At 40.8% G+C, this 288358-nt stretch overlaps 1 protein-coding gene across 2 annotated transcripts; it reads left to right on the top strand.

Annotated features, from left to right (window-relative positions):
* Nucleotides 1-70414: 70414 nt before the first annotated feature.
* Nucleotides 70415-245375, top strand: LOC136871785 (venom dipeptidyl peptidase 4). Of its 2 annotated transcripts, XM_067145369.2 has the most exons (17): nucleotides 70415-70444; nucleotides 118374-118445; nucleotides 136102-136297; nucleotides 136372-136466; nucleotides 145111-145191; nucleotides 145268-145320; nucleotides 162511-162722; nucleotides 175541-175710; nucleotides 179095-179204; nucleotides 179270-179393; nucleotides 179466-179701; nucleotides 182463-182682; nucleotides 196482-196672; nucleotides 209302-209481; nucleotides 221019-221179; nucleotides 242644-242855; nucleotides 245246-245375. In XM_067145369.2, exons 1-17 carry the CDS (start codon nucleotides 70433-70435, stop codon nucleotides 245330-245332), a joined length of 2412 nt encoding a protein of 803 aa, XP_067001470.2. In that variant the 5' UTR covers nucleotides 70415-70432; the 3' UTR covers nucleotides 245333-245375. The 2 variants fall into 2 exon arrangements, with proteins under 2 accessions (XP_067001470.2, XP_067001471.2); XM_067145370.2 differs by lacking the exon at nucleotides 118374-118445 and having other exon boundaries at nucleotides 70416-70444.
* The last annotated feature ends 42983 nt before the right edge of the window (nucleotides 245376-288358 follow it).

Here is a 288358-nt window from a genome sequence, read left to right as displayed (position 1 = left end):
GACCTGAAAATGATGTATAAAGGCATGGAGAGGGGATATCATTAAGTGTGCTTCCTACAGTAGAATGCCGACAGTTACAACAATTCTTTTTACTAAGTATGCAGAAGGTTTTTTTCTTTCTTATACGTAACTTTTTTCCTTATTTGTATTATTTTGTAATTTAAAATAGTATGTGCTGTTTCTTTTCAGGTGCGTGTTGCTGTGATGAAGTGGAATAAAGTGGAGATTAAGGCTGGATCCGAAAATCAAGCATATCCAATCATACAGAGTCAACGACTGCAAGTACATCGAGGAGGCAGTCGACAGTATTTCACAGCATGATCAAGGTGAAGCGGGACAGCTGAGCACTGAACAACAGCAAGAACTGTCTGGTAACTGCATTGAACTATGGAACAGAGGGTGTGCACACTTATGTGACGAACCTTAGTAGAGCATATGAAAGCCAGGTAACAGCTGCTGTAGTGCGACTTCCCATAACCGAATTTTCAGATAATGAACATTTTTACTGTTTGTTGGGTACAACACATTCGAAGAAATATATAAAACTGAATTTTTCTTTTCCTCACAAGAATCGACTAAAATTTCTTATTACCGCAAAACATACTTAGGGAAGCTTCACGACGAGTTTCGAAGCGAAGCTATTCACCAGATAGAGGAAATCGACATAGTAGGTCTGATGATTGGAGCAAGGGGAACGATTCCCGCTTTTGCCGCTAATTTCTGGAAACAGATGTCTCTGCCAGTTACAGCGTTACGAGAGATTGCCATCATAGCCTGAAGGGGCTCACTGATAATTCTAAGAAATCACTGTTACAATTAGATTACCATCAACATTTATCAAGTACAGTATATCTATTTATCTTCTAAAAATAAATGTACCGAGCTCGATAGCTGCAGTCGCTTAAGTGCGGCCAGTATCCAGTATTCGGGAGATAGTAGGTTCGAACCCCACTGTCGGCAGCCCTGATGATGATGATGATGATGATGATGCTTGTTGTTTTAAGGGGCCTAACATCGAAGGTCATCGGCCCCTAATGGTACGAAATGAAAGAACAAAAATTACAAAGGCATCCACTGATCAAAATAAAAATTAAAAAAGTCATGAAGAATGAATGGATGGACAGGAACCCAAGAAGACACAAAACAAACAAACAAAAACCAGTGGATCGGATTCAATAGAGAACGAAAATAACATTATTACCGACCAAGGAACCACTTATAAAGCACAAAGATGCTTGGTGTCTAAAGGGGGGTGCAAAATCCATGTCTAAGGCCCCACAGAATGGTACATGTCGCGAGTAAAATAGAACCATGGTATGTGTCATGTTGGGGTATTAATCAGAAGTAGCGAAGACTCACGGTGTTCCACAAAAGATGGTACTACTCACAAGTATTGCAATACGTACAAGTAACGCAGACCTATGGTGTGTCTCACACAATGGCCCAACTCAGAGTCAACGCAAACCGAGAAGTTTCCCCACCTAGGTGTACTAAACACCGGCGCCGGTATTCCCGTGGTGTTCCTCACATAGTGGGTACTATTCACAGGCAACGCAGACCCACGGTGCTGCACATATAGTGGTACAACTCATAGGCTACGCCCAGACCCGCGGTGGTGCACACATAGGTACGACGCACGGGTACTGGAATCCACCAGGCCAGGCTTTTTACTGCAACGAATCACAAACATATTTCGTACCATTTTAGTGATACTACTCGCAAGTACATGCAACCCATGGTGTTCCCCGCATGATGGTACGAATCAAGAGTAGTTTCATGGTTCTAATTCATTCATCCCTTGGTCGCCCCTTTTAGTCGCCTCGCACGACAGGCAGGGGATACCGCGGGTGTATTCTACATGTGCGTCCCCCACCCGCAAGGGGTGTGTGTTTGGTCCGCGAGAGGTATTTTATTTCCCTCAAGTCCGCCGGCAAGCCGGTTAGGACCCCCCTATCCGCCACCTGGGACGCGCCACGTGGGAGTATCACCTCTCCCCCTGCTACGCCAGCGTAGCAGGTTCGTGGCGGCAGCCCTGAAAATGGTTTTCCGTGGTTTCCCATTTTCACACCAGGCAAATGCTGGGGCTGTACCTTAATTAAGGCCACGGCCGCTTCCTTCCCACTCCTAGCTCTTTCCTGTCCCATCGTCGCCGTAAGACCTATCTGTGTCAGTGCGACGTAAAACAACTACCAAAAAAAAAAAAATGCCAACGCAAACCGATTATGTTCCTCACCTAGGTGTACTAGTCACGGGCGCCGGTATTCCCATGGTGTTCCTCACATAGTGGGTACCAATCACAGGCAACGCAGACCCAAAGTGTCGCTCATATTTCGGTACAACTCACAGGGTACGCCCAGACCCGCGGTGTTGCTCACATGGGTACGACGCACGGGTACTGGAAAACCCCCAGGCCAGCCTCTTTACTGCTACGAATCACAAACCTATTTCGTACCTAATTTAGTGGTACTACTCGCAAGTACAGGCAACCCATGGTGTTCCCCGCGTGTTGGTACGAATCAAAAGTAGTTTCATGGTTCTAATTCAATCATCCCTTGGTCGCCCCTTTTAGTCGCCTCTCACGATAGGCAGGGTATACCGTGGGTGCATTATTCGTCTGCGTCCCCCACCCACAGGGGGTAAAGAGAGAGAGAAAAAAGGGATCCGTCACTTCGAAAAATGAAGTAACGGACGAAGAAAGGCAAGGGCCACGAGGGGCATAAAAATGAAAGACTCCCTAGGCCTCGAATGCTCTAATACCGTCGGGGTCGGAAAAGAACAAGAGTTGACCAAGGTAGGTCGGACAGGATAGACGAAAGTGAGGAGCCTGGCACAAGTAAGTGGAAGCAATGCCAAGACTATGCTAAGGGTCCCGTGGTCGCCAATCCACACTCCCAAGTTGAGAACCCCTTGGGCCCCTGTTAGTCGCCTCTTACGACAGGCAGAAGATACCGCGGGTGTATTCTACATGAGAGCAACTGTTGGACTTGTCTTAAGAACGCAGAAAAAAATTTTTTTTAGTCATGGAGTTTCCTTCGAGCAAACGTAGAAAATTAGACAATTTACAGACCGATGAAGATGAGGGAAGAAGGCACGCTCATTTTGATAGAGCGCTTGATGATGATGATGATGATGATGATGATGATGCTTGTTGTTTAAAGGGGCCTAACATCGGAGGTCTTCGGCCCCTAATGGAACGAGATGGACGACAAGATATATATTAAAAATTGTAAAATGTATCCACTGACAAGAGTTTTAAAAAATGGTGATGAGAAAATGAGTAGGAGATTAAAACAACCAGTAGAATTAATTCGCAATGCCTCATTTTCTAATAAAATAAGAGAAAAAACAGGGAAAAAGGAATAAGGCATTGCCTGGTAGCGCAGATATATATACATAATTTACATTAGACGTTAAAATAACACATTAACATACGCAACACAAACTAAAATGAAGTCAATGGGATAAAAGCGCAACTGACACAAATACACGAGGACAAAGGACATCATTAGACACGATAAAACAGACCACTATCCCTCCTAAAGCGGATGACGAGATCTACTGACTGCTCGTCATCTCGCAAGATAAGGGAGATTGTACTCGAGAGGTTAAGACTACGGCGAAGATCGACCAGATCCATACACTCCGTAAGGATGTGTACCACGGTAAGATGGTCGCCGCAGGTACACACCGGAGAGGGTTCTCCTTTCAAAAGATGCGAGTGAGTCAGGATACCATGGCCGATCCGAAGACGACATATACCACGGCTTCCCTCCGCGAAGCCCGAAGGGAAGTCCTCCATACCTTCGCTCTCCGCTTACTTGGAAGTGGAATGGCCTGCCACTCCATCTCCCCACGGGACATAACCAGGTGTCTCAGCTGAGAGCGAACATCACTTGCTGGAACCTTGAAAGGCAACGGGGGCAGTGTAACTGCCATCTTGGCAGCCTGATCTGCTTATTCGTTTCCCTCTATGCCCATGTGGCTAGGGAGCTACAGAAACGAGATTCTGGTACCGGCATCCGCACACCTGGCCAGCAGTCCTGGATCCGCTGCATCAGAGGGTGCCGAGGGAAACAAGTATCTATAGACTGGAGCGAAATCAAGGAGTCAGTACACACAAGAAAGTGTCGGCGCTCATTGGACAGTCCGTACCGCAGAGTTTCACGGATAGCATGGAGCTCAACTGTGTACACACTACAGGTTTCCACCTTCGTATCTGTGATGATGATTGTTGTTTAAAGGGGCCTAACATCAAGGTCATCGGCCCCTAATGGTACGAAATAAGACGAAATGAAATGACATATTAAAAGTCTAAAATTCTCCACTGACCAGAAAAAAGCGTGAGAACGAAGAATGAATGGATGGACATGAATTTAAAACAATCAGTGGATGCGACCCGCAAGGTCTCACATTCACATAAACTGACGTGACAAAATAGTATTACTGACCAAGGGACTACTGCTATAGCATAACACAATCGATTATGCGTGCAGTCAACAGGGCATCCTAAATCGAAGTTATCGGCCCCTCATAACGGTACTGATCGCTAGCAAAGTAGAACCATGGTATTTGTTCTGTTGCGGTACTAATCAAAAGTAGCAGAGACTTGCGGTATGCCACACATTATTGTACTACTCAGAGCTTATGAAATTCGACATATAATACAGACCTATGTTTTTCTCACTTTGCGGCCCCATTTACAGGCAACGCAAACCTATGGGGTTCATCACATAAGAGTACTAAACACAGGGACCTCTCCCTATCCCGTGGTGTTCCTCATATAGTGGGTACTAATCATAGGCAAGGCAGAACCATGGTAGCTATCATCCCACGGTCCTGCTCATATGGTGGTACTAATCACAGGTACTGCAAAAGCCGATCGCATGGTGCTCCTGTGTGCTACTAATCACAAACCAATTTCGTACCTAATGTAGTGGTACTACGCACAAGTAAAAGCGACCTTTGGTGTTCTCCGCGTGGTGGTACGAATCACAAGTAGTTTCATGGTTCTAATACAATCAACCCTTGGTCGCCCCTTTTAGTCTCCTCTCACGACAGGTAGGGGATACCGTGGGTGTATTATTCGTCTGCCTCCCCCACCCACAGGGGGTGTGTGTTTGGTCCGCGAGAGGTATTTTATTTCCCTCAAGCCCGCCGGCAAGCCGGTTAGAACCCCCTAACCGCCACCTGGGACGCGCCACGTGGGAGTATCACCTCTCTCCCTACTACGCCTGCGTAGCAGGTACGTGGCTTCGTATCTGTCCTTGAACCACCCGTGTAGACGACGACTGAACCTGGATAGCGGCCAACAACGGACAAGAAGGTGATGATGATCATGCTTGTTGTATAAGGGGCCTAACATCGAGGTCATCGGCCCCTAATGGTACGAAATGAAATAACAAAAAGTACAAATTCATCCACTGACCAAAATAAAATAAAAAATGTCATGAAGAATGAATGGATGGACATGAACCCAACAAAATACAAACAAACAAAAACAGTGGATCAGACTCAAAAAAGATCGAAAATCATAGTATTACTGACCAAGGGACCACTTATAAAGCACAATGATGCTTGATGTCTAAAGGGGTGCAAAATCCAAGTCTGAGGCCCCGCAGAATGGTACATGTCGCGAGTAAAGTAGAACCATGGTATTTGTCATGTTGGGGTACTAATCAAAAGTAGCGAAGACTCACGGTGTTCCACACAAGATGGTACTACTTACAAGTATTGCACTTCGCACAGGAAACTCAGACCTATGGTTTTTCTCACACAATAGCGCCATTCATAGCCAACCCAAACCGGTAAGGTTCTTCACCTAGGTGTACTAATCACGGGCACCGGTATTCCCGTGGTGTTCCTCACATAATAGGTACTAATTACAGGCAACGCAAACCCACGGTGCCGCTCATATAGCGGTACAACTCACAGGCTACGCCCAGACCCGCGGTGTTGCTCACATGAGTACGACGCACGGGTGCTGGAAACCTCCAGGCCAGCCTCTTTACTGCTGCTAATCACAGATCTATTTCGTACCTAAATGGTACTACTCGCAGGTACAGGCAACCCATGTTGTTCCCCGCATGATGGTATGAATCAAAAGTAGTTTCATGGTTCTAATTCAATCATCCCTTGGTCGCCCCTTTTAGTCGCCTCTCACGACAGGCAGGGGATACCGTGGATGTATTATTCGTCTGCGTCCCCCACCCACAGGGGGTAAAGAGAGATAAAAAAGAAGAAAGAAGGGATCCGTCACTTCGAAAAATGAAGTAACGGACGAAGAAAGGCAAGGGCCACGAAGGGCGTGAAAATGAAAGACTCCCTAGGCCTCGAATGCTCTAATACCGTCGGGATCGGAAAAGAACAACATTAGACCAAGGGAGGTCGCATAGGATAGACGAAAGTGAGGAGCCTGGCACAAGTAAGTGGAAGCAATGCCAAGACTCAGCTAAGGGGCCCGTGGTCGTCAATCCAAACTCCTAGTTCAGAGCACCTTGAGCTCCTTTTAGTCGCCTCTTACGACAGGCGTGGGATACCGCGGGAGCATTCTATATGTGCGTCCCCCACCCGCAAGGGGTCGAATAAGAACTCGCGCCTTAGCGCGGAGTTACTTAAATGTTACCATGTTGGTCACAGTAGGCTGTCTACGGTAACGTTTATGAGCGCGACAGTGTTCTTTGATAGCTGTTGCTATTTCTTCGTTCAACCAAGGAGTCCGCGAGAAGAACGGAATGGACTCCTCAGCAGCAGCAAGGATAACTTGCGTGATATAAGTTATTTCCTCGCCGACGGTCTGACTGATGTCGTCGTTAAAGACAGCTACCGATGATGATGATGATGCTTGTTGTTTTAAGGGGCCTAACATCGAAGGTCATCGGCCCCTAATGGTACGAAATGAAAGAACAAAAATTGCAAAGGCATCCACTGACCAAAATAAAAATAAAATATGGCATGAAGAATGAATGGATGGACAGGAACTCAACGAAACACAAAACAAACAAACAAAAAGCAGTGGATCGGAAACAATACAGATCGAAAATAACATTATTACCGACCAAGGAACCACTTAGAAAGCACAATGATGCTTGGTGTCTAAAGGGGGTGCAAAATCCACGTCTAAGGCCCCACAGAATGGTACATGTCGCGAGTAAAATAGAACCATGGTATTTGTCATGTTGGGGTATTAATCAGAAGTAGCGAAGACTCACGGTGTTCCACACATGATGGTACTACTCACAAGTATTGTACGTCGTACAGGTAATGCAGACGTATGGTGTTTCTCACACAATGGCGCCACTCATAGCCAACGGAAACCGATGAGGTTCCTCAACTATTGTCGCGGCCACGAAATTAGGCGGGTGAGGAAAACTGCGCTGTCGTCAGATATGGGAACGGCGAAGCGACAGATGGTCGAGAGTCGCTTACCTCCGAGCACAGATGGCAACGCTGATCGTGCAGTGCTGTCTAGTTGAAGCCCATCCGCTCCAGGCCACCTTACCCGAGTCATTCCCTGTCAAGCAGCTGTTGATCTCGCACCGTAAGTGCAGTTAAAGATGGTGATGATGATGATGATGCTTGTTGTTTTAAGGGGCCTAACAGCGAGGTCATCGGCCCCTGATGGTACGAAATGAGACGAAATGCAATGACAAAATAAAAATACAAAATCCTCCACTGACCAGAATTCAAAACGTGAGGACGAAAAATGAACGGATGGATATGAAGTTAAAACAATCAGTGGAGCCGACCCGCAATGTCTCAGTCTCAGGAACTGACGGAGAACAATGGTAATACTGACCAAGGGACTACTTCTAGAGGTCAATACTGAATTGATGATGCTTGCAAGCTAAAGGGGTCATCGGCCTCTCATAATGGTACTTATCGCTTGGAAAGAAGAACCATGGTAGTTGACATGGTGCGGTACTAAGCAACAGTATCGTAGACTCGCGGTATTCCACACATTATGGTACTACTCACAGGTAATACAGACCTATGGTGTTTCACACATAGCGGCGCCATTTATAGGCAACGCAAACCTATGGTTTTCATCACATACGTGTACTGACCACAGGGACCCGTACTATCCCGTAGTGTTCCTTATGTAGTGGGTAGTAATCATAGGCAAGCCAGAACCCTTGTGTCGCTCATATAGTGCTACTAATCACAGGTACCGTAAAAGCCTGACCGCGTGGTGCTCCTGATTGCTACTAATCACAAACCTATTTGGTACCTAACATAGTGGTACTACGCGCAAGTAATAACGACCCATGGTGTTCCCCGCGTGGTGGTACTAATCACAAGTAGTTTCATGGTTCGAATCCAATCATCCCTTGGTCGCCCCTTTTAGTCGCCTCTCACGACAGGCAGGGGATACCGTGGGTGTATTATTCGTCTGCCTCCCCCACCCACAGGGGGTGTGTGTTTGGTCCGCGAGAGGTATTTTATTTCCCTCAAGTCCGCCGGCAAGCCGGTTAGGACCCCCCTATCCGCCACCTGGGACGCGCCACGTGGGAGTATCACCTCTCCCCCTACTACGTCTGCGTAGCAGGTTCGTGGAGTTAAAGATGGATAGTTAATGTGTTCAGCCTGGTGTTTCTTCGGGTCTGTTATCTGAAGACGACGAAGTAAGTGCGAGAAACGAACAAGAAACTCCTCTGAAGCGTCGTCGGTTGGAAGGGCTTAAGAAGAAGGATTTAGCCAGCCAGACAAAATCCGTAATTGTGAATGTATTGCAATACGTGCAGAAGTTGGCCGATTCAAATATTTTGCAGACTGCGAACTTCAAGAAAACCCAAGAATTGACTGCAACAATGTGTAATGTTAGCCTTCGTTCGGTCCAGAGATGTGTTAATGAAGCGAAATATTCACCCAACCAAAAAATACTTTCATCTCAAAGGAAAAACTACGTAAGGGAGAAAAAACTTAGTGTGCTTAGTGATTTTCACTGCGATGTAGTTAGGCGAAATGTGCTCGAATTTTACGACCGTGGGGAATTTCCCACAGCGGAAAAAGTGTGTAATCAGCTAAGAGAGAAGATTCGATATAGTGGAAGTGTACGTTCAGTGCGACGAGTGCTGCACAACTTAGGTTTCAAATACAAGAGGGCTAACGATGGAAGAAAATTTCTGCTAGAAAGACAGGACATTGTTGTAGCTCGTGCACGATTTTTGAGAAAAATGCATGACCTCAAACATGAACAATACCCGAGGCAACGTATTTATTTAGACGAGACTTGGGTTAATCAGTCGCACAGTAAACAGTTTATCTGGCAACATTCAGATAAGAGCGGTGAATTGAAGGTGCCCACTGGGAAAGGTGGAAGACTGATTGTTTGCCACGCACGTGGTATTAAAGGTTTTATACACCAGTGTAAGTGGGTGTTCCTATCAAAGAAGAATAGCCTGGTCTACCACTCAGAAATGAACCAGACATCATTTAAAATGGTTTGTAGAAGATCTGCTATTAAGTTTGGAGGAACCGTCTATAATAGTTATGGACAATGCTCCATATCATTCAGCTTTACTTGAAAAAAGTACCCAACGCAAGCTGGAAGAAGAAAGAAACTCAAGAGTGGTTGCTGAAGAGAAACATACCTTTTAGTGAACAAGAAACTCGAGCTGAACTTTTGGAAAAAGTTGCTCCCTTCAAAGTAGAAAAAAAGTACCAGCTTGATGAATTAGCTCTCTCTTGGGGCCATGAGGTAGTAAGGTTGCCACCCTACCACTGCCAATACAACCCAATAGAATTGATATGGGCTCAAGTCAAGAGAGAAGTGGCAGAGCGGAACAAGACATTCAAAATAAAGGACGTAGAAAAACTCACGTCAGAAGCCATCGACCGTGTGACTGCTGCAGACTGGGAAAAGTGCTTCAATCGCGCGGAAAATCTCCAAACAGTTGATTGGGCCAAGGAAATAGTAAGGGACGAAAGAATGGGGCCATTCATCATCAGTGTAAATGACGACTCGACAGATAGTGAGATGAGTGATGCCAGTGACTAAGAAATCAGACTGCCTTGTAGCTAGAAGCCGATTCTTAATTCATGGTAAGTTCATGTAAACCTATTCTTTAAAGTAGTTCTTTTTCTATATTACTCAGTGCAATATACAGTATTCAAATATTTAAAGTTATAATGTAATAAAACTGATACAGATTAATATGTAACCAGAAAGTATTTACGGTGCCCTGCAGCCTGTGCTGGCGCGCGCGCCCCGAACTGACTCAGCTAGCGATGATCGCTTTCCGAGTCATTTTCCAGGAAAACTACAAGACTCACGGGAATATGTTTCAGATAAAAGTATTAGTCAGGCAATGTTTTACATTTTTCCCGCAGACAAAATTTTATTGGCTGAAGAAATAAAAACGTGGCCACTTACTGAAATTTTCAATACATGATTCTATGGATTTAAATTTACTCGTTCAAGATTTTATTTTTTAACTATTATTTAAAGTGGTTTATATGGAAAATGGTTATACCATTGAAACCAGCAGTCTTTTCTGAAGATTGTAGTATAATTTGTTTTGAAACATTGGATGACGTAACATCAGGAGCTTGATAGAGAACAACTTGCCACGCGCTCCGAAATTGTGTGTTCAGTTAGACATTTCTTCGCCAGTTGCTATATAACCTTGGCAACAGCGTAATTTCACCCGCCTAATTTCGTGGCCGCGATAATAGGTGTACTAGTCACGGGCGCCGGTATTCCCGTGGTGTTCCTCACGGTACTAATCACAGGCAACGCAGACACGCGGTGGCGCTCATATAGTGGTAAAACTCACAGGCAACGCCCAGACCCACGGTGTTGCTCACATGGGTACGACTCACAGGTACTGGAAACCCACAGGCGAACCACTCTCTGCTAATACTAATCAGAAACCTATTTCGTATCTAATATAGTGGTACTACTCGCAAGTAAAGGCGACCCATGGTGTTCCCCGCGATGGTACTAATCAAAAGTAGTTTCATGGTTTGAAGACAATCATCCCTTGGTCGCCCATTTTAGTCGCCTCTCTAGATAGGCAGTGGATACCGTGGGTGTATTTTTCATCTCCTTCCCCCACCCACAGGGGGTAGAGAGAGAAAAAAGAGGGGATCCGTCAGTTCGAAAATGAAGTAATGCATGAAGAAAGGCAAGGGCCACGAAGGGCGTGAAAATGAAAGACTCCCTAGGCCTCGAATGTTCTAATACCGTCGGGGTCGGAAAAGAACAGGAGTTGACCAAGGGAGGTCGGACAAGATAGATTAAAGTGAGGAGCCTGCCACATGTGGAAGCAATGCCACTACTCAGTTAAAGGCCCCCATGGTCGCCAACCCACGCTCCCAAGTGTAGAGCCCCTAGGACCCCTTCTAGTCGCACCTTACGACAGGCTGGCGATACTGTGGGTGTATTCTTTTTTCTACGTCCCCAACAGCAGGGGTTGTCAATTAGTGTATTTGTCAACTGAATTATCGGCTTTTTTAAAATCCACCAACCTGGGCCAAAAATCTGGAAAGTCAGAGTAACATCATCATCATCATCATCACTGGCACGACAGCCCTTTGTGGACCTCGCCTTTCTTCGTTTTCCCCATTCTTTCCTGTTAAGTGCAGAGCTCCTCCAAATCTTGATTCCAATTTTCTTTACATCCTCTCTCACCCCTTATTCTCACCTTAACTTTGGTCTTCCAACATTCCTGATTCCTTCTGGCACTGCATTAAATATCTTCTTTATCATTCTGTCATTGGCACGTAGCATATTTCCTGCCCATTCCAAATTGATCTTTATGCAGTTAACTATGTTTGATTCATTACATGAATTATACAATTCATGACTGTATCTTCTCCAGACGCCGTTTTCGTCCACTGGCCCAAAAATTTGCCTCAAAATCCTTTTTTTCAAATATACTGAGCTTTCATCAGATTTTGACAGTGCCAAGGACTCAGCACCATATGTTAATACAAGCTTTACTAAAACTTTATACTGTACCGGTTACGACCTGTACATAAGTATTTTTTGAGCATAAGTTACGTTTATTTACCACGCGTAATGTTCCGAGAACGCCTGGTTTGTTTACCAGCAGCGAGGACCAGCTAGCGAGTGTATGACGACTGTGAGCTGTGACGTAGCCACAGGGGCTAGCTAGACCGCCCGCTCGTCTCAACACGTGTTACCAGCCTTGACTGGTATTTTCTGGATTCCACGTCACTTGTTCTAGAGAGTTCGATGGAGAAAATTTTGAAATTTCTATAATAATGATGCTAGCGAATCGAGCGATATGTCATCTTGTTTGGGATCACCTAAACGTCCCAATGCTCGAGTTTCAAGCAAATCCATCGAGGGATTCGGGAGATATTCAATCAAACCGTAATATGACGTAGACATCCCGGATTGAATAAAAGGAGGACCTACTGTAGCCTATTCAGACAGTCTCAGCTGAGTAGTCAGCGGGGACACTCTTGCTGCTACTATCATCGTGGAACTCTGTCATTATACAAGTGTGGGAAGACGATTCTTCCAAGTACTATAAAGTGGACTCGTAAGACTTCGAGTGTTTTCTAAGTCTTCGTAATTGAACTTAGAATATTTACAAGTGTTTGTGAAATGAACTTGTATTATTTACATGGGTTCGAGAGAAGAATTCTTCTAAGTGTTAATTAAATGGACTTGTATTATTTACGTGCCTTCGAGACTGAAACTTTTCTAAGTGTTTGGACTTGTATTATTTACGTGTCTTCGAAGCTGGAATTTTTCTAAGTGTTTGTGAAATGGACTTGTATTATTTACGTGGAATATTTGCGACTGGTGAGGAACTCATCCTTCTAATAGACAGTGATTGATTAACATTGCTAGTGATGAACTTTAACTTTCCAACGGCTTTAAACGAAGTTAGGATTTCACTTACATTTACTCAAAGACTTGTACATTTGCCAGTGTTGGTTTAAAAGACTTATAAATTTCGTCAGTGAATTTATTTATGTGGAAGAACTTGTGTTTTCGTCAGTGGTCACTCAAAGACTTTATGAATTTCACCAGTGATTAACTTTAAATATATTCAAACTTCCAAGGGAATGGACTTGTGTTTTCATTCGAGTTTAGGCAAAGACTTGCACCTTCGCCAGTAATGAACTTTGAGTTTAACTATAATTTCACAAGAAGGGACTTGTATTTTTCGTTGCCAAAAGTTATTCAGGGACGAGGATTTTTCTAGTGGTGAACTCTAAATTATTAATACCACTCATATCGTTTTAGGAGTGTTGGAAGTCTTGATGTACAATTATCAAGAACTCTGCTTATAAGTTGATCATCCAAGGTTTTCATGGACTCAGTGCTACTAGTGACCTTGGGAACATCAATCCTCTCAGTCTCATTGGGCTGAGGTTGTACATGACTATCTACAACATCGCCTGGATCACCGGGGTTCAACCCGGGCCTCAGAGTTCGAGACATCTCTACTTGCCGTCAATCCAGACAGTCCAGCTGCCTCTGTCTGGAGTATCTGGAGTCCCTGGAATCCCTGGAGTCTTCTGGAACGTGCTTCAACCAGCTTGGCTTGGTGAGCTGGAGAACCCGAGCCATGCTATTGGAATACGAGGAAGACAATCCATTTCTACTTAGAGGTGATGTGCAAATTCATGACTTATTTGAATAAACTCTTGTGCAATCAGAGTCAGTTTTTCTGTAGATAGGACCCTACCTCCTGTACCGAGCCCTAGCTACAATTAATCCAGTTTTTCGCCCTGAGAACTATAGTCATGCTACTTTAAAATTTAATCTGAGAGTCGGGCTCTTTTACTGGTACAATACATTATGACTTTAGTTTTCCTCAACAACAGCTTAGACTTCAGATGTTTTCTGTGGCCATGATAGCACTTGTTAGCAGACAGTATACGTTTTTGGATTTCAGAACTTTGTTCTTCGAATTAACTTCTGACCCAAGGTAGGTAAAGCTACGCACAACATCAAACTTATGCGAGCCAATTTATATGAATGTAGATCCACTAGGGTAGTCTTTCTTGGTTACGGGTATGTACTTGATTGATTGATGTTTGTTGTTTAAAGGGGCCTAACCTCGAGGTCATCGGCCCCTAATGGTACGAAGTTATATGACAACGTAAAAAGTCCAAAATCCTCCACTGACCAGAATTCAAAACGTGAGGACGAAGAATGAATGGATTGATATGAATTTAAAACGATCAGTGGATCCGACCCACAGTGCCTCACATGTACAGAAGATGGCACAAAACAATAGTATTACTGACCAAGGGACGGCTTCAATAGGACGATTCTGAATCGATTGTGCTTATAGTCGAAACGGGTCCAAAATCCAGGTCATCAGCCCCTCATAATAGGATTTATCGCTAGGAAAGTAGAACCATGCTATGTGTAATGTTGCGGTACTAATCAAAAGTAGCGGAGACTCGCGGTATTCCACACATTATGGTACTATTCACAGGTAGTGTAATGTGCATATTTAACACAGACCTATGGTCTTTCGCACATTGCGGTGCTATTTGCAGGCAACGCAAATCTATGGCGTTCCTCACAGAATTGGACTAACCACAGGGACCCGTACTATCCCGTGGAATTCCTCACGTAGTGGGAACTGAGCACAGGTAAGGCAGAACCATGGTGTCGCTATATAGGGGTACGAATCACAGGTACTGCAGGACCCACATCCTGATTCACACACTGTCGCTACTAATCACAAACCCATTGTGTACCCAACATAGTGGTACTACGCGCTAGTAAATGCAACCCATGGTGTTCCCTGCGCGATGGTACTAATTACAAGTAGTTTCATGGTTCTAATTGGATCATCATTTGGTCACCCCTTACGACAGGCAAGGGATACCGCGGGTGTACTCTACATGTGCGTCCCCCGCCCACAGGGGGTGGGCATGTACTTACTTTTTTCTTCATTAATCTTTAAATTCATCTTTCTTGCTGCTTTTTTGAGGCTAGTGAAAGCTTCTCGCAATGCTCTTCGTGTTGTGATTAAATCAATATCATCTGCATATGTCAAAATTTGAACAGATTTTTTGTGTTGATTCTTGCATCTCCAACAACTTTCTCCAAAGCTCTATTGGACAAAAGGCATGAGTAATGAATCTCCTCGACAGCACTTGATAACATATTCTGGATCTTAATTTGAAGTATTTTTCATAGTGGCCTTCATAAGGGCGATCAATTTCTTAGAGATCGCAAACTCTTCCGTTGCTACATTGAGATTACTTCAATCAATGCTGGCATAGGTTGATCCTTAGTCAATGAAGAGATGGTGTGTATCAATTCCAAATTCCTTCCATTTGTCAAGTAATTGGCGGATTGTGAAGATCTGATCAATAGCAGATCTTCCTTGGCAAAATCCGCACTGATAAGTCGCCAACCGCAATTTCCACATAAGGCACCAATCTGATAAAGAGAATATTGCAAAATATTTTATAAACAATGGATAATAGGCAGATACCTATATAGTTAAAACATATCATATCATCTTTCTCATGTACGGGCAGATGATACCTACATTACATCATAAGGGACTGTTTCAGCTACCCATATCTTGGCCACTAGTTTGTGAAAATGTTTAACAAGTTATTTTCCAGCATTTTTTACAAGCTCTGATTGTATCAAATCCATTCCCGGGGCGTTGTTATCCTTTTACTTCTTAATGGCAAGACCAACTTCCTCAGTAGTAGGTATCGGTACATCTATTTCTGATTTTCTTGTATTTATAGCAAGTAACGTTTATTGGCCATCAGCTGGACTTTCATTCAACAGTTCATCAAAATCTTGGGGCCATATTTCTAGTATTGCTTCCTCACTGTCCAATATGCCATCCTTATCTCTACACAAATTTGATCTAGGCTGGAAATTCTAAGACTTTCACTTCTGATAGAAAGCTCTCACAATCCCTTTCAACCGTTCTATTTCTTTCCTCTCATACTCTCTTCTTGTGCAATCTCTCTTTTTCTCTTCTGTATGTTCGATACTCTTCCACTGTTTTTCGCGTGGTTCCGCCGTTGCATTCTCTTGTATGCTTCAAGGTTATTGCTCGTGCACACTCTTCATCAAACCAACTTACTCTTCCCTTCCTAAAACTTCATTTGCAGTTTTTAATAATGCATCTTTAAGCTTCTTCCAGATTTCATCGCTACTCCCACTAGTAGGCATATCGGGTCAGGGCCTCATTAAGCAAGTTAGCATGTTTCAAAGCAGTTTCGGGCTCCTTCAACCAAGCATTGGATCCATGCTCCTTTCTTACATTAGATATTCGGATTTTAATAGTTGCTACCACAAGGTAGTGATCAGAATCAGTATTGGGCCCCGTATCATTTCTAACATCAATCAAGTTAGAGAACTATCTTGCATGCATTAGGTGGTCAATTTGGTTAAAAGTACTTCAAACTGGAGACTTCCATGTCATTTTATGTATGTCCTTGTGATTAAAAGTTGTACTTCGCACTACCATATTTCTTGAGGATGCAAAATGTATAAGACTGATTCCATTATCAATAAAAATATCCTGCAAGCTGAATTTTCAAATACAAGGTCTGTATTCGTCTTCCTTACCTAGCTTTGCATTCAAATCCTCAAATATTATTTTATAGTCTGCTATTGGGTACTCATAAGTTTCATCTAATTCATCGTAAAATGTATCTTTATCTTCGTCGTTCTTCTGTTCATTTGGAGCATGTGCACAGATAAGACTGTAATTGAAGAACTTTCGTCTAACTCCGCACAATCCATGCAATTTTACCCAAAAATCCGTAAGATGGTTTTCTGATTATTGACAATAAAACCAGTACCAAACATGTGATTCTTCGTGTGACCACTATGGAATACCATGTGATTCTTTCTCTGTATCACTCCTTCACCAATCCATCTCACTTATTGAATAGCAGCAGAGGTGCCAACTTTGAAGTGGATTGTCAGTAATCGCCCTCCACCCTCGAGAAAAATTTCAAGCCAAAGGCATACGCCTTCCTTCTTGATAATGACACCCCTTTTGCCCTTCCCTCTAGCAATCTATCCAAAAGTATATATTACACAATAACATTTGCACGCAACCTCTTGGTTCTGTGATAAAACATTCCTTGCAGCTTGTTTTTCACGCAGCAGCTGCTTTTCAGTGTAGTTTTTCTTGAAGCATCCTTCCGACTGTGATGACATTTTCGTTTCCTGAACCATAAGCGATACCAGTGCAGATGTGCTTAATGCAGGCCTCACTTCTTTCTCAATCTTTCTGTCAACTGTCAGGTACACTTAACACAGCAAATACAACATTACTGAAGGATTTGTAGTGGAGAAGAGCAGCATCTGAGCTCCTTCATTCACAATGAATTTTACAACGCTTATGGGTAGCAAAAGGAACTCACAAGCATTGAAATAAAGTCGATTTAGGAGAAAGCTCGAAAGGACTCAACATTTTTCCTTTTCTTTTGTTTCCGTTGAAAATTATTTTTTCGTGATGTCAGCTTTTCCGTAATTTGACCGTAACTCCGTAATCGTGAGGTGGAATCTGTAATAGTTGGCACCCCTGTAGCAGTAATATCTTCTAGTCAATACTCATCCAGCTGATCGAGCAACTTTCTTAGGTTTCCAACTTGGTACACTTGACTTATTTCCTGTATCTCCTAAGTGGAGCATAGGGCATCAATGAACTTCCGCCACCGGACTCTGTTCTGCGCCAATGTCCTGATCTCGATCCAGGTCTTCCCTCCTTTCTCCATCCCTTCTGCTATTACACTCCTCCATGTGTTCCTTGGTCTGCCTCTTCTCCTGCTACCATGTGTGTTCCATTCCAGGACTTATCTTTACTTCACCGCAATGTATGCCCGATTCATTTCCATTTCCTACAACGCATCTCAATATCAATGGGTGTTTGATGGGTTCTTCTCCATAGCTCTTCATTGGAGATTACTTGTGGCCACCATACCCTCAGGATCATCATCGGTTTGCCCTTCCAGTGAGCCCAGTAAGGCGTTTGAAAACGAGCGTCTTCCAAAGTTGCCTATTCAAAAACATTTCATTGTCCAAGACAGATTCCCAATTCCCTCCTCTTCTCTCCACGTCTTCCCTCGGTTGGTCCATCCATCTTCTTCTTGGTCTTCTACCTCTTACTCTCTTTTCCAAATAAGCACATGGTAACCTTGAGCTATTTATCCGTTTAACATGCCCAAACCATTTAAGTCTAGATGACCTAAGTCTTTCCTCCATCGATTCATTTAGATCTAGGTTAGATCGGATCTCATCATTTTTCACATGATCAAGTCGGGTCTTTTGGAGGGCAGTTCTAAGAAATTTCATTTCACAGGCTTGAATCCTACTACAATCCGTTGATGTTAGTGTGCAGGTTTCCAGAGAATATGTAAGGATGGGAATGAAATATGACTTGTACAGGGTCATTTTTGTTCTTTGTGGGACCTTCTCATCCCATAATAGGTGTTTAATGATATTGTAAAAGTTAAAGCCTTTGGTTACTCTGTTATTTCTATCTCAGCTCTGTTATTATAAGCTATTACACTTCCTAAATAACTGAATTGGTGTACTACTTCAACTTGGTGGTCCTGTATTTTTATGTTACATTCTGTATTATGTCTGCTGATTTTCAATGCTACTGTTTTTGATGGGTTCAATTTCATTCCAAAATCATCAAACTTCTTACACCATGCATTCAGATTATTTTGCACTCCCTTCTCTGTTTCATCCCATATTGCCACATCGAGTGCAAACACCAGAGCCAGAAGATCTTTATTACCTTTTCCTTTTAGTTCCTTTAAAATGGTATCCATAACTGCTATGAATAGAAGAGGTGATAAGGCACTTTCCCGTTGTACTCCTTTGGTTGTATTGAACCATTCAGAGTGACCATCTCCAATTCTGACACAGCTTTTACAATTAGTATATAGCATTTGGATCTTCCTAATAAGGAACTCTGGTACACCAAGTTTTCTAAGACTCCTCCAAATAGTTGATCTAGGAACATTATCATACACCTTTTCCAGGTCCATAAACACAATAATTAGGTCTTTTCCTCTTTCCCAGTGTTTCTCTGCCAATATCCTCAGGATATTCCTCAAAATTTCTGTTCACAAATGTTTGAAGTCTGCTGATCAGTTCTTTGTTAGTCTTCAATGTATCCCACCCATGGAGCAGTACTGACTTGACATTTGTATTGAAGATGCGTAGTTTGGTATAGGTGTTAAGTTCCCTTGATTTCCAGATTGGTCTCAGCATTGCATATGTTCCTTTAGCCTCATGTATTCTAATTCCTATATCCTCCATAGTTCCTCCCTCAGGGGTGACTATACTTCCCAGGTAGCAAAACTGCTTGACTAGCTCTATCTCTTGCTTTGCTAAAAATAATAATGCCTTGTTTCGGTTATTATAGCACATCTCCTTGGTTTTCTTTCCATTTATCTTCAATCCCACCTCTGATGCTTCGGTTTTTATATCGTTCAGCTTTGCATCCATATCCTTGAAACTACTGATTAGCAAACACAAGTCATCCGCGAAGTCCACCAGCTTGGTAAAGAGTTAAAACATTCCACGAACCAATTCTCAAGTCCTTCACACATTTGCGACATTGTCGTAAAAAGGTCAGGCCGGTTATTTCTTCTTCAGATTTCATAACGAAAGTTTTTACAGATTGGGTTGTCAGCCCAACGCCAACCCCCAGCAATCCTGGAGGGCCGATGTTTTCTTTCGGGGTTGTCTCCCTTAGCTGGTGGGTCCCCATTTTGAAGCGTCGGGAACTCGCTTTTTCGCCCTTACATGACTTAGCCGTGTACACGCAATGTACCCGTTGCCCAGGGGCCACGGCGTGGACGTGCATGTATCGGACTTGGTAGGAATAAATGGCATTTCCTGTGTTTTATTAGTACACTTCCACCAGCAAGAAGTGAACCCACAGGACCACATACTACCCCTTTGACCCCCGACAGAGGAGTAACACCTCTGTAAAAAAAACCTAGATCTAGCTGACCCGGCCAGTAGTCCCATGTAAGGGTCCCTTGCCAGGGTTACGGTAAAGACCTCAACGGCAGTGAAAACGGAGAAGGACTTCAGAACGGTGGAACTGACAGGACGGGCAACCCTCCTATTTGTGGTTAATAGAACAGGATTACAGAGAAAGCCTCATCAGTAGTGAAAGCGGAGATAATAGGTTTCAGTATGGCGGAACTAGTGGAAGAGGCAACTCGAAAAAATCCACTTCGCGTCTGTCCTGAAACAAGCGGCTAAATGGTCAACATCTGTTCACCAAAGGTGCAGCTGGAAACCTTTCTTCAGAGCTAAGAACCTCGAGGAGAATCTTTAAAGAACGTGTTCGCCTAACCCAACAATCAATCAAGGATGGATATTTTTTAATTATACAGTAATTATGCGTAAGTGTAAGAGAGGGTCACAAGTCCTAACTCCCCACTGCTAAAGACCTAAATAAATAAAACAATGGGTATGAACATGCATTTCACAGAGAAATTCACCTTAAAATCTTCCAGGATTTAAAGGGATACTGTGGGTGTATTCTTCATTTGCGCCCTTATAAAGAGCCCCTGGGACCATTTTAGCTGCCTCTTAGGAAAGGCAGGAATGCTGTGGATGTTATTCTACTGTCCCCACTCACATTTGGATCTAACAACCCACCCACATCTGATGGTGATTGTTTCAAAGAGGAAAATAACATAATGCTTGAGTGGTGATGGTGAGTTGTTGTTTTAAGACAAGTAACTGGGCAACAATCCCCTCTAGACACTAATCAGAGAGAAAATTGAAGAGATGGTGGTGATTATAGTTTAAAGAGGGGTCATTTGATGCCAAATCAGAAAAAGTGTACTTTTCAACCTCACCATCTCAGACTTAAATTTTCCAGTACTGACAGAAATTTAAGAATGGCAGGAGGCCTGGTGTGTGGCTAAAATGGTACATGCAGCTCAATTCAGTGCCTAGAGAGAGCTACATTATCTCAGGATGAAGACACGAGTTTACGTATTATAATAATCAGAAAGGAAATGGAAGAGGTCCAACACTTCAAAGAACAACTGAATCTGTAAAAGAAAGGGAGGGGCCACATAGGGTGTGAAAATGAAATACTCTAGGCCTCAAAAACCTAATATTACCACCAGGGTCGGAAAAAGAAAAAGCATAGACAAAGGGAGTGGTGGTGGTAGTGCTTATTGTTTTAAACGGAAGTACAACTGGGAAACCATACTCTGTACAGTACAACACTACCAGAGAGAAAAGATGGAAGGGATCCGACACTTCGAAACATGAGGGTATTGGCCATAGGAAGAAAAGGACCACAAAGTGCACGAAAATTAAAGACTCCCTAGGCCTCGAATGCTATAATACCATCGGGGTCAGAAAAGAACAAGAGTTGACCAAGGGAGATTGGATAGGATACATGAAAGTGAGGAGCCAGGCACAAGGTAGAAGCAATGCCAGGACTCAGCTAAGGGTCCCATGGTCGCAACCCACGCTCACAAGTTCAGAGCCCCTGGGCTCCTTTTAGTAGCCTCTTACGACAGGCAGGGATTCCCATGGGTGTTACTCCACCACTGCCACCCACAAGGGGAGTAAACAAAGGGAGGTCAGATAGGAAAGGTAAAAGAGAGAAGCCTGACATGGGTAAGTGGAAGTAATGTCAGACTCAGCTATGGGAACCATGGATGCCAGGCAGGGGACACTGCGGATGTTATTCTACGTTTGCCACACACAGAAAAAAATGTAATAGGTGATTGTTGATTTAAGTAGTAGTACAACTGAGCAAACTTCCTTTATTAACATTAATCAGAGGGAAAGAACAAAAGGGGTACAACACTCTGAAAAATGAAGGTAATAGCCACAGGAATATGAGAGCTACAAAGGGTGTGAAAATGAAAGACACCCTAGGACTCAGAAATCTAATACCATCAAGGTCAGAAAAGAACAAGAGTTGACCAAGGGAGGTTGGATAGCAAAGATAAAAGCGAGGAGCCTAACATAAGTGGTAGCAATGCCAGACTCAGCTAGGGGAACCATGGTTCCAAACCCACACTCCCAATGCGAAAGCCCCTGGTCTCTCTTTTAGTCGCCTCTTATGACAGGCAGGGAATACCCCCCACGCACATGAGGAAAATGAAAGAGCTGGTTATTATTGTTATAAAAGGAAGTACAACTGGGTAATCATCCTCTATTATTACTAATCAGAGGGAAAAGCTGATGGGGTTCAAGAGTTTGAAAAATGAAGGTATGGGCCAAATAGGAACAAGGGCTATGAAGGATGTGAAAATGAAAGATTCTCCACTGGGGAAAAGAAAAAAAAAAAAAAAAAAAACCACCACAGTTGGAAAAAGAACAGGAATTGATCCAGGGAGGTTGGATGGGATATATGAAAGTGAGGAGCCTGGCACAAGTAGATGCTATGCCAGGATTCAGGTAAAAGCCCTGAGGTCACCAACCCATGCTACCCCCTCCCCTCCCCCCCAGCGCCCCTTTCAGTCAACACTTACAACAGCAGGGGATGCCGTGGATGTACGTTACTGTACCGCCCCCAACCAGAGGACGCAAAATGGAAGAACAAAGGTATCTGCAAAAGGGAAGGACCACAAAAATGCATGAAAATTAAAAACTCCCTTGGTCTCGCAAATCTAATACAGAGTGAGAAGAGAACAAGAACCGACCAGTAAGGTGAATAACAAAGTTTAAAATGAGCCTGACACAAGGGGAAAACAATATCAAGGACCCCGTTGTCGCCAACCCACGCTACCTAGTTAATAACCTCACACTGGCACCTCCCTGAGCAAGTGAGGATTTCCATGGATGCATTCTAATGTCTCCACTCAAGGGGAATATTTTATGGTTAACTTGTATAAAGAACACTATGCATGCTTTCAAACAGCAGAAGATTTAGAATGCAGTGTTCAATAGGTCTCGAAATTGCCGGGTCGTCCAGGCAGCCAGGATTAATGTTATACGTTATGTTTGTTGAACATCTCGACCAAGTCTGGAAGCATGTTATGGTAGCGATAAACCTGAAAACAAAAGTGACGGGTGTTATTTTATATAATAAAGTACCACCCTCAAACACAAACGCTGAACAATATACAACAACTAATTGTGCATAGAAACATGACATCATCCTTGAGAACACTGTACCAACAACAGAAACAAAAAAACATGAATGATATGGAGCTGAATAGCCATATCTACTGGACTGATTTGAAGGTAATTGCTTTCATAAGCTGACTGAATATTTGAGTCTGTATGTTGGTTCAATTATTAAAAGCTTTTCAACATATCCAGTAATTATGCTAAACTGTACAACACAAGTTGAAATTGGCTGCGTTAGTGTATTAAGGAAATACAGACAAACTGGCAACAGTCACGAATTAGAAAACATACCCACCACTGTTTACCTAGCGCTTAGGCCTATGTGTATGTCCAACCTCTGACCCGTTTCTCTGTGGGGTCGGGTATGAAGTGACAAATCTTCATAGCCAGCTTTTACGACCAGATACCCTTGCTGATGTCAACTTCATCAGAGGAGTTAATGAGATGAAATTAATGACAAGATAGGAGATGCTGAAACTACTACTGTCGAATAGCACAAAGGGGTCTGCTCAAGGTTCTACATCTCCAAATGACAGACTAATCACCAACAGTATCATATACTCTCACTCCACAGGAACACTGTGGAGAGGTTTGGAATTAAATCCAGGCTTTTGGCATGCAATCTAGTGACTAGAAATTGTGTATCACCTCCTCTCCTACCCTGCCGGCCAACATTCTGATGGTAAATTATTTTCGACCAACAGGACTCGAACCGGCTAACTATGGTGTCAGACCATATAGGCTTAATGCCTTAACGATCGTAGTCACCAGGTAGGTTCATTGTTTCCGAAACGTATACAATGTACATCAGTAGATAAATAGCCTTCAGCCACGAGTTGAGTTGGTGGTGGTGATTATTGTTTTAAGAGGAAGTACAACTAGGCAACCATCCTCTATATAACACTAATCAGAGAGAAAAAAATGGAAGGGATCTCACACTTTGAAAAATGAAGGTATCGGCCAAAGACATACAAGGGCCATGAAGGGCGTCAAAATGAAAGACTTCCTGGGCCTCGAATGCTCTAATAACGTTGGGGTCGGAAAAGAACAAGAGTTGACCAAGGAAGGTCGGATAGGATACAAGTGATTGGCCCAGCACAAGTAAATGGAAGCAATGCCAGAACTCAGCTGATGGCCCCATGGCCACCAACCCATGCTCCCAAGTTAAGAGCCTCTGGGGCGCTTTTTAACCACCTCTTACGACAGGCAGGGGATACCATCGGTATTATTCTACTGCCCCCACCCACAGCGAGAGAAGTTGAGACACCTACCACTGCTTAACTAGTGTATTGAATATAACAGTAGATGCTAAAACTTTACTAACAGGGATGCAAAACAGAATAAATTAAGGTTTTCAAAGGTCCACCTATTCAATACAATATTTTATTGTGCGTCAATCACATGTCATACGGATATTAGTTTTGGCATCTGTAATATGCCATCATCAGCCCTAGATGCAAATTGAACAATTCCATATACATACCTAAAGCAACCTAAAACACATTACTATCAACAACAATGATGCATGCTATGAGTAAAAATTATGGTACAATTGAAATAGTGCAGTATAAAATTCATAAAATTTTGACAATTTCATTGTAAAGTTATTATGTAATGTCCAGCTTGTGTATGTCCAGGTTAAGTAAAATCTATACTATTTTTATGTTGTCTATGAGTTGGCACTTGTTCACTTGAATTAGGTGGTTCCAAAGAAGTTTAATTGGTCATATGAAGATCGTAATGTGACTTGAGATTGAGATTCCCACTTCAATGTGAAACCTGAGGAAAAAAATTGGGCGGGGAAGATGGTGGAAGCAGTGTATGGAAATGACTAGAACCATTAAATGTTGATTTAACTCACCTTGAGCAGCATATTGAACGTATATGTTGGACTGACGGAAGGAGCCGGACAGTGTGTAGTGGCTGAGGTGGGTAGTAGGAAGAGGCAAGGAAGGAAGGAGGCGGAGCATCTGCAGGGTAAGGAAGGAGGCGGAGCATCTGCAGGGTAATCGAACAATGGCGGGGTGGAAGGGTGGGGCAGTGGGGGTAATTGACGGGAATTTATATTATGGATGACTTGCAAGATCGAGTTGTTTTTCGATAGTTTAATGTTTTTAAGCCAGGTGATTAAAAGGTTAAACAGAATATTGGGTTTCTCATAGTTCATTTAAGTTGTAACAGGGGTCGAAATACTGATCACAATTAATGTAACGACTTTCGATAATATACATGATGGGCCCCTTATTTGCTATTTGAAGAATTTCCATGTCTGGTTCAATGTTGGTGAATTTATGATTAGTGTCATGCATATGTTGACCTATGGCGGAGAATTTGTTGAACCTCATTGCGTTGACGTGTTCTGAATATCTAATCGTAAAGCTACGTCTTGTTTGACCCATGTACAAGCTGCTGCATTCATTACCTTTGAGTCTGTATATTCCAGATTTGGAGCAATTGTTGGGAGTGTTAATTGGTGCAGATTTGTGTAAAATTTCACAGGTTCTGTTGTTAGTTCTGAATAAAATTCTTACGTTGTGTTTCCGGAAAAGGTTGGTGATTTTATGGACGTCAAGTAAAAGTAGATGAAATGGGAGCTTTTGATTTTTCTTTTATGAGAGTGGTCTTGGGCCAGTGTCTGTATTTGTTGATTATTTGTTCTATGAATGGTCTGTTGTACCCATTGAACTTTGCCTATCTGTGTCTATACGACGTAAAGCAAAAAAAATAATAATGAGCTGGCAATTTGTCGAACTCTCCACAGACTTTGATCTACTGACACATTTCAATATTTTCACTAAGTTAACAACTTCTGCTAACAAACTACAGGACGTTCCATTTTCCAGTTCTGCGAGAGATGCACAGGATACAGCATGCACTTATAAATTTATTCTGGGAAGGAGAATTTCCTCATCGGTGATAATGGAATCAGTAGATGCTAGTAAAATGTATGGGTACCAATGATTATTAATAATTCTACCAGCTGAAGATATGCATCAAAAAAGCGCTATGTTGACTATAGCAATAAGAATTAATTCTAAACGTTTGTCTCATAAACTCACTCGCCCAGTCGGAAGTTTAAGGAAGCACATCCTTAGCCCTGAAAGGCTACCCTGAGTGAAATTTCACCCAAGGAAATTTTGTTTTGTTTTCTGCAGGTTAGCAAGCTTGAGTTGAGCATCCTCCTTCCTTGTATGCTTTCCCAACACCAGTCTACAAGTAGCGATTGTTGTGGCTCGTTCATTACTATGCTTTTTTTTTTTTTTTTTTTTTTTTTTTTTTTTTTTTTTTTTTTTTTTTTTTTTGCTATTGGCTTTACATCGCACCGACACAGATAGGTCTTATGGCGACGATGGGACAGGGAAGGGCTAGGAGTGGGAAGGAAGCGAACTTGGCCTTAATTAAGGTACAGCCTCAGCATTTGCCTGGTGTGAAAATGGAAAACCATGGAAAACCATTATCAGGGCTGCCGACATGTGCTTTTCTTTAAATATTGTAGAATACCATACATGTGTAGGTGATTCTTCACCCAGTGTAGCCTTGGTGGGATTTTTTCATGAAGTATTCCTGTCCAATGCTGTTTTAATTACATCAATAAAATGGCAACGTATTATTAGGGGGGGCAAGGAACTGAATGCCAGTGATTTGGCAGACATTATTCACGATCTCGTAGTGGAAGGTTCTATCTCAGATAGTGGTGGGATCAGAGAGATGATTCGTGCGAGGATGATGAAGTTGCAGATGACATAATAGACTGTGATTTTGAACTGCAAAATGAAGAGTTGTCTAACAGCCATAGTAAAAATAATGTTTCTGAGGAAGAAATTGCTGTTCCAGAACAGAGACAGAGATGAAAGAGGACTGAAAATTCTATGCAGCAACGGCCAGGCTCTAGTAAGTGTTATAATATCGCCCCATAAAATGAATTCCGCGTGACATTTTTTGGTGAAAATTACCTTTTGATACTGTCGGCATCCTTAATAGGTCCCACATATTTTTCCGCAGTGGAAATTTCATAGTTACGCATTGTTGTCCAAAAATTGGAGGTGAAACAATACCGCATAAGTACAGTGACTCATATATTTTTGAAATACCGCATAACTGCATTGTCTCGTTTGGTAGGGTTTTGTGAATCAAGAGGATTTTCCTCACATTTTTATAACTCCCAGCAATTCATGCATAGTGAATTGAAGGTAACACAGTATTGTTGCCGACAGCCAACTCTGTGACTCTCAATCAGTGGCCTAGGTCTACAATAATCGTAATTCGGTGGGAGGAGAAGTTTGTCTCGAGTTCCCTACAGTGCTTGTGTTAAAGTAATGTTGTTTTTTTTGCTAGTGGCTTTACGATGATATAGATGTTGATTCTCATAGGGAATCTGAAATATTTGTCCCGAATGAGTAAATTTATAATACCAATATATTGGTATTAGTGGCTTTACGTTGCACCGACACAGATAGGTCTTATGGCGACGATGGGATAGGAAAGGCCTATGAGTGGGAAGGAAGCGGCCGTGGCCTTAATTAAGGTACAGCTCCAGCATTTGCCTGGTGTGAAAATGGGAAACCACGGAAAACCATCTTCAGGGCTGCAGACAGTGGGATTCAAACCCACTATCTCCCGGATGCAAGCTCACAGCCGCGCGCCTCTAACTGCACGGCCAGCTTGCCCGGTGTTAACGTAATAATGATACTTGTGTTAAAAGTAATTGTGGTAGTTATTATCCAGAAAATTCAGAATTAAAGCCACTGCTTTACATGGCTTCAAAAGTAAATGATGAAAATTACTGTTCCGCTCTCAGTCATGAGACGTGTTTCGCTGACGAGGATGTACTACTTGAGAACTCTGACGATATTGATGACAATATGTTCTCGGAACATGACTCATTTCATGTGGTTCAATGTGGGTACTATAAAAATCAATCATGTTGGACTTTTGTATTTTAAGGCTATATGTTAAATTTAATGGTAAAAATTGGAATAAAAATCATTTATACAATTAGATTTTATCAATTTTATAATGGAATCCAATACCGCGTAACTCACTGGTTCCTGAAAATTTAACTGAATCAATACGGCGTAACCGACGCTATGGATTAAAAAAAGATAAAAATTAATTTAATAGCACTATCTGAGTATCCAGCGACGTGTTTATATCACAATATCAAAAAATAACTATTATTTCGTATTACTTTGAAAATAAATGTTTTTTTGTCTCTCCAGTTTTGCAGAATTAATTGTTAAGGGATGATATACATGAGAATCATATTATTATGCCAGAAAAAAAGTGTATTAAAGGTAAAACTAACCATGTATGGTCAACCAAGCATCCTAACAGGCAAAAGACTCCTGCCCGTAATATTATGAGAATGAAAATAGGGCCTAAAGCAAATGCAAAGAATGTTACAAATATTCTTGAAAAGATTGTACAAATATCAAAACTGATGGTCAGCGAAGTTGTTATTCTGATATGCAAAGCAGGACACATGACATATCCCTTGTAGAACTGAAAGTCACATGCCCACTGCACATTTATGGAGACCTCTTTCAAGCCCTCTTTACTTGTGTGTTATGCCTCTACAGTGGTTTAAATTTATCACAAACTGTTTAAGATTTGATGATAAACGAACAAGAGATCAAAGAAAACCAGACGATCGTTCTATGAACATAAGGTACATTTGGAATCAATTTTTTGTACATTGCAATAGTAACTAATAATAAGAACTGCATTGGTTGTCCCGTGGTAGGCTTCTGAAACCACTGTTTGATTTTACCGGTGAGGTGAGGCTATTTCTATAAGAATCCAAGTCTGAATTAAGATTCTATTCAACAGGATTTTGCTGGCTTTCCAGCCTTGTGTACCTATCAGTTCAATTTAAGAAATAGGTACAGAAAAGAGAGGTTAGGAATTAAATATGGCGTGGATCACACGTCGTCACAGTGAGCAACACAAGATTGTCACCTTGGAAACTTAGGTCAGCCTGGAGAAGACTGCTGTCTGTATTTGTTGAGGTCTGACTGGTAACAAAACCGTTGGTCCTCACTGGTTAGGTCTAGCCAGTAACACAACCACTGGGCTGGATTGGTTCAGTCCAGCTAGTAACAAGACTACAGGGCAAGCAAAGATCCACAAAGCAGTCAACAGGCCTCTGGTATCTCCAGTGACAGTAATGGCTAGGTACATGAACATGAGAAAAGATGAGATCATGAGTGCATTCTATGTTCGATACTGGAAAAAACTTCAATTAATGAAAACTCTGACTTGCCCAAGAGTCGAATTACACATAACCCAATATTATTTGAGGCCTAAATTACTTTTAATTTTTATAATATACTGGTCTCCGAGTGATCCCAGTGACTGTTTTACGATCTTTGGAATGGAAAGAAGGATAGACAATAAATAACAAGAAAATGAAAATCCACAGCCTGTTTCCAGTCCTTCGATCAGGTTAGGAATGGAATGAAACCCCATCTAGCGGCGAGGTTAGGAATTGTGCCGGCTGCCGAAGCCCGTGGCACACCTCTGGGACAATGATTAATGACTGACAGATGAAATAAAATGATAGTGGAGAGTGCTAGTGGAATGAAAGATGACAGGGAATACCGGGGTACCCGGAGAAAATCCTGTCCCATCTCCATTATGTCCAGCACGAACCTCACATGGAGTGACCAGGATTTGAACCACGGAGACCAGTGGTGAGAGGCCGATGCACTGCCACAGAGGCTCTGAAACATGTGCAAAGAAGTATGAAATAAACATTGTGTTTATACTCCTCACAAACTTCTCTGCAATAAGAGGACCAGTCATACACTGTTGTAGAACTCAGCTTTAATTCCTGCTGGAATAACGAGTAACCAGCACGCAACGAAGCATATAATTTTACAGAGGAAACCCCTCCAAAACTGTACCCTTCTTCACTGAGCACTTAAGTTGCAGGCACTTCCCAACAGGAGAAAATTAATTTAGTAACAGACATTTTCACTTCGACATCTCTGTTACACCAAGCACAATGATTTAAAAATTAAGCCATGACTGACTAAATAGTCAATGAATGTCCCTTCTTGTGTACTTAATATAGTAACATCACGGATACAGGAAATGCATCCAAATATGACATGCCACTTTCAAACACCACCGTTTCATTATTTTCATGGAATGTGGTAGCAGTGGACCACAAAACGATGCGAGCTCTATCGGAGACAGCAGAAACTACCCTCAAACCAATAAGAACACAGGAAATGCTCGCAGTTCAGAGATTGACATAGTGTCGGTTTTAATTTTTCTATATAAATAAGAACACTCCTACGGGAAGGTTGGTTCGTCCCTGGCAAACATAAAGGAAAGATCTCTATCAGCTACATTAGGTATCGTTTCACATCATCCTGAAATCTGTACCCACTAGTGAAGTTTATAAGCATTTTGACACCTGATACCCTTGCCTTGTGATTCAAGCTTTAAGATAGTGGCATCACCTTCTATGGCTCTGTAGCAATTTTTATTATGTTACAACACCACTGCACAAGTTCACCCACTGGACAGCAGATGTTATTCAAGTCACTAAAGGAATAAATGGATGCTTGCAAACCCAGGCATGCCAATGATGTACTACCAGGTTGCATCACTCTTTGTGGAGGGCTAATTAAAGATTCAAAGAGTGCAACATATGGTCAAATAACTCTGATATATTTACTTAAGAGGATTTTCTCCCATCAAAGGTGCTTGACCTCTCTGAATACGAGTTCAACAACTACTCTACAGTCCAAACAACCTTGTTCCACTAATTAAGCCCTATTTGTGGTTCCGGTCCTGAACCCGTGAATACTGGAAATGATCACAAGCCATGTTGCTCAATGAATTTAAACCTTGCAATCCACAAAAACCTTCACATCTATTTCTCTGAGGGAAGTTCTTCCTATTTTGGGATCACATTAACAAAAGAGGAACAAGGACAAGAAATCTGAATCTGTGTCCACTTCACCTTACAAAGAGAGATTACTACAGGAGAAAGCTGAAAAAAGAAAACAAAATCCACATGACATGTCAAAATACTGTAAAACAAAAAATGTTATGGAAGAAACTACAGAAGACTAATTTTTTTTGCTAGTTGCTTTACGTTGCACCGACACAGATAGGTCTTACGGCTACGATGGGATAGGAAAGGCCTAGGAGTTGGAAGCGGCCGTGGCCTTAATTAAGGTACAGCCTTAGCATTTTCCTGGTGTGAAAATGAGAAACCACAGAAAACCATCTTCAGGGCTGCCAACATTGGGATTCGAACCCACCATCTTCTGGATGCAAGCTCACAGCCGCATACCCCTGACCGCACGGCCAACTTGCCCGGTTGGAGAAGAGTTATAAAATAAGTAGATAAGTATTCAGGTGTTGAATGTTTAGGCTGTCAGGATCCTCCATGTGAAGTGTAAAAACTGTAAGGAACGGTGGCATTAAGCAAGTGCAGTGTATATATAATCCTTTTTTTTAAGAAACCGACCCTCGTCGGGTTTGCCATAAGACATAATACTGCACAATTTTTATATTTTTGAATATAAATGGTTCCTTAAAAGAAGCCCAGACCCACGCACAGCCACCTTGGCAATCATAGCTAGGTGGATTTCCTTGAAGGCAAACCTCTTCCACAACTCTGCCAACATCCCTGATATGGTACCTCTTGCACCCACTAACAATCCATAGACAGCGATCGAGTTCACATGATATTTCTCCACGATGTAATTCAATACTGGAACATAGATTGCCTGCTTCTCAGCGTGCACATTGTATAGCTATTTTTCCCTGATTCTAGACGTACTGTTGGGTCCAATATTACAGAGCAATCTCTCTGTTTATCGATGGCTAGAATATCTACACTTCTTGTGCTACAATTTTCAACTAAGCAGTTCATTTCTTCACATAATTCCCACCCGATGTCACGAAAGACTTTTGCAATAAGGCTGCAAATTGTGTGATGGCGAGTATTCCTACGCAATGAGCAGAATGGACAATAGCCGAGAACATGTCCCAAAGTTTCAATCTCACTGGCTTCTACCATACAAGCTTCATACTGGAGCCACATCTGCCTTCATTTTGATGCTTTCAGTCCACTCTGATGTTTTTTTTTTTTTTTGTAGTTGTTTTACGTCGCACCGACACAGATAGTCTTACGGCGACGATGGGACAGGAAAGGGCTAGGAGTGGGAAGGAAGCGGCCGTGGCCTTAATTAAGGTACAGCCCCAGCATTTGCCTGGTGTGAAAATGGGAAACCACGGAAAACCATTTTCAGGGCTGGCGACAGTGGGGTTCGAACCTACTATCTCCCGAATACTGGATACTGGCCACACTTAAGCGACTGCAGCTATCGAGCTCGGTCACTCTGATGTTGAAAGGCCTACATTTTCTGTGAACCACTTATTTTCTTGTGGGTGCAAAACAAGGAAACTTTATGCAGTTTTAATGGATTTCACAAGAGCATTTGACTCAATAAACAGAAACTTACTTCTGGACAGGCTGGAGAACACTAACTGGAATCGCCACATACCGTAGTGAATCTAATAAATTACATACTAGCAGAAAACTATGCAAGAGTGTGTGATAATATCGCCACACCAAGACCCATACTGAAAATTGTAGGATTCCTACAAGGAAATACCATCAACCCACTATTATTCAATGTAGCCACTTATGACGTCGTCCAGATCACTTATACTAAGTATGAATGATACAGCAACAGTATCACAACAGCAATACAAACTACAGGAAGCCCTCAATCAACTAATAGAATGGTCCAAGAACAACAACCAGACTTTAAACAAAAACAAGACTGTCGCAATGCCATTCCAAATAGGAGATAGACTACCAATCCAAGAAGGCATCATATGTAGAGATGAGCTTAACCTATATTTCAGAATATCAGTGACAGGCATATCTGTGACACAAAGTCACAGTAAGTACAAGCATATGATTATCGTCATGGATTACGGTTAGAGACGAGCTTAAATATTTCAGAATATCTGTGACCGGCGTATCTGTGATACAAAAACATGACTTTTATCAGTGATTCAGTCACAGGAAGCACGAGCATACGTTTATCGTCACGGTCACTCTTTAGTTGCGGGCGGCCAGTATGGAAATACTTCTACTTGGTATGATGACAAATCCTGGTAGTATTTTTCTAAGACTCAGGACATTAGATGTGGGAAAAATAATATTCATATTTAGGCCTATATGGAAAAGGTTAACATGATGCGCAAAAAATTAACAAGCGGAATGTGATTATCCGTGTCGTGACTCTGGGACACCAATTATTTACAGCAGACTACTTAATGTAGGTTTAAAAATAAAAAGACTAAAAATAATAAATTTATGAACTTAGTGCAAAGATTCCTCCCATACACAGGGCTATTCAGCAAAGTTGCCCACCTCAAGTAACTCGTAAACGGTTAAGATATTGACATTTTGTTTTCACTTTCAGTAGTGGTACCAAAAGGCTAATAATCAGACTTAACATAAGTACTGTGCCATGACGTTAATATTTTCTGGGATCATGGTACTAACTTTGCTTATTTTAAACGGTACCACACTATTTTGTACACATAGCCTTAAATCTACAAACATTACAAATTGAACACCATGATTATTCTGAAAATCGGACAAGTACTTCTCAAAAAATATTATGTATTCAAACATGCCCCATTTTGCCAGCTGAGGACAAATATGTTCGATACGCGCTACTTATGAAACATGAGCTAGCTATTAACATATTGAGTTGCTAGACAGGTATTCTCTCTACTGTGCCCGTAAATACACCATGATAAGATGAATGATTTATCACCTTTAATATCGCCATAGGTAACTGGTAAATGAAAAACGGATATCGATCTTGAGCTACAGTGGATAACATAGCCCTGTGAGCGTGATACAAGTTCACAACTTAAACGATACTTTTTTCACAGCTACATCCGTGACAGCGTATCTGATATATCGGTGACAAAGTAACAGGCTGTGATTTATCGAGCATCTAATCACACGCGATGGTACAAAGATAGACAGTCAACGAGTTCAAATATCTGAGAGGGACATTGCAAACAAGCAGAACTGTTTTTGGAATACATATCAGAGAGAGAGAGAGAGCTTCTGCAGCAATAATAGCTATTAGCGATAAAGGAATTAGGAACATACGCAAACTTTCACAACAGCAATGGCCCTGTTCAAGCTAAAAATAACACCAATAGCATCATACGGACTGGAAAAAAGACTTGAGAGAATTAGAGAGTGAAAGCAGTGCTTTTAGAAAAAGTTACAGGTATATCCAAGTATTCACTATCACGCTTGGTGGTAGCGCCAGTATATAACACACAACTTTGCGAATAAATGTATATGAATTGTTCCTTAAAATCCTTTCGGAAGAGAGACGTGTTCATTGCAAATGCCAGGGACCCACCCGACCTGCCCGAAAAAGTATGTTTACTTTTTTAACACAAGGAAAGTTCTCACGCACCATCCACCATTAGCCGGCCAGGTACGAGCACGGCCATTGGCCGACATGACGTCATTCCCATAATTCCTAACTCTCTGATTCCGTTACCAACCCGCGCAGAATAAAAACACAGCAAGAAACACAGGAAGGAAAATCACTCCCTTCGAGAGGCTCTTAACTATGGCCGCGGCGCATACTGCCCGCACGGCAAGAAAAAAGTATTTTAGTGGTTGTAACCTAACATATGTGTACAAAATAAGGTAATGAAATTTAAAACCAACCTTAATGCAGGGGAGGGTAGAGATCTCCGGCAGCTCGGAAGAAATTGTGTACTCTCTCTCCTAAGGGGAAAGCACTTTTAAATAGAAATTCGGCAAGGTAGCCTACAGAGTGTCCCTTTTTTCTTCCGAATGCCGGAATGGAGTAGCTGCCGTGTTTAAGGTGACGCCACCTGTTCTTGATGTTTTGGGTGTGGACGGAAACCCCACCACCCAGCATTTGACGCCTGTTAGCCCTATTAACTCTTCCGCTCCTCCAAGAGTCAATAAACTGCAGGGAATGATTTACTCTGGGGTGAACAAATCCCTCGTCCTCTAAACAATCGTATGCTTTTCAACAGTCTGAAATGATAATAGATCCAGATAAAATCCACTCCTGAATGACCGCTAACAGGGTCTGTTTATCCCTTCTTTCCACAGGAACAACAAAAAAATTCTTGAAATTGTCCCTCTCTACTCCCCCAAACAGCCACTGTCCTGTAATATTCCTTCCCCTGTGATATTTAGATTTACCAAATTTACTTTCATCAATTTCGACTATCACTCCCACCCCTCCAATTCTCTTTTTGTTCCTGTCCACCCAGGCCACACACACCTCACGGCAAAAGCTCGCCCAGTCAACAATAGTCTGCTTCGCAACACCAAGCTCCAATTGAAGGAGAGGAGTTTGCGGCTTGCTTAACAGACACCACAACACAGAAAGCAACCCTATTTGGTGTAAGGGAAGGCGTTATTTTTCGAAGAAAGTGTTCTTCCTCGCACTCACGTTCCACGTACACTTCACCCCTCCTAGGCGCCGATTGCACCGGAAAATAACTTTATTCCCTACTACACTTAATTTTGTGAGCCCCCCACACTTTTCACAGTTCCTCTCTTTCGTTATCAACCCGTGCCGTTGATAAACGTCCAAAAGCTCGTCTAAATTCTGCTCCAAACGATTAAATGAAGTAATTTTCAGCTCGCAACCTCTTTCTAGCTTGTTTACAGTCCTAAAAGTGGCAACCCTGGGCAGGTGATGCTCCTTTATTCTTCGTTCACGGGATTGCCGATAGGAGCGTTTGCCAGCGATCTGCCCTCAACGACATGAAATGTCGTTGTCTGCCCCAGGCGATCTGCGAAATGTTACCAACTGTTTCGTTGTAGTCAGGGAGTTTACTCCCTGGTTGTAGTATTGCACTGCTATGACTTTGTGTAGAGGTTGCGATATTTTTCTTGCAGTGCGGGCAGTATGCGCCACGGCGATAGTTAAGAGTAAGAGCCCTTCGGGGGCCACTGTTCTCATGACGGAGCTTGGCCTGGATTTGCAAAGATAGGTTACAGCTACTAAACTACATTTTTATTTCTTGGCGTGCAGTTAGTATGCGACGCGGCCATAGGTAAGGGCCTCTCATAGGGAGTGTGGTGGGAACCCACTGTTCTCATGAGAGAGCTTGGCTGGATTTGCAAAGATAGGTTACAGAAACTAAATAACATTTCTTCTTCTTCATGGGGCCTCTAAATATTAGTTCCTAATTAGCGTCGAACTCTAAGATCTTTTGCTACCATGTTTTTCCTTCATTCCCATCTAGATGTACCTGCTCCCTTCACTAAGCTGCAGGTTGTTCTTATTGGGTCTTCTTGGATTTTTCTCCCTCTTCACCTGGTAGTCCTAGAGTGGAGAGTCTGATTCTACCCAGCGCCTCACAGTCGAAAAGTATCGTATTAGTCCAGGCAAGATGTACATTCGTGCTTGCAAAAGGTCCGGTCGTTCTGAATTTTTTATATGTTGTTAGGACCTAAACCAATATTTAAAAACCAGATTTGCAATTTCCGAAGTGCTGTGCGAGCGCCGGTGTACCCAAAAAACCATGAAATTTTCGGACGTTTTTCAGGTTTTGCTCAATATCTCTGTGAAGGAAGGGTTTTACCGGTATCGTCACCCTGTATACTTTTAAAGTAGACTAAATTTGCTACAATTTGAGACCAGAGGGAGCTCTATACAGCCATTGGTTCCCAAGATACAGTTCTTCGAGAAGAGGCAATTTTTTCCAAAAAGTGCGTTTTATCCGAAATGGTCATTTATTTTGTGAAATATCTTCTAAAATCCGCATCCCACGTCAATTATTATATGAAATGTAGTAAATTTAATTCTCTTTCATTTGAGACCAGACTTGTACCTATAGGCCCAGTGGTTCTCTCAAAAATGGAGGATAACCAAAAATAGTCATAAGTGGGTTTTGGGGGGAAATTCAAATAAACCGTTCTCAGGTGTTTTTATGATTTTATTTATCAAACAGTTAAAAATGTTATTGTTAAAAAATTGTTTGATGAAAAAAGAAAAATATAATATACCTATCAGGAATTACGTCATCATCAAACATTGTTTTATATACACTGACTGACAGTGACAATGCGACACCAAGGAGGAGTGGTTCGAAAGGGGTGAAAGTTGGGGAAAAAAACAGAGACGGCACGGATGAATAATTGATGTTTATTTCAAACCGATATGCAGGTTACACAATGCGCACGGCATCGACTCAATAGGATGTAGGACCACCGCGAGCGGCGATGCACGCAGAAACACGTCGAGGTACAGAGTCAATAAGAGTGCGGATGGTATCCTGAGGGATGGTTCTCCATTCTCTGTCAACCATTTGCCACAGTTGGTCGTCCGTACGAGGCTGGGGCAGAGTTTGCAAATGGCGTCCAATGAGATCCCACACGTGTTCGATTGGTGAGAGATCCGGAGAGTACGCTGGCCACGGAAGCATCTGTACACCTCGTAGAGCCTGTTGGGAGATGCGAGCAGTGTGTGGGCGGGCATTATCCTGCTGAAACAGAGCATTGGGCAGCCCCTGAACGTACGGGAGTGCCACCGGCAGCAGCACATGCTGCACGTAGCGGTGGGCATTTAACGTGCCTTGAATACGCACTAGAGGTGACGTGGAATCATACGCAATAGCGCCCCAAACCATGATGCCGCGTTGTCTAGCGGTAGGGCGCTCCACAGTTACTGCCGGATATGACCTTTCTCCACGCCGACGCCACACTCGTCTGCGGTGACTATCACTGACAGAACAGAAGCGTGACTCATCGGTGAACACGACGTTCCGCCATTCCCTCATCCAAGTCGCTCTAGCCCGGCACCATGCCAGGCGTGCACGTCTATGCTGTGGAGTCAATGGTAGTCTTCTGAGCGGACGCCGGGAGTGCAGGCCTCCTTCAACCAATCGACGGGAAATTGTTCTGGTCGATATTGGAACAGCCAGGGTGTCTTGCACATGCTGAAGAATGGCGGTTGACGTGGCGTGCGGGGCTGCCACCGCTTGGCGGCGGATGCGCCGATCCTCGCGTGCTGACGTCACTCGGGCTGCGCCCGGACCCCTCGCACGTGCCACATGTCCCTGCGCCAACCATCTTCGCCTCAGGCGCTGCACCGTGGACACATCCCTATGGGTATCGGCTGCGATTTGACGAAGCGACCAACCTGCCCTTCTCAGCCCGATCACCATACCCCTCGTAAAGTCGTCTGTCTGCTGGAAATGCCTCCGTTGACGGCGGCCTGGCATTCTTAGCTATACACGTGTCCTGTGGCACACGACAACACGTTCTACAATGACTGTCGGCTGAGAAATCACGGTACGAAGTGGGCCATTCGCCAACGCCGTGTCCCATTTATCGTTCGCTACGTGCGCAGCACAGCGGCGCATTTCACATCATGAGCATACCTCAGTGACGTCAGTCTACTCTCCAATTGGCATAAAGTTCTGACCACTCCTTCTTGGTGTTGCATTTGCTCTGTCAGTCAGTGTACCTACATACTAAAATGCTTGTACAAATATCATGGTACCTACTATAAGGACAAATTACATTTACAAACTAAAGAAAACTAATAAAAATCATGTAGGAATTGTGTTTTGGTTGCCAAATCATGCCTTTCTTTTTATCTTAGATGGCCCGGGCTTGGGCTCGCACGAAGATGGAGTCTCGATGACACTTGGAGAGGCGCCCAGTCTGTAGTCGGGTCATTTTCATCGTCCGAGCATTTCAGCTCCACATCCTGGACGTTAATGCACAATTTACCACCGCATGACTGACAGAGGACTGAGCATTGGAGCCCAGCCTTTCTGCACGAGCAGCTCCCAGAGCACTCTTTCTTGCATTTATATGAAATTTTTCGAGGAAGGGCAGGAGGTGCGGGATCCATGGGGTGGGGATGGTGGAGAGTCCCTGGGAAGACAACTTCCACCCCCAATCAGTGGGATTCAAGTTGACTCCCCGCCACTTCTGCACTTGGAGTTAGCACCTTGCTGCATGGTGGCCTGCAGCATCTTCTGTCGGTGGCAAACAGGCGAGGTTTATGCTCATTGAAGAGACAAACGTCTTATACCTCAGGAAATCCAAATTATCCCTCGCGATGTCACCCCCATATAGAGCCACAAAGCACTTGATGCCCGCTTCTATCATGGCTTGTGGGGTGGAGTCTGGCCGAAGGAAGATCTCCACTTGCTCAGCAAGTGGTTCACTCTTGCTCAGGACTGTGGTGATTTTGGTCTTTCCTTGGCCAAACGGTGCTGAGGGGGTATCGCACCCGGTAAACGCGTGTGTGAATAGTACCGTCCCTGGTGATCGTTAAGAGTCCTGGTGGTCTGGTGGTTGTAGGAGGTCGTAGAGTAATGACAGCAACCAGCCTCGCCCTTCGTTCTCTTCTGAAGGTGGACGTTTTCCTCTTCAGCGCCTAAACCATTGAGAAGAACGAGCAGGTCGTCGTACTCTCCAACTATGACGACCCGATCGGCTACTGTTCTTTTTGAAAGCGCTGTCATGACGATCCCTCGATCCGCATCTTTTTCGGCAACAGCCACTTCTACTCCCTCCTTCTGAAATGCGTCACAAAGAAGTGTTACTAGGCCTCTCTTATTGTTCTCATTGTCTAATACATGCTCTTGAGCAATTTCAATTACTGTGGATTCATCGAACGTCAGTTCGTAGCTGGAATGAGCTGCGTAGCGCCGGAGTCGTTCCGCTGTTTTGGTGGGGTGTTTTTGTAGCATCTTCGGGGTAGCCGTCAGAAACGATGGAGACGTTCTTCCCAAAGTGGTTACGGACGTAGATGGTATAACGCGCCAAAAGTGATCGAACTGTGCTCTTCCGCTGCCACACAACCTTGTGCAAGAGGTAGCCACCATCCTAAACGACATGAGTGCAGGCATCTATCGGCGTGTGTCTGGAAAGAGGAGTGAAGGCAGAGTACAGAGTGGATTTTGTGCCCTTGCGCATCCCCTGTTCATTGAACATAGACATCGGGAACGGGGACAACTCATACTTGAAGTCATCCTTTAAATCCTAAGGACATTTCAGTAAACCAGTACTGATAGAAAGCAAAATGCCAGTTTTAGGAAATGGGGGTGGAGAGCAAACCAGTTTTTGAGTTTTTCCACATCACTGTTATCTCGGACGATTCTAGAAGGTCTCATGTCTACATGCTACTCTCCAGTAGGATATGATATGCTGCAGAAACTTTCAAGTTCACATATGTTCACCATAAACACCATTCCTGTTGTCCACCTTGCAGCACACTGTCGGAGATTCCAGTTCCTTGGGTCAAGCCACCGTAGGTCTTCATGGATCGCACCAGCTTCTGACAGTTGTTAGGTCTGACAACAACCCAGACCAAAACTTGTCAGACCGGCGAATGGTGAATGATCCTTTTGTGAACATGTCGTATTCACTTTTATCCATCAGTTCTTGTAGAGCCATCATATCCTAAAGGTAGAGGTGCGCTCCCTTAGCGTATAAAAACGTCCAGCTGAGTGGTCGAAAGAGAGCATCTTGTGGACAGTGTACAAACGAAGGTTCAAATACAAAATAAAACCATAAAAATACGTTAGAACAGTTTATTTGCATCCCCATCCCCCAAATCCACTTATGACTGTTTTTGGTTATCTGCCGGTTTTGAGAGAACCGCTGGGTTTACAGGTACCACTCTGGTCTCAAATGAAAGCTAATTAAATTTACTACAACTTCATTTCATATAATAGTTGACATGGGGTGCGTAGTTTAGAAGATATTCCACAAAATAAGTGACCATTCCGAAAAAATTGCCTATTTTCGAAGAATTGTATTTTAGGAACCAAAGGCTGTATAGAGCTCGCCCTGGTCTCATATTGTAGCAACTTTAGTCTGCTTTGAAAGTGCGTAGAATGACTATATCGGTCAGACCCTTCCTTCACTGAGATATTGAGCAAAACCTGAAGAAAGTCCGAATATTTCATGGTTTTTTGGGTAAACCGCCGCTCGCACAGCACTTCGGAAATTGCAAATCTGTTTTTTAATATTGGTTTAGGTCCTAACAACATATAAAAACGTTCAGAACGACCCGACCTTTTGCAAGCACGACCCCCTTTTCATGTTTAACTTGACTGGACTATATGTGTTCGGCTGATTCCTCTGCTTCATTGCATTTCCTACATATGTTGTATCTTATTACTCCAATTCTATGTAGGTGTTTTTTACAGAGGGCAGTGTCCTGTCAACAGCCCTACTAGCCATCTTATATTTTCTCTGCTGATTTTCAACAGTTCTTGAGTTTGCTTCTTGTTTGGTCCTTTTATTAGTTCCTTTGCAAGCCTGCATCCTGGAGTACGTTTCAAATTCTCTATTCGTTTTTTTGTATCCATTTTCCTATGTAGTGTCGGACTTGTCCATAGGAAATTCCGCATACAGGTTCTGGGCCTACAAATGTGTTTCTGCCCTTTCCTGGCCAGTTTATCTGCCTTTTCATTTCCTTCTATACCTGCATGCGCTGGTACCGATGTTATTTTGACAATGTTGTACTTTGAGAGCTTCAGGAGAAGTGAATGACAATACCAGGCAATTCTGGATATTACCCGGACTGCTTCTAGTGGTTTAATGGCCACTTGGCTGTCCGTTAAAATGAAAATGACGTTATTCCTATAGTTCATTTTTAGTTTTTCTTCAAGACATGTTGTGATACCTATTACTTCCGCTTGAAGGAAATGCGAACGACAGGAAGCATGACCAACAAATGGCAAATAAGTTAATATGGGAAGGACAGCTGATTCAGAAAGTGACGGAACCAACCAGAGGGAAAAATATCCTGGATGTCGTGCTGATAAAACCAGATGAGCTCTATAGGGAAACTGAAGTAATAGATGGTATTAGTGATCATGAAGCTGTTTTTGTCGTAGTTCAAAATAAATGTGATAGAAAGGAAGGTCTTAAAAGTAGGACTGTTAGGCAGTACCATATGGCTGATAAAGCAGGCATGAGGCAGTTTCTAGAAAGTAACTATGATCGGTGGAAAACGGTAAATAAAAATGTAAACAGACTCTAGGGTGGGTTTAAAGAAATTGTTGAGGAATGCGAAGAAAGGTTTGTACCTTTAAGGGTTGTAAGGAATGGTAAAGACATACCTTATTATAATAGAGAAATAAAGAGACTAAGAAGGAGGTGCAGACTGGAAAGAAATAGAGTTAGAAATGGCTGTGGATGAAAGGAGAAATTGAAGGAACTTACTAGAAAATTGAATCTAGCAAGGAAGGCAGCTAAGGATATCATGATGGCATGCAAAATTGGCAGTCATACAAATTTTAGTGAAAAATGGAAGGGTATGTAGAGATATTTTAAGGCAGAAACAGGTTCCAAGGAGATCATTCCAGGAATAATTAATGAACAAGGGGAGTGTGTATGTGAGGATCTTCAAAAGGCAGAAGTATTCAGTCAGCAGTATGTAAAGATTGTTGGTTACAAGGATAATGTCGAGATAGAGGAGGAGACTAAGGCCAAAGAAGTAATAAAATTTACATATGATAACAATGACATTTACAATAAGATACAAAAGTTGAAAACTAGAAAAGCGGCTGGAATTGATCAGATTTCTGGGGATATTCTAAAGACAATGGGTTGGGATATAGTACCATATCTGAAGTACTTATTTGATTATTGTTTGGTCGGAGGAGGTATACCAGATGAATGGAGAGTTGGTATAGTAGCCCCTGTGTATAAAGGAAAGGGTGATAGACATAAAGCTGAAAATTACAGGCCAGTAAGTTTGACATGCATTGTATGTGAGCTTTGGAAAGGCATTCTTTCTGATTATATTAGACATGTTTGTGAAATTAATAACTGGTTCGATAGAAGGCAATTCGGTTTTAGAAAAGGTTATTCCACTGAAGCTCAACTTGTAGGATTCCAGCAAGATATAGCAGATATCTTGGATTCTGGAGGTCAATTGGACTGTATCGCGATTGACCTGTCTAAAGCATTTGATAGGGTGGATCATGGGAGACTACTGGCAAAAATGAGTGCAATTGGACTAGACAAAGGAGTGACTGAATGGGTTGCTATATTTCTAGAAAATAGATCTGGGAGAATTAGAGCAGGTGAAGCTTTATCTGACCCTGTAATAATTAAGAGGGGAATTCCTCAAGGCAGTATTATCGGACCTTTATGTTTTCTTATATATATAAATGATATGAGTAAAGGAGTGGAATCGGAGGTAAGGCTTTTTGCGGATGATGTTATTCTCTATAGAGTGATAAATAAGTTACAAGATTGTGAGCAACTGCAACGTGACCTCGAAAATGTTGTTAGATGGACTGCAGGCAATGGTATGTTGATAAACGGGGTTAAAAGTCAGGTTGTAAGTTTCACAAATAGGAAAAGTCCTCTCAGTTTTAATTACTTCGTTGATGGGGTGAAAGTTCCTTTTGGGGATCGTTGTAAGTATCTAGGTGTTAATATAAGGAAAGATCTTCATTGGGGTAATCACATAAATGGGATTGTAAATAAAGGGTACAGATCTCTGCACATGGTTATGAGGGTGTTTAGGGGTTGTAGTAAGGATGTAAAGTAGAGTACATATAAGTCTCTGGTGAGACCCCGACTAGAGTATGGTTCCAGTGTATGGGACCCTCACCAGGATTACCTGATTCAAGAACTGGAAAAAATCCAAAGAAAAGCAGCTCGATTTGTTCTGGGTGATTTCCGACAAAAGAGTAGCGTTACAAAAATGTTGCAATGTTTGGGTTGGGAAGAATTGAGAGAAAGAAGAAGAGCTGCTCGATTAAGTGGTATGTTCCGAGCTGTCAGCGGAGAGAAGGGGTGGAATGACATGAGTAGACGAATAAGTTTGAATGGCGTTTATAAAAGTAGGAAAGATTACAATATGAAGATAAAGTTGGAATTCAAGAGGACAAACTGGGGCAAATATTCATTTATAGGAAGGGGAGTTAGGGATTGGAATAACTTACCAAGGGAGATGTTCAATAAATTTCCAATTTCTTTGAAATCATTCAGGAAAAGGCTAGGAAAGCAACAGATAGGGAATCTGCCACCTGGGCGACTGCCCTAAATGCAGATCGGTATTGATTGATTGATTGATTGATTGATTGATTGATTGATTAATTGATTGATTGATTGATTGATTGATTGATTGATTGATTGATTGATTGATTGATTGATTGATTGATTGATTGATTGATTGATTGATTGATTGATTGATTGATTGATTGATTGATTGAAGATCTGTAGTGTGTTTGCCCAGGCTCATTTGGACTGATCTCTCAGGTCTTCCCCCGTTGATCTCTCCTCCTGTGCCATCCCCAGTCCTTGAGCCATCAGTCCACCACACTACCGCATATCTTCTTTTTCAGTATTCCATTTGTTGATATCCCAGTCTTCTTTTTTTTTATCCGGGTCTCAAACGGTTTTTTAAAGTTGTACTTTGGTATCATATGATAAGAAGTCATGTGTAGAACTTTCTCTGTTATTCCTCTGTCAATTTTACAGAGTCTTTGTGCATTCCAGCACTATTATTGTGCCAGTCTGTATGAAGTCATTCTAGCCTGTCCTTTTATGAAATTGCATACTGATGGGAGGTCTAGTAAAGTATTCAAGGCTTCTGTCGGCGTAGTTCTCATAGCCCCAATTATGGCTATGCATGCCATTGTCTGTAAGCTGTCCAATCTACTACTGACTTTTCCTTGGTTTACTTTCTGCCACCAGATGATTACAGCATAGGCCATCAACGGTCTGATGATCATTGTATATATCCGCCTTGCCATTGATGGTCTTAGGCCTCAAGTCTTCCCGACGGCTCTTTTACATGCATACAGTAAGTCCTTGGCCTGGGTTATGTTCCTTTCTATATGTGGATTCCAGGTTACATTTTTATCTAACACTACACCTAGGTGCAGTGCCTGTTCTTCCATATATATCTTGCCCAAAGAGCTTAAGTGATCTCTTTCCCTCTAATTTCCTCCTTCTTGTAAAAGGGACCAGAGTTATCTTGTTCGGGTTGACTGATAGTTGTTCTTCCCGACACCAGTTCTCCACAATATTAAGTGATATTTGCATGAGGTCCTGGATAACACTCATCACCTTACCTCGTACCACAATCACCATGTTCGTTGAGCATAGCTATGATTTTGTTCAGCACGAGGTTCCACAGCAGAGGAGAACGAACTCCTCCCTGAGCAGAGCCTCGGGTGGCCCTAACCGTCAGCGTTTCTTGAAACAGGGTTGCTTTTATCTTCCTTCCGTCTAACATGGATATAATCCATTTGACGACGATTTTACTCACCTTGCTCTTTTCCAATGCTTTGATAATAGAGTCATAGGTTGTATTGCTGAAGGCTCCTTCTATATCTAGAAATGCCGCCAGTGCAATTTCTTTGTGTTCTAGGCTTTCCTCTAGTTCACAAACCAACTGGTGGAGTGCTACTTCAGTGGATCTGCCAGGTCTATATGCAAACTGATTTTCATGTAACGTTGAGGTTTTATGGCGACGATGGGATAGGAAAGGCCTAGGAGTTGGAAAGAAGCGGACGTTCCCTTAATTAAGGTACAGCCCCAGCATTTGCCTGGTGTTGCCATTATCATCCCCATTAGTCATAATTATTAAAAATACAGGGTGGCGCACGAAATGTCATACATCGGAAATGTTTTATAAAATGTGTAAACCTGGGCTCACAACCACGTCCTTTCGTGAACCGAAACCTTATTTCATGCGTGATCCGATAGGCAGCACCACATCTCGCGCATGCGTACCGGCTGCCAGTTATACAGCATGGCGGACAAAGGGAGACTGACGCGTGATGGTGGTGGTGGTGATTATTGTTTTAAGAGGAAGTACAACTAGGCAACCATCCTCTCCATAACACTAATCAGAGGGAAAGAATAGAAGGGATCCGACACTTCGAAAAATGAAGATATCGGCCAAAGAAAGACAAGGGCCACGAAGGGCGTGAAAGTGAAGACTCCCTAGCCCTCGCAAACCTAATAGCGTCGGGGTCGGAAAGGAACAAGAATTGACCAAGGGAGGTCGGATAGGATAGATGAAAGTGAGGAGCCTGGCACAAGTAAGTGGAAGCAATGCCAGGACTCAGCTGAGGACCCCGTAGTCGCCAACCCACGCTCTAAAGTTCAGAGCCCCTGAGACCCCTTTTAGTCGCCTCTTACGACAGGCAGGCGATGCCGTGGGTGTTATTCTACCGCCCCCACCCACAGGGGGTACTGACGCGTGAACAGAGGGTGAAGATAGTGTTGTTTTATGCTGAAACCCAGGAAAGGTTTCGTGTTCATTTCCGTGCTCGGTGGGCTCCTTGCCGGCAGACGGTATACAGACTGGCCAAGCAATTTGAAACAGAAGGCAACATACTGGAGAGAAAACGGCCCCGCCTAAAGCCGGTCCGCTCACTGGAGAATGTTGCTGCTGTGAGAGCGGCTGTGGATCGGAGTCCCTCCAAATCCACCAGAACTGCATGTGTTCAGCTGGGCATCTGTGTCGGTCAATTTAGAGAATACTGCAGTCTGACATTGACGTGTTTCCATACAAAATGACAAATGTTCTGGACTTCCTGAATGAACATTTCGGGCCCCATGTGATGTCCCATCAATATCCCGAGCGTTTTCAGAGCGGCTCAATCTGGCCACCGCATAGCCCCGATATGAATCCCTGCGACTTCTCCCTGTGGAAATATTTGAAGGAGTAGATCTGCCGCCATAAACCAGAAAATGTACAGCAATTGCAAGCGGCCATTGTGACTTTTTCCGAGGGTTGAGTGAGGAATTGTGTCGTAGAGTGATCGCGAACATGCAGGTTCGTTCCGAAGCTGTTGTAACACCGAGAAGGTGGACATATTGAACATGTCCTGCACACGGACTAACCATGCACATGTCAGTGAATGTTGTAACGCCATTTTGTATTCAATATGTTGTATACTACATTTTCTATAAACAATTTCTAGTGTATGACATTTCGTGCGCCACCCTGTAAATGGAAGTGCATTTTAACATTCGAAGTTCTTCTTTTTAAAAGAAATGTAAATACAAATTACACAAGAAATATTTGACATTAAATGTCACTTTGTCAGAAACATAAGGAATATACCATCAAATAATTTTATTCAGAACTATTGTGTTAACTGTGTCTTTAATTAGAATCCTTGGAAAATACTCTGTAAATAAGGAATATTTATTCATTGTCACAAAAAGAATCATGACAGCAAACGATAAGTTTACAATTCACTGTAGTTTTATTATTAAAGTAAAATGAAGATTCGTTTAGATACTAGTTCTCAATAAATAATACAATTGTACAAAGACAGAATACACAGATTTTATTCATGAAGAATAGACTTCTTTCTCCTTAATTTGCTGAATTTGAAGCCTTCTTGAAAGTATCCATCCCATAGAGTTTTTAATGTTGTCATTAATGCTTCCACGGCCCGTAATTAAAGACATGATACTGTATAGGTTTTTGGGCTTATGCCGTGTCAAGAAAATAAGATGAAATTCTTAACGTTTCGCAGGGAACTGTGCTCTGCGTCCTCAGAAGAAATCTCGACTGTCCACGAGAAAGTCTTCTTTAACAATGACACTTTCAATTTGGAACGTTATAATAGAAGTGGAAAATGGTACGTTCATTCGTCACCAGATGGCCCCCAGGGCGTGGCAACATGTTTAAACATGTGTTACGCAAATACGTTATATGAAACGCTTAGACTGATTGTGATGGTTCGGTCAGCTTTCGCTTCGAACGCTAGCGTTGCCACGTCCTAGAAATATGAGCTACGAATTCTAGGTAAATAAAATATAATAAAGTATGTGATTATATTCCTTGTTTATTCCTAAAAATTGCAATCCTTTTCTTAATCATCGTTATCCAGTCGATTAGATTAGCAGTTTGCCTTTTTCTGCCACTACTAGCGCTAATGTGAGTCAATGCATTGTTGCACTTAAGCACCACTACGTGCACTAATGTGAATCAATACAGAGTTTCACTTAAGCCCTTATGACTACGTACATTCGATGTGGACATTTTTCAAAAAATAAAAATAAAACGCCTGAGGGTATTGAATCAAGGCAAACATTGCAGAAATAATTATGTAACTAATTTAATTTGGCCAGGATTTTAATTTTTAAAAAAGAAAACGAGTGAAGAAACAAACGCCTTTAGGCTGTATTTTCCGGAACTGCATTTAGGCCGGAAGTGATTTTCGATATTTTTAGTTTGATAGAGCTACTACACTATCCAAGACTTACACTGTGAAACTTTTCCGGGCCCTTCAGCCCTTCAACTTTCGGCACAATTGAGAAAATTGCTTAAATTTGCGTTTTTCGTAATATGGAGACCCCTACTTCGTCTGCTAACAAATGAAGAGCCCAGGGGAAAAGGGGGGGGATATCCAGTTTGGATCATTTCTCAGGAAATGGTTTTAAAAGTTTAAAACAATATAATTCAGTAGCTAGTTAATAACAGTACTACCGAGCTCGCTAGCTGCAGTCGCTTAAGTGCGGCCAGTATCCAGTATTCGGGAGATAGTAGGTTCGAACCCCACTGTCGGCAGCCCTGAAAATGGTTTTCCGTGGTTTCCCATTTTCACACCAGGCAAATGCTGGGGCTGTACCTTAGTTAAGGCCACGGCCGCTTCCTTCCTACTCCTAGCCCTTTCCTATCCCATCGTCGCCATAAGACCTATCTGTGTCGGTGCGACGTAAAGCAAATAGCAAAAAAATAAAATAAAATAACAGTACTTCATATTTATGATGCGTATGAACTATAATATACTGAACTATGGTGACAAATTGCAAGGACAATAATTGCTTATTAGAAGAACGATAGTTGGAAAACTCACTTAATGTTTCACTCTACAGGGGAATAAGGGGCCTATGACAAGACCAACAATGAATAAACGGGGTTCACTACTTAAATCCAACGGCCGTAGCCGTGTTGAAACACCGGATCCCGTGAGATCTCCGAAGTTAAGCAACATTGGGCGTGGTCAGGAGTTGGATGGGTTGCCACGCGCTGTTGGTGGGGGTAAGGGAATGGAGGAGCGGAAAGGAACTGGCCACCCTACCGCACGTAAACTCCGGCTCAGGAACACCTCTGCGGAGGTTCGGACCTGCCTTCGGGCAGAATAACCCTTACCTACTGTACTTAAAAATATAAAACACTCAAAGAGCCGCCTATAGAACATGACCTAGTATTACATAAATTGTTTCAAAACAAATCACATCTCAACACCACTTCTGAAATCACAAAATTATCTATATACAATAGTTTTCACAGAAATAAACAGTGGTTCTCTTTTCGAATGTCTCATTTCACAGAAATAAACAGTGGTTCTCTTTTCGAATGTCTTATTTCACAGAAATAAACAGTGGTTCTCTTTTCGAATGTCTCATTTCATGAAGATTGACTTTCTTGCCAAATCTGCATAGAATTTCTGGGATTCAGCTCCACACAAAACTTTTAAAGCCTGTATATCACTTCTCTAGTGTTATCGGCAAATCACCTAAAATTTAACAAAAAATGCAAAGTCGTGTCTGAAGGTCATATGAAATTATAATGTAAAATAAAATATTATCCTTATCATTATATGATCTGTCATGGTACAGGAGTTCTCCCTCTCATAGTTGTGCATTCATAGGGCGCTTTCTTCTCGGGGACCGTATCACAGAAGAGTATCAGGGACCGTTGTAAGTGTCCCGATGAAATGTCATTCGTGGATGGTTCTCCTCTATTCGCAACTCTCTGATGGGCCTTGATTGAAATGGGCACTTCTTCAGGTAGAACGATTCTGGGAACATTAACCAGTCTCATACCATCGAATAGTCAACTTCATTAACTCGAAATGGTGTTCGTTTTGATCGTGCACTCCTGATTACGTTGTTCCAGTCTTCAGGCACTTCAGTTCCTGATTTTGAGTTTATTAGTCCCATGTTTTTGTCACATTCCAGTTAGGAATGACCTCGAATCGGTAACGTGACACGAACAGACCTGAACCTCTTCTTTTCATGCACCATGTGATGGATATACCTTATCAAGGTATAATTCTTGTTTTGGCCACTGCACGAGTCAGAAAACTGTTCAAGTTGGTTAACTTAAAACAATGGTCGAAGAAGTTTACTACTTCGTCAACACCTTTTCTAGCTGTAACTTCCGTGTACGTGTAGAAAACTGAATTAGAATCCGAGAGTCGGTGAATATTAAATACGTAGAATGACAGATGGCGCTTGCAGTACACTGTTAGATGAGATGTTCGGCAAAGGGAGATTCTTCTGGTAGTCCAACAGTAAGCTCTCGACTTCTTCCGACTTCCTGCTTCGGATTTTGGCTTTGCGTTTTCGCTGATAAAATGTCTGTGCTTTTAAAAGTTGTATTTTCTTCTCGACTTCTAAACATTTCAATTTCCTTTCAATTTCGGCCTTCCTGTCCACCTGTTCCACTGACAGGTTTTTGAATTCGGTACTTAATGCTTTTAATTTTTCTTCATACTCGTCGCAGGTACTGAATGAGTCCGATCCAGGGTACCCAAACGATGTATTAAACTAAGTAGAAAGTATAGTTCTATAGGTTTCGTAACTCACTCGTATCTTACTGAACATCTCGCAATATATTTCATACCTTTCCTTGGTATATTAAATCATTAGGAATGTAAACTTTAGGTGCTTTCTCAGCTGAGTAGTGGCCTTGTCGTCCCTTGAAGTACTTGATATGCTCGCAAATTCTATCATGATTATCCGCTAGAAGTTTATATGGTCGTTTTCTGTGTTTCCCTCTGCCATCCTTAGGTGCTAACCCATAAAATTCCAAAGAGCACTGAATAGTTTTCAGTCGTTTTTCCTTTATTCCATGAAGGGATAAGAAGGCTTTCTGACATACCAAAACATCGGCAACGTTAGCATCTTCGTCAGTTCTCCTTATTCTGTAGGAATACGAGCAGCGTGGCATCGTGCTTTGTCCTCATTTTTCGTACTACTTCGTCGTGTTATCCACTGGACTGTAATCAGGCCCGCCAGGTGAGCACTATGTGTATTTCAGTCAACCAACTCATTAAAATCACGAATAATTCTCTGTATGCCACAAGATTGTACAGTAACTTACTGAAACGTTTGTTTTTGCAGCTGCATTCCTCACCAGTTTCATAACTCTGAGCTCATAATTTCTTTGAAGCATCACTGACATGTCCATACGTTTCTCTTCCTGGGTTTATAACAAGCAGATTCAGTTACTTTGTCACACATTATTTTGATTCAACAGCCTGCCAGTAACTGAGGTATTGCTAACGTAGGAGATTGTTGAAGGCAATGCTCTGTCAACAATCGGCAGAGGATTTATAATGAAAACTTGTTTCCCTCCAAATTAAGCACAAGGAAAAAGTATGAGCGCAATCAGTGACCCCTTCTTTAATTGTTCGCAATGGACTTACCCTCTTTTTTCCTTTACAACGAATCTTCAACTAGCAATTGCATGAAAACTATTACCCTTCTTCCCCTGTGCCATAGAGAGCATAAAACTGCTCAGCGTCTAGTATGTTCTGGAATAAAAATCTGACAATCGACAAAAAGTGGGCATCTCTCCCTTTTCCCCTGGGACTTCAAATGTTTTCATCATTAAAGGTCATGTGTTAACGCTGTGAAGAATATCAGTACAGGTATCGAGCGAGTTGCCCGTGTTGTTAGGGTCGCGTGCCTGTGAGATTACAGTCGGGAGATGATGGATTCGAATCCTACCGTCGGCAGCCCTGAGGATGGTTTTCGGTGGTTTCCCATTTTCACACTAGGCAAAGACTGGGACTGCACCATAACTAAGGCTATGGCCTCTACCTTTGCAATCCTAACCCCTTCCCATCCTTGCGTCTACGAAATCCTCCGGTGTGTTAGTGCGATGTTAAACCACTAATAAAAGAAAGTTCAGTTCTAATACTGTAGAGCTACCGAAGCGGGAGATTGTATTGGATTGTATTGTATTGTATTGTGTTGTGTTACGAGTGCTGAGCGAGGAAAATGGGGATTGCTGTTCAACAGTATCGGGCGTCTGGCTATAGGTCGATGGCACGGACGTGTGAATAGTGAGCGTAGGATATGTGCGAACAGTTTATACATGACAACAATTTGGAAAGTAGGTATTTCCGATAGCGGCAGCATTGGTAGCAGTAGTAGTAACAGGAGGTGTTGAGATGAATCCTGGTCCCAGATCAGTGGCGAAAAGATCTTAAGGAAGACTTCAAAGATAGTCTTAAAGGCTGGTTCGAAATTATGAAGGTAGGAATAGCGGTTCACAATAGCCAAACAGCTGCATCAATAGAGCTTAAAAAAATAACGCATCGATAGCCGGTCAGAAGATGCATGTGCAGGGGATAAGCAGCGGCGTATACTGAGGGCTACCAAGCTTATAGGTGAAGTCTAAACCTCAGCTGAGAACGGTGCCAATCTAAAACACATTATAATGTATGCAGCTGACATAATGTTCCATTTACAAAACTTAAGCAATGAGAAAAAAAAAACGCCGCACGTATTTATGAGAGCTAGGCATCGGAAACTGATATCGCAGTCCAAGCGCTACGTCCCTCTCCCCTCACCAGACCTCGAGCGACTTCCTGTTGAATGTCCGATGTCCGATAGGTGCGGAGACCGGGGTGGGGGGAAGGTGTGCTAGGCTTCACTCCGTCAGATCGCCAATGCTAACGAACAACCGTGCGTTAGTCATCGTATATACTGTACCAGGAACGCACGGTACATGCCGTATTTATTGAGAGAAATGTCGTATAATTATCATGCGCGCCGAGAACTCCAAGCTCGATGTGTTTACATCTACTAGGACGAGGTAGCCAGCTTGCGAGCGAACAGCTGTGCGTGACGTAAATGCAGGAGCAAGCCATGGTAGCCCGCTCAACTCGTCAACCTACCTCGTGGCGAGAACTGGATACATCTGGAATTGTGAGTCATGCATTCGAGAAATTTCGATTCAGAAATTTATGAAACCGTTTTAATAATGGTCGTATCGTCTTGGGAGATACACCATCCTGTAGCCAACCACAAGAACGTCTCTCTTGTCAAATCTCAAGAAAATCCATGGAGGGTTTTTTGAGTAAATCCACTTTAAAGTAATCACGTTATCCTATGACGTGCAGGCCTTGACCATATAAAAGACGGAGCAACCCAGCGATAGACAGGCATTCTTCGGCAAGGGCTCTGCATTGTCAGACCCTATGTAATACTGTCCATTGGAAAGTAGAATCGAGTGACGACGTGGTGATTATCAAACGCAACTTGTAAATTCTCACGCCGAGAATTGAACTCAGCGTAACTCTCGAACTGCGGAACTTAATATTTCTTCGAAACAAGTGAAGTGTTTAATTTATTTCGACGCTGTGCAAGTGTTAGAACATTATTTAATGTGTCAGTAACTGTGATATTTAGAAGTGTTTTGAAATATTTCACCGTTAATACACAAGTGTTTGCATATTTCTTGCTATTCAACACTGAAGTGCTCCTAACTAATGATGAACTTTGAGTACGATAGACTGTGCCAACCAGTGGCGTGCATTGTGGGTATGCAGGCTAAGCCGGGCTTACCCGTTGGACTTGAGATGCAAAGTAAGCAATAATGCAACTGTAAGTGTACATACATACATACATTACATACATTATCATTATAGACTGTTATGCCTTTCAGCGTTCAGTCTGCAAGCCTCTGTGAATTTACTAAACGTCGCCACAATCCTCGATTTGCAACTAGTGTTGTGGCCTCATTTAGTTCTATACCTCTTATCTTTAAATCGTTAGAAACCGAGTCTAACCATCGTCGTCTTGGTCTACCTCTACTTCTCTTACCCTCCATAGCAGAGTCCATTATTCTCCTAGGTAACCTATCCTCCTCCATTCGCCTCACATGACCCCACCACCGAAGCCGGTTTATGCGTACAGCTTCATCCATCGAGTTCATTCCTAAATTAGCCTTTATTTCTTCATTCCGAGTGCCCTCCTGCCATTGTTCCCACCTGTTTGTACCAGCAATCATTCTTGCTACTTTCATGTCTGTTACTTCTAACTTATGAATAAGATATCTTGAGTCCACCCAGCTTTCGCTCCCGTAAAGCAAAGTTGGTCTGAAAACAGACCGATGTAAAGATAGTTTCGTCTGAGAGCTGACTTCCTTCTTACAGAATACAGTCGATCGCAGCTGCGAGCTCACTGCATTAGCTTTACGGCACCTTGATTCAATCTCACTTACTATATTACCATCCTGGGAGAACACACAACCTAAATACTTGAAATTATCGACCTGTTCTAGCTTTGTATCACCAATCTGACATTCAATTCTGTTCAATTTCTTACCTACTGACATCAATTTAGTCTTCGAGAGGCTAATTTTCATACCATACTCATTGCACCTATTTTCAAGTTCCACGATATTAGACTGTAGGCTTTCGGCACAATCTGCCATTAAGACCAAGTCGTCAGCATAGGCCAGACTGCTTACTACATTTCCACCTAATTGAATCCCTCCCTGCCATTTTATACCTTTCAGCAGATGATCCATGTAAACTACAAACAGCAAAGGTGAAAGATTACAGCCTTGTCTAACCCCTGTAAGTACCCTGAACCAAGAACTCATTCTGCCATCAATTCTCACTGAAGCCCAATTGTCAACATAAATGCCTTTGATTGCTTTTAATAATCTGCCTTTAATTCCATAGTCCCCCAGTATGGCGAACATCTTTTCCCTCGGTACCCTGTCATATGCTTTCTCTAGATCTACGAAACATAAACACAACTGCCTATTCCTCTCGTAGCACTTTTCAATTACCTGGCGCATACTGAAAATCTGATCCTGACAGCCTCTCTGTGGTCTGAAACCACACTGGTTTTCATCCAACTTCCTCTCAACGACTGATCGCACCCTCCCTTCCAAGATGCCAGTGAATACTTTGCCTGGTATACTAATCAGTGAGATACCTCGATAGTTGTTGCAATCCTTCCTGTTCCCTTGCTTATAGATAGGTGCAATTACTGCTTTTGCCCAATCTGAAGGTACCTTACCAACACTCCACGCTAATTTTACTACTCTATGAAGCCATTTCATCCCTGCCTTCCCACTATACTTCACCATTTCAGGTCTAATTTCATCTATTCCTGCTGCTTTGTGACAATGGAGTTTATTTACCATCCTTTCCACTTCCTCAAGCATTATTTCACCAACATCATTTTCCTCCTCCCCTTGAGCTTCGCTGTTCACAACACCACCAGGATGATTTCCTTTTACATTGAGAAGATGTTCAAAATATTCCCTCCACCTCTCCAGTGATTCCCTGGGATCTATTATGAGTTCACCTGAATTACTCAAAACACTGTTCATTTCCTTTTTCCCTCCCTTCCTAAGATTCTTTATTACTGTCCAGAAAGGTTTCCCTGCTGCTTGACCTAGCCTTTCCAGGTTGTTACCAAAATCTTCCCATGACTTCTTTTTGGATTCAACAATTATTTGTTTCGCTCTGTTTCTTTCATCTACATACAACTCCCTATCTGCCTCGGCCCTTGTTTGGAGCCATTTCTTATAAGCCTTCTTTTTACGTTTACAAGCTGCTCTCACTTCATCATTCCACCAAGATGTTCGCCTTTTCCCGTCTTTACACACAGTTGTTCCAAGGCATTCCCTGGCTGTTTCTACTACAGCATCCCTATATGCCACCCATTCACTTTCTATATCCTGAACCTGCTTAATGTCTACTGTTCGAAACTTCTCACTAATCATATCCATGTACTTCCGTCTAATTTCCTCGTCCTGGAGATTTTCTACCCTTATTCGTTTGCAGACAGATTTCACTTTCTCTACCTTAGGCCTAGAGATACTTAGTTCACTACAGATCAGATAGTGGTCTGTATCATCGAAAAATCCCCGGAAAACTCGTACATTCCTAACAGATTTCCTGAATTCGAAGTCTGTTAAGATATAGTCTATTATGGATCTGGTACCCCTAGCCTCCCACGTGTAGCGGTGAATAGCCTTATGCTTGAAGAATGTATTTGTAACAGCTAAACCCATACTAGCACAGAAGTCCAGCAAACGCTTCCCATTCCCATTAGCTTCCATATCTTCCCCACATTTACCAATCACCCTTTCGTATCCTTCAGTTCTATTCCCAACTCTCGCATTGAAATCGCCCATTAGCACTATTCTATCCTTGCTGTTTACCCTGACTACGATGTCACTCAATGCTTCATAAAACTTGTCAACTTCATCCTCATCTGCACCCTCACATGGTGAATACACGGACACAATTCTAGTCCTAATTCCTCCAACAGACAAATCTACCCACATCATCCGCTCATTTACGTGCCTAACAGAAACTATGTTCCGTGCAATGGTATTCCTGATAAAGAGCCCTACCCCAGACTCTGCCCTTCCCTTTCTAACACCCGTCAAGTACACTTTATAATCTCCTATCTCTTCCTCGTTATCTCCCCTTACCCGAATATCACTTACTCCTAGCACATCCAGATGCATCCTCTTTGCTGACTCAGCCAGTTCTACTTTCTTTCTTCCATAAGCCCCATTAATATTGATAGCTCCCCATCGAATTCCATTTCGTTCGCCAAGTTGTTTCCAAGGAGTCCCTCGCCTGTCAAATGGGAGTGGGACTCCGGTACTCCCATAGGTCCGAGGCTTGCTTAAAATGTTCTGAGCTCGGTCGATTCATGAAGCAGGATGCTGCCCTACTTGCACATAGTCCAAGTGAGGATCTCTCCTCTAACGGGTTATGGACCACCGGTGGATTGTATAGTCCTAGCCGCCTGAGCACAAGGAGGACCACGACTCAGAATATGTCCGAGATGCCCACTCCCATTCCATAGCAACTGGTATCCCGACTCTCAGGACCACTTACTAGGCCACTCAGCCGTTGCCCATGGTTCACGAACTAGGACGTGACTACAGTAACCCACAAACATGAACAAGTGTAACAAATAATTTTATCTTGTCAGTTGGCAATACTATTTTTTTTAACTAAGAGCATTTGCTGCAGTATGGTTTTCTGCAGTAGGCTATGCTGGAAGGTAATTCTGCAGTACGAATTTCTGCATTAGCGAGGGTACGCGACACACCTACCGCTTGGCTCGCCCAGCGTTGAGTTCAAAGTGACGCATGCGTAGTAACCGCGCCAGTAAGCGAGCTTGGTAAGCCGACAGCTCAATGCTGCCCGGCTTGATCGCATAGTGTAGCAGTGTGAAGCAACTTTGTGCTGGTTTATGATACGTTTATTTATTGTAATTTGGCTTATTGCTGAAACAGCTCTTGCGAGTGATAACTGACAGCAGTGAAGAACGTTTTAAAAGTACGAACACCCAGTTCATTTTAGAATTGAAAATTATTTTTTCTTAAATGTAACAGTGTGAGAAAAACTTGCCTACTCTTTAGTAGGTACCAGCATTGTTGTGGACCATGTGGCGTGTTTGTAGGGGCGTACGTTCTAATAATTTTCATAATAATAACATGAAACGTGGACAGTGCTGTGTCGTGAGTGCATAATTGTGTATTTACGTAGAAGTATTAGTGAAATATATGGTACGGTAATTTCTTATTAGTTTCAACTATCGTAATGTGAGAAACTAGAAATTGTTCAATCTGGAAAATCTTCTCGAGATATGCCCAACATTAAAGGGAAGCATAAAAACAAAAGTCAAGAGTACCTTCGTCACTTCCAAACTTCACAGTACAGTAAAATAGAATGGATTGCTGGAAGTTCCAAATTGAATAAACTGTTTGCTGGCCATGTTTACTCTTTGCAAGAGACCGGACTGTTTGGTCTGACACTGGTTAGGATAATCTGAGTAACTTGCACAATGCCATTCAAAAGCATGAGAAATCGCAGTCACGCATTTCTGCACTATTACGTTTGGAAAATCTGGAATTGGTAGTCAGCTTGATGCTCAATTGCGTGCAAGCATTGTACAATATAATAAGACCGTTCGGAAAAACAGGAAGGTGCTCAAGCGATTGATTGATGTTGTGTGTTTTTTAGCTACTCACGAATCACCATTCCGTGGACATTCTGAGGGTGAAGATTCTTTGAACAGGGGTGCTTATTTGGGTGCATTGAACTTACTCGCCGCTTACGATGCGACGTTAAGTACACACCTAGAAACATCGACCGTGTTCCACGGGAATTCAAACAGGATACAAAATGACTTAATAAGGGCAGTCAGTGATGTAGTTTTGGAAAAGTGATGTCAGAAATAAAACACGCTATTTTCGTTGCCCTTCTTCTTGACGAGACTTCAGACATTATGAATTTGTCTCAACTATCAACCACTCTGAGATACGTTGATTCTGCAAGTGGTGAAGTTCACGAAAGGTTCATTTCTCTCACTGATGTCAGCGCAGATCGAACAGCCAGTGGTTTGTTTGTAGATGTGAAAAGCATTGTTACTGAGTTTGACTTAAACTACATGTTGGTTGCACAAACGTTCGACGGAGCAGCTGTGATGGCCGGCCACACAAGTACAAGAACTCTTTCAGAAGGCCACATTTATCCATATTTATTTATTCACAACCGGACAAAACATGGGTGGATGGACGCGGCAACTTTCCAGGAATGGTTTTCTTCACACCTCATGCCTCACTTGAAGCGACAGCCAGGAAAAAAGGTCCTTATCGGAGATAATTTAAGTTCGCACATCAATGTGAATGTGTTGCAGATGTGCCAGGAGAATGACGTAGTATTCGTGTGCTTGCCGCCTAACTCTACTCATCTTACTCAGCCACTGGACATTGCTTATTTTCGGCCACTCAAAATGAAATGGAGAGCCATTTTAACACAGTGGAAAGAGTCAGGCAAAGGCAAAAGGTACAACACTCTACCAAAGGATGAATTTCCTGCATTACTGAAACGGGCACTTGATGAGTTGGAACCCTCTGTCAGCCAGAATTTGATTTCTGGGTTTAAAAAAGCCGGAATTGTACCGATCAACAAAGAAGAAATTTCGAATCGCTTGCCGCTACAAGATCGTAATCCTGACATGACCATGCCTGGGGAATCTTTTCTACGCAGACTTGAAGAAAAGCGAAATGAAATTGTTACCCCCAAGATAAATCGGAGGAAGAAGCTTAATGTTCCACCTGGAAGAAGCATCTGCCCCAGTGACATTCAGGAAGCTGAATCTGCCAAATGTGAAACACGGGCACAGCCATCAAAAAGAAGATGCCGGCCAAAACGACCTGTTGTATCAAGTTCCTCTTTAGATGAAGATGAATCGGATTTCAGCATTGCTTCTTCAGGAAACAGCCTACCAGAAATCAGCTTTGATGAAGAGGAAATGGATGAAACCACCACCTCTCTGACTCCAATAGGTGCGCCGGAAGAATCTCTTCCATGCTCGTCGTCAGGAGAACGTCAAAGAGAGCTAATGCACTTGGTTCAGACAGGGGACTATGTTATCTTAACATGGCAACAACAGCAATATCCTGGAATTATTGTGTCCATGAACAATGAAGGAGCAGTAGTTGAGTGTATGGAGAGGGTGAAAAAGTGCTGGAAGTGGCCTGTAGTGAAGGACATATTATTTTACAAATGGAATGATGTCAAAAAGACGATTTACCCCCCAAAACGAGTCGGACGAGGCTGTTTTTCAGTGACTGAACTCATTCCGTAAGCTTATTAACATTACAGAGTTAATTCTTGGACTAAAAATTTAAGTGCTTGTACAAAAAATGTAAACAGTGGACATTTCTTAGAAAATATTACAAAATGTGTCTGAATATTGTTGTACCATTCAATAAATGTTGTTTTCTCCCCTGTTCTCAGGATATGCTATGCCTAAATGTGATGTTCTTCAGTCCTACTTTGTCCCAAACTCGCAAAAGCAGCATTTGATGTACATATAGATGTGTGGGTCAAAGTAACCCAAAATGAGTTTAACTTTAGCCCATTATTTCAAAAATTCATTATTCAGCCTATATGACGAAATATTAGAACTAAACCGCTTAGGAATGTTCCTTAGCTCCTAGTTTATCTGTAAAGAATATTAAATGCAGAAATCTGTTACAGTAAGGTTCGATTCACGAAGCAAAATGTCAAAAACATCGTATTTTCGGGCCAAAGGAACCCATGTTTACGGTATGTACTTTGATGTAGGAAACTGAATAAAATAACAATTTTTATACAAAAATGCAAGAATGATACGTTTGTCTTCCTTTTTTTAAACGGATTATGCAATGTCATTGCGCATAAATAAACTATTTCTATACATCTCAATAAGTTAATTGCAGCTTTAAAAATTATATTGATTTTTTAAATCTATAGATGTGATGTCACTAGTTATTTTGTGTTTCCTGAAGAGCCAAGGATTTGACATGATACCGTACGCTCTGGTTAGAAGTTCTTCAATTTTCATGAGATTACACATAGGTAAGTCTATATGGTTACAGCTTGGTTACATTCGCTTATATAATGATGCTCTTTAAATTATACTTCCTACGTCCGGTAATTAGTACGTCCTACCTTGGACAGCATACCCACTTTTCAAAACCACCGCACGCCACTGGTGCCAAACGTACTGTTAAATGCGAGCGACTTAAATAGATAATCCAATATAATGTTAATCTTAACAGGATTCGAACTGATTTCTGCACATAATTGTATATAGTTGCTTCTAAATATTCTTCAGTGACTTTATTATTTTACGAGATTCACTCTGATAAGAGTGACTGGCGAGTTATTATTTATTTCATCGTTATTAGCAGTATCTTACGGATAAACTCTTTAATAGCTCATTCTGTGTGTCAAGTGCGACAGTATTGTTTTTTGTTGTGGCAAATAACCACAGACAGTTTATTGCAAATGAACTGTGTTTAGTTTCATCATTTTCAGTGGTAAATACCCATGAGCGGTGTTCCATCATTTCCTTTCTTAAATCAATGCTATCCGCATTTTCAACTTTTAACATTTTGGAGTAACATTCACTAATTTCTATCTTCAAGTGGCAAGTGAAGTTTATTACCATATTTCAATCTACGTGCCGTCTACCTTCATAAATTAAAGGCAGTATTTTGCAAATTTCGGTGACAAGTGATTATGAACGTGTCGGGTGATTGTACGACTGTGAACACTCGTATAAATCTAAACCACGAGTGATTACACCGCACCAAGTTCGCCGTAGACCTCCGAGAAATTCGAGACCTTCAGGTACGAGGCACGAGTCCAATTCCGTGGTGACGAGAGGATTCTGGAGTACGAGTCCAATTCCATGGTGACGAGAGGATTCTGGAGTACGAGTCCAATTCCATGGTGACGAGAGGATTCCGGAGTACGAGTCCAATTCCATGGTGACGAGAGGATTCTGGAGTACGAGTCCAATTCCATGGTGACGAGAGGATTCTGGAGTACGAGTCCAATTCCATGGTGACGAGAGGATTCTGGAGTACGAGTCCAATTCCATGGTGACGAGAGGATTCTGGAGTACGAGTCCAATTCCATGGTGACGAGAGGATTCTGGAGTACGAGTCCAATTCCATGGTGACGAGAGGATCCTGGAGTACGAGTCCAATTCCATGGTGACGAGAGGATTCTGGAGTACGAGTCCAATTCCATGGTGACGAGAGGATCCTGGAGTACGAGTCCAATTCCGTGGTGACGAGAGGATTCTGGAGTACGAGTCCAATTCCATGGTGACGAGAGGATCCTGGAGTACGAGTCCAATTCCGTGGTGACGAGAGGATCCTGGAGTACGAGTCCAATTCCGTGGTGACGAGAGGATTCTGGAGTACGAGTCCAATTCCATGGTGACGATAGGATCCTGGAGTACGAGTCCAATTCCATGGTGACGAGAGGATTCCGGAGTACGAGTCCAATTCCATGGTTACGAGAGGATCCTGGAGTACGAGTCCAATTCCATGGTGACGAGAGGATCCTGGAGTACGAGTCCAATTCCGTGGTGACGAGAGGACTCTGGAGTACGAGTCCAATTCCATGGTAACGAGAGGATTCTGGAGTACGAGTCCAATTCCATGGTGACGAGAGGAGCCTGGAGTACGAGTTGCCTGGAGAACCATTCGGGTAGACGTTTCGGGAGATGGCGGTTCACTGCACCAAGGTGATATGAATGACAACTTGCCAATATTTTGAATAAACAGACTATTCAAAGTAAATCTTCACTTATTGTAGATAGAACCTATCCTCCTGTATCAAGCCCTAGCTATTTTTGCCTACCTGTATATAAATCCCAGAATAGTGTTCACATCCTTTAATATTCCCCAAAACGTAGCGAAGTTGCTGGAAATTTTACTTTCATCAAGCTAGGTAGCTTCGGCTAATAGTTGTCACGGCTTTACCGTGGCTTTTCAGATCTGCATTATGAGGTGGTGGGCTGATCCCACTGTTGGCTGTCCTGAGAATGATCTTCTGTGGTTTTCCATTTTCCTCGCTAAGGCGAATGTCAGAACAGTTCCTTTTATAGGCCATGGGCGCTACACTCCCACCTGCTCCGCAATTCAAAACACCGCAACACATCTCCAGGTCTGAGAGAGTGTGCTAGCTTCTAGAAGACCCGCCGTGCCCCATCAGGGTCGTGAATGAAAATATTTTAGTAGTAGTAGTAGTAGTAGTAGTAGTAGTAGTAGTAGCATCAGCAGTACCGGTAGTGATTTTAGTTTTGTTGTACACTCAAGATTAATCTCAGATAAAATGGACCCTCGGTTTTAGCGGTTCTACCATATTATTAGACCTGTTGATCGATTAACAATTTTGGTCAGTTAACCGAATGACTTTAATCGATTAATCGGCAGATTAATCACATTTTAATTGGTTTCACACACTATAACTTCGAGAAAAACCCCTGGCATAAAACATTTTTATAATTCGATATTATATAAAGAAGACGTATTTTTTATTTTAATTGTATTGGTGGCTTGTAAGTAATTAAAACAAGGCAGTTAATATTTTAAATGTATTTCAATGTTGGTACCGGTAATTTAATGGTTCAAAAGTTTGAAACAATTACTTACAGTCACACCTTTTTTTTCTCTAGGACTTCAGACATGTCAGTACGTTGACATGTTCAGAACTAGAAGCTTCCCTTCTGTTAGCAGCAATATTTTCATCATCACTGAACACCCTCTCACGAGGAACTGAAGTAGCTGGAATGCAAAGCAAGATTTTCGCTTTGCGTGCGAGATGTGGAAGTTGGACTGAATGTATTTTCCACAATTGCAGAGGGTCTGCGAAGTCATCTTCCAGTTCCACCAACGACTTATAGACTGCAATCTCCACCTCAGGAGATGTTGAAATCGAAACCGAAATAGCATGGCCAGAATCCTCTTCGCCTTCATCAGTGTACGGGGGCGGGGGTACACTTTCCCCGGCCAGTTAAACTGCGTGCCTTTGATAAGGTCATCTATGGAAACAAACTTGAACTGGTGTACTACAATGTACTTCGGTATTCAACTGTTAGATGTCTCTATCATCGTTTTAATTTCTCCCTCTAGCGGGACGAAGTCTAATTATTGTAAAAAGAAATGCTTATTTTTGCAGTTGGCAAACCTTAGGTTTTGGGAATTGTTTTCTTTATGTATCAAAGTTGTCAAAACTTCAGCTGGTTCCTTCTTCAATAGGAATCAACCTACCAGAAACCTGTAAATATTTTCTCTAGCCAGTTAAAATTAGGGGTGTGTGCAGGATTCCATCCTACCACTAAAAAGTTCTAGAAGCTTCCCCTAAAAAATACTATAAAAGCTGGGCGATTAGGGTCGTATTGTCTTCATTGCTCCAGTTATTTGAGTGCGGCGTGTCCTAAGGGAGGAAGGGGCCGCGGGCGGAGTTCGGAATGCCCAGCAACTCAAGGTAATGGCCTAATTTTCATAAACGCGTGATAGCTCCTGCGGATAGCTCGAGGGGAAGGTTAAAACCTCTCTTATTTATGTAGAATTCTAAATTTGGTTGTTTAAATGCAGAATTTTCGGTAAGTCTGTGGACTCTATTTTATTTCCTACTGGGAAATGTGTAATGTAAGGGAACAAAGAGTGATTACCCTCGGTTGGTTCCCATTGAACTTGACATGGGGTGACTACAATTTTCAAAACCTCTAAAATGCTTAACACTTATTTGGTATTTAATATTTTTTACTTAGTCACCCCGCTGTTGAATAGACTTAGCCTCTGTAACATTGGATCGTAAGCCCACTTGGAATTTTAAGTATTTCTAGTGAGGAGTGCAGGTGTTTCGCCTCCTTACATTTTGTTTATGGCCGGTTACAACCAACTTTTCCTTTTGTCATTAAGGCCATTTAGTCTGGGCAATTATGTCCCTGTAAATTTATTGTTGTGTGTAGAATTGGTTCTGGTGTGAAGTTCCCTTGAGGAACAGAAAGTTATAAACTATTCAGCAATAGATTGGCCCACCTCGGGGCTACCTTGTGTAAATAATTTAATTAAGGACAACTGATAAGGTGCAAGTGCGCAATTAGAAATTGATGCCTCTGCGAGGGTGGACTATGATATATTTGGAGCGCAGACTTCTACAAGTGTCCCTTCCAAGGGAAAAACAGGCTCTTTGTAAAGTATTGTACCTGTCAAGAGCAATAACGCTCTTTTCTATGTAAATCAACCAAACCGTTAACTACTGTAAATTTTGTACCTGATGTTCGGACTTTAAGTCGTTGTGATTTCTAGAGTTAACGAGCTCATTAATATTGTTATTATTCATTCAGATTTTCTATTTTTCAATTTCAACGTAGAGGAAAAGAAAGAAAAGAAAAAAATTCAAAATTTGTTGTCTTCAGTTATGCTCTAGTTAATTCCTTGTCCATCCATTCAACCCTCACGCTTCTTACACCTATGTGATCCACGATATTTCCTTAAGAGTCATCTTGTAGTGTTGCATAGTAACTGCTTCATCGGGTCATATGCCCTGTTAGATGCTTTTTTGGACTTTAATTGTGGAGTGTTTAATGGTCAAACTCTATTTTTCAGATTTTGTTCTCGGCCTTTCTCGTTAACCGTTAATAATTTGTTCTCGTTTATGGCCGTTTAGTGTAGGCTTCGGTCTCTGTAACCTTTCTGGATCTTTCGATCCTTTTTTCGAAGGGGAGTGAGAGTAATATTTGCTCAAGCTCTTAAGAGCACGAAATATTGTCTACCTGAAGTGTTAATGGTTAACATTAATTAATATTAATATAATCTCCAGGTCGCACTACGGGCTTTTGTAAGATATAAACTGTAAACTGTAATCCAGGTTTCGAGATCCGTCCTGTGTAAACTTGTTTTAGAAGCTACGGCTTCTGTCTCTATTCTGTATTGACTTTTTTCTCCCGGTTATGTACAGGCTAGCCTAAGTTTGTAAACTGTAAATTTCATAAAACTTACTGGTCTGTATTCTAGGAATGATTCGAGATGGGGATTTCACCGCCCCGTAGTGTAAATTTTCAGAGCTTGCTAGCTCCCCTGTTGTAAATATGTGAGTTTCTAAGTTCCTCTGGTGATATTTTTCTCTTGTTGAATTTCTGCTGGTTGTGTCAAGTTATTCCAGCAATAAGAAAAGAAAGAACAATAGGCCCGATGACCTAGACGTTAGGCCCCTTTAAACAGCAAACAACATGAAAGAACAATAACATCCTTTAGATTTTGTTAGTAATATTTAAACTCCGGTTTATGTTTTGTCCAGCCATTCACCCGTCACGCTTCTTTCCCTCTCAGGATCATGGAAACACCGAAATAATAATAATAATAATAATAATAATAATAATAATAATAATAATAATAATAATAATAATTGTACCGGCTGGAACACCTCTACGCCGCACATTTGAATTTTCCGCCGTAAAGTACTCCTCTACAGGAGAAACTCTGAACTTTAACAACTGTATCAATTTATAAGTTTTCTCAGAAGATGGCACTACCATAAATTCTGTGATTACAAAGTTGTCAATACTGCGTGGAGTTCAACTTGTTTTGTTTTTCACTAATCAAGAAATGTGGACATTCTCATATAGATGTCTCTACTAAAAAACTATGATCATGCACCCTGGTGCGAAGTGAAGGAACTTCTCTTGAAGATATTTTGTACTCATAAGTTTTCCTATAACTAAATTTCATTCTTTCATTTGTGGGTTGGCAATATAAATCTTTTCTTTCCGCCAGTTTTGAACTTAGCCAATCCAGAATTTCTGTAATTAATTTTTGACCAATCGTGTCCTTCTTCTCCAATTTTGATGTGTAACTTTCAGCCAGCCAATAAAGTTGAGTGGGTGTGTCTTAATTATTTATAAAAGGTCTCGAACTTTCCCCGAGGGTTTAAAAACTGCTGATTTTCACGGCTCGTCGCCACTTCTTCAACCTCTAGCTTAGTGTATGGACGTGTAGCAGGAGGCGGGTAGCGCCTCTTCCTTCGGGCAGCAGTTCTTCAACAAGGTATTGGCCGTTTAACATCTTTATTTCTTGCTAGCTCAGCAGTTTAACCCTCGGGGAAGGTCCGAAACCTTTTCAATGTAACCTACCTGTCTAAAAATGTAACTTAGTGCCGGCTTATGTAAAATTTTCTTATTACTTTAACTGTAAATCGGGGATAGAGAGTGCTTTACCCTCTCGAGCTCCCCTTCATTTTTGATTTGAGGTGACTACGTTTTCATAACAGATTTTCTTCTCTTCTTAATGTGTTAACATTTTTCTTATACGAGTCACCTCCCTAGTTTGGGAATAGCCCCTGTGTCATCGGCCTAGTGCCCCTTAGGTTTTAAAAGGTTTCATGTAGGAGTGCAAGCAACGCCTCCATTCATCTCGGTATTTTGGACCATTTAATTAATCTGTTCTTTTCCATTGAGGCCCAGTATGTTGGGTACGAGATACCCCAGTTTCATTTGATGTAAGCGGTCCTTGATGGCAATTTAGTGTAAAAGTCTGGTATTGCCTTTAATAGGCTTGAAAAATTGAGAGCGGGTCAGCTCTTTCTTGTGTTTGAAAAGTGCCTCTGGGAGGCTTGAGGTTAAAAGGTGGGAGCAAGTGCTCCATGCAATAAGGGGATTTCTGCCCTTTGGTAATATGTGGTTGTGAGCTGAGAGCTCAGGAATTGTAAAAGGGGGGGCTCGAAGCCCAGATCGTTAAAGTATCTCTAAATCTTGGCTTTCCTGGTCTTGTACCTGATTTGTTAACTTGTTGTTATTTGTTGTATGTTCAAATTCTATGTCAAAATTGTTAAGTTTTTGAAAATATAACCTTTAATTCAATTTTAATTAATATCTCAGCTTTGTATTTAGACCCATTCCAGCCCGCACCTTCTTTCAACTCTACCTTCCACGGATAACTCCATAACAATAATAATAATAATAATAATAATAATAATAATAATAATAATAATAATAATAATAATAATAATAATAATAATAATAATAATAATAATAATAATAATTGTACCGGGAGGTACACCCCAACGCCGCGCATTTAAATCTTGCGCCTAAAAGAACTCGTCTACAGGAGAAACAGTGAACTTGAAACTAGACCTACTTAAACCTTTACTCAGAAGATGTCACTACAGTAATTTGACGTAATTTTGGTATTGTGAAGTTTCCAGTACTGTGTGAATTTCTACTTGTTTTGTTTGCCCTTCATCAAGAAATTTGGACTTTCTTCAACAGATGTCACTACAAAAACTATGATCATGCACCCTGGTGCGAAGTGGATGAACTTTGATTTAAAGAAGTTTGGTATTCATAAGTTTTTTTTAACTAAATGTTCCTTATTTTTGGGTTGGCAATATTTATCTTTTCTTTCCGCCAGTTTTGAATTTAGCCAATCACGAATTTCTGTAATTAATTTTCCGCCTATCACAGGCTTCTTACTCGATTTTAAGTGTAACTTTTAAACTCACCAATAAAGTGAGAGCGTGTGGCTGGTTTATTCATAAAAGGTCTCGAACTTTCCCCGAGGGTTTATAAACTGCGGATTTTCACGTCTCTTGGCCAATTGATCGTCATCTAACTTAGTGTGTGTGTCAAGCAGGAGGCGGGAGGCGCCTCTTTCATCAGGCAGCAGTACAGCGACAAGGTAATGGCCAATTAACATCTTTATTTCTTGCTAGCTCTGCAGTTTAACCCGAGGGAGAGGTCCGAAACTTTCACTATGTAACCTACTTCTCTGAACATGTAACTTCTGCCGGCTTATGTAATATCTTCATAAAATCTTTAACTGTGAATCGGGGATAGAGAGTGATGTACCCTCTCGAGCTCCCCTTCATATTGGTTTGAGATGACTACGTTTTGTAACTGGCTTTCTTCCTTTTCGTAAAGTCTTAAATTATTCTTATACGAGTCACCTCCACAGTTTAGGAATAGCCCCTGTTTCATCGGTCTAGTGTCCGACTCGTTGGCTGAGCGGTCAGCGTACTGGCCTTCGGTTCAGAGGGTCCCGGGTTCGATTCCCGGCCGGGTCGGGGATTTTAACCTTCATTGGTTAATTCCAATGGCACGGGAGCTGGGTGTATGTGTTGTGTTCATCATTTCATCCTCATCACGACGCGCAGGTCGTCTACGGGAGTCAAACAGAAAGACCTGCATCTGGCAAGCCGAACCCGTCCTGGGATATCCCGGCACTAAAAGCCATACGACATTTCATCGGCCTAGTGCCCTTTAGGTTCTAAGAATTAATATTTAGGAGTACACGTACACGCCTCTATTCAGTTTGTGTTTCGGGCCATTTACTTAACCTGTTCTTTTCCTCTACGGCCCAATAGGTTGGGTACTAGATACCCCTGTTTCAAATTTGTAAGTTGTGCCTTGATGGCAAGTGATTGTCATGTTCTGATATCGCCTTGAATAGGCTTGGAAAACGGAGAGCACGTTAGCTCTTTTTCAAGTGTCGTAAAAGTGCCTCCAGGAGGCGTGATATTGTAAATTACGGAGCTAGTGCTCCATGTATTAGGGGATTTCTGCCCTTGTGTAAAATTGTGCTCTTTTTTTTAAATTTGGGCTTGGAGCTCAGAAATTGTAAAGTGAGGGCTTGAAGCCCAAGATCTTTTTATACCACCAATCTTGTCTTTCCTAGACTAGTGTATTGCTACTGGTACCAGTTACATTGTTATTTGTTGATTTTTTGAAGTTCTAAAGAAATATAACCTTTGTTAAAGTTTTAAATTAATTCGTGACATTGTAGTTAGACCCATTCACCCCGGCACCTTCTTTCACCTCTGCTGGTCCACGGGTAGCCCCGTAACAATAATAATATGGCCTCAGCTACCGTGTTCAATTTGATGCCATCTGGTTGTGTGCTCGTCAATACGTTGTTGCGTTTAACTCTAGGCCTACTAAATGACAGAGTGAACCGAATTTCACTTGGGCGTCTACGACTGAGTTTTAATGAATGTTGTCAGGTAAACACCAAATGTGTCACCAGAGATCTTTTACATGCTGACATCGCACGACATCGTACGACGGCCTTTGGCCGAGTTTGAACCCGCTGTCTTGGGATCCGAAGGTCGACACTCTGCTGCTTATTAAGCAGTAAATAGTCTTACCAAAGTCAGGCTCCCTGGCTAAATGGTTAGCGTGCTGGTCTTTGGTCACAGGGGTCCCGGTTTCGATTCCCGGCAGGGTCGGGAATTTTAACTATAATTGGTTAATTTCGCAGGCATTGGGGCTGGGTGTATGTGTCGTCTTCATCATAATTTCATCCTCATCACGACGTGCAGGTCGCCTACGGGCATCAAATCAAAAGACCTGCAACTGGCGAGCCGAACATGTCCTCGGACACTCCCGGCATTAAAATCCATACGCCATTTCATTTTTCAGTATTGCCAAATACAACTCGTAATTTCATCTTCTTCAGATAATCGACAAGAAGAAACAGATAAAAATAATGATGGAAATGACTCGAAGAATTCCACTGCAAGAAAATTGTTGACATATTGACAAGACAAGGCAATGTGCGGGTACATGACTCCAGCTAAGGGAACAGTGGTTGCCAGCCCACGCTCCCAAGTTGAAAGCCTTTCGTCCTCTTTTTTGACACATTTAACAGGGAATCTTCTTATTCCTGGTAATTAGCTGCATGAATTTAGCCTAGCACCAAGACAGCCTCCCAGTTAGCGAGATGCGATTAAAATCTCTAATCCGGAACACTGTGAACTGTCTTGACACATGTCGACTTTCTTACGTACTTCCTTACCAGTCAACTGTTCTTCCTAATATAATTAATATATCAATTAGAATAATGAAGTGGAAACTGAGAATACGATGACGTTGGCCTTGTGTAGGCGGCAGACCTCTGACCCATACTAATTGCGATAATTACATCTTGTTGCCGTCATTAACACCCGCTGCGGTGAAGTACACAGCTACAAGACGTACGGATGGGGCAGCACGTGAGTACACACATTCTTATAAGAAGCTTATCTTATTCAAAATTGAACTAAATGAGGACATATCTTGTGCGGTATTTTTACCCTATTTCACATTCCAAAGCGAAATATCGAACGAAAGGGAACTGATTATTATTTTTCTTTAGCCTACAGGCCGCACTATGAATGCTAAGAAACCGAAGGAACTCAAAAGTTTACGAAAATTCATCCCATCAGTGTTGCCTTTTATGAGGGATTGAAAGCAACGTCAGACACAAGTAAATTACCAACCCAACGTTCAGTGACGTTAGAGTGTTCAGTAACTCAATAATAACTCCCAGTTTTGTATTTTTGTGTTTATTATGCTTTACATTCATAGACGTATAATACGGATAGGTAACGCTTGCAGTACCAGTAAATACAGGGATTATTTACTCAGAATCGTTGTGTCGTAAGTTCAAGATAAATAATATATCTAAACAAGGCCGTACACAGGAAGTTTTTTCAGAGGGGGTTAGGATTTTTTGTGTGGAGACTTCTGAAGAAACTATCAAGAAACTTTCAAATAGATTTTAGAGAAAGAAAAGTTTGGAATAGTTGTAGAGCAGCACCTTTTACAACTCAGCGCGTGAAGTGGGCGGTCTGGTGGGCAGAACACATGCGTTCAAGTGCGACACAAAGATTTCTGCCATTTGTTTAAAAATGGGGCTAACAGTATGTTTCACTGTACGTATTAAAAATATTTAGAGGTTTGATTCATATGTTTAAATCTTGTAGTGGCTCGATAACATGAAAATATTTCTATATGTTTATTGAAATTGATTTTTGTGGGGCTAAATGTATTAAGAACATAAAAAACAAACAATCCGTATATCTTACCAACATTAAAATTTCCATTTATATTTTCAGTAAATTTGTTAACTACGAATATATTTATAGAGATATATTTAAAGATAGCACAGATTTTATAGGTTAAATTGAATTTTTTATTTTGCAAATTGTTTTTATATTGTGTATAATTTATTGGAAACTATTTCAAAACCCGTATATGCTATTTAAATTTCGGAGGGTGTTTGAACCCCCCTGATCTCCCCCCTGGGTACCGCCTTGTATTAATAAACTTTGTTCCGGATAGGCTTGACAGATTGAGCTGTAATTTACTAAGCATACAGCTTTAAATGCCGACTCACACGACAGATACTTTTGATTTTGATATATTTCACCGTTTCGAACTATAGGGGAGATTTTTACAGGGGTACGTCAGAAATGTTGCGTACATCTACTAAAATAACGGGTGAACGGTTGGCTCTATTTGTGTTGCCTTGAAATTAAACTTTCTACAAGAAACTTCGTAACTCTATAGATCATTCCATGTTAAGAAACAGTATTACTCTTATGGACCTGCAAGGAGTGAACACGAACCCTCTTAGACACCGTCAATTCCTCGTGATTAAGGAATATTATAATGTACTTAATATTATACAGTAATAGGGAAAAAAAGGATGAGGCTTCTTTTCTCGTGAGTTATTAAAATAACCACTTAACATTCTCTATTTCACAAATAAATTCGCAGCGAGAAAGCACAACGGCTTTGTTGCCTTCCTTCTGAGTTGCTCTGGTACATGTAACGCCTAATCCGTTATGCTGTGAATCGCTGGCAGATTATCAGCGTTGAAGAGAAGTCATCTAAGTGTGTGTTCTAATATTCTTGTAGTGTACCGGTACAGCAGTTGTTAATAAATATTTTGATGTTGTGGTGTGCAGCGATACGTCAGGGCATCATTTGTACTGCTACAGAAATTCGCTATGATATTTATCTCTGCTGGGTTTTGTTATCTAGATGTTGTTTCTTAAACGCATGTTTTTTTTTTTTTTTTTACCATCGTTTTCCCGTATTGCTGTAAAAATCAAAATGAGCCCTCACTAAACCCCCCGTCCCCTTGAGGAAATAAAAATAATAATCATCCCCTTTTAACTTGATCTTAAATATTGAGTGTCACAAATTTAAGTGGCGCCGTTTTTCCGTATTGCTGTGAAAATCAAAATGAACCCCCACTAAAAAAAGAGTCCCCTTGAGTTCCTAAAAATAATTTTCAGCTTAGTTTCTCCCCCCCCCCCCCTTTAATCTTGAAATGAAATGCTGGGTTTCACCAATATATGGGTCGTCGTTTTCCCGTGATGCGGTTGAGCAGATCAGTTCGATATACGGCAACCCTGTTGTCATAAGAGCAATACTGTTTTCTTAACCTTATAGCGATTTTCGAGGAAATTCAGCTTTCTTTTGCCTTCCCTAAGGAATGAGCGCAGAGGCTGTTCCCATGATGATCGTCATCGTATTATGTTTATATTGTGCAGGTTCACTATCTTTATAGATTTCTCATTTCATTTTTAGCATTCAGCTTTGCAGTCTCCCGTTTTTATTTATAGTCAAATACTTTCTAACATGGTGTGACGACCACAGGCCCCGAGCTGAGTCCCGCCACTTACTTGTGTGACCTCTCTTCGCCAACTTTTTTTCTCCCGACCTCGGTGGTATTAGAGCGATCTCTTCATTTGTCGAACTTTCAGACCTCTTTTCTTCCTCCTTGAAGTTGCTTAATTATTTCATGATTCGAAGGTGGAGTGGGCATAAACGTCGTAAGACACATGCACCTAATCAGTGAGGATTGGTTGATGGTGGTGGGGGCGGGGATTATAGTTACAAAATGTTGATAGAACGTAATAAAGGTGCTTGTGTGGTGCTCCCATGCATCTGTTGCCATTATAAGGACACTGATACAAGTGAACTATGTTGATATTCAGATTGCAGTACACTACAAAATCTTGTATTAAAACAGAGAACAGGAAGAATTCTATCAAGGTCAACAATTTTACAGCGAATGGCATGTTCAGTTTGCAATCTAAATCCAGTTTTCGAGGCTTCTTAGAAAATAGGTTCAACAGATCTGTTCGTTCTACAGTTATGTATCTGAATGTTTCTTTAGTTTATTGTTTATTGTCAGTTTCTAGAAATTTTCTTTTGGAAAAATTCCATCGGGGGAGGGGTTATCTAAAAAAATCCGCTGAGCCCTTGTACCTAATATCCTTCCATGAACAGTAGTTTACTGAGTACAATAACATTCCCATGCCAAAACATATACCCGACAAGGCAGTTATGTTGCGGGAAATCTAATCAGTCCATATCAATAAAAGGTACGCTGTAGAGGAGACGAAGTGTTGCGACTCCCTCCATATCACTGTATTTCAAACCCCCACAGAAATGATCTGGGTTCAACTGAAGGCGCATGTTAGGAAAAATAATGTTACGCCAAGTTTGAGTGCTAGTGTGTGTCAACTTCTGCGTGAAGGAGCTGAGAGCTGGTCTTCTTGTGTTCGACACACCATTAAGATACAAGATAAACACGACACGCATAGCAAGCAAGATAGATTCGTGATTCACCTAGCAGAAAATGACGAGGGCGACGAAAATAATACATTTTATTTTCAAAATAGCTGAGTTTGGTAGCTTTTTATGCCCGAACTCTACATCCCGACGTTTTTATTCTTCTTCTTCTTATTATTATTATTATTATTATCGGTTCCATGGCTAAATGGTTAGTGTGTTGGCCTTTGGTCCAAGGTGTATTAGTTAAAAAAGGACGTATTATTATTATTATTATTATTATTATTCCGGGGATTTCGTAGAACGCAGAAGTGTAAGGAGGTGCTGGGGTGAATGGGTGGACAGGGAAATGACCAGACTAAGTTAAAGCACCAAATCATGAAATTTTATTTCTTTCCTTCATTTTACTTTATTTTAAAATTTTATAGACAATCTGAATGAACAACAACAATATAATGATGAGCTCGTCAGCTCCCACAACAACAATGACTTAAGGTCAAATATCAGGTACAAAATTAGAGAGAATTATCCATGTGATAATTTACAAGGGATGAGCAACATAGTTCTAAATAGGTATACTTTGACAAGAGCAAGTTTGCTCCACTCATTTACATTCCAGGAGAATGAGCTCCAAAAGGTTACTGTAGTCCAGCCTCTAAGAGGCACAACCTTCCTACAAAATTATGCTGTAAATTTCAAAATACTGTGTTAACAGTCACTTCTGCTCAAGAGTCTGTTACACACTCGTCTATAAACTATTGCCAAATAAACATGGGCAATGAGTGCCCATTCTATATGACCTTAAATTAAAAATAAAAGGTTTAACAGGAACGGCCATGGACAAAAGGCTAGGAGGCGAAACAATTGCACTCCATTTAGAACAACACTTAAAACCCTTAATGGGCTTATGGCCCGAAGTTGCAGAGATAAGTCTATACTACAGAGGGGTGACTAAATGCGAAATATTAAGTATCAAAGCGGTGTGAAGAATTTAGAGGTTCAGCAAATTTTAGTCACCCCGTACCAAGTTGAGTGGGAATCAACAGAGGATGAACACTCCTTGTTCCTGTTGTTATTCAGTGACAGAAATAATATAGAACACTTTATATAGCCTATAACTTAAATTTATTGATGATGATGATGCTTGTTGTTTAAAGGGGCCTAACATCGAGATCATCGGCCTCCTTAAATTTATTAACCTACGTTATACAGGGTTATTCACCTAACATGTTACATACAAATAACTTCTAAACCATTAAAGATATCAGTATTCTGTTTTCATATTCGTAAATGGTACGCAGGGCCTTGTAAAATAACGTGCTATTTAGTCTCATGGGGGTGATTAACAATCGAGATATTGATACTAACTCCATATTTTTAAATGGAACGGCACAAATTTATACAGCTGATTTAAAAGTTCATCTGCGTACAAGTTCAAATATGTAAGTATTTTCAAAATCGGACAATTACTTTTTGAGATATAAGTAAGAACAGCATGCGCTGTTTTGTATGCCGCATCAGACGGCGTGAAGTCGAGCAAGGACATATTGAGGCGCAAGCAGTTTCCTGGGAGTGAGTTCAGCCACAGAATGGGTACCAGGCATGTAAGCACCTCGTACACATGTGATGGGTTTGCAAAGTGTGTATGATAGGCGAACACATGACAGGACAGAAAGGGTTGATGTGATTAAAACGAATAAAATAAGTACTTTGCCTTGAAAGGAACATAACGAAAGCTATAATTGTCATTGGTTTTAGTGTACAGTTCATACTACTCTATGAGTTGAGAAATAAACATAATACAAAACACCGGAAGAGATCCTTCTAGAAAAGCGAATGTTCAGAGCATATCGTACTGAGATGGCAGCAACACTATTATTTATGTTTTATTTTACACGCACTTATCTCCGCAGAGCTCCAGCGCGACTGTAGTCGTGTGCATTCGGGAGAGCGTAGGTTTGAGTCCTGCCTCGCCCAATTTGAAAGTGATTTTCATGGTGTCCCATGTTTAACACCAGGCAAATACCGGATAGGTACCTTTGTGATAAACCACGGCCGACTTCCTTTCCAGAACCTGTCAATCTCTTGGCTGGTACACCTTTGTTTATGAGGTGTGAAGTCCTCCTTTCTGGCAATACGTCTTCATCTTCGGCTGAATTTACGTGAGGTTGATAATCAGTTTCACTAGTTTCTTGATCGTTTTGTGTGTCGGTCATCTCATAATCTACTTTTTCGACTGTACGAATGTCATTCTGCTTCAATTCATTTTCATTTCTACCCGCTACCCCTTCTCGTTCCGACATCGTCTGAGGTTCTCCCTCCTTGATTTCCTCTTCTATAATTAGGACCGTTCTGCTGATCCAAATCTGATCTGTCTTCGGTTTCAGGATCCTATAGCCTTTGCTATTTCCGTCCTAACCGAGCAGAATGCCTTCTTCTGCTTTGTCATCCCGCTTCTGACGTTTCTGTTTTGGTATCGAAGAGAACACCTTCGATCCAAACAACCTGATATGCCTAAAATATGGTTTCTGTCCAGTAAACAATTCTAAATGTGTTTTCTCTATCACACGACTGGTTACAGAATTTTGAAAATATGCTGCAGTTAAAACTGCTTCCCCCAGAATCGATTGTCTAATGCAACATCCAGTAATTTGCACTTTGCTGCCTCTGTCAAAGTGCGACTTTTCCGCTCCGCCACCATGTTTTGTTGCGGCGTGTAGGGCACCGTAAATCGATGTTGAATTCCTTCTTTTCGTAATAGTTTTCCAGTTTATGTGATACATATTTACCATCGTTACAGTGCGTAGAGCTTTAGGTTTTCTGCCAAATCGTATGGTCATTGCTGCAATATATTCAATCACAGCCCCTGCCACTTCCAGCTTGCTTTTCATTAATCTCACAACTGTGAAAAGAGAATAATCTTCAATTTAAGTACGTAGATACCTGTTGCCACTGGGAGTTGCCGTTCGCATTGGTCCACATACGTCAGAATGAATTAGCTTCAGTGGCTCCTTCTTACTGCTGCTACTCTTCGAGAATTTCTTTTGGGCTAGTTTCTCTCTTATGCATTCTCCACAAATGATGTCGTTCGTATCTTCCACAGCTTTAATTCCGGTGGCAAGCCCTTCTTTGATTAAACGTTTAATGCCTGCTAAACGTTTTTGTCTTAGACGACGATGCCATTGGTGAAGACTTGCTGTCGCATTTGCAGTTCGTACTGACTCTTCGCTCGTTTTTAATCTGAACAAATTGCCATTATTTTCTGCTCGTGCGATAATTCGTTCATCTTGATAAATGGTACGCGTGTTGTTTAAAATGTAACACGATAACCTTGTTGAATTATCCGTTGTACTGACAACAAACTATCGTTGAGTTGTGGAACGTACAGTACAGCTTTCAACATTACCTGTTCGGTAATGAACATCTTAGTCAACAATCACCAACACCTTCAGCCGTTATCGACGATCCATCTGCTAGGAAAACTATTACGACTGTTTTGCGCAGCACTTAAAAATAATCTCTGTTTGTATCATTTGGTTTGACGCACCAGAATCTATGCACCAATCTTCGTTACTCACCCCCTGTGTACGAGTAGTTCCTCCAACTTTGAACGTCACATGGGAGTTTCTTGTTTCCTGTGCTTCCTTTATTGAAGACTTCCGATTCCGTATTTTTCTTCTTGTCCATTTCACCTTTGTAATGGAAACAATTTTCTTTCAGATGTTCTGGCTTCTTACAAAATTGACACGGCCGTGTTTCCTTTTTGTTACTTTTAAAGCTCTTTCCATATTAATGGTTATTTTGCTGACCTGATCCACCTTTCTGTGATGTCGAAGTTTATAGCTGCAACCCCATCCCCGCATTATCTTTACTCGGGTCCATTGACTCGACACGCCTCTGGTATTCGTCTAACATTTTACCAATTACGTAATCCACTGTTACATCGGCTTCATCCCTACCCTTCAGTGCTGTGACGAGCCCTGGGTATGATTCTGGTAAACTTACGAGTAAAATTGCGACCACTTCCTCATCTTCGAGAGGTTTCTTGGGTCCCCGAAGTAAACTTACAATCTGCATAATTGCTTCGATATGATCAGACATCGGCCCGCTTCGATAGTGGATACTGTACAGTTTACTACGTAGATATAAACGACTGCCAAATGTAGAGCGTCCGTACTTTTTCTTCAATGATTCCCATATATCGTAAGCATTATCGAGATATAAGAAGTGAATCAGCAGATTATCTTCGACATTCAAGGTTATGAATGCCACAGCCTTGTTATTTCTTCTTTTCCATTCATCATCTGCCGTTTCCGGATTTGGCTGAATCACAATAAACCACAAGTTATCCCGTAATAATATTGCTCGCAGTTTTGTTTTCCTGAAAACGTAATTTCCGCCATTTAGTAGCGGAATCTTCTGTATTGTACTTTCTTGCATCATGTTGCACATGTCACATAAACTTCCACTATCTTCTAAGAATGTAGGTTAATAAATATGATTCCGTATTATATCTATCAATAACTTCATTCAGAGTACTCTGGGCCCCTAACCTGTTGTTATTCGGCGACAGAAGTAATATAGAACACTTTATATAGCCTAACACTTACAAAATTAATCTACGTTACATCATATACATATTTACTTCGTGTATAGCAATTACAGCCAAAACGTAACTTGAGATAAGCTAAGATGTTCTTTTATTAGCAACTACCTCGTTCTTACAGATGGCGCAACAGATACCCCCGGTCCCGATTAAGCCTTGCATCAAGTACAAACAAGCTGAATGCGATATTTAATATTCCATCAGTTCCCTCAATTTAAACGTTTCCCAGCAGGGATTTGAACTGAGTCCTCAGACTTGCCGAAATCTTACATTTAAACTGTGACTTTAGAACTTTAAATTAAGAAAAGGAGCTTGAAACCTTCCCCTCAAATTATCTGCCTGGATCTATCACATGTTAAGAGATGTCTACTATTACCTTGAGTTGCTGGGCCTTCCCAATGCCGGCCTGCAGCCCTTGCCTCCTAATTACGCCGCACACACAATAGACTGGAGCGATGAAGATGGCAATACGGCCCTAAAGAGCCCAGTTTTTATAGCATTACCGCGGGGAAAGTTCCAGAACTCTTTTCAGATAGGCAGGATGCCTGTACACACCCCAATTTTAATTGGCTAAAGAAAATAAGTATACACAAAACTCCTGACTGGTTAATAACTAAGGAAGAAGGAAGCCGTAGAAGTTGTGATAACTTTGACACAGGAAAAAAAAATATAATCTACTAAAAACTTTAGGTTTGTCACCTTCAAAACATTGAATTTCCCTTAAGAATTAATTGTCCTTAATCCAGCCACAGGGGGCACATTTGCAGATGGTAGAGACATCTAATGGTTGAAGGTCCAAGTATCTTGTCTTACATTAGCTCAAGATTCCTAACACAGTTGGCCTTCTAGAAGGCGCGCAGGTCAACGGGACGGAGGAGATGTACCCCTGGTACAATTATTATTATTATTATTATTATTATTATTATTATTATTATTATTATTATTATTATTATTATTATTCCAGTACCTAGTTCGTGATTGTACTTTTACTTTCTTTACCGAAAGGGAGACACTGATATTAGCAGCATAAAAGTAATAATAAATAGGCCTACTTTCATATCAATGCAAGTTTAGTATTTTGGGAGACTTGCTATATGTATGCATAAATAGCTCATGACGATCATTTACGGTTATTTGAAAGTTCTTTGTCGAGTTTATATGCAAGTTCTTTCGTTCTTTCTTTTCTTTCTTTCTTCTAACATCTGCGAACACCGAACAAAATATTCTGCGATATTGGTTTGTGCTGTGGTTCATGATCAGGGTTTTAATTTTTATTTTTTCTTAAGAATAAATTAAATGCTAACATGTTTAAATAATCGACGCAAAATACGACAACCATGCTCTTAACAGCACTCACTTGCCTTTTAAACGACTCGCGCCCCTTGTGTGTGGAGGAAAGAAACCGACTGACAATCCTCATAACGACTAGTGCGGGCCAGACGCTGCCGACTGAGAATACGTTCCCAGTCTCAACTTAGGTATACTGATAAGAAACTTCTGTAGGCCTATACCTGCCCTGGCTGCCTGGCCAATGTGGTAAAGGCGTGCTCGGTTAACTCGGAAGAACATCGGTTGGATTCCCCTTCAGGAGGAAGAAACGAGATTTTCATTTTCGGAGATGCACGTGGACCTACAACAAAAATAAGTAGCAGGTTAACAAAGGAGGCCAGCCGTAGAGCTAACCACTCTAGTGCCGAGGTTATACACTTTTGCTACTCCACAGGTTAACAAAGTCAGCCAGGCGTAGAGCTTAACCACTCTAGTGCCGAGGTTATACACTTCTGCTACTCCACAGGTTAACAAAGGAGGCCAGGCGTAGAGCTAACTACTCTAGTTCCGAGGTTATACACTTCTGCTACTACACAGGTTAACAAAGGAGGCCAGACGTAGAGCTAACCACTCTAGTGCCGAGGTTATACACTTCTGCTACTCCACAGGTTAACAAAGGAGGCCAGGCGTAGAGCTAACCACTCTAGTGCCGAGGTTATACACTTCTGCTACTCCACAGGTTAACAAAGGAGGCCAGGCGTAGAGCTTAACCACTCTAGTGCCGAGGCTATACTCTTCCACCACTCCATAGGTTAACAAAGTCGCCAGGCGTAGAGCTAACCACTCTAGTGCCGAGGTTATACACTTCTGCTACTCCACAGGTTAACAAAGGAGGCCAGGCGTAGAGCTTAACCACTCTAGTGCCGAGGCTATACTCTTCCACCACTCCATAGGTTAACAAAGTCGCCAGGCGTAGAGCTAACCACTCTAGTGCCGAGGTTATACACTTCTGCTACTCCACAGGTTAACAAAGGAGGCCAGGCGTAGAGCTAACTACTCTAGTTCCGAGGTTATACACTTCTGCTACTACACAGGTTAACAAAGGAGGCCAGACGTAGAGCTAACCACTCTAGTGCCGAGGTTATACACTTCTGCTACTCCACAGGTTAACAAAGGAGGCCAGGCGTAGAGCTAACCACTCTAGTGCCGAGGTTATACACTTCTGCTACTCCACAGGTTAACAAAGGAGGCCAGGCGTAGAGCTTAACCACTCTAGTGCCGAGGCTATACTCTTCCACCACTCCATAGGTTAACAAAGTCGCCAGGCGTAGAGCTAACCACTCTAGTGCCGAGGTTATACACTTCTGCTACTCCACAGGTTAACAAAGGAGGCCAGGCGTAGAGCTAACCACTCTAGTGCCGAGGTAATACACTTCTGCTACTCCACAGGTTAACAAAGGAGGCCAGGCGTAGAACTAACCACTCTAGTGCCGAGGTTATACACTTCCACCACTCCACAGGTTAACAAAGGAGGCCAGCCGTAGAGCTAACCACTCTAGTGCCGAGGTTATACACTTCCACCACTCCATAGGTTAACAAAAGTCGCCAGGCGTAGAGCTAACCACTTTAGTGCCGAGGTTATACTCGTACTCTTCCACCACTCCACAGGTTAACAAAGGCGGCCAGGCGTAGAGCTAACTCTAGTGCCGAGGATCGTTGAAAAACGGTAAATAAAAATGTAAACAGACTCTGGGATAGGTTTAAAGCAATTGTTGAGATTGTGAAAATAGGTTTGTACCTTTTAAGGTGGAGAGGAATGGTAAATACCCACCTTATTATAATAGAGAAATAAAGAGACAAAGAAGGAGGTGCAGGTTGGAAAGAAATAGAGTCAGAAATAGCTGTGGAAGTAAGGAGAAATTGAAGGAACTTACTAGGAAACTGAATCTAGCAAATTAGTCAGCTAAGGATAACATGATGGCAAGCAAAATTGGCAATCATACAAATTCTAGTGATAAATGTAAGGGTATGTTTAGGTACTTAAAGGCAGAAACAGGTTCCAAGAAGGACATTCCAGGAATCATTAATGAACAGGGGGAATTTGTATGTGAGGATTTTCAAAGGGCAGAAGTATTCAGTCAGCAGTATGTAAAAATGAAATGAAATGAAATTGTGTATGGCTTTTAGTGCCGGAAGTCTCCGAGGACAAGTTCGGCTCGCCAGATGCAGGCCTTTTGATTTGACTCCCGTACGCGACCTGCGCGTCATGATGAGGATGAAATGAAGATGAAGACAACACATACAACCAGCCCCCGTGTCGGCGAAATTAACCAATTAAGGTTAAAATTCCCGAGCCTGCCGGGAATCGAACCCGGAATCCCTGTGGCCAAAGGCCAGCACGCTAACCATTTAGCCATGGAGCCGGACAGCAGTATGTAAAGATTGCTGGTTACAAGGATAATGTCCAGATAAAGGGGGTGACTAATGCTAAAGAATTATTAAAGTTTACATATGACAAGAATGATATTTACAATAAGATACAAATTTGAAAACTAGAAAATCGGCTGGAATTGATAAGATTTCTGGGAGACTCCTCGGAGACTCCCGGCACTAAAAGCCATACACAATTTCATTTCATTTCATTTTGACATACTGCTGACTGAATACTTCTGCCTTTTGAAAATCCTCACATACAAATTCCCCCTGTTCATTAATGATTCCTGGAATGTCCTTCTTGGAACCTGTTTCTGCCTTTAAGTACCTAAACATACCCTTACATTTTTCACTAGACAATGTGCTGGGATATATTAGCATATCTAACGTACTAATTTGGTTATTGTTTGCATGAAGGAGCTGTGCCAAATTAATGGAGAGTTGCTATAGTAGCCCCTGTGTACGATAGACACAAAGCTGAAAACTACAGGCCAGTAAGTTTTGACATGCGTTGCATGCAAGCTTTGGGAAAACATTCTTTCTGATTATATTAGACATGTTTGTTTCGATAGAAGGCAGTTCAGGTATAGGAAAGGTTATTTCACTCAAGCTCAACTTGTAATATTCCAGCAAGATATAGCAGATATCAGGGATAAGGCTTTTTGCAGATGATGTTATTCTGTGTAGAGTAATACATAAGTTACAAGATTGTGAGCAACTACAAAATGTTGTGAGATGGACAGCAGGCAATGGCATGATAATAAACGGCGTTAAAAGTCACGTTGTGAGTTTCAACTAAGTGGTATGTTCCGAGCTGTCAGCGAAGAGATGGCATGGAATGACATTAGTAGACGAATAAGTTTGAGTGGTGTCTTTAAAAGTAGGAGAGATCACAATATGAAGATAAAGTTGGAATTCAAGACGACAAATTGGGGCAAATATTCGTCTATAGGAAGGGGAGTTAGGGATTGGAATAACTTACCAAGGGAGATGTTCAATAAATTTCCAACTCCTTTGAAATCATTTAAGAAAATGCTAGGAAACAACAGATAGGGAATCAGCCACCTGGGCGACTGCCTTAAATGCAGATCAGTAGTGATTGATTGATTGATTGATTGATTGATTGATTGATTGATTGATTGATTGATTGATTGATTGATTGATTGATTGATTGATTGATTGATTGATTGATTGATTGATTGATTCTATTGTGATAGGTTCAAACAAATTAATATTCCTTGATGGCTTCAAGCAAGTTGCATAATTGTTAATAGACTTAAATTAGTTAGCTGCCATCTTAACTTACAACGATAGGAATGAAGTATTCGGTATTATAAACGGACAAAAAATTCGGAATTCTATACAAACTAAATTTCCAATCATGCAGTACTACATACAGACATATTCAACACTTCCACCACTCCACAGGTTAACGAAGGCAGTGAGGCGTAGTGCTGACTCTAGTGATGAAGTTATACACCTCCACAAATTCACAGGTAACAAAGGCGGTCAGGCGTAGAGCTAACTGTAGTGCCGAGGTTATACACTTCCACCACTCCACACGTTAACAAAGGCGTAGGGATAACTCTAGTGTCGAAATTATACACTTGCACCACTCCACATGTTAACAAAGGCGGCCAGGCGTAGAGCTAACTCTAGTGCCGAGGTTATACACTTCCACCACTCCACAGGTTAACAAAGGCGGCCAGGCGTAGAGCTAACTCTAGTGTCGAGGTTATACACTTCCATCACTCCACAGGTTAACAAAGGCGGCCAGGCATAGAGCTAAGTCTAGTGATGAAGTTATACACCTCCACCAATTCACAGGTAACAAAGGCGGCCAGGCGTAGAGCTAACTCTAGTGTCGAGGTTATACACTTCCACTACTTCACAGGTTAACAAAGGCGGCCAGGCGTAGAGCTAACTCTAGTGCCGAGATTATACACTTCCACCACTCCACAGGTTAAGAAAGGCGTAGGGCTATCTCAAGTGTCGAGGATATATACTTCCACCACTCCACAGATAACAAAGGAGTAGAGCTACCTCTAGTGTCGAGGATATACACTTCCACCACTCCACAGGTAACAAAAGTGTAGAGCTAACTCTAGTGTCGAGGATATACACTTCCACCACTCCACAGGTAACAAAGGTGTAGAGCTAACTCTAGTGTCGAGGATATACACTTCCACCACTCCACAGGTAACAAAGGTGTAGAGCTAACTCTAGTGTCGAGGATATACACTTCCACCACTCCACAGGTAACAAAGGTGTAGAGCTAACTCTAGTGTCGAGGATATACACTTCCACCACTCCACAGGTTAATAAAGGCGTAGAGCTAACTCTAGTGACGAGGTTATACACTTCCACCACTCCACAGGTTAACAAAGGCGTGGAGCTAACTCTAGTGTGGATGATATACACTTCCACCACTCCACAGGTAACAAGGGCGGCCAGGCGTAGAGCTAACTCTAGTGTCGAGGTTATACACTTTCACCACTCCGCAGGTAACAAAGGCGGCCAGGCGTAGAGCTAACTCTAGTGTCGAGGTTATACACTTTCACCACTCCACAGGTAACAAGGGCGGCGAGGCGTAGAGCTAACTCTAGTGTCGAGGTTATACACTTGCACCACTCCACAGGTAACAAAGGGCGGCGAGGCGTAGAGCTAACTCTAGTGTCGAGGTTATACACTTGCACCACTCCACAGGTAACAAAGGGCGGCGAGGCGTAGAGCTAACTCTAGTGTCGAGGTTATACACTTGCACCACTCTAGGGCTCTCTAAAGACTAGGTATGCTCGCCCGCCATTATGGTTCATTCCTGCAGTACGTTGGTAAGGCAGGTGACCGCCCCAGCCTTGTATATCCCTTTTCTTTTTTACTGTTCTCCACGCTAGAAAATAATGCTAAACTAACATACTGTAAAAAAAACTCACTCTCAGTATTACTCACACGGTTACTCAACATAAATGTTAGTATATTTCGTACATTATTGTGTAATTTTTACTCGAGACGGTGATTGTATAAGCAAGGTCGTTGATAATTTGGCTTTCATTAAACAAACCAGGCATGTACTGTCACTGGAGAAATATCAGAAAAAATAGCTTACCAATAAATTATTATATTATTATTGATGGGTAGAATAGATTGTTCGTAAGCTTTGCGCCGCGGTACCGTCAAATGAAATGAGGGACACCGTGGTATTGATATAGGCTACTGTCATTCTTAAATCGTAGAATTTGACGTGGTAATCGGTCAGTGTCGAAGATATATAAATTGTGATAGAAGATTTTGATACCATATGATTTCAGTCGGTGTTTAATACTTGCGTGAAATTGATTCAGCGCTATTTTCAATGTTGTCGAAATAATAAGAAAAATATTCTTCGAACAAATATAACGCTGAAATGAGATCTACGAATACGAACACACCCAAGTAACTGGGATTCTTTAAGTTTTCTTTCTTCCAAAATTTAGTCCCTTTTCTTATTTACCAGTATTTTAAAAAAGACTTCTATTTGAAAAATAAACTTAATTTTTGTTGAGTTTTATGAATTCGGGAAGAAAATAGGAACAGAGTAACTACTTCTATAGCTGAATCTTCTCTTCCAACCTGAAGTTTTGCACTGATAATCAGTTACCAGTGACTTGTAAGGAGAGTGACAAAAGAGCTGTGGAGAATATTGAAATTTTTTGACTTTGGCAAAGTTAAAAGTACATTTTTTAATAGAGATTCCTCTGGTTTGAGGAGAATTAGTATTATTTCTCAACACCTTATTAAACTTCAAAGGGTTGCAACATTGGTTAACTTGCTCAGGCAGCACATTAAAAACATATGATATTTAAGTAATATTTTACAAATTTACTGTCTCCTTTTATTACAGTATTTACAAAACAATAACATTCCATTCTTTGTTTACATTTTTCTCTTCTTTTCCGAAGCAGTACCATACATTTTACTTCGTTTCCGTACATTCTTGTTCAAGTCCACAACAGCATAAGATCGAATTTTGAAGAAGTGTCTATTTATTTTTGCTTTTAAATTACAGCACGTTGGAAAGCATGTACTGATATATTCATCATTCAACATTTTCTCCGTTACAAGATTTGCATCATTTTGCATTGTATAATGCTTATAGTTGTTATAGAAGACCTCACAGTTACAAATTAATTTCATAACTTTACAATTTGGTTTGTTTAGACCACCCAAATTAAAAAAAAATACAAATGTTTCAGAGCTTGAGTCAGAAGCTCATAGTTTAAAACCTGTCTGCATATAGGCCTACCACAGATCTTGGTTTTCAATAATGGATTTGTTGTACTACAACCAACGTTAAACAAATTATTTCTGTCATATGAAGTTAGTTTTGACAAATATTGTAAGTGTGGTGTTTGGATGTTGAACTCCTGTTGCCGGACTTTGGGGGCAGAACTGAATATTGAATGATCAATGTGACTGAATTAAGGGGTGTAGTAGGCTAATGTCAGTGGGAGCTGGATGCAGGTTTTAAGTCAGCAGTTGAAGTAGAAGGTATAGCAGAGGCAGTGGAGGCATAATGCAGAGCAGAAAGGAATCTAAACAACCTGTGCCCCGCAGTAGAGACATTACTACAATCAGGTGCAGAACAACCCAACATTATGTAATGAATATCTACATAAATATAGCACTATTCTGTTCATGCACGCGGTGATTAAAGCAATACGTTCAATGTGACGAAGCGAGCGCTTGTAGGAGAAACTAGAGTATGATCACATGGCGCATTGCGCATGTATGAACCAAAATGGCGGCTAAGCATACCCATCTCATAGAGCCTTACACCACTCCACAGGTAACAGGGGCAGTGAGGTGTAGAGCTAACTCTAGTGTCGAGGTTATACACTTACACCACTCCACAGGTTACCAAAGGCGTAGGGCTAACTCTAGTGCCGAGGTTATACACTTACACCACTCCACAGGTTACCAAAGGCGTAGGGCTAACTCTAGTGTCGAGGTTATACACTTACACCACTCCACAGGTTACCAAAGGCGTAGGGCTAACTCTAGTGAGGAGGTTATACACTTACACCACTCCACAGGTTACCAAAGGCGTAGGGCTAACTCTAGTGTCGAGGTTATACACTTCCATCACTCCACAGGTTAACAAAGGCGGCCAGGCGTAGGGCTAACTCTAGTGTCGAGGTTATACACTTACACCATTCCACAGGTTACCAAAGGCGTAGGGCTAACTCTAGTGTCGAGGTTATACACTTCCATCACTCCACAAGTTAACAAAGGCGGCCAGGCGTAGAGCTAACTCTAGTGTCGAGGTTATACACTTCCACCATTCCACAGGTAACAAAGGCGGCCAGGCGTAGTGCTAACTCTAGTGTCGAGGTTATACACTTCCATCACTCCACAGGTTAACAAAGGCGGCCAGGCGTAGAGGTAACTCTAGTGTCGAGGTTATACACTTCCACCATTCCACAGGTAATAAAGGCGGCCAGGCGTAGTGCTAACTATAGTGTCGAGATTATACACTTACACCACTCCACAGGTTACCAAAGGCGGCCAGGCGTAGGGCTAACTCTAGTGTCGAGGTTATACACTTCCATCACTCCACAGGTTAACAAAGGCGGCCAGGCGTAGTGCTAACTATAGTGTGGAGGTTATACACTTTCGCCATTACACAGGTTAACAAAGGCGGCCAGGCGTAGAGCTAACTCTAGTGTGGAGCTTATACACTTCCCCCATTCCATAGGTAACAAAGGCGTAGGGCTAACTCTAGTGTCGAGGTTATACACTTACACCACTCCACAGGTTACCAAAGGCGTAGGGCTAACTCTAGTGTCGAGGTTATACACTTCCATCACTCCACAGGTTAACAAAGGCGGCCAGGCGTAGAGCTAACTCTAGTGTGGAGCTTATACACTTCCCCCATTCCATAGGTAACAAAGGCGTAGGGCTAACTCTAGTGTCGAGGTTATACACTTACACCACTCCACAGGTTACCAAAGGCGTAGGGCTAACTCTAGTGTCGAGGTTATACACTTCCATCACTCCACAGGTTAACAAAGGCGGCCAGGCGTAGGGCTAACTCCAGTGCCGAGGTTGTACGTTTCCACCACTCCACAAGTTAACAAAGGCGGCCAGGCTTAGGGCTATCCACTCTAGTGTCGAGGTTATGCACTTCCTGTCTGTCTGTCTGTCTGTCTGTCTGTCTGTCTGTCTGTCTGTCTGTCTGTCTGTCTGTCTTAACAAGTTTTCATTCCCGCCCTGAAGGGGTGGGTCGGGCCACCTAGAAGGTTACACCTTCTCTATGGCCAGGAGATTATGCAGGGTGGAGAAGAGTGTTGGGAGGGAAGGAGGATTCTTGCGTGGAGATATGAAGGGTTGTAGAGCAGAGAGGAGCGTCCCTTTATTAACTGTTTTGGGGAACCTTTCAGGTTTGCATGTAAACCGGGTTCATAAGTATATACAATCAAATAGAAGCAGATTCGAACAATGAAATCATTCTTGATGGCTTCAAGCATGCTGCGTATTGTTATTATACTTACATTTCTTAGCTGCCATCTTATCTTATAACCTTTAGAATCAATGAAATGGACAGTCAAATTCGAAATTGTATACAAAAAAATTATTTGTTTACTCATTCTGGATTATGTTCTGATAGGTTTTAACAAATTCATTATTCCTTGATGGGTTCGAGTAAGTTGGATGTTGTTAATAGACTTAAATATGTTAGCTGCCATCTTACCTTACAACCTACGGAATCAATTATTTAGTATTAGAAACGGACAGACAATTCAGAACTAAATTTCCAATCATGCAGTATTACATACAGACATATCCAACACTTCCACCGCTTCAACAGGTTAACAAAGGCGGCCAGGCGTAGAGCCAACTCTAGTGCCGTGGTCATACACTTCCACCGCTCCACAGGTTAACAAAGGCGGCCAGGCGTAGAGCTAACTCTAGTGCCGTGGTCATACACTTCCACCACTCAACAGGTAACAAAGGCGGCCAGGCGTAGAGCTAACTCTAGTACCGACGTTGTACGCTTCCACCACTCCACAGGTCAACAAAGGCGGCCAGGCGGAGAGCTAACTCTAGTGCCGTGGTCATACATTTCCACCGCTCCACAGGTTAACAAAGGCGGCCAGGCTTAGAGTTAACTCTAGTGCCGTGGTCATACACTTCCACCGCTCCACAGGTTAACAACGGCGGCCAGGCGTAGAGCTAACTCTAGTGCCGTGGTCATACACTTCCACCGCTCCACAGGTTAACAAAGGCGGCCAGGCGTAGAGCTAACTCTAGTGCCGTGGTCATACACTTCCACCGCTCCACAGGTTAACAATGGCGGCCAGGCATAGAGCTTACTGTAGCACCGAGGTTGTACGCCTTCACCACTCCACAGGTTAACAAAGGCGGCCAGGCGTAGAGCTACCGTAACTCTAGTGCCGTGGTCATATATTTCCACCACTCCACAAGTAACAAAGGCGGCCAGGCGTAGAGCTAACTCTAGTGCCGAGGTTGTACACCGCTATCACTCCACAGGTTAACAAAGGCGTAGAGCTGACCACACGTCCTGTCTGTCTGTCTGTCTGTCTGTCTGTCTGTCTGTCTGTCTGTCTGTCTGTCTGTCTGTCTGTCTGTCTGTCTGTCTGTCTGTCTGTCTGAACACGTTTTCATTCCCCGCCCTGAAGGGGTGGGTCAGGCCACCCAGATAGTTATACCTTCTCTGTGGCCAGGCGATTAGGCAGGGTGGAGAAGAGTCGTGGGATGAAAGGAGGTGATCTGGTGGAAATTTGAAGGGTTGTAGAGCAGAGAGGAGCGTCCCTTTATTAACTGTTATGGGGAACCTTTCAGATTTGCATGCAAACCGGGTTCATAAGTATATACAATCAAATAGAAGCAGATTCGAACAATGAAATCATTCTTGATGGCTTCAAGCATGCTGCGTATTGTTATTATACTTACATTTCTTAGCTGCCATCTTATCTTATAACCTTTAGAATCAATGAAATGGACAGTCAAATTCGAAATTGTATACAAACAAATTTTTTTTTTTTTTTAGTCATTCTGGATTATGTTCTGATAGGTTTTATCAAATTCGTTATTCCTTGATGGGTTCGAGTAAGTTGCATATTGTTAATAGACTTAAATATGTTAGCTGCCATCTTACCTAAGGAATCAAGTATTCAGTATGATAAACGGACAAACATTTCGGAATTATGTACAAACTAAATTTCTAATCACGCAGTATTACATACAGAATATTCAACACTTCCACCATTCCACAGGTAACAAAGGCGGCCAGGCGTAGAGCTAACTCTAGTGCCGAGGTTATACACTTACACCACTCCACAGGTTAACAAAGGCGTAGAGCTAACTCTAGTAGCCTTTTTTTTTTTTGCTTTACGTTGCACCGACACAGATATGTCTTACGGCGACGATGGGATAGGAAAGGCCTAGGAATTGGAAGGAAGCGGCCGTGGCCTTAATTAAGGTACAGCCCCGGCATTTGCCTGGTGTGAAAATGGGAAACCACGGAAAACCATCTTCAGGGCTGCCGACTGTGGGGCTCGAACCCACTATCTCCCGATTACTGGATACTGGCCGCACTTAAGCGACTGCAGCTATCGAGCTCGGTCCTCTAGTGACTAGGTTATACACTTCACCACTCCACATTTAGCAAAGGCGGCGTGGCGTAGAGCTAAATCTAGTGCCGAGGTTATACACTTACACCACTCCTCAGGTTAACAAAGGCGTAGAGCTAACGCTAGTGCTGACTTTATACACTTCCACCATTCCACAAGTTAACAAAGGCGGCCAGGCGTAGAGCTAACGCTAGTGCCGAGGTTATACACTTCCACCATTCCACAGGTTAACAAAGGCGGCCAGGCGTAGAGCTAACGTTAGTGCCGAGGTTATACACTTCCACCATTCCACAGGTTAACAAAGGCGGCCAGGCGTAGAGCTAACGTTAGTGCCGAGGTTATACACTCTACCACTCCACAGGTTAACAAAGGCGGCCAGGAGTTGAGCTAACCACTCTATTGTCGAGGTTATACACTTCCATGGCCTCCACGGCCTGCTTTCAATAAAAGTTTTCATACGAAGTTTCCGAACAGTTTTGTTTGGCCAAATCGTTATGCGTCCATAAAGAAGTAAGTAGTGGATGACCTAATTTTAGTAAAAGAAGATTTTCTACGAAATACGTAAACTCGTCATTTAGTTTTAAATTGTCTAGTGAAACTGTTTGCAAAATTTTCCGTTTTTATTTGGTCACATGTGTAACTGTTTATTATGGTGGTTATTCCTATTAGAGTAATACGTACAAGGCTTGTTGGCAAAAAACATAGGCGTAATTAGGGTGTGGCAAGGGGTGGCAGCCCCAACATCTTGAAGGAAACCAAAATATTACAGACGTATTACCTACAGGTATTTTACAAGAACGGTTTTCGTTACTCTGTTAAATTTAGCTCAGTGGAAGAATTTGATCGTTGCAAAATTTCTAGGCTACCTATAATGTAATGTTGATATAAGTAATTTAAATTTATTGTTCAAATTTACCTTCCTCCATCATTCTAATTAAAATGTCGCTAATGAGCTCCGAAAAAAATGCTGACGTGTGGTAGCCGAACGCCGTGGATTGCGGGCTGTGGCTCTACACGACTGTCTCGGTGATCAGAGGTTCACAGGTAGTTATATTTAATGGCTGTTCTGTTTTGCTGCATTCTTCAATATTTTTAACAGCTAAATGGTAAGCAAACTCTCTACTGTATTTGTTTCCATAGGTTTAATATCGCTTCTGTGGTGTAGTGGTTAGTGTGATTAGCTGCCACGAAATTTGAAAAGTGGTACAAGGACTGGAACGTTGTGTAATCAACTTCCGGAGGTCAGCTGAGTGGAGGCATCCTCGAAGTGGTTTTCCGTGGTTTCCCACTTTTCTCCAGGAAAGTGCCGGGAAGGTACATAACTTGAAGCCACGGCCACTTCCCTCCCTCTTCCTTGCCTATCCCTTCCAATCTTCCCATCCCCTACAAAGCCCCTATTCAGCATAGATGAGGCCGCCTGGGCGAGGTACTGATCCTCCTCCCCGGTTGTATTCTTGAACAATTGTCTCACACCACAGGTGGTAGATGTGGGACCCCTCGCTGGATGCGGGTGGGGGTGGGGGGAGGAGGCGGGGAACCAACCCTGAAGCATTCACGAATTTTTTTAAAAACAATTGAATATGAGTCTGTTTGCGTTAATATCTATTACAATATTTTAAGTCAAAATTTTATCTTTATGTAGGAACTCTTTCAGACTTGACTAACACTATTAATTTTACTTCTAAATAAATGGGTATTTAATATTTGTTAGATAACTTTGAAGCCACACTGTTGACTCTACAAAAAATTTCACGGACTGACTCCACCAGCGGTAGACAAGCCAATGCAATGCTCTGTTAAACACTATGGAGGATTTCAACTTTGTATTTGATTTTCTTTTACTCAGAAGAACTCTAACTCAATGACTCATTGTGAAAGACCCTACAATCCAGCAGTGTGCCTCGCGAAGTTGTTAATTCGGTTAAGAACAGGACACTTGAAGTTTTACGATCTTTTAGAACGGAATCATTTTGTATTCAATATTGTTCAATTACTGTACGAAGGTAGGTAGCAGGCACAAAAGGCAACAATCCGGCGAAAGTTGGCGGTGGGAGTAAAGCTTCTTTAAATAAAAAATGCTTTACGTCGCACCGACACAGATAGGTCTTATGGCCGACGATGGGATAAGTACGACCTAGGAGTGGGAAGGAAGCGACCGTGGTCTTAATTAAGGTACAGTCCAGCATTTACCTGGTGTGAAAATGGGAAACCTTTGAAAACCATTTTGAGGGCCGCCGACAGTGGGGTTCGAACCCACTATTTCCCGAACACAAGCGAGCTAAGCCGCGTGGCCATTTTGCTCGGGTGGGAGTAAAGCTGAATTTGAGACAATGTAACAGTACTACAAACCTACAATACTGTTTCCTGTTATTGACATACTTATTGACCAGGCTTCAAGAAAATAACTTGGATGTTCTCAACCATTTAAGTAAGGTTACAAATGGAAGCGACGCATAGAGTGAGTAAAATATACACTAGAGCTAGCACTGGCGTTGCAGTCGCATGCAAATTTGAGCGAGCGCGCCTGTTTGTCAAAAGCTGGCTTGTTTGGCACTTTCACTACTGGACCTTCTCGATAAATTGAAGTACAGTATGTACTTCTCTGATGGAAGTACCAGTCTTTGTCCTTGTCCAAAGAGGTTCATAACAGGCAGTGGCGTATCATTTCACACGTATGTTCCTTTGAAATTCGTTTTCGTGCGTATAAAATAATATTTTGCCTGACACTTGTCATGTTGATTAACCTATTCGCACCGACTTCGCGTTCCCCCTTTCTCCCCTTTCCCTATCGGCGTGAGTGAGATTTTTGGACCTTACCTTGAGGACTAAAATCAATGTTTTAGGAAATATAAGGGATGACATTTTTCTTTCACTGAATGACCAAGCTCATTGTGAAGCGCATACGAATGGACGTATTGATCACAATGTTAGAAGTAGGTTAACAAAGACCATTTTGTTTCGTAACGAATAGGATGATACACTCTTATACATCATTATAATCAAAAGTTAATGTTAATTTCTCGACATATTTCTTACAGTACTGATATTATTGACGAGTATAATGTAATTGTTTGCTCATGGTCTTGAATATATATATATTAGAGATTAACCTGGTGGATTAAATTACATATTGGGTATTTGTGTTCTTTGTACGATGTTGGCATGTAAAAGATCTCTGGTGAGACACATCTCGTGTTTGCTGGATACAATTATTTTACAACTCAGCCATAAGCATGCAAGAGATATTCAGTCTTTGTATTGAGTGTTTACGACCGGATGCCCTTCCTGACGCCAACTTCATCAGAGAAGTTAATGGGACGAAATAAATGACGTGATGCATGATAGCAAGAAAGGGGAGATTGAAACCCGGTGCCGATACATAGCCTACTCCTCTGCTCAAGGCTTAACGTCTCCATCCAAAGGACGAATCACCATCCACAGCGTCATATGGCCACACTCCATATGAGGACTGCGGAGAGATTTTGGAGTTGATTCTAGGCGTTTGGCATGGTATCTAGTGATGAGAAATTGTATACAACTATCTCTCCTACCTTGCCGGCGAACATTCTGATGCCGAGCATTTTACGACCGACGGGGCTCGAACTGGCTAACCACAGTGTCAGACCATATAGACTTAACGGCCATGGCCACCAGGTGGGTAATAATAATAATAATAATAATAATAATAATAATAATAATAATAATAATAATCGTATGGCCTCAGACTCTGTGTCAGACATTTTGATTTGACGTGCTAGTTTTGTTTTAATTTCGGACTTTACGACCATTTAGCTAGCTAGAATTGTGTATGTTTCTGATTATTACTTATGGATCGGGTCCGCCTCTGTAGTGTAGTGGTTAGTGTGATTAGCTGCCACACCCGGAGGCCTGGGTTCGATTCCCGGCTCTGCCACGAAATTTGAAAAATGGTACGAGGGCTGGAAGATGTCCACTCAGCCTCGGGAGATCAAATGAGTAGAGGTGGTTTCAATTCCCACCTCAGCCATCCTGGAAGTGGTTTTCCGTGATTTCCCACTTCTCCTCCATGCAAATGTCGTGATGGAACATTACTTAAAACCACGGCCGCTTCCTTCCCTCTTCCTTGTCTATCCCTTTCAATCTTCCCATCCCCCCACAAAGCCCCTGTTGAGCATAGCAGGTGCGAGGGATCGGTTGATCGGTTTACCCTCCAGGTTCGGTTTTTCCCTCGGACTCAGCGAGGGATCACATCTCTACCGCCTCAAGGGCAGCGTCCTGGAGCTTCAGACTCTGGGTCGGGGATGGAACTGGGGTGGGGTGGATGACCAGTACCTCGTCCAGACGGCCCAACCTGCTTTGCTGAACAGGGCCCTTGCGGAGTATGGGAAGATTGGAAGGGATAGACAAGGCCTTAAGTTACGTACCATCCCGGCATTTGCCGGGAGGAAGAGTGGGAAACCATGGAAAACCACGTCCAGGATGGCTGAGGTGGGAATTGAACCCACCTCTACTCAGTTGACCTCCCGAGACTGAGTGGACCCCGTTCCAGCCCTCGTATCGCTTTTCAATTTCGTGGCAGAGCCGGGAATCGAACCCGGGCCTCCGGGGGTGGCAGCTAATCTTACTAACTACTACACCACAGAGGTGGACTACACTCTTCACTACTATTTTAATATTGACAACGAGCAATTCAGTAAATCAATAATTTGAACTAATAATAGAACTTAATTATAAGAGGAGATAGGGAAAGGGGAAATAATATTAGTATTGGATATATTTAGTTGTATCAAACGTCATTTATCGTACAAAAACGGTATAACAGGATGTAGCAAACTAGTTCTCCGACATGCTGAAAAAGTCTGTATTAAGATGATACTCTAGATTATAATTTTGGATAAAAGGAGAGTTATTGTATGAATGTCTTCAGTTTTCGGTATGAAGAATATATTCCGGAATTTGCTGCGAGTTACATTAGGAAAATATATGTTAATTCTTTATCTGATTTTCCTATCGTCAGTTTAGTTTTTATTGCTTTATGAAGGAAACATACAGTATACCCTGACAATTGCTTCTGTGTGAAAGCTTCCTGGCATCAACAGCCTTCAGTATTAGAGCATATAATTCTTAGTAGGAGTAATAACCAAACCTCTTCTAATAAATATATCTGAGAAATTTTCTTTGGACTTTCTCAATTAGATTGATGTACTTTACGATCCACGGTTCCAAATAAAAAGAAACCTACAACCTGTTTTCCAGTCTTTTGACTGGGTCAGGCATGTAATGAATGAACCATATATAGGCTATTATTACAATGGGGTCGCCACTCCCAAGATGATTATTAATGACTGATAAATGCTATGAAATGATAATGGAGAGTGTTGCTGGAATGAAAGATGACAGGGAAAACCGGAGTCTCCGGAGAAAAATCTGTCCCGCCTCCGCTTTGTCCAGCACAGATCTCACATGGAGTGACCGGGATTTGAACCACGGTATCCAGCGGTGAGAGGCCGACGCGCTGCCGTCTGAGCCACGGAGGCTCGCGGTTCCAAATAATCGAGGCATATTCTAATCTTGATCTTACAAGATCTTGCATTTGTGAGCTTTGTTGAAATGATTTTCATCATGTGTTTTAAAGTTTAGATCTAGGTAAATGTAACACCTATATCAATACTTTGTTAAATACGCGTAGTGGTTTCCCCTTTATTTCGTACTGATATTTGATACTAGATTTTCATATAGTGAAACTCATTGTGCCGCCTTTGTGGTGTAGTGGTTAGTGTGATTAGCTGCCACCCCCGGAGGCCCGGGTTCGATTCCCGGCTCTGCCACGAACCTTTTGAAAAGTGGTACGAGGGCTGGAACGGGGTCCACTCAGCTTCGGGAGGTCAGCTGAGTAGAGGTGGGTTCGATTCTCACCTCAGCCATCCTATAAGTGGTTTTCCGTGGTTTCCCACTTCTCCTCCAGGCAAATGCCGGGATGGTACCTCACTTAAGGCCACGGCCGCTTCCTTCCCTCTTCCTTGTCTATCCCTTCCAATCGTCCCATCCCCCGCCAAGGCCCTTGTTCAGCAACGCAGGTGAGGCCGCCTGGGCGACGAACTGGTCATCCTCCCCAGTTGTATCCCCGGACCCAGAGTCTGAAGCTCCAGGACACTGCCCTTGAGGCGGTAGAGGTGGGATCCCTCGCTGAGTCCGAGGGAAAAACCAACCCTGGAGGGTAAGCAGATTAATTATAAGAAAAAGAAGAAAAATTCATTGTTTGGCATTTATTAATATTGAAAGATGAGTTATTGTATTTGGTCCACTCATTTATTTCGTGCAAGTTCATTTGAAGTTTGATACAGTCATCATTTCTTCTGATTGGTTTAAATAACTTTACGTCGTCGGCAAACAATAACATTTCAGAAAATGTTACTTTCTCGGGGAGGTCGACCTAAAACAATACAAATAACAATGGTCCCAAATTCGATCCTTGTGGAATGAGTGGTGAACTTAACAGATATCTTACGACCTCAGTTCTGTTCTTGAAATAAGACACCAGTAGTTTGAGTAGTGATTTAGAAAAATCATACGTTGATAACTTCATTATCGAATGCCTTTTGAAAATCTATACAATATATATAAAATATAATCTACTTGCCCGTTCTTGTCAAGTTAGGTCGATGCAAATTACGTAAAATGAATCAGGTTGTTACCGTAGACCCATTTGGCGTAAAGCCATGTTGATCTGAAGTGATGACAGACCTGGCATACTGAAAAATATGGCAGTATACTCAAATATCTTTGCTGGTCATGGCGAAACTGCTACTGGCCTATAGTTGTTAATTTGAGTAGCGTGTCCAGCTTTCAATATTGGCGTTACTTTCGTATGTTTCCATTTTTCAGGAAATGTACTGGTCCTAAGTATGAGATTATATATTAGCGTTAACTGTTTGCATAGATACTCTACGTATGCCTTAAAGATGTATGGGGGTAGTTCATCAGGCCCCGCTGACTTCTTTGCCTTAAGGTTTTCGTTGGTCACACCAGGCAAATGCTGGGGCTGTACCTTAATTAAGGCCACGGCCGCTTCCTTCCCACTCCTAGCCCTTTCCTGTCCCATCGTCGCCCATAAGACCTATCTGTGTTGGTGCGACGTAAAGCAACTAGCAAAAAAAAAAAAAAAGTTTTTCGTTGGCTGCCACAACCATATCTTTTGTAATTTTACTAATGTCCAAATAATTTAGAAAATAATTACTTTCAGAATCATCTATATAATTATTTCAAACACTAGGCAGATTTTTGTTACATCGATTGAGAGAACGGCTGAATCGATTAACATCGCAAAGCATTCTGACGAAAGCTTTTGGCCTGTAGATTTGCAGAGTGCCTTTTAAAGCATAAGAGTTCCTTGTCGTATGTTTTTAAATTAATAAAGAAAATGTAGCATTCTCATTGGTCAGTGCACTCGCCAGTACTTCCAGGCTATCTAAAACGTGAGAGCGCTGAGCAGGTGGCACGATAGGGGACGTGGAAAGGTGTCGGCACGCATGTGCAGTCGGACGTCATTGGGTACGAACATGCCGGGTGGATTACTCCTTACTCAGTGCCCATAGCAATTCTCTTCATTCATCAATCATCATTCAAAGACGCGCATACCGTTCGGGGGATCCTCGCTCTTTCTTCGTTAACGAGGAAACGTTTTCCCATCCAGTTATAATTGTGCAGCATTCACGAGAAGATCGCGTTGTGTTCTTTAAATTGAATTTTGCTTTTATACAAATGTTCGTAGTTATCTGTGTACATAATGGTTAATTAGAGTAGCAGTACTGATGATGAATTTAAGGTTGCAAGTAAACTGTACTTGATTTCAAATTCTGACAGAAGGTACAGCACACATCCAATTAATAAGAGAAAGCAGAAATTCGGTGAATTCCACCATTTATACCAGAAAGTGAAGACCCACAGAAATTCCACGACTATTTTAAGAATGTCAATGTAGACATTTCAATGTTCGACTCCTTGGCTGATGACCAGCATTGAGGCCTTCAGTTCAGATGGTCCCGAGTTCGATTTCCGACTGGTCGGGGATATTAATCGCGTGTGATTCATTCTTCTGGTTTGCGGACTGGTTGTTCGTGTTTGCCCCCAATACTCTCCCCTTCATATTCAGAGAACATACCACACTACCACCCACCGCCGAACACGCAATGGTAGTTACATCCCACATCCCTCCGCATAGGGTTGGCGTCAGGAAGGATATACAGCCTTAAAACAGACCTTCACGACCCTTGAGGTTTATTAATCGTGATACGAAATGCCAAGCGAATTGGAAACTGATGCTTCTTGAAAGAAAATGGAAGTGTGTTATCGGATGTTGTTGAGTCAATTCGAGGGATTAGAGATATCTATCCAGCTTTACCTCCACTTATTATTTCCATATATAAACAATTTTCTTACATACTTCTTAGAATAAGGCCCTAATCTCGTTCCGTTTAGGAGGCGTTTCGATTTATCAGGAGCGTAACTATGGCTCTAATTTCTAGAATAAGAACATGTGGAGGCAAACCATTAATTCGAAGGAATTCAAGAATTGAGCAGGAAAATGAAGTAACTAGCTTTCAACTTCAGTATTAATCTGTTGACGCTAGTGTATGGTTTTTAATTACCGGGTTTAAGCCCAGTGACTGTCAAATTAATTACGAATGGCAACTTTCGAGAAAATGATGTCATCTCTCGCAGAACTGAAAGTTTTGCTATACATTTCAATCACCATATCATCCATCATGTGCTAACATACTGGCTGGTAATTCAATAACATTTGATCCGTCACCATCTACAGAGGGGTAGTCGCCGTTACCGATTTCTTGCAAAAAATCAGCGAATTCCATTATTGTGTGGTTTTGCGCGCATATTTTTTATGTAAGCGGCGTGTTTTGAAGAAGGGTCAAAGAGAAAACTATTTAATACAATTATAACTAAATAATTGTTTGGCGATAAGCATGTGGCAAAACAGACAAAACCCTTATGAAATCTCCCCCAAGAATAATTTTCACATCAGAAAGAATGGAATGTCGTTACCTATGAAATATTTAGACGATTCACACACATTGATGAATGAGCCGTGCTTATCGTATTTTGTCAGCTGCTTTGGAATTTAATTTTAATCCAGACACTAAACTCTCGTTTAAATTTAGAGGAATTTTGAATGTAATCTGCACTATTCAACTGCTGGGGAGCAAAACAGCGACTATTCCTGTACACGAAGTACAGCTGAACACTAAGGGTACGAACATATCGGGTGGATTACTCCTCACTCACCTCTTATAACTCCTTTCTCTGCACACAGGAAGTTGAGAGATGAAAAACATATCCATACCGTATATTTCAATAGCGGAGTTCATACTGGCAGTACACTCATACCTCTTCTCTCCGCTCCTCCCTCAAGAATCAAATCTGTTTGATTTTGTAGCGATGTACTTCTTGAGTGCTGTTCTGTGATTGGTTGGCTCAAGGCCAAGGCTGACTACTCATAATACTATCGGCCTATATTCATTGAAGGTAAAATATCAATATTAAATTAGTAGACTACTTCTATATATATAAAACTAGCAAGATACCCGTGCTTCGCTACGGTATTGTACTGAAATTTATAATTGAATGCTTATCGTTTTACATATAACCCACCGATATTCGTGATCTGACTCGTTTTCTGCGAGAATCCACCAAAATTCGCGATCTGACTCGTTTTCTATTATTTTACGGCACGTTTCCTCCCATTTTTCAATCTTCCTTTTCAGCAATCGATTTCGTACTTCCCGGGTTAGGCTCAGGTATTCCTCCCGGTCAGTTGGGTCCGTAAATCTGTGCCATCTTTTCCTATAATCATTTTAATATGGATAAAATCCTTCAGGAGATCCAGCGTGGTGTCATATTGGGTGCCTTGGCGGCACTGAACCCGCGGCCAGGCTGCATTCTTAGTCATTACCCGTCCAGGAGCCGTTTCCAGCGCGGTCCGCACATTTGACGACGGTCCGGAACATTATTATTATTATTATTATTATTATTATTATTATTATTATTATTATTATGTGTTGCTGGAATGGCTGATGACAGGGAGAACCGGAGTATCCGGAGAAAAACCTGTCCCGCCTCCGTTTTGTCCAGCACGAATGACACATGGAGCGAACGGGATTTGAACCACGGAACCCAGCTGTGAGAGGCCGGCACGCTTGCGTCTGAGCAACGGAGGATCCTTATAAGTACATTAATAACAGTATAATCAATTGGTCTCACCTCCTTCTACAACCCACCGCCGTTAAGTTTATTTACCGCCACCTCCCCCCCCCCCCACGAAAAATTAAAAGAAGGCTTGTTTCTTTATGTTTAAGGGAGATTCCAAACACCAATGTTCACGTCTATTACCTTCAGCTTTGAGATATAAGTATCCCCATAAAAATAATTTACTTTTTGCACTTCATTTCATACTACTCCTCCCTCCCCAAGTGAATTTTCCCGCAAAAAATACTTGTTTCTTTAATAGTAAAGGATCTTCTAAATACCAATTATCACGACTCAAAATTCTTCAGTTTTTGATTTATGTGTCCTCATTAAAGGAATTCAACTCCTTTACACTCCCGCCCTCCAAGATGGTTCCCCCCCCCCCCAAACGCGTTTTTCTTTGTTTTTAAAGGAGATCCAAATACGAATTATCACGTCTGTAACAACTTTAGTTTTTATTAGATGTATGTATTCTCATACAATTAAGTCAATTAATTTTTCAATTCTTTCACCCCCCCCCCTCATTTTATTTTCCGACAATACGTGTTTCTTTACTTTTAAAGCAGATTCCAAATATCAAATTTCACGTCTGTAACATCTTCATATTTGAGATATCAGTAGCCTAATTAAAAGAATTCAACACCATTTTCAGTCACTTTAACCCCCCCCCCCCCGCTCCACCCAAGTGGTATTTCCGAAAACTAAAAATACACATTTCTTTATGTTTAATAGAGATAAAAAATACCATTTTTCACTTCTGTAACATGTTAAGTTTTTTGAGATATACTGTAAAAATTCTCATTTTAAAATTTCACCCCTTTTGAGTTCCCCTTAAGTGGAGTTTCCCAAAACAAATCACCTATGTTTCTTTACATTTACAGGAGATTCCAAACACCCACTTTTTACGTCTGTAACATTTTACGTTTCCAAGATATTCTGTAGATATAGTCTTTCAAAAAATTCACCCCATTTTGTCACTCCTGTTTAACCGCCATTAATTGGATTTTCCAAAAACTAAAAAATACGTGTTTCTTTATTTTTAAAGGAGATCCCATATACAAATTTTCAGTTCTGTAATATATTTCGTTTCTGAGATATATGTATCCTTATTAAAGGCATTCAACCCATTTTCACCCTTTTAAACCCCTCCTATTGGGATTTAAGGAAACAAAAAAAGACGTGTTCCTTTATTTTTAGAGGAGAATCTAAGTACCAATTTTACATCTGTAAATTTTAAAGTTTTAAGATGTAGACACACTCATTTTAAAAATTCCCCCACCCTTTTCACCCCCCCCCCCAATATTTGGATTTTCCAAAAACGAAAAAATACGTGTTTCTTTACTTTTAAAGTAGATCCCAAATACAAATTTTCAGGTCTGTAATATCTTCAGGTTCTGAAATATAAGTAGCCTCATTAAAGGCATTCAACCCATTACTCACCCTTTTACACCCTTCCTATTGGGATTTTCCGAAAACAAAAGAATACGTGTTTCTTTATTTTTAAAGGAGATTCTAAATACCAATTTTTACGTCTATAAACTATAAAGTTTTGAGATATAGATACACTCATTTTAAAAAATCACCCCCTTTTCACCCCCCATTAATTGGATTTTCCAAAAACAAAAAATACATGTTTCTTTATTTTTAAAAGAGATCCCAAACACCAATTTTCAGATCTGTAATATCTTCAGTTTCTGAGATATAAGTAGCCTCATTAAAGGATTCAACCGCTTTTTCACCCCTTTTCACTCCTCCTATTGCGATTTTCCGAAAACAAATAAATACGTGTTTCTTTATTTTTAATGAAGATTCTAAATACCAATTTTTACATCTGCAAACTTTAAAAGTTTGGAGATATAGATTCACTCATTTTAAAAATTCACCCCCTTTTCACCCTCCGATTAATTGGATTTTCCAAAAACAAAAAATACGTGTTTCTTTATTTTTAAAGGACATTCTAAATACCAATGTTTACATCTATAAACTTTAAAAGTTTTGAGGTATAGATACACTCATATTAAAAAATCATCCCCCTTTTACCCCCCACCATTAATTGGATTTTCTAAAAAAAATACGCGTTTCTTTATTTTTAAAGAAGATCCCAAACACCAATTTTCAGGTCTGTAATATCTTCAGTCTCTAAGATATAAGTATTCTCTTTAAAGGCATTCTACCCATTTTTCACCCCTTTTCCCCCTCTTATTGGGATTTTCCGAAAACAAAAAAAATACGTGTTCCTTTATTATTAATGAAGATTCTAAATACCAATTTTTACACCTCTAAACTTTAAAACTTTTGAGATATAGATGCACTCATTTTAAAAATTCACCCCCCTTTTCACCCTCGCATTAATTGGATTTTCCAAAAACAAAAAAAAATTGTTTCTTTATTTTTGAAAGAGATCAAAAGTACCAATTTTGAGGTCTGTAATATCTTCAGTTTCTGAGATATAGGTACCGGTATCCTGATTAAAGGCATTCAACCCCTTTTTCACCCTTTTTCACCCCTCCTATTGGGATTTTCTGAAAACAAAAAAATACGTGTTTCCTTATTTTTAAAGAAGATTCTAAATACCAATTTTCACATCTGTAAACTTTTAAAGTTTTGAGATATAGACACACTCATTTTAAAATTTCACCCCCCCCCCCTTTTCACCTCCTTAGCGACGGAATATCCAAAAACCCTCTCTTAGCGAGCACCTACATCTTAATATGAATATATCCCCAAAATTTCATTTCTTTATGTCCAGTAGTTTTGGCTCGGCGATGATGAATCAGTCAGTCAGTCAGTCAGTCAGTCAGTCAGGACAAGCTACTTTATATATATAGATGATATTTTATATTCTTTTAATATTAATTGTGCCGTCGACCAACCCGTTATATTAAGCAATGAAAGTAACAAAATTATAATGAAATAATATATTTATTATTAATATATTTATGTAAAAACAACGTGTGTAAATAAATATATTCGTTTATTTTGCGTTTAAATAAATAGTTTAGAACATCTTGCGGTTGAACTGATAAACGCGAGCGAAGTCCCAGGTACTTGCTTCTTCTTCTTCTTCTTCTTCTTCTTCTTCTTCGTCTTCTTCTTCTTCTTCTGTGCCTCTACAGTTTATTGTGAACCTTGGCCTCTTCAACAATCTTCCGCCATTTATCTCGATCCAACGCTAAAACTTTCCAATTCCTATAGCCCATTTCCCGAAGATCTTCAGTAACTCCATCCATCCATCCATCCATCCATCTGGTTCTCGGTCGACCTCGTCCTCTCTGTCCCCCTGGATTTCCATTTAATATTGTTACCGTGTTTTGGTAGTAGATAGAGGTGAAAGAAGGTGCGGGCGTGAATGGATCTCAAGCTACGAAAATATAGTGCATGTAAACAAAATTTAAAATTTAATAAGGTTATATTTTCTTTTGAAAATAAATAAGTAGCAAGCATGGCAGTTACAGAGTAGCAAGTCAAAAAAAGGTAGTTACAATATTTACAGAAGTTGGGCTTCGAGCCCCGAATTCACAATGCTTGGGCAATCAGCTCAGTTTTATCCCAAACACAATTTTAACAGAGGGGCAGAAAACCCCATTCATACCTAGGAGCCCTTGCTCCAAATTACACTGAAAAACCTCCTCGAGGCATACAACATACAATTTTTAAAAGAGCCACACGCTCTCCAATTTAAGCCTCTCCCAGGCCACACTAAACTCCACCTTCAAGCTGTCCTCAACGGACATAACACAGGGGTAAAATACCCAAAACGAAAAGAATGTTAATTAAATGACCTCTAAAATAACAATTTGAGAGGAGGCGAACTTGCACTCCTAATATTTTGGCTCTTAGGCCACTGATGCAAGGGCTAATCCCATACTACAGAGGTGACTTAAGAAAGGAACAATAGTTTTACGTTATCGAAGAATAGGTTGTGAAAAATAAGTTCACCTCAAAACAATATGAGTGGGAGCTCGAGAGGGTTAGCACTCTCTATCCCATTATGTAGCTTTACAAGAGAATAGAAGAAAAGAGTAGTTACATTTTAGGAAAAGGTTACATGATGGAAAACGCTTCGAACCCGCCGCGAGAGTTAAACTGCCGACCTAGCAAGAAAAGAAGTTATTAATAGGCCATTACCTGGTAGTAGATCGCTGCCGAGGAAAGAGGCGCTTCCCGCCTCCTGCTATGTACTTAATACACTGAAAGATGGAACAGAAGTGGCCCGGAGACCCTAAAATCAGCAGTTTAAATACTCTCGCAGAAAATTCTAGGCGTTAGGGGAAAGAAAACACCCTCCCACAAAGATTTTATTGGGTAGGACCCCGCAACAGATTCAAGTTGGGGAAAGATACACCAGATTGGTCAGAAATTCATTGAAGAAATTCGTGATTGGATACATTCAAAACAAGGGGAAGAAAGGGGTAAATATTGCCAACTTAAACAATGACAGAAAGAAATTTAACAAAGAACAAACTCCTGAAATTAAATTTTCTCCAACAAAATAGTTCTTTGACTCCGCACTAGGTTGCACTATTGTTGATCTTCAGTAGTGTCCTCTAGAAGAGAAAGTTCACACTTCTTAATACAAGCAAAACAAAAGTACGTCGAAAATGACACAGTTCACAAACTCAAAAATTTCCAGGTAGTGACATCTTCTGAGAAATTTGGAAATTAAGACCGTAGATAAAGTTCAGACTTCCTCCAGAAGAGGAGTTTTAACTGGCGCAACTTTTAAATAAACGGTGTGGAGGTGTACCGCCCGGTACAGACCTCCCCCCCCCCCCCAAAAGTTCCTCCAAGGGGTAACACAGAAGAACATAAACTTTTGTTTGAAAATAAGTTCCAAGTTTTGATGTTGATATTAAGATAACTTGCAGAAGTATTTGAGAAATTTCTTAATTCGGTTCCAAAATTTTGTTGTTGCAGGTGAAGTAAAGTCTTTATGTTTATAGAAGTTGAATTCCTGAAGATAAGCTTTTAATACTTAAAAGTGAAGGAAAAATTTGCAATGTCCACCAAATATTGCTGTTGAATTCCCAAGTGTAGTTATCTCTTATAGTAACTGTCCATGTAGTTGATGAAGTTGGATGGCCAGACCGGCCGTTGCAGCTTGCGTCCAAAAGGAGGCCGCTCGGACCCCTTAAGTACCCTGAGATACCGCTCGCCCGCACTATGAGGGGAGCAGAGGTGTTGAAACACGCCGCGCCCGCGGTGAACATATACAGGCTGCGGGCCAGTAGCAGGTCGTGCGCCGCACATCCGCCTTGGCCGGGAGGAGAGCTCCGGCTCGCCGTGCACATGTCGGCCTCGCTGGAGAGGAGGGGGCCCATCCCCCTCCCCAGTTGCTGCACGGCGCTGCGCGGCTGCGGGGGCACTGAAACATTAAAGCTAGGCGGCAGAATTGTGTTGGACCATCGTCTTCATTGAGGGTACAGGCATTATGGAGAGGTTGAGGGGCCAGCGGCGTGTAGATATCCATGGCATTAAATATTATGAAGCCACAGTGTAAGGTGGAGCAGGAGACGGGAGCGTGGTAATGGCCGTGGCAAGGACAGAATGGCAGTTTAACGGGTCGGGACAGGTTTTACAAAAATGCTTACATCTGAAACAAAATATTATAGGTAGTGCAGAATGCCTTAAAAGTGAAACTCAAAAAAAAATATAACCTTCATATCCTTTCAAAATAATATGAAGCAAGTTAACACAGAAATTACACCGGTTTCACCTGGGACAGGTGAACTCTAAATATCCTCTCGGTGGCTGGATTACTTAACAATAAGGTAACCGGCGTAAGAAAATCGAGAATGATACAAGGCCCATGAAATCTGGGGGCAAGCTTGCCCGCGGGAACAAAATTTTTGACCATAACCTGGTCACCTACCTTCAAAGGGGTGGGTCTCCGTCCACGATCATACCTTTCCCTAACCTTTTCATGAGACACTTTAAGATTGGCTTTAGCCTTCTTCCAAAGATCTTTAATGTTGTCCGGATCTATTGTCTCGAGCAGAATGTCACTCAGAGACCAGAGGTTAGAGAGCGGCGAGTTGGGAACAAACTTGAACATCAAAGAAGCTGGAGTAAACTTGTGAGATTCATGAACCACCGAATTCAAAGCAAAAGCTAACCAATGCAGGGACGTGTCCCACCTGGAAGGATCTTCATGATGATAAGCAATGAGAGCGGACCTGAGATTACGGTTAACCCGTTCAGCCAGAGATGGTTGCGGGTAATAAGCAGAAGTAGTTACATGAGATATTGATAAGTCAAAACAGAATTTACGAAATAACTTAGATGTAAAAGCCTTAGCATTATCAGATACAATATATTGACACGGACCAAAAGAAGCAAAAATAGAATTTAAGCAGGTAATGGTGGACTGAGCGGTAGCCAGCTTAGTCGGAAATAACCAGGAAAATCTAGTAAAACCATCTACACATACAAAGATGAACTTGTTGGCATTCCCCTTTGACTGGGGGAAGGGTCCCACATAATCAATATACAGGCGTTCCATGGGGCGCGACGCTTGATGAGAAGACAAAAGGCCTACCTTAGTGGACATGGTTGGTTTACTAAGCAAACAAGATTTACAGGCTTTTACAAGTTCACGAATTTCACCGTCCATACCTTTCCAGATGAACCTTTCACGAATCTTTTCACGGGTTTTAAAGATTCCAAGATGCCCCCCCAATGGGGTCTCATGATAGTATTTGAAGATCATAGGCACGAGAACAGCTGGAACGACAACTTTCATCATCTTGTCATGCCTCGAAGGGCAACATAAAACACCATTCCTCAGAACATAAGGGACGACATGTTCCCCAGAAGAAAGGGTTTCCATTATCGGAGCCAGCGTAGGATCTTCACGTTGGTATTTCTCGATATCCCTAAAGAGCATGGGAGCATCGGTTAAGATGGCATTAACCTCGGATAGTATGGACTCGGAAGGTGATGAACTGTCGACCGGTTCATGGGTCTCGACGTCGTTAGAAAACATACGGCTGAGTCCATCAGCAATAACATTTTCGGTACCTCTGATATGCCTGACATTGAATTGGAAGGCAGAAATACGGATGGCCCAACGGGCTATACGACCAGTACGACGCGGCCTACCTAAGACCCAGCTTAAGGCTTGGTTATCTGTCTCCAGGTCGAATTTGACATGTTCCAGATAGAGACGGAACTTTTCTAAGGCAAATAAAACTGCCAAACCTTCGAGCTCATAGATGGAATACTTGGCTTCTTGAGCTGACAATGTCCTAGATGCATAGGCGATGGGTCGCCTCCCTAGTTCAGTCTCTTGAAGAAGGACTGCAGCTACAGCTGACGACGACGCGTCCGTTTGGACGATGAATTTCTTCGAGAAATCAGGCATAGCAAGTACAGGGGCATTACAGAGAGCTAATTTAAGATCTTCGAAAGCGGCTTGTTGAGAAGGTCCCCACTCGAATTTGATGCCTTTCCTACGAAGAAGATTTAAGGGCGCCGCTCTATTAGCGAAGTTAGGAATGAACTTTCTGAAGAAATTCACCATACCAATAAACCTGGCGATGCCTTTAATGTCCTTGGGAGGTTTAAAATCACGGATGGCCTGTGTTCTAGAATGATCGACCGCTACACCATCGGGTGACACAATATGCCCTAGGAATGACATAAAGGGCTTAGCAAAGGCAACCTTGGACAACTTAACAGTTAACCCAGCCTTACGAAGGCGATCGAGAACTTCTCGCAGATGATCTAGATGTTCTTCAAAAGTCTCTGAAAATACGACGACATCATCCAAGTAGTGATATAAGTACTCAAATTTGATGTCGGAGAGACCCTATCTAGTAGCCTAGTGAGCACAGCTGCCCCCGTGGGGAGCCCGAAAGGCACGCGGTTGTATTCGTATAAATTCCAGTCCGTGGCAAACGCTGTAAGGTGTTTAGACTCTTCGGCAAGGGGAATTTGATTATAGGCCTGATTCAAGTCCAAGATAGTGAAGAACTTGGCCTTACGAAACCATGAAAAGCAAGAATGAAGGTCGGGAAGGGGCACAGATTGCAACACCACCTTCCGATTGAGAGCCCTGTAATCAATGACAGGCCTGAAGCCTCCTTGGGGTTTCGGGACTAGAAAAATAGGCGATGAATACGCCGATTTAGAGGGCCTAATAATACCATCCTTCAACATCTGATCGATGATTTCTTTTAGAGCCTTCATTTTAGGTGGAGATAGCCTATATGGTGGAAAACGGACAGGAATCGAATCCGTGACCTCAATTTTGTATTCAATAAGGTCAGTAACACCAAGAGTATCAGAGAACACCTCGGGAAACGACTGACACAATTTACGAATACTATCAGCCTGCTCCTCAGGTAGATGTCTAAGGTCTAACAACATCTCATCCTGGGTAGGCGAAATAGATGAACATGATACAGAATTACACTTTAACAAGGGAATATTACAATTGGACGCAAATTTGAATGTGCACGACCTAGACTGGAGATCGAGCACAAGACCAGTGTGAGAAATAAAGTCCGCTCCTAGTATGATGGGGCAAGACAAGTGCTTAGCCACAAACAGTTTAATTTTCCATGTAAATTTAAAAATACGAATTTTGACCAGTACGGAACCTAGAATTTCTAATGGAGATGAATTAGCCGAAACATATTGAATAGGAGAAGAGTCATAGACAGGTAGTTTACAAACAGATTTCAATTTCGAGTACCATTCAGCCGAAATAATGGAACAAACACTGCCTGAATCTAATAGAGCTGTTATAGGCTCGTTATTTAACTCAATCTTAAGAAAAGGAACAGGTGCGGGGGTATCCGCCGCAATCCTAAGACATTCTTTAGGGCATTCAAAAGATGAATTTGAAGGCTGATCGTCCTCTGAATTTACAACCTGTTTACCAGGGGCTGAGTCTCGGAAAGATGGATTAGTCGACTCAGCCGAAGCCACTAGTCACTTTTTATTATTAGCATAGCTGGAATTTGCACCAGAAGTTGAGCAGGAGGGGGTGCTATTTGAGTTTGGGCAATTCTTGGCGATATGTGAGAAGGCCCCGCACTTAAAACAGCCTTGTGATGACCCGGCTCCATTCCTTGTCCCACTTGACTTGATCAGTGGACACTTGTCGCGCAGATGGTCAGGCGACCCGCAAGCATAACATTTACGGGGATTGACTGGTCGGCGAGGTGGAGGCCGAGTGTTACTAAAGGAAGGCGGGGGTTCTTTCGCGACACGCAAAGAATCGGCGTATCTAACTCCTTCCGCTGAAACGGCCAATGCTTCAAGTTCAGAGAAAGTTTGCGGGCACGCCGCGAAACACAAATATGACCTATAGGGAGGTGAAATTCCCTCTACAATAGCCTGTACAATCTGATCTTCAGGAAAATGAAGGGCAAACACTCTAGTGTAAAACTTAATGTCCTGTATGAAATCAGCCAAGTTTTCATCCAAGCGCTGTACACGATAATAGTACTTCTGAATAAGGGAGGACCTGGCCCTAGCCGGGATGAAATTAGCTAGCAAATGGGCATGGAAATCCTCAATAGATGATTGCTCGGCAATGGCTCTTACTATTTTATCTGAGAGAATACCAATAGCATACGGATAGATGATTTGCAAAATTTGACATGGAGAAAGAGAAAACACAAGGGCATGATCCTGAAATTCAACTAGAAATCTTAAAAATGAAATTACATCACTGGTGGTATTAACAGAAAACTTAGAAATGCCTCTGAGCAACATTGCCAATGGATGAGGCAAGCTGCTAAACCCAGGTGACATAGTAGGTAAAGGTTTCGATGGCGAGGAAGTTAATTCAGAACGGATGTTACTCAATGATGCACGACGTTCAGATTCGTGGTCCAATGGGGCAGGGATAGTTTGAGCAGCAACGGTTATCCTATTAACTTCTCCCTTGGGAGGCGCTTCCTCACTACCTGCATTCACTATGGTGGGTTGATCAGATTTGGGAGGAACTTCCCCAGTTAACAATAGAGTGACCTTACTAGACAATTCAGAAATAGTTTCAAGGAGCGTATTAGCTTCCTTCCTCTGAACGTCATTCACCTTTAGAGACAACAGATCATTAACTCTATTTGAAAAGTGATATAGTCTGCCTTGCACACGCTTAATTTGATTAGGAGACGGATCATTTTCATCAAAAAAACTAACTACAGATGCTAGCCCAGTAATATTCTCGACGATCGTGGAAAGAGAGTCATCAATTTCTTTCTCTCCCAAATTGGGGATGGAAATGGGCAAATCAAGGGACTCTCTAAGCTTGTTAGTGTCTATTGCAACCGTGCCTCCAGATTGCACATTTCTGATAGTTAATTCATAGATCAACTCCCCTTTGCGCAAATAGTTAAGGAGGAGAACATCGCGAGGGCCGGGCATGATGACAGAACGATTTTGAAAAACTCGCAAATGCCAGCAACTGAGAAAATGGTTAGAGTTTGAATTAAAGCAATGTTTAACCGTCAAGAGGGGCAAAATTGAGACCCATTCAACCACGCTCTGCTACCACTTGTTACCGTGTTTTGGTAGTAGATAGAGGTGAAAGAAGGTGCGGGCGTGAATGGATCTCAAGCTACGAAAATATAGTGCATGTAAACAAAATTTAAAATTTAATAAGGTTATATTTTCTTTTGAAAATAAATAAGTAGCAAGCATGGCAGTTACAGAGTAGCAAGTCAAAAAAAGGTAGTTACAATATTTACAGAAGTTGGGCTTCGAGCCCCGAATTCACAATGCTTGGGCAATCAGCTCAGTTTTATCCCAAACACAATTTTAACAGAGGGGCAGAAAACCCCATTCATACCTAGGAGCCCTTGCTCCAAATTACACTGAAAAACCTCCTCGAGGCATACAACATACAATTTTTAAAAGAGCCACACGCTCTCCAATTTAAGCCTCTCCCAGGCCACACTAAACTCCACCTTCAAGCTGTCCTCAACGGACATAACACAGGGGTAAAATACCCAAAACGAAAAGAATGTTAATTAAATGACCTCTAAAATAACAATTTGAGAGGAGGCGAACTTGCACTCCTAATATTTTGGCTCTTAGGCCACTGATGCAAGGGCTAATCCCATACTACAGAGGTGACTTAAGAAAGGAACAATAGTTTTACGTTATCGAAGAATAGGTTGTGAAAAATAAGTTCACCTCAAAACAATATGAGTGGGAGCTCGAGAGGGTTAGCACTCTCTATCCCATTATGTAGCTTTACAAGAGAATAGAAGAAAAGAGTAGTTACATTTTAGGAAAAGGTTACATGATGGAAAACGCTTCGAACCCGCCGCGAGAGTTAAACTGCCGACCTAGCAAGAAAAGAAGTTATTAATAGGCCATTACCTGGTAGTAGATCGCTGCCGAGGAAAGAGGCGCTTCCCGCCTCCTGCTATGTACTTAATACACTGAAAGATGGAACAGAAGTGGCCCGGAGACCCTAAAATCAGCAGTTTAAATACTCTCGCAGAAAATTCTAGGCGTTAGGGGAAAGAAAACACCCTCCCACAAAGATTTTATTGGGTAGGACCCCGCAACAGATTCAAGTTGGGGAAAGATACACCAGATTGGTCAGAAATTCATTGAAGAAATTCGTGATTGGATACATTCAAAACAAGGGGAAGAAAGGGGTAAATATTGCCAACTTAAACAATGACAGAAAGAAATTTAACAAAGAACAAACTCCTGAAATTAAATTTTCTCCAACAAAATAGTTCTTTGACTCCGCACTAGGTTGCACTATTGTTGATCTTCAGTAGTGTCCTCTAGAAGAGAAAGTTCACACTTCTTAATACAAGCAAAACAAAAGTACGTCGAAAATGACACAGTTCACAAACTCAAAAATTTCCAGGTAGTGACATCTTCTGAGAAATTTGGAAATTAAGACCGTAGATAAAGTTCAGACTTCCTCCAGAAGAGGAGTTTTAACTGGCGCAACTTTTAAATAAACGGTGTGGAGGTGTACCGCCCGGTACAAATATATTTTTAGGTACTTCCGTATCACTCATCCGTGCTACATGCCCGGCCCACCTCAGTCTGGCTGATTTAACTATTCTTCTAATAGGTGGGTCTTTATAAATGTTGTACAATTCATGATTGTACCTCCTCCTCCATGTTCCTCTTTCACAGACTGGGCCGATGATTCTTCGAAGTATCTTTCTTTCGAAGGCATCCAGCATTCCAGTATTTTTTGTTGTTAATGACCAATCAGGTCTTATAAGTGTTTTATAGATGGTTAATTTAGTGGTACGGGTCAAGAGCCTTGGGGAGAGAAGCCTTGTTAGAGCAAAATAGGCTCTGTTGGCTGCTATTAATCTCTGTTTAATTTCATGAGAGGTATCATTTGAGTAGGTGACTGTCGATCCCAGATATTTAAACTGTTCAACTATATCAAAGGTGTAATTGCCCATGGTTATTGAGGGTGGCATGTTCTCCTTACGTGCTTTCCCAGCAGCCATATATTTAGTTTTCTGGTGGTTGATGTTCAGTCCCATTTTCCTCCTGGCCTGTTCAAGGGCGACGAATGTCTCTTCCATTGCCTTTCGAGTTCTTGCCACTATATCTACAGGGTGAAGCGTAATTCGCGCACTCGGGCGTCGCAGCGCGACTCCTCACATGCCAGCAATAAAAAAATGTCTCTCACAAAAGTTCGTCCTGCGAGTATATCCGGCAGAAAAGGGGCGTTGAAGAGTGGCAGTCTGGCAACACTGTAACCACATGTAGGGTAACTACCTCTGTCAGCACATGTTAGTCGTGCTGTACAGTTGGTGCAGTGGCTAGAGTTTTCGGTTAGCATGCAGGAGGTCGAGGGGTCGATCTTTGGTTGAAGCGTATGTTTTTTATTTCGTAAATGTAGTCCAGGTGATATGGTATCTGGCATCTTAATCTTCAACAACGATCGCAGGGGGTCCTCTAGAAACGATTTGCACTTACATACTACGATCCTAGAAATGGACGAACAATCGTTTTCATTGGTCAACTTCGAAAGACACCTTTTCCACGTCGTGGGCGTGAATTTATTCGCACCACTTCATCTACTAGATGCGAAACCTGTTTTTTTTGTACCCTCCTCCAGTGGTCCCATAGATTCGTACCAACTATTATTCTGCATCCGGGAGATAGGGGGTTCGAATCCCACTGTCGGCAGCCCTGAAGATGGTTTTCCGTGGTTTCCCATTTTCACACCAGGCAAATGCTGGGGTTGTAACTTAATTAAGGCCACGGCCGCTTCCTTCCAACTCCTAGGCCTATCCTATTCCATCGTCGCCATAAGACCTATCTGTGTCGGTGCGACGTAAAGCCCCTAGCAAAAAAAAACTATTATTCTTGCCTCCTTCAGGTCCACTACATTTCTTTAGGGCCTTACGTTACCAGTAGGCCTAGCAATGTGCTTTGCGAATAATGTTCAAATTCGGTTACAATTTGTATGTGTTATCACTATGGTCCCACTAATTATGCCTTTCAACATTGCGTCTGGTAACCGCATGCTATTTAGTACGTATCTCAATGCATTATTATTATTATTATTATTATTATTATTATTATTATTATTATTATTATTATTATTATTATTATTATTATTATTGAAGAGCCTCCGTGGCTCAGACGGCAGCGCGCCGCGCGCCGGCCTTTCTCCGCTGGGTTCCGTGATTCAAATCCCGGTCACTCCATGTGAGATTAGTGCTGGACAAAGCGGAGGGGGAACAGGTTTTTCTCCGGGTTACAAAATGTTGTAAATGTAGGATACATGTGACCTAAGAAACGGTGTCTTACTGTATTACAGTATGTAACGTCCGATGGAAATTAGCAAATTAAAAAATGCGCCTCAACCCAGGATCGAAACCTCGATCTCCTGCATGTTAAACCAAAACTCTATCCACTGCACCAACTGCACAACACGGCTGACATGTAATGACAGAGCTAGTTACCCTACATGTGGTTACACTGTTGCCAGATTGCCTCTCTTCAACGTCCTTTTTCTGCCGGATATACTCGCAGGACGAAATTTTGTGAGAGACATTTTTTTATTGCTGGCATGTGAGGAGTCGCGCTGCGACGCCCGAGTGCGCGAATTACGCTTCACCCTGTATATCATCGGCATAAGCGAGTATCTGCACTGATCTATAGAAAATTGTTCCCCTATTCAGGAGGTTTGCATCTCTCATCACCTTCTCCAAGGCAACATTAAAAAGGAGACATGCCAGCGCGTCTCCCTGTCGTACCCCATTTTGAATATTTAATGTCTCAGACATCATTCCTCCCGTTCTTATACTACTTCGTGTCCCACTCATTGTCATTCTCACCAGCCTTACCAATTTTCCAGGAATTCCCAGTTCAATCATAGCATGGTACAATACAGTCTATTTACAAAGCTCTCTTCTGTACACACACCCGGAAGTCCCGGCAGGTTGCTACCTGGGAACGTCTATAATCCTTACTTTCACTTTCCCCCAAGTCCAGTCATGTGCGTAGATAGCTTGATTTGGGCAGTGTCCCTGGCTATACAACCTACGACGACTGTTCGTCGGTTCGACTCCAATGATAGTCTGATACTTCACACAGTCACATGAAGTGAACAACAATCAGCAACAGCTGAACAGTATCCAACATCAGGACGATACTCACGACAGCGAATATTAACCCACGTCTAATTATATTCACACTCATAATCGCTGACTCACGGCGGTCCTCAATCCACAGACGTACACACACACACACACAGTACTCTAAGGCAGTACACAGTCTTCTGTCCCGTACGCCGTCTCCCATGCAGCTACTCACTGGACACTCTGACACCACAACAACAGCTCCTTGTTCAGACCTCGGACAGCCAACACCTCTGTCGCCCTCAGCCCAGCCACCGAACCCCAACTCACTGAGTGTTACACTGGCTTCACCTCGGAGCCCAACTGCCTTTCACTTTAACGCTGACTCTCACACGAAGTCCAACATTGACTGACTTTCCAGTTTTTTTTTTTACGGGGGGCCCCCGTAGGCCGCTCCCCCGCCGTGACCATCGACTCAATCTGCATGGCCTCCGACATGCTATTAGTTTCTAAGAAGAAAAGAGATAGCTGGGTAGAGTGGGAAGTGATACTACAGGAGTATCTGCCTGTCCCCATGCTCAGCATGTTACCAGGCCAGATGTGGTGGTGGGTATCAATAGTGGTGTAATCGGGTAGTAAGGGTCAGGAAAAAACCACATAGGCGGAAATAGAAAGATGTCTACATGTAAAACCTGACATTTTGTAGATAGCACATGCAAGGATGTGGATTGGAATTTTTCCAGGTTGTGTTAGTGAAGAGTAGGTATCATGCACAAGTCATGTCCATTATCCAGAAATGTTTGTTTGTTATATGGGGATCAGCCTTCTTGGCACTGCGGGATTTCGTGCGCGGGTCCAATGGCTTCTGGGCTTTGGAACCACAGGAAAAGTCCCATTGTCCAGCCGCCACTGTTCCCTGGTGCCAAGCCTCCATTTATGGAGAAGGGATAAGCCAAGCCAGCTGTATTGCTGAGGCTAGCGTCTTCTTTAGCGTCTTCTTCCTTTCTCATCCCTTGGGTATGTCCCTGCGTTGCGGTGGTGGCCACTCATGTCACGTCTAATCTAGAGATAAACATACACATATATAAACAATGTGGCTAATCTTGTGCGATTGTTGTCCATGGGCGCTTCTTGAGGGGCTGGCCAGCTGCTTTACCTCGTGTTACTGAAACATATACATAGAAATACAAGGAAGTGGAAAATATAATATACAATTTAATTTACAATTTACATACACTGGTTTTATTATTATTTATTTATTTTTTATTATTATTATTATTTATTGTTATTATTATTATTATTTTCAATTATGTTTTTATATGTTTGAGTGGTGTTGATTTGAGTATATTTTGATGAGTATATTTTGATGAGTTATGCCTTAGAAGGAGTGTGGAGTCCGTTACCTTCTATTCCTGTGGCTGAATAGTATTTGTTTTGGCGTGGGGTACTTTTTGTATTGGTCTGGGTCGTACCTTCCAATACTCCTGATTAGGGGCTCGTCTCCCTGTTTATAGCTCGCGTAATTTGATCCAGAAATTTCACGATGTCATTGGAGGCAGAACATTCCCGTTGAATCTCAAAGAAGCTCACAGGTAAGCCGGCCGCCGAGAACAATACACGGAAAGGCCGGCTGGGAGATCCCAGGTCGTCTGAGTCTTCAGCCCCTTCCTGGAAATATCTAAAAGAGCTACCATGGGGCTGACACGTACCAAAATGTTCAATCTGGCCGATATGACACCCTTTAAATCCGCGGTAGTTTATACACCGCAACAAAAAGAATCCTCAGTTTCAACAGACATGAAGTCAGGTTTCGTAGAGTAGACGTTCTGCGTTTTGTCAACTATTTAGGCTATACCTTATGCAGTATACAGATACAGCTTATACCTCCCCAGATTTTCCCTCTCCGTCACACCATTCGAGTGAAAATCTAATCCATTTAAATTAGATCGTGAACCTTGAAGAGATTTCTTCAACAACGTTTCCCAGAATAGAACAACATGCGCATCACATGGGGAAGACTGTACATTAGCAGGGCAAGGAGAAGGACGGGAGGGTGAGGTGTGCATTATGAGGTTCACTGTTTGCTTGTTAAATAATAATTAAATAATTATTATATGCGGGTGGCAGAAATGACCTGCAAAAACATCGCATGGTCACCGCGACAACACGGCTCCTGCACTCAGATATCCCTTGACTGAAGGGAATCGAGCCCGGGGCGTTCACGTAGTAGTGGTGGTGATGGTAATTATTGTTTTAACAATAAGTACAACTGTGCAATCATCGTCTATTAACAGTAATCAGAGAGAAAAATTGGAGAGGTCCTATCCTGCAAATAATTAAGGTATCGATACAAGAAAGTAAAGGGCCGCGAAGGCCTCGTGACCTAATACTGTCGGGGTCGGAAAAGAACAAGAGTTTACCAAGAAAGATGGGATAGGAAGGCAAGGAGTCTGGCACAAATAAGTGGGAGATCCTAGACCTAGTCCTCTGCTGAAGTATTATTAAATGAACCACTTTTAAATATGTCTTTGTGTAACGAAATAACGACACGATGTTGCCTAGCAACAGTACCTTGAGAACTGCATCAGTACTTCACATCACAGCCTGCATGGTTGCTAGGTAACATCGCGTCACAAGTATACTTATGATAATTTGATTTTCTCAAAGGGAAATTCAATCATTAACTTCCTGGCCTTCAATGAGGTCGGTAATTGTTGTTGATTGGGCCGAGTTTTACTGCCGAACGCCCTGCGGTGTAGTACGTAGAACACCAGAGAAATTAACCGTTCACAGCCAGGAATTTTCACTATCCAGACGACAACATTGTAAAATGTACTCAGCTTTGTTTCAGGTCTGTTCCGATCGGCAAACAAGCATGGCCTCAGAAAGTAACACTGGAGACGGCAGGAAGCCCAAGAGTCACGTAAGTCAAATCTTCTTGATACTCTCTTATAGTCATACTAGAGTTTCGTGAAGAATACATAATCCCACGGACATTTTCGCAGGACATTTTACACTGGGTAATTCTTTCCCACGTAGGTCTACTTTATGAATATCTTTACTGGTTTAGGCAGCCTGAGCCGAAAATAGCTCCTTGAGGCTCAGAAATGTTATTCCCGTACCAAGCGTGCGGCTTCTAATGTTAAGAAGTATAAAAACTGTTATTGCGGACGATTATTTAAAGATAGGTATGTGGTTCCACGAACATTTTGTACAGCATTTTTATGCTCTGCTAGACTCACTCATATTGCTTGTGGATACGTTAAACGGTTTAGGCAGGGTAAACCGAAGAAATATTCACATGGCTTCCGTGATTTCCCGTTTTCACACCACGTAAATGCTGGGACTGTAGCTTACTTAAGGCCACAGCCACTACCTTTGCCATCCTTGCGTCGTTGAAAACTTTCGATGTGTTAGTGCGAAGTTAAAGCTCACCACAGTTCAACAGTTAAAACGCATACCAGCAGACGTTACTTGGACGCCCTGTCGTAGTCCCCAGACCCGAGAACTCCTACCCGGCCCGAGGACATACCGCGACCTCTCATTCGTCTGGTTTCCCCATGGGCTTTCTGGAACATGAAACGAGAATGTTCCCAATCCCGCCGAGCCCCGAAGATTCTAGTACACCATTCCCATGAAAAGGAGGCTAGGCGTGAACAATTAGTTTCACAGGAGTTCGCTGAGTACTGTGTGAGTAGTTCACTCTGTATACCGGAATCGAGTCTTCGCGTATTATTCGAACCTGTCTGCGTGTGACTGAGCTTGCAGAGCCAAGTAAATCAGGCAATACCGGACAACCTGCTGTGAGGAGGACAGATACACTGTTGTGTGTACTAACTGGGTCACAGACAGTAACAGCCAGAAGACGGGACACGTCACTGCCATCAGCGAACCAGACACTACAGGTTGCAACCGCCGTCGAGAGCATTCTACAACATCTGTGAGCACACATTTATAAATCATGGTCACTTCTGCATGCCAATCGAGAACAGAAGCCACGCGAAAATTGAGGTTCAGTTAAATGAGCTCTTCGAGATAATAAAGGAAGGTGGAAGAAGGCGTAAAGAGATGAAAGAAGACCAGAAGATGACGGAGAAGAAGATTGAAGAAGGCCAGAAGAAGATGGAGAAGGAGATAAAACAAGGCCAGAAGATAATGAAGAAGTTGGAGGGAGATGAAAGGAAGATAGAAGAAGACGGAGGACGACCGCAAGAAGACGGAAGACGGCCAGAAGAACATGGTAGACGACCAGAACAAGACGGGAGACGGCCAGAAGAAGACAGAAGATGGTCAGAAGAAGGCTGTGGTGGTGTTTGTTGTTATTATTGTTTTAAAAGGAAGTACAACTATGCAACCGACTATCCTCTACTAAACTAATCGGAGAAAAAATATCGGAGGAGTCCGACACTTCGAATAATGAAGGTATCGGCCAAAGAAAGAGAAGGACCACCAAGGGCGTGAAAATTAAAGACTTCGTAGGCCTCAAATGCTCTAATAGCGCCAGGGTTGGAAAAGAACAAGAGTTGAGTAAGGGAGGTCGGACAGGATATATGAAAGTGAGGAGTCTGGCACAAGTAAATGGAAGTAATGCCAGGACTCGGCTAAGGGCCCCGTGCTCCCCAACCCACGCTCCCAAGTTAAGAGTCCATGGACCCATTTTATTCGCCTCTCACGACATCGGGTATACCGTAGATGTTATTATACCACCCAGAACCACAGGGGGCAGAAGAAGACGGAAGATTGGGGATACCATGGATGTTATTCCACCACCCCCAAACATAGAGGGGTAGAAGAAGGAAGAAAGCGGGGGATACCATGGATGTTACTCTACCGCCCCCACCCTAAGGTGGAGGAGGGGAGAACAATCGGAAGTCGCCCAGGAGAACAAGAAGGAAGTCGCTCAGAACGAGACGGAGGAAAGCCAAAGGAATGTAGAAGCCGGACAGACAAAGATCGAGGAGGGTCTCCACGATACGCAGGTGAACGCTCTGTCCGAAGAACTTGTCCAGAAGACTGCCAGTTCTGTGCCAAGTTTGAGAGGACGAATACGAAGTTCTCTCCCGAAGGACCACCATGGATTTCGAGTGAAACTGGAGCCGTAACTCCTGAATAGAACATCAGAGGAACTGCGATTCCCCCTGGCATACCAGTTCACAGTGCACGAGACCACGGGGTGCACAGCTGCATGAAGGGCTGTGTCTCGGCCGCATCCTGCCCCGACGGACCAGTACTGCATGGAGACTCGAGTTCGAGAATAGAAAACGACCGACCAACGAGCGGACGCTAGGGTGGCTGTATAACCCCGTAAGGAAGAGAGGACTCCAGAAAGCTTGGAAAGGCCATTACCGCGTTCTCCGGGGAGTAACTGACGGAGATCAAAATATAAGATGAAGGTGGTACGTCTGGACCGATTGGCAGCCCTGTGTCTGTAGCCCCCTCCAGTATTTTGTGAATTTAGATGACAAAAATACTTTCGTGACAATAATTATAATAGCACCACCAGTGTTGCCAAGTATACCAACTCTTGTAGACTTAAGCAGTGGAGAAGTTAGGGCTCGGGTCCCTCTCTTACACTTAACCTTGCAAATTACAGGATAATACTAATCTATTACAAAATCAAACATACAAAGCTAAATAACACCTTTGGAGAACATATATAAGGAAGAAAGCATAGCTCTACAAATAAAAGAAAACAAAAAAATCCGAAAAATTAAAATAAAAAGAAAGAGAAAAATAACAATGAAATACAAGTAAAATAAACACAGAAAAATATAAACCAGTGGTTAAGCAAAACGCTGTACGTAATACTGTGACGGAATAACAAGTGTGGCAATAAACAGTGATCTATGTACATGAGCTAAAAGCTAAATATTACTTAACGTACATTTACATTAATATAAATTTAATATTAAACCTAATATTAATTAGAAGGAACAGCAGTCTTCTCACTTCGTTGGTGTTATCAGTGGTGCAGTAACCACTCACTCTCACTTCCTTGGTGTTATCAGTGGTGCAGTAATCACTTACTCTCACTTCCTTGGTGTTATCAGTGGTGCAGTATTCACTCACTCTCACTTCCTTGGTGTTATCAATGGTGGAGTAATCACTAGCTCTCACTTCCTTGGTGTTATCAGTGGTGCAGTAATCACTCACTCTCACTTCCTTGGTGTTATCAATGGTGGAGTAATCACTAGCTCTCACTTCCTTGGTGTTATCAGTGGTGCAGTAATCACTCACACTCACTTCCTTGGTGTTATCAATGGTGGAGTAATCACTAGCTCTCACTTCCTTGGTGTTATCAGTGGTCGAGTAATCACTAGCTTTCACTTCCTTTGTGTTATCAATGGTGGAGTAATCGCTCACTCTCACTTCCTTGGTGTTATCAGTGGTGCAGTAATCGCTAGCTCTCACTTTGTTGGTGTTATCAATGGTGAAGTAATCACTAGCTCTCACTTCCTTGGTGTTATCAGTGGTGGAGTAATCACTAGCTCTCACTTCCTTGGCGTTATCAGTGGTGCAGTAATCACTAGCTCTCACTTTGTTGGTGTTATCAATGGTGCAGTAATCACTCACTCTCACTTCCTTGGTGTTATCAGTGGTGCAGTAATCACTCACTCTCACTTCCTTGGTGTTATCAGTGGTGCAGTAACCACTCACTCTCACTTCCTTGGTGTTATCAATGGTGCAGTAATCACTCACTCTCACTTCCTTGGTGTTATCAGTGGTGGAGTAATCACTAGCTCTCACTTACTTTGTGTTATCAATGGTGGAGTAATCGCTAACTCTCACTTCCTTGGCGTTATCAGTGGTGCAGTAATCGCTAGCTCTCACTTCCTTGGCGTTATCAGTGGTGCAGTAATCGCTAGCTCTCACTTTGTTGGTGTCATCAATGGTGCAGTAATCGCTAGCTCTCACTTTGTTGGTGTCATCAATGGTGCAGTAATCGCTAGCTCTCACTTTGTTGGTGTTATCAATGGTGAAGTAATCACTAGCTCTCACTTCCTTGGTGTTATCAGTGGTGGAGTAATCAATAGCTCTCACTTCCTTGGTGTTATCAGTGGTGCAGTAATCATTCACTCTCACTTCCTTGGTGTTATCAGTGGTGCAGTAATCGCTAGCTCTCACTTTGTTGGTGTTATCAATGGTGGAGTAATCGCTAGCTCTCACTTCCTTGGTGTTATCAGTGGTGCAGTAATCATTCACTCTCACTTCCTTGGTGTTATCAGTGGTGCAGTAATCGCTAGCTCTCACTTTGTTGGTGTCATCAATGGTGCAGTAATCGCTAGCTCTCACTTTGTTGGTGTCATCAATGGTGCAGTAATCGCTAGCTCTCACTTTGTTGGTGTTATCAATGGTGAAGTAATCGCTAGCTCTCACTTTGTTGGTGTTATCAATGGTGAAGTAATCACTAGCTCTCACTTCCTTGGTGTTATCAGTGGTGCAGTAATCATTCACTCTCACTTCCTTGGTGTTATCAGTGGTGCAGTAATCGCTAGCTCTCACTTTGTTGGTGTCATCAATGGTGCAGTAATCGCTAGCTCTCACTTTGTTGGTGTCATCAGTGGTGCAGTAATCACTAGCTCTCACTTCATTAGTGTTATCAATGGTGCAGTAATCATTCACTCTCACTTCCTTGGTGTTATCAGTGGTGCAGTAATCGCTAGCTCTCACTTTGTTGGTGTCATCAGTGGTGCAGTAATCACTAGCTCTCACTTCATTAGTGTTATCAATGGTGCAGTAATCGCTAGCTCTCACTTTGTTGGTGTCATCAATGGTGCAGTAATCGCTAGCTCTCACTTCGTTGGTGTTATCAGTGGTGCAGTAATCATTCACTCTCACTTCCTTGGTATTATCAGTGGTGCAGTAATCACTCACTCTCACTTCCTTGGTGTTATCAGTGGTGCAGTAATCGCTAGCTCTCACTTCCTTGGTGTTATCAATGGTGCAGTAATCACTCACTCTCACTTTCTTTGTGTTATCAATGGTACAGTAATCACTAGCTCTCACTTCATTTGTGTTATCAGTGGTGCAGTAATCGCTAGCTCTCACTTTGTTGGTGTCATCAATGGTGCAGTAATCGCTAGCTCTCACTTCCTTGGTGTTATCAGTGGTGCAGTAATTATTCACTCTCACTTCCTTGGTGTTATCAGTGGTGTAGTAATCGCTCACTCTCACTTCCTTGGTATTATCAGTGGTGCAGTAATCACTCACTCTCACTTCCTTGGTGTTATCAGTGGTGCAGTAATCACTCACTCTCACTTCCTTGGTGTTATCAGTGGTGCAGTAATCACTCACTCTCACTTCATTGGTGTTATCAGTGGTGCAGTAATCACTCACTCTCACTTTCTTGGTGTTATCAATGGTGCAGTAATCGCTCACTCTCACTTTCTAGGTATTATCAGTGGTGCAGTAATCGCTAGCTCTCACTTTGTTGGTGTCATCAATGGTGGAGTAATCGCTAGCTCTCACTTCCTTGGTGTTATCAGTGGTGCAGTAATCACTCACTCTCACTTTCTTGGTGTTATCAATGGTGCAGTAATCACTTACTCTCACTTCCTTGGTGTTATCAGTGGTGCAGTAATCACTCACTCTCACTTCCTTGGTGTTATCAGTGGTGCAGTAATCACTCACTCTCACTTCATTGGTGTTATCAGTGGTGCAGTAATCACTCACTCTCACTTTCTTGGTGTTATCAATGGTGCAGTAATCGCTCACTCTCACTTTCTAGGTATTATCAGTGGTGCAGTAATCGCTAGCTCTCACTTTGTTGGTGTCATCAATGGTGGAGTAATCGCTCTCCCTCTTATGCTTTATAGTTGGACACTGTGAAAATTCGAAAGTTTCACAACTTTTTCCAGAAGAGACATTCGCCGCTAACAGCTTCACCGACTACACTGTTTGGAAGATGACTTTGGGTAGTGTATAGGTTCCAAATGACTCTTTGTTTTTGGAAATCGGGCTGACGGTTTGATAGATGTAGCGGTTGCCCTCAAACGCGATACCGCCAAAATGAGGTCTTATTTGGTGGCCATATTGTTTTGATGGGTGACGTCATGGAAATTTGTTGGTGTCAAATTGTAGTTATAATAAATCTTTTTCGCTACGATATAGTAACAATGGCGATATCATTAATAGATAAGTAGATACCAGCGTAGGGAGCGTTTCAAGGCAGGGACAAGACCAGCGCCCGAATGAAAAGTGCCGGTAGGTCGTTTTCACGCCCAGACTATGGTGAACTTAATGGACAGGAACCAGTACTGATGGCGAATTTACGGACGCCTCACAGAATGACTGCACTGCTGATTCCAATATTGACCAGTGCTGCCAGTGTCATCTGGACACATACATGCTAGTTTCTCATCCAGAACGGGTCTGAAAACATCATATTTCATCCTCTTTGAGCATTCGGTGTTAGATTTATTTTGCTTCATCGTTTTCGAGAAGTATGAAGGACTGTCACTGGCTGTATCACGCTTATCTCTGTGCGGTAGATGTTAGTGTTCACAAGTTTAGACCACGGTCGTTTCTTTCATAGCTAGGCATAGTTGTTAGTTGGCGGCTTCTTTCTGGTCATCATTTAATGGTAACATTCCAGCAAATACATTGATCGTCAAGAGTCGTACAGTTAAATCACAGAAGCGATTCAAATCCAAGTCCGTGGATACAGTGTTCGTTTCAGTCCTTCCCTTCCCAAAATAACCTCCTCCATGAGTGTTCATGTCTACAACTGATGCTTCACCAGAGCTCCTTGTAGCTGACTGACGGCCCGATAATTTACCAAATTTATAATTGACTGTTAAGCTGTATAGTGACGCCATTTAACAGACTTTAACACGCTGTTATGCTCTATGTGGCCCAATAATTACAAAATTTACTAAATTTATGGTGGAATATAAAGATTTAATGATGCAATAGTGTCCTCATTTACCAAATACGAGGGTTAGGGCAACTATTCTTTCCTACTGTTTGCATGGTGCTTCCATACAACAGGTATGTATCCTGGAGAGCATGACATTCATAGTACATAGACACAGCACGAGATGGACAAGTACCATGCACAGTAGTGAGTCAGGCTCCATGCAGAATGGATGTAACAAGGATACATCAAACTGGCCGTTCGCAGGGGTCGCAGTGCCAGAGAATGTTATAGAGAGTTTGTGGAAGCTGTGGGGAATAATGTCTTCCGTAAAAGACCGTTGTGAAATGGGCAGCAGCATGTCAACACGGACATGAAACAAGCAGTGACGTGGAACGGTCCGGAAGACCCGTTAGTGTCCGGACTATTGTGTCATGTGTGCAGTGCAAAATGGATACTATTTGAGTTACAAACTGAAACTGGTATTGAAAAACTCTCCGTGTGGGTAAAATCGCACGTGCACTGACACGGTATGCTGCCACATGCTCAGACCACTTGGTACACTACCGGCAGCAAGGCGAGCGAGTGAATCAGAGCTGAAACGCCAGTCTTCAGAATGGTGACATACAAAGGGATTCCCAAATCATAGCGTCAGCACCCGAGGTCATTGACCCCATGACGTCATGACCACGTGACCGTGGCGTCACGACCACGTTCTCTTGTTTGTAAACAAAGCCACATGTTTATAACCACATGCTTTTTTAAGGACAACCGAGCATCGCTAACCTAACTGCTGCCATATTGACGGCGCTAAACCTCATTGTTGCCACCTTATGCACGCGGTGGCGCGGAATTTAAAGTCCACGTACTTTTTGATATCTGTCAAGATGCCAGCTGCCATCTTTAATCACGTGGGCGCGGACATTGCTAACCTCACTGCTGCCATCTTGACGGGACTAAACCTCACTGTTGCCACCTTATGCATGAGGTGGCGGGCAATTTAAAATCCGCGTGCTTTTTGACAGCTGCCATCTTGACAGGTTTAAACCATGTGGGCGCAGGATTTTAAACAAGTAAACATAGCTAACCTCAGTGCTGGCATCTTGACAGACCCTAACCTCATTGTTCCCACCTTATGCATGAAGTGACGCGGAATTGAAATTGAACTTGACGGGACTTAGCCACGCCGAGGAATTTGAGGACATAGCCACGGGGCCTAACCACAGCCAAGCTGCCTTTCTCGACGCTGACCTTCTCGACATATCACCATCTTAAATCAAGCTGCCCCTCTCGACATATCACCATCTTAAATCAAGCTGCCCCTCTCGACATATCACCATCGTAAATCAAGCTGCCCTTCTCGACATACCTACCATCTTATAGGAAGCAACCCTTCTCGACATACCTATCATCTTATAGCAAGCTGCCCTTCTCGACATACCAATATCTTAGAGAACATAGTTTTAAAGCAAGCTGGCCTTCTCAGTACTCTCAGACCCTAACCTTACTGATGTTATCTTATCTACGTTGTCTATGGAATTTGAAAATGCAACAGCTTCCTCCTCCTCCTCAGGCAAGCTACCCTTCTCGACACACTACGATCTTATAGCAAGCTGCCCTTCGCAACACTCTCAGGCCCTAACCTCACTGCTGTGATCTTAACTACGTTGTCTATGGAACTTGAAAATGTAACAGCTTCCTCCTCCTCAGGCAAGCTACCCTTCTCGACATACTACAGTCTTATAGCAACGTGCCCTTCTCAACACTCTCAGACCCTAACCTCACTGCTGTAATCTTAACTACGTTGTCTATGGAATTTGAAAATGTAATAGCTTCCTCCTCTTCCTCCTATGAAAAGGGCACCTCCTGGCAAAAGGGCACCTCCTCTTCATCCGGAGGGCTCCTCCTTATTTACCTACCTCCTCCCCCACCGCCTCACAGTTACTGAGGTTAGCTCAATTCCTCCTGCTATGGACAGATACCTTCTAGAATTGAATACTTATGATATGTAGCGTTGTCCACGTCGCATAAGTTTTTCGATTGAGGAGGAAGCGGTAAGAGGAGGCAGCGAGAAAGGAGAAGGTAGTACTTTTTCGATTGCAAACAGCACGCAAAAATATTGTGTGCTGTACCCGACAAGACAAAACAGGTTCAATCTAGTTACAGAATGCAATTGCAAAAATATAGAATTGACATGCTGTATATCTTCATCCGACAAGATAAAACATGTTGACTATTAAACAGAAAAAATCTTTTATCGCTGTCCCCATTCGAAAAGACAAGTTAACAATTAGCATACACTAGAATTGGGAACATGCATCATTTTCAAAAATATTTTTTTTGAAAAGTACACCAATGAAATAGTACGTAAACGTATTACATTGTGGTATGTTGCCTTGTTTTCTACCATTAAAAACATATTTAATAGTGCCTTTCCGCAAGGCGAGTGAAACGGCCTCTGACGTAAGCGGCGCGCTGTGACGTCACGATCCAGTACCGCATGGAGCTCTGCCAGCCGTTGTGCATCAGCCGTTGCTAAAAGCCGATTGTTTATTATTCATGATCGCGAATAACTTCAGAATGACAGAAGAAAGGTTCAAAACAGCACAATCAGACAATCTATCATGTGTAAATGTCACCATTCTTGAAAAATAGTGACTTTTGTGGCGGCAGAAATTCGCGGATAACAAGCAAGTTTGTAAGTGGCGTCTTTTATATACGTGCAATGTACTGTAGCCCATAGTATTAGGATAACAACGAACCTGGATAGATATCACATCACTTTCAACATTTCCTTCTAGACTGATTCCCCTATTAAAGAATAACATTACATTTTCGGGCTTTCAGCATTAGTAAAGTAAGAAATCGGATTTCAGCACTAACATAAACATATAGGTAGCATTATAGTACTAGTCCCCTTCTGTGGTGTAGTGGTTAATGTGTGCCACTCCCGGAGGCCCGGTTTCGATTCCCGGCTCTGCCATGAAAGTTGAAAACAAATAGTACGAGGGCTGGAACGGGGTCTACTCAGCCTCGGGAGGTCAACTGAGTAGAAGGGTTTCGAATCCCACCTCAGCCATCCTCGAAGTGGTTTTTCGTATTTTCCTACTTCTCCTCCAGGCACCTAAGGCGACGGCCGTTTCCTTCCCTCTTCCTTGTCTATCCCTTCCGATCCTCCCATCCTCCAACAAGGCCCCTGTTGAGCATAACAGGTGAGGCCGCCTGGGCGAGGTAATGGCCCTCCTCACCAGTTTCATCACCATACTCAAAGTCTCACGTTCCAGGACACTGCCCTTGAAGTGGTAGAGGTGAAATCCCTCGCTGGGTCCGAGAGAAAACCAACCCTGAAGGATAAACTGATTAAGAAAGAAAGAAAGAAAGAAAGATCATAGTACTATAGGGCTATAATCTATCATTCCCAAAAATATATATATTTATGGTTGGGACAACTGGCCTACCCACTTCCGGGGCCCATGAAAGAGAATTAAATATATTTGTGGAGGGAAAAAGTTAAATGATAAAGATAAATATGACTTCATCTAGTTTTCACAAGTCGGGCTGAGTGGTTCAGACTGTTGAGGTGCTGGCCTTCTGACCCCAACTTGGCAGGTTCGATCCTGGTTCAGTCCAGTGGTAGTTGAAGGTGCTCAAATACGTTAGCCTCGTGTCGGTAGATTTACTGGCAGGTAAAATAACTCCTGCAGGACTAAATTCCTGCACATCGGCGTCTCCGAAAATCGTAGAAGTAGTTAGCGGGGCGTGAAGCCAGTAACATTAATTACATTTGGCTTTTAACAAGCTGAGCATATCAGGAAAGAAAAGTGTCCTGGTGACATTTTAGTCGCTCAATACAGGAATGTCTTTGGGTGCTGTGACTTTTTTTTTTTTTTTTTTTTGCTGTTTGCTTTACGTCACACCGTCGCATATAGGTCTTATGGCGACGATGGGACAGGAAAGGCCTAGGAATGGGAACAAAGCGGCCGTGGCCTTAGGTACACCCTCAGCATTTGCTGGTGTGAAAATGTGAAATCACGGAAGACCATCTTCAGGGCTGCCGGCAGTGGGGTTCAAAACCCACTATCTCCCGGATGCGAGCTCACAGCTGCGCGCTCCTAACCGCACGGCCAACTCGCGCGGTATTTTTACCCTTCGGTTTATTGACTTGGCTTGTATAACCTAAAACTTAGGCTAAGTTGGATAATATTTAAACACCTACATCACTATTTTCACCTGTGTGCAATTATGTTGTTTATTTCATTAAGATTATGATAATTATTATAATTGAGCATTGTTAACTTATAAGACCCCAACAGACAAGCATTGGTTTTGTGTAGAGTTATACATTTGTTAAATTCACGTTGTTTCCTTTCATGATGTACACGCCTATTCTTTGTTACATTATAGAGTATTTAAATATAGCCTAAATTTCTTTACCAATTAAGCTCTTCAATAAAGACATACATAACTGTCCCATGCCAAGATATATTGGTAGAATTAGAGCTGTCAAAATGGTTCATAACCCCTTTGATTTATTATCTTGACATGGATCACCCAAAACATAGGTTAGGTTTGGAGAATACGTTAATAATCAGCATTATTTAATGCACTGTTTATTACTTTCATATTCCAAGATGTAATTGAAGCATTTAAATAAAGCATCATACATTAAAATTTAAAGTTTTACCACTAGAACAGCTGACATGGAAAAGTGATTTGAAAATTCAAACAAATTCATCTTACGTTAAAATCTTCAAAAAAATAAACTGTAGACTTTTCCGATATATCACCAGCATTTCTCCAGCTCGCCAAAATCCATTTCTCCCCAGTTTTAGCGTCTTTGGAACGTTTATAAACAATTAGTTTGGTATGGTATGCGATGTGCTATTGCACATCGGAACTCTACACCATTTATAAGTTTTCTGCCTCACTGTCTGCGCAGGATTCATTTTAAGTCTAAAATATACCACTCAGATTATTATCCAATGTATAGACCTCGAATTTAACCATACTAGACACTAACGTAAAGTAGAAATACGCGAAGTGTATCCTGCTTCTCACAGCACACTATGTGTTATTTCGTCTGCTAATTCAGTCAACCTGTACGATGACGTCAGACCAATGAGATCGCGTACTTGCGTGACGTGACATTTTCATAGATTTTTATCATGTTTGGAGTTATTATTTGTACATTCTGATCACATTTTTGAATTCTACATGCAATTTTGGATCAGATTAGCATATTTTTAATTAAAACCCCGGATCATGCATGTTCCCTATTGATTGTATAACAAGATAAAACATGCTAGCTATTGAACTTATAACGGAAAACATTATGAGATGAATCTCTCTGTTGATACAAACGCACTTCTATGCAATCAGCGTGCACACATAGAATTGAAAATGTTGTATATCTCCACCCGACGTACTTCTTCTTAATCATTGCAGATAAAACGATTACTACTTAGCAGGGGATACCTTTGCCCTAAACCCCCTGCGGGTGGGGGACGCACATGTAGAATACACCCGCGGTATCCCCTGCCTGTCGTAAGAGGCGACTAAAAGGGGCGACCAAGGGCTGACTGAATTAGAACCATGAAACTAATTTTGAATCGTACCATCACGCGGGGAACACCATAGGTTGCCTGTACTTGCGAGTAGTACCACCAAATTCGGTACGAAATAGGTTTGTAATTAGTAGCAGTATAAGCCTGGCCTGGTGGATTCCAGTACCCGTGCGTCGTACCCATGTGTGCAACACCGCGGGTCTGGGCGTAGCCTGTGAGTTGTACCACTATATGAGCAGCACCGTGGGTCTGCGTTGCCTGTGATTAGTACCCACTATGTGAGGAACACCACGGGAATACCGGCGCCCGTGTTTAGTACACCTAGGTGGGGAACCTTCTCGGTTTGCGTTGACTCTGAGTTGGGCCATTGTGTGAGACACACCATAGGACTGCGTTACTTGTACGTATTGCAATACTTGTGAGTAGTACCATCTTTTGTGGAACACCGTGAGTCTTCGCTACTTCTGATAATACCCCAACATGACACATACCATGGTTCTATTCTACTCGCGACATGTACCATTCTGTGGGGCCTTAGACGTGGATTTTGCACCCCCTTTAGACTCCAAGCATCATTGTGCTTTATAAGTGGTTCCTTGGTCGGTAATAATGTTATTTTCGATCTGTATTGAGTCCGATCCGCTGGTTTTTGTTTGTTTGTTTGTTTGTTTGTTTGTTTGTTTGTTTGTTTGTTTGTTTGTTTGTTTGTTTGTTTTGTTGACTTCCTGTCCATCCATTCATTCTTCATGCCATATTTTATTTTTACTTTGGTCAGTGGATGCCTTCGCAATTTTTGTTCTTTCATTTCGTACCATTAGGGGCCGATGACCTTCGATGTTAGGCCCCTTAAAACAACAAGCATCATCATCATCAACCTTTGCCCTAAGGAGATGGAGTTTGTGGGATTCAAACACATGCAACATCTGTATAGTGATTTAATTACCGTAACAGAATAGAAATCACTACTACGTGCAGATAAAATGATTTTACTACTTAGCAGGGAATACCTTTGTCCTACATCATATTGTGTTAAGGAGAAAAATCATGGATCAAACCGTGTTCTAACACAATAAAAATCATGGGATTCGATCTTTGTTCACAAGGGAGAGGAATAGAAGTGCATTTCCTCTAAAATCAAAATCACCGTCGAGGTGATGGGCTTCCCCCTCTCTTACTTTCAACGCATGCCCTAACCGTGTAGCCAATTCGCTTGGTGTTGCAATGGCAATGCTACTTTACAGCTATGCTAAAGTACAGCCCCTCAGCATTTGACTGGTGTGAAACCGCGGAAAACGATATTCAGGTCTGCTAACAGCGGTGTTCAAAACCGCTATTTCCCGAATGCATGCTATTAGCTACGACATCTAAACCGCGCAACTAGCGACCGTTATACACACCGTTTACTTACATGCACGTACGTAATGGACTGCATGCAATAAAAGAATGGATTTTTTTTTTGCGACACTGCATGTTTCTGTTCAGAGTTCACTATCTGTCAGCACTGCAAGATTCTGCTTGCATGACGTTGTCATGTGACACCGCATACGTGTCGAACAAAAGTACAATAGCGGTCAGTATTTTCGCTATAGAGCAAGTTTTTTTTTGCAGGATGTGACTGAAGCACTTTGCAAAAATTATAAGTAGAGGTTCAGATAATACTTACACCTCGGCGACCAGAGCACAAACCGGAGATTTAACACTCTTAACGTCCTAAAGCCATACAGTTGACGACTATAAGACACATAGCGGAGTCTGTAGGTTATGGGGTTCGAACGCGCTACACGCAGTAGAGATATAGCTTTAGCATTTTGCCTGCTGTGAGGTACAGCTACGCAACCCTAACCGTGTAGCCTATTCGCTCGGTATAGTTGTGTTGCAATGGCATTACAGTAGTAGATAGATGAAAGCACTACATTCTTAAAACAATAATCGCAAGCACTACTGCTACTATTCAAAATATCGTAATCACGAACGTATTACATGACGTTAAAACAATAATCACCACTACCACCACATGTTTGAAAATGATGTTTTTCAAGCTGCTAAAGATCCTAATCGCGGTTTCGTGTTAGAGGTTTCTCTTGCATACCCTTCTCATTTTCTCGAAATACCGCTATGTTATCCACATACAATGTCTTGTTCAATGTCTCCAATACGGCTTACAGTTAGAGTGTATTCATCGTATTGTTGCGTTTAAGCAGGAAGCATGGCTTAAACCGTACATGGATTTGAATACTAAACATCGTCAACGTGCTACAATAACATTTGAGAGTACGTTTTTCAAACTCATGAATAACTCTATCTATGGAAATTGCATACAAAATGTACGCAAACATCGCGACATTCATTTAATTAATCATTTGGATGGCCGGTATGAGGCACGCAAGTACATCCCAAAACCAAATTTCAAAGCCTATCATGTCATCGATCGTGACCTTATTTCTGTTGAAATGAAAAACTGAGATCGTCTATGCGAAGCCAATTTATTTGGGAATGACCATACTTCATTTTTAAAAATTAAAAATGTATGATTTTCATTATGGATTTGCGAAGCAAGAGTTTTCTAATCTTACACTTTTGTATATGGATACAGATAGTTTTATTTATCATATTCGGAATACAGACGTCTACGATGTCATGCGAAACCATTATGGATACTCTGACACTTCTTCCTTTTCATCTTGTAATCCATGTCACATTAAGCCATAGAACAAGAAAGTCATAGAGCTTATGAAAGATGAATGTGGCATAAATATTATGACAGAGTTTATTGGTTTAGCACCAAAAATGTATGTCTATGAGACTCAAAATTCATTATCTGTCAAAAAAGCAAAAGGCGTACGTTCAAACGTAGTTAGCCGTTTACATGTTCAACACTATAGCGATGCACTATCAACCAGAAAAGAAGAAAAATAATCCAATCACGCAGACATCATGTTTATACCATTCAGCAAAATAAATGCTCATTGTCTGCATTTGATGGTAAACCTGTATGGAATAGTGATTCCCTTACAAGTGTACCGTGGGGGTATAGCAACATGTACTGTAGTTGTGTAAGAAGAGGAAATTACATTATCATTCAAGATGCACAAAATCACTAATGCTATACTTAACTTGTAAATAGTGTACATATCATAATTAATTGTAAGAAGGGGGTGGGGTACAGCAACATGTACTTGGGCTATGTGTAAGAAGGGGAAATTACATTATCATTCAAGATGCACAATGCTGAATGTTGTGAATATCAGTAGTAATAATAATAAATAATGTAGAATTGGTATATTGTTTTATTTTAGATTATCTATTCCTTTGTCCATCTATGTATTAACACATTCTCCTACATGTTTATCAAACGAAAACATTATTACCTTCTCCTTACCGCATCCTCTTCCTACCGTTCCCTCCTTTTCTTGGCTATGATCTGTGAAGATAAGGTTAGGATCGTTTCCTTAAATTCTACGTCTGCACATCAGAGGAGGAGGAAGCTGTTTCATTTTCAAAATCCGTAGACAACGTAGTTAAGATAACAGCAGTAGGGTTAAGGATTGAGAGTGTTGAGAAGGGCAGCTTGCTTTAAAACTATGTTCTCTATGATCGTAGTATGTTGAGAAGGGCAGCTTGGTGTAAGATGGTCGGTATGTCGGGCAGCATGCTTTAAAACTATGTTCTCTGTGATGGTAGTATGTCGAGAAGGGCAGCTTGCTTTTAAACTATAACCTCTAAGTTAGTGGTATGTCTAGAAGGGCAGCTTGCCATAAGATGGTGGTATGTCGAGAAGGGCAGCATGCTTTAAAACTATGTTCTCTGTGATGGTAGAATGTCGAGAAGGGCAGCTTGCTTTTAAACTATAACCTCTAAGTTAGTGGTATGTCTAGAAGGGCAGCTTGCCATAAGATGGTGGTATGTCGAGAAGGACAGCATGCTTTAAAACTATGTTCTCTATGATGGTAGTATGTCGAGAAGGGCAGCTTGCTTTAAAACTATGCCCTCTAAGATGGTGGTATGTCGAGAAGGGCAGCTTGCCTGTGGTTAGATCCCTGGCTATGTCCTCAAATTCTGCGGTGAGGCTAAGTCCAGTCAAGATCAATTTAAATTCCGCGTGACTACGTGCGTAAGGTAGTAATAGTGAGGTTTAGCTCCGTCAAGATGGCAGCACTGAGGTTAGCCATGTTTACTTGTTTAAACTCCGCGGCAAGTCAAGTGCACATGGCTAGGACCTGTCAAAAAACGTGGATTTCAAATTCCGCGCCACCATATGCATAAGATGGCAGCAATGAGGTTTAGCCCCGTCAAGATGGCAGCACTGAGGTTAGCGATGCTCTGTTATCCATAAAAGTGAGGTTAGGGTCCATCAAGATGACGGCTGTCAAAAAAGCACGTGGCTTTGTTTACAAACAAGAGCACGTAGTCATGATGCCACGGTCACGTTGACATGACATCATGGGGTCAATGACCTTGGCCGGGGTCAATGATCTCGTGGGAAAATGCTGACGCAGCATTTCAGAACTCTCACTGCTCCTTTACTCATGCAGGATCACCACGAAGATATAAGTTCCGGCAAATCCCTTCCCCCGTATAGCCTATGACGTCAGAGGCGTGATTGTGTGTGCACTTCGTTGCACGTGGCACAACGATGACAGCCAATGTAGTACAGAGCGTTCCTGCAGGGACGGTTACCTTCTCCGTGACAACGCCAAACCACATGTACCAGAGGCTGTATAGAGGCAACTTCACAGCGCTGGGGTGGGAAGTACTGAAACATCCGCCATACTCACCAGATATTCGTCCGTGCGATTTTCACCTCATCACCAAATGAAAGAACCTTTGCGTGAGAGACGGTTTGGGACACGAGAAGAGGTAACGCTGTGAAACATGAGATCGTAAAATTCGCATGGTGAGGCGACTCCCACATCGCAGGCAATGTGTGGAGGGCAATCTACGAGACTACTTTGAGGGTTTACCGTAAAGGTTACTCTGCTCTCTGAGAATAAAAAAGTATTTCATTGTTGACAGTTTCCTACACCTGACAAAGCTACTCCGCATTCCACAGCACCTTACGCTCCCCACTCCTATTTGTCTGGTAGATTCCATATATAGTTGCCATGACGTATACGCTCTGTAATGGAGACGAAATTAAGCTCTATGTGGTTACCATCCAGGGATGGTGGCGGTCCAGACGACCACTGTGGCTCGCACTGGCGGTCTCAGCTGCCGTCCTCGTGCTGGTGGTGGTGGCGGCGCTCATGTTGAAGGACTCGCTCGGTCCGTCCAAGGTCGGCATCTCCACCCTCAGTCTCCACCATATTCTTCAGGGCACGTTCACTCCTCGGCGTTTTAACGGCTCTTGGGTGTCAGGTAAGTGTTTTATAAGTGTCTTGATGAGTTATGAGGATCTTGATCAACCGCTTACCACTAAACATGTGTTTCAGAGAGCGAGATACTGTACAGGGACTTAAGGAACAACGCGGTACTCTACAATGTGTTCTCACTCACCGGGAGGACACTTACCACCAACTATCATGTGGTAAGTACACAGTCTCATCCTTGGTTTTGACCACAAGTAAGTGATGCAGGCAGTGCAAGTTAGACATGGTGCGAAAGTGATACCCTACGTAACGGCACATAGTGGCAAGTAGCAACAGGAAACTAACCTAGTATGCCTCTTCAGCGACGTACACCGGAATTTGAACCTCAGTCGTCCAGATGAAGGGCTAGCAACTTCAAAATATTTTACCTGTTTTAAAACTAGTGTTAGGGTGATTACAACTGGGCAACCATACTCTAGTAACGTTGTGCCCGTTCGTATCTCGTAGACCATTTAGAAAATGGCGGCGTAGGAAGGTATGGCCCATGCGATCTATTGAAGGCAATGAACTTCTCATTAATACGGTATATAGAAGACCATGCACGTCACGGAACAGACCAAGTTGGAAGACACTACAGGACAGTAGAGGCTCAATTGGATTGTTTTATAAAAAAAATACAGCAGCGGAGTAATTGTTATAAAAAACTACACACTCTAAATATTCAACGGCAGAGGAAGGACGCAAGAACAAGCAAAGCTTACATCTGAAGATTATCCTAAACCTTTGAAGAAGATATTGAATATTTTATAATTTACATTCAAATCAGACAAAATAATTCACCGGCGTATATTATAAAAGAGACGAGATATAAAAAAAATTACGGTGAGATATAATTAACTTGGATCCGGTGAGCAACCATTCTGCGATTGGCGAAGAAGTGAAAAGTGAAGTGTGAGATATTTAAGGCTATAAGATAAGATGGCAGTGTAGAATTAGAGTTGTAATATATCATATACATGCTACCGCACTTGCATACATACAGTAGAAACTAGCATGTGTAAATGAAAGAAGTGTTACTTGTGAGGTATTGTCTTGGCCCGTGAGTTGTTATTTATTTATTAGTGGACCGATAATTTCGTACGGGAAGAAAATCACCCCTGTTGTTATAAATTAATACACATATACGGAGAATTTATTTCCAATTAAAGAAAATTTCGTCGTTAAGAAGAAGAAATAAAACAATGGAATATATTATGACTGATGTCTCCGCAGAAGGAATTTTCTATATTGTCTGCAGATTTGGAATGATGACTGCTAAATCTACATGATGGACTGAACTGGAGATAGGCACCGGCAGACCAGATGACCAGCTGTGGAGGAATCGACCGGCAGACCAGATGACCAGCCGAGGAGAGATGGACCGACAAACCAGATGACCAGCCGATGAGGATAGGCAGCGGCCAATCTGATGACCAGCTGATGACCGGGAAGACGATGTCAAACATGAGATCCAGATCCTAACAGAGAGTCGAACCACAACCAAGGAATGGAGGGACAACCAGACCAAACATAACATCTAACGAGCTAAGTCTTTACATTTTCTAGTAGAGTAGTTTCTTACAATCTACACCCTCACTCTAACTTCGGCATGTGCTGATTAATTGGTGATATTTATGAATTAATTAAGAACGTGTGTGAACCATAAAGTGAAGTGTGAGATATTTAAGGCTATAAGATAAGATGGCAGTGTAGAATTAGAGTTGTAATATATCATATACATGCTACCGCACTTGCATACATACAGTAGAAACTTTTTTTTGCTAGGGGCTTTACGTCGCACCGACACAGATAGGTCTTATGGCGACGATGGGATAGGAAAGGCCTAGGAGTTGGAAGGAAGCGGCCGTGGCCTTAATTAAGGTACAGCCCCAGCATTTGCCTGGTGTGAAAATGGGAAACCACGGAAAACCATTTTCAGGGGTGCCGATAGTGGGATTCGAACCTACTATCTCCCGGATGCAAGCTCACAGCCGCGCGCCTCTACGCGCACGGCCAACTCGCCCGGTACAGTAGAAACTAGCATGTGTAAATGAAAGAAGTGTTACTTGTGAAGATCTAATAGCAATGAGTCTATACAACTAGTGAAACTTCGATTAATCTCGTATTAATTGTACAATGATTACGTCATGATTTTACCTGCGCGACAGAGATGAATATAGTTAAGTTACGTATTCCTTTCTTTATAGAAAGAGGGCATTGAACTCCAATTGCTTTTAAAAGATAAGAGGTTATAAAAATGCGTTTATAATAAGGCAATTCTAAAATGTTTTGGCATATAGTTTTAAGAGTAATCGGCGATATGCGTACGGTAATAAGTGTGCCAGTGGTGTGATAATATATATTGGAATGGTATTAAAATATGGTTATTTCTCGGAGTATATTAAGGAATATTTGAAATGCAGATGTTTGTTTATGTGCTGCGGTATGAGAAAGAATTGCTTTTTGCCGAGGAAACGTCGCGTTAGATTTACATGAGGTGAGTTCTGTGTCACATGGAAGAGTAAGTCAAATGAGTGCACATCGCGCAGATGACACATTTTAAGGTAAGATCGACATGTATTATGGTAGAATTGTGAATCGTGACAGTTTTTATCTGACATTGGTAAATGATATTTAGCGAATACGAGAGAATTCTTTAACATACGGTTTAACTAGGCTCATGACTAAGTACACATGTGATATTCTTTGGTGCGGTGACATTTCAATATAATACGTATTAATTTCATTCTGTACTGACCATATGAGTTGAGTAGCTCGTACACATGAGAGATATTGAGTAATATGAGATAGCTAAAGCACATTGAGCCGTTGGTGGAGGAGTGTGTGGATCGGAAACTACCTAAACAGTTAGATAGATGTTTTATTTCTTTTTAATGCAGAGATCATTTGAGTTCAAGTGTTTAAATAACATAATGAATAGGAAAATGGTTAGGTAGGAGCCATATATCGTAGGCTCTAGGGAGGTATTGTCTTGGCCCGTGAGTTGTTATTTATGAGTATTCAAGATGAAGGACCAAATAATCAGAGTTCAGATTTATGAAGGAAAATTTGGAGAGCAGTTTACGATTTCACACTCACGCAAGAGTTCAGTTGGGAGACATATAAGCAAAGACATGATCAGGTTGATATTCGCAATCTGACTTTATCCCATTTAATTTCTATTACGCTTCAATTTAGCAAACTATCTGTTTTTATTACAGTGAATTGACTTAAATGAGGTGAGAATAATTAATATAATTATCGTGACTGTATTCACATCAAATATTTATCCGGAGGCCGTAATTGCTCAGTGATCTGTCGAATATAATTAGGATAAATTAAAGTCACTTCGGAACATGGTTACGAATATAGAAGTAAATAACCGATATGAACTTGAACATTGAATGAGAATGAGTGTAAATAATTTAAAGATCATAATTATTTTACTTTTATTTGAGCCAGCGCTGACTCTTACCCATTATACATAAATGTTATTAAGATTATGCTACCCAGAATTCACATTAACTTTCATTGAACATTATTTATTCCAATAAATTTTCTTATATTATTCTTTTAGGATGTGTCTGTGTTATGAATTCTTTTTGGTAACACCCAGTTTGTAAGTTAGCTAGTAAGCTTAGTAGATATAAGTAACTAATGAATCTGACGGAAGAAAGAGAATCTTTTTGAGGTTTTCGGCCATTGGTCCATACTCGAGCGGTTAGGTTTCCCCATGATACGTGTCTCAGCGGTTCGAGTCTCTTCCGAAACCACGTAAAAAACAAACACATATAAAATCTCAGATTTTATGAGCGATAGACAGAATACCCTGAGAAGAAACCGAGTTACCGGGAGGACATTGCGCTGACCGCACGACAGCGGGTGCAATGTTAATGGAAGGAATCTGACTCTTCGAACAATGAAAGTATCCACGTAGGTCTCAGTCGTGGTAGGAAAAGAATAACGCTTGACAAATGGAGGTCGGAGGAGGAGTGTGGCACAAGTGTAAGCAATGCCAGACTCAGTTACAGGACCCGAAGAACCTCAGTGTCATGAATCCTATTCCTATGAACGGAACAGATTAGTCTGTGAAGCACAAGTGTGAATGGGATTTAGTCGTTAAACATGTCAGTGAACTGTCCGGTGACGTGTTTCCAAGTTTGACTTTTAAGCAAATTCACGGACAATGCCGAAACAATTAAGTAGTATACGTTGTCCTGTAAAATGCTGGATTAGAGGCTACGCAGACGATAAAATAATTTGTCGTCGTTTTTGTGACAAGCAGGTTCCTGTGAGAAAAAAGCAACAGTTCACACAGCACTCTAATACCTTGGCTGAGCGATTTGGTAGCGACAAGACAAGGCAACCCTTACTGAAACAAGAACTACCATCCTCTTAGGGACAAAATGAGTTTACCCGTGATTTGTGTCACACATAGATTGCTATACATACTCCATGGAATAGATTAAGCAGGCCGCATTTCCGTACCTTTGTGAGAAGTATCGCAACCAGACTATTCCTCAAGCGTGTACAGTTCGGAAAGCGTACTTGACAAATGTTACAGTTCGGTGCTGGAAGAAATCCGAACGTAGTTACTTGACCGTCTGATCTGGAGATGCATGTGGTAGATACGCATTGGTCGGGAAGTTGAGCGGAGATGAACTTATCTCTGTAAATGTATCGTAACAAAAACTTTACAGTCTGTCAAACACACTGCAATTGCAATATAAATTATAACACTATAAACATACCTGTAAAAACACACACTATTATACAAAGAATAGTAAAAATACACACTATTATACAAAGAATTTTTACAATTATGTTTATAGTGTTATAATTCATATTGTAATTGCAGTGTGTTTGACAGACTGAAAAGTTTTTGTTACATTTAACTAAGTCGACACTGGAAAGTATGGCTTCATTATTTTAAAAAAAACTTCTCTCTTACAAATCATTCTTCAATCGGTCGCTCTCTCATTGACTCGGTACGCCTGCTCTGGCGGTCGGGTGGGTACAACAGTCAGTTCACTGATTCTGCCAGCTACATGTTGAACGCCGCTGCAGCACTGAACGTATTTTATCCTAATTCGATTCACTCAACGTGCGCAGCTCACGGCCTTATTAGGGTTACAGAAGAAAGAAGGGCACAATTTCCAAATGTGTACAATGAAGAAAGAGTTCCGGACAGTGTCTTACAGGGATTGCCTACTGACGTCCCTCTTCTTCCAGAGCCAATCCTTACGCGCTGGGGAAGTTGTATTAAAGCTGACCTTTTCTGTTGTCATAATTTCAATGGAGTGAAGCGTATGATTGATTGAAGTATTTGATGTGATGTCAGCACTATTCAGGAAGCGAGCTAGAAACACGTGGTTTACGTCTTACTGATTTACTGGAGATTGTGGAGAAGTGAAGCGTGAACTGGAAGGTATCGCAGGAAACCTCGAACTCCGTCTGCAAACAAAATATTGTGACGTCGTCTAACGAAATCCAGGCTACGACATCGTGGTAGCTATAAACAAAATAATGTTGGGCTGGTACTGATACCAAGCGAGTGAAAATGAAAGACTCCCTAGGCCTCGTAAACCTAATTTGGTCGGAGAAGAACAAGAGTTGACGAAGAAAGGTCGGGTAGGATAGGTGAAAGAGAGACCTTTACGCAAGTAAGTGGAAGCAATGCCTGACTCAGTTAGGGGACCAGTGGTCACCAACCCTTACTACAGGTATGGTATGTATTGCACCGCCCCTACGCATAGTGTTTCAGGCATTCTCAGTAATTATGAATAATTCTTGTAATATACTGTAGAAAGGTTATCTTTCTCGTGCATTAGATCATTTACATGTACTGTAAGTTCACTTGCTTCAAAAATCGCTGTTCTTCTTCTTCTCCTCGTTCGACACCAGCCATATAAGGACCACCTCAATGTTAGCTTTATTTTTCCTTCATACTTTCAGTAGCTACTCTTTTCCTCCCCTCATCCAATTTTTATTCGTAGACTCCTGGAAACCCTTCCATGTCTTGAGTTGTTGTCTTTCATATTTTTTACGTACCGGTACCTCTAGTATCCAGGTGCAATTCGTCTCTGGGTTGTTGTTGAAGTGGCTGAATAGACTCCTGTCATTCATTCTTACTAAGTGTTCGTAAAACATCCGTAGTGGCGGATCGTGTATAGTCACGAAATACGAGGCTCGTGGTTTGTGCGATATTAGGAGGTGAATTTCAACAGTTTGGCAGTCGTAAGTGTGATACATTATTGAAACTTGTACAGTTGTTTCCGTCAGAGTGCTCGGGAAGTGTTTAGTGCAACCTGAAGCAAAATACCTACGAAGAAATGATGCCCGCAAAGTTAAACAGATGCCAGTGGGAACCATTGTAAAGCAAGCCGTGCAGGAAGCGCTGAGCAGTAAGGAAACTCTCAACACGCCTGCCAACAACATTTATGACGTCAGTAGGCAATCCCTGTAAGCCCCTGTCCGGAGCTCTTTCTTCGTTGTACACATTTGGAAATTGTGCCCTTCTTTCTTCTGTAACCCTAATAAGGCCGTGAGCTGCGCACGTTGAGTGAATCGAATTAGGATAAAATACGTTTAGTGCTGCAGCGGCGTTCAACATGTAGCTGGCAGAATCAGTGAACTGACTGGTGGTTTGCGTCTTTGATTCTTTGTCAAGTCAGTTTGTCTCTATGATCTCTGCCAGATACTTAGATATGTCCACTCTTCTCATTTTTCCATCACGTGTAGGTGCGCTTTTGCAGTTTGTTATGAATTTCGTGTTCTCGAAGGGGACCTGCTGTCCTGTTTTATCACCTCTCTTTTTCTGTGTGGTGGCTGTTTTTTATGTCACCTGTCAATATCGCAAGATGAAAGCAAGGTTGTCCTATCTGTATCCCACTTTTGATTTTCTGGTCTTCCGGTGTCCCGCGCCATCCACATATTACGTTTTCTAGTACACAGTTCAGTCAACTGTTCTAAGAATTCTATAGAAGCACAATTACTTATTCAATTATATTATATGTATCTATATACAGTACTTACTTTCCCGCAACCGAAGAAAATTACAGGATCATCAAGCTATTCTCCATTTTACTTTGGCGTTTGAAACCACAGTGCCTGATGTTAAATATATCGCGCGGATCACCGGGAGCTGGCAAGTTACTTCAATAGATCTACTCATCTTCAACTCCTGCACGATTATGGATCTTCGTATGTGTTCGATTATGATATGACTTTGTGCCTGACAGTGCTTAAAAACTAGCTCATTTAACCGTTCTCCGCTATTCATAAACATTATAAGACTTTGCCTAACACTGCGTGTGCTATACTGCCGCTCAGAAAATTACGCACTGTTTTCTTTTAAGTGACTTACATTTTACTTCTTCTGAATTTTACAGTGTCTACCCCCGTTCATTTTTATATCGCCTCTTCTACTTATCCGGATTGTACTTGATCTTTTATTTCTTTTTCTTATGCATTGTTTTTCATCTTTTAATCGGCTGATGATGACCTGGACTAGGGTCGAAACCGGTACCATTTCTACTTATTATTAAATAGGAATGTAATTCACTACATTTCTTATTCTTTTGTATTGAATAGGTTGAATCTATTTATCAATTATTTCAATTTTAACTGTAATATTCTTCAATACGAAACAATGAATTTTTTAACTTTCAGTTCAGTAATATCAGGCAAAGTCCATCTGGCTTGATTTCGAAGGGCTCAGAAATTTCCCCCATGAATTCTAATTTTGATTTGGTGTTGTGAGAGTCTGTTTGGTTAATGCCATTGTTTTGTCGTCTACTCCGTATTTATCTTATGTACTAAACAGTGTGCCTCTCTATACTGAGTCATAGGCTTTTTCAAAGTCAACAAACACACCGATGTATTTCTTTGCTCTTAGGCATCTCTCTCTGATGATCAGTTTCAGGTTGTAGATCCGTCCCACTTCTGAACCCCGCTTGGTGCTTGCCCAATTCGCCTTTAATTCTGTTTAGTACAACAGTGGAGAATATTTTGTACACAACTGGCTGTAGTGAGATCCCTCCCCTTTTTGTGTAGAGGATGTATTCGTGCATTTTCCATATCTTCCGGTACAGTAGGACCTATCTCCTCTTCTTCTTCCTCCCAGATTTTGTCTAAAAGTTTTTTTTTACGGATTTCACTTCCCCATCTTCATATTTCAGTGATTCTAATGTGACTGAGTCTGGGTTTTTTTGTTTTTTTAACGATTTGACTAAGGCCTTGACTTCTTCCAGACTTGGATATTGTGTTAGTGGCTGTTTCATCATTGGTTTCTCGTGAGGAAGTTTTTCTTGAGGTTCTTCACAGTTAAGTAGTATATTGAAGTTTTTTTAATGCTATTTTTTCGGGGCGTCACCTATAGAGATCTTTTTTCCCGTACTTGCACCATGTGGTATGAACCTGTGTGTAATTGGTATGGAGGAAGTGTGGAGTGTTGAATGTGAAGAAAGGAACGTTAAGGACGACACAAATACCCAGTCTCCAGGCCAGGGATATTAATCATTTACAATCAAAAACCACTGACCCAGCTAGGAATCGAGCCCAGGGCCGCCGGGTGACAGACGGACGCGTTGCCCCCTACACCGCGAGGCCGGACAGTTTGTTGAAGTACTCTGCTAAGATTTGGCAGTTCTCTTTATTGTCGAGTGCACATTTTTCTTGAAGTAGAGGCTGGGTGGTTGGTTTTTACGCATTTCAGTCCTGAATTGTCATGCGTTGTTTCTTTTGACCCCTTCCTCATTGTTGTCTCTTACACTACTTATACTACTACTATTAATAATGTGTTGAAATGACCACATGTTTTAGATCCCCACGACGTCAAGTTCAGTGGACTACGTGCTGTCAGCCGATCGCCATTTCCTGCTCGCCGTGCACAACAGGACCAAGGTACATTGACACTAGTCTAAAAGCCATGTGATGCACAGGAGTAACACCAGTCTAATAGCCATCTCTGTACCCACAGGTGTTTGGACAGCCAGCGTTGGCCCAGTACGAGATCATTGACGTCCACAGGCAGTAAGTAGCTCCTTTACGAGGCAACATACAGGTCGATAAGTACATTGTAGCTGGTCAATTATCTGAGTAGAGGGCACCCTGTCTATCACGTTTATTCAAGGAAGAATTGCCGAGCGAGTGGCAGCGCGGTTTTGGTCACTTTGCAGTAGCTTGCATTCGGGAGACAGTGGGTTCGAACTCCGCTGTGGGCAGCCCTGAATATGGTTTTTGGTGGTTTTCTATTTTCACACCAAGCATGCACTCTCACCTTGTTCATTAATGAAACCTGTTTCTGCCTTAAAGTACCTATACATACTCTTCCATTTTTCACTAAAATTTGTATGACCACCAATTATGCTTGCCATCATGTTATCCTTAGCTGACTTATTTGCTAGATTCAATTTCCTAGTAAGTTCCTTCAATTTCTCCTTACTTCCATAGCCATTTCTAACTCTATTTCTTTCCAACCTGCACCTCCTTCGTAGTCTCTTTACTTCTGTTATAATACAGTGGATCTTTACCATTCCTTACCACCTTTAAAGGTACAAACCTATTTTCACATTCCTCAACAATTGCTTTAAACCCACCCCAGAGTCTGTTTACATTTTTATTTACCATTTTCCAGCAGTCGTAGTTACTTTTTAAAAACTCCCTCATGCCTGTTTTATCAGCCATATGGTACTGCCTAATAGTCCTAATTTTAATACCTTCATTTCTTTCACATTTATTTTTAACTACGACAAAAACAGCTTCGTGATCACTAATACCATCTAATACTTCGGTTTCTCTATAGAGCTCATCTGGTTTTACCAGTAGCACATCCAAAATATTCTTCCCTCTAGTTGGTTCCATCACTTTCTGAATCCCATATTAACTTATTTGCCATTTGTTGTTCATTCTTCCTGTCGTTCGCATTACCTTCCCAATTGACATTTTGGAAATTGAGATCATCTGCTACTATCACATTCCTTTCCATATCATTTCCTTTCCATTGTTGGATGCGCTAGTGAGCGGTTGACTGTTCCAAGAGCTCTGTGTTATCTCAGTGATAAAGTAGTTAATAATTGTAGAAATTTACCAAATTGTGTGTGTGTGTGTGTGTGTGTGTGTGTGTGTGTGTGTGTGTGTGTGTGTGTGTGTGATACATTTAGCTCCACAAATAATTGTGTTTAGTGTTTATTTGTAGTAATCTGCGATTAGTGGCATTTATTTACGGTTTTCACACTGAGTAGTTCCGTAGGCGTTCGCTAAATTACAATAGTACAATTAATAGTATTATTAAAATATCAATAGGTTTGTTGATAAAATACGGTACTTACAAAGACGGGATATTAAAAAGAGTCGTAACTTCGGCAGCGGTTATATCTATTAGTGCAGGCATTTGGCAGGGTATTTCAAATAGCAGTTCAACGATCCCACCTATCACGAAGGTAATAACTTCCTTTAATAACGCGATACTGTTGTAAATTTTGTTTAAAGATAGGATTTCAACAGAATAGACAGTATGGGAACCTGTCCTAAAATGACATACTTCGATAAAACGACATACCGGTCGTTTCTCGCAAATGACGCATGGGGCAGCACTCATCTCTACCTTGAATTATTCACGGATTGGTAAGACTGGAGCAGAGTTAATAGCATTGCTGCTGTTGCCACGGTTTTTGTGTAGTAGTGGAAATCTCTCAACATCACGTCATTGAATTATAAAGTAAGTGTAATTCTATTAGGTACCAAATATGTTTATTTCAAATAGCGTAACAAATTTTTTACATATAGGGTAACTAAAAGCATTCATTCTGATTATTTTGTGGTATTTACATAACCCCTCACACAAGGCGTTTGTGAGCATTTCTGTGATGTGTTTGAGGTTAACAATGTTGGTAAAATGACATACTGTGTGCTAAGGTAAACCCGAGCAAAGTTTAATTTCATTTTCCTCCTTCACACTATTAAGACCATTGGTAATTGGACGAATGGGACTAACATCACGATTGCTGTTGTTGTTGTTGTTGTTGGTGGTGGTGGTTGTTGTTGGTTAACCTTTTGAGGGTTGGGAAATTTGTGGTCGTCAACCCGTTATTATTATTATTATTATTATTATTATTATTATTATTATTATTATTATTATTATTATTATTATTTGCAGAGATAATGGTTGGGAGTTACAAGAGAAGTAGTACTCGACAATCATGGGATAAAACAAATATGGAGCAAGCCATGAATGCCGTTAAAAAAAGGAAATGGGCTGGTATCTTGCATCCAAGACCTTTAATATCCCACAAGCTACGCTGAGGAGGAGAGTTCTAGGGAAAAACAAGAACCTAACTGGTGCTGATAAGGGACTGGGCCGCTATCAAACTACTTTTCCTTTGTTCCTGGAGGTTGATCTTATGCAGCACATTCAAGATCTTGAATCTAGTCTTTTTGGTTTAACACTGGATGACGTTCGAAGGCTAGCTTATCAATTAGCTGAAAGTAATGGATTAGATCATTGTTTTAGCAAAGAAGAAAATATGGCAGGTTAGTATATTTCTGATAAACTGTAAGCTATTTGTTAAAAGGCTGTAGGATAGTGGCACTAATTTCATTTATCACAACTGTGTTTATCTTTTCTAGGCTGGGAATGGTTACGTGGTTTTCGGAAGAGGCACCCTGAGCTTTCATTGAGGCGACCAGAAGCAACTTCAGCAGGAAGAGCCCGAGCATTCAATAAGCCACAAGTCTCTCTGTTTTTTGATAAATTAAAACTTGTTCTTACTCAGAATGGTATCCATCCAACAAGGATTTACAATGCAGACAAATCGGCTCTCTCCACAGTTCAAAGGCCCCAGAAGATTCTAGCTTCTAAAGGCAGCAAGTTGGTTCTATGACCAGTTCTGAAAGGGGTCAGCATGCGACCGTAGTATGCTGTATGAGCTCTGCTGGTATTTTCATTCCGCCTGCAATAATATTTGCTAGAAAGAAGTTCAAAAATGAACTTTTTGATGGAGCACCTACAGGAACATTGGCTCTTATAAACGAAACGGACTGGATGACAGGAGAACTGTTCCTTCAGTGGTTGAAACACTTCCAACAACATATCAATTCATCAAAAGACCAGAAGGTGCTTCTCCTACTTGATGGCCATGCTAGTCATAAGCATGTTGATGTGCTAACATACGCTAAGGGCAATGGTATCATCATGCTCTCGTTCCCTCCTCACTGCACCCATCGACTTCAGCCTCTGGATGTGGCATTCTTTGGACCATTGAAGACATATTATAATCAAGAAGTATCCAAATGGCTCAAAGCCCACCCAGGAAGAGTTGTTACCCAATACCAAATGGCTAGTTTGTTTTCATTAGCCTACGGGAAAGCAGCTTCAATTCACAATGCTACCAGTGGGTTTGCCAAAACAGGCATTTGGCCTTTAGATCGTGATGTGTTTCCAGATCATGTCTTCTGCGCAGCAGCAGTTACGGAAAGGTCTCTGCAATGCGAGCAACACCAGGAAGCAAACCAGGAAGACCAAAACAAGTCAAACGGTGAAACATTGAAAGAGGCTGCAACAGCATCCTTCCCACCTCCTCAAGATTCTGTAATCCCCTCCAGTTCCTCATGCGCAACACCGTCATCCTCTAGGTCTTATCCAATTGAGAGTAGGCCTACATCTCCTGATTGTTCACCATCCTCATATATCAGACCAGTTCAGATATCTCCAATGCCTTCTGCATCACAAACTGGTTGTGTCTCAAGAAAACGCAAACAGGAAGGGTCTCAAATACTGACTAGCAGTCCATACCTCAATGAAATAAAAAATAAGGCTGCAGAGAAGAAGAAGGTAGTATCAAGACGCGCTGCTCAACAGGCAAAAAAGAAGCTTTATTTAGGTACTGACAGCGATGAAGACGTGGATATTGATGCTGATGATGACAATGATGTACCATGTCCCTATTGTAATGACTTATTTAGTAACTCTAAACCAAGGGAGACATGGTCAAAGTGTACTAAGTGTGCAATGTGGGCACACAATGAGTGTGCTGGACTCTCAAGAACATCAAAAGCATTTATTTGTGAGTTGTGTGAGTAAAAAGTCTTTTTACTTGAGATATAGCAAGTATGTCATTTTACCCAAGTACCTGAGATATAATGACATAGTAACATGTTTTTGAAAATATTCAAATTACAAGAGACAGAAACATTGTATTAATACTTATGTTATGCCACAATGGTGCTCCTTTCTAGGGTTATTAATGTTCAAGAAATAAATGAGTTATCTCGAGAATTATGTCCACAGCAGTGTTTTTATTTTATGGTATGTCATTTTAGGACAGGTTCCCCTATTTCACTGGCGAAATAGCTAACAGTCGTAATTGTTATTGATTATTGTCGCTCTTCTTATCCAAATATTGCATTGTTGGCAACAATCTGTGAACAAAGGGTGTAGTGTATCAAGAAAATATAAATAAAAATCAGCTGATTCTTGTATTCCGATCATTTGTAGTTCTGAGTTTGCAGTTAAAGTATCCGTAATTTATATTTCACACCCTCGACATTTCAGTATTTATGAGCGGTTAGCTAATAATCAAGTTCCTACATTCCAATAATTGCAATTCAAGTCCCTGGCGTAGTTTAGACAGAGATACTTTTGAGATATTATTGTAAACAACCTCATATTTTTCAACATTTAAGGACACTTTTATTCTCCGTCCCGCGGAGTAGGGAAAATAATAGTAATCCATCATCTGTAAAGATCACATAACCGCATTTCAGTTGAGAATTGTAGTGTAGATGCAGTATATTAGATATTCGTGTGTATTTTTGTGCAAACGGCATGTTTCATTTCTATTACAGCATAGTAGGACAAGTAGTACTAATATTAATCTGTATACGTGTTTAACTTTGTTGGTAGGCTAATCTTTGAGTACTACCGGTACCGGTACTTCTTGCGAATATCTAAATTTAGGCCTAATAGGAATTTTCATTTCTATTTGTGCTTAGTAAGAAGCTAGGATACGTTTGAACGTAGTTTTAACATTATTGTAGTGTATTATAGTAACTTATTAGAAATTAGAGAGCCTATTCTATAATTTTGAGTAGTTTTGCGAATTTTGAACTTTAATGGTAATTTTCTCTTCTGTTTTTTTCTTGGTAACAACCTGTTGTGATTAGAATACGTCTGAACGTAATTTAAAATTATTGTAGTATCTGTACTAAGTCTGAACGTAGTTTAAAATTATTGTAGTGTATTATAGCATCTTATTAGAAAGTAGTGTGTTTATTCTATTACTGTGAAATATTTGTATAGTATAGTGTCGTTTCTGTGGTATCTGTAGTAACACTCTTACTAAAATTCTGTTGTTGTAATTAGGGTAGACTTAACTGCAGTTAATAATTGTGTAGGCTAATTCTTGTGTATTATTCTTTGTTTCCAGTAATTAACAGCAATTTTCATCGTGTTAGTGCGTTGTAGGAAATAAAAATAGTACATGAATATTGAATTTTCACGACCGCATTGTAATCGAAACCGACTTTCAACCTATTAGGTCGTGTTACGTACATTTAGTACGTGTTGAAGAGATGTTAAGTACAGAACAAAAATGGCCAACCGGACACCAGTGGGATCCCACTAAATGTACGTAACACGACCTAATAGGTTGAAAGTCGGTTTCGATTACAATGCGGTCGTGAAAATTCAATATTCAATGACTTGGCCCTCAACGGGCGACTTAAACGCACTCTACAGAGTGATGGCAGTAGTGCCAGACCTGTAGCTTAGATCCTTTCCAACAGAACAAAGATGGCCTAGGCCACCATAGCTCAATTGGTAGAGCAACCAACGCGAAATCGGGAGGTTGTGGGTTCGGATCCCACTGGTGTCCGGTTGGCCATTTTTGTTCTGTACTTAACATCTCTTCAACACGTACTAAATGTACGTAACACGACCTAATAGGTTGAAAGTCGGTTTCGATTAAAAATAGTACAATTAAGTAGTATTGTAGTGTAATAGTAGCCTATATTAAATAACTTACTGTTGTGTGTTCTTTGTGAACTAACCTGGACAATGTTTCTTTCCTTTCATTTTAATTTTGCACAGAATAAGTTATCTTATTTTTCCTTTTCTTTTCATTTTTCAGTAAAAAATGGATAAGCAGTGCGAGTGTAGGAACTGTGGGTGTGGCCTATAAAAGTGAAACGAAAGAAATATTGTCTAGGATAGTTCACAGAGATCACACAACAACAAGGTACCGTCAAACGGGGTTGCTTGGGACTGCAGTCTAACTTGGGGCAGTTTGAACCCATATTTTGGGAGCTCTTTGCCGACAATTGCTTCATTGAATACGCGCCAAATTCGGCAGATGAGTGAACCACAATGTTTACTAGAAATATATATATATATAGAGGCAATATTAAGGTCGGGGTATTACTGAGGTTGAATTTATATATTGCAGATAATTTTTAAAGAAAATAACCATAAAAAATTGTGTGTATGAGCCGAGACACTAAGAAAGATAATGAAAAGTTGCTTTTAGGGCAAGTTCTTTCAATAGAAAATGATGGAACCCACCAGTGCAAATTCCTGCACAGTTATGAAGGATAGAAAAACACAATATTTGTGTTTCCTACAGTTGATGACATACCGGTAGACGATGTTAAGGAAAAACAAATCTTGAAGATTATTGTGCCATTTAGGTTAATGAGTGGAGGTAGATATGTTTTCAATGTAACTTACCTTCTTTGAATTAATTAGGCTACGGTACCTATGTATTAAGGAATTACATAATAATTAGAAGATTATTTTGGCAGTTAATGAATTATTTCCCTTTTAATTTGTCACTGTAGTGTCCCACATAACCGAGATATTTTTTAACATGGGACAGATACATTAAAACAGAAGAGTATTATGAACATTATGAAAATTAAGTTACTGTCCCAAGTTACACATCTCAAGGGTAACTTGGGACGGTAACAAAATTGTTCTTTTTAGGTAAAATCCAAAAAAAAAAAAAAAAAAAAAAGAACGTGACATTTAATTTCCAGGTTGTAGAGCCGTTTGAAAAATAAAACTGTCCCAAGTAACCCCCTTTGACGGTAATTAATATAGGCTACTACTACACTACAATACTACTTAGTTGTACAAATTTTTTTCTACAACACCCTAACAGAATGAAAATTGCTTTTAATTACTGAAAACCGAAAGTAATGCACAAGAATTAGGCCTACAGAATTCTTAACTGCAGTTAAGTCTACCCTAATTACTGCAACAGAATTCTAATAAGAGAGTTAATACAGATATCACAGATACTATAGATAGCCTACTACAGATACTATACTACACAAATATTTTACAGTAATAGAATAAACACACTAATTTATAATAAGATACCTACTATAATACGCTACAATGATTTTAAACTACGTTCAGACGTATCCTAATTATGATACAGTAGGTTATTACTGAGCACAAACTGAAATGGAAATTACAATTAAAGTTTGAAATTCGCAAGACTACTCGAAATAATAGAATAAGCACTCTAATAAGTCACTACAATACACTACAACAGTTTTTGAACTATGTTCAGATGTGTGCTAATTACAACAGGTTATTATTAAGCACAAATACAAATGAAAATTGCAATTAGGCCTAAAGTTTGAAATTCGCAAGAACTGCCGTACTCAAGGATTACCAACAAAGTTAAACGCGTAGGCAGAAGATTTCTTTAGTATTACTTTATCCTACTATGCTCTAATAGAAATGAAACCTTGCGTTTGGTTAAATGCTTAAGTATCGAAAGGGTTGCCGTACACACAAAAAAACACGAATATAACAGGCAAGATACTATCTAATATGTGATTATTACAGCTGGTGGATTACTATTATTTTCCCTACTCCACGGGACGGAGAATAAAAGTGCCCTTAATTACTGAAAAATACGAGGTTGTCAACAAATAATTTCTCAAAAATATTTCTGTCAAAACTACTACTACTACTACTACAGGGACTTGAACTGCAATGATTGGGATATATGTGTTGTAACCAAGGTTGAAATTTACAAACACAACTTTTATTTGCTTCACTTTATGATATTTACACAAATAACAGAAATTTATTTTGAAGCAAAAAGGAATATTGAATCTTGAGAAAAGTCTGTCTTTATACAATATGTACAGGTTTACAGTCTTTATATACACTTCTATCTTGAAAAGATAGTCTTTGTGAATTGACACGTTGATAGTCGAAAACTATCTGGCACACTAACATGAATGTCTTTGAGAGTCCTTGTTTGTTGAAGTGCCTGAATTCCTAAAAAGCAAGTTCAATTGATTGAAGAAATTCCACCTAGCGAAACTAAGGGAGCTTGCGTAAATTAGGGAATGACAATGGCTTGTAAAAGAATTACGGAACATAGGCAGCGGAAACAGGTAAGGGAGCGGTGACCAGAGGTGAAACCTCGTACTGCCAGAAATTCAGTCCACCTGGTCGAAGCACATTTTCAAGAGGAGTAGCCTCCGTGCTCGACGTAGGGTGTATTCTGGAGCTGGACACCGGGGCGAGTGGGCGAGTAAGCAGGAAGGGAGCTCCTATTTATAGTACACTCGATGGTCAGGCACGCGCACTGAGAGCTGCGCGTCGAAGCTAGCAGAATGATACACAGGCGCGCGTGCAGCTGGCTGACGGAGCGAGAAGGGAGTGCCGGACATACAACACCCTCCCCTCCTAAATACGCCGGTACGGCGTGAAACGGCGGCGGCGCTGGCGGCGGCTGCGATGCTGGGGCGGAGCTGCTGATTTCTCTGTTGTATTGTCCGGAGCTGGAACTGGGCGGAGTGGCGCTGTCTCGTCCTGAAAGGAACCCATTGTTATTAAATGATCTAAAGCGCGTTCAGCAATAGATTTATCAGGTTTAGCAATAGCATCAATAGCTGGACAGGGGCGGTAGCGCAGACGTATCTGATCTTGATGGCGGCAGATACGTTTCTCCGTAGTCTGTATCTCGTATAGACGATGACCCAAAGATCTGCAGATGACTCCAGGTATCCAGAGTGGGTTGGATTTGAATGTCCTGGTGTAGACCTTGTCGTTGAGGGAGAACTTCGTTGGTGAGGTCTTATGCTGGGTCGGAAGAGGCTGTAACAGAGAAAGTAAAGTTCTGTGAGGTCGTCCATGGAGCTTCTGTGCAGGAGTGACATTATCAGCGCCGGGTAGAGTTCTGTAGTTGTTTAAGAGTTGGAGCAAGGCTTGGTCTTTAGTTAAGCCTGAAGAGACAGCTTTCTTCATACTTCTTTTAAATGTTTGTACGAAGCGTTCAGCTTCACCATTAGATTGAGGGTGAAAAGGTGGTGCTAGGATATGACGAATGCCATTATGTGTACAAAAGTTCTGAAAAGCAGTAGCTGTAAATTGAGGTCCGTTGTCTGAAATGAGTACTTGCGGTAAACCTTCTGTAGTAAAGATTTTCTGGAGAGCACGAATGGTAGCTTCGGTTGTAGTAGTCGAATGCATATCCACTACATATGGAAAGTTTGACAGTGAATCGATGACTATTAACCACATGGAATTGAGGAAAGGACCTGCGAAATCGATGTGAACTCGTTCCCATGGAGTAGTAGCAGGAGGCCATGAAGCAAGATCAGAAGACGGGGCGTTCTGATTCGTTTGACATTGCTCACAATGACGTATTAGCTTTTCGATGGCGGCATCAATACCGGGCCAGTAGCAGTGTTGACGGGCGAGTTGCTTTGTTCTGGAGATACCCCAATGGCTTTGGTGTAATAATTCGAGAACTTGTTTCTGTAGGCTAAGTGGGATAACCACTCGGAAGATGGTGCCTGCTTCTAGTAGTACAACTCCGGCACGAGTCGTGAGACGATGCTGCATACGATGATAAGGTGCCAGTTGGGCAGGAAGTGTGCTCTGAAGAGGCCAACCGTTGCGGATGTAAGTACGTACAGTAGCAAGTGTACTGTCCTTATCCGTAGCTTTAGCTATGCAGGTAGCATCAATAGGAAAACTGGATACAGTATCTTCAAGTTCTATGTCCAACTGAAGACATTCAGATTCTTGAGAATCGAAGGCAGTATCAGGACCAACGGGTAAGCGGGAGAGGGCATCAGCATTACAATGCTGGGATGTGGCTCCATATACAATCTGATAGGAATAATCAGAAAGGAACATGGACCATCTTTGAAGCTTTCTGAGGGAATTCTCTGGGATCTTATTACCAGGATGGAATAAGTGTACGAGAGGCTTATGATCGGTAATGATCAGGAAATGGTTGCCATAAAGATATTCATTGAAACGGCGAATACCAAAGATGATGGCTAAAGCTTCTTTCTCTATCTGTGAGTATCGACGTTGATGGTCATTAAGTGTTTTCGAAGCGAAGGCGATGGGGCGTTCTTGTCCATGACGATCCTTCTGGGAGAGAACGGCACCGACACCGTAGTCTGAAGCGTCAGTAGCTAGCGTGATGATCTTGTCGGGCTGAAAATGAGTGAGTTGTATAGCTTGAATTAAGGCGTTGTTGATTGTTTTCCATGCCTGTTGGCATTGCGGAGTCCACTGAAACTTAACACCTTTTTTACGTAGAGCGTTTAATGGAGCTGCCACTGTAGCGAAGCGTGGAATGAACTTATTATAATAGTTCGCTTTGCCTATGAAGGACTGGAGCTGCTTGAGGTTCTGAGGTGCTGGCATGTTTACTATCGCGGAGACATTCTGCATACTAGGACGAATTCCATTCTTATCAAGTATATGTCCGAGGTAGTGAACTTGAGGCTGAAAGAAGGTACATTTAGCTAGATTCGCTCGTAGGCCATTGTCTTTCAATTTCTGGAGAAGAAGGCGGAGATTGGTGAGATGTTCCTGATGATCTTTTCCAGTAACAATAATATCATCCAGGTAGTTAGCACAACCGGGGATTGAGGCGGTGAGTTGAGCCAAATAGCGCTGAAAAATAGCCGCTGAGGATGAAACACCGAATGGGAGCCGCTGGAGCTGGAGCAGTCCGAGAGGAGTGTTGAGTGTGAGAAATTTCTTAGATTCTTCGTCTAAAAGTAGCTGGAGATATGCTTCTTTAAGATCAACTCGAGAGAAGAATTGTCCACCAGAGAGACGACGGAATAAGTCTTCTGGACGTGGAATAGGAAAGATATCGGTTTCGAGTTGTGCGTTGACTGTAGATCGAAAATCGCCACAAAGTCGAACATTACCATCAGGTTTCTTGATTACCACGAGTGGAGTAGCCCATTGACTAGAAGTAACTGGTACAACAATTCCAGTTTGTATCCATCTTTCTAATTCTTTCGTGACCTGGTCTTGAAGTGCTAGGGGTACTGGACGAGCTTTGAGGAAGCGAGGCTTAGCTCCGGATTTCAGCTGTATGTGAGCTGTATAGTCTTTGGCTGTTCCGAGTTGAGAGTCGAAGACTTCAGGAAACTGCGCTAGGAGAGCGGTAACGTCAGAAGTAGGATGCAATGTAGATACGACGTTAATGTTGTCATGTATCTGGAAACCAAATAAGTTAAATAGATCCATGCCCATAATGTTTGATGCAGTGTAGTTGTTAACTACGAGAAGAGGAATGGCCTTCTGAATTCCTTTATAACTAGCCTGAAGCTTGATTTGACCTTTGATGTCAATTTTCTTCTTGTTAAATGTCACGAGCTGGATGTCAGCTGGAGAGCATGAAGGTGAACCTAAGTTGTGGTAGGTAGTCAGGTTAATAATAGAGACAGGTGATCCAGTGTCTAATTGAAAATCGACAGATCGATCAGAGAATGAGAGAGGAATGATGATTTTGTGAGAATCCTTTGTGGGAAGAATAAGATTGATCTGATCAACTTCCATGTCTTGGCGGGGCTGTATATGCTTCCGGCGTGCTGCAGTAGTCTTATCAGGGCGGAGCGAACTTTGACAGACAGTCTTAATGTGTCCAAGTTTATTACATCGTTCACAAGTAGCTTTGAAAAAACGACAGTCACGACGTTCATGATGCTTGAAACAACCTCGGCAGGAAGGCAGGAGTTTCGAGGTGCTTTTAGAATTGGGCTTCCGTGTAGCATTACGAGAGGGAACCTGGCGAGAATGCTTGGTGGAGAGCGCCTTATCCGTACGGTTCACTGTAGCAGAGGACTTGCGGGCCTGAGGCGAGACTTGTGCAACTTCGTGTGGAGAAGCTATGGCTGCGGCAGTCTTGGTAGTAAGCTCATAAACCGTAGCAATACGCTGGACGTCTTCTAACGAAGGGTTACTCTGCTTGACAGCGTCAAAACGTATTTTGTCTTCAGGAGTATGTAAAATTATCATGTCCCGAATGAGAGAATCAGTGTAGGATGAACCACAACCGTCCTTGGAGCAGATGAACTGGCAGGGTTTAGCTAGACCACGCAATTCAGTTATCCATTCAGTATGTGTCTGATGGGGTTGCTTTCTGCACTGAAAAAATTTATAGCGAGCAGCCACTATGTGAGGAGCTTTGGCGTAGTGTTCCGTGAGACGGGCCAAGAGCTGCGTGAAGGGTACCTCAGATAAGTGTTCTTCCGGACTTAATTTACGTAGTAAGTCACACGTAGCATTGCCAACCGAACTAAGAAATAGTGCGCGGCGGCGTTGATCATCTGTGACAGAATGGCAGATGAAATGCTGTTGTAAACGGGCTAAATAAACTGACCATTCTTCCTTAGCCGGATCAAAAGCAGAGAACGGAGGAATAGCGGATGGCTGTGTAGAGACAGAAATAGCTTGAAGAGCCTGAATTAATGCTGCCTGTTGTTGTTGCATAAACTGTTGTTGTTGCTGCTGTAAGGCTTGGAAGACCGTAGCAAGTTGTTCCGCAGTAGCCATTGTGAGATGCGTGCAAGAAAGAGTGAGGTAAGCTGTGTGTCAAAACTGGTTGGAGTGTCGTTGTTGGTTAGCACTTCGCCGTAGAGTTGACAACTGGGCCTGTTGAATGGTAGTGTCGTGTTTACCTCGTTGCTATAGAGTTGGCGATTGGGGCTGATGACGTGTAGTTTGTTGCTTGTTACCTCGTCGCTATAGAGTTGGCAACTGGGGTCGAAGAATTGTAGGTTGTTGCTTTTTTACCTCGTCGCCATAGAGTTGGCAACTGGGGTCGAAGAATTGTAGGTTGGTGCTTTTTTACCTCGTCGCCATAGAGTTGTGTTGTAACCAAGGTTGAAATTTACAAACACAACTTTTATTTGCTTCACTTTATGATATTTACACAAATAACAGAAATTTATTTTGAAGCAAAAAGGAATATTGAATCTTGAGAAAAGTCTGTCTTTATACAATATGTACAGGTTTACAGTCTTTATATACACTTCTATCTTGAAAAGATAGTCTTTGTGAATTGACACGTTGATAGTCGAAAACTATCTGGCACACTAACATGAATGTCTTTGAGAGTCCTTGTTTGTTGAAGTGCCTGAATTCCTAAAAAGCAAGTTCAATTGATTGAAGAAATTCCACCTAGCGAAACTAAGGGAGCTTGCGTAAATTAGGGAATGACAATGGCTTGTAAAAGAATTACGGAACATAGGCAGCGGAAACAGGTAAGGGAGCGGTGACCAGAGGTGAAACCTCGTACTGCCAGAAATTCAGTCCACCTGGTCGAAGCACATTTTCAAGAGGAGTAGCCTCCGTGCTCGACGTAGGGTGTATTCTGGAGCTGGACACCGGGGCGAGTGGGCGAGTAAGCAGGAAGGGAGCTCCTATTTATAGTACACTCGATGGTCAGGCACGCGCACTGAGAGCTGCGCGTCGAAGCTAGCAGAATGATACACAGGCGCGCGTGCAGCTGGCTGACGGAGCGAGAAGGGAGTGCCGGACATACAACAATATGAACTTTATTATTATTAGCTAACCGCTCGTAAATACTGAAAGATCGAGGGAGCGAAATATAAATTACGGATATTTTAACTGCAAACTCAGAACTACAAATGATCGGAATACAAGATCAGCTGATTTTTATTTATATTTATTTGACTACACTACTGGTACACCCTTTGTTCACGACTGTAGCCAACAATGCAATATTTGAATATGAAGAGCGACAATAATCAATAACAATAAAACGACTGTTAACTATTTCGCCAATGAAATACCGTACTGTCTATTCTGTTGAAATCCCTTTTTTAAACAAAATTTAAAACAGTATCGCGTTATTAAAGGAAGTTATTGCCTTCGTGATAGGTGGGGCCGTTGAACTGCTATTTGAAATACCCTGCCAAATGCCTGCACTAATAGATATAACCGCTGCCGAAGTTACGACTCTTTTTAATATTCCGTCTTTGTAAGTATTTTATCAACAAACCTACTGATATTTTAATAATAATATTTTAAAAATTCTTCTCTCACCTTTCCTAAATTACAGTTTGTAATCTAGCGAACGCCTACGGAACTCCCCAGTGTAAAAATTGTAAATGAATATCACTAATTTCAATTACCGTACTACAAACAAGCACTAAACACCAATATTTGTGGAACTAAATGTATCACACACACACAAAATTTGCTAAATTTCTACAACTATTAACTACTTTATCACTAAGATAATACAGAGCACTTGTAACAGCCAACCACTCGCTAGCGCATCCAACAATTATCATAACACTTATCATAATGACTCTAACACACTTCTTTTATTGTAATGTCACTAATACACTTCCCTTATTATAATGTCCCTCATAACGTCCTTAAGCACTTCTCTTATTTTAATGTCACCAATGCACAACACTGATTTTAATGTCACTAATATACATCTCTTGTTGTAATGTTACTAATGCATACCTCTTATAGTAAATGTCACTAAAGCACAACACTGATTTTAATGTCACTAACACACAACAATAATTATTTTAATGTCATTAACACACATTGCTTATTGTAATGTCACTAATGCACAACACTTATTGTTATATCACTAATGCTTAACACTTATTGTAATGTCACTAATGCACATCCCATAATGCATTGTCAGTAACACATATCCTTTATTACAATGTCACTAACACAGATCCCTCATTGTAATGTTGCCATCACACTTCTCTCATTGTAATCTCAATAATGCACAACCCTTATTTTAATGTCTCTAAAGCACATCTGTCATTGTAATGTCAATAATGCACTATTCTTATTGTCCGGCTCCATGGCTAAATGGTTAGCGTGCTGGCCTTTGGCCACAGGGGTCCCGGGTTCGATTCCCGGCAGGGTCGGGAATTTTAACCTTAATTGGTTAATTTCGCTGGCATAGGGGCTGGGTGTATGTGTCGTCTTCATCATCATTTCATCCTCATCACGACGCGCAGGTCACCTACGGGTGTCAAATCAAAAGACCTGCATCTGGCGAGCCGAACTTGTCCTTGGACACTCCCGGCACTAAAAGCCATACGCCATTTCATTTTACTATTCTTATTGTAATGCCACTATTGCACAACACTTGTTGAAATGTCACTAATGCTCAACACTTGTTTTAATGCCACTAACACACTTCTCTTATTGCAATATCATGATGTACATACAACACTAATTGTAGTGTCACTTACACACATCTCTTATTGTAATATCACTAACACACAACACTTATTTAATGTCACTAAAGCTCAACACTTACTGTAATGTCACTAACACCCTTTTCTTATTGTAATGTCACTAATGTCCAACACTTATTGTAATGTCAGTATTGCACAACACTTACTGTAATGTCACGAATACACATCAGTTAATGCAATGTCATTAACCCACATTGTTTATTGTAAAGTCATTAAGGCACTTATCTATTTTAATGTCACTAACACAAATCTGTTATTGTAATGTCACTAATACACAACACTTATGGTAATGTCACTAACACACAACACTTATTGTAATGTCACTAATGCACAATACTTATCATAATGCCACTAACACACTTCTTTTATTGTAATGTCACTAACACACATCCCTTAATGTAACGTCCTTAAGCACTTCTCTTACTGCAACATCACTAACACACATGTCTTATTGTAATTTCACTAATGCACAACACTTAGTGTAATGTCACTAATGCACTTCTCTTATTGTAATGTCACCAATGCACAACACTTATTGTACTGTCACTAACACACATCTCTTATTGTAATGTCACTAACACACCTCTTATATTATTGTCACTAATGCACAACACTTATTGTAATGTCGCTAATGTACAACACTTACTACAATGTCACTCATGGACTTCCCTTATTGTAATGTCATTAACTCACTTTTCTTATCGTAATGTCACTAACACACATCGCTTATTTTAACGTCGCTAATGCTCAACACTTATTGTAATGTCACTAATGCACATCCCTTATTGCATTGTCACTAACACACATCCATTATTGTAATGTCACTAATACACATCTCTCACTGTAATGAGACCAACACACTTCTCCCACTGTAATATCACTAATACACATCTCTCATTGTAATGTCAATAATGCACTACTGTTATTGTAATGCTGCTAACACATTTCATTTATTGTAATGTCACTAACACACAACAATTATTGTAATGTCATTAACACACTTCTCTTATTGCCATGTCACTATCATATTTCTCTTATTGTAATGTCACTAATGCACAACACTTATCATAATGTCACTAACACATTTCTTTTATTGTAATGTCACTAACACACATCTCTTATTGTAATGTCACTAATGCAAAACACTTGCTGTATTGTCACTAATGCACAACACTTATTGTAATGTCACTAACACACATCTCTTATTGTAATGTCACTAATGCAAAACACTTGCTGTATTGTCACTAATGCACAACAGTTATTGTAATGTCACTATGCTCAACAATTATTGTAATGTCACTAATGCACATCTCTTATCGTAATGTCACCAACACACTTCTCTTATTGTAATATCACTAATGCACGACACTTATTGTAATACCAATATAAATGGTCTCTTATTGTAATGTCACTAATGCACAACACTTGCAATAATGTCTCTAATGTACAAAACTTTTTGTAATGTCACTAACACACCTCCCTTACTGCAATGTCACTAATGCACAACACTTATTGTAATGTCACTAATGCACATCTATTATTGTAATGTCGCTAACACACTTACCTTATTGTAATGTCACTAATGCACAGCACTTATTGTAATGTCTCTAATGCACAGCACTTATTTTAATGTCACTAACACACAACACTTATTGTAATGTCACAACACTTGTCTAGGACAAGTCGTCCTCTGGAGCAGAGTGGCCACGCCTCAGACAGACATCTACTGCAGTATGTCACGTGGCTACCCCGTAACAATGATCTCGTGTTCGTGTACAAGAACGACCTCTACTATCGGCCTTCAACACTTCTGGACATCGAACTGAGACTCACCCACACTGGAGTGGAGGGAGTAGTCTTCAACGGAATTACCGACTTCATTTATGGAGGTAGGAGAATGTCTTGTTGTTTGATTGGTCTAGGTTGTTAGGTTTGGTGTTACTTTGTGGTTCTCTTGCTGCTAGAGCTTTAATGTCACTTAATGCACAAGACTTATTGTAATGCCACTAATGTACTTCTCTTATTGTAATGTCCCTAACATACAACATTTATTGTATTGTGACTAACGCACAACACTTATTTAATGTCAGTAACACACTTCTCTTATCGTAATGTCACTAACGCACAACATTCGCTAACGCATAACACTTATTGCAATGTCACTAACACACTCACACCACAGCCAGGTGTCAGATAATACCCTTGAGGATTGTTAGATGTTGTTGCTTTGTTCGTTGAGGAGACAAAACATATCAATTCATGGTCATCCTATATTGGTTTTATGAGGGCAGATAAAAAAGTAAGTTGCACTAGCTCGCTGCTGTATATGGTGAGCATGCAATTTCTTGCCCAGATATTGTAAAGTGGTGTAAGCAATTTGACAGTGGATGCACAGATCTCATAGACGAATACTGCGAAGGCAAGTACGAAACATCCAGTACCGTTGCAAATGTTAACAGTGCGGATGGGATCATTAGAGAAAATCGGCGCATAACACTGCAGGAAATTGCCAGCATGGTGAACATTTTGTGTGGCAGTGTGTTCTCCATTGTTCACGAGCACCTTGGATTACGTAAAGTATGTCAAAAATGGGTCCCATGTCTGCTCACCGATGTTCACAAGGGACAACATTTCCAATCATCACTGGAATTTTTGCAACGGTATTCTGTAGAGGCCAACAAGTTTCTGTAGTGGTGAATCATCTACAGGGGATGAAACGTGGGTCCTCAACTTCACCCCCAAAACAAAGAGAACATCGATGGAATGGGTGCACACCACAACAACACTACCACAAAAGAAGGCCAAGGTCAACCTTCAGCAGGAAAGTTAACGGCATCAGTGTTCTTTCACATGGAGGGTGTGGTGCCGAAAGGCACAGCAATCAACTCGGTTTTGTGTTGTCAAACGTTGAACCAGTTGTGTAAAGCAATTAAAGAAAAGCAGCGGGGAAAATTGAGCGCCAGTGTGATTCTGTTGCACGATAATGCAACACCTCACACGGCCAGCCAAAAGTTCGAACTGCTGCAGGGATTCAAGTGGGAGGTATGGCAACATCCTCCGTACAGTCCATACTTAACGCCATGCAATTATCATGTGTTCGGTAAGCTGAAAAGGGATCTCGGTGGACGACAATTCCAAAATGATGAGGAGGTGAAAGCAGCTGTCTCCAGGTGGTTACATAGCGCTGGAGGTGATTTCTACGCATTCGGAATCAAAAGGTTGGTTGACCGTTCCGAGAAATGTTTACAGTCTCTTAGGGACTATGTGGAAAAGTGAACTTACTTTGTTTGTTGTCACAGCCATGTTGCCTATATGTAGGTGGTTTCACAGTTGGCCTTAACTTGGAAGTGTAATTTACCTTTTGATTTGCTGTTGTAAGATCTTTTTTTTTTTTTGCTTTATGTCGCACCGACACAGATAGGCCTTATGGTGACGATGGAATAGGAAAGCCCTAGGAATGGGAAGGAAGCAGCCGTGGCCTTAATTAAGGTACAGCCCCAGCATTTGCCTGGTCTGAAAATGGGAAACCACGGAAACCATCTTCAGGGCTGCCGACAGTGGGATTCGAACCCACTATCTCCCGGATGCAAGCTCACAGCTGCGCGCTCCTAACCGCACGGCTGTAAGATCATTAAGAGGAGTCCACAGTTTCTTCTGTCTTATTCTTTTCTTCCTCCTAAATACCCTAATGGTATTAAAATCAGACTAATAATATCTGACAAAATCATCATAAAATTATCCTACATTTATAATAAAAATAAAGTTACCTAATATGAGAGATTTAATAATTATATTTGTCTCACTGTACTAACAGCTGACTGCAAGGGTTCAGAACGGCTACAAAATTATTAAAAATGTTAATAAAAATCTGATATAATACCACCAAATCAGTTCTAAATAAATGGAACAATTTCTAATACCTAAAAATACAAATAGTGATGCTCAGAGATTTCCTTATCATGCAGGAATTCTGCAAAGGAATCCATTTTGGACAGGATGCCAAACACACATTTTGTACTGAAGTGTAATCAATACACCTCCCATGGTAGGGTGTTGAAACAATCACTCAGGTATGGAAGACATGGCGCATATTTTTCTCTTTAATAACCTCCTTTACCTGTTGGAAGGAGTTCTAACACACAGGCCACACGTAGCTTTTGGTTTATTGCTGCAATGTCTACTCTTCTGTTGGAACTAACGGATGACACACGGTGAATCTCTTCAAAAACTTGTCACTTTCTGGAGTGCAGTGGGGATGCTAGTGTTGGTCGTACGTGATGATCTCTGTTATTCTTCTGAAGTTCACCTTTGGAGCAGAATGCCAGTAAGTGACCAAGGATTTCAATCTCCCTACAACCTTCATGGCAGCAGTGGTTTGTGCCTGGAACTACCCAGACAACTGTTATGTTGCATTTGTTACATTCACATCTCTTTCCTCAATGCTGGGGTCCAGATTGGAACAAATGTTATGTCACGCTTGTTCCATAGTCTCTTTATCAGTACACAAGAAATATACAGTAAATATTTCATTCATTGACTAAACATACAATCCACTGCTATTTGGCTTTCTTTACTTTCGGCATAGGTCAAGTACTGTATGTCGTGTACCAGTACTAGCCATGACACCTGCTCAATTTTGATGGTTCCAAATGTAGTTCTTAGGTAAGGACTCGATCTTAAAAGTCCAAAAAAGACATGAATTAAGAAAGTTGTAGAGTTGAAGAAAGTAGTAAGTCTTCCAATGTACAAGCTACAGACTATTATGATTGTATAGTACAGTGATTCATGGAATATTACTGGACCAAAGTGCAACATTAATTAGATGCTTACACACAGGTAACAAAGTCTCCAATAAGGCAGGATGGGAAGCTTTGATCCAGATCTGATCTTAAGAGACCAACTTCAGACAGTTATATATACCATAACACATTTCATGGACTGTATCCTGTAAACCAGGGTGTACAACATAAATATTTTTGAGAGCAAAAGTACGATTATATTATGTGGGGCAGACTAGAACAACAAAAATTGCTGCAGAGGCTGGTAGCTGTGGTCCCATCTAAACGCATCAATGCTAAACAGCTTTCTACTACTATTTCTACTACTAGTACTACTACTACTAGTACTACTGTACTACTAATGCTGCTGCTGCTGCTGCCTCAGACACTGGTTGCGAGGGCAAGCCACCCTAGCCACTGCTGTGGAACTGTGTAAATTCACCCATTTTCTCCCAAATATTTCTAAAAGTAGCCAGTGGCTGTGGCAGAGATTGATCACTAAAAGTGACCCCATGTAAATCGGTTCTAAGTTTTTTAATGGATTGTCGAGAGGTAAAGTTGTATCTTCTTCTCCCCGGCTACAATGTAGGCACTCCTAAGTGGGCCACCACCACGTTACTCTTTGGTTCTGTCATGCCTCTCCTCCAGTTTCTTGTCGATATTAGTGATTGGAAAGATACAAGTAAGTTACAACTTGTCAAAGCCATATGACGCTGTTTGGAGGGAAGGACTTGTTTACAAACTACTAAATGTAGTACCCTGCAGGAAAGTAGTAAACATAATAAATAGTTTTCTGAGTAATAGATTGTTCACAGTACATTTGAACAACAAAACCAGCAGGCAGTTCAACTAAGCAATGGTCTGGCACAAGGATCTGTTCTTGCACCATTCCTTTTTAACCTTTATTTACATGACATACCGCAAACCTCCAGCTGGAAATTTGGCTATGCTGACGACTGGACCATAACCACACAACATCGATCCTTTACTGTGACTGAGGAAACCTTGATGACTGACCTGGCCATACTGGCTGACTATTTCAAAAAATGGAAACTCTGCCCTAATATGACAAAATCTCAAGTAAGTTGCTTCCATCTGAGTAACAAGTTTACAAACAGGGAACTATCGGTTGTCTTTAATGGCGTACAGCTTCACCACAATAAACACCCTAAATATTTGGGTGTGACACTGGACAGATCCTTGACATACCGTCAACACCATTTTTTTCAGACCTCAGCTAAACTAGAAGCTGCTAAACTGAAGACAACTGCACTTGGCCTAATTTACTCCATCACTGAATACAAATCCACCCCAGTTTACTGGTTACCAACTCTCTGTGATTTTGCTCTTCCACGTCTTAGGAGAAAAAACAGCTTAAAACGAGAATATAAAAAAATTGTGTCCAACCCACAGTTACCAATCAGTGATGATATTTTGGATCATATGATATTACATCACCAAACAGCTTCAAAATACCCACAAATATCAGCAGGGTTCATTCACTCAGTAAACAACTTCAAACTACAGCAGAAATGGAATGAAGAATCGTCCACCAAGGCACCTCCACAAAAGTAATGAGTCAAACATCATAATACAAGGCCCCTGGGATTCCAGCTACCCCTTCAGTTAAGACCCCAATTAAACTGGATACGCACTAATCATGGATGCTATGCTGCCTTGGCATATAAACAGGGTTGAAAACCATCAGCTGTCTGCAACTGTAGGATTGACCATCAGACAATCTACCACTTCACTTTTGAGTGTCCAATCAGATGTTACCCAGACCAAGAGACATGATTTTATTGGTGTGACACCTGATATAATTGAATGGCTCAAGAATCTGAACTGTAAATTTTAAGGGCTGCTGGAAAGTGCCCATCATGAACTTGTTTACTTTTCTTTGTTTATTCCCCATTGGTTTGTGCTTTATGTACAGTAAGTCATGCGCTAAATAAAATAACAATGTCGCTAAATAAAATAATAATGTAGCTGCGGTATCCCCAACATAGGGGGAACAAACTGATTGACTTCTACCAGACTCTAAGAATTTCTCTTGTGGGTAGGGAAATGTTGAAAAAGGTGACTAACATGGGAAACCTACCACGGACCCTCAACTTGGGAGGGTTATTCCCTTAGCTGAGTCTGGCATTGCTTCCACTTACTTATGTGACTCTCCTCACTTTCATCTTTCCTATCCAACCTGTCTTGGTCAAAGCTTGTTCCTTTTTGTTTCTACCAAAATCACATGCCCCAACGTTACTACTAGACCTTGAACCATCTCATCAGCACTCATTGAAACTCAATTTTGTACCTCCATCAATTTCTAGATTTATGCTGAAAATAGATATTGCTGTTGTCTAGCCACCAACATTAGCTGGGAACATGTGTTGAGGGAAGTATGTCTAAAATATTTATATACCGTATTCCATTCACTGAAATGGAATTGTGTATGTTGGGTATTTTCAGCCCGAAGGCTGGTTTGATCCTCCACAGTTCCGCCAACAGCTGTCATAGATAGCCTAGGAATCACTGAAGAAGCATACTAGGGAAATGAGGAGTGAGGTAATTTCCCGCTGCTTTCCTCACTGAGCCAGAAGTTGCTATTACATATCAGTCTGCCAAGCTCATTGAAATGAATGCACCAACCGAAATGGAATTATGAGTCCTTTATTGTATACATGTAACTTACGACTTGTCTTTACAAACAACATTTTCTGAGGTGAAGATCTATATGTATAAAATAACATGTCCTGACTGACTGACTGACTGACTGACTGACTGACCGATTCATCATTGCTGAGCCAAAACTACTGGACATAACATAATTCAAAATTTGAGGATTCATGTATATTACAGTGTAGGTGCTCACTAAGGAACGATTTTTGGGGGTGAATTTTTAAAATGAACAAAATGAACAATTTAAAGACATGAAAATTGGTGTTTGGAATCTCCTTTAAAAATAAAGAAACATATAATTTTTTGTTTTTGGAAAGTTCATTTAAGAGGGGATAAAAATAAGTGAAGAATTTAATGATTTAATGTTATTTGCTTTACGTCCCTCTAACTACTTTTATGGTTTTCGGAGACGCTGAGGTGTTGGAATTTAGTCCTGCAGGAGGTCTTTTATGTGCCAGTAAATCTACCAACAAGAGGCTGACGTATTTGAGCACCTTCAAATACCACCAGACTGAGCCAGGATCGAACCTGCCAAGTTGGGGTCAGAAGGCCAGCGCCTCAACCGTCTGAGCCTCTCAGCTTGGCCAAGAAGAAGTGAAGAAGGAGTTGAATTGTTTTTATGAGGATACTTATATCTAAAAATCTGAAGATGTTACAGACATTAAAATTGGTGTTTGGAATCTCCTTTAAAATTAGAGAAACACGTATTTTTTTGTTTTTGGAAAATCCACTTAACGGACTTGAAAAGAATTGAAAAGTGGGTACATTTTTATAATGAGTATATCTACAATATATCACAAAAACCTAACATGTTACGGACGTGAAAAGTGGTATTTGGAATCTCCTTTAAAAATAATGAAACACAATTTTTTGTTTTCATAAAATCCACTTAAGGGTTGAGGGGCATGAAAAAAGTGAGGAAGGTGTTGAATTCTTTTTATGAGGATACATATATCTCAAAAACTGAATATGTTACAAACGTGAAATTTGGTACCTGGAATCTCCTTTAAAAATAAAGAAAGACCTATTTTTGATTTCTGGAAGTGAAGGAGTTGAATTCCTTTTATGAGGATACATATATCTCAAAAACTGAAGATGTTACAGAAGTGAAAAATGGTATTTTGAACCTCCTTTAAAAATAAATAAACACATATTTCTTGTGTTCAGAAATTCCCCTCAAGGGGGGTGAACAGAATTGAAAAAATGGGTAATTTTTTAAAATGAGTGTATCTGCAGTACATCTCATAAACTCAACATGTTACAGATGTGAAAAATGGTAGGCTTATTAGGAATCTCCTTTAAAAATAAAGAAACACATATTTTTTTATTTTGGGAAGTTTGCTTAAGAGGAGTGGTGGTGGAAAGAAGTGAAGAATTTAATGATTTAATGTTATTTGCTTTACGTCCCACTAACTACTTTTATGGTTTTTGGAGATGCTGAGGTGTCGGAATTTAGTCCCGCAGGAGATCTTTTATGTGCCAGTAAATCTATAGACAAGAGGCTGACGTATTTGAGCACCTTCAAATACCACCAGAATGAGCCAGGATCGACCCTGCCAAGTTGGGTTCAGAAGACCAGAGCCTCAACTGGCTGAACCACTCAGCTTGGCCAAGAAGAAGTGAAAGAGTTGAATTGTTTTTATGATGATACTTATATCTAAAAAAAACTGAAGATGTTACAGACATTAAAATTGGTGTTTGGAATCTCCTTTAAAAATAAGGGATTTCTTTTTTTTTTTTTTTTTTTTTTTTTTTTTTTTTTTTTTTTTTTTTTTTGTTTCAGAAAAAGCCACTTAACGGTGGTGAAAATAAATGAGGAAGGAGTTGAATAATTTTTATCAGGGGTAATTATATCTAAAAAACTAAAAATGTTACAGATGTGGAAATAGATATTTGGAATCTCCTTTAAAAATAAAAGAAACACTTTTTATTTTTATTTTGACTTGAGAGTTCACATGTAGAGTTCCATGTCGCATGTTTCAGAGTTAGCTCTGCTAGTAACCTGGTCATCTTAGCCCCAAAAGGCAATACCAAAAATGTGATTTACAAAGAGATTCTGGGGTAAATGAAACACAATATTTTGGTCAGTTTTTATACTTTAGGGATTTTCAGATAATGTCTTAGTGCAGTACCGAGGAACGGTTAATTTTATCAAATTTCAAAATCCTCACGAGCAAAACCTAAGGTAACAGCTAAGATATTATATATCATCATCAAGTATTCATCCGTAGACTGGTTGGCTGTGAGAAAATGATGCCAAGCTGTACGGTTGTTTGCAGCCCTTTTCTTTGCTATGTAGATTCCCATTCAGGTATTTTTCTGGATTTGCTTGAGATATGTATATCTTCATCTTCCTCGAGGTTGCTTTCCCTTAATGAATCCTTCAACAATAATTGTCATAAGCTGAGAATGGCATAAGGTGTGACCCCACCAAGAAAGATGTCTTTTGCGAATCAGTTCTCTTCTGATTTACCTTGTGCAGTACCTCGGTATTTGTCACCTTTTCTATCCATGAGACTTTAATGATCCTATGGAAACACCACATTTTAAAGGCTCCAAGATACTTTACACAAACGTTTGTTCATTGTCCATGTTTCTGAGGTTTACAATAGAACAGTCCAAATAAATGCATGTAGGATTGTTATACGAAGGAGTAGACTGAGTTTATTGCTACATGGTAACTTCTTCTTCTGCATAAAAGCGATCTTAGCTTGAACAATACCACTCTTTATCTCTCCCATACTCCTTCCATCCTCAGTTATTTTACAGCCAAGACAAGATTCATAAAAAGCTGAAATTCTTTTATCTCTTCTAAATGAATCTTGTGGAGTGAATGTGTGTGTGAATGTATGTTTACTGTGCTTATGTTATTTTGTGTCATTCAACTTTTAATTTGTAACAATAGGTTTCACATACGACTAAGAATATTTATTGAGCTTATACAAGGGCAGATCAAATATAAATGGGAAGCTTTTAAATTATTACATCAACAAAAAAACTCACATATAGAGATAACTTTTCTGCATAGTGTCCTGCCTTCGATACACATTTTCTCCATTGGATTGGTAAGTTTTTTATGCCGTCCTGATAGAAAAAAGAGAGACATGTGCGGAGCCAGTTACGCATGAGCTCTTCTACATTTGCATCATTATCGAACTGCTGTCCTCCTAGGTCTCATTTCAGTGGTCCAAACAAATGGTAGTCACAGGGAGATAATTATGGACTGTACAGAAGGTGTTCCAGAGGAGTCCAGTGAATTTCCTCCAGTTTTTTCCTGTGTTAAAGCAGCAGTATGTGGCCTTGCATTGTCATGGAGAATAGAATGATGTTTCAGATTGGTTACCGGAGTCACTTGTTGTGATATGGAGCTTTTGCTACATCTAAAAGGCAACAGTAATAGGCTGCATTAATTGTCTTTTGTCTGTGAAGAATATCCCCCAGCAAAACACCTGCAGAATCCCAGGAAATGGTTGCAAACACCTTTCCAGCAGCTGGGCATGTTTCGCCATGATTGGACCTGCTTCGTCTCTTCGCTGCTGCTCCATACTTGCTTACTTTGACTCTGGGGTGTAATGATGCACCCAAATTTCATTACAAGTCACAATACAATGCAAGAAATCCTCTTCTTCCTCCTCGTAGTGACGCAGGGGTCTCTGACAAACTTCCTGGCATAAGGGTTTTTGTTCCTAGTTGAAGAGATGAGGAGCCCACCCAGCAGACAATTTTCTGAAATGGAGTTCATCTCGGATGATGATTTGAACACTTCGATAACTTATTCCTATGGCTAAAACAATTTGCTAAATTTCTATTCGCTGATCTTCACCAATAATGTCACGAAAGGCACCAATGTTGTCTGCAGTGATGCTTGTCCATGGTCTCCTTTCATGAGGTTCATTTTTCAGGCTTCTCTTCCTGCCACAAATTTTTTAGCCCACTCATACACTCGAGTCTGCGAAAATGTTTCTTCCCCAAACTGTGCCCAGAGTCGTCTCAAAATTTTGGAAGGTTTGGTGCCCTCTTTTGCAAGAAATTTGATAATGATGCATTTCATATGCACCTCTTACTCACTCGTGGTGTACTGAAGCAGCCCAACTCTCCACCATCGTTCGCGCACACAAACACCTTCTCCAGACACCCCCACCAACATCCTGCTAAAACCCCACCTCAGAATTACAGTCCTGTGATGGTTTCATTGCCTCCATCCTGTGTTGCTTTTTACGGTCACTTCTGCATCCTGAATCAGAATCCGATGTTAATTTTTCCCCATCACACCTCATTTTCTCAAAAATCCTACATTACATTTATTTCATGACATGCACTAATGCACTTCTTACGTTGTTAGGAAGGGTGTTGCTTTAATTTAGATTTCCATATTCTTCAATTATTTTAGTTTTTATTAATTCGACATCCTTCAGCCATCTTGTAGTCCTGTATTATCACGCTCAGAGTGCAGATCCAGCAACTATGTACAACATAGCCAGCAACACACGGTTTTGGCTGAGTGGCATCATTCTCTCGTTGTACTTCATCCGTGACAGTCTGAGTTGTGTTTTGCTTGCTATTGAAAAGAGATTTTTGTCTTCATAAGCGTTCTATATGTGAGTGATGTACTGTGTTAATATTTTTATTGAACTTGCATCTATCAACATGCCACAACGTGGCTGCAAGAACAATCCAGATACATTCTGCTATGTATGTGGAAGTTCCGTGCCGATGAGACAGCGGTACAATATAACCCAGTTCGTGAGAAAGGTCTAATATGCCTACGTTGGCTTGAAACTTGGAGACCAAGACAAGCCGTGGGCACCACTTAAGGCTTGTAGATCCTGTATAGAGCAGTTACGGCAATGGGTGAATGGTAAGCAAACTGCATTGCCATTCGGTATTCCAATGGTGTGGTGAGAACCCCCAGACCACAGTACTCACTGCTACTTCCGATCTGTGAATGTGAAGGTATTTAACAGCAGCAACAAAGGTAACATTGTGTATCCAAGCAATATTCGATCTGCAATTTTACCCGTTCCTCATGGCCCTGATACACCAGTACCACAGCGTCAAGGACATTTACAGGATTGTCCCTCTTCTGAATCTGATGCAGAAATGGTGGGCACTAACTTTGACTGTGATTTCTCCCCTGAATGTGTTGAAAAAGAACCGAGACTGTTCGAGCAAAGTGCATTAAATGACTTTGTTTGAGATCTTGGCCTTACAAAAGAATCTGCCAAGTTACTTGGGTCTAGACTTCGTGAAAGGGACATGTTGGCACCGGAGATAATGTACTATTGGTACAGACATCGCAAACAAGAATTTACACCCTTCTTTTCTGAAGAGGGATCCTTGGTGTACCGCAACAACATTCCGGAGGTTATCTTAAAACTAGGAGCACCACAGTACGACTCTATTGACTGGAGACTTTTCATCGACACCTCCAAGCAATGGTTTGAAGTGCATCCTTCTTCACAATGAAAACAAACTTGCATCCATTCCCACTGCTCATTCAGTTTTTATGTGAGGAACATATGGAAATCTTGAAATGCTGTTGTGTAAACAGAAGTACCAGGAACCAGTGATTTCTATTCTGTTAGGTTTACAAGGAGGTTACATAAAGCACCCCTGCTTTCTGTGTGAGTGGGACTGTCGAGCAAGTTTACATCACTGGATTCACAATTCGTTAAGGCCCTAAACAATGAAGGTGAATGATTTCAGTACCTGTGTCATCGATTCCCAGGCATCAGTAATTCCAAAATCAAGGAGGGTATTTTCACAGGTCCAGATATCAGAAAACTTCTTTCTGATGCTAATTTTGAAGATGTTATGTGGGCTGCAGAGCGATTGGCATGGACAGCATTTTGAAATGTGGTCAAAAACTTTCTTGGAAACACAAAGGATTCAGACTACAAACAAATGAAAGTGCTCATGTTACATTCACATCTGGACTATTTCCCTGAGAACCTAGGAATGCTGAGCAAAGAGCAAGGAGAAAGATTCCATCAGGATCTACAAGAAATGGAACGCAGATGTCAAGCGAAATGGAAAAAACATGCTGGCACATTACTGCTGGTTACTAAAGAGAGAAGGTCCAACTACTCCTCACACATGTAAAGCAAGGTGAAGACGTTTCTTATACTAAGGTAAGACATTGCAGAATTGAAACCGTAGACTTACCATTCTCAGTATGTTATGAGGCTTAATGCATGGTAAATTTTGGTTCATTTGGCTGTGTTTTTCTACAAATCTGTTAACACAATACACTACATATCTTTATGTTATGTTCATGATATATCAGTGTAAGATAGGAGTGTTCAGATGGGTGAAAATAATAAGAAGCGTTGTTTACATGTGATAATAGTAATCTTGCATGTGTGCATGCTGCCCATTTATCAAATATTCATTCTGAATTTGCACAAAACCCTGATGCGATAGGGGAAAACGGACTTCAGTTATGAAATCAGCATGCCCGAAATATAGAAGATCACTATGTAAACTTCATGCAATGATCGGAAAGTTTGAATTCGCAGGTCAGTCGCTTTACGTTGCACTGACACAGATAGGTCTTTTGGCGACGATGGGATAGGAAAGGCCTAGGAATGGGAAGGAATCGGCTGTGGCCTTAATTAAGGTACAGCCCCAGCATTTGCCTGGTGTGAAAATGGAAAATCACGGAAAACCATCTTCAGGGCTGCCGACAATGGGGTTCAAACCCACTATCTCCCGATTACTGGATACTGACCGCACTTAAGCAACTGCAGCTATCGAGCTCAGTAGTGTTATTACTAACAGCAGTGGTACATTCAAATTCCCGTTTATATTTGATCCGCCTTCATATTTTGTCTCGTGTTACTTCTAGTTTGTAATGGGAGTGGTTAAGTGCAAGACAGAACCATGAGTCCTAACCTTGCCACTGTGAATAAAGGCAAATATAATAATATTATAATAATTGATGAAGAATCTTGATTGGAGCTTTTAAATGTTGGAAAAATCATAATATGAAGATAATGTTGGAATTTGAGAGGATAAATTGGGGCAAATATTAATTTATAGGATGAGGAGTAAGGGATTGGGAAAATTTATCACGGCAAATGTTCAATGAATTTCCAAGTTCTTTGAAAGCATTTAAGAAAATATTAGGTTAGCAATTTGTAGGGAATATGTCATCTGGGTGACAGCCCTAATTGCAGATTATTGTTGATTGATTGATGTAGTTTCCTTGTCAACACTGAATTACCATGTGCCAAACTTACTTTATGTTTCAGAGTCTGTGTTGAAGTCTGAGAGTGCCACTTACCCGTCGCCCAATGGAAAACGTCTTGCGTTTGTCACCTTCAACGACAGTGGAATTGTTCCTTCATACGTGCCACTGTATGGCCCAGCAGGCAGACTGGACTTCCAGTATCCGCGACATGTACAAATGCGTTATCCCAAGGTAAAGCTTGATATGAAAGTAAAGCTCACACTGTGCCGAGTCCCGTTAGTTGAAAAACATTTTTACCATCAGAATGTTGGCCAGCAGCGTAGGAGAGATGCTGGTATACAATTTCTAATCACTAGATTGCGTGCAAAAAGCCCATACAAAATTCCAAACCTGTCCGCAATGTTGATATGGAGGGAGGCCATATGACGCTCTTGATGGTGAAGTATGGGAGAAGTAAAGACTACAGCAGATTGTTTGGATCATATGCAAAGTTCGACAGGAGTAGGCTATGTGCAGGCATCAGGTTTCACCCTCTTACTTCCTACTATCATTTAGCACGTCATTTATCTCATTAACACCTCTGATGATCTTGGCATCGGGAAGGGCATCCGGTTGTAAAAACTCGCTAAGAAGATTCATCTCACTTCACACCCGACCCTGTAAAGGAACATGACAAGTGTTGGACATACATACATTCAGTAGTTCTATGTCTTAGACTGAATACTCATATGAAGAAATATAATGTGCACATTTAATGGATAATAAAAGAAGATCCTTCATATCTGCCAACAATTGCAGTTATTTATACAGTTACGAGTCTAATGTTGGTAATGGTATCAACAGTTCTCCAGCACTTTGCATATGATCCAAACAATCTGCTATGTTACTTCTGATCGTATACATCTTTCAACTGAGAGGAAGTTTGTTGAAGTATTTCTCTGTATTCTTATTAACTTATCTTATAGACCCTTTCTTATTGCACTTCCTTACACTTGTCCAAAGGTGGGTTGTGGATAAATGCATCAATAGAAGTTTGGTAGAAGTTGCAGTGAAATTAATACCCCTGACTAGAGCAGTCCAAACAATATCACAACCCTGAAGTTTTGTGTGAGATCATAAAAATCTTTGCTATCTGCTACCTAGTCAGCTCATGTAGCGGTTCGTGTGCAAGAGACAAAGTCTAGACAACAACTCCCTGTCACCAGGACAACTCATGCAGCAGTTGAGACAGAGGTCTATTGATGTATGGAGGTCTGCATCAAAGGGTTAATAAAAAGTGTAATAAGTGGCCTAAAGAACTCTCATGGTCCTCTAGCTGAGTCTGGCATTGCTGCCACTTCCCTGTATCAGGCTCCTCTCCTTCCTCTTTCCTATCCAACCTCCCTTGATAACAATGTCTAGACAACTGACTCCAAAGATATTTGGTTTCCAACTCTCTTCCTTTCCTTTTGCTGATAGCTTCATTGTTTGAAGTGTCAGACCTGTTCATTAGTGTTACGAGAGGATGTTCTTCCATAGTACTTATTTTTAAAGCAATAATCACCACCATCACCATATTCCCCAGTGTTCTTCAGGGCATATGAAGGTGATGATGGTGATTCACCCACCAGATGGGGTCTGTTCTTGAACATTTCATAGAGACAGTTTATTTACAGAGAAATCCTTTTACTAAGGAAGTGCATGGGCTGTCCATACTATCAAGTAGAAGCCAGGAAAATGAAAACACACGAGCGTCAGAAAGATAACACAAACAACGTAGTGCGGTCAAACTGAACTCAAGATCGTACTTATGTTACATGAGTAACATTGCTGGTCAGGGGCACAACTAAACTAGACCCAATAATGGGTGGGGAGGGGCGTAAACATTCTACCACATTAACTGAAGATTAAACTCCAGAAATAGAACACAGACAACAATAATATTTTTTAAACATTAAGCAGAGACCAAAGGATGAGCCAGAGGAGGGCAAGGAGATGTTGCCATATCACAGGTGCATGTGGTGTCAGTGTTTGAACGGTACAAAGAAAAGGGAAGCAAAATTAAAACAAACAGAACTAACTGTTCAGTTTCATCAGGAAAAAATCCTCCCCATCAGAAACTAATTTTTGGCATATAACCTTTTATATGTCCAGTACACCAACAGAGAATTTCTAATGGCATTGTCAAGAACATGAAACAGGCAATAGTAGTAAACGGTCCATCCTTTGAATTTTAAAGAATGTGGGCTTTACATATGAATGATACTCAAAAGCTTCTAAAGTCATCATTAAGTTACAAGTATCTCAACATGAGCAGATGTTAATGTCTTTCCGAGTGTCTTGTCACATGGTAGACAATCCTGTGGCCATCATTTAAATACGGGTAGTTAAGAAAATATGTATGTATAATACATAATACTTTATTCTATTCAAATTACCAGGTTAATACGAGTTGTATACCAAAGTATTCTTCATAATATTAAGAAGTACTTAGGCTGAGCCTATCAATTGTTCTTCCTTAATTCACACTGCATGTTGGAAGTTACCAGTACTACAACAGCTAAAATTGAAGTATATATCTTTCTCTCTCTGCACTGTGCATGCAAATTCCACTTGCCATCCCAGCTGCCTTGAGGTCTCAGGCTTGTTCCAACACATACACAATCAATTTTGAACTGCCTGCTCATGCGCAGTAGCATAGAAGCTGTTTTAAACCATTTCTGTTGAAGTCAATATGCCTCCTTTCATAAACCACCATCACAAACTAACTACATATCCTGGAGTGAGAACAATGTTAATAAAAAGTGAGCTATGAATTATTTTCTTTTAGGAAGTTGGGGAAACCCAACCCTGGTCTCAGGTGGAGGCAACAAGAGTTCTTTGTTCATGTAAAAACAAGTGACGGTCTCAAGATTCAATGAGTAACGTAGTTTACAGTCCGACTCTATGGCTAACCGGTTACCATGTGACCAAGGAGTCCCAGATTTGATTCCCAACTGGGCCAGGTTTTTAAACATTTATTGGTTATTTCCTCCAGCTTGGGGACTGAATGTTTGTGCTGTCACCTCCTCGGTAGGGTCCCATCCTCACAGTTGTGCAGGTCGCCCATGGACACTAACTCGGAACCGCTGTGCCACGTTTATTTGGACTTAACACATTCACGTCATTATCCGATCACGCTTGGATTAGGTTTTATTTGTGTTAAATACCGTATCCAACTTGCGGTAGAGTGCAGGCAGATGAACATTTTACTACAGTTTGGAGTAATTTCCCACACTGTGGGATGTGTGATCTAAATGAACTCATGCCAGTCCCGAAGTCTCTGATGTGAGCGGTTGGAATTAAAGTGGCATTGAGTAATGAAACGAATAGTCATGGCAAGTAAAAAATCGTACTAGATCATCTTCAGAAAGTATGTACAAATTTACTGATTTTTAGGGTTTATAGTATAGGAGTGATACTAAGTGATACTAAGTTAATGCCATGTTACCTAGTGAGTCTGGGTGCCATTTAAAAATCGCTGGGGTGTGTGATTAAATAGATCCAGATGGAGCTGGGAGTGAATGTATTAATAAGGAGGACAGAATGCTGGAGAAGTGTGGCTGAACGTGTGTGTATTGTCTGAATATGTTGCAGGCCGGCACCGTTAACCCTCGTGTGATAGTTAGTATAGTAGACTTGGAGTACCAGCTACAGAGGAGGCTGAGCACGCTCTATGCCCCTGTTCCTCGATCGATGGCTCGTGAGTACGTAGTCCAAGTGTAGTTGTCTGGTGTTACTATTGATAGTTCATTCACTACCTAAAGTTCAGGGACGTGCTGTTGACAGGAGTGGCTTGGATGAACAACGATGAGCTGGCGACTGTGTGGATGAACAGGATACAAACTTATGGTATCATCACGGTCTTCAACTATGACAATGGTGACCGCTATGATGTAAGTTGCAAGCACTCATAAACTACATATTCTGATTGGTGAACCCTGCATTGACTGTCATGTATTTTATAGATTTTGAGAATAGAGGCGGACGTAGGTTGGCTTGATCCTATTGCGGCTCCAATGTTCTCGACCGAGTTCCGGCGGATGATCCTCGTGACCCCTCAGGATCAAGGAGACGGAGATGGAAAATATAATCACGTGACTTTGGTGCAGTTATCACGGGGACGAGCGCTGGTGAAACCTCTGACTTCAGGCAAATTCTCTGTGACAGAACTGGTTGCGTGGGATACTCGACACAACATTATGTAAGTACAGATATTATACGAGCCATGACCAGATTGATAAATTTTCCAGAAAGTAAGAAAATCTCTATTCAGGGATATTTTTATAATTTATACAGGGTAAATATGAACTCTATAGACAAACTTGGAGATTGATCAGATTGCTGAGTATTTTGATGTATGAAACCCATCGTCTCTGGTGGCGTATTACCATGTAAGTGCACTTCGTCTGTTTTGGTACCCAACAAAGTTTGTAGCTGTTTGTATGGAATCTGTATCCTGTTTGTGTCCTTTGATTTATGGTAATGACCAGTGTCAAACAGTGAAATGCCCCTTCTTCAATCCTCCTCAGTTTTTTTTTTTTTTTTTTTTTGCTAGGGGCTTTACGTCGCACCGACACAGATAGGTCTTATGGCGACGATGGGATAGGAAAGGCCTAGGATTAAGGTACAGCCCCAGCATTTGCCTGGTGTGAAAATGGGAAACCACGGAAAACCATTTTCAGGGCTGCCGATAGTGGGATTCGAACCTACTATCTCCTGGATGCAAGCTCAACAGCCGCGCGCCTCTACACGCACGGCCAACTCGCTCGGTTCAGATTTTGTTGCCTGCCATATTGGTTGTACGCATGCGATGGATGCAGAGTTTGCCGGTATGAACTTCGCGTATTGTTATGTGGGATATAACGGAAAAGTGGCACAATGGCGCTATGAGTAGTTGTTCCTGTAGTGAAGGCGACTTCATCACAGCACATTTGCAGCTGTACGAGAACCGGGTCCTTCTGTGTTATTATGCATGACCATCTGAGGTATGTCAAAACACCCGATCTGGAGCAGGCGGTGTTAAATGTGGTTGGTAATTGATATGGGAATACCATGGTGGACAGAGGTGAAAGGAGGTGTGGGCATGAATGGGTGGATGAAAAAAGATTAAATAGAAATTTAAAACTTTAAAATTTTGGAATATAATTCTTTCCTCGTTTCTTTTCTTTCTTTTCAAACTTTACACTTTGCTAAGCAAATAACAATTAATCAGGTACAAGTTCTAGCTTGTGAGCTTGAGAAACACTACAAGAAAAGTCTAGAACATGATTTAACAACCTGAGCTTGAATCTCCCCAGTTACAATTTTAACAAGAGCACCATTGCTCTCTACAGTATATACTCGAGGAGACTGAGATCCAAAATTTACAATGGTAGAAGGAGCAACTTGCTCCACACAATTACTCACTCGGAGACTATTCTCGAACATTTACAAGTTCCAAGCCTTCTTTAAGGCACAATCTACATTTAACAAAAACCAACAGCAGACACTGTCTTATTTGCTCAACAGTCAAAATTACATAGGAAAATAAAATGAAAATAGTGAACTTTAACACGGGCAATAAGTGACCATTCTACCTGGCCTTAGTTAAAAAAGAAAAGGTAAAGTTACTGGCTGAAAATCTAAATGCTAAGAGGCAAACTCTGGCACTCCTTGAAATTCACATGAAAATACTTAAAACCCTATGTGGGCTAATGGCCCAACGTTACAGAGGCTAAGCCTGTACTACGGAATTAACTAGATGAAAGGAAAAGAATTAAGTTACGAGATAGATTTTAAAGGTTACAAAATCATAGTCACCTCTATGACAAGTTGAAGGGGAGTACAAGAGGGTTCTCACTCTTTATTCCCTAAGTTTGGTTAAGTTCTTAGACTGGTTTGAAAGGTTACATCTAGATAGAAGTTACATTACAAAATAATTTTGACACCTTCCCCTCAAACTATCTTTCAGAGACTGTTACATGATTACACAGAGTCTGCCATTACCTGGAGCTGGTGGACTTCTCGGCAATGGACAAGGCAGCCCTTCCTCTGCCTCCTCTATGAACACACTAAACCTCTTGACTGGAGCGATTGAAAAGACAACATGGCCCAAAATGTCCCATCTTTTATAGCGAAGAGGAAGATTCCAGATTTCTCTGGGCCGAAGCCCTGATTCACCCTCAATTTCCATTGGACCATCAAATAAATATCAAAATTTTCTCATTGGTGAATTAAAAAATGTAAAAAATTCCCTATTGGCTAGAATATAAAGTTGGCAGGAAGAGATAGAAGTGTTGATGACTTTAGAACATAAAAACCACCTACAAACTAGTCAGTTTTGCCAACTAATGATTACCAAATTTCTCTTGAAATTTAATTGTTGAATGCCAACCATCATTTCTACCACATAGTTTAAAGTACAAGTTGCAGATGCCTTTCTAAAAGGCGCTTAATTTAAATGCATGGAGCAGGTGTACCTCCGGTACAGTAATAATCCTTCCATCAATAGATGTTGCATTGCATGAGATATGAATGAAAGCCATGGAACAATTTTGAAAATCATAAACAAACAGCAATTGCAAATTTTTCATCAACAGGTGATTCATGCATTGCACCAGAGGACTGAGGTCTTGCTAGTGACCAAATTTAGATAGAGACATTGCTACATTGGTGACAAGTGTATGTCACTACTAGTATTGGCGTGAGTCAGAGTTTGGAAGAAGTTCACGGAGAGGTGCTCGCAGGGAGGACTGGTATTTTTCATTGTAATCCCACTACTACTGACACCTCATTTCACCAAGATCTTCCATAGCCCACCAGAGAGACTGTCATTTTGATATAGTTTATGTTGCCCAATACACACAGACATCAGTCTATGGTTCAATTAAACAATTCTTATATGTACAGATCTATCATCATTTTGCCCCGCTATAATTGTATAGGAGTAATCAGTAAAGAAAACCATGTTATTGTCTTTTCAGCTACTTTTTAGCCAATGACATGGGGTATCAACACCTGTACAGCGTGTCGGATGACCAGTGGAGCGCCCCAAATGCTGTTACATGCATCACCTGTGAAATGAGGACAAATTTGCAGCGCATGCCCTGTCTCTACAATACGGCTGTCTTCAACTCTAACTTCTCATTTTATATGCTCAACTGCGCAGGACCTGACATCCCAGAGATCACCATCTACGATAAGGTATGGTCTGCCCTTACTGTAGAATAGGGAACATAGGAATTGTAACAGTGCGAAGGAGCCGGTAAATTATATCAGTCTTATGTTACTGTATTTGAATTGTCCATATGGCCCTCTGCACCTGATTCATCCTCTCAGAAGACATGTAGTCTGTGAGATACAGTGACACGAAGTGTTCTCTTGGGAAGCATGCCTTGCTGAAGGGTACAAACGGGATATCGACAATTGTCACCATTTTAGTGGCCCCAGGTAACTGATCTGTGTGAGAATGAGTTACCAGTTACCTCTAAGAGTTGCTTGCGCTAGCCGAAATGCATCTATGGTACAACATGGATAGCTGCAGTGGTCAAATGAAGGGATACATGGTCAGAGATATGAGACACAACAGACAACAGGGTGGGAGGATTGATGTCCCGGACAGACCCTCGAGCAATGAGCTAGTGTGACACCACCAGCTGGGTCGAGCTGGCTTATGATCCCGTGTCCCTGCAGCAAGTGCTCCACTGACCCCACAACATCAGAAAGTGAGTCACATTGGGCTGACTGATGGCATGAATCATGCTTTTGTTTTGCCTGCAATGATCAATATATTGTGTTTGACAGTGTACCACAGAGAGGGGTTTCACACCAATCGAGACACACACTGCGCCAGTCGCAGGCATTACAATCTGGGGATCTATTGCCATTAGTGATTCTTGTGTACAGAGTGGTTGGTGACTGTTGAAAACTGGATGTTTAAGCAGACCAGTGCCCATCTGCAAAGCTCTGCCAAATGTCGTGACCCGAGAATGTGCCATGAAGCACCACGCCGAACTGTGGACAAATTGCAGCAAGTAGAACATTCTCGGATGAATGTCTCTTGCCACAGGCCAGGGTAAACCAAAGTCTCGTTCCTATTTGTGGAAGCTGCTGAGTAGAAAATGGCTAGTGCATCTAGACACCATATCTGGCTCACTGTGAAAGCAACTTCCTTCCACTGACCATCCATTCAGCCTCCAAAGTGTTGCAATTTCCCTCATGTAAAGTTTATAATTACTGTTGTTGTTTCTTCCTGATTGAGAATGCAGATCACTTTGTGGCAGGTTACCCATGAAGCAGTACATTTCCAAGTCACATATGACTGTAGAATGTAAAACGGTGTCTCCTTGTAACAACTGAGAGATTTTCACATTTAGATCTCCATTTGATCTCCGGTGATACTGACGTGGACCGTGATGAGTGAGGCCAGACATACTACTGGCCATGAGAGTGATGTGGAGAGCAGAGGCAAAAAGCTCCTTAGCGCAATTTTTCAGAGTTTCTTATTGTGATGCATTAACCCGCGAGGGGTCGCATCAAAAGAGTTACGTGATGAGTTGCACACGGTTGATTGACCAGAGAGTATAAAATACCAGTTTTTGTAGTAAAATGCATTATATCTTTAACCTGGGAGAAGTCTTGTGGCAGGGGAAAGACAGCAGTATGGTAAAGTTGATATCACTTGGAATATAGGTAACAGATGACGATCACCCTCTATCATATCGTTGATGGGGATGTGGGTAGGGCTCTCATACGGGTAAATAACTGACAGTGCCATCTAGCGAGTCATAGCAGCCAGTATTTTGTCGGTGCGGTGCTTTCGACAACATGCAAGTTGGAATGGAAAATTCTAAATTCCCATGGAGGGAATTAGATATTTTTCACCAATAGAGCATGTCAAAATATCAGATGTAAGGCTTTTCAGGCGTTTGCTCTATTTGCTCTATTAACCAGCGTTTCGTCTTAGGTCTGACACTAGACTCGTGGGATGTGTCAGACCCTACCCACTGATGCTGGGTGTATGCAGGTGAGCTTATCAGAAGCCTATATATGAGGCACAGTCTGATAACTGCATACAGGAGATAAATCTCCACAATGGAATTATTGCCCGCCTAGCAATTCCGAATGGAAAATTCTAAATTCCCATGGAGGGAATTAGATATTTTTCACCAATAGAGCATGTCAAAAACATATCCGATGTAAGGCTTTTCAGGCGTTTGCTCTATTAACCAGCGTTTCGTCTTAGGTCTGACACTAGACTTGTCAGAGTGGGATGTGTCAGACCCTACCCACTGATGCTGGGTGTATGCAGGTGAGCTTATCAGAAGCCTATATATGAGGCACAGTCTCATAACTGCATACGGGAGATAAATCTCCACAATGGAATTATTGCCCGCCTAGCAATTCCGAATGGAAAATTCTAAATTCCCATGGAGGGAATTAGATATTTTTCACCAATGGTGGGTAGGGTCTGACACATCCCACTCTGACGAGTCTAGTGTCAGACCTAAGACGAAACGCTGGTTAATAGAGCAAACGCCTGAAAAGCCTTACATCTGATATGTTTTTGAACATACAAGTTCCCGCGTATTTGTTTAGTTCGGTAAATTCCACCACATGCGACGGGTTTTATTGACAGAAATGGACGAAGATAACTTATGAAAATTGTCGGACAGTGTCGAAAAAGAGCTACAAGAGAATGAACGCCTGCAAATTGAACAGGATTTGGTTAGAAGACAGCTCTTTCGTGAAGAGGGATTCGAGGAAGATGATGATTTACCCGAAGAAGCAGATAATGAGACTGATAATATAGAAATCAGTGATCATGATAGTACTTCTGAAGAGTCCGCAGAATCTGAGGATGAAGTTTCTCGAGCAGACCCCAATCAAGATCAACCGCTACTCGAATACATTGGTGGAAATAGTGAAACAATATGGAATTATTTTCCAAACCCTAGTGCTGGTAGAGGAAGGGCTAGAAGGAGGAACATTGTAACGCATCTGCCAGGTCTGATAGGCCAAGCTCAACATGCCACTACCATACTGGAATTTTGGGAGCTATTTTCCACCAACAGCGTCTTGGTGGAAATTGTTAACTTCACAAATATTTGGATAAGTAAAACCAGGGAAAACTATTCTCAGGAGAGAGATGCTAGTGATGCAACATTAGCAGAAAAAAAAAAAGCTGTGATAGGTCTCTTATACTTGGCTGTAACAATGAAGTGTTCTCATACAAACCTCAAGGAAGTGTGGTCAACCGATGGAACAGAAATTGAGCGTTTCAGAATTTCAATGAATATATGAAGGTTTCAATTTCTATTATGACCATTAAGGTTCGATAATATTAATAATCGTAATGAAAGAAAATTGGTTGATAAAATGGCACCAATCAGGGACACTTTTGAGGGATTTGTTTTTCGGAGCATAAATAATAACATTATTCCCTTAGTGAGTATGTAACCATCGATGGGATGCTTGAGGCATTCCGGGGTAAATGCTCCTTTTGGAAATTTATCCCCCAACAAGCCTGCGAAATATAAACTAAAAATCTTTAGTCTGGCTGATGCACGGACATGTTATACCTGTAACATGGAGGTATATACAGGAAAAAAGAATCCCGGACCTTTCCAAATGCAAAGAACGTTGTTGGATGTTTGATCATGCCGATTTCAAACAGTGGACGTAATATTACTACCGATAATATTGGTACACTTCCGATCCCCTTGCAGAAACTCTCTTGAAGGACCATAGATTAACTTTAGTGGGGACAATTCGAAAAAACAAGTCAGAAATTCCTCAGTTTTTCAAGGAAGTGAAAAGGAAGCCTGTGAAAAGCATTATTTTCAGATTCAAAGATGATTTAGTACTGGTTTCATATGTTCTTACAATGAAAAAGTTGTGTTGCTTTTATCCACCATGCACGAAACAGACAAAATCGATGCTGACTTAGGTGATGCTCACAAACCCAAAATTGTCACATTCTACAACCTACTTGTCAATGTAATTGATCAACTGAAACAATTGCATAATGGTGCAAGAGTGAGCAATCAATGGAGACTTTATTTTACACTCTGTTGAACATTACAGGCATCAATGCCTATATCATTTTGAAAAGCAACACAGAGCTAGGTACCAGAAGCAAGTTCTTCAACGATCTATCCAGGGAACTATGCAGGGAGTTTTTAGAGATCCACCTGACAATAAGGAGCACTCGTCATGATGTTTGAGTAAGGATCAGGGAGCTCCTTGGGAAAGAACCAGATGTGCACCTTCGGTAACCGCAAAAATAATTGAAAAACGCAGACCACCTGCGCCCAGTGTGGAACATTTGTCTGCCGAGAGCACACTGTTTGTTCCTGTGTTTAGTGTGATGGACTCAGGGAAAGCTCCAGTGGTGCAGATGATACAGAATGAAGCAATCCTGCAGAGTGTAGTGGCAGAATTAACATGTAATATATAGTGGCGAATAAAAATTCACACCCAAAAGCAGATATTGCTAAATGTCTTGGTAATCAGTCTGTAATATTTAGATATGTTTTAAAAGTATGGTTTTATGTTTATAATTTGTGTGTTAATGTATTGAGTTTATTGTTTAGTGAATTGCTGACTTTTCAAAATAATTAACATGAAAGATGATGTATAAGTTTGTATTTGTGTTTGTATTTTATTCAATAATAAGAGCAAAGCAAACAATACATAACAATTAGCAAAAATCAATACTAAGGAATGCAAAAAACTGGTGTGTATGGAGTTATCTGAGATCAATATAGGTGCAGTCTTTTCAGCTGCGTGCAACTTCTCGCGTAGCAAATTTAATGCGACTTCTCCCAGGTTAAGGGAAAACCATGTCCATGAAATGAAATACCATTTTTGATAATTAGACCAAATCTAACTAGAATTTTATTAGGCAATGTTGTTACTTCTTCCAAATCACATTGTATTGTTTAAGAAAAGTACATCCATGAAACAAAATACCAGTTTTTATAGCAAAACACATTGTATTATTAACTCTTAGAATACTGGGGGGTGCCATCGTGCTCCATGTTGCAGCTGTCTATGTTAGTCATAATAGTTTGCACATATCTGACAGATGGCAGTTCCAGTCAGCATCAATATATAATAGATACTGCATAGTTTCTAAATCTACCACCAGAATCTTTTTGTGGCATGTTGTGTTGATGTTATGATTTTTTCTATTTCAGCTGTTTAGCGCATACCTGTAGACCACGTGTTTGTAATAATGGTGACTAGTTCTTGTATTCTGTTTGAAAATGATGACAACTTGCTAGAGTATGTTAATTAATTGAGTGATGATTCTAATTATGTTGAATCAGGAGATGATTCAGATGATACTAAAAGTGATAATAATGCCGATAATGTTTCAAACAATGACGATAGTGGTGATGTTATCCGACTTACTCGTATGACAGTGATGCGTGAAATTTCTGATTCAGACGGTAATGATAATGATGGGAATAATGATGGAGATGACAGAGACAGTAATGACGATGATGACCAGATTCCCGATTTCCGTGAAATTCAGTCCGCTTTCAACCCTCTCCTGCATTCCTTGAGATGTCTGGCCCTAAACATGCATCTCCTCTTGATGCTAGACCAAGTCAGTATTGTAATATATATTTTAGAAGAACTATTATTCTTCATAGATATTTTGCAAACTAGTAAACAATGCATCAATGTACACAGGAAAACCAAATTTAGGTGAGTACAATCAAAATACTAGGATGTACTGAGATCCAAATTTGAATTTTAAAATTTTCAAAAATTGCATGAATTTTTTTTTTTTTTACTGAACAGTATGAATTATTTTTGTGATGTTTATATAATGAGTGAAGAGAGGGATCACTTAGCTATAAGAAAATGTAAACTACAATGAGATATCTTGAAAAGTGAGGATAGGATATGTTTTTATCTTCAGTGCTGCATAATAGGCATTTCCTCTCTGGCAATCTTAGCAACCACGGCAGTAAGGGAGCTGGCACTAAGAGGATTAATGAAAAATACATCCATGAAACAAAATACCAATTTTCTTGCAAAACACGTTGTATTATTAAAGAAAAATATGTCCGTGAAACTAAATACCAATTTTTGTAGCAAAACAAATTGTATTACTGAAGAGAAATATATCCATGAAACTCACAAAAGACTTCTATACCAGTGTTGCCAACTCATATTTTCAAGATCGGCTAAATGCTACTAAAAATCCGCTAAAATTCTGCCAAGAAATCCGATCTCAAATAACGAGCAATGAAAATGAGCAATAATAATTATAATAATAATAATAATAATAATAATAATAATAATAATAATAATAATAATAATAATAATATTAATAATAAAATGGTGTATGGCTTTTAGTGCCGGGAGTGTCCGAGGACATGTTCGGCTCGCCAGGTGCAGGTCTTTTGATTTGACTCCTGTAGGCGACCTGCGCTTCATGATGAAGATGAAATGATGATGAAGACGACACATACACCCAGCCCCCGTGCCAGCGAAATTAACCAACGATGGTTAAAATTCCCGACCCTGCCGGGAATCGAACCCGGGACCCCTGTGACCAAAGGCCAGCATGCTAACCATTTAGCCATGGAGCCGGAAATAATAATAATAATAATAATAATAATAATAATAATAATAATAATAATAATAATAATAATGATAATAAAATGGTGTATGGCTTTTAGTGCCGGGAGTGTCCGAGGACATGTTCGGCTCGCCAGGTGCAAGTCTTTTGATTTGACTCCTGTAGGCGACCTTGCTTCGTGATGAAGATGAAATGATGATGAAGACGACACATACACCCAGCCCCCGTGCCAGCGAAATTAACCAACGATGGTTAAAATTCCCGACCCTGCCGGGAATCGAACCCGGGACCCCTGTGACCAAAGGCCAGCACGCTAACCATTTAGCCATGGAGCCGGAAATAATAATAATAATAATAATAATAATAATAATAATAATAATAATAATAATAATAATAATAATATTTTTATTTTATTTATTATGGTTCATGTTTGTGGGTTACTGTAGTCACGTCCTAGTTCGTGAACCATGGGCAACGGCTGAGTGGCCTAGTAAGTGGTCCTGAGAGTCGGGATACCAGTTGCTATGGAATGGGAGTGGGCATCTCGGACATATTCTGAGTCGTGGCCCTCCTTGTGCTCAGGCGGCCAGGACTACACAATTCACCGGTGGTCCATAACCCGTTAGAGGAGAGATCCTCACTTGGACTATGTGCAAGTAGGGCAGCATCCTGCTTCATGAATTTACCGAGCTCAGAACACTTTAAGCAAGCCTCGGACCTATGGGAGTAATGGAGTCCCACTCCCATTTGACAGGCGAGGGACTCCTTGGAAACAACTTGGCGAACGAAATGGAATTCGATGGGGAGCTATCAATATTAATGGGGCTTATGGAAGAAAGAAAGTAGAACTGGCTGAGTCAGCAAAGAGGATGCATCTGGATGTGCTAGGAGTAAGTGATATTCAGGTAAGCGGAGATAAGGAGGAAGAGATAGGAGATTATAAAGTGTACTTGACGGGTGTTAGAAAGGGAAGGGCAGAGTCTGGGGAATACCATTGCACGCAACATAGTTTCTGTTAGGCACGTAAGTGAGCGAATGATGTGGGTAGATTTGTCAGTGGGAGGAATTAGGACAAGAATTGTGTCCGTGTATTCACCATGTGAGGGTGCAGATGAGGATGAAGTTGACAAGTTTTATGAAGCATTGAGTGACATCGTGGTCAGGGTCAACAGCAAGGATAGAATAGTGCTAATGGGCGATTTCAGTGCGAGAGTTGGGAATAGAACTGAAGGATACGAAAGGGTGATTGGTAAATGTGGGGAAGATATGGAAGCTAATGCGAATGGGAAGCGTTTGCTGGACTTCTGTGCTAGTATGGGTTTAGCTGTTACAAATACATTCTTCAAGCATAAGGCTATTCACCGCTACACATGGGAGGCTAGGGGTACCAGATCCATAATAGACTATATCTTAACAGACTTTGAATTCAGGAAATCTTTTAGGAATGTACGAGTTTTTCGGGGATTTTTCGATGATACAGACCATTATCTGATCTGTAGTGAACTAAGTATCTCTAGGCCTAGGGTAGAGAAAGTGAAATCTGTCTGCAAACGAATAAGGGTAGAAAATCTCCAGGATGAGGAAATTAGACAGAAGTACATGGATATGATTAGTGAGAAGTTTCGAACAGTAGACAGTAAGCAGGTTCAGGATATAGAAAGTGAATGGGTGGCATACAGGGATGCTGTAGTAGAAACAGCAAGGGAATGCCTAGGAACAACTGTGTGTAAAGATGGGAAAAGGCGAACATCTTGGTGGAATGATGAAGTGAGAGCAGCCTGTAAACGTAAAAAGAAGGCTTATCAGAAATGGCTCCAAACAAGGGCCGAGGCGGACAGGGATTTGTACGTAGATGAAAGAAACAGAGCGAAACAAATAGTTGTTGAATCCAAAAAGAAGTCATGGGAAGATTTTGGTAATAACCTGGAAAGGCTAGGTCAAGCAGCAGGGAAACCTTTCTGGACTGTAATAAAGAATCTTAGGAAGGGAGGGAAAAAGGAAATGAACAGTGTTTTGAGTAATTCAGGTGAACTCAAAACAGATCCCAGGGAATCACTGGAGAGGTGGAGGGAATATTTTGAACATCTTCTCAATGTAAAAGGAAATCATCATGGTGGTGTTGCAAACAGTCAAGCTCATGGGGAGGAGGAAAATGATGTTGGTGAAATTATGCTTGAGGAAGTTGAAAGGATAGTAAATAAACTCCATTGTCATAAGGCAGCAGGAATAGATGAAATTAGACCTGAAATGGTGAAGTATAGTGGGAAGGCAGGGATGAAATGGCTTCATAGAGTAGTCAAATTAGCGTGGAGTGTTGGTAAGGTACCTTCAGATTGGACAAAAGCAGTAATTGCACCTATCTACAAGCAAGGAAACAGGAAGGATTGCAACAACTATCGAGGTATCTCATTGATTAGTATACCAGGCAAAGTATTCACTGGCATCTTGGAAGGGAGGGTGCGATCAGTCGTTGAGAGGAAGTTGGATGAAAACCAGTGTGGTTTCAGACCACAGAGAGGCTGTCAGGATCAGATTTTCAGTATGCGCCAGGTAACTGAAAAATGCTACGAGAGGAATAGGCAGTTGTGTTTATGTTTCGTAGATCTAGAGAAAGCATATGACAGGGTACCGAGGGAAAAGATGTTCGCTATACTGGGGGACTATGGAATTAAAGGTAGATTATTAAAATCAATCAAAGGCATTTATGTTGACAATTGGGCTTCAGTGAGAATTGATGGTAGAATGAGTTCTTGGTTCAGGGTACTTACAGGAGTTAGACAAGGCTATAATCTTTCACCTTTGCTGTTTGTAGTTTACATGGATCATATACTGAAAGGTATAAAATGGCAGGGAGGGATTCAGTTAGGTGGAAATGTAGTAAGCAGCCTGGCCTATGCTGACGACTTGGTCTTAATGGCAGACTGTGCCGAAAGCCTGCAGTCTAACATCTTGGAACTTGAAAATAGGTGCAATGAGTATGGAATGAAAATTAGCCTCTCAAAGACTAAATTGATGTCAGTAGGTAAGAAATCCAACAGAATTGAATGTCAGATTGGTGATACAAAGCTAGTACAGGTCGATAATTTCAAGTATTTAGGTTGTGTGTTTTCCCAGGATGGTAATATAGTAAGTGAGATTGAATCAAGGTGTAGTAAAGCTAATGCAGTTAGCTCGCAGTTGCGATCAGCAGTATTCTGTAAGAGGGAAGTCACCTCCCAGACAAAACTATCTTTACATCGGTCTGTTTTCAGACCAACTTTGCTTTATGGGAGCGAAAGCTGGGTGGACTCAGGATATCTTATTCATAAGTTAGAAGTAACAGACATGAAAGTAGCAAGAATGATTGCTGGTACAAACAGGTGGGAACAATGGCAGGAGGGAACTCGGAATGAGGAGATAAAGGCTAATTTAGGAATGAACTCGATGGATGAAGCTGTACGCATAAACCGGCTTCGGTGGTGGGATCATGTGAGGCGAATGGAGGAGGATAGGTTACCTAGGAGAATAATGGACTCTGTTATGGAGGGTAAGAGAAGTAGAGGGAGACCAAGACGACGATGGTTAGACTCGGTTTCTAACGATTTAAAGATAAGAGGTATAGAACTAAATGAGGCCACAACACTAGTTGCAAATCGAGGATTGTGGCGACGTTTAGTAAATTCTCAGAGGCTTGCAGACTGAACGCTGAAAGGCATAACAGTCTATAATGTATGTATGTATGTATGTATGTATGTATGTATGTATGTATGTATGTATGTATTTTATTTATTTATAACTTATCTAAAATACATTTGCAAATATGCAGTAGGATATTATACATTATCTTTGCAATTATTTACACCTGCAAAGCACTTGATGTGCTTATCTGCCGGTGTAGTTGTTTCACATTTATATACAATGTTGCAATCCTTACTGTTTATAACATTAATAAGGTATGTATATTTACATTAGCATTGTAATTTTGTCCTGTGGTGTGAGTTTTTCTTAATCCCTGAAAGTATCACTCAAAATAGATAAGTCTTTGGTACATTTTTCATTCATGAACAAATATTTAAACTGTAATTTTATTATCTATGATCCATAGTTTCACATGTTTTTTTAGTTGATATTTGGTTTTCAAGTGGGTCAATTCTGAGGGCAACTTGTTCAAAAATTTAGGAACTACAACTTGCAGTGTTCTGGATCCATATTTGTTGTAGTACCTCATGACCTGAAAATAACTTATATGCCTCAGTCTTGTTCCATGTGTATGTTCATTAACAATTCTATATTGTGGCTTCCAGTAATTTTCTTTAATTATGTTGTACATATATAGTTGTTTAACTCTCAAGAACCTTTCCTTCTGGTACATCCTTGTTAATATATCCTCACTTAAGCTAAATATTCCTCTGTTTTCATACCAAAAGAATGCTTTGACAATGCGATTTTGTAACATTTGTACCATGTTTATGTCTGTAACAGAAGCTGATCCCCATACACTTACACCATATGATATAAGTGACTCAACAAGTGAATGATAAACCAATTTTAAGCTATCATGAGGTATTATATACTTAACCATTTGCATTTTTAACAAGCTTAGCCTCAGTCTTTCACACAACTTATTAATATGTTGCTTCCATGAAAAATATCTATCTATTATTATACCTAAATATTTCATGTTATCAACTTCCTCTATTACATAGTCACAATTGCATGATTTTTGTTCACCATCGTGAATGCACTGAACTGAATGGCCTGTTATTTTAATGTTTTCTCTTTGCATTTTTGGGGTAGTAATGTACAAGACTTTTGTTTTTGAAGTGTTAATTATTAGACCCTTATCATGGCACCATTCTTGAAAGTAGTTGTACTCCATTTGTAAATGCTTCTCTGCTACTTTTGGGTTTTTATGTACTGATACAATTAGTTTATCGTCTGCATACATGAAATATTTACATTTTTTAAAACATGAGCTTATATCATTGACAAAAATAATATACAAAATGGGTCCTAGGATACTTCCTTGTGGAACACCTCTTTTAATAGAAGTTATTTCTCCATATATATTATCAATTTTTACCCTATACATTCGGTGATCTGTGACTTTCACTGGGATTAACCCCCTGTCTGCGAGGCGCTGAGCTAAAACTTGTTGGCGTTTTACTACTGGGTGCAAACTAGGTGAATCCCCTACCTCAAGGGCTACGCACATAACAGGCCAGTTCTTTAATGGCCTTCTTTGATAGCATAAATATAAATGCTACTCTCTCACAGTTTCATTATCTGTCGTCATTCGTCAACTAAGATATAAGTACCCTTTCCCCACACGTTACAAATTTATGATACCATGATCTCATACCATCAAATCCATATAACATGTTTTCCTTATGTGACTGCTAGCTCCTGACAAGAAATACAGAATAGCTCGGAGACAGACTGGTATACAAATTTTTTCAAAAATGTAAAATGGATAAAACACTAAATTCCGCTATAATAAACCTCGAATTCTGCCCAGAAAATCCGCTGTCCGCTAAATGATATATTTCTTCGCCGACGGTCTTCTAACTCCGCCAAATTTAGTGGAAAATCTGCTAAGTTGGCAACACTGTTCTATACCGACAACAGTGCGGATGGTGAATGTCAAGAGTCGGGCGCGGTGTAAAGAACTGTGTAATAAGGCAATGCCAGGAGTCGCGCATGGTAGAAATGACCAGGCTTAGAGAGAAAGCTTCCCCACCAACTGACTGACTGCTGATGGACATGGCAAACAGCGAATGTAAGCACGTTTAGTGGACGAGTCCATTGATTTTTTTTTACTAGTGGCTTTACGTCGCACTGACACAGACATGTCTTATGGCGACGATGGGACAGGAAATGGCTAGGCGTGGGAAGAAAGTGGCCGTGGCCGTGGCCGTAATTGAGGTGCAGCCCCAGCATTTGCCTGGTGTGAAAATGGGAAACCACGGAAAACTATCTTCAGGGCTGCCGACAGTGGAATTCCCGGATGCAAGCTCGCAGCTGCGTGCCCCTAACCGCACGCCAACTCACCCAGTGAGTCCATTTCAAAAGAATAAAAAAATGTATGTGCCCAGACTAAAAGTCTGTGACGCGACCCCTCGTGGGTTAAAAAATGATCTCTCCAAGATAGTGTTTGATTTTTACATGTTTCGTATTGAGAAATGCAGTTATGATGATCAGACATCATTACTTCAGGTTTTTCAAAAGATATCTGGAGATCTAATATTGTGATATCAGAGGAAGTGGCAGGGCCTTTGTGCTGGATGAAGTAGTTATGAGAAAAAACAAACTCCACAAATTGATTCCTTCTCTTCCTTTTTTTTTTTGAAACAATTAGCAACAATAACTATAACAATTAACTAAATGTCTAAATGAGATAACAAAGTAAAAATATTAACAATACTGGACTAGGAAATCTATCAAATAACAAATTTTGAAAACTAGGTAACAAGGTGTGTGTAGATTTAGGTTTACAATCCCATATTACTACTTCAATCTGGGCTTATTTCTAGCCAAGAACCACTAAACAGTTCCAGAAATTCCTCCTTCTGTTTTCAGGAACTAGGCCTAATCCACTAAATGGGTCACCAGACAAGAAGAAAGAATAGTTTTAAAAAAGGCCCAGAAAAGCAAAAATCTCAGCATTTCCAACCAAAGGACCTAAGAGAAATGCCCCATTGAAGGAGGGAATGAGCACAACCTATGCTGTGACAAAGAGGAAAGAAAGCTAAAATCCTAAGTGCTTAATGAGGTTAAATTTAGAAAATACTTAAAAGAAAAGAGATGAGGATACTGAGGCACATCCCTATGAAATTTACAGTCATTTCCTGGGACCTACATTAAGCCCATCTGACCCTATAGTTTGCTAAATGACACAATTATTCCCTACATAATTAATATGAAAATCTTAAAGGTCCTTCCCTAACATTTAGATAATTACAAATTTAAAAGTCCATAAAATATCTGCTTCAACCAGGAGAGAAATTGCATCGATCATTGAAGTCCAGCGGCCAGCCGTGCATAAGAGAGCTAAGATATCACTAGGCAGCAGGCTGGCAGCTGATTGAGTACAGGTGGTGCCATATTAATAATGCAGGAAGAAAAGGGTACCAACTTCAAAAACGAACTTTATCATAACAATACAGAGTTCTATAAATTGCTGCTAGATAGTATAAGAAGAGTGGACTAACTGCAAGGAGGACCATCTCTGCTGCACCATCTTCTTGAGGTTACAATTTGATGGCATGTGGGACCACATGAGGCTTTACATTCACAACTATTATTATTATTATTATTATTATTATTATTATTATTATTATTATTATTATTATTATTATTATTATTATGTAATTGGAGTAGTGCCAGTAGACGACTACATAAACAAATGGTTTTTACTTTTCAGAGTCACACTCGGGTCGCAGTTTGGGACGGTCATCAAGAACTCCGTGCTGCACTTTTGCAGGTTATGGACCTACCAACTAAGCAGTATTTACAGGTACCGCTAGAGGATGGTTCCATGTGCCAAGTACAGCTCACACTTCCCTTAGACTACAATCCTAAGAGAAATACTCAATATCCACTTCTCGTTCATGTGTAAGTATTAAGTGGCATTATGAGTATCATATTATACACTGCATACCAAAACTGTCTCCAGAGTGAACTCGAGCAGGTACTATCTTTGAATAGAATTCCAGCTTAGTGGAACAAGTATTTGTGTCTTCTGTGAAAGTGACAAGGGTTTGGAAAATGTAAAATTTGAATTTCGTGAACATTTGGCACATGATACACTAAGAGAATTAATTAAATTTTGTGAAACAGGAACTATGCATGATAGCAGTAGGACTAAAATTTTAACCAAGGAAAAACTGGATGACTTTCTTAATGTCGAGGCGTCCTACTAAATCAATTTGTAAATTAGCAGAGGAGGCAAATTTTTCTGTATGGTCAACTCACAGAGCCATACTGTATGTAAACACAAAGTGTTCAAAAACAAGTGCAAAAGCCTCTGCAAAGATGATATTTTCAGCAACAGTATCTTAATTGTCCCTAAGTTTAGGCAATGCAACTGAGTGTAATCTCACTGAAGAGACAGTTTTGCTATGCACTGTATTTCTACATTCAAAATATGTCTTATCTGATCAATGATTATCCCATGGTCTACAAGAGGAACTGTAAAGGAAATGACTCACCTTGCTGATTATGTTATTATTATTATTAATAATAATAATAATAATAATAATAATAATAATAATAATAATAATAATAATAATAATAATAATAATAATAATAATAATAATAATTGTTACCGTGTTTTAGTGGTAGGTAGAGGTGAAAGAAGGTGCGGGCGTGAACGGGTCTCAAACTACTAAAGTAAAATTAATTTAAAATTTAACAAGGTTATATTTTCTTTCTTAAAACAAAGAAATAACAAGCATGGCAGGTACAAAGTAGCAAGTCCAAAGGGTAGTTACAATATTTACAGGATTTTGGCTTCGCGCCCTGACTTCACAATGCTTGGGCAATCAGCTCAGTTTTACCCCAAACACAAGTTTCAACAGAGGGGCAGAAAACCCCATTCATGCCTAGGAGTCCTTGCTCCAAATTACACTGAAAAGCCTCCACGAGGCATACAACACTCTCAAATTTAAGCCTCTCCCAGGCCACACCAAACTCCACCTTCAAGTTGTCCTCAACGGACATAAACACAGGGGTAAAATACCCAATCTACTGAGGTCTATAAAATGAAAAGAAGGTTAATTAAATGACCTCTAAGGTAACAATTTGAGAGGAGGCGAACTTGCACTCCTAATACACTTTGATTAAGACCTACTTGGCACTAGGCCGTTAATACAAGGGCTAATCCCATACTAAAGAGGTGACTTAAGAAGAGAACAATTTGTTTTACGTTAACGAAGAATAGGTTGAGAAAAATCAGTTCACCTCAAAACAATATGAGTGGGAGCTCGAGAGGGTTAGCACTCTCTATCCCAATATGCAGCTTTAAAAGAGAATAGATGAAAAGATTGGTTACATTTTAGGAAAAGGTTACATGGTGGAAACGCTTCGAACCCGATCCGAGAGTTAAACTGCCAACCTAGCAACAAAAGAAGTTATTAAGAGGCCATTACCTGGTGTTGAACAGCTGGAGAAGAAAGAGGCGCTTCCCGCCCCCTGCTATGTACTTTACACACTGAAAGATGGAACAGAAGTGGCCCGGAGACCCTAAAATCAGCAGTTTATATACTCTTGCGGAAGGTTCTAGGCGTTAGGGGAATGAGAACACCCTCCCACGAGGATTTTATTGGTTCATCAATAAACCCCCTACACAATACTAAGAAGAAGCACATAATTGGTGGAAAATTAATTTAAGAAATTCGGGATAGGCTAGATTTAAAACAAGGGGAAAGGAGAGGTTAATATTGCCAACTTAACCAATGACTGAAAGAAATTTAGCAAAGAACAAACATTTGAAATAAAAATTTCTCCAACAAAATAGTTCTTTGACTCCGCACTAGAGTGCACTATTGTTGATCTTCAGTAGTGTCCTCTAGAAGAGAAAGTTCACACTTCTTACTTCAAGCGAAACAAAAACACATCAAAAATGACACAGTTCGAAAACTCAACATTTTTCACGTGGTGACATCTTCTGAGAAAGTAGAGAATTAATAGCATAGATAAAGTTCAGACTTCCTCCAGCAGAGGAGTTTCAACTGGCGCAAATTTTAAATTAGCGGCGTGGAGGTGTACCGCCCGGTACAGACCTCCCCCCCCCCCCCAAAAGTTCCTCCAGGGGTTACACATGAAATCAGTTTGAGACAAGGTCCAAGTTATGATGTGGATATGAAGATTAATTGCTGAAGAATTTATAAGATTTTCGTAATGAGGTTTGATTCAGTTTCAAAATTTTTGTTGTAACTGGAGAAGTACAGTTTTTATGTTTGTAGAAGTTGAATTCAGAAGGAAAACTTTAGTTTTTAAAGTTGTGGAAAATTTTCTAAGTCCACCAAATTTTGTTGTTGAATTCCCAAGTGTAGTCATTGCTTATAGTAACTGTCCATGTAGTTGATGTTGATTAAGTAGGATGGCCAGACCGGCCGTTGCAGCTTGCGTCCAGAGGAGGCCGCTCGGACCCCTCAAGTACCCTGAGATACCGCACGCCCGCACTATGAGGGGAGCAGTGGTGTTGAAACACGCCGCGCCCGCGGTGAAGATATACAGGCTGCGGGCAAGTAGCAGGTCGTGCGCCACGCATCAGCCTTGGCCGGGAGGAGAGCTCCGGCTCGCCGTGCACCTGACGTCCTCGCTGGAGAAGAGGGGGCCCGTCCTCCGCCCCAGTTGCTGCACGGCGCCGCGCGGCTGCGGGGGCACTGAAACATTAAAGCTAGGCGGCAGAATAGTGTTGGACCATCATCTTTTGAGGGCACAGGCTTGGTGAAGAGGTTGAGGGGTCAGCGGCGTGCAGATGTCCATGGCATTTAATATAATCAAGCCACAGTGTGTATTGGAGCAGGAGACGGGAGCGTGGTAATGGCCGAGGCAAGGTCAGGATGGCAGTTTAACAAATCGGGGGAGGTTTCACACAAATGCTTACATATAAAACAAAAGATTATAGAAGGGGCAGAATGCCTAGAAATTGAAAACTCAAAAAAAAAAAAAAAATATATATATATATAACCTTCATATTCCTTTCACGATTATATGAAGCAAGTTAACCCAGAAATTACACCGGTTTCACCTGGGACAGGTGAACCCTAAATATCCTCTCGGTGGCTGGATTGCTTACTAACAACGTAACCGGCGTAAGGAAATCGAGAATGATACAAGGCCCATGAAATCTGGGGGCAAGTTTGCCCGCGGGAACAAAGTTCTTGACCATAACTTGGTCACCTACCTTCAAAGGGGTGGGTCTCCGTCCACGATCATACCTTTCCCTAACCTTTTCATGAGACACTTTAAGATTGGCTTTAGCCTTCTTCCAAAGATCTTTAATGTTGTCCGGATCTATTGTCTCGGGTAGAATGTCACTCAGAGACCAGAGGTTAGAGAGCGGCGTGTTGGGAACAAACTTGAACATCAAAGAAGCTGGAGTGAATTTATGTGATTCATGAACCGCCGAATTCAAAGCAAAAGCTAACCAATGCAGGGACGTGTCCCACCTGGAATGATCTTCATGATGATAGGCAATAAGTGCGGACCTGAGATTACGATTAACCCGTTCAGCCAGAGATGGTTGAGGGTAATAAGCAGAAGTAGTTACATGAGAGATGGATAAGTCAAAACAGAATTTACGAAAAAGATTTGATGTAAACGCCTTAGCATTATCGGACACAATATATTGGCACGGACCAAAAGAAGCAAAAATAGAATTTAGGCAAGTAATGGTGGACTGAGCGGTAGCCAGCTTAGTCGGAAATAACCAAGAAAATCTAGTAAAGCCATCTACGCATACAAAGATGAACTTGTTGGCATTTCCCTTCGACTGGGGGAAGGGTCCTACATAATCAATATACAGGCGTTCCATGGGGCGCGACGCTTGATGCGAAGACAAAAGGCCTACCTTGGTGGACATGGTGGGTTTACTGAGCAAACAAGATTTACAAGCTTTTACAAGTTCACGGATTTCACCGTCCATACCTTTCCAGATGAACATTTCACGAATCTTTTCACGAGTTTTAAATATTCCCAGATGCCCCCCCAATGGGGTCTCATGATAGTATTTGAAGATCATAGGCACAAGGACAGCTGGAACGACAACCTTCATCATCTTGTCATGCCTCGAAGGGCAACATAAAACACCATTCCTCAGAACATAAGGGACGACATGTTCCCCAGAAGAAAGGGTTTCCATTATCGGAGCCAGCGTCGGATCTTCACGTTGGTATTTCTCGATATCCCTAAAGAGCATGGGGGCATCCGTTAAGATGGCATTAACATCAGATGGTGTTGACTCGGGAGGTGATGAACTGTTGACCGGTTCATGGTTCTCAACGTCGTTAGAAAACATACGGCTGAGTCCATCAGCAACAACATTTTCGGTACCTCTGATATGCCTGACATCGAATTGGAAGGCAGAAATACGGATGGCCCAGCGGGCTATACGACCAGTACGACGCGGCCTACCTAAGACCCAGCTTAAAGCTTGATTATCTGTCTCCAGGTCGAATTTGACGTGTTCCAGATAGAGACGGAACTTTTCTAAGGCGAATAAGACTGCCAAACCTTCGAGCTCATAGATGGAATACTTGGCTTCTTGAGCCGACAAGGTCCTAGATGCATAGGCGATGGGTCGCCTCCCTAGTTCAGTCTCTTGAAGAAGGACTGCAGCTACTGCTGACGACGACGCGTCGGTTTGGACGATGAATTTCTTCGAGAAATCAGGCATAGCAAGTACAGGGGCATTACAGAGAGCTAATTTAAGATCTTCAAAAGCGGCTTGTTGAGAAGGTCCCCACTCAAATTTGATGCCTTTCCTACGAAGAAGGTTTAAGGGCGCCGCTCTATTAGCGAAGTTAGGAATAAACTTCCTGAAGAAATTCACCATACCAATGAACCTGGCGATGCCTTTGATGTCCTTGGGAGGTTTAAAATCACGGATGGCCTGTGTTCTAGAATGATCGACGGCTACACCATCAGGTGACACAATATGCCCTAGGAAAGACATAGAGGGCTTAGCAAAGGCAACCTTGGACAACTTAACAGTTAACCCAGCCTTACGAAGGCGATCGAGAACTTCTCGCAGATGATCTAGATGCTCTTCAAAAGTCTCCGAAAATACGACGACATCATCCAAGTAGTGATATAAGTACTCAAATTTGATGTCGGAGAAGACCCTATCTAGTAGCCTAGTGAGTACAGCCGCTCCCGTGGGGAGCCCGAAAGGCACGCGGTTGTATTCGTGTAAGTTCCAGTCCGTGGCAAACGCTGTAAGGTGTTTAGACTCTTCGGCAAGGGGAATTTGATTATAGGCCTGATTCAGGTCCAAGATAGTAATGAGCTTGGCCTTACGGAACCATGAAAAACAAGAATGAAGGTCGGGAAGGGGCACAGATTGTAACACCACCTTCCGATTGAGAGCCCTATAATCAATGACAGGCCTGAAGCCTCCTTGGGGTTTCGGGACTAGAAAAATAGGTGACGAATACGCCGACTTAGAGGGCCTAATAATACCGTCCTTCAACATCTGATCGATAATTTCTTTCAGAGCCTTCATTTTAGGTGGAGATAGCCTATAAGGTGGAAAACGGACAGGAATCGAATCCGTGACCTCAATTTTGTATTCAATAAGGTTAGTAACACCAAGAGTATCAGAGAACACCTCTGGAAATGACTGACATAATTTACGAATACTATCAGCCTGCTCCTCAGGTAGATGTCTAAGGTCTAACAACATCTCATCCTGGGTAGGCGAAATAGATGAACATGACACAGAATTACACTTTAACAAGGGAATTTTACAATTGGACGCAAATTTGAATGTGCACGACTTACTCTGAAGATCGAGCACAAGACCAGTGTGAGAAATGAAGTCCGCTCCCAGTATGATGGGGCAAGACAAGTGCTTAGCCACAAACAGTTTGGTTTTCCATGTAAATTTAAAAATACGAATTTTGACCAGTAAGGAACCTAGAATTTCTAATGGGGATGAATTAGCCGAAACATATTGAACAGGAGAGGAGACATAGTCAGGTAGTTTACAAACAAATTTCAATTTAGAATACCATTCAGCCGAAATAATCGAACAAACACTGCCTGAATCTAAGAGAGCTGTTATGGGCTCGTTATTTAACTCAATCTTAAGAAAAGGAACAGGTGCGGGGGAATCCGCCGCAATTCTAAGACACTCTTTGGGGCATTCAAAAGATGAATTTGAAGACTGATCGTTCTCTGAATTTACAACCTGTTTACTAGGGGCTGAGTCTCGGGAAGATGGATTAGTCGACTCAGCCGAAGCCACTAGTCACTTTTTATTATTGGCATAGGTGGAATTTGCACCAGAAGTTGAACAGGAGGGGGTGCTATTCGAGTTTGGGCAATTCTTGGCAATATGTGAGAAAGCCCCACATTTAAAACAGCCTTGTGATGAACCAGCCCCATTACTTGTCCCACTCGACCTGATCAGTGGACACTTATTCCGCAGGTGGTCAGGCGACCCACAAGCATAGCATTTACGGGGTGTGACTGGTCGGCGAGGTGGAGGCCGAGTATTACTAAAAGAAGGCGGGGGTTCTTTCGCTACACGCAATGAATCTGCGTATCTAACTCCTTCCGCTGAGACGGCCAACGCTTCAAGTTCAGAGAAAGTTTGCGGGCACGCCGCGAAACACAAGTATGACCTATAAGATGGTGAAATGCCTTCTACAATAGCCTGTACAATCTGATCTTCAGGAAAATGAAGGGCAAACACCCTAGTATAAAACTTAATGTCTTGTATGAAATCAGCCAAGTTCTCATCCAATCGCTGTACACGATAATAGTACTTCTGAATCAGAGAAGACCTCGCGCGGGCGGGAATAAAATTTGCAAGCAAGTGTGCATGAAAATCTTCAATAGATGACTGTTCGGCTATGGCTCTTACTATTTTGTCAGAAAGAATACCAATTGCATAAGGATAGATGATTTGCAAAATTTGACATGGAGAAAGAGAAAACACAAGGGCATGATCCTGAAATTCAACAAGAAATCTTAAAAATGAAATTACTTCACTGGTGGTATTAACCGAAAACTTAGAGATACCTCTGAGCAACATTGCCAATGGATGAGGCAAGCTGCTAAACCCGGGTGACATAGTAGGTAAAGGTTTCAATGGCAAGGAAGTTAATTCAGAACGGATGTTACTCAACGATGCACGGCGTTCAGACTCGTTGTCCAATGGGGCAGAGATAGTTTGGGCAGCGATGGTTTTCCTATTTACTTCTCCCTTAGGAGGTTCTTCCTCACTACCTACATTCACTATGGTGGGTTGATCAGATTTGGGAGGAACTTCCCCAGTTAACAATTGAGTGACCTTGCTAGATAATTCGGACATATTTTCAAGCAGCGTACTAGCTTCCTTCTTCTGAACGTCATTCAACTTTAGAGACAACAGATCGTTAACTCTATTTGAAAAATGAAACAGCCTAGCTTGCACACGCTTAATTTGATTAGGAGAAGGATCATTTTCATCAAAAAACTAACTACAGAAGCTAGCCCAGTAATATTCTCCGTGATCGTGGAAAGAGAGTCGTCAATTTCTTTCTCTCCCAAATTGGGGATGGAAATGGGCAAATCTAGGGACTCTCTAAGCTTATTTGTGTCTACTGCAACCGTGCCTCCAGATTGCACATTTCTAATAGTTAACTCATATATCAACTCCTCTTTGCGCAAATAGTTAAGATGGAGAACATCGCGAGGTCCGGGCATGATGGCAGAACAATTTTGAAAAACTCAAAAAATTCCAGCAACTGGGAAAATAGTTAGAGTTCGGAACAAAACAATGTTTAGCCGTCAAAAGGGGCTAAATTGAGACCCATTCAACCACGCTCTGCTACCACTTGTTACCGTGTTTTAGTGGTAGGTAGAGGTGAAAGAAGGTGCGGGCGTGAACGGGTCTCAAACTACTAAAGTAAAATTAATTTAAAATTTAACAAGGTTATATTTTCTTTCTTAAAACAAATAAATAACAAGCATGGCAGGTACAAAGTAGCAAGTCCAAAGGGTAGTTACAATATTTACAGGATTTTGGCTTCGCGCCCTGACTTCACAATGCTTGGGCAATCAGCTCAGTTTTACCCCAAACACAAGTTTCAACAGAGGGGCAGAAAACCCCATTCATGCCTAGGAGTCCTTGCTCCAAATTACACTGAAAAGCCTCCACGGGGCATACAACACTCAATTTTCAAAAGAGCCACTCGCTCTCAAATTTAAGCCTCTCCCAGGCCACACCAAACTCCACCTTCAAGTTGTCCTCAACGGACATAAACACAGGGGTAAAATACCCAATCTACTGAGGTCTATAAAATGAAAAGAAGGTTAATTAAATGACCTCTAAGGTAACAATTTGAGAGGAGGCGAACTTGCACTCCTAATACACTTTGATTAAGACCTACTTGGCACTAGGCCGTTAATACAAGGGCTAATCCCATACTAAAGAGGTGACTTAAGAAGAGAACAATTTGTTTTACGTTAACGAAGAATAGGTTGAGAAAAATCAGTTCACCTCAAAACAATATGAGTGGGAGCTCGAGAGGGTTAGCACTCTCTATCCCAATATGCAGCTTTAAAAGAGAATAGATGAAAAGATTGGTTACATTTTAGGAAAAGGTTACATGGTGGAAACGCTTCGAACCCGCTCCGAGAGTTAAACTGCCAACCTAGCAAGAAAAGAAGTTATTAAGAGGCCATTACCTGGTGTTGAACAGCTGGAGAAGAAAGAGGCGCTTCCCGCCCCCTGCTATGTACTTTACACACTGAAAAATGGAACAGAAGTGGCCCGGAGACCCTAAAATCAGCAGTTTATATACTCTTGCGGAAGGTTCTAGGCGTTAGGGGAATGAGAACACCCTCCCACGAGGATTTTATTGGTTCATCAATAAACCCCCTACACAATACTAAGAAGAAGCACATAATTGGTGGAAAATTAATTTAAGAAATTCGGGATAGGCTAGATTTAAAACAAGGGGAAAGGAGAGGTTAATATTGCCAACTTAACCAATGACTGAAAGAAATTTAGCAAAGAACAAACATTTGAAATAAAAATTTCTCCAACAAAATAGTTCTTTGACTCCGCACTAGAGTGCACTATTGTTGATCTTCAGTAGTGTCCTCTAGAAGAGAAAGTTCACACTTCTTACTTCAAGCGAAACAAAAACACATCAAAAATGACACAGTTCGAAAACTCAAAATTTTTCACGTGGTGACATCTTCTGAGAAAGTAGAGAATTAATAGCATAGATAAAGTTCAGACTTCCTCCAGCAGAGGAGTTTCAACTGGCGCAAATTTTAAATTAGCGGCGTGGAGGTGTTCCGCCCGGTACAATAATAATAATAATAATAATAATAATAATAATAATAATAATAATAATAATAATAATAATAATAATAATAATAATAATAATTTTTTATTACGTTTTTATTGTATTGAATAGATTGTACGGTAATTAACAAAATTATACGAATTTTTATCATAAGTAGATCTTCAATACGGACAAAAAATTAAATTTATAACCTGCAATGTAACCAGCCTAATAATAAGATTAAGAACAGATTCATCAACCTTAAGGTTAAGATTAGTAAGATCGTGAAAGACATATGGTTTTTAAAAGAATGCTTAAAATCCAAACTAGTACCAAAGTTTTTGAAATCTGTACAAAGACGAAAATTATCTATGCGAAATTTAATAGATACTCAAAACAAAGTAAACGAAATCTGGCTAAAGAGTGTGATAAAAACACATTACAGAAAAGTGTCGTTTTTAAACTTACAACTTTATCGTACACACTTAGAAATTTCTGAGCTTTTAACCCCGTTAGAATGGCAATCAGTACAACATTTTACTAATGAGAAACTTGTTGATATATTAGAAAAGAAACAAAAAATCTAGAAAACAAAATATCACATTTAAGAGAGAACAAAACAAAATCCGAAAAACGTAATACAAGAGTAAAACAGACTCAGACCTTAAAAACATCCCAACCACTGTAAATTTGTCAGATATCGCCTTTACGGATAGTGAAATGAGCTTACTGAATAAAGGATCAAAATTTAATTGGCCTAACCATCATCAAATAGAAGACGTAATAACCACTATAGCTGAAGTAGAATCTAATATAGGGAAATTGCCTTTAGAATCACAAAATGATACAAGATTTGAGGTTAAAAAGAAACTTCCAACTTTAGTAAAAGGAATAAATAATAACTTAAATCCCGACCTCACTAAACAAATCAAAGAATTAAAGACTAAAATCAACGAAAGTGATATAATAGTAACCAAAGCTGATAAAGGGGAAACTACAGTTATTTTAAATAAGCATGATTACATTAAGAAACCCGAAGATTTTTTTCTAATGGAGCCTATTCGATAATACAGAAAGATCCTACAATCAAAATTCAAAGAAATCTAAAGAAATTGCTTAAAATTCGTCTTTCCTCTTTAATGAACTAGAGTGTCAGAAGCTGATAAATATGAATCCCAAGATACCAACAGCCAGAGCCATGCACAAAGTCCATAAAGCTAATATACCCATGCGACCTATAATCAACTGCATGAATAGCCCAATCTATAAGACTCCTAAATTTATACATCATTTTTTAAAAAAGCACTATAAATTTTACAATAATTCTACAATCAATAACTCAATAGAATTCTGTGATAAGCTTAATAAATTCGAACTGCAACCGCATCATAAAATGTGTTCATATGATATAACTAACATGTACCCTTGTATACCGATTAATGAAACCATTAATATAATCAAACTCAATTTACTCAGTCACAGAAAATTAAGTATGTGTAAAATAGAAGAATTCATAAATGTATTGAGATTTGTTTTAAATAATAATTACTTCACATTTAATCTAAAGATATATCAAATGTGCTTGGGAATGGGTGACCCTGCATCAGGTATACTAGCTAACATTTACATGGATCATTTAGAACATGTTAAAATTTTGAATTTGTATTGATCATAGAAGGACTGAACCTTTGGCTGAGATACGTAGATGACACGTTTGTTATAATAGACAGTAAACTGAATAATAGTGATAATATTTTGGATTTTTTAAATAAATTAGACAATAAAAGAAAATTCACTAAAGAAGATGAAAGTAACAATACGCTAAGTTTTCTAGATATAAATATAAAGAGAGCAGGAAAAAAATTTGATTTCCATATTTATAGAAAACCAACGATTACTCCAATAATGATTAAAAAAGAGTCACTCCACCCCAGTTCTCACAAACAGGCGGCATTTTTGAGTTTGGTTTATAGAGCCCTAAAAATTCCACTAACAAGTAAGAGTTTAAAGAAAGAACTTAATTTCATGAACCCCTGGCACTGAATAATTGTCATAAAATAGGGATGGTTAACAAGATCATTAATAAGGTGAAAATAAAATTGGCCACAAGTCTCACACCAGATAAAAATAAAAAATCCAAATTTGCAACTTTTACATTTACTAACCCAGCTATATACCAGGTCACTAATACCATCAAAAAACAAGATATTAACATTGCCTTCAAAACCCAAAACACGAACCGAAATATTTTCTTCAACTACAATAAAGTTAATATAAATAGTAATCAATATCAAGGATCTGGAATATATAGGCTTGCGTATGCAGAATGCAATTGTTCGTATGTTGGCCAAACTGGCCGAAGCTTTATAATAAGATATCTCGAACATGTAAATGCAGCCAAACACAAGAAACATTCCCCAATGGGAGCACACAGGCTAGAAACTGGACACAGTTTTACAACTATTGAAAGGGATTTAAGAATTTTAAGAAGAGTAGAAAAAGGAAAAGAAATGACAGAATTGGAAAACATATACATTCATTTAGATCAGCAATACAACAAAGATAAAAACCTAAATGACGAAATTGAAATAAAGAACCCCATCTTAGTACAATTACCGGAACTACCATATCAACAACTTAATAAATACGTAAGTTTTTATTACGTTTTTATTGTATTGAATAGGTGGTAATTAACAAAATTATAAGAATTTGTAACACACACCACTTAGTCGAGCAGCTCGTCTCCTTTCTCCCAAGTCTTCCCAGCCCAAACGCTCGGGATGAAAAGTGCTGGAAAACTTGCTACACTCACCGGACCTGCCTCCATGTGATTTTGACCCAGTCTTCAAAGTGAAAGAACCATTGTGTGGGGGACAGTTTGGGACATGAGAGGAGGCAACGCTGTGCAACATGAGATATCAGAATTCACACATGATGAGACGACTGTTAGCCAATGTCTACCGCATCATTGACAATGTGTTGTGGACAATCTAGGGGACTACTTTGAGGGTGTACTCTCCGGGAATAAACATTACGTAGCACAAGAATTTCATGGCTGACAGTTTCCACAGTACCTTACGCTCTGCACTCCTATTTGTCTGGTAGATACCCCACTACTAGTAGCTATAAACTCTTGACTCTTATTGGAATATTTAGAGCTTCATTACATGTTATTGGTAGAAAAGTCCTGTATAGCCACAGTTTTGTTTCACTGTCCTTATCCTGTTTCAGGAATGACCAGCCAGGCAGAACAATTATCACAGAGAAGTTTTTCGTCGATTGGAACACGTATTTGTCAGCCAACAGGAGTATAATTGTTGCTCGCATAATGGGACCTACTGACCCCGCGACACACAAATATCACCGCAAGCTTGGCTTCTTGGATGTGGAGGTACAACTGCATGTCACCAGGTAATGTAGTCTAGTGATCATCCATGTTGTATTTGTCTGATCCGAACGGGTTTCTTTCGCAGTAGTGTGTTTGAGATCAAAATTTGAAGGTCAGAGCAAACTGTCTGCTGCCCCTAGTCATATGACTTAGCCTCTTATGAAAGGATGGCTTCTTTGGATCAAGGTTGACCTAGACATCCCACGACGCAGGTGGGCAGTCAGATTTTTGAATGGAGGAACAAAGTCCATGCCGTACGATGCCAGTATGTAAAAGATCTCTGGTGCTCAGTAGTGGCATTTAGGCGGGGGGGGGGGGGTGAGGGGGGATGTTTCCCCTTCCATACTTTTTGGAGAACATATTACATTTTATTTGTGTTTTAGTTCGCCTCCATAGCGTAACTGTTAGTGTTATTAGCTGCCGTCCTCGGGGGTACGGGTTCGATTTCCGGTACTGCCTGAAAATTAAGAATGGCAGAAGGGCTAATGAATAGACTATCCCATGTCATTCCATCTTAAGCGATGTGTCTGTGAACGACGCTTCTCGACCAGTTGTGGTCTCTGAACTCCTCTCCTTCTTCCGTGCTTTCCAAAGTATGTCCTCACTGTTGAAGTGATAGGACCAGCAAGTCAGCTTCTGAATAATTTGGAATTGCTTTCAAAACTAAACGAGGCCTCAGATGGAAATATTGACAGGAGGGCTGATATGTGGTCGAAATGGTACATGTAGCTCACCTCCATGTGGGGTGTGCCTGAAAAGAGCTGCACCACCTCGAGATGAGGACACGAGTTTAATTATTTGCATTTTTCCCGGATGAAACTATGAATTATTTAAAAAGCAATTTGCACAAGCTCTGTTGTCTTATCAGCTAATTTTGTCCTTTATTTTCTTTAATTATTAACAAAATTATTAGTGGAAATACGCACAAAATGTAGTTGGACTCGGCTGACCAATTTGTATAGCGCCATAGCAAGTAGTGGAGACTTTGCATGTGCTGTGAAGAAGGGTAGCAGAGAGAGAGAGAGAGAGAGAGAGAGAGAGAGAGAGAGAGAGAGAGAGAGAGAGAGAGAGAGCGAGAGAGAGAAAGTGTGTGTGTGTGCGTGCGTGCGTGTGTGCGTGTGTGTGTGTGTGTGTGTTTTGCCAAGTTCATGGACACTGAGGTATGATTCATCCACTTACCGTGCGCATTTGTCAGTCTGGCATTCTCTTCAGTGTCTGTTAGTTTCTTAGTGTGTAGTCAAATACTAAATTATTTGAATTGTATAATCACGCCATACTTCTATTTAATTGTAATAAGTGCGTAATACTGTTCCTTTGGTGAAAGTTTTATTGTGTAGTATTGGATCAAAATCTTACAAAAACTATTATTACCGCACTTAAGTTGGTAAATTCTCAACCTTTACCTCCCTGTCGAAATTTGCTCAGAGAGCATCAAAAAATTTGCCATTTTGTAGCTTGTTTCTTCAGTTTTGGTGTAAATAATCCCCCACCCCCACCCCATCTGCTACATCCCATAAATCCGGGTACTATTTGTTGTCTGTATGTCTGGTGCTTACCCTTACTGAGCAATTAAGTGAGACATATCATGGGGCTGGCTGAGGCCAGCTGGACATTAGGGAAAACTGTCGATCATGTGAGTTGTAATTTGTTGTTGATGAAGACAAAGAAAGATAGATAAGCCCCACCAGTACCACCTCACAACGCTTTCACTGACCACTGGTACCATCGTGAGGCCGCACTAACAATAAAGGTCAACATAGATTCACGTTCTCCCATATTCTGAAAGGATACCTGTTCACGGCCAAAATGCTGCCTGTGCTGTTATAAGGGAATGGTAACATTTCTATTCTAGTCATCTGAAGGCCTTCTGTACTCTGGCACGTGGACTGTGATAGGCATGTGACTCTTGGTATCATGTGTAGGCGTATATGGAATTCACCTGACTATTACTGACACCTAGTTATAGTATTTGTGGGACAATAAGCACCTGATTTTCATCTATGGGACAAAGATGAGCATTTCATACTTCCATTATATCATAAACACTGTCCTCTGACCTTATCTAGATACTTTGCAGCAACCAGTCTTCACCTATGTCATAAGTGAAACACAATTTGCTCTACCCTTGTTTGTCAGCTGAAATGTGCAGCATACCTGAGTCACTGGTACAACACGTTAGTTGCTTGCATATCCATTTGAGAGTGTTGTACTCGTTATTACGTGTTTCTACCGGCCTCTTTCCTGAATATCCTTGGTGTTCAACTGCCTCCATCATGTGTAGCAACAAAATCATGAAATTCTATGAGGATTTCCAACAACTGAGTTACACATAAGCAAGGACGTAGGATGACATCAGGGAAATAAGCATATAACAATAGAACAATGATACCACTGATTTATAGCTGTATTAAATTATATAAATAATATCAGCAAGAACAAAAGTCCAATCGGTTTTAATTAGTGTGTTGAGAGTGGCTGTACCTCATGAGGATTGCTGTATGTACTTAGGGGGTTAATGTACGGAAGGTCTTCATTGAGGAAATCACATGAACAAGGTTGGAAGTAAATGTTACAGATCTCTTCATATTCTTAGGAGACTATTTGACTGTTGTAGTAAGGATGTAAAGGAGAGGGCATATATGTCAGTGGTATTAGAGTATGGTTTCCACATCAGGATTACTCAAGAGAGAACTGGAAAAGATCCAAAAGAAAGAGGCATGAGTTGTTCTGAGTGATTTCTGACAAAATAGTATTGTGAAAATATCACAAACATTGAACTGGGAAGACTTGGGAGTTCTGAGCTATCAGTGAAGAAATGGTGTGGAGTGGTAGTAGATGAATAAGCTTGAGTGGAGATTTTAAAGGTAGGAAAGGTATGAAGATAAAGTTGAAATTCAAGAGGACAAATTGGGGCAAATAATCATTAAAATGACTACCGTAAAGTGGGGTGACTTTGAACGGCGAGGTGACTTTGAACAGTAATTTAGCGTTTTTCTAAATTTAATGCTGCACTCTACTGTGTAGATAAGTAACTGTAGTTACAAGCGTTAAAAATCGCCAATAATCGATACTTTCAGATGATTTAACAGTCGATATGAAATAACGTAGTATACCAACTCCAGAAAATAAAATACATTCTAGAAATGTCGTTCTTTTTTCTAACCTCAAATACATTTGCCTAATATTAGAAGTATTTTATGTTTCAGAATTCAAAACGAGTCTTTGTGGGCAAGGTAAACATCTTAAATGGACATTTACAGAAAGCAAAACATTTTATATTTATTCTTTGGTGACGTAAAAAAATAAAATATGAAGACTTGTCTTTTAAGGGGCGACTTTGAACCAAGCTTTGAACAGCAGTTCCGATGTCCTTTGACACTGACAGATCAGCTGTTCAGTGATGGCTGATGGTTTGTTATGATTAAAGTCATTCAATTTGTTTTCAAAAGGCCTGTTTTTATATAATTTTCTTATTTCATAAGTAGGTTAGTACTCATTTCCATTATTAGCAAAATTTATCCATAATTGTATGAAAAGATTTGAGGTCGTAAAAGAAAACTCATAAATAATACTCAAATTTTTAAAATAAGTTACTTTCAAAACTACATTTATATACAAAATACTATGCTCTTTCATATGATAGGGGTGTAATTGACCAGTACATGGTATGACTTCCACACAGTAGACAAATGTCTCTATGTTCAAAGTGACCCCGAACCATGGGGTGAAATTGAACAGTCAAAAATATTTTAAAATAAAAAAAGTGGAGGGGATAAAAACATATAGTTTGCTTTGTCACATTCAGTAACACCTCTTGCAACTTCCCAAAATGTCTACTGTCAATATCTTGAGAAGTTTTGGTTTTATTTACAAAAATAATTTTAAAATGTTCAAAGTCACCCCACTTTACGGTACATTAAAAAAACCGAAGAGTTTTTCTCGGATAAGTCCTATACTGTTGCAAACAAATCCAATCCCCAGAATCCAAAGAAATTTAAAATCTATCCTTAAAAATTCTAATTTTCTATTTAAAGAACAAGAACAACAGAAACTGATAAACGTGAACCCGAAGATACCTAAGGCAAAGGCTCTTCCAAAATACGTAAAAATAACATACCCATCCGACCAATCATAAATAGCAGGTATAACCCCACTTATAACACATCAAAATTTATACACCAATTTCCAAAAAACATTACAAATTTAAAAATACTTCTTCAGTCAAGAATTCGATCGAATTCTGTGAAAGATTAAAAAAGGTCAACCAGCAGCCCCACCACAAAATAATTTTGTTTGATATTGTGAACATGTATTGAAACATACCTATTAATGAAACAGTCAAAATAATTAAATCCAATTTATCTAAATATAGCAATTTAAGTAAGCTATAAATAGAAGAATTTATTAAATTACTCAATTTTCTATTGAATAACAACTACTTCTCTTTCAACAATAAAATGTATCACCAATTAAGCTTGGCTATGGGAGACAACAGGTCAGGGATACTGGCTGACATTTATAATGGATAACTTGGAAGAATCTAAAATTAAACCAAATATAGAAGGCTATGCCTTTGGCTGAGGTACGTGGATGACACGTTTGTAATAATAGACCACCGAAAAAATAATAGGATAAAAATTCTAGAATTTTAAAATAGGGTAGACAGTTGTATAAAATTCACCAAGGAAGACGAAAACAATGGTTCATTAAATTTTATAGATGTGAGTGTAACACGCACAGATTTAGGATTTGATTTTCAGATATACAGAAAACCAACACACCCCAATTACAATAAAAAATTATTCCCTTCATCCAAAATCCCATAAACAGGCATCCTTTTGCAGCCTGGTCTGTAGAGCCTTCAAAATACCTTTATCACCTGTTAACTTAAGGAAGGAACTTAGATTTATAAAAGAACTAGCACTAACTAATGGTTAGAAAACAGAGACGATAAATTGAATCATTAACAAAGTAAAACTTAAGTTGGCCACTAATCTTACTCCAGAAAAAACTAAAAAATAAAAATACGCAACTTTCACCTGCACCAATCCTGCGATTCATCTAATTACAAGTTCCTTGAAAAAACAAGATTTACAAGTAGCCTTCAAGACACGTAACACCAATAAAAGCATTTTCTTCAACCATAATACAGTTAATTTAAATAACGATGAATATCAGGAATCTGGAATATATAGGTTGACATGCACACAGTGTAATTCCTCATATGTTTGCCAAACTGGGCGCAGCTTTATTACAAGATACACGGAACACTATAATGCATTAAAACAGAACAATTATTCTGCAATGGCCAATCACATGAAAGAAACCGGCCATCAATTTAGTACAATAGACAGGGATCTCAAAATAATAAAAAAGGATTGAAAAAGGGAAGTTAATGACTGAGTATGAAAACATGTATATTCATTTGGATCAGTATTTCAATAAAGAAAAAACCTAAATGATGCATTCGAAATAAAAAGCCCATTAATAAAGCAATTGCCAAAACTGCTACAAGTTCTCAAATCAAAAAAAGTAAAATCTTCAAAATATTCAATTATAAAACCTTCCAACATGTTAACAAACACAAATCCCACCTCGAAAATACCCAGCGACCTCCTACCACAAGCTAAGTTAGTATCCAACATCTCTCCCACAGTTCCTTCTCCTACGCCCCCTACTCGCCATCCACATGTTACTCCAGTGCTTAATGCTCTGCCCACAGTTCCTTCCCCTATGCCTCCTACTCGCCCTCCACCACACCCGCCCCATGCATATAACACAAGAAGCAGAAACACAATAACAAATAGTCTCAGTACTGCAAAAAAGCACAGCTAGGCACTAAAGTGTGAATAAAGGGGTAACTGAAATTCCAACCACAAGAATTTCTCATTACAACTACAAACAGCACCTTAATAATATTCTTTTGGTACAAACACATTTATCCACTAATGTTGCAGTAAAACAATACATCAGCAACTAAGCAACATTTATTGGTGTCCCTTTTAACCACGCTTCAGTAACAAACTGGTCAGTGTTAAAATAGGCCGACTCCTCAAACCACGTGAAGAATGGGGAGGACTACTAGTATGATGATTCCAGCAGACCACAAACCTTCAAAGCACAATCTTTTAATAATATATAGTGGTTTCTCAACTAAACTGAAAGTACAATGAAGGAGAAAACCATTGCAAGTTTAATCCTCTAACATTATTAATTTCAAATAGGACATTTAAACTTACAAAAATAACTTAGCACTAAATAGTGTTAGTAAAAACTGGAAACTAACGAGATTTTTAGCCAAATCTTACAGATGTTTAGAACATTACTCCAACTTGGACATCAGTAAATTGTGATCAATGTCTAGTCCATCACAGCTATATTTTAATTTGTTAATTATTTTTAATTATTGTTAACTAGTGGTAATATTTTATTGGTTTAAATTAATTTTAATGATCAAATTGTTTATATGAAAGTTCATTATGAAGACTTAGCCTTGAGATATTTGTTCAAATGAGGCTGAAGATGCTCGATATAATGAGCGATACATGTCCCTGTTAGTGTTGTATTGTAATAAAATGTCCTTCTAGAGACAATAAACATTTTTATGTATTGAATTAGGTGGAAAATAAAACAAGAATTGTAACAATTAGTATTAAGTTCAATACAGGTAAAAAACATGAAAATAGTCTTATGCAATACATATGATATATCGCGTCTGAATATCCAACAAGTTCTGTTGTTGACATCATGGCAGCTTAACATTTTCTTGTGATTGCAAATTTGAAAATTAACGATGTTTTACTGAGTGATGGTACAGAAAGTTTAGTTTCGTTAAACAAGGACTAGGATGTATATATTGACAGTGAAAGTAGTGATCTTAACATTATTGATGTAGCTTTCGATACACGGGAAAATATTGGCTGTAATGTTATTGATGGTGGGGTTTTTTGTGAGAAGACATGGATAATTACAGAGGGCAAAGGGACATTTTTACAGCAGATTATGGGTATCAGTATGATGTAAAGAAATACACTTTTATCCTGTGTGAAAAATGTTCAGTTGTTTTCTACCGTAGATTTCGTAAAGATGATAGTAGAATAGGCAGATATTTATCCTCAACACCACATGCGGTCACACGGTATGCATTTTCATCAAGGGTAAATGAATGTTTACCAGTTTCTGTGGAGGAAATGTATTTATTTTTTGCATTGTGTATGTTAATGAGCATAGACAGAAACCTGTATTGAGATCTTATTTCTCAAAAAACCGTTACTAGCTATTCCTATATCTGGTTCAGCCATATCTCTTGTTCGATTTGAAAGCATCAGAAGATTCCTCCATTTCACTGACCTTACGTAATTCCAGTAAATTATACTGTTTGTGTGTTTATGCACTAATAACAAAACATTTTGGTAAAATTCATTGAACCGCTTGTCATTTACGCCCGATTAACTAAAAGCCTACACTCATAGTATACTTGATGCTATACTCCTCCCGCAGCAAAGGGTAGCCAGGTGCTGAAAGTCATCCCACACTGAGAGGTTAAAGCACATTATAGGGCAAAAAATCATAATGCATGGCATCAACAACTGTGGAAGTGTTCTTTTCTGATAAGGTCAGCATAACAGGAGCATCAGAGTCTAGAGATGGAGCACCATCTATATCAACACTAGGTGCAAGCATTAATGTCATATGGAGATGGTATAAACAGTTCAAGAATTAACACCAATATGATACAAGGGCTGTTTCTTTATTAGCAGAAACACTATTGTATGTACACCAGGAAATGGAACCAACCAACCTACCTCATACTACATGGACTAGTCCATCCAATGCTGTGCTGCAAAGAAAAGCCTCATCTGTGAGAGTTACACTGCAGCTTAATTAAAATCAAATGTGCCCACGACAGTGTCATGAAGTTCTCCGTGAGGTATATAGGGATGCGGCTTTGTCATCAAAACTTCAGTGATGTCACCTGTGAGAGACCATTCGACTGGATAACACCCATAACGTAAGCCCCCGTGAGTTTGATTTGATACCAAAGACGACGGATCCACTCCATTAGCACAGGCACTGTTACAGCAATGCTGCAACTTCCACTTCGCTGGCAATGGGTTTCATAGAAGTAGCTCTTTTGTTGCCACTAATAAAGAAACAGCCCTCTTAATATTGTTACCCACCTACCCACGCATTTGAGCAACACCACATCATGCACACACTGGCCTCTACTATAGTGGAGTGATCAGTAAGATCCTTACCGCATGCAATCTGTGCTCGACATGCTAGGCGGATAATGCTCACGTTCACATTCAGTAACCGACTGAAATTGTTATCTGATTTGCCTCAAAATGAGTTTGATTCTCATTGTGTTCGAGCATTTCTCATTGCCCACATATACATGGTGTTGATCTGTCACATAGTGTTGAATTCTTGTCGTGTTCGAGCATGTCTCACAGTCCACATAAACATGACGTTGATCTGCCACACAGTGTTGGATTCTTGTAATGTTCAAGCATTTCTCATGGCCCACATAAACATGGTGTTGATCTGCCACATAGTGTTGGATTCTCATCGTGTTCGAACATGCCTCAGGACCCACATATACATTGTGTTGATCTGCCACATAGTGTTGGATTCATGTCGTGTTCGAGCATGTCTCATGGCTGGCATGTACATGGTGTTGATCTGCCACATAGTGTTGGATTCTCATCGTGTTCGAGCATGTCTCGTGGCCGGCATGTACATGGTGTTGATCAGCTACATAAAGTCGGATTCTTGTCATGTTCGAGCATCACGGTGTTGATTTGCCACACAGTGTTGGATTCTTGTCATGTTCGAGCATGTCTCATGGCCGGCATGTACATGGCGTTGATCTGTGACATAGTGTTGGATTCTCATCGTATTCGAGCATGTCGCACGGCCCACATATGCATGGTGTTGATCTGACACACAGTGTTGGATTCTTGTTATGTTTGAGCATGTCTCGTGGCCCACGTATACATGGTGTTGATCTGCCACATAGTGTTGGATTCTTGTCGTGTTCAAGCATACCTCATCGTCCACATATACCTGGTGTTGATCTGCCACATAGTGTTGGATTCTCGTCGTGTTCGAGCTACCTCATGGTCCACATGTACATGGTGTTGATCTGCCACGTAGCGTTGGATTCTCGTCGTGTTCAAACATACCTCATGGTCCACATATACATTGTGTTGATCTGCACATAGTGTTGGATTCATGTTGTGTTCGAGCATGCCTCATGGCCCATGCATACATGGTGTTGATCTGCCACATAATGTTGGATTCTTGTCATGTTCGAACATACCTCATGGTCCACATATGCATGGTGTTGATCTGCGACATAGTGTTGGATTCTCATCGTATTTGAGCATGTCACATGGCCCACATATGCATGGTGTTGATCTGATGCACAGTGTTGAATTCTTGTTATGTTTGAGCATGTCTCGTGGCCCACATATACATGGTGTTGATCTGCCACATACTGTTGGATTCTTGTCATGTTTGAGCATGTCTCGTGGCCCACATGTACATGGTGTTGATTTGCCACATAGTGTTGGATTTTTGTCATGTTCGAGAATGCCTCATGGCCCATTGATCTCCCACAATCCCATATTTCCAACTTCATGCGTTTGTTGCACTCCTGTCTGCAGGTTCTTGAGAGGTGCATTAGGAAAGATGCAAAAAGATCATGTAAGAAATTAGGAGATATGGGAACAGAGAAGTTACTTCATAAAGCAAAAAGATCAGGATGAAGTGGTTTGGGCATGTGAAAAGGATGAAAGAAACAAGAACTTGAAAAGCAATGTTAGAGTGGAAGGTGGAGGATAGATGAGTAAAAACAAATGTAAATATTGGAGGGAGGAGGGAAGGAGTTAGGAAAGATGAGAGTAAAAAGAAGAAAGAATTTTAAGTCATTAACAAGTTACACAGATGATGAATATATGACACACTGAGTGAACCATCAGGTAATGAAGAGAGTATGAGTTTTGGAAAGCTGAAATGAAATAGCAACAGTGAAAGAGAGAATATCAATCTTTAATGGCTGGCAAACGTGTGTTGCACCTATTGTGCTTTGTGTGGGTAATTGATGAACACTTGTATCACGACATCATGAGCTGACTTGTCTGGCTAGTTGGTATTCTTTGATGCAAGTACCAATGAACTAGCATGTTTTGCTGCAAGTACAGGGAATTTAGTACACCCCAGGATGTACTAGGCAGGATAATTTGCTCTTGTCTTTACCTAAATTTTAATCAGCTTTTGTGATAGAGCCAAGCACAGTTTTTATACTGTAATTGTGGAGGATCATAGTAATTCAATCTGTGGAATTGTGAAATTCATTCTGCAAGGTGTGTTTGTTCCTCCCACTGGGTTGCAGGGCTCTATAAAATTACGTAACCATTACCCTTAAATGTGACTTTGAGGGTGTCCATCTGCTCGTGGATAGTTTGTTTCACCCTTCTGGTAATCATTGTCAGAATACCTTGTCTTTGTGCTGGATGTGATGGAAGAAATGACCGAGTCAAATGACTATTTCAAGAACAAGGACTCCACAAAAAAGAAAGAAAAAAATCATCTGAAGTGCATTCAGCTGAAGGGTTATAGTTAACAAATTATTAACAAAATAAGGGGAGTTCCTAATGCATTATTCTATATGTCTTGTATGAGCCTGAAGCAATTTGCTTAGATATTTAGACAGAGGGGAACCTATCACACAAACAGTTGGTCTGAGGGAAATGTCCCCTTTACCATATTGATTTGAGGTAGTCCTTATAATGTAGGCATGAGTCATCATTGATAAAAAAGTCTTAGTTGTGGACAGAAGTGGTTTCTTCTGAAAACACAGAGCGAAGTCTCTGCAGAACATAGAGAATTTCTAATCTTTGTTTCTTTGAATGGCAAAATTCCAAATATTTATCATATTTATTAACCCATCAAATGCCAAATTTTCTTTCAATAATTTGAACTGCTTTCTACATTTCTTAAGGCCATTACCAGCCAGAAGAAAATACAGAGCATAACTAATGAGCACCAACACCACAGCAAAAGGAGCACTGCATATCGTCATTTATTGCAGTCTTTATTCTGTTTAAGAACGTTCTACTGGGCAAGTTGGCCACACAGTTAGGGGTGCACAGCTGTGAACTTGCATCCGGGAGATACTGGGTTCGATCCCCACTGTCGGCAGTCCTAACTTAATTGACAATGTTCTTCCTATGAGTAATATGAACATTTTAAAAATCACTTTATGCACAGGCTAGAACAAGTTGTGGACAACAGAAAGAACAATGCAGCATGGTACTGCCAACCTAAGGATTGCTTCGAAATTTATTCTGTTAAAGAATCCCTAGGTTGGGGTCATGGCAGTAATGGGTAAAAACAGGCCCTGAAAGCACCAATTTGATCTAAGTATCTAATTTTTACCCAGTATCTGATGGCCGACATCCTGACACTTAATCATTATACTACTGCAGTCCTCAGAACTGACTTGATACACAGCTCACTATGTACACTGTAACGGATCTCTGGTGTGTTCCAGGTACCTACAAGACAACTTCCGCTTCATTGACCGTCAACGTACGGCCATATGGGGCTCACAGTATGGAGGCTACGTGGTGGGAATGACGCTTGTCAAAGACACATTCAACGTGTTCAAATGTGGGATAGCAATTTCGCCGATCACAGAGTGGCTCTACCATGGTACGTGTCAAACAATGTTCAACATCACTAGCAGTATCACAGATTGTATCAACATGATCTTATCTCACACAAGACCCAGTATCCACTAGCAGTATCACAGATTGTATCAACATGATCTTATCTCAAATTTATTCTCACAGATTGTATCAACACGATCTTATCTCATACAAGTCCCAGTATCCACTATCAGTATCACAGATTGTATCAACATGATCTTATCTCAAACAAGACCCAGTATCCACTATCAGTTTCACAGATTGTATCAACATGATCTTATCTCAAACAAGACCCAGTATCCACAAGCAGTATCACAGATTGTATCAACATGATCTTATCTCAAACACGGCCCAGTATCCACTAGCTGTATAACAGATTTTATCAACATGACATCATCTCAAGCAAGACTCAGTATTCCCTACCAGTATCACAGATTCTATCAACATGATCTTATCTCAAACAAGACCCAGTATCCACTAGCAGTATCACAGATTGCATAAACATGATCTTATCTCAAACAAGACCCAGTATCCACTATAAGTATCACAGATTTTATCAACATGATCTCATCTCAAACAAGACCAGTATCCACTAGCAGTATCACAGATTGTATCAACATGATCATATCTCAAACAAGATCCAATATCCACTAGCAGTATCACAGATTCTATCAACATGATCTTATCTCAAACAAGACCCAATATCCACTAGCAGTATCACAGAATGTATCAACATGATCTTATCTCAAACAAGACCCAGTATCCACTAGCAGTATCACAGATTGTATCATCATGATCGTATCACAAACAGGGCCCAGTATCCCCTAACAGTATCATAGATTGTATCAACATGATCTTATCTCAAACAAGACCCAGTACCCACTAACAGTATCACAGAATGTATCAACATGATCTTATCTCAAATAAGACCCAGTATCCACTAGCTATATCACAGGTTGTACCGTATCAACAATGATCTTATCTCTAACAGGGCTCAGTATCCACTAGCAATATGACAGATTGTATTAACATGATCTTAAACAAGACCCAGTATTCACTAGCAGTATCACAGATTGTATCAGCATGATCTTATCTCAGTCAAGGCCCAGTATCCACTAACAGTATCATAGATTGTATCAACATGATCTTATCTTAAACAAGACCCAATATCCACTTGCTATATCACAGGTTGTATCAACAGTGATCTTATCTCAATCAAGGCCCAGTATCTACTAGAAGTATCACAGTACATATCAACAACGATCTTATCTCAAATAAGACCCAACATCCACTTTCATTCTTCAGTTGGTACTAAAATTTTTACCTTCCTCTTTTGTAATGGCAGCTCTTTTCTTGTGTAAGCTGACATTAAGATCAGGTTTAGATTCTGGAATGTGTTCGTGGAATTCTTCATGATATAAATGATTCTCTGATTTTCCACTGGCTAAGTTCTGCAAACCCAGAACTGCCACAGATGAGTTGCATGAAGTATTCTAGCTGAGTACCCTCAATTTCTCCCGACTATTATGAATCATGAGTTCAGCCACTGCCACATGTTTGTATTACCGTTTATGAAGTTACTTCTTAATTTTTGGCCTACTTCTTCAGATATTGTGCACACACTTTTCTAAATCAGCCAAATGCATAGTTGAAATAAAGAACTTTAAATAAAACCCATAAATGTAACAAAAACTTTTCAGTCTGTCAAACATACTGCAATAATTACAATATAAATTATAACACTATAAACATACCTGTAAAAATATACACTATTATACAAAAAATGACATCTTTGGTTCAATCAATCAATCAATCAATCAATCAATACTGATCTGCATTTAGCGCAGTCGCCCAGGTGGCAGATTCCCTATCTGTTGTTTTCCTAGCCTTTTCTAAAATGATTTCAAAGAAATTAGAAATTTATTGAACATCTCCCTTGGAAAGTTATTCCAATCACTAACTCCCCTTACTATAAATGAATATTTGCCCCAATTTGTCCTCTTGAATTCCAACTTTATCTTACAAGAACATTCTCAGATTCTAACAAATTACTAAAAACATGCTTATATAATATGTACAATATTGTTTACATTGTGTAAACTTGTCAATGATAGAGAGTTTAGTGATAACAGGAACCGGTAATGACAAAAAATAAATTTACAAGTATTAAAATAATGCAAAACGTATGTACTTATCTAGACTGCCGATGTTACGTCCGTTGTGACCAAACACTATTTCAGGACTATGGTCATGGAAAATTTGGGTAAAGCACACTGCTCACAGAGAGGGGAGGGGAAGCATGGGAGGGGCTGTGTGGAGCATTGTGAATCTCTCCTATTGGATGTTAAAATCTAGTATACTGTACCATGGAGTGGGGAGGGGGAAGTAGGGCGGAGCGAGTGGAGCGCTGTGGAACCTTCTCTCAACACTGGAGAGGGATTAACTAAGTTGACACTGAAAAGTATGGCTTCATTCTTAACTTTAAAAAAATAAAATATAAACATAATTTACTTTAACATCTTTACAGTCAAATTGACACTTAGATACTTAATATTTCAATTAGCATAGTGTTTCTTCCTTATCTGGAAATGATTTGATATGGTCGTGGATGTCGTTATCTTCTTCAAGCGTTTGACCCTAGAAACCCCAACACAAGCACATCATGTGACTGTCCTCCATTGTGGGTCCTAGTCTTCTAACTTTAACATTTTGTATGGACAAAAGAACCTGAAGAAAAATTTCCTGGACTGTTTTACTTGAAAGATCATTTAAACTTCTAAGTTTCATATCTATTACAAGCCATCAAAGCTGTCCAAACCCTTTGTCTTACACCTGAAACATCACAATAACAAAATTACATCAGATTTTAGTGGTGACATCTTCTGAGTAAAGTTCTAAGTAGGTATAGTTTGAGTTCACTGTTTTGCCAATAGAGGAGTTCTTTAGGTGCTAGATTTAAATGCGTGGCATGTGGGTGTACCTCACGGTATAGACTTTCCCCCCCCCCAAATGTTCTTCCTAGGGGTGACAAAGAAGAGTTTAAAAAATTATTTCCAGTTGAAGAAAATTTTCTGAGGTTTTTTTTGTTGATGGGTAGAAACTTGTTAAACTCCAGCTTTAAAGTGTCTTAGTAGTCATAGAAGGTTAAATACATGTGACTATTTTTGACGCCACTGCCGATATCCAGTTGAGGTCGCCCGGAGCCCTCAAGTACCCTCAGATACACCTCTCCCGCTACTATGAGAGGGGTAGTCGTGGTGATGGACGCCGCAGATTAGAAGTATATATACAGTCCCCAGATGAGTTGGCGGTAGGGGCGCCGCACTTCAGCCTTTGCCGGGAGATGGACTCCGGTGCGCCGTTCAGAAGGAGGCCTTACTAGAGCGAAGAGGGCCCTTTCTTCTCCCTGGTGTCCCTCACAAGATGTTAAAATACGGCGGCAGCCAGCTGAGGGGGCACTGAAACAGTAAGATCTCGGTGACAGAAAAGTGTTGTTGGGGACTTGAAAGTACGATCTTTATTGGTGATGCTGAGGGGCGGGCGGCGTGGAAGGTGCATGTATGCCAATGGTGTGGATATTCAGGAGACGGGGGCTTGGTAATGGCTACTCAGGAATGGACAGCAGGAAAACCAGAGGGGAAGATCGTACATACAGTTTTATATATATATATATGTAACAAAATAAAATAATTTAGGGCAGAAGGCCTCCCAAAAAATATAACCTTCAAACTGCTGCTAAACGTTGATGGCTAAGCTAACAAAGACATTACACAGGTTTAATCTGAGAGATGTGGACTCTAAAGATCCTCTCTGTGGCTGGATTGCTCACTAATAAGGTAACAGGTGTCAGGAAATCTAATATGATGCACGGCCCATGAAATCTGGGGGCAAGCTTGCCCGCGGAAACAAAATTCCTAACCATGACTTGCTCTCCGACTTTTAAATTAGTGGGCCTCCGTCCACGATCACATCTTTCCCTAACCTTTTCGTGAGAAACTTTCAAGTTGAGCTTAGCCTTTTTCCATAGATCTCTAATATTACGGGGATATCATAAAATGACCAAAGGTTAGATAGCGGCGTGTTAGGCACAAATTTAAACATCAGAGAAGCAGGAGTGAACTTGTGGGACTCATGAACCGCTGAATTCAAAGCGAAGACCAACCAACGGAGGGACCTATCCCACCTGGAATGTTCTTCATGATGAAACGCAATGAGAGCCGATCTAAGATTACGATTGACCCGCTCAGCCAGAGATGGTTGAGGATAATACGCCGAAGTAGTTACATGTGATATAGACAGATCAAAACAGAATTTACAGAAGAGATTGTAGGTAAACGCTTTAGCATTATCAGAAACTATATACTGACAAGGACCAAAAGAAGCAAATATGGTATTCAAACAAGAATTAGTGGACTGAGCGGTTGCCACCTTAGTCGGAAATAACCAGGAAAACCTAGTGAAACCATCCACACACACTAGAATGAATTTGTTGACGTTCCCCTTTGATTGGAGGAAGGGTCCGACGTAGTCTATATAGAGGCGTTCCATGGGGTGCGACGCTTGATGAGTGGACAATGTGGGCTTACTGAGCAAGCAAGATTTACAAGCTTTTACCAATTCACGAATTTCACCGTGCATACCTTTCCCAATAAAATCTCTTGGATCTTTTCTCGAGTTTTGAAGATGCCTAAATGCCCCCCTAATGGGGTCTCATGATAGTACTTGAAGATCATAGGTACAAGAACAGCTGGAACCACAACTTTCATCTTTTCGTCATGCCTCGACGGGAAACACCAAACCCCGTACCTCAACACATAAGGGACAAGATGTTCCCCAGAGGAAAGAGTTTCCATAATAGGGGCCAGCACAAGATCTTCACGTTGATATTTTCAATATCCCTAAACAACATGGGGGCATCAGTTAGAATGGCATTTACACCCGAAGGTATGGGCGTGGGAAGAGAAAAACTATCTTCCTGTTCAGAGGTCTCCACATCATGAGCGAACATGCGGTTAGTCCATCCGCAACAACATTTTCGGATCCTCTGATGTGTCTAACATCAAATTGGAAGGCAGAAATCCCAATGGCCCAACGGGCTATACGACCAGTACGACGCAGCCTAGCTAAGACTCAACTTAAGGCTTGGTTATCTGTTTCCAGGTCGAACTTGACATGTTCCAGATAGAGGCGGAACTTCTCTAATGCAAATAAGAATGCCAAACCCTGAACTTCATAGATAGAATATTTGGCCTCTTGAGCCGATAATGTCCTAGATGCATAGGCGATGGGTCGCCTTCCGAGTTCAGTTTCCTGAAGAAGGACAGCAGCCACCACCGATGATGAGGCGTCGGTTTGGACAAAGAATTTCTTGGAAAAATCAGGCATCGCAAGGACCGGGGCATTACAAAGAGCTAATTTCAGATCTTCAAAAGCGGCTTGTTGAGAAGGTCCCAACTCAAATTTGACGCCTTTCCTACGAAGTAGGTTCAAGAGCGCCGCTCTGTTAGCCAAGTTAGGAATAAATTTCCTGAAGAAATTCACCATACCTATGAACCTGGCAATACCTTTGATGTCCTTAACCCTGGAACCGGCAATCGTCGCGATCGCGACTCATTTCCCTGTTACTCAACCGGCAGAGTCGCTATCGAGATGCATTACGCCAGCACTGACTAATTTTGAGATAGCGCCTTGAAACTCAACATCTTTATGACATATCTTGCATAATATTGAAGAGGAAACTCTACTCTATAAATACACCACACTCTAAAGTAGTTTAGTGTGACAGAGTGTGCGGTATACACGTGGAAAAACGAGAACGCTTTGCAGACGGTCATTCTGTTGTGCTTGCTGTGATTGTCCGATGTGCATTAGCTTTCGTGGCGCAAAATGAATGAATTTTCAGGGAAGTAGTGAAATTCGTAATTGTTTGTTTGATCTGGACGGCGAAGGTGATAGTGACGTACTTTTAGAATGAATTGAGGATGATGTTGACAATAATTCGTCAGGTAGTGGCAAGTTATATGAGCCTGGGCTAAGTGATTTCGACACTGTTATTGACGATGATGTGGAACACAATGAACCAGCCACTGATGATAATAATGATAATGACGGTAATGCAGTTGACAAAACAGAACCGAAGTGGACAAGAGTTTATCCTCCAGAGCCAGAAATAAAAGTGGAAGAGAAGTTCAAGGTTAGAAATGCAGGTATATGAAATTGCCCTCCCAGGAGCAGTCCTCCTCTAACATATTTCTATTTGTTTTCTCCAATGCTATCCGGAATCTTTTAGTGACTGAAACTAATAAATACATACGCACAGGAAATTATACGAAATAAAACGAATTCCGGAAATAGGGTCCGTATTCACGTCTGCAAAGATGGATTGACGTTACAGTATAAGAAATGAAAAAAATCATTTCTCTAGTTATAAATATGGGTCTGAACCCTAATAACAACATTGAAAAACAGTGGTACACTTCAAAATCGCAAATAACTTATTTCTATTTTTTTCTAACGTCATGTCACTAAAACGTTTCGACTGGAAATATTCTATAACCTGTTGGTAATGGTAATTTTTGATGCCTAAAAACTCTATAGTTCGAACACCGACAAACCCCTTGAACAGGAGGAATTTATGGTTAGTATTGTCGAAGGTCTTGTAGATGAAGAAACTCTTCAAAACCTTCCACCTGGACCTTCAGGAGAAAAGGGACATCAGCTGGTACGCCTCCCAGGAAAGAAACTGCGGTTGTGCCCTGTCTGTTCGACTGCAGAAAAACAGTCAAGCACCCACTTCTTGTGCCCAGGATGTAATTGTAATGTCCATCAACAGTACTACCATAAATTAGAACATTTTTGGAGGCCTATGAAAGCAGGAAGAAAGATGAGCCACTTCGAAGGTAGCGAGGATGAATCTGAGTAGACTCACGTCTTGGTGCGATGTGCCTGTGTTACTTCAGTTCTATTTTACTTTACAATACTTCAATGTAGTGAAACCTTTTGCACATATTTTTAATCAGCATAAAATTGTGCAAATTTTGTATATAGTAAAATTGTCACATAATATTACTTTTTACGTACACGTTGCCCATAACTTTCGGATTATTTTGGAATACTTAGTGTGTGTTGGATACTTCGTCCATACTGCTTCAGGATACAAAATTGGTAAGTTTAATTTCCTACTATAGTATTCTTCGTCCTTTTCTGAATAAAATGACATGTTGTACGTAAAAATAAATTGAAAAACAACATTTGTATGAATTTTTAAAAAGTTGCTTGCAAAACTCGCCTAAATGCTTGCCGCTTGAAGGTGAACTGCTTGCCGGTTCCAGGGTTAAGAGGTTTGAAATCACGGATGGCCTGTGTTCTAGAATGGTCAATAGAAACACCATTGGGCGACACAATATGCCCTAGGAATGACATGGAATGTTCAGCAAAAGCTACCTTAGATAACTTCACAGTTAACCCTGCCTTACGAAGGCAATCAAGGACCTCTTTCAGATGATCAATGCGTTCTTCAAAGGTGTCAGAAAATACAACGACATCATCAAGATAATGGTCTCGTGAGCACGGCTGTCCACGTGGGGAGCCCGAAAGGCACGCGGTTGTACTCATAAAAGTTCCAATCCATGGCAAAAGCTGTTAAATGTTTTGATTCTTCGGCTAGAGGGATCTGATTGTACGCCTGATTAAGGTCTAAGATGGTGAAGAACTTAGCTGTCCGAAACCATGAAAAACAAGAGTGAAGGTCGGGAAGAGGCACAGATTGTAACACCACCTTCCAATTGAAAGCCCTATAGTCAATCACAGGCCTGAAGCCACCTTTGGGTTTCGACACCAGATAAAATCGGCGATGAATACGCCGATTTAGAGGTTCGAGTAATACCAGCCTTTAACATCTGATCGATGATCTCCTTGAGAGCCTTCATTTTAGGTGGAGATAGCCTATAAGATGGATATCTAACCGGGATTGAATCCGTAACTTCAATTTTGTATTCAATAAGGTCAGTAACACCAAGAGTATCGGAAAATACATTCGGAAATGACTGACACAACTTATGAATACTATCAACCTGCTCCTCAGGTGGATGTCTAAGGTCTAACAACATCTCATCCTGGGTAGGCGAAACAGCTGAACATGACACAGAATTATACTTGAGCAAAGGAATTTTACAGTTACTAGCAAATTTGAAAGTGCACGACTTGCTCTGAATGTCGAGCACTAGACCTGTAAGAAACATGACGTCTGCTCCTAATATAATTGGGTAAGACAAGTGCTTAGCCAGAAACAATTTAATTTTCCAAGTAAATTTAGAAATGCGGATTTTGGTGAATAGAAAACCTAAAATTTCTAATGGAGGGGAATGAGCCGAAACGCATTGGACCAAAGTCAAACAATAATCAGAAAATTTACAGACTGACTTTAGATTCGAATACCATTCAGCCAAAATAATGGAACACACACTCCCTGAGTCTAATAGAGCCATGACCGGTTAATTGTTCAACTCAATTTTGAGAAAAGGTACAAGTGCGGGTGTCTCTGCTGCAATCCTAAGACATTCTATAGGGCATTCAAATGCGGGGTTAGAAGAACTGCTACCCTGTTCCGAGCTTTCGGTGGTTATAACGAGGGCTGAGCCTGCAAAAGATGAACACACCGACTCTGCCGATGACACTAGTCATTTCCCATTATTAGAGTTCGCGGAAGTTGGGTGCTATTGGCGTTAGGGCAATTCTTGACGATATGAGAAAACGAGCCACATTTAAAACATCCTTGTGATGACTCTGCTCCATTCTTTGTCCCACTCGATTTTATTACTGGGCACTTGTTACGCAGATGATCCGTAGACCCACAAGCATAGCATTTACGGGTGGTAAAAGTTCGGCGAAGTGAAGGCTGAAAACTATTAGAGGATGGAGTGGGCTCCTTTGTGACTCTTAAGGCATTGGCATGCTGCACTCCTTCGTCTAATACCGCCATAGCCTCCAATTCTGCAAAAGTTTGAGGACGCGACGCGAAACACAAATACGACCTGTAGGGCGGGGAAATGCCTTCAACAATGGTCTGCACGATTTGATCTTCGGGGAAATGAAGAGCGAATACCCTGGTGTAGAACTTAATGTTCTGGATGAAGTTGGTGAGGTTTTCATCCAGTCGCTGTACTCTGTAATAGTACTTTTGAATTAAGGCCGACATGGCTCGAGCCAGGATGAAGTTAGCTAACAGATGTGCGAGAAAGTCTTCTATAGAAGATTGTTCAGCTATAGCTCTGACTATTTTGTCCATGAGGACACCTATGGAGTAAGGGTAAATCATTTGAAGAATTTAAGAAGAGAGAGAAAACACTAGGGCGTGATCTTGAAATTCAACTAAGAATCTTAAACATGAAATGACCTCGTTAGTAGAGTTTATAGAAAATTTAGAAATTCACCTAAGCAACATAGCCAAAGGATGAGGCAAACTACTGAACCCAGGTGACATAGTAGGTAACGGCCTAGAATGTTGAGTTGTCTCAGACACAGCATTATTTAAAAAGAATGGTGGAATGGATGTACGACGATGCGGCTTATTTCCTAATGGGGCAAATGTTTGTTGCGCTGCTACAGATTTCCTGCTTTCTTCGCCCTTGGAAGAATCCTCCTCACTTACGATGTTTACCACAGGGGGTTGGTCGGTTTTGGGAGCAGCAGCCCCAGTTAACTATTGAAGAACTTTACTTGACATTTCGGACAGGTGTTCAACAAGGTTGCTAGCCTCCTTGGCATGGTCTTCTTTTAGTTTGAGAGACAATAGGTCCCTAACCCTATTACAAAAATGGAACAATTTAGCCTGTACTATTTTAAGTTGGTTTGCCGAAGGATCACTCACTTCAAAAATACTAACTACAGATGCTAGCTCGGTGGTGTTGTCGGTGATAGTGGAGAGAGCCTCATCAATTTCCTTCTAAAAGTGGGATACTAATTGGTAATTCTAAAGATTCCTTAAGTTTGGTTGTATCTGCCACAACCGTGCCTCCAGATTGAACATTCCTAATAAGCAATTCATAAATCAATTCTTCCTTGCGCAAGTAGCCGGGATGGAGGACTTTGCGAGGGCCAGACTGATGAAAGAAAAAAATTCCAGCAACTAAGAAAATTCTTAGAGTTTGATACAGATACTATGTTTAGCTGTCAAAAAGGGCTTAATTGAGACCCATTCAACCACGCTCTGCTACCAGTTGTTACAGGGATACCCGTGGAGCAGAAAGAGGTGAAAGAAGGTGCTGAAGTGAATGGGTCTATCTACAATATCAAAATTAATTTAAAACTTTAACAAAGGTTATATTTCTTTAGAATTTAAAAAATCAACAAATAACAACTTAACAGGTACAATTAGCAGTTTAGAAACAAGTCAAGGAAAATACAATATTAGTGAATTCTACAGGTCCTGGGCTTCAAGCCCCTCACTTTACCTTTCCTGAGCTCCTAGCTCAAATTTACAAAAGAGCACAAATTATTCAAGGGCATCATTCAATAGCACATGCTCTCCAAAATACAAATATCTAGCCTTCCAGAGGCACTCATTACAATTACAAAACTTGAAAAAGAGCTAACAGGCTCTCAGTCTCTTACTGTCTACTCAAGGCAACATTACATCAATCTCTGGTTTCTCAAACCACCAGTTACAAATTGAACTTACTTTTACAGGGGTATTTAATACCCAGCCTACCGAGCCTTCATGGAAAAAGAACAGGTTAGATAACTGGCCCAAACACAAAATGAGTGGAGGCGTATACTTGCACTCCTGCATATGAACACTAATAAAACCTAAGTGGCTCTAGGCCGATGGAACAGGCTATTCCCAACCTACTGAGGTGACTCGTATAGAAATTACTTTAACACATTACAGGCAGAAAAGCATCACAAAACGAAGTCACCTCAAACCAAGATGAAGGGGAGCTCGAGAGGGTACATCACTCTCTATCCCCGCTTTACAGTTAAATATTTTATGAAGGTTTTTTACTTTAGCTGGAATAAAGTTACATTTCAGAGAAGTGGTTACATACTAAAGAGTCGGACCTTTCTCTTGGGTTAAACTGCGGATGCAGCAAGAAGGAATAAAGTTATGTGGCCATTACCTTGTAGATGTTCTGTTGACCGATGAAAGAGGCCGCCTGCCTCCTGCTTTGACACACACACTCAGTAAGATGACAATCAATTGGCCAAGAAACGTGAAAAGCCGCAGTTTATAAACCCTCAGGGAAGATTCGAGATCATTCAAAACTAAGCCAGCCACACCCTCTTAATTTTATTGATTAAACTCAAAGTTACACTCAGAATTGAAGAAGAACCCTGTGATAAGTTGAAAATTAATTACAGAAATTATTGATTGGCTAGATTCAAAACCGGCGGAAAGAGAAAGGAAATATTGCCAACCCACAAATAAATGAACATCAATCAGTTACAGAAATCTAGAAATACAAAATTTCTTACACCTTGCACCAGGGTGCATGATCATAATTTTTTGGTAATGTCATCTGTGGAGAAATATCCAAACTTCTTGATGTATAGCTAACAAAACTAGGAGAAATTCAGTCAGTTTAGGAAACTTCACAATAACAAAATTACACAATATTTTAGTGGTGACATCTTCTGATTAAAGTTCCAAGTTGGTGTAGTTTCAGTTTCACTGTTTTACCAATAGAGGAGTTCATTTATGCGCTAGTTTTGAATGCGCGGCATTGAGGTGTACCTCCCGGTACAATTATTATTATTATTGTTACCGTGTTTTTGTGGTATTTATGCATGAAAGAAGGTGCTGGGTGGTGAATAGGTCTCAAGCTACTAAAGTGAAATTAATTTTAAAATTTAACAAGGTTATATTTTCTTTTCAAAATTAGGTAACAACAAATAGAACAGGTACTTAGTAGCCGAAACACGATTGAAAAATACATTTACATAGGTACCCCATTTGGGGCTTCAAAAGTCAGAAACATAATTCTTGAGCAATGAGCCCAACCTTACAATGAACACCATACAACAAAGGGGCCGAAAACCCCCAAACATGCCAGAAACATTTGCTTCCAATTACACCCAAAAAGCCTCCTTGAGGCAGAAACACAATTTTCAAGAAAGGGCAACTTCCCCCTAAAATACAAGCCTATCATAGGCCACTCCGAACTCCACCTTTAAGCTGTCCTCCAAGGACATATACACAGGGGTAAAATACCCAACCTACTGAGGTCTGTTAAATGACAAGAAGGTTAATGCATGACCTCTAAAATACAATTTGAGAGGAGGCGAACTTGCACTCCCAATACACTTTGCTTAAGACCTACTTGGCCCTAGGCCGTTAATACAAGGGCTAATCCCATACTAAAGAGGTGACTTAAGAAGAGAACAATTTGTTTTACGTTAACGAAGAATAGGTTGAGAAAACTAAGTTCACCTCACAACAATATGAGTGGGAGCTCGAGAGGGTTAGCACTCTCTATCCCAGTATGAAGCTTTAAAAGAGAATATAGGAAAAGGTTACATGGTTGAACGCTTAGAACCCGCCCCGAAAGTTAAACTGCTGAGCTAGCAAAGAAAGAAGTTATAAATCGGCCATTACCTTGTTGTTGACCGCTGCCGAAGAAAGAGGCGCTTCCCGCCCCCTGCTATGTACTTTACACACAGAAAGATGGATCAGAAGTGGCGCAGAGACCCAAAAATCAGCAGTTTATATCCTCTCGCGGAAGGTTCTAGGCGTTAGGGGAATGAAAACACCCGACCACAATAATTTTATTGGCTAGGGTACAGAAACATATCCAAGTTGGGGGAAAATACATCGGATTGGTCGGAAATTACTAAAAGAAATTCGGGATTGGATAAACCTAAAACAAGGGGAAAAAGAGGGGTATACAGCCAACTTAAACAATAACAGAAGGAAATTTAACAAGAAACAAACATTTGAAATAAAAATTTCTCCAACAAAATAGTTCTTTGACTCCGCACTAGGGTGCACTATTGTTGATCTTCAGTAGTGTCCTCTAGGAGAGAAAGTTTACACTTCTTACTTCAAGCGAAACAAAAACACATCAAAAATGACACAGTTCAAAAACTCAAAATTTTCCACGTGGTGACATCTTCTGAGAAGGTAAAGAATTAACAGCGTAGATAAAGTTCAGACTTCCTCCAGCAGAGGAGTTTCACCTGGCGCAATTTTTAAATTAGCGGCGTGGAGGTGTACCGCCCGGTACAGACCTCCCCCTCCAAAAGTTCCTCCAGGGGTGACACATGAAATCTGTTTGAAACAAGGTCCAAGTTATGCTGTGGATATGAAGATTGATTGCAGAAGCATTTATAAGATTTCTTAATTTGGTTTGATTCAGTTTCAAAATTTTGTTGTTGCAGATGAAGTAAAGCCTTTATATTTGTAGAAGTTGAATTTCTGAAGATAACTTTTTATACTTGAAAGTGAAGGAAAAAAATTTTCAAATCCACCAAATATTGCAGTTGAATTCCCAAGTGTAGTCATTACTTATAGTAACTGTTCATGTAGTAGATGGTGATGAAGTGGGATGGCCAGACCGACCGTTGCGGCTTGCGTCCAAAGGAGGCCGCTCGGACCCCTCAAGTACCCTGAGATACCGCTCGCCCGCACTATGAGGGGAGCAGAGGTGTTGAAGCACGCCGCGCCCGCGGTGAACATATACAGGCTGCGGGCAAGTAGCAGGTCGTGCGCCGCACATCAGCCTTGGCCGGGAGGAGAGCTCCGGCTCGCCGTGCACACGTCGTCCTCGCTGGGGCCGAGGGGGCCCGTCCTCTGCTCCAGTTGCTGCACGGCGCCGCGCGGCTGCGGGGGCACTGAAACATTAAAGCTTGGCGGCAGAATTGTGTTGGACCATCATCTTCTTTTTAAGGGCACAGGCTTGGTGAGGAGGTTGAGGGGTCAGCGGCGTGCAGATATCCATGGCATTTACTCAAATCAAGCCACAGTGTGTATTGAAGCAGGAGACGGGAGCGTGGTAATGGCCGAGGCAAGGACAGAATGGCAGTTTAACGGATCGGGGAAGGTTTTACAAGAGGCTTACATATAAGACAAAATATTATAGAAGGGGCAGAAAGCCTTAAAAGTTGAACTCAAAAAAAAATATAACCTTCATATTCCTTTCAAATTATATGAAGCAAGTTGACACAAAATTTACACTGGTTTCACCTGTGACAGGTGAACCCTGAATATCCTCTCGGTGGCTGGATTGCTTACTAACAACGTAACTGGCGTAAGAAAATCGAGAATGATGCATGGCCCATGAAACCTGGGGGCAAGCTTGCCCGCGGGAACAAAATTCTTGACCATTACCTGGTCACCTACATTCAAAGTGGTGGGTCTCCGTCCACGATCATACCTTTCCCTGACCTTTTCGTGAGACACTTTAAGATTGGCTTTAGCCTTCTTCCAAAGATCTTTAATATTATCCGGATCTATTGTCTCGGGTAGAATGTCACTCAGAGACCAGAGGTTAGAGAGCGGCGAGTTGGGAACAAACTTGAACATCAAAGAAGCTGGAGTGAATTTATGTGATTCATGAACCGCTGAATTCAAAGCAAAAGCTAACCAATGCAGGGACGTGTCCCACCTGGAATGATCATCATGATGATAGGCAATCAGTGCGGACCTGAGATTACGATTAACCCGTTCAGCCAGAGATGGTTGAGGGTAATAAGCAGAAGTAGTTACATGAGAGATGGATAAGTCAAAACAGAATTTACGAAATAAATTAGATGTAAAAGCCTTAGCATTATCAGATACAATATATTGGCACGGACCAAAAGAAGCAAAAATAGAATTTAGGCAAGTAATGGTGGACTGAGCGGTAGCCAGCTTAGTCGGAAATAACCAGGAAAATCTGGTAAAACCATCTACACATACAAAGATGAATTTGTTGGCATTTCCCTTCGACTGGGGGAAGGGTCCTACATAATCAATATACAGGCGTTCCATGGGGCGCGATGCTTGATGCGAAGACAAGAGGCCTACCTTGGTGGACATGGTTGGTTTACTAATCAAACAGGATTTACAAGCCTTTACTAGTTCACGGATTTCACCGTCCATACCTTTCCAGATGAACATTTCACGAATCTTTTCACGAGTTTTAAAGATACCAAGATGCCCTCCTAATGGGGTCTCATGATAATACCTAAAGATCATAGGTACAAGAACCGCTGGAACAACAACCTTCATCATCTTATCATGCCTCGAAGGGCAACATAGAACACCATTCCTCAGAACATAAGGGACGACATGTTCCCCAGAAGAAAGGGTTTCCATTATCGGAGCCAGCGTCGGATCTTCACGTTGGTATTTCTCAATATCCCTAAAAAGCATGGGAGCATCTGTTAAGATGGCATTAACACCAGATAGTATGGACTCGGGAGGTGATGAACTGTCGACCGGTTCCTGGGTCTCGACGTCGTTAGAAAACATACGGCTGAGTCCATCAGCAACAACATTTTCGGTACCTCTGATATGCCTGACATCAAATTGGAAGGCAGAAATACGGATGGCCCAACGGGCTATACGACCAGTACGACGCGGCCTACCTAAGACCCAGCTTAGGGCTTGATTATCTGTCTCCAGGTCGAATTTGACATGTTCCAGATAGAGACGGAACTTCTCTAAGGCGAATAAGACTGCCAAACCTTCGAGCTCATAGATGGAATACTTGGCTTCTTGAGCCGACAATGTCCTAGACGCATAGGCGATGGGGCGCCTCCCTAGTTCAGTCTCTTGAAGAAGGACTGCAGCTACCGCTGACGACGACGCGTCGGTTTGGACGATGAATTTCTTCGAGAAATCAGGCATAGCAAGTACAGGGGCATTACAAAGTGCTAATTTAAGGTCTTCAAAAGCGGCTTGTTGAGAAGGTCCCCACTCGAATTTGATGCCTTTCCTACGAAGAAGGTTTAAGGGCGCCGCTCTATTAGCGAAGTTAGGAATAAACTTCCTGAAGAAATTCACCATACCAATGAACCTGGCGATACCTTTAATGTCCTTGGAAGGTTTGAAATCACGGATGGCCTGGGTTCTAGAATGATCGACTGCTACACCATCAGGTGACACAATATGCCCTAGGAAGGACATAGAGGGCTTAGCGAAGGCAACCTTGGACAACTTAGCAGTTAACCCAGCCTTACGAAGGCGATCGAGAACTTCTCGCAGATGATCTAGATGCTCTTCAAAAGTCTCTGAAAATACGACGACATCATCCAAGTAGTGATATAAGTACTCAAATTTGATGTCGGAGAAGACCCTATCTAGTAGCCTAGTGAGTACAGCTGCTCCGGTGGGGAGCCCGAAAGGCACGCGGTTGTATTCATATAAATTCCAGTCCGTGGCAAACGCTGTAAGGTGTTTAGACTCTTCGGCAAGGGGAATTTGATTGTAGGCCTGATTTAAGTCCAAGATAGTAAAGAACTTGGCCTTACGAAACCATGAAAAACAAGAATGATGGTCAGGAAGGGGCACAGATTGCAACACCACCTTCCGATTGAGAGCCCTATAATCAATGACAGGCCTGAAGCCTCCTTGGGGTTTCGGAACTAGAAAAATAGGCGAAGAATACGCCGACTTAGAGGGCCTAATAATACCATCCTTCAACATCTGATCGATAATTTCTTTCAGAGCCTTCATTTTAGGTGGAGATAGCCTATACGGTGGAAAACGAACAGGAATCGAATCCGTGACCTCAATTTTGTATTCGATCAGGTCAGTAACACCAAGAGTATCAGAGAACACCTCGGGAAACGACTGACACAATTTGCGAATACTATCAGCCTGCTCCTCAGGTAGATGTCTAAGGTCTAACAACATCTCATCCTGGGTAGGCGAAATAGAAGAACATGATGCAGATTTACACTTTAATAGAGGAATGCTACAATTAGAGGCAAATTTGAAAGTGCAAGACCTACTCTGAAGATCGAGCACAAGACCAGTGTGAGAAATAAAGTCCGCTCCCAATATAATGGGGCAAGACATGAGCTTGGCCACAAACAATTTAACTCTCCAAGTGAATTTAAAAATACGAATTTTGACCAATAAGGAACCTAGAATTTCTAATGGGGATGAATTAGCCGAAACATATTGCACAGGAGATGAGACATAGTCAGGTAGTTTACAAACAGATTTCAATTTAGAATACCATTCAGCCGAAATAATCGAACAAACACTGCCTGAGTCTAAGAGAGCTGTAATAGGCTCGTTATTTAACTCAATCTTAAGAAAAGGAACCGGTGCGGGGGAATCCGCCGCAATCCTAAGACACTCTTTGGGACCTTCAAAAGATACATTTGAAAATTGCTCGTTCTCTAAATTTACAACCTGTTTACCAGGGGCTGAGTCTCGGGAAGATGGATTAGTTGACTCAGCCGAAGCCACTAGTCACTTTTTATTATTGGCATAGGTAGAATTTGCACCAGAAGTTGAGCAGGAGGGGGTGCCATTCGAGTTTGGGCAATTCTTTGCGATATGTGAGAAAGCCCCACATTTAAAACAGCCTTGTGCTGAACCAGCTCCATTATTTGCCCTACTAGTTTTGACCAATGGACATTTATTGCGAAGATGGTCAGGCGACCCGCAAGCATAACATTTACGGGGTGTGACTGGTCGGCGAGGTGGAGGCCGAGTGTTACTAAAGGAAGGCGGGGGTTCTTTCGCTACACGCAAAGAATCGGCGTATCTAACTCCTTCCGCTGAGACGGCCAACGCTTCAAGTTCAGAGAAAGTTTGCGGGCACACCGCGAAACACAAGTATGACCTATAAGATGGTGAAATGCCTTCCACAATAGCCTGTACAATCTGATCTTCAGGAAAATGAAGGGCAAACACCCTAGTATAAAACTTAATATCTTGGATGAAGTCTGCCAAGTTTTCATCCAAGCGCTGTACACGGTAATAGTACTTCTGAATCAGGGAGGACCTGGCCCTAGCCGGGATGAAGTTAGCTAGCAAATGGGCATGGAAATCCTCAATAGATGATTGCTCGGCAATGGCTCTTACGATTTTATCAGAGAGAATACCAATAGCATACGGATAGATAATTTGCAAAATTTGACATGGAGAAAGAGAAAACACAAGGGCATGATCCTGAAATTCAACCAGAAATCTTAAAAATGAAATTACTTCACTGGTGGTATTAACCGAAAACTTAGAGATACCTCTGAGCAACATTGCCAATGGATGAGGCAAGCTGCTAAACCCGGGTGACATAGTAGGTAAAGGTTTCAATGGCAAGGAAGTTAATTCAGAACGGATGTTACTCAACGATGCACGGCGTTCAGGCTCGTTGTCCAATGGGGCAGAGATAGTTTGGGCAGCAATGGTTTTCCTATTTACTTCTCCCTTAGGAGGTGCTTCCTCGCTACCTACATTCACTATGGTGGGTTGATCAGATTTGGGAGGAACTTCCCCAGTTAACAATTGAGTGACCTTGCTAGATAATTCAGACATATTTTCAAGCAGCGTTCTAGCTTCCTTCTTCTGAACGTCATTCAACTTTAGAGGCAACAGATCGTTAACTCTATTTGAAAAGTGATATAGCCTAGCTTGCACACGCTTAATTTGATTGGGAGAAGGATCATTTTCATCAAAAAAACTAACTACAGAAGCTAGCCCAGTAATATTCTCCGTGATCGTGGAAAGAGGGTCGTCAATTTCTTTCTCTCCCAAATTGGGGATGGAAATGGGCAAATCTAGGGACTCTCTAAGCTTGTTAGTGTCTACTGCAACCGTGCCTCCAGATTGCACATTTCTGATAGTTAATTCATAGATCAACTCCTCTTTGCGCAAATAATTAAGATGGAGAATATCGCGAGGGCCTGGCATGATGACAGAACAATTTTGAAAAAGTCAAAAAATTCCAGCAACTGAGAAAATGGTTAGAGTTCGGATCAAAACAATGTGTAGCCGTCAAAAGGGGCTAAATTGAGACCCATTCAACCACGCTCTGCTACCACTTGTTACCGTGTTTTTGTGGTAGTTATGCATGAAAGAAGGTGCTGGGTGGTGAATAGGTCTCAAGCTACTAAAGTGAAATTAATTTTAAAATTTAACAAGGTTATATTTTCTTTTCAAAATTAGGTAACAACAAATAGAACAGGTACTTAGTAGCCGAAACACGATTGAAAAATACATTTACATAGGTACCACATTTGGGGCTTCAAAAGTCAGAAACATAATTCTTGAGCAATGAGCCCAACCTTACAATGAACACCATACAACAAAGGGGCCGAAAACCCCCAAACATGCCAGAAACATTTGCTTCCAATTACACCCAAAAAGCCTCCTTGAGGCAGAAACACAATTTTCAAGAAAGGGCAACTTCCCCCTAAAATACAAGCCTATCATAGGCCACTCCGAACTCCACCTTTAAGCTGTCCTCCAAGGACATATACACAGGGGTAAAATACCCAACCTACTGAGGTCTGTTAAATGACAAGAAGGTTAATGCATGACCTCTAAAGTACAATTTGAGAGGAGGCGAACTTGCACTCCCAATACACTTTGCTTAAGACCTACTTGGCCCTAGGCCGTTAATACAAGGGCTAATCCCATACTAAAGAGGTGACTTAAGAAGAGAACAATTTGTTTTACGTTAACGAAGAATAGGTTGAGAAAACTAAGTTCACCTCACAACAATATGAGTGGGAGCTCGAGAGGGTTAGCACTCTCTATCCCAGTATGAAGCTTTAAAAGAGAATATAGGAAAAGGTTACATGGTTGAACGCTTAGAACCCGCCCCGAAAGTTAAACTGCTGAGCTAGCAAAGAAAGAAGTTATAAATCGGCCATTACCTTGTTGTTGACCGCTGCCGAAGAAAGAGGCGCTTCCCGCCCCCTGCTATGTACTTTACACACAGAAAGATGGATCAGAAGTGGCGCAGAGACCCAAAAATCAGCAGTTTATATCCTCTCGCGGAAGGTTCTAGGCGTTAGGGGAATGAAAACACCCGCCCACAATAATTTTATTGGCTAGGGTACAGAAACATATCCAAGTTGGGGGAAAATACATCGGATTGGTCGGAAATTACTAAAAGAAATTCGGGATTGGATAAACCTAAAACAAGGGGAAAAAAGAGGGGTATACAGCCAACTTAAACAATAACAGAAGGAAATTTAACAAGAAACAAACATTTGAAATAAAAATTTCTCCAACAAAATAGTTCTTTGACTCCGCACTAGGGTGCACTATTGTTGATCTTCAGTAGTGTCCTCTAGGAGAGAAAGTTTACACTTCTTACTTCAAGCGAAACAAAAACACATCAAAAATGACACAGTTCAAAAACTCAAAATTTTCCACGTGGTGACATCTTCTGAGAAGGTAAAGAATTAACAGCGTAGATAAAGTTCAGACTTCCTCCAGCAGAGGAGTTTCACCTGGCGCAATTTTTAAATTAGCGGCGTGGAGGTGTACCGCCCGGTACAATTATTATTATTATTATTATTATTATTATTATTATTATTATTATTATTATTATTATTATTATTATTATTATTATTATTATTATTATTATTATTATTATTATGATATTTGCCTGCTGCCATTTCTTGATGGATACTGTACGTTTGTATCCATCTCTTGGCACAGGCCAGAGTAAAGTGTAGCTTTCACCGAAGTCCCAATCTCATCCATGGCTGTGACAATATGGAAGCTGCTGGGGTATGGGTGGTGCTGAGTAATGGCATTCAGAGCACGACTAGTGCATCTGAGTGTTAAGAAAGGTGTTGCTCATAGGGTCAGTTGTGCTGCAATAGCACTTTCTGACCCAGTGAGGAAAGCAATAGCAAACTACCTCACTCCTCGTCTTGTCTAGTACGCGTCATTTTGGTGCTGCCATTGGTTTTTGCGGTTTCCTTATAACCGCATAACCTTTGGTTCTGCTATTTGAGGATCCAACCAGCCTCTGGGCTGATGACCTAACAGACATTATTATTATTATTATTATTATTATTATTATTATTATTATTATTATTATTATTATTATTATTATTATTATTATTATTATTATTAAGACGTGCAAAGCCTAGGCGAGTGAACAAATGACCATCCAAAAATATTTAAATTTTGAATGTATTCCCCAAATTATATTTTTCTTGTTTCGTTTTGATTTTCTTTTCAAAGCAAATGACAACAATAGAGATTAATAATAATAGAAAATGACATTACAAATAAGCGTTAGAGTTTAATCATTAACAGGGGGGAGAGAGCTTTCATTTTACAAGACTTGCTAGTCTTAAATACATCAGTATTATGATTTACAGTAGATTAAAGGGTATAATGACTTAACACGATGTAACAAACAGTTATCAAGATATTGAAGTATTTCCTTAAAAATGTTTTGTTTTGGGTAAAGGGCGGTAGAGGTTCTCAACTGGAGGGCGTGGGTTGGGAACCCTTGCCTTTCCTTTGCCAATACCGTCATTTTCGCCTGATGTCTGTATTGTCCACAGAGTCTGTGTGGACCGAGCGCTACATGGGACTGCCTACCATCGAGGACAACCTGTCCGGTTACATTGACGCTGGTCTTACTAACAAGGTGGAGAACCTAAGAAACAAAAGATTCCTCCTCATGCACGGAACAATGGACAATGCTGTTCACTATCAGCATTCTGTGATGTTAGCCATGGTGCTTCAGCAGCAAGACATCCCGTTTGTTTATCAGGTGTGTAGTAGGAAGAATAAGTTCAAAACATACTCTCAAGAGTCGCATGTATACCAGCTTATAAGAAATAAATTGCAAGAGAGTCCACCTTTCCAATACAATATATCAAGTAAATAATATTGCATCAGTCTTGGAACTACTTTCGGCCACTTAGTGGCAATCTTCAGCCAAATAAAAATTAAAGAGATTATGTGATAACTAAAACATATGTATACCAAACAAAGACAATGTTGCAGGAATAATTATAACCTTAAAATACATATAATAACACAATTATGGTTATAATCTTCTTGTCATAATATGGTATCTTTAAGTTGATTTAGGACCTCAGGCAAAGAAGTATATCTGGAAATGATAGCCAGAATTAGGAATGAATAAACGTACAGAAAAGAAATTAAACAGGAGAAAAATTATTTATGAGACGAACCTCTATAGTGAAATGTACATATCCAATGTCTGATTTAGAACAAGCACTGACTTCTTGTACGAAGCAGGCAATGTAAACAAAGGAGTAGAAAGGGAGAGGAGAGCAGGGGGTAAAGAAGGGAGGTGAAGGAAAGGGAGACAGGTGGGTGGGAAGGGGGCAGGGAGGGGAGAAGGAGAGAAGGGGTGTCTAAGTTAGGGCTGAAGGATGTGGAAAGAAAGACTGCTGCTGAGAGGGGAATTTAAAGAGATTATAAAAGAATTCCTTTTATCTGAGATATGATTACTAAAGATAGGGATTAAAGGGTCAAATAAAATGAACGAAAGTGCAACTGATGCCATCACCACTCTATCCAATCTTAATGACATTGGCCCACATATCAAGTTTACACTAGAAACAGAGAATGATAAACAAACTCAATTATTTAGATCTAACGATCATCAGAGAACCTGGTTCATTAAGCTACACGATTTTTAGAAAACCAACGCAAACCGCTCACGCAGTCCATCAAGATTCCATACACCCACATGCCCATAAACATGCAGCATACCATAGTATGGTACACCGTGCTTTTAGCACCCCTCTGTCTAACAAATAACTTAAAAATGAATTAAACACCATTCACAGTATTTAATGGCTACAACAAATCCTTAATAGAGAAAATCATTAATCAACATAAACACCAACTTTCAACCACCTTAAAAAAAAGAAAAACAATTTTGTATCTACTTTTACGTTTAATAATAACCAAGTCTATCAAATCACAAACATATTTAAAAAGCATGACATCAAAATAGCCTTCAAAACTTGTAACAGAAACACAGATATTTTACACAATAGTAATTCTATTATTCATAGCAATAAGTTCACCAAGTCAGATGTTTATAGACTCAGTTGTAATAATTGTAATGCATCTTATGACAGTCAAACAGGTAGGAGCTTCCATACAAGATACGTAGAGCATATTAATGCCCTGAAATACGCACATTTTCAGCCATGGGACAGCACATGGGTGATATTCCGTAAGTTCACTAATATCAACCAAGACATGAACATTCTCAAAGTTATACAAAAAGGCCACTATATTACGGAAAATTGTTTTATCCATCTGGAACATTTTTTCAATCCTAACTTCAATCTAAATGAAATTCCAGAGAAATCAAAAATGTTATTTGACCTTTTAATCCATACCTTTAGTAATCATGTCTCAGAGAAAAATAATTCTTTCTTTTATAATCTCCTTAAATTCTCCTCTCAGCAGCAGTCTTTCTTTCTTTCTGCATACTTTAGCCCTACCTTAAACACCCATTCTCTCTTCCGTCCCCCTCCCGTCCCAAGCCTCCCCCTTCCCTTCCTCACCCATCTTTACCCCCTCCTCTACCTGTCTACTCCTTTGTTTACATTTCCTGCTTCCTACAACAAGTCAGTGCTTGTTTCCTATCCACTCCTTTGTTTACATAGTCTGCCTGCTTCCTCCAGCAAGCCAGTGCTTGTTCAACATCAGACATTGGATATGTAAATTTCACTATAGAGGTGAGTCTCATAAATAATTTTTCTCTTTTTAATTTCTTTTCTGTACGTTTATTCATTCCTAATTCTGATTTTCCGATTTACTTCTTTACCTGAGATCCTAAATCAACTTAAAGACATCATATTAGGACAAGAAGATCATAGCCGTAATTTTGTTATTATATGGAAGTTAATGTTATAATTATTCCTGCAGCATTGTCTTTGTCTGGTATACATATGTTTTAGTTATCACATAACCTGTTTAATTTTTATTTGGCTGAAGATGGCCATTAAGTGGCAGCAACTAGTCCCAAGACTGATGAATTTTATTTAGCCTACTTGATATATTGTATTGATAGGTGGACACACTTGTCAATTTATTTCTTATAATTATACTTCAATACAGAACAAAAATGAAATTTATAACTTATAATGTACAGCAGCTTTCTTCTTTCAGAGCTACCCGGACGTTGATGTGTTGACTGGAGCGAGGCCGCATGCCTACCACTTGATGGAGAGCTTCCTGGACGATTGTTTCAAGTAGTAACTCGTTGTAATCACTTATAAATATATAAAGTTTTGGTAAACTCTTTTGTTCATTATTGCCCATCTCCCTCAACTTTAGGCCAGCACTGAGTACCATATATATGATACTCATGAATATTCTATTGATAAATATTTGGTGTTCATATTGTGTCTACAGACCCACACAACCCTCTCAATCAATGTCCCGTATCCACCTTAAAGTAATCCATCTTAACATTTCAGATTCAAGAAAAATAATTACTTAGAGACAGGACAATGAACACAAAAATGAGAGGAAAAATGGTATCAGATTTCCCTCTGGGAAAATCAAATGATCATAAATATTTCTCTCTGTCATGGATATCCGTCAACAGTTGCTAATTTCAGGTGACGGTTGTTAGGTTACACTTCGGCCACACATTTTCTTACATGACATTATTTTGTCACACAAATTATCAGATGTCTCCATAGCTCTAAGACATATCTATGTCAAAACAGACCTCAGTGCTACTGCAGCCTTCAGCTCTCTGACTCCTATTAGAAGTGAAAACATAGCAGTAACCTTACGGGGTCCCATACTCCAATGCCATATGTGAAGACATTCAGGAGATGGCCCCAACACAACAAGACCTCTTCTTCTTCCTCTTGTACCATATCCTCATTTGATGTCGACTGCCATCAGGGTGATCTGGTCCTTGTTCTCAGCAACTTGGAAAAGAGTGGAGGTACTGAGTCCATACCATTCTTGTAGATTCCATAGCCTAGATATTCTCCTTCTTCACATACTTCTCCTTCCTTCAATTTTACGTTGTATGAAGGTCGGTCAAATACAAACGGGAGTTTTGTTCCTGAACATCAACAGTTGGTAGGACTGGCCCTACGGTTCTCCTATGCTTAGGCGGGACGGTTAAGAGTGGGGAGAGTGTGATGTTGGATATTTCCCGCCGTTTCGTCAGTAACGTTCATGATGTCAGAACACGTGCACCCCTGCACTGTGCAACACATAATTATAAAATTTCTTGCTCATGAAGGAGTTACAGCAGCGGAAATTTCCCAGAGATTGACTGCACAGTTCGGTGATCAAACATCGTCAAGGACGTGTGTGTTTGCCTGTAGTGATGCAAATTCCAGTGCCTCTGCTGGCACTGGTGTGCACAGTGCCAGTGCCAAGCGCGTCACCGTGTCAAAACACCGGTGCCGTGGCACAGCCAGTGCCACGATGACTACTTATTCATTGGACTCGTGTAGAAACGTTTATGCTGCATGTATTGACAACTACACATAGATATCGTCGCTGCCGGGACAAAACCTCCTATGTGGAATATTTTAGCTTAGAACTTTGGCCGGTAAGGTTCTGTCATTCAAGGTGCAATATTGTGTGCATATGGTCAAGGCATTCTCGCTCTTCATAATGTATGTGCTGCAGGTCAGTATATCTCCAAAAATATTATCACATAGGAGGTTTTGTCCCGGCAACGACGATATACCGTAATTTATATTAATATTTGCATGCAAAATACTACAAAATAACCCTCAAATAAACTTTCCATTCACATTCAAGAACAGTATTTTTTTCAATTCATTCACTGACAGTCTGTTAGTGAAAATTTGACCAGCTTTCGAAAACACAGCTTCGGCAGGCGCGGATGTTGCTACAACACACAACTTCCGGACAGCTAAATAGTAAAGGTTGGGATTTTCGTCTATCTGCCATTAACACGGAATTCAAGATAATCCATAATATAGCGTAAGAGAATAAAGAATAATGTGGCACGGTCCGGCAGCACTGGTAGGACGGGGTGACCAGTAGGTACCTACTGTAGAAGCGATCTGTCTTGGCACTGCCACTGACACCGGCACGGATCTGAGATGCACTAGCCTGTACATGCCGTGCCGTTGGCACGGGGCAGTCACGTGGCTACACACAATAGTGCTTCGCTCGGCAACAGTGCCAGCCGCCAGTGCCCGCCATATTGTTCGATGTACTCATGGAAAAGCAGACTTGATTGAGGTGTGTTCTTGTCCTTACAAACGGTATAAATAAGGTCAATATTCACGTCACAAACCTTTTTATTCTTGTAAACGTTTCACAGATTTATTTTTATGACAGTGCCAGTGGCACTGATTCATTTTAAATCGTGGCACCGTGCCTACCGTGCCGTCTCTGGCACCGGTGTCAAAGCACGGTGCCAGTGTCTTCCTTACATCACTATTTGCCTGGCATAAAAAGTTCAAGGAAGGACGAAAACATGTGGAAAATCAACAACACGATCGCCGTCCTCGGACCACCAGCATTACAGACGAAAACATTTGTGCGTGTTGGAAGTGTGGTTTTCTCATAAAAATAAAATGTCATGTAAATATCTTGTATATATCTTAATGAAAACAACATTGAGGTTATGTGTCGGTAGCTCAGATAATTGAGTGGAGTGGTTTATCTTTGTTTGCTTTTGTTCTTCGAACATTTGAACTGCTTTGTGTGTGTGGTGCTCAGTTGTAGTCATCAGCTCATTATAAATGGATGTGTGTGGAGAAGCTGGTGTTTCAATGGTATAATTTGATTACCTAAACCGGTGTAACGAGCATAAATGAAGATATATCAACAGGTTATGGGCCCAGAGCTCCAGAGCGCCAAAACGCCGCAGTAAAATTCGGACAATATAAGTGGAAATTGAGTAACGAGAATTAACGTCGGACAAAGCAAGGTGTGACATTTTTGACGGGAAAAATGGCGACCTCGTGGACTGGTGAAGAAACACTGAATAGAAATGTGGCCAAGCTTACAGTGGAGAACTATTTTTCGTGGGCATTAAAGGTGAAACAAGAACTGTTGTTGAAAGATATATGGGAGTCAGTAATAGCGTATGAGGATACGGCAGGTTGTCAACTGTCTCAGATAAAAAAGAGACGACGAGCGCGAAACAATATGATCACGTTAGCGGTTATTTTCAAATATGTGGGAGAAAATTTTGAAAGTGACATTGCAGATATTGATTCAGCGAAAAAGGCATGGGAAAAATTGGACGAGTTGTGCAATGACGGAGGGCTAGTGAATGGTGCTATGACCCTGAAGCAGTTAACTCATTTTGTGAAGCCCAAGGACATGAGTGTTCAAGAATACTTCGCAAAAATAAGTCAACTGTGGAGGAGAACGAGCAAAGCTGGATACGAGTTCACAGATCAACAAGTTGCAGGAATGATCATCAGAAATCTTACAGAGGAATATGCAGCTTGTATACCTTCCTTGGAAGCTGATTTGGCGAAAATGACCATCTCGAAGGGGAAGGCGAGATTACTCACTGAGGAAAGCGGAAGGAAACCTCAGCAAAATGGAGGAAAGGCTTACGACACTGGAAAACGTGAGGAGGATGAAGCTCAAGCCATGGTTGTTCAACAGAAGCGAGATATCAAGAAAGAAGACTTGGGACAAGGAAAATATAGTTGCTACAATTGCGGTAAACAGGGACATGTATCTAAATATTGTCACAAGTATGTCCAAGAATGAAGAGTGACGAATCATCGCAGGAGAGTAAATCAGTGAATGCGAGTGGAAAAGTGGTAAGCCCAGAAATTATACATGTAGTAGATAAAGCAATGAGCATGAGAAAATTAGAGATTGGCTGTTTGATTCAGGTGCGTCCCATCATATGTGTCCAACAAAGGAGATGTTTATAGACATGTTGACAAATGTAACCGGGAATGGAGAAATAGGAGATAACAGTAAGCTGGATATCAAAGGTATAGGTAAGGTCAAAGTAAAAATGTCAACAGGCTGGACAATTACATTTACGAATGTGTTGTATGTACCAACCTTAGGTGCGAATTTAATATCAGTTGCTAAATTAACCAGCATAGGTTTCAAAGTAGGATTTGCAGGTGAGAAAGCAGCGGTTGTAGATAAGAATGGAGATGAAACATGGTTTGTTGCAGACAGGAGGAATGTTGTATATGTAGTACAAATAGAGGGAAGAAATGATATTGTAACTGTGAGTGACTGTGACCAAATGATAGATCAAGAATGTAATAACAATGTAGCATTTAAAAGTGATGGGGAGGTTAGGTTGTGCCATGAGTGATACGGACATGCACATTCTGAAGCTTTGTTTAAATTGCCTATGTTAGAATTGAAAAGGAGTAATGATATTAATACCTGTTCTGTATGCATTCAGGGGAAACTAAGTAACAAGGGAGTGCGTAAGTCTTGTGAGTGTAAGGCAGAAAAACCACTTGATGTTGTGCACACTGATGTAATTGGAAAAATTAGTCCACCATCACTTGGGAAAGCTCAATATGTTGTAACAATGACTGATGAATACTCCAGATTTAATGTGGCTGTATGTGTGAAAAATAGGATGAAGAGTTGGAGGTGTTTAATAGGTATCAGGCAAATGCAGAAAAGTTACATGGTGTAGGAATTAAGGTAGTGCAATATGACAATGGTACAGAGTATACATGTAGCGGGTTTCAAGCAAAATTGCAAAAATATGGTATTACTCATAGGAGATCTGTACCGTACCCTCCACAACAAAATGGATTAGCAGAGAGGCAGAATTGAACGATGTTTGATACCGTTAGATGTCTATTGATCCAATCAGGGTTACCAAAGGAATTCTGAGGAGAAGTGGTTATGACTGCAGTGTACTTAAGAAATAGGTGCCCATCCTCAGCAATAAATTTTCAGATACTGTATGAACTGTGGTTCACTAGGAAGTTGGATCAGGAAGAAATGGGTAGATTGAAAGTATTTTGATGTCAGGCGTGGGCTGTGAGGGCAGACAGCAGGAAATTAGATCCCAGAGCAGAGTCATGCGTTATGATAGGGTACGAGGCAGGTACTAAAGATGGATATAGGTTATGGAGTCTTGAAAGGAAAAAGGTAATAGTGAGGAGAAGTGTGGTATTTGAGGAGCAGACATTTCCCTTTAAGGTGAAAAGTCCTGGAATTGATATCAAGGAAAAGATAAATGTACCAAAGGCAGAGGGTAGTGAAACATACTTTGACATACTGTGCACTGAAGATCCAGAGATAAAATTAGGGACTGAGTTAGACACAGACGAGGAGGGAGAGGAAAGATTGGCTGTTGAGTCAACGACCGAAGAGGAACAACTAGAGGTTGAGTCTATAGCAATACAAGAGCCAGGGAATAGTCTGAGAAGGTCAATAAGACAGAGGAAAGGTAAGACTTGTGCAGATTGTAAGGCAGTGATAGAAGTTAGACATGCGAATGTAGTGGAGCCTAGAACAGTCGAGGAGGCTACGTCAAGCCAAGAGTCTGATAACTGGATGGAAGCCATGAAAGTGGAGATCAATGGGATGAGAAAGAAGGATGTTTGAGAAATTGTAAAAAGACCAGAAAATGTCAAGATAATTAGTTCTAAGTGGGTGTTTTCATTGAAATATGACAGTGAGGGTAACATTCAGAAATATAAGGCCAGGTTTGTTGCTCAAGGTTTTAACCCGCGAGTGGTCGCTATATGAGATTATGTCTCACATTATTTTTTATTGTGATATTACTTCACAGTGATGAAAGGGAGGTGACTGTTACCTCTTCTAGCTGAGTTTATAACTGTCGTGAGTAGAGCGATTCACATTTGAAGGGTAAGCACCCCCTCGCCTAGTCAGAACAAAGGTTCCTATGTGTCCGTGCGCGCTGCGTGAGAGTTTCTCTCATCGCGCGGCTTATGACGTTGGTGTTATTTTGAAGTGGAGCGGGAAACTTATTCCTGTTGTTCGCGTTAGTATTTGTATTATGAGAACTTCTTGTTTTTGAAAATGTTATTGAGTTCAGAAACCTTGCTTTGTAGGTAAATATTTCTAGATATAATGCATGTGTGAGATTTTACTTTTTACAGCCGCAGGACGGAAGTTATTTTTATGAAAATTGCATATGCTATTTTAAGTAGAATTTGTGTCTTTAATAAACAGCTAATCATGTCCGGCTCCATGGCTAAATGGTTAGCGTGCTGGCCTTTGGTCACAGAAGTCCCGGGTTCGATTCCCGGCGGGGTCGGGAATTTTAACCTTAATTGGTTAATTTCGCTGACACGGGGGCTGTGTATATGTGTCGTCTTCATCATTGCATCCTCATCATGACGCGCAGGTCGCCTACGGGAGTCAAATCAAAACACCTGCATCTGGCGAGCCGAACTTGTCATTGGACACTCCCGGCGCTAAAAGTCATACGCCATCTCTCTCTCTCAGCTAATCATTTCATTTTTATCTAAAATATATAAGGTAGAACTTGCGTTTCATTTAAGTAGAAAATTTAAGTCTTACGCCGCACAAAACTGTGAAAAATGTCATATTTATTTTAATGTGAGAGAAAGTCCCACGCGCGACCACTCACATTACATTTCGGCTAGCGACCACTCGCGGGTTAAGAGACAGATGAACCTTAGTTTTGATGAAACATTTAGTCCTGTTATAAAGAGGAAAACAATGAGACTGTTAATATGTATTGCAGTACGTAAAGATTGGACTGTAGAACATCTAGATATAACTAGTGCTTACTTAAATAGTGAAATCAGTTGTACTGTATACATGGAACAACCAGAATTGTTCGTAGAAAAAGATGTCCAAAACTATGTATGTAAAGTGAAGAAAAGCATCTATGGACTACCTAATTCGAGTAAAGACTGGAATGCTTGTGTTGATGCTATAATTAGAAGACTAGATTTTAAGAAATGTGTCAAAGAACCATGTGTGTATATAAAGGAGTGTTGTATTATTGGCTTGTTTGTCGACAACACACTTGTAATAGGTGACAAAGAGGTTGTTAAGTTGGTTAAAATAAAGTTGGCAGATGAGTTAGAGATTAAAGATCTAGGGAAAGCAACAAACTTACTGTCAATACAAATAGAACAGACAAAAGAAGGGGTTGTGTTGAGTCAAAGTTTATACTGGTACATTGACAAATTACTTGCTGATTTTTCCATAAGTGACTGTAAACTGAGTAAGACTATTTTACCAAGTGGGTATTCAGCAGCTGAAAATGATGAGCAGGAATTTGATTGTACCATTTATCGCAGTGGAGTAGGAAGCTTGCTATATTTGTCAAATAATACTAGACCTGACATTGCATTTCCGGTAAATAAAGTTAGGTAGTCAAAATTGTCTAAAACCTAAGTTTAAAGAATGGAAAGAAGTGAAGCATATCATGAGATATCTATGTGGTACTAGAGATTTAAAGTTGTGTTCCAAAAATTGTGAGGAGTCAGTACAAGTGTTCTGTGATCCAGATTGGGGAGGAGATACTAAGTCTAGAAGATCAGTGAGTGGATATGTAACCACAGTGGCAGGGGAAGTAGTATCATGGTATAGTAAGAAACAGAGTTGTATTTGCTAGATCTACCATGGATGCTGAATACATGGCAATGGCAGAGGTATCTCGAGAAGTAACTTGGATGAAAGATTTGCAATCAGAGCTAGGGATGGAAAGCTTTATGGATATACCTTGTAAAGATTTTGCTGACAATGCAGCTGCAATTAAATTGAGTAAAAACGATATTGTGAGTGAAAGGTCAAAACATATTGACATCATGTACCATGTATGTAGAGAGCTAGTAGAAAAGGGGTTCATTCAGTTTGTATATGTAGCATCAGAGAGAAACGCTGCAGACTTGTTCACAAAGAATTTATCTGGCAACAAGCTTAAGAGTTTTTATAAGCTTATAGGTTTGCAATGAGAGGATAGTTGATTGAAATGTAGTTTTTTATTTTTTTGAGAAAAGGGGGGGGGGAGTGTTGGAAGTGTGGTTTTCTCATAAAAATAAAATGTCATGTAAATATCTTGTATGTATCTTAAGGAAAACAACATTGAGGTTATGTGTTGGTAGCTCAGATAATTGAGTGGAGTGGTTTATCTTCGTTTGCTTTTGTTCTTTGAACGTTTGAACTGCTTTGTGTGTGTGATGCTCAATTGTAGTCAACAGCTCGTAATAAATTGATGTGTGTGCAGAAGGTGGTGTTTCAATGGTATAATTTGATTACCTAAACCGGTGTAACGAGCAGAAATGAAGATATATCAACAGTGCAGTTAAGGACATTATTGACGACGATCAACAGGCGAGAGTATAGAAATTGCAGAACAAACTGGAATCAGTTATGGGAGCTGTCAAGTAATAATCACAAACAACCTACAGTTCCGTAGTGTGTGTTCCAGATGTGTCCCTCGCCTTTTGACCGAAAATCTGAAGTTTAGACGTTTGGAGGTCTGTCAGAGGCTTGCAGCAAGGTTTGCGGAAGAAGGTGATGCTTTTTTTAGTCAGATCATCACCTGTGACGAAACATGGGTCAACTACTACACTCCCAAATCCAAACAAGCCAGTAAGGAGTGGCGGAGGAAAGGGGAGGCAGCACCAGTGAAAGCCGAAACTCGACTGTCAGCTGGCAAAGTTCTTGCAACCGTTTTTCTCGATTGGCGAGGCACATTGCTGATTGATTCTTTTGCAGGAACGACGCACAATCAATGCTGCTTACTACTGCGAGTTGTTGAACGAGGCGAGGATTGCATATCACCGCAAAAGACGAGACCAACCGATTCAAAAGGCCATCATCCTCCACGACAATGCGCGGTCCCATACTGCAGCTCTAACTGTCACCAAGCCGCAGGAATGCACTGGAATACACTTGATCATCCTCCTTACAGCCCGCACTTATCAGCCTGCAATTTCCATTTCTTCAGACTGCTTGAAGAAGCTGTAGGAGGGCAACGATTTGAAGATGACGAGAGTGTGGAAGACTTCATGCGCAACTGGCTGGTGACACGACCCTGTTCTTTTTACGACGAGGGCATCAGAAAGCTGCACATACGCTGGGATAAATGCATTTCCATAACAAGAAAATATGTGGAAAAATAAATTGTAATTGCCTTGTGTTTCTCAATAAATGAATTTAAATAAAAAATAAAATCCCGTTTATATTTGATCCCCCTTCGTAAGAAAAACTGAAGGAGTCTATATTTATCATTTCGAATGAATGGCCACTCAAGTTTCTTCTTTTTGATGTTGTGCATTACCCCTAGCTCTTTGTTCAGGCATTGGAGTACTTCAGTGTTACGTATTCTGTCAACCCATGATATTCTGAGCAGGCGTCAGTAGCACCACATCTCAAAGGTGTTCTCTGTTAGGGTCCAAGTCCAAGTATGCTGCCAAGATACTTAAAGTGTTGAACTTGCTTCAGTGATGTGCCAGCTATTGTCAAGTTAACAGGTTGCATGACATGTTTCCTTATGACCATTACTTTGGTCTTTTTCGTGTTTAAACACAGAGCGGCTGCAGCACTGTACCACACAGTTTAGTAATGTCCACAGATCTTCAGCACTTGTTGCAAGCAGAACAGTATCATCTGCAAATCGCAGATTATTTATTGTGATCACAATAACAACAACGCCCTTCTACTGTAGTGCTTCAGAGTAAATATTGAAGAGGAGTGGAGATTTAATACAGCCTTGCCTCACTCCTTGCTTTATTTCAATAGCAATGGTATTTGTGCTGTCAAATTTAACTGATGCAGTCCGATTTCAATACAGGTTGGTAAAAATTTTGATATTTTTACCATCCATGCCAATATCATGTACGATATGTAACACTGTTTCATGTTGCAGATGGTCGAAAGGTTTTTCATAATCGGTAAAACAAATATATACGAGGGTAATCCCAAAAATAAGGTCTTCTATATTTTTATAAATACAGAACTCTGTTCGTGTGGCTGGTGGTCACAATGTAGTGAAGAGTGTTTCCCGCGCTGGCATATAAAGATGCGCACGCCGCGTTGAAGCACTTAGTCTTGGCAGCTGTTGAGAATGGAGCGCGCAGTTATTCGGTTTTTGAACACAAAAGGTACGGAACCTATTGAAATCCATCGCCAATTGACGGAAGTGTATGGTGAGTCGTGCATGGATGTCAAAAATGTTCGTAAGTGGTGTACAGAGATTGCAGCCGTTCGAACTGAAATTCACGACGAACAAAGGAGTGGGTGACCGTCAATTTCCGTCGAGACAGTCGTGAAGGTTGAGCAAATCATGTGTGAAGATCGGCGGTCACCCTGGATGATCTCTGCTCTTTGATTTCTGAGGTTTCCTGAAGCGCTGCTCACAGAATTTTAACAGAAAAGTTGAAATACCGGTAGGTGTGCGCAAAATGGGTGCCACGCAAGCTGATTGAAGACCACGTGTGGCAATGAGTTGATTCTTCCCGCGCATTTCTTCAACGCTTTGCAGCCGAACAGGACAACTTTTTGGACTCAATTGTCACGGATGACAAAACCTGAGCGTTCCACTTTACACCTGAAACCAAGCAACAATCACGTCAGTGGCGGCATCCCTCTCCACCAAAGTTGCGGAAATTCAAGCAAACAAAGTCTGCCGGTAAAGTCAGGATAACTGTATTTTCAGATCGAAAAGGGGTATTGTTGGTCGACTTTATGCCCGCTGGGACCACAATTAACGCTGACATGTACAGTGAGACCCTCAAAAAACTCAGACGGGCAATTCAGAACCGGAGAAGAGCGTTCCCTAAGTTATAAGAACATTTGGCTGAAAAGCGATTCAGCACCGACGACGAGGTGAAAGATGAGGCTCAAAACTTCCTGAACAGTATGGCAGCGAGCTGGTATGACATGGGCATACAAAAACTGTCACAGCGTCTAGGGAAATGCATCGACCGAAATGGTGATTATGTAGAAAAATAGCTAAATGTTCAAGGTGTAAATGATGTAAACCATTGTAGAAATAAACAGGTCTATGTATTTATAAAAAAATAGCAGACCTTATTTTTGGGATTACCTTCGGACATCCACAAACATATCCATGCATCTTTGTACCAAAACATGCATCCCAGCTATGCATTTCTGGAGCCAAATCCATTATGGAAACCAAACTGGTTGCTACCTATGTAGGATTCGCATTTGCTGTATATTCTTGCATGCATTACTTTTAGGAAGATTTTGGTACCACGGTTCATTAGGCTTACGAATCTGTAATCTCCACGAGATTTGGCCATTGTTTTCTTTGGAATACAGATGAAAGCAGATGTCAACCAATCAGAAGGGATTGATCCATTGGTGTATAACAGATTGAATAGCTCTATCAGGATATCCAGTGATTGGTCTTCTTGAAGAATTTTTAATATTTCTACAGGTATACCATCAGGTCCAGGTGCTTTTCTGTTTCTGCAGATCCTGAGGGCAGATTCTACTTCCTGGCAAGTTATTAATGGTCCTTCAACCTTATCACAAACCGAAAGACATGGTCTCCTATTAACATGGAAAAATCAGCCACATAGACTTTGCAGCTGTTTAGTTTTTCTTCATGTTCGATGATGACCTACCCTTGATTGTTATATAACAATCCATTTGTCCTCCTGGTATGTAACTCTGCAGCTTCTAAAACATTTTGGGCATGTTGAATGTGCCATGCTTAGATTCACTTTCTGCTAGGTCCTTACACTGATTACCCAGTCATTCAGTTTTTGCACTTCTAAACATTTGGCAGAGTTCTTTATATTTAGCCCAAGACTTCACCATTTGGAAAATGCTGAAATGTTATATGAGTACCAATTATTTGTATTTTTCAAGCAAAGCCCTTCAAAGTTTACAAATGATTCTTGAAAACACTATTCATTCGCTACTGATCTGCATTTAGGGCAGTCGGCCAGGTATCAGATTGCCTATCTGTTGTTTTCCTAACCTATTCTTAAAAGATTGCAAAGAACTTAGAAATTTATTGAACACCTCCAATCCCTAACTCCCCTTCCTATAAACAAATATTTGCCCCAATTGTTCCTCTTGAATTCCAGCTTTATCTTCATATTGTGATCTCTTCTACTTTTAAAGGCATAATTCAAACTTATTCATATATTCATCTAGGAAATTCCTAGATTAATTAAGTTTGAGTGGTGTATTTCATCTACTGATGTCGTTCCATGCCATCTCTCCACTGACAGCTCAGAACGTTCCACTTATGATAAAGATGTTGATTCATATAGAGAACCTGAAATATTTGTTCCGAATAAATAAATGTATAATACCAATACAGTTAGTCCATTATTTTCCAGCTAACTCATTCCTGGTTGCCAGCGTTTCGCCCTCGTGTGCTAGGTTGGGCTCATCAGTTGGTACCGAGTACACCTACCAAGACACCGGCTAGTGCATACCGTGGAGGCTTTTTTAAATAGTTTTCATTCCCCGCCTGAAGGGCGGGGCGGGCCCCCTAGATTGTTACGCGATCTCTCGGGCCTAGAGAGGTGAGGAGAACTGGCAGATGTGTTAGATAAAGAAGAGGGAAGAACGATTTTGCAAACTGAATGAGGGGTACGAGGCTGAGTTACGAGGATGTGCTGGAGGAGTGAAATGTTTAGAGAAGGGTGCCAGGCTGTAAATGGAAAGTTAGGAGGTGCATAGTCGCAGTGATGTTACAGAGGGAAGAAGTTAGGAATCGCAAGATGTCGAGTGTTGGAGCTGATGGGGGGAAGAAACCGTTTGGAGGGAGGGGAGGATAGACGGGCGGAGGTGGTCGATAAGGCGGGGGTGGCCGGGTGCGACGACGGGCACTGTTGGAGGTATGTAGAACAGGTTGGGGTGGGGAAAGAGATGGCTCGACTTTGTAGCGATGACCAAAGATGTAGACTCCATTGGCGATGAGATGGTCAATATCGGCGGCAGTAGGGAGGTGGGTGTGGACCATGTACGTCGGACCGGATGTGTTCTTGATCCTGAAGACTCGATGGACGGTTACGCCTGCTGCTCGAAGTTGTTGGAGGATGGCTTGTTCTGAGTGAGCAGGGTCCACTCCACGGATCACACAGCTATACATGGTGCGACGCGACGGTGATGACTGCGATGAGGGTGGTGCTTCTTTGACGGCGTTGGAAGACGACGAAGATGACGGTGCTGCAGATGTTACGGGAGGCATGGATGAGGCATGAAGTTCTTCAGGTGTTGAGGAATGAGGGAGGGAAGAAATCATTATGGACGCAGGATGACTGGTTGTAACCGTAGTGATGGGAATAGGGGAGGGGATGAAGGTTGATGTTGTAGTGGAGATGGTGGTGGTAGTGGTAGTTATCGGCGATGTAGAGACGGGGTGTGATGTCGGCTGGCTTGATGGTGTAGACTCCACTTGGTGCGAAAGCAGCTGATAGGAAGTCTCTTCTGGTGGCGCGACCGTTGCAAGTGGGGTAAAATCAGTGGCTATGAGCTGATCCATGAGGTACGCAGGAGTAGCTTCCACACTATGGAAGATGTGATGAATATAGACGCCGTCGTTCAGGAGGCGGCAGACGTCGTCCTCTTTGTGGAGATATAGCAGGGCATCTGGTGACAGTCCGGAACTGTTTAGTAATCTGGTGGCGCAATGAACAGGAACGCCTGCCTTGCGGATTTGATGGACGATGTCGTCATCTGAGAGAGCGAGGTTGACGTTACGGAGTAGACAGGTGAGCATGACGGGGAGGCCGACAACCAACTAGGTGTCAGCCGTTCTGCTCTTTAGAGTCGGCGAGGCAGCTGAGGTAAAGCTGATGAGCCACCCGGCCGAGAAAAAATTAAGGAGTAAGGAGTAGCTTTGATGTTCCACTCGGAGATGTCGCTCCTGGCGAGAAGTCGTGATGTGTGTGTGTGCCGTGGAGGCCACTGCGTAGGCTACTTGGAGCCACCGGCAGTGCCAATGCACTATGAGATAATTTGTCTCTTTACCAAAAATTGATGCCTGCTTGGCTATCAAATGATATAGATGTTGATTCCCATGGCGAATCTGAAATACTTGTCCCGAATGAGTAAATTTATAATAGCAATATAAATGGTCCGTTATTGGACTCATAAATTTTCCAGCTAACTCTTTCCTGGTTGCAAGCGTTTCGCCCTCGTGTGCTAGGTTTGGCTCATCAGTTGGTACCTAGCACACCTACCAAGACGCCGGCTAGTGCATACCGTGGAGGCCACTGCGTAGGCTACTTAGAGCCACCGGCAGTGCCAATGCACAATGAGACACTTTGCCTCTTTACCAAAAAAATGATGCCTGCTTGGCTATCAGATGATATAGATGTTGATTCCCATGGGGAATCTGAAATATTTGTCCCGAATGAGTAAATTTAATCAAAAGTTCAGTCCATGTTGCACCCATCAGATGAGTCTGATTGGCTGATTTTATTAATTATATTTAATAACTAATAGTAATAGTCAGGTAGGTCAAGACAAAGGACAGCATTAGAATTTTCTAGTAGCCAGTGCGTGAGAACAAAGCTTTAGCAGAAGCCCACGCTTCCTTTCTTTTTTAAAAATAAATTGATATCTCTGAAACACCTGCTGTTGCATCAGCTTTGGAAATTACGCAGCAGTACTGGAAAAGTACTGGGGAATGAGAGAGACAGAAAATCGCGGTCCTAAATACCTGAATTACCCTGATTTGGAATAGACCCGTCCATACAGTTGAATAACGTAATGTGTGCTCCAATCAGATCACTGAATTCAAATATTTTCAAAAGTAGCACGACAAAGTTGTATGTAGCTCATTAATAATCCAGGCCAATAATTAATGAAGATTGTGTCACAATAGGATGTCAATATTTACTGAAATAATTCTTGACCAACTTAATGGGTTCTTGGAAATAAATTGAAACCTTTGCGTACTCAGATGTTGGGTGGCCACAGGAGTGGGAATCCCTTGCCAGGGTGGAATTTGGTTCGGCAGCGCAGGACGAGATATAGTCCAGCTGACGCCAACTATACTGTGAGAGAAATTACGAACAGTTCTAAAATCACGATGTATCATGGTGGTAACAAGCAATTATGGAAATTTTGTGTGCAAGGCATTTCATTTTTGAGTAACTTTATTTAGGAGCTACCCTAGCACTATTTTAGTTGGGATTTTATGTGTCAAAATTAGTATTCTTACGCCGATAATTGCGCAAAACATCCCCGAGAAGCAGCTTTCCGCTAGTCAGTCAGCATCCGTAGTCTCCTTGTGACCAGACGTGTTTTAAAACTTCGCTCCATCTTCGGGTACAGTTGTATTGAGTTAAGTGTATTCACCAATATATTTGAGATGGAATCAAGTTTTATAAGTACAAGCTGAGTTGGAAAGTGTTTGTAATCACATTATTGAGTTGAGTAACAGATTAACATATTTTATAATGTTCAATCTACGTAGTGTTGAAGTGAGACTTGAAATTGTGCATTAGTTGCGTCACTTATGACACAGTTTAAATATGTTAGCCCGCAGAAGAAGTTTGACATTCTAATAAGTACGTGAGCTGTAGTTGAGTCGAGAATATTTCTGTTTGCTACTGGGAGCAGTCATTCGGTGGTAAGAATGCTTACAGGGAGGAACATACTTTCTCTTTTCAACAGTATTTAGGTCAAGGGAAGATAGGCTCCATACAGCTGTCTTTGTAACGGGACAGGCAGAACCGAGCTTGCGAGAGATTTTTTCACTGCACGTCAAATAAACTCAGTAATTACATCACGTACAACATGACAATAATATGGTAGTCTGTAAAAGAAACTTGACACTCTAGTAGGCACGGAACTGTAAGTGAGTGGAGGATATTTTCGCCTGCTACTAGGAGCAGTCAGTTGGTGGTTGGAACGTTGTGTGGAAAGGACACACTTTCACTATCTACATGGATTTAGGTCGAGGGGAAGCGAGACCCTACACAGCTGCTTTGTGAGTACACAGGGAGTGCAGATACCGCGAAAGATTTCACTGCATCAGAAGCAAACTTGAACTAGCGCACAGTACGGTAAATTATGCTTAAGTTACCAGGCATTTGAGCACTGCGTGTGTTGTACATATATTATAAATGTTTAGTGTTGAGTGTTACAACAAGTTGTTAGATCAGTATTATCATCAAGAGAAAATGTGTGCAAATGTGTTAATACTGGTGATAATTAGTACATAAGCAAATATTGGATACTGGAAGAATGATGAATGGTGTTAATATGTCTGTCATGAGTCTATAAAACAACATGACCGCTTCAAGTCCTGGTGATGCTGAGGTGCCGATAATGTGAGTACCAATCTCATATTTCTAGTAGAATCTAAAGCTTTTCTTTAATGAAAATATCTAGATGTAAAAAAAAATATGCGAGTGACTGTGATATAGTAAGAAGGCCCGAGAACACAGTCAGACATTTAGGGTAATTCGTTTCATAATCAGTGTAGCTATTATTATTATTAATATCATGTGTGATATAGGTTGGAAGTACAGTTTGATCCTTTAGTATCGTCTAAAATATATTTATCTTGAGGTAATTAAAATAAGTGGTTTTTGTATATTTGCATTATTATTATTATTATTATTATTATTATTATTATTATTATTATTATTATTATTATTATTATTAGCGATTCATATATATACATATATTTTATTTGTTAAATGCAGACGTAGATACCGTGGTATTTTAATGATGAAGTTAATTAATGATGAAACCACATCTATGAGAGTTACTGTCGAAAATTCTGGTTGGTTGACAGTGAAGAATATATATATATATATTGTTTTGTTTTGGTTGCGGCAAGTACCATAATTAAACAGTTGGGTGGACAGTACCAATAATTAATTTTGGTTCAAGTAGTTGAAGTGCTGTTGAGAAATAGGCACGATATTGGGTGACGGTAATATGTTTGAGATGTTGGAAGGTCCATATTTAAGATCATATAGTGATACATGACGTTATTTGCTAAAGAAAAATAAAAAAATATGGTGAACATATTCTGTAGTTTGACTGGAAATAAAGGTATCCAGCATGACAGCTGAGATGTTAATGAATTCATGCAGAATGAAGTGGAAATGACTCCATAATGAAAAATGTAGTGGGAAAATAAGCCAGTCAAAGATAATGTATGATTCGAAAGGGCCAAATGATGTTTTTACTACCTACTTTAACTGTGACACAATATCGCATACTGAGATAGAAGTTATCATACACGTTTGAGTGCAATTTTAATATTATGTTGGCAACACTGAACACCCAATTGAGTTATTGTGAATGCTTGCTAGGGCTTGCTCGTAAGAAATACTTTCGTTGATCACCACTAATCGTTATTATTATTATTATTATTATTATTATTATTATTATTATTATTATTACAAAAAATTTTTTGCCACGATCCTTATTAGCAATTATTAGGTGCATTTTTATTGTCTTTACACTGTCAGGGTATTCTATTGTGTGTGGTCCACGGTAATAATGGTTCTGAGTTGTGGTCAATTTTCAGCGAAATATAATCATTTGGACGCTGAAATAAACCAATAATTTGGTATGAGGATAACGATATGAGGATTTGTCAGTGTATCTTTTATGTATATATTAGCACTAATTTATGCAATAGGTTATTGTTTCTGGCTGTGTATCTCGCGTGGTGTACATAGTAGAGTAATTTAGAGGCTATTTTATTTCAAGTGGGAGAGTATATTTCTCTTCGGATTAACTTCAGTTAACTAGGAAAAGACACTCGCATACATGGAAAACCAAAGCTTTAGATTTTCATACAGCAACAACCAATGTCCGTCGCTTGAGTTACATGCTATTGAATTCTAAGGTTTAAAATTAATGTTTAGTGTACTTGGAAAGAAGATATTTAAAATTATGAATTGCATATTAGAAGTCAGTAACAATTTCTTTCTGATCAATGTTGTTATTATTATTATTATTAATATTACAAAACATGTTTTGGAAGAATGATGTTTACGCCCTTACACAGTGAATAAGGTATTTCGTTGAATTATAATCTATCATGGCAAATATTGTTTTAAAAATGAGGAAAATTCAGTAAGCTCTATTAATGAAATTTTGATTGCCAATGGTATGTATTATGATAAAATGAATGTTCTAAGGTACCAGATATGAACACATTATGGTTTATTAGGATGGTGGATTAATAGTAACTGTATTTCTATGTCAGGTTAAATTATTATTATTATTATTATTATTATTATTATTATTATTATTATTATTATTATTATTATTATTATTATTATTATTATTATTATTGGTTCTTACTATTTAATATCTTACCAGTGTAATTCACAGGCTATTTGGAAGGCCTAGTGAGTATAATATTAATCATTTGAGACAGTCAATTGTGGATTTAATGATTAATTCAATATTAACATTTTTTTATATTTTTCTATCCAATTTATCTAATGTTTTGTTATCAACAGTATTGAATTTGGTGTACAATTATTAATATTCTCAAGGATTTATTTAACGATAGCCAATAAAAATATTCATTAAATTATAGTATTATTACACTGACTGACAGAGCAAATGCAACACCAAGGAGGAGTGGTTCGAAAGGGATGAAAGTTGGGGAAAAAACAGAGACAGCACGGACGAATAATTGATGTTTATTTCAAACCGATATGCAGGTTACACAATGCGCACGGCATCGACTCAGTAGGATGTAGGACCACCGCGAGCGGCGATGCACGCAGAAACACGTCGAGGTACAGAGTCAATAAGAGTGCGGATGGTGTCCTGAGGGATGGTTCTCCATTCTCTGTCAACCATTTGCCACAGTTGGTCGTCCGTACGAGGCTGGGGCAGAGTTTGCAAACGGCGTCCAATGAGATCCCACACGTGTTCGATTGGTGAGAGATCCGGAGAGTACGCTGGCCACGGAAGCATCTGTACACCTCGTAGAGCCTGTTGGGAGATGCGAGCAGTGTGTGGGCGGGCATTATCCTGCTGAAACAGAGCATTGGGCAGCCCCTGAAGGTACGGGAGTGCCACCGGCCGCAGCACATGCTGCACGTAGCGGTGGGCATTTAACGTGCCTTGAATACGCACTAGAGGTGACGTGGAATCATACGCAATAGCGCCCCAAACCATGATGCCGCGTTGTCTAGCGGTAGGGCGCTCCACAGTTACTGCCGGATTTGACCTTTCTCCACGCCGACGCCACACTCGTCTGCGGTGACTATCACTGACAGAACAGAAGCGTGACTCATCGGAGAACACGACGTTCCGCCATTCCCTCATCCAAGTCGCTCTAGCCCGGCACCATGCCAGGTGTGCACGTCTATGCTGTGGAGTCAATGGTAGTCTTCTGAGCGGACGTCGGGAGTGCAGGCCTCCTTCAACCAATCGACGGGAAATTGTTCTGGTCGATATTGGAACAGCCAGGGTGTCTTGCACATGCTGAAGAATGGCGGTTGACGTGGCGTGCGGCGTGCGGGGCTGCCACCGCTTGGCGGCGGATGCGCCGATCCTCGCGTGCTGACGTCATTCGGGCTGCGCGTGGACCCCTCGCACGTGCCACATGTCCCTGCGCCAACCATCTTCGCCACAGGCGCTGCACCGTGGACACATCCCTATGGGTATCGGCTGCGATTTGACGAAGCGACCAACCTGCCCTTCTCAGCCCGATCACCATACCCCTCGTAAAGTCGTCTGTCTGCTGGAAATGCCTCCGTTGACGGCGGCCTGGCATTCTTAGCTATACACGTGTCCTGTGGCACACGACAACACGTTCTACAATGACTGTCGGCTGAGAAATCACGGTACGAAGTGGGCCATTCGCCAACGCTGTGTCCCATTTATCGTTCGCTACGTGCGCAGCACAGCGGCGCATTTCACATCATGAGCATACCTCAGTGACGTCAGTCTACCCTGCAATTGGCATACAGTTCTGACCACTCCTTCTTGGTGTTGCATTTGCTCTGTCAGTCAGTGTATTATTATTATTATTAATATTATTGCATTATTATTATTATTATTATTATTATTATTATTATTATTATTATTATTATTATTATTTCAATGCGTTGCTAATTCATTTGATATTGTGGGATTGGAAGATTTGGAGTCATAATATAAAATGATATATAATGGTCAGCTAATTAATTAATTAATTAATTAATTTGATTGCAATTTAATTAGTAAAAAATTAATAGTTTTTTTACAGTAACTTCTTGTATGTTTGGTTGTAAACTTTTTTTTAAGTTTGGGGAGTTATTAATAACATTTCTGGACTATGATTTTCGGAGAATCGTCATATTATTTCAGTTATTATTATTATTGTTACGGAGTTGTCCGTGGTAGGTAGAGGTGAAAGAAGGTGCTGGGGGGAACAGGTCTCAAGATGCGAAATTAAAATTAAGATAAAATTTAACAAGGTTATATTTTCTTTTCAAGATCAATAAATAACAATTTTAACAGGTACTCAGTAGCCTAGCAACAATTCGAGAATGTACAATTATAGTGTTACAGGATTTGGGCTCCGAGAGCCAGACCCATAATTCTTGAGCTATAAGCCCAACCTTACGATATACAAGATTCAACAAAGGGGCAGAAGACCCCAATCATGCCCAGGAGCTCTTGCTCCCAATTACACAGTAAAGCCTCCTCGAGGCACGCAGAAACAAATTTTAAGAAAGAGCAACCCGCTCTTAAAGTTCAAGCCTATCAAAGGCCACACCAAACTCCACCTTCAAGCTGTCTTCCAAGGACATACACACAGGGGTAAAAAAAATACCCAACCTACTGAGGCCTATTCAGTGAAGAAACAGAAATATTACATGGCCTCCACAATACCAACTTGAGAGGAGGCAAAACTGCACTCCAAATACACCTTATTAAAACCTACTTGGCACTAGGCCGCTAATGCAAGGGCTAATCCCATACTAAAGAGGTGACTTATATAAGAAAACGATTTACATTACATTAGAAGGGAAGAAACGGTTGTGAAAATAAGTTCACCTCAAAGCAATATGAGTGGGAGCTCGAGAGGGTTAAGCACTCTCTATCCCAATTTGTAGTTTAGAAAGATATAATAGATACCAAGTGTCTTTACATTTTAGAGGAAAGTTACATGGTAAAAGGCTTCGGACCTGCCCCGAGAGTTAAACTGCTGAGTTAGCAAGAAAATAAGTTATTAAAAGGCCATTACCTGGTGGTTGAACTGCTGCCCGAAGAAAGAGGCGCTTCCCGCCCCCTGCTACATAATTTACACAATGATAGATGTTACTGAAGTGGCCCGGAGACCCGAAAATCAGCAGTTTATATACCCTCGTGGAAAGTTCGAGGCGTTTCGTGAATGATAACACCCGCCCACAAGCATGTTATTGGATAATGGCAAAAACTACTACACTAGACGAAGAAGAAACACCTTATTGGTGGAAAATTAATTTCAGAAATTCCTTATTGGTCAAATTCAAAACTGGCGGAAAGAAAGGGTTAATATTGCCAACTTAAACAATGACTGAAAGAAATGTAACAAAGAACAAACTTATGAACCCAAAATTTCTCCCCAAACAAAGTTCTTTCACTTCGCACTAGGGTGCATAATTGTAGTCCTTCAGTAGTGCCATCTAGAAGGGAATGTCCACACTTCTTACTACAGGCAAAACAAAAATACATCGAAAATGACACAGTTCAGAAAACTTCAAAATTTGCAAGTAGGGACATCTTCTGAGAAACTTGAGAATTAACACTGTAGTTAAAGTTCAGGCTTCCTCCAGTAGAGGAGTTTCAACTGGCGCAATGTTTGAATTAGCAGAGCGGAGGTGTACCGCCCGGTACAATTATTATTATTATTATTATTATTATTATTATTATTATTATTATTATTATTATTATTATTATTATTATTATTATTTTAGCACATTTTTATTTTGGCTTTCCAAAACTTTATACACGCATTTGTGATACATTGTGGAGACATTTCTGAGTTCTTTTAAATAGTTTATAATGCATTTCAGTGATATCATTAATTTTCTTAATTAATTATTATCAACATGTTAATTTTTAAAAATATTTTTGAAATATTTGTTATTATTATTTCGACAGATGACAAATAGTATTCCGACGATTAACTTGTGTTAGTCACAATTAATTTCATTCACATCGGTATTATTATTATTATTATTATTATCAATATTCTTATTGTTATTATTATTGTTATTTTATTGATCCACCTGTTATTTTATATGTGCACTACTATTCTGGTAATACGAACAATCACACTGATATCTAGGAATTTGATAAACAAATCTGATAATTAATATTTGATATAAAAATTCAGTAATTATTAATTTTTTAATTAATTAATGAAGTGGTCTTGTGTGTTATTAAGAAAAATTTTTGTTTGTACAGTCTCATAATGTAATGACATGCTATTAACAAAATTTATTTCACATTTTTTATAAAATTATCTATTTTTTGTTTGATTTTATCAATAAAATTTTATATACACATTTAAATTGAAATCAGTCTGTGTCATAATTAACATAGTGAGTAGTTTTCCTAATGCACTATCCCTATGCATCCCTATTCGACGACGGGGGACTGATCGTGCCTGAGAAGAGGATCTCACACACCTTCGGTAAGTATTTTTTTTCAGGGCAGCCGAGGCAGCATTTGACATCCAGTCAATACCGAAGGAACTCAAGAAGGGTGCAATCTCACGCAGCATTTGTGCCATGGTTACCGCTTGCATCGGCAATATCTACGCGCGGTACGACTGTCCTATGTTTATTTCTCACAGACGACTCGCCGATGACGAAGCACAAAGCTGCCAACCACTGTACTTAGGAACTAGTCCATCTGTTAGCAAACGGGGTCTGGCGGGGGGGGGGGGGTAAGCCCCCAGTTACGATAGGGCATGGATAAGACCATTGGTCTGGATTGGTTATGGTACTGAGCCCTGGACCACAATTACCTTTCTTTTCACATGTTAGGGTACTTAGCCCTGGACCACAATTATCTTTCTTTTCACATATTACGGCACTTTGCCCTGGACCACAATTACCTTTCTTTTCACATGTTAGGATACTTAGCCCTGGACCACAATTACGTTTCTTTTCACATGTTACGGTACTTAGCCCTGGACCACAATTACGTTTCTTTTCACATGTTACGGTACTTAGCCCTGGACCACAATCACCTTTCTTTTCACATTACTACACCACGGCATTCTAACTTATGTGTGTTACTGGTCAGGAAATGATACGATTGATAGCAGCAAAGCCTACTACGTCTTTCTTCGTACATAGCGCCTCCACCTCTATGCAGCAGTGCATCTGTCCATTGTTGATACAGAAAGCATATCTAATTCTATTGACATGGCATCGTGCGATGGATGCGTTATTAATGTTAAAAGTTTAATTATTAGTGAATGATAAGTTCAATCGTGTTGTTTTTTCGTGTCGTCGCCGAGTAAAAGGGGGTCAGGAATGTGTTTGGCATGCCAGTGCTAGAAAAAATACTTTCTTTGTATGGTTTGTAGTGTTTAGAATCGTAATTACTGCATCGAAACGTCTCAACTATTTCAACATGTTCTTACATAATCGTGGCTGGCGGTGGCACGAATAGACTGTGCCATCGCCTGAAGATTTGCCCTATGAAATGACACTCTCATACTTCAAGATAGCCAGATATTGTAAATCTTATTTGTTTCATATGGTCATTCTTTTACATTGCCTCACTCTTAGGTCTTTTCATCGCGTAAGTTGGTCATAATTTCTGCCTGTATTGAATTATGGGAACGACACTTCATTGGAATAGCCTTCAACCAATTGGACTGTCCATTCGCCCACCGTCAGCCATGATTACTATGTTACAAACTTGCGTGAGTAAGGCTGAACTTTTACCGTAAATTTATAATAGCAATATAAATGGTCCGTTATTGGACATCATAAATTTTCCAGCTAACTCATTCCTTGTTGCCAGCGTTTTGACCTCGTGTGATAGGTTGGGCTCATAAGTTGGTACCTAGCACACCTACCAAGAAGCCAGCTAGTGCATGCCGTGGAGGCCACTGCGTAGGCTACTTGGAGCTACCGGCAGTGCCAATGCACTATGAGAGACTTTGTCTCTTTACCAAAATTGATGCCTGCTTGACTATCAGATGATATAGATGTTGATTCACATAGGGAATGTGAAATTTTTGTCCCGAATGAGTGAATTTATAGTACCAATATAAATGGTCCGTTATTGGACATTATCAATTTTCCAGCTAACTCATTCCTAGTTGCCAGCGTTTCACCCTCGTGTGCTAGGTTGTGCTCATCAATTGGTACCTAGCACACCCACCAAGATGCCGGCTAGTGCATACAGTGGAGGCCACTGCGTAGGCTACTTGGAGCCACCGGCAGTGCCTATGCACTATGAGAGACTTTGTCTCTTTACCAGAAATTGATGCCTGCTTGGCTATCAGATGATATAGATGTTGATTCCCATAGGAAATCTGAAATATTTGTCCCGAATGAGTAAATTTATACTACCAATATAAATGGTCCGTTATTGGACATTATAAATTTTCCAGCTAACTCATTCCTGGTTGCCAGCGTTTTGCCCTCGTGTGCTAGGTTGGGCTCATCAGTTGGTACTTAGCACACCTACCAAGACGCCTGCTAGTGCATTCCGTGGAGCCCACGGTAATGCGAACGACAGGAAGCATGAACAACAAATGGCAAATAAGTTAATATGGGAAGGGCAGCTGATTCAGAAAGTGATGGAACCAACTAGAGGGAAGAATAATTTGGTTGCGGTGCTGATAAAACCAGATGAGCTATATAGAGAAACCAAAGTAATAGATGTTATTAGTGATCACGAAGCTGTTTTAGCCGTAGTTAAAAATAAATGTGAAAGAAAGGAAGATATTAAAATTAGGACTATTGGGCAGTACCATATGGCTGACAAAACAGGCATGAGGGAGTTTTTAAAAAGTAACTATGATCGCAGGAAAATGGTAAATAAAAATGTTAACAGACTCTGGGATGGGTTTAAAGCAATTGTTGAGGAATGTGAAGATAGGTTTGTACCTTTAAAGGTGGTAAGGAATGGTAAAGATCCACTATATTATAACAAAGAAGTAAAGAGATTAAGAAGGAGGTGCAGGATGGAACGAAATAGAGTTAGAAATGGTTGTGGACGTAAGGAGAAATTGAAGGAACTTACTAGGAAACTGTATCTAGCAAAGAAGTCGGCTAAGGATAACATGATGGCAAGCATAATTGGTGGTCATACAAATTTTAGTGAAAAATGGAAGGGTATGTATAGGTATTTTAAGGCAGAAACAGGTTCAAAGAAGGGCATTCCAGGAATCATTAATGAACAAGGGGAGTGTGTACGCGAGGATCTTCAAAAGGCAGAAGTATTCAGTCAGCAGTACGTAAAAATTGTTGGTTACAAGGATAATGTCCAGATAGGGAAGGTGAGTAATACTAAAGAAGTATTAAAATTTACCTATGACAGCAATGACATTTACAGTAAGATACAAAACTTGAAAACTAGAAAAAAGCTGGAATTGATAAGATTTCTGGGGATATACTAAAGGCAATGGGTTGGGATATAGTACCATATCTGAAATACTTATTTGATTATTGTTTGGTTGAAGAAGCTATACCAAATGAATGGAGAGTTGCTATAGTAGCCCCTGTGTATAAAGGAAAGGGTGATAGATATAAAGCTGAAAATTACAGGCCAGTCAGTTTGACACGCATTGCATGTAAGCTTTGGGAAAGCATTCTTTCTGATTATATTAGACATGTTTGTAAAATTAATAATTGGTTTGACAGAAGGCAGTTAGGGTTTAGGAAAGGTTATTCCACTGAAGCTCAGCTTGTAGGATTTCAGCAAGATATAGCAGATATCCTGGATTCAGGAGGCCAAATGGATTATATTGCGGTTGACCTATCTAAGGCATTTGATAGGGTAGATCATGGAAGACTACTGGCAAAAATGAGTACTATTGGACTAGAAAAAAAGATTGTCTGAATGGGTGGCTATATTTCTAGAAAATAGAACTCAGAGAATTAGAGTAAACGAAGCTTTATTTGACGCTGTAATAATTAAGAGGGGAATTGCTCAAGGCAGTACTATTGGACCTTTATATTTTCTTATATATGTACCGGGCGGTACACCCCTTCGCCACAATTTTAAATCTTGCGCCAATAAATCCTCCTCTACTGGAGAAAATCTGAACTTTAAAGAGTGGATTAAACTCATAAGTTTCTCAGAAGATGTCACTACAATAAAATTTTGTGATTAATTTTAAGCCTTCTTCTTCCAAATATTCCATCTCACACGTAGTTTTAAAATCTGGCTTTTCAATTCTACAATTCATATCACCAGCAAGTAACAATGGTTCATCTGGGTCCAACTTGTTTAAGATCGTACCTAATCCTTCTATTATGTCATTCACTGGATAGTGTGGTTGGTAGTATAGGCATGCTATGGAACATCTTTTAGTTCTTATAAACAAAATGTTCTCTGAAGAGTGTATTACTTGAAAAGGTGAGAAATCGCATTTTAATAGGCACGTGATTCCACCTTTTGGTCTGCCTACATGCTCCTGGGAGGCGAAATTATGGATTGTATACATGCCTTTTGTGGACCATTCATATGTTAGCATTGTCTCAGTTAAAATAGCAATATCGTAAGTCATGAAGAAGTTATCAGGGAACTTATTGATTGCATTTGTCAGGCCTTCTATATTCCAAAGTAATGTCCTAATTTGTACCTGTGTGGTGCATCCTGTGCATTGGCTTCCACTATTTGCAACATAATTACTGCTAGTCAAGTTTGATTCCCTCAGTTCTCCTACTCCGAAACCGATACTGTCTCAGGAGCACAACTTTAGGCCAGAATGCGGGTGAGCTTGTTCGTTCTAGTTCATCGAACCGTATCCAAATTTAAAAGCTTTGAAGTAGCCTTTACTTTGCAGCTCATCACACTGTACTTCACCTGTTATACCTTGTTTCTGCATATGCCTTTTAAGTTTATCAGTTGTGGTATCCCGATGTAACTTTCCCACGTAAAGCCAGGCTCGTCTTTCTCCGGCTTGTAATTCTGTACTTGAAGGGTCCATGGTGCCGACAACGGCAATACTGTCCTTTCTGACTCGTTGTTGCCTTCTAGTTGCCTCTTGGTATCCCTCTCTAAATTCCACTGTATATTTGTCATGAACTTGCTCTGTTGACGGATTTACACTACATTTTTCAATCTCATATTTTCCTGGATTGTTCTTCTCCTTGCTTAACGTATTTTCCCGCTTTCTCTAATGATTGAGGAGTGAGAATTGTTGTGATCTTCAAGGCTTCTCTGCTCTAGGATTACGGATTCATCATATAACTTCGCAGTTTCCTTCACTGTCGTCAGTAGCTCCGCTTGTTGTAACTCAGCTTTTAGAATAAGGGACATTTTCTGCATCAAAGTCTCAGAGACATCATTCATTTTTTTCTTTCAGCTCCTTACAGGACTTTATGCTTTCTGTGATGGCTTCGGCATTTTCCGGAGATGTTTTACACAGCCCATAGTTGTTTAGTCTGTACCTGTAAGTGTCACACATCCAGAGTAGATTACCTTTTTTTGGAATTCAATGCCTTGGCTTCTGTTACTCCCAATGGGGTACAGGTACTATGAAACCAAATGGGGCTTCCAACACAGCCCACAGCGTTGTCTCCTTTGTGAAAGGGAAGTTACATTTTGAACATTTTGCCGCTTCCATGCTATAACTGTTTGGTGTAATGTCCTGTCGCAAAGATGAATGTTATACCCGAACTGTGTTGTGGCAATTCGAGCAGTTATAGCGAGACTGTCACTGAATAATTATTGCAATAGTTTTTTACTAAATATACGGTATCTATATTCCTTGCTATCAATTTTGAAGCCAAATCCAAGAATCTATATGAAATAAGTAAAGCTCACTATCACCGAATAATTATTGTAATAGTCGATTACTAGTCAACCCACGGAGTTTTGTGAACTAGTAAAGCTTGGTTCTTTCATCCAAATCATAAAATGTCCGCTGCTTATTGTAGTGCACTCGCACTTGAGTTATATAATAATCACGATTTGGAGTTCTTCGCCTTGTGGACCTGATCAGATTTACTACGAACATCTAAAAACGGTGACTCCAATTTTGAAGGAAACGTGGTCTTATTTGATGAACGAATGTCTTAGGAGAGGTAGAATACCAGATAGTTGGAGGAGATCTTACATCAAAATGGTAGCCTATACAAGGGAAAAGGGGACATGGGACATCCAGACTCATACAGAGGTATCGCACTCGTTTTAAGGTAATGTCCAAAATTCTCACTGATAGGCTAACAACACTTGTGGATCAATATATACCAGAGCAACAGTTTGGTTTCAGAAGAGGTAGATCTACCCTGCAAGCGGTGGAGTGTTTAAAAGCACTAAGAGTACCAGGTGGAAAGCTCCACGCAATCTTTGTTCAATTCTCTAAAGCTTTCGATATGCTCAATAGGAACATACTCCTGACAAAGTTGGAACAATTAATTGGTAAGTGTGCCCGTTCGCACGTCCACGACAGATTACAAAATGGCGCCGACCGAAGGTATGGGCCTTGTAATCTAAAACAAGCAAGGAATAGTCACCTGCTATGATGTCTCAGAGGGCCATATACTTCTCGGAATGGTCATGTATTCGAGTAAAACGGACAGTGGACGGTCTACAGTATTGTTTTCAAAAAAATAGAAAAAACATTATTATTAAATAATCTTCATCTTGAATTTTCACGACATCGAGAGCGGACGCAATTACCGTCATCGGATATTTCTTTTGGAGAAGCAAAGGATTGCATAAGAGAAAAGAAAGAATACAACGATTGAATAAGAATAAAATATAAGTCTTCGCCTGAATTCAAAATCAGTTGAGACGAAAATAAATGTACTGAAGTCGTTACGTAAGAAATTGTGGATACGACGAAGTTACGAAGAAAAATAAAAATAAATTAAATTAAGGATAAACGACGTCTGAGAAGAATATTAAAATAACAGTATATTGCAATATTATCTTCAACATTGTGACTGTCAAGAAGATGATCAAGATGATGTGCTAAATTCACATGATGGACCGACCTGGGAACAATTCATCTTACCATACGACTTGGAAATGTCGAGGAAGGCAACGGGTAACCATCCGACCGAGCCATGACGAAAGAAGGCGACGGGTAACCAGATTGTACTATCAGAACGAAGGAGCGGATGACGTTCCAGATGTCTAACCCGTAACCGAACCGAAGACCCATCTACATCCAATGGGAATGGAACAGCTGGACCAGGGACAACCATGAGCGAGCTAAGTCATTCATAACATTTCATTGCGTAATTTTTGGTTTGCTTACACATGTACCTTAGGTATGTGCTGATGGCAATTGTAGACCGATAATATAGCAATGCAAGTGATGATTACCAACAAAGTGTAAGATAATTAAGTTCGAAGTTACGATTTAATAATATAGCAATAGTTTATGCTATATCGACCTGAACATTTGAAAGAAGCGTGAGGTTTGTAGAGAAATATGAAACAGCTGATTGAAATGACATACTGGGAGATTATAGAGATTTCATTGAAGTAATGCATGAAGTTGACGTCACGTATGGTTGTGCGCGGTGTAGAAAGAAACATGGAATTACGCATTAGTTTGGTTCATAGAGAGGGCATTGAACTTCGTATGATGGTTATGAGAATCTGCGACTTGTAAATTTTATTAAGAATCAGTGTGGTATTTTATCGTAGTCGTCAAGTTGGGAAACGAGATATATTTTTATGGAAGCTACGGTGTTTATATAAGATTGATGTTGTTATGAGAATATGAATATGGTAATTAGATGAAAGTTTCGAGTTATGTATTGTGATTTGGGAAGGTTTTACGCGATGGAGGACCATCATGTCCCTGCAAGTTAAGTTATACCACACTACAAGTGAATTATATGATTTATTTGCGTAAGAATGCCCACACCGCGGGAGCTACATAAGCCAAGGTACGAACTGGATTTATTAGTACAGATGTATGCTCGTGACGAAATTGTATCTCAGTATAGATCACTTATTATGAACATAGAATAATACGACTTTGAATAGCTGTAATTAACCGGAAGTATTACGACACCGATATATGTATGAGATTGTGTTTTCCAAACCTCACAGCTTAGCGCTTCCATGTTAATTGCAAGAGAGTAAAGTAGCTTGCATTGTGGTTGAATGTTATTGAAAGATAACTAATAAAAGGGACATTGAACCTATTAGGGCATGTGTGAGAAAGCCAAAGATTAAGCTAAAGTTAGATAGATAGCTAGATTGGTTAATTTTCTCCGTTTAAACGAACATTTTTTAACGAACTTCAGCTAGGGAAAGGCTAGAGTAGGAGCCGTATTTAACTGGCACTAGGAAAGAATGCCTTAGTTCGTAAGGAGTTTCAATGCACAACGAGATCGTTGCGACAAAATCATGTCTTCGGATTTTATTAAAACCTAACTTAATATACTAAGCTCTATTTTCGATTTCCTATAATTCACTCAGAACTACTTAAACGCATTCCAACTAATTCACACTTAATTTATTAATCTATTTGTGATGCATTGCGGCTGGATATTGTATCCAAGTGAGATTGTTTAAATACGACTAAAGAAAGTGAACTTTCGGAACGAGTTAATTGTGTCGATGTTATACTTATAATTCAAATGCGAGGTGGACCTCAGATGTGTCCAGTCATCTGTTGTAAATGAGCAAATAGTGAACTTCAACTTCACAAAGGAACTGATCATTTTAACAATTTAAATACTGGATATTATTTCATTTTATTATACGAGCCAGCGCTGACTCATTTTCATTACTTATTTTCAGTTATTTTGAATAATGCGTTGCATAATATGAAGTTAGTTACTTAATATTTTATTAATAAATATTTTGTTATTTTTCTAATTGCTGGTGTCATGAGTTCTTTAATTACTGTCTAGATTGTAAGTTAACCACTAGCTAAGTAAGGTACCGTACAATTAAGTGTTTATTTAACCATGGTAAGTTCTCTTGAGATCAATATTCTAATTAGGTTGTCGGCGATGATTATCATTATGTCATGAGTAACGATAGGTATCACCCGTGAGTTGGAATTCTCTTGGATTCACGTAAAGCGAATTCTACAGTAGGATTACATGTCCTACTTGCCATAAGTAAACCCTTAGGTATCCGCTGAGCGACTCCATTCGTCAAACTAGGTTGCCCAACGACGAGTTAGAAAATGGAGGTATCGGGCAAAGAATGTTTAACCCGGAGCGGTTGCATAAGAGTCACTACTTGACGGTCATAATCAAAGACATTCTTTCCAACAATACAGTATTTATACAGGATAACATATCAGTATAAGATGCATTAGCACAGACCAATGCTGTACTACAAGGAGATCCTCCAAGTCCTCTTCTGTTCTCAATAATCACTTCGGATGTGACACGATGCATCTGGTAAAACCAGGAAAGGACAAGGAATAATTCCCAGTTTTACGGGAATGAAAGATAAAGGATCAGCAGTCAACAACATTTATTATAATCTTTAGAAAAGAAACAACAATAAATAATTTGAATAATTTGATCAATGATTAAATTCGAAATTCAAATAACGTACACCTAGCCTTGAACCGAACTGACCACCGGCTGTGCACATAATAGTGAATATAAATTGAAACTGACAAATTTCAGAATATCTGAAATTTACATTAATGTGGAAGGCTGGCACCAGCCAAACCAGTATTGAAATTTAACAGAGTAATAAATGAATATTCAAAAACATCAAATGAAGAAGCTAAATAGAGAAAAAAGGGTTGCTTTAACAATAGATTGAAAAGGACTGGAAATTTAACAACGAACTTGAAGCAGACTTGCAGCATTAAATTCTCCACCGGGGAGATACAATTAAAATAATGAAAACATTAAGCTTTCAGATTAATAGTCCAACACTGCAGTGTAAAAGACAAACCCATTTAGGCAAACCAGCTCAGTAGAAAATGTCATCTTCAAGATCAGAGATGCTGACAAACGTAGATTTAAAATGTTCATAAAAGTAAAGCAGAATGCTAACTCCAGGCTGGCATAAATGAAATTTAATAAAATAGAATTTCTGAACAGGCCAGCTAGTGCGGAGTAGAAGGTACTCGGCTTGACATACTTCCATTTATACAAGAGGGCAAGCCCATGTCAACGGCCCCACGCAGGGCGAAGTGAATACATGTCGTGAGAAATGCCGCTTCTAAACACGCGGCGAGGCTAACAGGCTGGATGCGTAGTCCGCATGGACATTGCTGAGAATTGGCAATTCTAGTGAGCTGCCCGAAGCAAAGTGAGGAGCCGAGTCCTCGCGCCGAGTCCTCAAGTCGAGTCCTGGAGCGGAGTCCAGCGTGGAGTGCAGTTGAACATGTTGAGTGGCAGTCCTTAAGAAGCACTGCAGAAGATTCCAGACTCAACAAAAAGTAGTGCTGCAAGACTAACAGTAGTAATTACTAAAAAGTACGTGAGAAACCTTATCATAAAATACAAAATTATAAAAAAGAGAAGTCCAGAAAGAATATACATAATTTCCACACAATTAATAATATAATAAAGGTAAGGGAAAAATCAGAAATAACCAATGAAAAGATAGAAAGACGCGGAAGAATACATTCTCGGTACCAGAAGGAGACAAGTTACCGGTGACGCAAGCAGTCATGTGAAGGTAATGTGACCAATCAACAGGTGACGTAAAAATGACGTAAGTTAGCGAAGCGAGAGGAAGAAAATAAGCAAACAGTGTTCGTATGACCTGTGACATGATTGCACGCCAAGGGGAACTTGTTAAAAATCAACGAAACATAACTAGACGTAACATAATTAAAGGTAAGCGCAACATCAAACTTAAATTCAAACAAGTAGAAAAGTACCGAAAATAGTGAGAATTGCCAATAAATCATACGTTCATGGGCGCATGAACCAGCATCAAGGATGGTGAAAAGTTGTATGTATATGCAGATGATATGGTTCTCGCTGCAGAACGGCTGGAGGACCTGCAAGAGTCCTTTGATCTTCTGGCAGCATGGGCACATGAAATTGACTTCAGCATAAATGACCAAAAGACTGTCTACATGATTTTCAGAAAAGGGGGAAGGCCAGCAGTGACTGACAGAGTCCATTACAATGGTAAAGAACTAACAAGGGTTAGTCACTTCAAATATCTGGGAGTTATATTCCAAACCAGAGGTGATGTTTTCACAAAACACATAGAGAATAGGACAATCTTGGCATTTAAAGCAGTGAACGAAATCAAAGATTTACGTAAGATGTCAGTTAAAGCAGCGATACAGCTCTTTAATATTAAAGTTGTGCCTATAATCACCTATGGTCTACAACTGGCCTGGGAATACCTAAATATTAATAGTCTACGACGAATAGAGAAAGTCAAAGCCGCATACTTAAATAGAGCTCTGGGGCTTTCGAAGTATACACTATCGCGACTTGTGTATGTTCTGACGATGGAATCTTTCCTGGTCGAAGAGCTACGCTTCAAGATGTCACTTCCATCCACGACAAATTACGATCGACTACTTACGGAACTGAAGCAGAAAAGAGAAGATATTTGGTTAGATTTCTATGCAACAGATGCTATGACAACGCGGGGATGGATGGAAGCGAACTACGAATTAAGACATATTGTAATTAGATTGGCTGTTCATGGCTTTCACTTTAAGCTTTGCAGAACCAAAACATTTCATGAACCTGAATTCGAATGCGTGTGTAAATTGTGCGATCGTGAATTTGATAGATACCACGCCGTAACATGTCCTAATAGAGGGAAATCATTGATTAAATCTGTTCAGAAGAATGAGACCTATGTGGCTTGGAAATGTTAAAATTAATGTACTTACTTACATGGCTATTTGGCTGCAATAAAACTATTATTAGTAAAATTTTGTGATTATAAAGTTGTCAATACTGTGTGGATTTCAACGTGTTTTGTTTTCTATTGATCAAGAAATGTGGACATTCTCTTATAGATGTCTCTACCAAAAACTATGACCATGCACCCTGGTGCGAAGTAAAAGAACTTTATTTGAAGAAATTTTGTATTCATAAGTTTTCTCTTTACTAAATTTCGTTCCGTCATTTGTGGGTTGGCAGTATTAATCTTTTCTTTCCGCCAGTTTTAAATTTAGCCAATCGTAAATTTATGTAATTAATTGTTGACCAATCATGTGCTTCTTCTTCGATTTTGTGTGTACCTTTTGATAGCAACCAATAAAGAAGGAGGGTGTGACGTGTTTATTCATCAAAGGTATCGAATCTTCCCCGAGGGTATAAAAACTGCTGATTTTCACGGCTCTTGGCCACTTCAACAACATCTAGCTTAGTGTATGGAAGTGTAGCAGGGGGCGGGTAGCGCCTCTTCCTTCGGGCAGCAGCTCTTCAAAAAGGTAATGGCCGTTCAACATCTTTATTTCTAGCTAGCTCAGCGGTTTAACCCGCGGGGCAGGTCCGAAACCTTTAATATGTAACCTATCTCTTGAAACATGTAAATTTATTTCAGTCTTTGTAAAACTTCTTATATCTTCAATTGTAATTCGGGGATATAGAGTGCTTTACCCTCTCGAGCTCCCCTTCATTTCGATTTGAAGTGACTACGTTTTCGTAACCGATTTTCTACTCTTCCTTAATGTGTTAAAATTTTTCTTATACGAGTCACCTTCCTAGGTATGGAATAGCCCCTGTTTCATCGGCCTAGTACCTCTTAGGTTTTAAAATGTGCATTTAGGAGTGCTATTCACGCCTCCATTCTTTTTGCATTTAGGGCCATTTAAATTAACCTATTCTTTTTCAATTAAGGCCCGTAGGCTGGCTACAAGATAGCCCTGTTTTCTTGTAAGTTGTGCCTTGAGGGCAATTTTTGGTAAAATCTGTTATGGTCTTTAGTAGGCTCAGAAAATTTGAGAGCGGGTCAGCTCGTTATTTGTGGTAAAAGCGCCTCTAGGAGGTCTGATATGGTTTTTGGAGCTAATGCTCCTTGTATGAAGGGGTTTTCTGCCCTTTGAACAAAGGTGTGTCTTGGTAAAATTGGGCTAGTAGCTCAAGGATTGTGGAATTGGGGCTCGAAGCCCAGAACTTGTTAAGACCCCGAAACTCGTGCTTTCGTTTGTAAAATTATACATTGTACCTGATTATTGGATAGTTGTTGACTTGTTGTACTTGTTAAGTTTTTAAATTCTATAAAAAATAATTGTTAAATATTGCTATGTTCAAAAATATAACCTTTATTGAAATTTTAATTCATCTTTCGGCCTTGTAGTTAGACCCATTCCAGCCCCCACCTTCTTTCACCTCTGCCTTCCACGGGTAACTCCGTAACAAATGGTAGCGGAGCGTGGTGGAATGGGTCTCATTTTAGCCCCTTTCGACGGCTAAACACTGCTTTTGTTTTGAACTCTAACAATTTTCTCAGTCGCTGGAATTTTTCCGATTTTCTAAATGTATAAATTTTCTGTCATCACGTCCGGCTCTCGCGAAGACCTTCATCTTGGCTATTAGCGCAAGGAGGAATTAATGTATGAATTAACCATTAGAAATATTCAATCTGGAGGCACGGTGGCGGTAGACACAAACAAGCTTAAGGATTCCCTTGATTTGCCGATTACCATCCCAACTTTGGGAGAGAAAGAGATCGACGACGCTCTCTCCACGATCACTGACAATACTACTGAGCTAGCATCTGTAGTTAGTTTTTTTGAAGTAAGTGATCCATCTCCTAATCAACTCAAAAGAGTGCAGGCTAGCTTGTACCATTTTTATAATAGGGTGTGTGATCTATTGTCTCTTAAGTTAAACGACCTTCAGGGTAAGGAGGCTAGTGCTCTTGCCGAACACCTTTCTAGAATGTCTAGTAAGGTTAGTCAATTGTTATCTGGATCTGCTACTCCCAAAACCGACCAGCCCACGGTCGTAAATATCGTAAGTGAGGAGGATTCCTCCAAGGAGAAAGAAAGTAGGAAATCTGTAGGAGCCCAACTAAAATCTGCCCCATCAGAAACCGAGTCCGGTCGTCGTACAACAATTTCACCCTTTGTTTTGAATAATGCAGTCTCGGAAGTAGCTTCTTCACCCCCTAGGCCTTTACCCGTTATGTCACCTGGCTTCAGCAGTTTACCCCATCCTTTAGCAATGTTGCTCAGGGGCATTTCTAAGTTTTCCGTTAACTCTACTAATGATGTCATTGCATTCTTAGAGTTTTTAGTTGAATTCCAAGATTATGCTCTAGTGTTTTCCCTCTTTTCTGCTCAAATTCTTCAAATTATTTACCCTACTGCATAGGTGTCCTCTCTGACAAGATAGTAAGAGCAATCGCTGAACAATCATCCATAGAAAACCCATCTGCTAGCTAATTTCATCCCGGCTCGAGCAAGGTCTTCATTAATACAGAAGTACTATTACAGAGTACAGCGATTGGATGAAAACCTGGCAGACTTCATCCAAGACAATAAATTCTACACGAGGGTATTTGCTCTTCATTTTCCTGAAGATCAAATTGTGCACGCCATTGTGGAAGGCATTTCCCCATCATACAGGTCATATTTGTGTTTTGCGTCGCGTCCTCAAACTTTTGTCGAGTTAGAGGCTATGGCTGTATCAGCCGAAGGAGTTAGATATGCGGACGCATTTCGTGTCGCGAAGGAGCCCCCTCCATCTTCAAGTAATTTTCGGCTTCCACCTCGCCGAACCTTCACTGCTCCAAATGCTATGCTTGTGGGTCGGCCGATCATCTCCGGAATAAGTGTCCCTTGGTTAAGTCTAGCGGGACAAGGAATGGAGCAGGGTCATCCCAAGGCTGTTTTAAATGCGGCTCGTTTTCCCATATAGCCAAGAATTGCCCTAATACTAATAGCACTCCCTCCTGCTCAACTTATGGTGCACTTTCCAACAACGCAAAAAATCAAAAGTGACTAGTGGCATCGGCTGAGTCGGCGTGTTCATCTTCTTCAGGCTCAGCCCCTGTTACAGCCTCCGAAAGATTGGAGCATGATAGAAGATCTTCTAAACCGGCAGTGGAATGCCCTAAAGAATGTCTTAGGATTGCGGCGGTTGCCCCCGCATCTGTACCCTTTCTCAAAATTGAATTGAATAATGAATCTGTTACAGCTCTATTAGATTCTGGGAGTGTGTGTTCCATTATTTCGGCTGAGTGGTATTCCAAATTAAGGTCTGTCTGTAAATTTTCTGATTATAGTTCGTCTTCGGTTCAATGCATTTCGGCTAGCTCGTCTCCATTAGAAATTTTAGGTTTCCTGTATGCCAAAATTCGTATTTCGAAATTCACGTGGAAAGTTAAACTGCTTGTGGCTAAGCACTTATCTTGCCCCATTATATTAGGAGCGGATTTCATGTCGCACACCGGTCTAGTGCTCGACGTTCAGAGCAAGTCGTGCACCTTCAAGTTTGCCAATAATTGTGAAATCCCCTTATTGAAATTTAATTCTGCGTCATGTTCACCTGTTTTTCCTACCCAGGATGAAATTTTGTTAGACCTTAGACATCTACCTGAGGAGCAGGCTGAGAGTATTCGTAAGTTGTGTCAGTCGTTTCCGGATGTTTTCTCTGATACTCTTGGTGTTACTGACCTTATCGAATACAAGATTGAGGTTACAGATTCAATCCCTATCTCCACCTAAAATGAAGGCTCTGAAAGATATCATAGATCAAATGTTAAAAGATGGTATTATTCGACCCTCTAAGTCGGCGTATTCATCGCCCATTTTCTTAGTCCCGAAACCCCAAGGTGGCTTCAGGCCTGTGATTGACTATAGGACTTTAAATCGGAAGGTGGTGTTACAATCTGTGCCCCTTTCCGACCTTCAATCTTGTTTTTCATGGTTTCGAAAAGCTAAGTTCTTCACCATCTTACAGCTTTTGCCACGGATTGGAACTTGTATGAGTACAACCGCGTGCCTTTCGGGCTCCCCACGGGAGCAGCTGTTCTTACGCGATTGCTAGATAGGGTCTTCGCCGACATCAAATTTGAGTACTTATACCATTATCTTGATGATGTCGTAGTATTTTCTGAGACCTTTGAAGAACATCTTGATCATCTGAAAGAGGTCCTTAATCGCCTTCGTAAGGCAGAGTTAACCGTGAAGTTATCCAAGGTTGCTTTCGCTAAGCCTTCTATGTCATTTGTAGGGCATATTGTGTCGCCCGATGGTGTCGAAGTGGATAATTCTAGAACACAGGCTATCCGTGATTTTAAACCTCCCAAGCAGTGGCGGCTTGTCTGTGAGGCGCTAAGGTGCGCGCCCCCCACGGGGTTCCATGAAAATGGGGAATTTTAATCTTAAATGTTAACAAGGGAAATATTTTACTATAAGATTATTATCAAGGGCGCCAGTTGTACTGTACTGCGGCGCGATACGCTGCTGGCCAAGGATCATGCTGGCCCTGCGCAGGAGGGCGCTCTCTCATAGCGGACTAAAAGCTCCGAGTCTCGCTTGACTGGCCTTGAGGGAGCCAATCAGGGGCACGGTAGAGATGTGTTGTTCTAAGGGAGAATCCGGCGCGTTTCTGCCGCGGCCCATCGTTGCAGCCAATCTACCCGAACCATTGGTGATTTGATTTCTATTTAACAGGGGTCAATTTGTGTCATTTCTCACCTAAATCTAGGAACTATTTTACTGAAGCACTTACATGAGATAAATTTGCCGGTATATATATATGTAATCTTGTAACTTTTAGGATTATTAACTAACGAAACGAGTAACGACTGTAACTACTGTCTCTTCGCACTTGACTCATGTTGGCCATACTCACTGGAGAGCGCGATGTTTAGCTTTGTGTTGATGAATGATCTCGTGAGGTGACTGTGACGAGGTGAAATTAGGAGAAAGGTTGTTATTGATATGTAGGCATAGTGTTATGTTTGCACTTCGTACAGTATGATTACCGTCGGACATATTAAAGAACTAACGTTTTCTTCTCTTTCTATCGAGAAGAAAGTCGAACTGAAGGAGTGTGGTAGGCCAACACCAGACTTCTCGTTGAAAAAATCGGAGACCAAGAAAAATGAAAATAGGGCTTTCCAAAGACAAATTAATTCTCCTGACGTATATAACAAGAACCCGTGGATATGTGGAAGTGATATCTCAGAAACCTTTTACTGCTTTCCTTGCCTACTATTCTCCCGCTCTAGGAAAGGAGATAAATGGATCACCACAGGGGTAAGTGATATCAAGCATATTAATGAGAAAATTAAAAAGCATGAAAGATTCCAAGAACATATCACTAGTACTATGGACTTTGAAATGCTTGGTAAAGTCAATGTCGTGTCTTGTTTAAGTGATCACTACAGTGAAACTATTCGTAAACATAATTCGATCGTGGACAAGAACAGGCAAATATTAAAGAGACTCATCACTTGCGTACGTTTTTGTGCGGAATTTGAATTGCCGCTCCGAGGCCACAATGAAGAAGATAATTCTTTAAAACCAGGTGTATTTAAGGATTAGTTAACTTCACGGCTGATCTGGATAGCGTAATGAAGCAACACTTAGAAACAGCTAGTGTATTTAAAGGAACGTCAAAGATGATTCAAAATGACATTGTAAGTTGCATGCTGGCAGGGTGTAGGGAGGAAATATCTCAACAGATTAAAGAGGCTGAATTTCTTGGTATACAGTGTGATGAAACAACCGACATCTCGAACCATTTTCAGTTGGTCATTGTTTTCAGATACCTTCACGACGGCTCGGTACCTGAAAGATTCTGGGGATTCTTTTATCCTTCTGACAAATCGGCGAATGGAATAACAGAAACCTTACTGGAACAGATTAATCCCCTGGTAAGCCATTCTCGCGATAAGTTGATTGCACAGAGCTATGATGGAGCCCATGTTTTTAGCGGCTCTCTTGGTGGAGTTCAGGCAAAGGTTCGTGAGCACTATCCGTACGCATATTAGTGCATTGCTATGCCCATAAGCTTAATCTTATCATGGGACAATCAACAAATCATATTCCTAAAATGAGGATTTTCTTTTCAAATTTATCAGCGATACCTGCACTCTTTTCGAATTCGTCTTAGAGATCGGATTTCCTCGAAAATATCGTTAAGAAGAAAATGCCGAAAGTTGTACCAACGCGCTGGAATTATAACATAAGATCTGTGAACGTGGTGTACGAAAACAGATAAAATCTAATAGATTGCCTTGAAGAAATTGAAGAGAAATGTACAAACAAGATCACATTAAATGAAGCAAGTGGCTTAAGACGTATTCTTTGTGATCCTGAATTTGTTTTCTGGCTATATGTGTTCCATAGTCTACTTCCTTACGTTGATCATCTAAATAATCAAATTCAGCCCCGAAACAAAGACAGCGTTCAAATAAGAAATTACAATGATTCTTTCGAAAAACACGTAATGAGAGAAAGAGAACAAGTTGATGTAATTCACAGGGAAATTGAACAAAACTTTCCAGAACCGGATAGAAAGAGGAAAAAGGATGATATTTCTCCACATAATAGACGAATAGTGTCGGCCAAAGAAATATGCGACGAGGTTTCTATGCAAGTAAGAGAGAGATTTTCATATACTGGCCATTTGGAAGTTTCTGTTTTATTGGATGGTGTTCACTTCGAGGCACATTCTACCAAGTTCCCACAGGAATCTTTTAACCATGTCTGTTCATGTTAACCCATGCTTGAAAGAGAAAAACTCAAAACAGAACTTCAAGTTATATACCAAAGAGAAGATTTCCGGAGTATTAGAGGAGCAATTAATTTGTTTAATTTTCTCAGGGAAAATAGATTGTCAATTGTTTTTAGTGAAGTTCATAAACTTCTCAAAATTATCATTACCAGCCCCATGACAACGGCTGAATCAGAAAGATGTTTCTCCACGTTGAAACGCATAAAATCGTTTCTTAGGAACACAATGAAAAACGAGAGGTTGAACGCTTTGGCAATGATGTCTATAAGCAAAGATATGATACAATCAACTCCAGACTTTGACAAGAAAGTGTTAGATAAATTTGTGAAATTGAAAGAGCGGCGAATGATTTTTTCCTATAGAACTTAGGGTTAGTGAATTAGGTCTGTGTAAATAATTTAATTAAGTATCAAACCATCTGTTCACGTTAATTATGTTAGGAAAAAGTGTCGTGATTTTATTGTGAAACTGTGAAATAGAAATAACCTCTTCGCGAGACGTTGGAAATTTCTCAGCAAGTATCTTCATACTGAGCGCCAGGAATCGGAACAAGAGACATGCAGAGAACAGGCATCCTGTGCAGGACTTTATTTGCGGCAGGGTGGTCAGTTCTTCTACGCACTTTCACCCACAGCATCAGGTGATTTTCTACTTCTTATGTCGAGGATGGGGTAGCAGGAACCAAATGCTATCAATGCTTCATATTTCTCTGGCTGAGTTGGGCATCAAACCCGGGACCTCCTGTAGAGCAACCAGAAACGGTAACCGCTGGACCAGAACGTGATCAGAGGATGAAGGTATGCACTATATTGTACTAAATTGCATTAATAATAATAATAATAATAATAATAATAATAATAATAATAATAATAATAATAATAATAATGCCTTTGCCAGCAGGACCTAGTGTTTACAGTGCACTATGTCTTCTGGTCTGGGCTAGAATAATTTTGTTACTTTCATTGATCTGTGTCTGTCTTGTCCTTGGCTTTGACAATATGAAAGTGACTGAGGTATGAGCGATGCTAGTAATGCCATTCCATCTTCCGCCAGTCCCTGCTATGAATGGTGTGAAAATGTTGCTCATAGGGTCGGTTGGTGCATGCATTTCAGTGGGCTTGGCAGAATGATATGTAATAGCAACTTCTGGCTCGGTGAGGAAAGCAACGGGAAACTCCCTCACTCCTCATTTCCCTAGTACGCCTCTTCAGTGATGCCTAGGCTATCTGTGACAGCTGATGGCGGAGCTGTTGAGGATCCAACCAGCCTTAGGGCTGAAGACTGAACATACATACATACATACAATAATAATAATCATCATCATCAACATCATCATAATTGCATATGCATTGCACCGTATAGTGTTCGAAGTGTGTATCTTGATAAAATAGTTTGAAGAACTTGAGATATTTGTGGAATTATGAAACTAAGGCGCGCCCCCCACTGCTGATATCCACGAGCCGCCACTGCTCCCAAGGATATCAAAGGTACTGCCAGATTCATTGGCATGGTGAATTTCTTCAGGAAATGTATTCCTAACTTCGCTAACAGAGCGGCGCCCTTGAACTTACTTCGTAGGAAAGGCGTCAAATTTGAGTGGGGGCCTTCTCAACAAGCCGCTTTCGAAGACCTCAAACTAGCTCTTTGTAATGCCCCTGTTCTTGCCATGCCTGATTTCTCGAAGAAATTCATCGTCCAAGCCGACGCGTCGTCGTCGGCGGTGGCTGCAGTTCTTCTTCAAGAGACTGAACTAGGGAGGCGACCCATCGCCTATGCATCTAGGACTTTATCGGCTCAAGAATCCAAGTATTCCATCTATGAACTTGAAGGTTTGGCAGTCTTATTTGCGTTAGAAAAGTTCCGCCTCTATCTGGAACATGTCAAGTTCGAATTGGAGACAGATAACCAAGCCTTAATTTGGGTCTTAGCTAGGCCGCGTCGTACTGGGCGCATAGCCCGCTGGGCCATCAGGATTTCTGCCTTCCAGTTTGACGTTAGGCATATAAGAGGGTCTGAAAATGTTGTGGCGGACGGACTAAGCCGTATGTTTTCTAATGATGTAGAGCCCTGTGAACAGTAAGACAGTTCTTCACTTCCCGAGTCCATATCGCCTGGTGTAAATGCCATTCTAACGGATGCTCCCATGTTGTATAGGGATATTGAAAAATATAAACGTAAAGATCCGACGCTGGCCCCTATTATGGAAACCCTTTCTTCTGGGGAACATGTCGTCCCTTATGTATTGAGGAATGGTGTTTTATGTTGCCCGCCGAGGCATGATCAGAAGATAAAAGTTGTGGTTCCAGCTGTTCTTGTACCTATGATCTTCAAGTATTACCATGAAACCCCATTAGGGGGCATCTTCAAAACCCGATAAAAGATCAGAGAGATGTTCATTTGGAAAGGTATGGACGGTGAAATTCGTGAATTGGTAAAAGCTTGTAAATCTTGTTGGCTTAGTAAACCTACCATGTCCACTAAGCAAAGGCTATTGTCTTCTCATCAAGCGTCGCACCCCATGGAACGCCTCTATATTGACTACGTAGGACCCTTCCCCCAATCAAAGGGGAATGCCAACAAATTCATCCTTGTG

Source organism: Anabrus simplex, chromosome 4 (assembly GCF_040414725.1).
Source record: "Anabrus simplex isolate iqAnaSimp1 chromosome 4, ASM4041472v1, whole genome shotgun sequence".
Classification (NCBI taxonomy): Eukaryota; Metazoa; Arthropoda; class Insecta; order Orthoptera; family Tettigoniidae; genus Anabrus; species Anabrus simplex.
The sequence above is the reverse complement of the archived record's forward strand: the minus strand, read 5'-3'. Positions and strand labels throughout refer to the sequence as shown.

What these genes read in the sequence shown, in the direction of transcription:
- LOC136871785 (XM_067145369.2), top strand. An exon ending in GCAGGAAGCCCAAGAGTCAC is followed by an intron (nt 118,446 to 136,101) that starts GTAAGTCAAATC and finishes GTTACCATCCAG; the next exon opens with GGATGGTGGCGGTCCAGACG. An exon ending in GATACTCGACACAACATTAT is followed by an intron (nt 179,702 to 182,462) that starts GTAAGTACAGAT and finishes TTGTCTTTTCAG; the next exon opens with CTACTTTTTAGCCAATGACA.